Here is a 271,311-nt window from a genome sequence, read left to right as displayed (position 1 = left end):
ATAAACGGGTTGTATCAAGATTATTTGAGAATGAAAATAATGCGTGAAAATCCACAAACTTTGGCTCAAGCAGTAAACTCGGCAATGGCTGAAACGCAATTAAGACGAAAATTTGACTTGAAAAAAGTAACGGTAATGAGCGTAATATTACACCAATGGACGTATCACATTACCGAGAAATAGGTGTAAAATGTAACTATTGTAAGCGATTTGGCCATAAGGCAAAATATTGTAGGGATAATAATGCAAAATTTCATGTAAACACAGTAAGTTCGCGTGCCGAATTACATGTGCCCCGAGGGAATTGTAATGACCACACGCTAAGTAATAATGTAAATTCATATCCTCCTAGAAGGTTAAATTCTGTCCAAAATAAACCTAACTTAACAGGACAATCAAGAGGAACATTCTTCTGTTGGAATTGTGGTAAACCAGGTCATTATCAAAGAAATTGTAGAGCAAGACCAAATGAACAATTCGGGAAACCAAGGGAAAATTTAAACTAAGACGGTCTCTTTATGCTGAAGCCAATAGGGAGACTTTTAAGGGAATAAGGGGAAATAAGATGTTTGAGAGAAAAATTAATTATGGAAATACAAAACCTGTATATAATATATATGAATCATGGTTAAAAAAAATAAATAACAAATCAACAAACTTTAATAATGCATATTCTAACAATTTTACCTATCACTGGAATTAAAGTTATTATAAACATTCTAACGATCGTAATTCAAAACCGGAAGTAAACAAAGTAAAAATGGCGCGAAATTTTAATTCAAAACCGGAAGTAAACAAAGTAAAAATGGCGCGAAATTTTAATTCAAAACCGGAAGTAAACGAAGTACAAATGGCGCGAAATTCAAAATTACAAAATAGAAACATTGAACCTTATCATGAACAAATACCTTTGGGTAACATAACCGAAAACATAACTCAAAGTGAAACTGATCAAGTCGAAACTTATGAAATTAATTTGGCGGGAAATCCAAATTCTTGTTTGATTAAAATAGCACATATGAAAGTTAGAAGTTTAATTGACAGTGGAGCTTCAGTATCTTTATTGCATAATAAAATTTACAATTCAATTAAAGGATTACCAAAATTAGAAAAAAGAAAAGTCAATTTACAAGGAGTTAACGGGGCTTCTTTAAATGTTTTGGGTATAAATTTAGACTTTAACATGAAAGGAAACAAAATAAACATACCTTTTATGTGGTATCTGACATGAACAGAAATGCAATTTTGGGCCGTGATTAAATTTGGTGTTAGAGTTTATTTTGATTTGTGGTGTTTAAGGGTAAATAAAACTTATGTACCATTAGTAGAAGATATTCACATAGCTTCAATTGTTGGACTTGCTCGTACCACTGTCTTTAAACCTCAGACTAGCAATATCTGTTATGTAAAAGGTCATAAAAATTATACCTTTTCAAGTTCTAAATCTTTTGAAATTTCACCAATTACTAAGGGGCATTTGAGTTCTCAACCAGGTTTAATGGTTGCTAATTCAGTTGCAAAAATTAATGAAAAACGTCAAATGCCAGTTCTTATAGTTAATACTACGAATAGAACTTATAAATTTAGAAGGGGCATAGCAATAGGCAGGGCTTCACCAGTTTTAGAAGAAAATGTTGTATCACTTGAATCTACTCAAGAACACTCTGAAATTGAGAATGTTTTTGAAACTGATCTTAATGTTCCTGATGCCTATAGGGGTAGGGTGTTACAAATATTGAACAATAATAGAGATGTTTTTGCTTTTAAGGATACTGAATTAGGTCAAACTGACACTAAAAATGAGGATTGACACGGGTGATAATCCCCCGGTTAAATTGAAACCATATAGAACTCCATTACATAAAAGGGAAATAGTCAATAAGGCAATAACTGACATGTTAGAAGCAAACATTATTCGAAGGTCTAACAGTAATTATTCGTCACCAGTAGTATTAGTGGATAAAAAGGATAAAACCACACGTTTCTGCATTGATTTCAGAAATTTAAACTCTAATACATTAGCGAACCGATATCCGTTACCGGTTATCGACGATATATTGACCCTTTTAGGGGCTGCAAAGTTCTACAGCCTAATCGATCTTCGCAGTGGATTTTGGCAAGTCCAGATGGCAGACGAAGATAAATCAAAAACAGCATTTGTTTGTCATCGAGGATTGTTTGAATTTAATGTTGTGCCATTTGGGTTACAAAATAGTCCTGCTGTATTTAGTCAATTGATGGAGATAGTCTTACAAGACCTAAAATTTGCTATCTCGTATAAAGATGATATTTTGATATTTTCTGAAACTCTAGAAGAACATTTTGATCATATTCAGCAAGCATTTGACAGATTAAGGCAACATAATTTGAAGTTGAAATTAAAGAAATGTCAATTTTTACAGTAAGAAACCAATTATTTAGGATTTAAAATCAATATCGACGGTGTAAAACTGGACGATGGCAAAGTCGAAGCAATAAAAACTTTACCAAACCCTGTTACGGTTAAGGAAGTAAGAAGTTTTAAAGGGACGTGTTCATACTATAGACGATTTATTCCAAATTTTTCAAAAATTTCTATACCTTTAGTTGCTCTAACAAAAAAAATATGCTAAGTTTCAATGGGATGAAGAATGTCAAAAAGCTTTTGATTTTTTAAAATATAGTTTAACTGTGACTCCTTTATTAGCATACCCAGACTTGAAGAAACCTTATGTTTTATATACTGATGCGTCTAATGATACCATAGGTGCATGTCTTACGCAACCTTGCGAGGAGGAAGAAACTCATTTACCATGTTTAAGAAAAGAAAAACCTATTTATCTCACAGTCTAGATGGTCTACTATCGAAAAAGAAGCATTTAGCATTCATTATGCATTACAGAAATTAGATCATTATCTTCATGGGGCTGAATTTATTATCAGAACTGACCACAAACCTTTAAAGTACCTTTTGCTCTCGCCACAATGTAACAAGAAATTACAGCTTTGGGCTTTAGGTATTGCAAGTTATAATTGCAAGATTGAATGGCTTGCGGGCACTGATAACACTATTGCTGACTATCTTTCAAAAAGACCTCCGGGTCAAGAAAAGAATCAAAACCAAAATGAAACAATTGAAGTAGATATAAGTGACAAGGCTTTTCAGATCAATACTTTGAACTCAAATCAGTTCAATCCAAAAGATTTTGCAAGTTGTGACTATAAGGAAGATGACCAATTAAGCGTTAAGGAATGCACGATTCCTGGTTATGACATGAAAATTGAACAATCTTTAGTCATAGAACTTTCGGAAATTATTAATCAAATTAACACAGGTAAAGCTTCAAGGAGTGTTGATAATAAACATATTATTATCAATGATATACTTTATTACATTTCTCACCCCGATGATGATTTAAAATTAAGGCTTTACATTCCATTACAAATAAGAAATGAGGTCATTAAAAGTTATCATGACAACCTAAGTCATTTAGGCATCGACAAATGTCACGATTTAATTAGGCAAAAATATTTTTGGCCAAAGTTATATAAAGAACTAAATTCATATATTAATTCCTGTGTTATCTGTCAATCTCAAAGTGCAGGTAAAACAAAACCTTTATTACAAATATCTGATGTACTACCATTTCCATTTGCTAAGATAGGGGTAGATCTATCTGGACCTTATCCTACCTCATTGTCAGGAAATAAGTATATTGTTAGCTTTGTTTGTCATTACAGCGGGTGGCCTTTGGCTTTTCCTGTTCCAAATAAAACTTCGGAAAATGTTGTTCATTTATTAATTGAAGAAATAATTCCAAACTTTTCCGTGCCTTTGGTTATAGTGTCAGACAATGGCGGTGAATTCACCTCCAAAATATTTGAAGAAACTTTAAAAGAATTGAATATAAGTCACATAACAACTTCTTTTTATCATCCACAGGGAAACGCGAAAGTAAAAAGATTTCACAGGACGCTTCATGACGTCATGGCAAAGAAATTGCAAAGTGACGCGTCTACTTGGGACGTATGCTTAAATCAAACAATAGCAGCTATTAGGTTTCAAGAAAATGAATCAACAAAATTTTCTCCATTTTTTCTTTTATACAATAAAGATCCTGTTCTTCCAATTGATAATCTGTTAAAACCTAGAAGGAAATATGTAGGTGAAGATCCGCACAAGATTTTGTTAGAACAACAACATAAATCTTTCGTTTTAGTTCATAGAAATTTGAAGAAATCTAAAGAAAAACAAAAACAAAACGCAGATAAAAATAGACAAGAAATAAATTTAGAAAATGGTGATCCAGTATATTACAAAAATCATTTAAGAAAAAGTAAATTAGACACTAAGTGGAAACCTTATTACAGAATAATTGAGAAAATTTCTCCGGTAACTTTTGTCCTTAAAAACCAATTAGATGGGTCTGTCGCTAGAAAAGTCTATTTAGAACACCTTAAAAAAGCTAAGATTGATGAATGGGTTATTCCAACAAATATAGAAGGTAGGCAATTAAGGAAAACAAATTATGTTGTACCTCCAAAGGACAGTGACGGTAGTGAAAGTGAACTTCCGGACGCTAATCCTCGAGAAAGACTCATAAATCGTTACCGACAAGAACGAGAAACATCGTCCGACGAGGACAATATTCCGCTCGCTGAATTAAAACAGAAAATAGCAAACAGAAACCGACGCGAAAAGGAGGATGAAAATTCTTCCGTTACTTCCGGTTCCGGTTATAGAATGTCAGATAATAATAGTTCCGATGGGTATAATTCAGAAAGCAGTCAAAAAATGTCTGTTGATGAAATTAGAATACCAAAGAAAACTAAACGAATTGTTAAAAAGTCTGAAAAGAAAGACGAATTAATGTTAAAATTTCTCTCAAACATTTCTTGTTATCTTAATAAAATGCACGACTAACAAAACATGGTCATAGGCTTCATTAGTGTTTAGAATAATTATGTATATAGATATATAGGGAATTAGTGTATAACTTGTAATTATGTAATCAAATGATTTTATCATATCACTTCAGATGGATTGTCTTAATGCTGATCTTCGATTAGAATTTGTTGCTTCCTTGCCCTGGGAATTGAGGCGTATAGTGCGCAAGAACCATCGAGAATATATGGCATTCCTAAAACGACCTATGAATAAAGAATTCAAGTCAATAATTGCACTCAGGCCTTCCGCTAATCTTATACCATCAATAATTAAGGGCTGGGTAATTACCAGTAGAGTCATAAGTGAAGTAGAGGAAAATTCCTATATTACCGCTTTGATAGAATTTGGGACAAGTGTACAAAGTGAATTTTCATACTGTAAGCAACATCCTGAATATAAGGAACATGTTAGAAAATTACTATAGTTGAACATTTTTTTAACATTAAATAATTATTAATTTTTTCTTTATTCTAACTACAGATGGAAGATACAGAAGCTATCCTTGCACTGCCGATCGAATTTATTGAAGAGACCCATGCATTGCCAAATGAAATAATAAAAATGATGAGAAGATGTCATGCCGATTTTTTGAAAAGAAAAACTGCTGAAACAACATATTCAATTCGACTAATTACTAACATCATCCATCATGGTTCAAAAACATCAATTAACAAAATTGGGATTCGCCCATCTCTGGTTAAGAAGGTTTAATTTATAATTGATGGATAACGCATTATTTTTCCTGAAAACTGTCATTTATTTCATTCCTGAATACTTTAATGTTTAACTGAACTGAAAATCAGTGAACAAACTTTGATGTAAACATTATATTTTACTGAGCTTAGCTCCGTGCAGATTTTGTAATGAGTGAAAACAATATGGCGTCCCCCACAAATGTAAACAAGGACTTGCCAGATGAAAGCCAAGATGATATTTTGGTAACTTGCTCTCAACCAGGTCTTACAATAACCACACAAGAGTCTATTTGTAACAAGAGACCCCATCCAGACAGCCCCGATACCCTCCCAGCGACACTTAAACAGCGGACAAGACAACTCCGAAGGCGAGGCAATTCGTTAGGTGATCTTACTGATTTAGATATTCCCAAAAAAGCGGCTTCACTTAGAAAGTCTGTTGCTGATCGAGTCCTGGAGGCCCTAAGCAGTCCAGAGGTCATAAACACTATTATGCCTATTTTGTCAAAACAAATAAGTGAAACCTTGGTGCCAATTATACAAACGGAGGTCAAAAAATGTGTTATGGACGAAATGGAACCACTTTTACACAAAATCGACAGTCAGAATAAAACAATTGAAAAACAACAGCAACAAATCACTTTGCAATTTATCCAACTTTCAGCCTTACAAAGCACCACTAAAGATCAAGTAACATCAAACAAAGAACGAGACAACGATATCAACTTCCTTTATAACAGGGTTGCAGAACTAGAGAACAGACTTGAAATTCAAGAACAGTACTCTAGAAGGACAAGTCTTCGTTTCAATAATATCCCTATTCCTGTAGACCGACTCAGTGGAGGTAAAATTGTACATCCTGTCGATACTGACAACATCATATTGGATATATGTAAAAACAAACTCAAACTTGATATTGGTATCCAAGACATAGGAAGATCACATGTCATTGGCAAAGTCAAACAAGGAAAGACTCAAGTGATTGTACGATTCATTTCCTACAGAACTAGACAACTAGTATACTCAAACAAAAAGGCTCTAAAAGGTGATCCAAATGGTACCTTCATTACAGAAAACTTGACCCAATTTAGGACAAACCTCGTCAAAAAATTAGCCGCTCTAAAATTTAACAATAAAATCAATACATACTGGACCATGGACGGTCGAATCTTTGTCAAACTGACTGCAAACAGTAATAAACGAATAATCAACGATCTCCAAGATATTTCTGATCTTGAGGCAGCAATCCGTCAAGGTGAAGACAGCACAAACTCAAACAACTCTGGAGACTAGTGTACAGGATCTCATCAACTTTTCAAAACTTTAATAAACTCACTTCCTATTTGTTTCGCATTGTTTCACGTTTCCTAATAAGTATCATATGTGCTAATCAAGGTGTTGCCATTTACAAATAGAGTATTCATGTCCAAAAAAATCCTAATTAAATAAAAAATAATGAACGAAAGTGATCACACTATATAACACATCTCTATGAATAAAGTAAATTAGCGTTTTCCTCTACCATGCAAATTGACACTTATTCACTCTTGATTATGAAGAAGACTTAAGTTAACTCTTCTATTTAATAAACAGCAGCTGGTACACTTATGTCATTGAATTTTGATAAGCAATAATAATTCGGACGAAGCATATCATAGTATGCGTTTATAGTTTGGAGCCCATCTCTTTCTTGTTTTGTTTTTCTGCTAAACATGCAAATTTTCCCTTTAACTCCATCCTTCGTCATTTTCTTCCTTTATACGCAATAACATACATTCGTTAAAAACTGCTAACAGGGTTATTGTCCTGTTTAATAACCTTATGAAAATAGATCAGTTATTACTTATTATGACTTTCAACATGGTATTCAAGTTTCTCATTTGTATTATTAATTGCTATCTTTAAATGGTAAAATTCATGCTAAAAGTAAGGCGCTGGCTCGCCGTTTACAGTTTTATAAAAAAAAAAAAAGTAAATCAAACATTTATTTACGTAACGGGTACATATATTAAAATTACAAAATCAGTAATAAGTACAGGACATAATCGAATCTTATAAATGTTAACTCCTTATTTTCTATTATTTTTCCGTCCAATCTTCTTTTATTTATAGTTCATATACAACCAGTACAATTGTCAACAGCATGTAATATATTAGTGTACACTGTAGAAATCCAGTAAATACTCTTACCAAACTCTACACAAAGGATCAATTTAAATATCTATCGACGGATAGCTCACCATAGCAGTGTATCAGTATTTAATAGATGCATAATTTCAGAATGAATAAAAAAACAAAGCGTAAAGAATAGCTGTAATGCAAGATGAAATTTGTCTATTATTATATGAGCCATTTGCCTTGACCTTTTGTATTGTATTCCTGTTCGGTTGTCAATGTATATATGTTTATTGTGTATGCTGTGGTAATTTGTACTTTAATGTTTATTGTCTTTGCTTTTTTTTGTAATGTTTGATTTAGATGTAAAACCAATAGCATATATGGAAGTTTGAGTTAATACTGATAACAACAATGATAGCTATAAAACTACAAAAAATAATGATAGATTTTATAGAAACGTCTATATCCCATTCCTCTGGCTAATTAAATATGTGTTCTGGCTACCAAACTTGTAATTTAAAACTTGTTTACTTCCAGGTCTAATAGTTTGAACTTTATCGTGTACAGTTTTCTCATTGGCATTCATACTTAGTGCCTTATTTAATATCAATACAGTTTTAATTTAATTTTTTTTTGTCTAGTTTTTCCCTGTAAGTATAAAACTAATTTTTTTCAATATTATAGAATCCCATTTTCATTCAACGATCATGACTTCCATGTATGTCAAACTCACTTCTCATGCTTTTATACTGTTCAAATTATTTTTTGAATCTTTTTGTTTTTATTATTTTGTTGTGTTTTCCTGTGATGATGATGATGATGATGATGATGATGATTTGTGTGCCGGTTTGGTAATGCTTCCCTACAACAGTCCTTTCTTATCCCCTGTTACGGCTGTTTCAGTCAATGGGTAACAGCGTTCAAGATTACAGGGCTGCTGTAGGTATATTTAATAATCGAAGAAAATACTGTAAACCTTTAGCACGTATAAAAATGGATTCCTATTCAGATATACTTTTTACTAACTTACGCTGCAGTTTCCTCGTCTTCAATCTCTCTGTTTTACAAACAGTAAGTCCAAGATCAGACATTATTTTTCTGTTGTATGTACTTCATTTTATCCTCATAATTGGAAATGTTGAAACAAACCCAGGTCCAAATCTTCGTAACGAATCGAATACACCGTCATTTAACGACACAAATACATCAGAAAATTTTATTTCCATTTGTAGTCTGAACATTAGATCCGTCAGAAATAAACTAGCATTTCTAAATAATTTTTGTGACGAATTTGATATTGTAACATTAACAGAAACGCACTTAGATCCCAACATCGCTGATGACAACATACAACTAGACTCTTTCTCTTCAAATATCGTAAGAAAAGATAGAAATAGCTTTGGTGGTGGTTTACTTATCTATGTTAAAGATGGTATTGGACTTAAACGCATTAATGCACTCGAAACAATAGACGATGAATCCCTTTTTGTAAATATCCATGTTAGAGGCCAAACATTTTTATTATGTCACACTTATCGATCGCCTAATTCAGATAATAACTACTGGACACGTTTAAATCATGCAATCGGAATGGGATTACAGGTCAATGAGAGGATGGTTATTACGGGCGATTTGAACTCTGACTTACTTACAGCGCACAACAACAAACTGATTGACACATTAAATTTGTTCAATCTAACCAATGTAATTAAGCTACCTACTAGAATAACGGACCATAGTAGCACTCTGCTAGATCCGATTATAATAAGTGACTCTATGACATGTTCCTTTTCTAATGTTCTAAAAACCCCATCCGATATTAGTGATCATGATGCACCTATTGCATTTCTCGAATGTCCAATGTCCGATTTTAAATCTTTTAAAAGAGAAATATGGCTCTATGATAGGGCTGATGAATCAAAATTTGCGGAGAAGTTAGATGAAATAGACTGGAACACAGTGCTTCCGGACACTAAAAACACCAACGAGTTGTGTGAAATATTTACAATAGAATTTTTGAAAATAGCCAAAGAGTGTATCCCTACTAAACTAATAACTGTAAGACATAACGACAAACACTGGTTCAATAACGACATAAGACGAGAAATTCGGATTCGAGACCGATTAAGAAAAAAGGCAGTTAAATCCAAGACTGAAAATGACATTTTGAGGTACAAGCAACAGAGAAATAAAGTAAATAATATGAAAAAAATAGCCAAACAAAAGTTTGAAACAAATTTGGACAGTATTATACTAGAAAACTCCCCGAACTCAAAAACGTATTGGAAACTTATGAAAATGTTGATTAAATCAAATAAAAATTCGGACAACATACCCCCTCTCCAAAATATTATAAATGATAATGGACTAAACGATGTCGTATATGAAGATGAGGATAAATGCAGCTTATTAAACAAATATTTTAGTATGATTTCAAAACTTGATGACGAACATGTAAATTTACCCGAATTTAAAACAAAAACTGATAGTAAATTTTCGGAAATCAAAATAAATACACAAGAAATCATAGATATTATCCAGATATTAGATCCAAACAAGGCATCAGGCCCAGATGTGATCAGCCATAAAATGCTTAAGTTATGTCCGGAAAAGGTTGCAGTTCCGCTAAACATTATATTCAATAAATCTTTAAGAGAAGGCAAATATCCAACCAGTTGGAAGATAGCTAATTTAATACCTATTTTCAAAAAGGGGGATTCATCCTTGCCTTCAAATTACAGACCAATTTCTCTTATTAGTTGTGTTGGAAAAGTAATGGAAAGAGTTGTTTTTAAGCACTTGTATAATCATCTACACGCTAACAAATTAATTTATGAATATCAATCCGGATTTCTTCCCCAAAATTCAACCGTCCATCAACTTTTAGAAATATACAACTGCATCTTAAACTCTTTGGAAAAAAAAGAAATAAACTGTTTTGTATTCTGTGATTTCTCTAAAGCGTTTGACAAAGTTTGGCATAGAGGTCTTATTCACAAACTAAAAGCCTATGGTATTGATGGAACCTTATTACAGTGGTTTGAAGATTATCTGCATGACAGGAAACAAAGAGTAGTACTGAATAATTCGTCCTCCTTCTTTTGTAATGTGTTAGCAGGTGTACCTAAGTGATCTGTTTTGGGCCCTCTTCTCTTTGTTTTATATATTAATGATATTGCTGATAAGCTTACATCGCTGTGTAGGCTATTTGCAGACGACACTTCATTCAGTTATTCCGGTAGCGATGGTGAACAGATTAAATCTGTGATCGACCGCGACCTGAAAGAGCTGGATGTTTGGTCAACTAAATGGCTTATGTCATTTAATCCTGATAAAACAGAAATTATGATATTTTCAAATATTGAGATACCAGATCTCAACTTTTCCCTAAATGATAAAACTATCCCTATAAATACATCGCATAAGCACCTGGGAGTTACCTTTAGTTGTGACGCAAAATGGAACAATCATATTGAAAGTATAATTACAAGTGTAAAGAAACACCTTAATGTTCTGCGTAAACTTAAATATCGACTGTCTCGTAATAATTTAGAAAAACTTTATCTAGTTTTTATTAGACCCATTTTTGAATATGCCACGGAAGTGTGGGATAATTGTGGGATATGTTATTCAAATAAATTAGAAAATTTGCAATTGGAAGCCGCAAGAATTGTAACAGGTCTACCAATCTTCACTAAAACTGATACTCTGTACTCTGAGGTTGGCTGGGAATCTTTATATGAAAGACGAAGAAGAAGAAAATTACAGATGTTTTATAATATAAATAAAAAACATGCACCTCAGTACCTGTGTAATCTTGTCCCCCCATGTATACAAAGTACAACCAACTATCCGTTGCGAAACGGTCAAAATATCATTGTTCCATTTTGTAGACTTTCCCTTACCACTGAATCTTTTATTCCATCCACAATACGAGAATGGAATAAGCTTGACTTAAAAATTCGAAACACCGACTCTATATCTAAATTTAAGAGAGAATTGAAAAATAAAAGTGTTCAGAGTAGAGTTGCGCCGTATTATATGTACGGTCCGAGGAAACTGAATATTATTTTAACTCAATTGCGATGTTCCGCTTCATTTTTGAACTCTGACCTTTTCAAAGCTAACATTATACTGGATCCTTCGTGTCAGTGTGGGTCTGATATTGAGGATGTTCATCATTTTCTTTTAGTTTGCCCAAAATACACTACATGTAGAGAAATTTTACTTAACAATCTTAATTGGCTTACTGAAAACTTTATTATTGATACTAAACTATTAACTTGCGGAGATCTTGAACTTTCGAATGAACAAAATCTCCTAATTTTCAAACATGTTCAAGATTTTATTAAAAGGTCTAACAGATTTCTAGTACCTTCATAAAATATTATTGCTACCGGCACGGATGATCATCACCATCAAACCTAAGTCAACATCACAGAAAATATAATTTGCTTCTTTTTCTTTTCCTCCTTTTCCATTCTTCTTGTTCTTTTTTCTTTTTATTTATAGTTCGTATAATATTTATGAATTTGTTAGCTTTACATGCATGCTCATAATGTTATTATTGTATATATACTTGTATTGTAATATGGAGAAGACTTCATAAGTATGATTTACTTGTGTCTCATCCATTTTGCTGATATTTAGCAAATAAAATATGTTTAAACTAAGAAGGTTTATAATACCTTATATTTGAAAGTATGTATAAAGGCAGAAATTACTGTTCTCACAAGGATTTTTCGGCAGTGTATGGACACTTGTAATCCATCTGTGGGTGGAGAAATTAACTCATCACCACGCTTGATTAATGAATGGGTGGAGGTCATTGAACTTAACACAATAGAGTCAGGAGATCAATATCTTTTTGAACTGGCAATGTTCGAACATCTTCTCAGTACCATGTTTGAAGAATGCAGCAAAAATGAATTACAAAAAATTATTACCAGACAACTTTTTAGAATTTAATTATATTTTGATTGATCTATTTTAGATGATTATGCAACTATTGAAGGTGATTGCTATCATGTTACGATACATGGTCATCCACAAGAGGTGGGGACCAACAGATTTCCGGATGGAAAGAATTGTAGATAAACTGGCTGTAAAAGATGAATTAACAACTATAATTAATTTTGGACATAACAATGACTGGGACCTTCAAGGTGATAACACCAATCTGAAACCCAATCGAACAAAAAACATTATACGTCATCTGGCAACAGGATTAAAAAAAGAGATTGCGGATTTAGAAACCTTTGTCGACATATACGCAAAATTGGATGTAATTACGAGTGAAATGAAGTTAATGGTTCAGAGGGCGACATTTTATTTTGTTCACCTAAATTCTCAGTTGAACATGTTATCATTGGGTCATCTGTCGCCTAGCACCATCAATCAAACATCGTTTAGGTATCTTCTTTTAGAAATACAGTCTCAATTACCGGCATACCTTAAACTTCCAAAAGATCCAACTAAAGATCTTTGGGCATTTTATCAATTTTTAACTTGCACTACTTTAATCTATGAGAGGAAGATTTTTGTTGTCATTTCTGTCCCACTTTTAGACTACAATAATTAATTTGAAGTGTATAAAGTCTTCAATTTACCAGTACCCATGCAATCGAATAAAACAAATGTTAACCTGTTTGCTAAGTTCAATCTAGAATCAGAATATATTGCAGTTAATGCTGAGAGGTCAAAATATATTTTATTTGATCAAAATGAAATAATACAATGCACGCATCCTTTAGTACCGTATTGTGTTGTAAGTAGTCCAACATATCCAATTAATCTGAGTAATCTATGCATCACACCTCTGTTTATGAAAAAAGGAAGGAAAGTATTGGTTGATTGTCAGACCCTAGTTAAACCTTTTGCCGTCCTGCCTAGGGCAAAGTATATCTCATCCGGTTCATGGTTAATTACTACAAGAATACCTTTGAAATTTGCAATAGCTTGTAGATACGCGGATCAGAAAATAACTTCTAGTACAGAGATTTTTCCACCTATAGATATATTAAAATTAAATGAATCATGTACTGCTAATAATGATTATATGGCGCTTTTGCCATTTCTTCATTCGAAAAGTAAGTTTCAAGTTCAAGACCAATTTGCAGAATTAATCAAGTCATATAACTTTACTAACTTAGGAATATGGAAGCCATTTCATAAAACTTTTCCAAAATTTAACTTGACAAAGTTACCAAAAGAACTAAAAAATATAGATAACATACCGATGGACAATTTAATTTATCCATTGAACCAGTTAGATTCTATTGAGGAAGATTTTGGGCTGCCAAATTGGGCATATGCATTAATTTATTTTTTCGTTGCTTTTACTATAGGGATTATGTTATATTTATTTTGTAAATATCGTCAAAATATTAAGAATAGGTGTTAAGCCAAGAGAATGAATAATAATAAAGAGGTTCAAATAGTCACAAGATACCTTGGTGTCGATCAAGTGGTGTCAACTAATGTTGAGGGCGATGGTACTGCCTCCAGAGATGTTAAAATAGCTTCTGCACCACTATTAGAACCAGCCACTAAGAACCATTATCCAGTACTCAACTTGTCAAACAATGAGTAGTAGCAATCAAGTTAACTGACCACAAGAATGATGATTGGAAAAGAACACTGGATATTGGCTTTGATTTTTGGACACAACGCAGACGTTTAGATGTAAATAAAACTATACGATCACATAACTTTATATTGGTAGAGGGAATCGTTCTACAACATCACAGGTAGATTTGCCTGAATTGTTTCAGCCGGTGATAACTGAGCAACCTAGTCAGGGACCCTGAATCAACAGGGTAGGTAAGCTAGGTCAGTTAGGAGTAACATCAACGAATAATGGTGGATCACGTGGAGGTCGGAGTATATCAACGACTGATGGTGGATCACATGGAGGTCGGAGTATATCAACGACTGATGGTGGATCACATGGAGGTCGGAGTATATCAACGACTGATGGTGGATCACATGGAGGTCGGAGTATATCAACGACTGATGGTGGATTACATGGAGGTCGGAGTATATCAACGACTGATGGTGGATCACATGGAGGTCGGAGTATATCAACGACTAATGGTGGATCATATGGAAGTCGGAGTTATCAACGACTGATGGTGGATCACATGGAGGTCGGAGTTATCAACGATAGTCGGAGTAGTTGCAGTACTTCTGAATGACGGGAATTGGCGTTGCAGATAAACAAACGGATTGTTGGAGTTGACAACGACGATCGGAGGAGAAGTTCACCGGAGTCGGGGTTATGAAGACAGTCCGCAGTTGATGGTTGCGCCTTTTTCTAGAATTAAGAAGTTCCGATATTTGATGTTACGAGGAGTGTTATGATAGAAATATAACAACTTAGTTATTCACACAAGAATTGTATGAACTATACATTGCTGGACATTTAGATGTTGTTGAACTTTTGAAATGATTTTGTTTATGAAGATTGTTTTTTTTTTTGTGGAATTTGTAAGCATTCATATTGTCACCGATTTTAACTAAAATATAAAATTATATTTCTTAAGAAAGGGAGGAATGTGACAATATGATGGGCTTAAAATATATATATATATATTTATATATATATATATATATATTTATATTTATATTTATGATTATATATTCTCAAAATGTTTATTAAATTGAATAAAATAAATACAGGGGAATATCTATTAAGAAAATCATGACCTTGGGAAAGGTTGTTTTAATTGACCACTACGTTGCATATAACTTTAAAAACATGTTTACATGCAGACCAGATGGTGACATGTTGTAATAACAATTAGTTAAAAGACTGGACATACGTGTATTCTACAACTATCAATTTCCAGCTTGGTCAAAACATGTCAATTAGAGTCAACTTAATAGATATTCACCCGTGTACCTTTAGAATTAAAACTATTATTGTCAAATTAATAGAAACTTTGACAAACTGTTATATTCTGTATATATACTTATGTATTTTCTGTATGGGACACATCGGCTCATTTGGCGTAAATAAACTGTTAACTAACTATCTTGTTGTGTTACACATGTCAGTTAAAGAGAAGCCATTTATGATAAGTCAATGATATTTGTTATGCAGTTGTATTAGTATTAGAATATCCCATTTCTACAGAGATGATTTGGTCTGACACCCCTAAGTCATGGTATATTGACTTTTAAAGTTTTGCATTATTCACATGTAGAAGTCTTACCAATTTAATTTCAACATTCACATTAAAAAACAAGTTAAATATATCTGTGTAAACAGTTTATTAAATGGTGTGAAATATAATTTTATTGAACAATAGATGACTTAGAGGCTTCCACGAGAGAGAACGGAAGTTCGTAACTGCCAAAGGTCATTACGGTCACGTGACGCCATTGGTCAATTCTTAAAAGCAAATCTCCAAAGTTTTTTACAATAATTAACTAATTAAGAGTTTCGGATGTGTAGGAAAATAGTATATTTAGTGCAGGCACTAACAGTGTTTCTTTCAAAGTGAATTTTACGTGTGGATGTATTTCTAAACGGAAGAATTTATTGGATTTATTTATGAAAACAGTTACGCTATAATGGCGACGGCCGAACGATTCCACACGTCCGAGATGGACAATTCTCCTCGAGATGAGGAAATGATAGATGCAATCAAAAGAAGAACTCGTGAGATTTATCGAGTAAAAACTAGGAAAGCCAGTGAAACACCACAAAGGCCTGTGCAACAAGATTTTGATGAAACAGGACCAAGTGCTATTAATGATATTGGGGAAAGGTCAACCGGAAATGACATTACAATGCAAGCATTGTGGGATAAAATATCGAACATGGCCGATGTCAACAAACGGCAGATAGAATCTCATACAGAGATCATTGCCAATTTGGCTGCAAATATGCTTACTGTGCAGGACGCGGTTATGCAGAAAAATGTTCATAAGACGAAATCAAACACTAATACACAAAAGGATAAAGATGACAATGAGGTTAACCTTTTAAACAATAACAATGAAAGTGATCTGTCGGATAATGGCCTGGAAGATATATCCGACGATGACGATGATGAGTTAAATATTGATGATATTGTTGACGCTAATGACGATGCGGAGAATAAGGCATTTCTAGACGAACTAGAAAAAATGTATGAAGAACCAAAGAAATTTGGGGACAGTATTGATAATCAGATGGCAAAATTAGTGGACCAGGCTATAAATAAGCCAATGAAAACAGAGACACTAACAAAATTAGAAGAACTATATTTGGTTCCAGAAGACTGTAAACGACTACAGGTTCCCAAAGTAAACAAAGAGATTTGGAGAGGGTTCAAAAGTAGGAAGCAAAGGGATCCAGATTTGGCACTACAAAATGTGCAAAAATGCATGACAACTACTTTACTAATGGTAGTCAAGTCCCTGAATGTAATGAAATCTGGAGGGGACATGAATGAGGTAAAAAAAACACAACTAAAGACATGTTTAAAATGTTAACTCATGGCATATATACCTCAAATAGAAAACACAAACAGCTAATAACGCCAGGAGTTCCCCTTACATATAGGAGGGTAACAGATGTGGACACACCAGTTACAGAGTACCTTTTTGGGGACAATTTAGATACAAAATTGGAGGACCTTGAAAAAGAAGACAGGAGGATAAATAAACTTAGCTTTAATGACTCTTTTTTAGAGGGACGCAGAGTGGAGAAACGTCCAGGACCTCCATGGCAAAAACCACCACCCAATTTCCAACCAAAGCATGCAAAAACTTCTGGACAAATACATGTAAAGAAGGGCAACAAGAACAAGAAGATGAAGGCCGGATTTCACAACAAAGACAAATGTTAAGTGTAAGTGATAATATAACAGTGATAAACACAGTAGACAATTTTACAGGAGGGAAATTAAAATCTTTTATAAAAAATTGGGAAAAGTTAACAAGTGATGCGTTTATATTAAATGCAGTGAAGGGATACAAGATTGAACTAGATGAAATCCCAAAACAAAATTTTAGACCATCTCCAATTGTATTTAATGAACAAGAAAACAAGTTGATCACAATGGAAGTTAATAAATTCTTGAAAAAGGGTATTATTAGGCTAGTATTGAAAAGAGAAAAAGAGGAATATTTTTCTAATATATTTATTAGCCCTAAGAAAGACAATACAATTCGAATGATATTGAATTTGAAAAACTTCAATGAAAGTGTGTCAAAAATTCATTTTAAAATGGAAACATTGGTTCGAGCTTTAACAAACATACAACAAAATGATTACTTTGCATCGATTGATTTAAAAGACAGTTATTTTAGTGTACCAGTTCATGAACAAGACTGCAAATATTTAAAATTTATGTGGAATGAAATCGTTTTGTGTATTACCACAGGGATTATCAACAAGTCCAAGAATTTTTACAAAATTACTAAAACCAGTATATTTTTTTTTTCGAAAAATGGGTCATATAAATGTCCCTTACATAGACGATAGCTTACTTATAGCACGCACTTATGAAGACTGTCAGAGCAATGTAAAACATACTGTGGAATTAGTTGACAGTTTAGGTTTTACAGTACACCCAAAGAAATCTGTGTTTACACCAACAAAAGAAATAACATTTTTAGAATTTACAATTAATTCTGGAAATATGACAGTTAGATTGACACAAGAAAGAATTTTAAATTTACAGGATCTATGTTTTGACGCATTGCATTCTAAGGAAATAACTATTCGAAATTTTGCTAAAATTATAGGAAAAATGGTTGCCAGTGAACCAGGTGTACAATATGCTCAATTGTATTACAAAGATTTAGAAATATATAAAGAGAAAGTGTTAAAAATGTTTTTGGTAATTATGATAGGATTATTTGTTTACCAACTCATGTGAAAACAATATTCAAGTGGTGGATAAAACATCTTCCTTCTAGTTACAAACCAATAATGCAAAATGATCCTGATATTATACTGTTCAGTGATTCAAGTAAAACTGGTTGGGGTGGAATTAATAAAACTACTGGAAAGAAAACAGAAAGGTTTTGGTCAGCAGAAGAGAGAGAAATGCACATTAATGTTTTAGAACTAAAGGCAGCTTTCTTAACTTTACAATCATTGGCTGGAAATATTTCACAAAAGCATATTCGAATGAACTTAGATAATACAGTAGCTATTTCTTATATTGAAAATTTTGGAGGAAAAATTACAAATTTACATATTCTAGCAAAAGAAATATGGTTTTGGTGTTTAGAACGTAAACTATGGATTAGTGTGGCACATATAGCTGGTAAGCTGAATATAGAAGCTGATAAACTATCAAGGAAATTGAATGACGACATGGAATGGACATTAAAAACAGAATTATTTGAAAAATTACAGAGTACTGTAGGGACAATGGATATAGATTTATTCGCTAGTAGGCTCAACAATAGGAAAATTCAATATATTTCATATAAGCCAGACTCACATGCAATAGCAATTGATGCTTTTACTATAAAGTGGACTAGTTATAATTTTTATTATATCTTTCCTCCTTTCAGTGTCATCGGACAGGTGATCCAGAAAACCATCAAGGACAAGTTAGACAAAGCAGTATTGATAGCACCACTTTGGCCAACACAAATATGGTTTCCACAATTATTACATCAGATCAGCCAACAATCCTACATCCTGCCGAAAAACAGTCTCTTTCTACCTCAGGATCTGAAACGAATTCATCCAGTTTCAAACCTCCAACTGGGAGCTTTTATCTTATCCGGGAAAACTTGGAAAATAAAGGACTTTCAACAATCACTGCTGACATCATTTTACAATCTTGGAGACAATCCACAGGAAAACAATATGGGACTTGTTTCAAAAGATGGATGTGTTTTTCAAATAAAAAACAAACTGATCCACTTGATCCATCTATAAACACTGTGTTGTCCTTCTTATCATCACTTTATGACAGTGGATTAAGTTACAGTGCAATCAACACTGCTAAATCAGCAATATCTTCAATTTGTTCTGTGACAAGTGGGATAGACATTGGAAAACATAAACTAGTAACTCGATATATGAGGGGTATTTTCAATGCTAGACCTTCTCTTCCCAAATATACAGAAACATGGGATGTAAATATAGTTTTAGATTATTTGAAAACATTACCAGCAAATGAGAAGTTAACACTATTACAACTATCACAAAAGCTAGCATTTATGCTTATGCTGCTTAGTGCGCAACGCTGTCAAACTGTTCATTTGATAAAACTTAATGTTAATAATATTACTATTTCTAATGACAACATGAAAGTGTACATAGTAGATTTAGTTAAACAGTCCAAACCAGGAAAGCACATGGGACCATTGGAATTTAATAGACATGATGATTATAAACTATGTGTTATTGTAGCCATGGAAGAATATTTGAAAAGAACTTCAAAACTCAGGGGACAGGAAAAGTCCCTTTTATTTCATGTGTTAAACCTTTTAAAACTGTAACAAAAAGTACAATATCACGTTGGATAAAACAATTATTAGGAAATGCAGGAATTGATATAAAAGTGTATGGGACACATAGCTGTCGATCAGCTTCATCGTCCAGTGCTGCAGCACATGGGATTCCATTAAACAATATACTTAAAACAGCTGGTTAGAGCTCAGCACAAACTTTTTACAAATTTTATTTTAAACCTATTCAAACACAAACATTAAGTGATAGCTTATTGGAAAACAAATAATAACATGTATTATGATTCTGTTATAAATGTAAATATTATATATATATAGTTAGAATAATAGAATAGTACATTACTAAAAATTTTATTATTATCAAGAATTTGCCTACACATATATCCTGGTATGAATGATCTAAAATGTAGAACTCTAAAGTCTCGTGGAAGCCTCTAAGTCATCTATTGTTCAATAAAATTTCCAAATTAATCGAAACTTGTTGAAGATTGATTAGAATTTTATTGAGCAATAGATGACTTAGGGATTACACGCCCTCCCAAGCTGTTGGGCCAGCTCCCTCCCTATACTACAATCCAGATCATTCATTCTCTAAAGAATGACCTTTGGCAGTTACGAACTTCCGTTCTCTCTCGTGTAAGCCCTAAGTCATCTATTGCTCAATAAAATGCTAATCAATCTTCAACAAGTTTCGATTAATTTGGAAATTTTGATAATGTATTGCATTTGTTGATAAAATAAGATTGCCTAAAACCAAACAAAAACAATTATTTTATATATACACTAAAGTCAGGTTTAAAACTTAAAGAATATTTGTAATTAATATTTTTTAATACATGAAAACAGGAAACGAATGGGTACTAGTTATATTGATTTGCTAAGTAATATTATTGTCTAAATACCCTGTTCTTATTGATTTTCCTGCTTTTTGTTGTCTAAAGTGAAATTCTCATTGATTTATTTAACCAATTTCTTGGCCCAAGAACACAATTATTAACCTAGTTCATTTCTTTTTAAAAGTATGTATAAAATTTAAAAATTGACATAATTTATAACTAACATGGGTAAAAAGTAAAATAACAAAAATAACGAACTCTGAGGAAAATTCAAAACGGAAAGTCCCTCAAACGAATGGATAACAACTGTCATATATATGTAAACCTCAGATCTGTGTACAGCCTCAAATCTGTGTCCGCTTCTCAAATCTGTGCCCCACCGTGACGTCAATTGCTAATCTATGTCCGTTAAAAAAGATACTGCCTCAAATCTGTGTCCTATTTTCAAATTTGTTTTCAATAGTGACGTCATTCGCAAATATATGTCCGTTAAAAAAGATACGGCCTCAAATCTGTGTCTTTTCTTAAATCTTTTTCAAGTTTGTTTCGCCATGCGCAAATTTATGCCCGTCTAATATGTACGGCCTTATAGAATTTTTGTTTAATAAGTAATATTAATTTCCCATAATTCAATGTTAAGTTGGGGTGTCGGTTCTCCATGTGTGTGCTTAAAAATTTACATACGTGTGTAATTATTGTAATTATTTACATTTTATTGTAAATCTACAACATTTTCAAATTGTTTGCTTTTCTTGATCCCATGTTTAATTGCTCTGAAGTAATTATCGTTACTCTCCTTTACTCATTACGTATTGATAACAAATACTAAATATAAGTTAATAAACAACCTGAGACAAAACGACATCTGTATACAAGCAACTAAAGATACATGTACGGCCTGCAACAATGAATTAAACTTATTCTGTATCGTAAGCTATAAACACATACACAGACAAAAATGGCCATAGATTTGAGTTAATACAGGACATAGATTTGAGACAATTCAGGGCATATATTTGAAACAATAAAAGACATAGATTTGAGACAATAAAGGACATAAATTTGGAACATAAAATTGAGAATGGAAATGGGGAATGTGTCAAAGAGACAACAACCCGATCACAGAACAGACAACAGCAGAAGGCCACCAACAGATCTTCAATGCAGCGAGAAATTCCCGCACCCGGAGGCGTCCTTCAGCTGGCCCCTAAACAAATATATATACTAGTTCAGTGATAATGAACGCCATACTAAACTCCAAATTGTACACAAGAAACTAAAATTAAAAATAATACAAGACTAACAAAGGCTAGAGGCTCCTGACTTGGGACAGGCGCAAAAATGCGGCGGGGTTAAACATGTTTATGAGATCTCAACCCTCTCCCTATACCTCTAGCCAATGTAGAAAAGTAAACGCATAACAATACGCACATTAAAATTCAGTTCAAGAGAAGTCCGAGTCTGATGTCAGATGTAACCAAAGAAAATAAACAAAATGACAATAATACATAAATAACAACAGACTACTAGCAGTTAACTGACATGCCAGCTCCAGACTTCAATTAAACTGATTGAAAGATTATGTCTTCATCATATGAATATCAGGCACAATCCTTCCCGTTAGGGGTTTAGTATCATACCATCATAACATATATGAGAAGAACATAACCCGTGTCATGCCAACAACTGGTTTTTAAATAAATGTGTTTAGTGCCGATGCAAAGACCCTATAAGTGAATCAATATTAACGCCAAAATATGCAATCTTTAATGACCTGACAACAGTATCGTAACTATATCCCTTCTTAATAAGTCTATTTAAAGGTTTTGTTAGTTTCAGAGGTGAATACTGACATTTTTGTGCTTTATAAAGAATATTTCCATAAAAAAATTGGATGTGAAATACCTGAACGTATAAGAAGTCTGCATGTACGTCTATTTTACTGTAGTAAAGGGAAGTAACGATAATTATTTCCTCAAATCTGTGTCCGTTTATCAAATCTGTGCCCCATCGTGACGTCAATCGCTAATCTAATATGTCCGTTAAAAAGATACAGCCTCAAATCTGTGTCCTATTTTCAAATTTGTTATCAATCGTGACGTGATTCGCAAATCTATGTCCATTAAAAAAGATACGGCCTCAAATCTGTGTCCTTTTCTTGATTCTTTTTCCAGTTTGTTTCGCCATGCGCAAATCTATGCCCGTCTTATATGTACGGCCTTATAGGATTTTTGTTTTATTAAGTCATTTCCCATAATTCAATGTTAAGTTGGGATGTGTTCTCCATTTGTGTGCTTAAAAACTTTACATGCGTGTGTAATTATCATATGATTTACATTTCATTGTAAAACTACAACATTTTCAAATTGTTTGCTTTTCTTGATCCCGTGGTTATACATAGATTTGAGACAAAGGTGGCCATAGATTTGAGTTAATAAATGACATAGATTTGAGATAATACAGGACATAGATTTGAGACAATAAAATACATAGATTTGAGACAATAAAGGACATAAATTTAGAACGTCTATGAGGCAATATTAAAAAGGACATAGATTTGCGGAAAGGACATAGATTTGCGGAAAGGACATAGATTTGAGGCATACATATATAATAGAGATTTTACAAAATTCTAGTTGAAACAAAACTTTTTTTTATAATAATTTCAAGTTTTTATTATTTTGTAAGATTTTTATTGTAATAAAGCACTTAATTGATAATTAAAGTGTGGAATATATAAAAAGGAAGATGTGGTATGATTGCCAATGAGACAACTCTCCACAAGAGACCAAATGACACAGAAAGTAACAACTAGGTCACCGTACGGCCTTCAACAATGAGCAAAGCCCATACCGCACAGTCAGCTATAAAAGGCCCCGAATTGACAATGTAAAACAATTCAAACAAGAAAACTAACGGCCTAATTTATGTACAAAAAATGAACGAAAAACAAATATGTAACACATAAACAAACGACAACCGCTGAATTACAGGCTCCTGACTTGGGACAGGCACATGCATACAGAATGTGGCGGGTTTAAACATGTTAGCGGGATCCCAACCCTCCCCCTAACCTGGGACAGTGGTGTAACAGTACAACATAAGAACGAACTATAATAATCAGTTGAAAGAGGCTTAACTCATCAGATGGATAAAAATACAAATACAAGTGGACGCGGCTGGGTACTTGTACATCCAAACAACAAAAAGACACTAAGTACAGATCTGAGAGTACTCACAGTTACTGACAGCTAGTTCAAAGCCACTAACAACTAATAAAAATAATCATGCATCTAAGACTAAATTATTAATCAGTACACATCCAACATCCAATGGATTTAGTGTAAAGACGTAGTGGAAGTTAACTTGAGGAACCAACAATTTACCTTTAAGATTAGACATTTTGTTTATTTTTAATATCACAGTAACTTCTAACAATATGAAATAAATTTCTTTTAAAAACATGTATTTGTATCAAATGTGCATTTTTGTTTTTTGCAATATTTATCATGTTAATTGAGTTGTATATATATCCCGCTGAGGGAAGAACAAAAGTTTGCTAATGCAAATTTGATGATCTAACATTGTTGGGCTAAATTTGAGACGAATTATATATATATATATCTATAATAAGGATGGCAACTATATATATCTATAATAAGGATGGCAACTATATATATCTATAGTAAGGATGGCAACTATATATATCTACAATAAGGATGACAACAAATACGGGTGTTGTCGTAATATGAGGGTACCCAAATTGACCTATTTTGATAGTTTTTCACATTCATTTATTAAAAACACAAACAAAAGTTTCCATTCTGTGTTTATTTTGTAAAAATTGCCATCCCTACTATATAATGTATTCATATTTATATATATTCAATTTATATGTTTTCTGACATTGAAAACATCTGTGTTCAAACTCTACATAAAATCAACTTGTGATGTTTTTCTGTCTGATAAGTACATAGAGGAAAATCATGTTGACAACAAAGAATTGATTTTTAACTTCAAGGAAAAAAACCGGATGCTTTTTGTTTTATGATTTTCAAAATCTTAGTAAAGAAAGAACATTATCATACTTGAACTATCATTTGGTAAAATTCATGTTGGTGGTGTACAAAGCAGGTATGATTATGTTGATCAACATCAATTTAAAAATACCATGTTGCTGTTCTTGTTTTAACTTAAAAAAATAGTTGGATTGCTCATGAAATTTATGTTTCTATCTAGACTGAAAAATTCATCAAGAGCTAACAAATTTAATATCTGGTAAAAAAGAAAGTTCTTCTTTTGAAAAATAAATTGTATAAAATATACTTGAGAACAGCTAGGCCATTTTAAAGTTGTGCAAAATTGTGATTCAAGCAATAGTGATATTGTTGATTTATATTATAAACAATAAATAATGAAAGTTTGTTGATTATTGAATGTTTTATAATGATTTATCATGAGAAAGGAGAGATGCGGTATAAATATCAGAGACAAAAAACAAACAAGAGAATAAAACTAGCAAAGATGTATAAACATTTGAAATCTGTGGTTCTATTACACTACAAACATGAATTAAGCAATTCACAGGTAAATAATTTATCTCAATCTGTAGTATTTAGATATAGAATAGAAACGGGGAATGCTTCAAAGAGACAACAACCCGACCACAGAGCAGAAAACAGCTCAAGGCCACTGATGTTAACAGACTATTGCTAGTTAAAGTGTCTATCTGTCTTTTATAATTTTTAAGGAAATATGCAAAAACGTACAACGGTTAGAATTGTGTTGACAATTGATGAAAAAAACCAGGTGGCCAGGTGCGATAAAAAGGCCAATTAAAGTACGAAGTTGAAGAGCATTGAGGACCCAAAATTCCAAAAGGTTTTGTCAAATACAGCTTAGTTTATCTTTTCTTGGGGTACAACACCAAATATCGGGAGAAAGATCAAGATATGAAGCAGACCTTCTAGTTTCGGTAGTTTCGTCATTGTCAAGTTCACTGGGGTAAATGAGATGCAAGCATTCACTAAAATGTGAGTTATTGAGTGAACGGATATCGTCAATATATCTGAAAGTGAAATTAAAGAACTTTCAAAGATGCTTTTAATTTTTGTGTTCGATTAGGTATTGTTGTAATTCTTCATATGAGTACAAAAACGTGTCGGCCAGTAGGGATGCACCATTAGTACCCATTGGAATAAAAAATATCTGCTGAAATACTTATCTGCAAATTTCAATAAATATGTTGTCGATCAAAAAGCGGAGCATTTTAATAATATCATATTCTGTGTATTTGTTGTTGAAATCAGTGTCTTCACAAAAATTTCAATTTTGATTTGAATTTTGATATTGATTCTATTTTTTTCGAAACGACGTATCTAAGTTTTTGATGGTATACATGATTTGCAAGATATATGGTGTTGTACTTTGAATGATTGTTAGGACAACTACTTTCATATTCAGGGACATTATAGTTCTGAATATTATAAAACATTTTTAATTTTGTTCTTTGTGAAAATAGGACAGCCCGTTACTTTTCTTGCAGCTTCAATTTGTAGCTGTTTTACTTTTTCTACAAACCCTTGTAAACAATTTTCCTATACATAATTGCAAAATAAAAAAAATCTGAATTGTGTCGGTTAAGTCTATATTCATTTTTCACAGTATATATTTATGTGTTTTTAATGCTATTCATTATATTTTCGATATGGTTATTCCATTCAGCGTCAATCATAATGTAATTGCTAAGTATTTATCAAAATTGGCAATAGATAAAAGATAGACATTTCTTTGTTAATCAAGAATTTGCTCGATACTTTCATGTTAATCACAAACTTTAATGTCAGTTTTACTTTCAAAGTCAGTTAAATAAACATTTTCTTCATTTAGTTTGAACATTAGATTAAAGAATTTTACAAAAACTCACATATTTGTTTATCCTCATATGCAATTTTGCCTATTTTCCTCAGCATTGATAATATTTGAGTGAATTTTAACACGATTCACATTTTCATCATTTTCCAATAAGTTTTCGTATTTTAGGCATTTATTGATTTATATGGTGTAGATTACTTTTGAAACCTTTCTTTTGCTATTTTTTGGTTTTAATTGACAATTTGTGCTGGTCTTTTCTACTTTTAATATAAATCTGTAATGACTGTAGAAGCAAAAAACGAGGAACAAGCAATGCAAGTTTATTTTAGCATCTTTAGATATGTATAATAGATTGGGTTAATATATCTCCTGTCATTCTTCTCCCATATTGTTTAGGGGTAGATAGGTTAAGAATGCATGGCAGCCACGGGCAGTTCCTTCTCGACAACCCAAACACATCATCATCAGAAGAAAAAAAAACAAAAAATATAAATATAATAAAAAACAAAAAGAAGAAAACATAAGCGTATGTAAATTCAACTGGTATCAGAACGATACCTGGAAGTGAAACTGGATGAGGAAATAGGATTTAATTAGGTTTTGTTGTTTTTTCATTTGGAAAGCATTGTGAACTTTGGTCTTGTAGTAATTGATATTTGATAAATAAGACATCTTGCAAATATAACACAAACAGCATGTAACCAAATATGAATACTATTTTGATTTTTGTACCTATTATGTCTGTTTGTTTTTGTTCACACATTGTTGTCAATATAATGGAATTTTATGCGACCGTGATACAATTGATATGTGTAGCTAGCTATAAAACCAGTTTTAATCCACCATTTTCTACATTAGGAAATGCCTGTACCAAGTCAGGAATATGAGAGTTTTTTTTTACATTCGTTTGATGTGTTTGAGCTTTTGATTTTGTCATTTGATAAGGGTCTTTCCGATTTGAATTTTCCTTGGAGTTTGGTATTTTTGTTATTTTCAATAAAGTTATGTATTTGATCCGTCAATAAAGTCACTTTGCCTTATTGTGGAGCAGGTAGACATAATTCCATGACATTATGTCGCGGAGAATGAATATAGTCTGGTCACTATAAAGCGATATTGTAACACAGATTATTAATACTCAGCATGCAACAGATGTGTTAAATTAGTTTGAATTGAATTTCTTGTTGTTATTCAGGTGTTTAAAAATATTCACAAGTAACAAATTACAGTTGATGCACACAAATAAGGGATGAATCGATACATGCCTTTTTCCAGATCTGCCATGTTTTTACAGAAGACAAAGATAAAGTTCGATCATACTATCACTCAAATGGATCTAGCTTAACTCTCATTGACTATGGATTTAAAAGACTTTATAACGACATCCTTCAAATGTTTCTCAGCCTGCCACTGTTAACGTTGAAGATGACATAAGAGTTGTGTTTGAATGTGTTATCTTTGACTTCGACAAAGCTGTGTCACAACCTAGAACAAACTGGGAAAATAGAGCCAGTATCATAAACAAATTACAGAATCACCAGTGGTAAAGTATTATGATTTTAAAAAGGAAAATTCCCCCTCTACTGATATTTCGTTTATGACTGACAGCCAAGGCATGCTGAATAATTGTATCCTGAAAACCAAATAAGGACAGAATGAAGAAACTGGTTTGGGTTGCAGCTGTCAAGAACCTGTAGAATTGGTAAACGCAAAAACAGGAAGCTACTAGCAGTTAAAATTTTTACAAAACAACACGCCGACGACACAAATTTGATAAGACTTCTAATATTCAGACAATGCAGAAATCATAATATTAAGGGATCGCTCATTCATCTTTTGTGAGGAGGTATGGTTTTTAAATAAATTGTTCAATTTTAAAATTCTTGTAAAAATATATTGTTCTGAAGAGAAGGAAAAAAATATTGAAAAAATTGAATTCAATACTGATTTTCAAAAGCTTTCGTGTTCCTGTATGTTATTGAAAAATGTATTTCTTGTTTATAAAAGACGAATGAAAATGTTTGTCCCAAAAACCAAAAACCCAAGCCCTATCGCAAAATTCTGAATGGATGGTGCCTTATTAATTTTGAGCTAATGAGGGCATCGAGTTCTATATCGGCAAGCCGTTTTTAGGGTTCCCACGTTTGTTGCTGTCGGTTGATAAAAATGAGTTATTGATTGACTTTCCTGTAAAAACCAAATCAAATACGAATTTGATGAACATTAAATACAGAAAATTCTAAGAAGTTGTGTCAAATACGACTTAGGCAATCAATGCCTTGGAGCAGTGGAACTCTAGTATTTCGAGTAATTCAACAGTTCATAAACGGTTAATATACAGATAAAGAACATAAAAACAAACAAGTGCCGACTACTGTGCTGGTAATATCCTCGAGACAAAACGGTTAAAGCTCAATTAGTAATGCTAGGCCATGGTAAAACTAATAAAAAATAATTCATGCCAGGTAAAAACTCAAATAATTCTAGGTAAAAATATAAATAATTCTAGGTAAAAATATAAATAATTCTAGGTAAAAATATAATTTATTATAGGTAAACATGTCACATTGGGTATGAAGTTTGGGGTTTTGGAAATAATTCAATAATCGAAAGGGTTCATATTAAATTTTGTAAAATATTACTTGGAGTAAAAAAAAGTCTACTCTTAATTATATAATCTATGGTGTATTGGGAAAATATTCATTAGAAATTTCAATCAAATTACGAATGATTAACTATTGGTTTAAGTTGGTAATTGGAAATCCTGACAAATTACCATTATTTTGTATAACTTAGCCACTGCTAAATATAGTACAAATATTTTCCGGTTAAAACAAGTCAAACCAATTTTAGACACGTGTGGCTTGTCATATGTATGGAACAACATCTTTTTTGTTAACAAAATGTAACCATTAAACAGAACTTAATAGATCAGTTCAAACAAAATTGGTTAGCAAGCCTACTGTAATCACCAAAAGCATTACATTATCGTTTATTCAAGGATACTTTAGAGTTTTAGAAATATTTTAGTATTTTGGATAACAGACATATATCTTTATTTTTAAAATTTCGAACTCTGAACATGAAATTTTTAATCGAAACTGGAAGATTGCAAAACTTAGAAAGAGACAACATAAAGTGTGTATTGTGTAATTTAGTTGCCATTGGTGATGAATACCATTACATTTGTAATTGTTCAGCTTTTGATAACTGTAGAAAACAATGTATTACATTTCATTATAGGAAAAGACCTAACAGTTGAAGTTTCATGACTTAATGAATTCCAAAACATGTTCAGAACTGAATGAGCTGTGTAAACTTATTAAGGAGATCAATAACAAATTTAACCTTTCTGGGTGAACAATTGTAAATGCCTCTATCTACTTTCGTACATTATTTATTTATGTAATTGTATTGAAATATGTATAATTATCTCTATACCTTTGTAATTTGGTTCGTGAGAATTTTGATCATAAAATAAAACTTGGGCAAACATATAATTAATTTTAGACAAAAAATATGATAAGTTTTAATTTGAAAATAATTATTGCAAAAACTCCAATGTCAAATATGTCATGCATACTCAGGAGGTGTCTAAACAATTTCGAGTAAATTTAAGAGAGACTATTGGGGATTTACAATAAGTGTATGTACGCCTCCGACCCGACTCCGAGTCCGAATAAAAACAAGAATAGAGAAAAACGGGGTCGATCTCAAAATAATAAAAATATTTTATACTTTTATTATATATTATAGTATATAATTTTGCTATTGAGCAAACGTACAACAACCTTCAACTGGCTTGATGTTTCTGACATTAATGCATCAAAAGTGTCCAATGTTCACTTAATACATGTACAACGGAGATTCCGTAATCTGGTATGACTTTGTTGAGTTTCCTATGCCCATTATTGCGGTCGGACTGTCTATTGTCTGGTATAAGGCGTCACAACACGATAACGGTTTGGATATATTTTATACTCACGAATTGTGAATAATCAGATAAATCTTACAATTGCATTGGTAAAAAAAATAATAAAACCTCAATTTAGATTGGTCAGTCATACCATCTTAATTTTCATTCCGTTACTGTAATTGAACATTATATTGTAATTAGGCCCAACATTATTTTAAGATCGCCATTATTGTTAAACTGTATGAAAAAAGTAAAATAACAAAAATACCGAACTCTGATGAAAATTCAAAACGGAAAGTCCCTAATCAAATGGCAAAATCAAAAGCTCAAACACATCAAACGAATGGATATCACCTGAAAGGTAGTCTTATTCGGACAGTTATGGTAAATCCATATTGAACGGTCCTGACTCAGAAAAGAAGCTTGAACACATGACGAGGTGAACATGTTTTAGAGTCTTCAAAACCTTATTACTGTGTAAACTAGAGGTAAAAAGGAACAGTTTAGTCTCAGATATATGATGTTTTTCATTAGTTGTTATTGGCTTTGAAAAGAGGGGAGCGGCACTATAGTAGTCAAGGTAAGAATATTTACTGCTAGGCATACTTATTCTATATAGTGAGCAGGGCTACACACAGTTAAACGGGCATAAGCTTCTATTTAGTCTAATGAAATAAAAGATGAGTTTTTTGTTGCTGTTTCAAACATCAATATTCAAATCATTTGAATCGGTATTAATTGAGTAATGTTGGATGTGAAACCACCACAGTACTGAAAGTGACGTGTAAAGGGAATTCTAGTTGCCATTTTCCTAAATTAGTACGATTTACATTATTCTGCATATATTAACAATACAACAAATATAGTGTTTCAATGGTTATATAAGACATGATACTGGCCTTTATACAAACGTGTAATATAAACATCAGTCTTGTTGCCGTAATACCTGGTTTAAAACATTAACTTCCATTCAATAGGTAAACATGTGGCAAACTGGTTTGGACATCGGTACGTGTAACCAGGTATATTGAAAGCAGATATTCTCCTTATAAAAAGGGGGATGGCTAAGTTTTTATGACCTTTTCCAACACACAAGCACACACACAAATACGCATCTGGCTACATCTGAATCTGGCACACCTTGTCATTTCATAACTAGACTCGAACACTAATTATGATAGACAGAAGTTATATGAACAGTTAACTTCTTATACCACTCATTCAGTGATCTGGCTTTAACAGTCAAAGACACCATAAAACAAGCACTGTTTTTGTTTTACAAAATAACAGCATTCTTGATAGTTCCTTATCGCCCTGAAAACTCTTTATATTAATGATCCAATATAATATTCGTACAAAACATTAGATGTTTCTCTTGACTTTTTCAGTTTATTTTTATTGAGAGCATACCCAATAAACAACAATACTGATGACAAACACAGAATAATTCCATCTGAATAAAAAGTAATGGCGTAACTTCCTGTTTCATCGAAAAGCCAACCTGAAAAGAAACACATATAACTTATAATTTAAATATCAATATATAATAAGGAGAAGTGATATGATAACCAATTGGACAACTATCCATCAGAAACCAATAGATGTAGATGTTATAAACTATAATAGATCATCGAACGCCCTAGTTCTTCAACGCATCACTAAGAAAGTTATTTAAGAACCATAGAAAATCTGATTCATGGACGAAAAGACTAAAAATGAAGATTTTCAATATCTTATTTGGAATATGAAATTCATAAAACTATATTTCATTTGGACTTTTAGCAAGGTAGGTTAAAGTTTATAGAACATACTATAAATCTCACGCTCTTGGAAATATTAATAACTCCCATTATGTCATTATGATCAAATGTGAAATGGATGTCAATTATCTTTCAAGGTTTTAAAGGCACTACATTGATATAGCAGAGTTTCAACAAAATTCGAATTGCATGATTCTTATATGAACTATATATCATTGTATATAACGAATTTCTTCACAAATACAGGTCAATAAGCATGTAGAGATTTTCATCACCAACCATTATTTTTAACAAACTTTCTATTGATAGAAAAGACTACATCATTTTTTTATAATTTAACTAAATAAGATAACCAAACAAACAGAAATATAATACATAATACTCATACTTAAAATACCTACTACATACTTATATTATATAAATACGTAAAACTACAGATAAATAAATTCTATAAATAATACATAATTTCCGACAAAACATGTATTTTATTACCTTTTTTATCATGTCAATTATTTCTATAACAATGTGACAGTAACAAAATCTAAAAGAAATACGGTCGTCGACAAAAAAAGAATAATTTATTTATAACATTGCGAAGCTCTTAATCTTCCAGAGTCGAGGTTAATTGATTGCAAAATTGCTTAACGTCCAATGACACATATGTTGTGAATATATTCAGCATGAGATCGAACCAATAGGTAGTTTCTACAAAATCGGTCTACCGGGAAGGAGGCTGGCAATTTTGACTGCTACTGGATAAAGTAGGGTATGTGGAATGGGAATGCAGACATAGTCTTGCAACAGACCATTGATAAATCTTTTAAGTTATGTTGTTTCTTTAATGGGCATAAAGCGTGACACTCTACTCTTCACGAGGCAATGGATGTTAATACGTCCTCGTGCCACTTATTCGTGATTTCGAATTTGTACATTCTACAAGGCACCAAATAAGTCCCCTTTACATAGGTTTTAGTACCGGACGAGAGAAGTCATTTTGAAAAAAAATCCATATCTCAGACAACCCTTGCTGTAAATAGTAAATACGTTAAACAGAAACTTGCTGTAAATAGTAAATACTTTTAACAGAAACTATCAAAGATCAGATGTCAACACAAATTTTTCTTCAAAGGACAAAAAAAACATCAAGATTCGGAAGTTTTGTCGATGCGGTCAAGAGTTGGTTGATCATTATGAAATATCTGTTTCATAACTGACCATTAATATGTTCCAAATATTGAAACCACAATCCTTCCCCTTCTCTTCGATTGTGACAACAATGAATGAGACTTATTACTGTTTTTGTACTTACGATAAGAAACATGACTGGTGCCACCTATCTGTTTACCCTTCCAAATCACCTTAAAGCAACCCTTGTTTTTTGTTGCTTAGTCATTGGTTTTTTATGTAGAGTTTGTATGCTTGCTTGTCTTTTCGCTGTCTTTCTTTTTTTGACATGGCGTTTCCTTCGACTTAAATGTCCCTTTGGTTTTTTTCACCTCTTTTTGATATAACCAATTCAAAAATGATGACACGGTGTTCGATTGGAGACAGGGACATGAGCAGGTAGCCCTTCTCGTAGTCTGTGATAAGCAAGTTGAAAAAAGTAATTTTTTTACAAAAATAACATTCCACTTAATAACGTATACTGTAATGTTCTAGAGTATAGGTTTTATTTCGTCGAATGACTAATTAAATCATTTTATAGTGCTGAATTTGAATTAAATAAAAAAAAATATCCAGGATATATTTACAACCATTATAAAAATGTGTGTGTGTATTTGAATGTGTGTTTCACTTGGAATTCTTACGAAAAAGCAATATAATAACTAGTCACTTACCTGCAGCCGGTGTTCCAATTAATAGAAAAAGACCTTTGAATAGCAACATGTTACCAAAGGAACTCGTCAAATTATCTATTCCAACAAAATGAACTAAAACAATGGCGTTCAAGCATATGTATACACCTACAATTGTAAAGGTTATATTTCATTTCTTTCTTTGGAACTTATTGTCGGGTTTTGATAAATATTGAGTTAAGTAATCTTTTGAGTTTGTGGTTGTATCAGTTCATAGAGATTTCAGTTTTGTTTATGACATGTCTTTCTCCTGAAACTCGTGACAACAAAAAACGGTGTCATCTCATCTCAAATAAACTTGTTAATATCAGCCGTTTGTTTTGAGTTTGTGGGATTTTATTTTTTATTTTTTATTTGAAGCAGATCATATTAGCTTTACATTTTTAGTTAGTGGGATTTGCCCCAAGAATATTTCCACCATGGAGCTTAGTGAAATTGACAAAACGTTATGCATATGCAATCAGAACTAATTCGTTGCCATAGATCTTACCTGAATTTTTAATGCTTAACATTAGGACATGAATGTTCCCGACGTCAGCGACAAATAAACAAACAATCACAATCCTTGTCTACATGCAACTTAGATAATGACGCATGAAAATACCGAACAGTTCAATTTCTGGAGCCTCAATAAACAGATTTTGGTATAATTACCAGCAAACACAAAGACATAATTTTGGGATTCTGTCGAAAAAAAAGCCCATTTGAATGAAACAAGAGCTCCGCCTGTATTTATAATTTATGTGTGCAAAATACACAAAACAAAGAAGAAGAAAAAAGAGGACAACATCTGTTGGTACCATAAAGAGTTAGAAAAAAAGGTCAGTTTTATGAAATTTCCGTCTGCTGAATTACAAGCATGTAGATGATACAAAACGTATATCCACAATACCATGCACTAACTAAAAAATAAATAGAACAGGCAGATACGTGTAGCTGCAGGTACAACACAAACGTTCGAAAGATTGCTATATGTATCTTTATAAGTCTAGAGCATTGTTCGACTCTCAAGGAAACACCACCATTTGAGGTTCAATTTCACATGTACATTGTATTTGTTTCATTCACATGGTCGAAATCGTAGGTTTATGTGAGAGACAAATATTCAGTTGTTATTGTCTATATTAAAATATGAAGATGTGGTATGATGCCCAATGAGACAACACTTTAGCGACGTCAATGTGTACATGGGCTGGAAGCCATTTTCGCAAGTGTTATAGAAATTGAAAGAAAAACAGAAGATTTTAAATAAATTTTGTGTTCAAATAGTCATCTGGCAACAAGTAGGATAATTGATATATATATATATATATGTATTTACAAAACATGAGATAGGAATACGTGACTTTTATAACAGAAATGTGAATACATTACAAATATTATGAATATTTCAGACAACCAATGTAAAAAAATCATTTCTTGGGTATTTTATACCCGTTACTACGACACACACAATTATATATTTCCAAAGCTACCAGATAGTAAATGAGGAACTAGAAAGCATTGCTGAACCAGTAAAAACGACTTTTAGTCTGAATATTAACAAAAAATAATGAATTGCGCATACCGTAACTAGATGTGGAATGATGTTCCTAAAATATTTCAAACAATTCGTGACTTAAAAAAAAGCACCCTCAAAATTTGGAGAAATTAAGGGATTTTTCAAATTATATAAAAATAAGGAAGGTGGTAGTTGGTTAAACTTTAACCGAGAATGATGTTGAAAACACAAATCTAGTTTCAAATTTGAATTGCATTGCTATAGTGCAAAGTTTTCGTATAAACAATATAACTGTTAAAATGCTTTTATTACGTAAAAATGTAAGATGGTTATTCAAAGCATATTTTGATTTGCTACAGTAATATTATTTCAATGGTAAATAAAACACATGTAATGAAGACAATTGCGTTGGATTGGTCTTAGTCGAACCATGCATTTAAATTAACTAGCGTTAGCTTTCTTCATACAGTTAATATAGTCTATATCAGACGTCCAACGTTTCATTTTTCTGTCAAACCGAAGTGGCAAACAGTAAATTCTTAACTTATAAAAAGTTTAAACCGCTAAAAATGAAGTACATTCCATTAACCCTGGAAGTCCAATCACAACTACAACTAGTAATGACTTCTATCAAAAACAAGATCACAACTCCATACTACAAGTATACATTTTATCACATTCAGTGTATGAGGGTCTGAATAGGGGTCCTTCCTTACTGTATTCTTCCAATTTCAGGCCATTTTTCTATATTCTTTCAATTGCAGGCCATGTTTCTGTATTCTTTCAATTGCAAGCCATTTTTCTGTATTCTTAATTTGTTTGTCCGTCGTATCTATTCTTTTTTATCTAAGCACCCATTCTTCTTTGTTTTTTGTCTATTGTTTGGCTATTTTTTCATTTTGTTGTCTTTCAAATCTGTATTGTTTGTCCATTATTCTCTTTTCTATAAACCCCATCCAGACCCTCGTGTTCTCATAACAAAATTTCATCTTAACAACAAACATAAATAAATCTATATTTAAACAATAAACACAACCAGCTAAATAAGTAAACATAAACTTCAACAAACAATAATAAATACATTGAAATATATGTACCTCTTATAATAAACATTGATCAAATAAATATGAATTGTAACATGTAGTAATGTAGATGTTAATCTTTATCCAGTTCATCTTTGGTGGACCAACAACTCGGAGCCGCTGTCAAACTGTTCACATAACTTAATAGAAAATGAACTGGATTTTGCCCTTTAATATCCTCTTGATGATTCACCAAGATACGAATACTTATAGAAAATCTAATCAACAGTTTCCAAACATGAGAAACAGTGATTGAGAATATTTCTTTATTTGGATTATGACAAATTATAAAATTTAGATTTAATAAAAATTTCTAAATTGCAGCGAGATAAAAACTTCCAAGTAAGAAAAAAACAAAAGATAAAAGTTAGATTTAACAAATAGAGTTATCCCTCTTTGTACTGGTTCTCTCCTCTGCCTATTAATATTTGTTCAGTGAGCTTTGTGATTTATATTAACTTACATACTCTAAACGGACCATTTAATTGGGAATAAAAGTTGAATTGAAACACATCTTAATATCAAATACATAGGTTGATAGCGATCCCCTGTATTTGAAAGAAATCAAGAAAAAAACTTTTCTTTAAAGACAAAACGTAACATGAAGGTTTACACCTCAGAATGTTATCGTAAATATCCCTCAAGCTATTTTTTTCTATTTGTAGATCTAATTTGAGAAGAGTACACCTGCCTCTTTCCTATGTTTAGATGATACCGTTTTTTTTTTAATTCCTTTTTAAACCAATTAATATGCTAAACTAAATACATGTAAATAAAAAGCTTGATTATTAGCAACTAGTATGTGTGTTAGAAAGACGTTAGTTTCATATTTAGTGGAAGACTTTTATACTTTAATAAAATTTATACTTTAGTGGGGCTGATCTAAATCCTACATATTTTAAAGCTGTGCTTATTTCTACCAAGTGCATATAGCCTGGGATTGGCAGCGGACTGACGCGAAGAGGAAGGTTGGGCCGGGATCCCATATAGCTGAGAAGCCTGGGCATTAAACGATGAAAGGTGTATTATCGGATATAATCAGTGCTATAACTAATTTAACATAAAAAATTTAATTAAAGCAAAATATCAAACAGCTTTTTGTAAAAGACCTCTCCTCAAGCATTATCAATAGCAGAAAATAAATACGAATTATTCCCCCTTTCCGATAGCAGATCTTGTTAGCGAGCGCCTCAAATTTTTAACTGAATGAGCTGTGTAAACTTATTAAGGAGATCAATAACAAATTTAACCTTTCTGGGTGAACAATTGTAAATGGCTCTATCTACTTTCGTATATTATTTATTTATTCAATTGTATAATTATCTCTATACCTTTGTAATTTGTTTCGTGAGAATAAAGATCATAAAAAAAACATATAATTAGTTCTAGACAAAAAAATATGATTTTAATTTGAAAATAATTATTGCAAAAACTCCAATGTCAAATATGTCATGCATACTCAGGAGGTGTCTAAACAATTGCGAGTAAATTTAAGAGAGACTATTGGGGATTTACAATAAGTGTATGTACGCCTCCGACCCGACTCCGAGTCCGAATAAAAACAAGAATAGAAAAAACGGGGTCGATCTCAAAATAATAAAAATATTTTATACTTTTATTAATCATTATAGTATATAATTTTGCTATTGAGCAAACGTACAACAACCTTCAACTGGCTTGATGTTTCTGACATTAATGCATCAAAAGTGTCCAATGTTCACTTAATACATGTACAACGGAGATTCCGTAATCTGGTATGACTTTGTTGAGTTTCCTATGCCCATTATTGCGGTCGGACTGTCTATTGTCTGGTATAAGGCGTCACAACACGATAACAGTTTGGATATATTTTATACTCACGAATTGTGAATAATCAGACAAATCTTACAATTGCATTGGTAAAAAAAATAATAAAACCTCAATTTAGATTGGTTAGTCATACCATCTTAATTTTCATTCCGTTACTGTAATTGAACATTATATTGTAATTTGGCCCAACATTATTTTAAGATCGCCATTATTGTTAAACTGTATGAAAAAAGTAAAATAACAAAAATACCGAACTCTGATGAAAATTCAAAACGGAAAGTCCCTAATCAAATGGCAAAATCAAAAGCTCAAACACATCAAACGAATGGATATCACCTGAAAGGTAGTCTTATTCGGACAGTTATGGTAAATCCATATTGAACGGTCCTGACTCAGAAAAGAAGCTTGAACACATGACGAGGTGAACATGTTTTAGAGTCTTTAAAACCTTATTACTGTGTAAACTAGAGGTAAAAAGGAACAGTTTAGTCTCAGATATATGATGTTTTTCATTAGTTGTTATTGGCTTTGAACTAGCTTTCAGTAACTGCAAGTCTCTCAGATCTGTAGTTAGGGTCTTTTTTGTTTTTGTGCATTGTATTGCTGTAATGGGCAAAGACCTTCTCAACTGATTTTTATAGTCCTGTGTTGTTCTGTTACGCTACTGTCCCAGAAGGAGGGGAGCGGCACTATAGTAGTCAAGGTAAGAATATTTACTGCTAGGCATACTTATTCTATATAGTGAGCAGGGCTACACACAGTTAAACGGGCATAAGCTTCTATTTAGTCTAATGAAATAAAAGAAGAGTTTTTTGTTGCTGTTTCAAACATCAATATTCAAATCATTTGAATCGGTATTAATTGAGTAATGTTGGATGTGAAACCACCACAGTACTGAAAGTGACGTGTAAAGGGAATTCTAGTTGCCATTTTCCTAAATTAGTACGATTTACATTATTCTGCATATATTAACAATACAACAAATATAGTGTTTCAATGGTTATATAAGACATGATACTGGCCTTTAGACAAAAATGTAATATAAACATCAGTCTTGTTGCCGTAATACCTGGTTTAAAACATTAACTTCCATTCAATAGGTAAACATGTGGCAAACTGGTTTGCACATCGGTACGTGTAACCAGATATATTGAAAGCAGATATTCTCCTTATAAAAAGGGGGATGGCTAAGTTTTTATGACCTTTGTCATTGACGTGGATTTTCCAACACACAAGCACACACACAAATACGCATCTGGCTACATCTGAATCTGGCACACTTGTGTTTCATAACTAGACTCGAACACTAATTATGATAGACAGAAGTTATATGAACAGTTAACTTCTTATACCACTCATTCAGTGATGTGGCTTTAACAGCCAAAGACACCATAAAACAAGCACTGTTTCTGTTTTACAAAATAACAGCATTCTTGATAGTTCCTTATCGCCCTGAAAACTCTTTATATTTATGATCCAATATTTTATTCGTACAAAACATTAGAAGTTTCTCTTGACTTTTTCAGTTTATTTTTATTGAGAGCATACCCAATAAACAAGAATACTGATGACAAACACAGAATAATTCCATCTGAATAAAAAGTAATGGCGTAACTTCCTGTTTCATCGAAAAGCCAACCTGAAAAGAAACACATATAACTTATAATTTAAATATCAATATATAATAAGGAGAAGTGATATGATAACCAATTGGACAACTATCCATCAGAAACCAATAGACGTAGGTGTTATAAACTATAATAGATCATCGAACGCCATAGTCCTTCAACGCATCACTAAGAAAGTTATTTAAGAACCATAGAAAATCTGATTCATGGACGAAAGGACTAAAAATGAAGATTTTCAATATCTTATTTGGAATATGAAATTCATAAAACTATATTTCATTTGGACTTTTAGCAAGTTAGGTTAAAGTTTATAGAACATACTATAAATCTCACGCTGCTTGGAAATATTAATAACTCCCATTATATCATTATGATCAAATGTGAAATGGATGTCAATTATCTTTCAAGGTTTTAAAGGCACTACATTGAAATAGCAGAGTTTCAACAAATTCGAATTGCATGATTCTTATATGAACTATATATCATTGTATATAACGAATTTCTTCATAAATACGGGTCAATAAGCTTGTAGAGATTTTCATCACCTACCATTATTTTTAACAACCTTTCTATTGATAGAAAAGACTACATCATTTTTTTTATAATTTAACTAAATAAGATAACCAAACAAACAGAAATATAATACATAATACTCATACTTAAAATACCTACTACATACTTACATGTATATTATATAAATACGTAAAACTACAGATAAATAAATTCTATAAATAATACATAATTTCCGACAAAACATGTATTTTATTATTTTTTTTATCATGTCAATTATTTCTATAACAATGTGACAGTAACAAAATCTAAAGGAAATACGGTCGTCGACAACAATAGACTAATTTATTTACAACATTGCGAAGCTCTTAATCTTCCAGAGTCGAGGTTAATTGATTGCAAAATTGCTTAACGTCCAATGACACATATTTTGTGAATATATTCAGCATTAGATCGAACCAATAGGTAGTTTCTACAAAGTGGGTCTACCGGGAAGGATGCTGGCAATTTTGACTGCTACTGGATAAAGTAGGGTATGTGGAATGGGAATGCAGACATAGTCTTGCAACAGACCATTGATCAATCTTTTAAGTTATGTTGTTTCTTTAACGGGCATAAAGCGTGACACTCTACTCTTCACGAGGCAATGGATGTTAATACGTCCTTGTGCCACTTATTCGTGATTTCGAATTTGTGCATTCTACAAGGCACCAAATAAGTCCCCTTTACATAGGTTTTAGTACCGGACGAGAGAAGTCATTTTGAAAAAAAATCCATATCTCAGACAACCCTTACTGTAAATAGTAAATACGTTAAACAGAAACTTGCTGTAAATTGTAAATACTTTTAACAGAAACTATCAAAGATCAGATGTCAACACAAATTTTTCTCCAAAGGACATAAAAAAAAAACATCAAGATTCGGAAGTTTTGTCGATGCGGTCAAGAGTTGGTTGATCATTATGAAATATCTGTTTCATAACTGACCATGAATATGTTCCAAATATTGAAACCACAATCCTTCCCCTTCTCTTCGATTGTGACATCAATGAATGAGACTTATTACTGTCTTTGTACTTACGATAAGTAACATGACCGGTGCCACCTATCTGTTTACCCTTCCAAATCACCTTAAAGCAACCCTTGTTTTTTGTTGCTTAGTCATTGGTTTTTTTATGTAGAGTTTGTAGGCTTGTTTGTCTTTTCGCTGTCTTTCTTTCTTTAACATGGCGTTTCCTTCGACTTAAATGTCCCTTTGGTGTTTTTCACCTCTTTTTGATATAACCAATAAGAAAATGATGACACGGTGTTCGATAAGAGACAGGGACATGAGCAAGTGGCCCTTCTCATAGTCTGTGATAAGCAAGTTGAAAAAAGTGATTTTTTTACAAAAAGAAGCATTCCACTTAATAACGTAAATTGTAATGTTCTAGAGTATAGGTTTTATTTCGTCGAATGACTAATTAAATTATTTTATAGTGCTGTATTTGAATTAAATAAAAAAAAAATATTCATGATATATTTACAACCATTATAAAAATGTGTGTGTGTATTTGTATGTGTGTTTCACTTGGAATTCTTACGAAAAAGCAATATAATAACCAGTCACTTACCTGCAGCCGGTGTTCCAATTAATAGAAAAAGACCTTTGAATAGCAACATGTTACCAAAGGAACTCGTCAAATTATCTATTCCAACAAAATGAACTAAAACAATGGCGTTCAAGCATATGTATACACCTACAATTGTAAAGGTTACATTTCATTTCTTTCTTTGGAACTTATTGTCGGGATTTGATAAATATTGAGTTACGTAATCTTTTAAGTTTGTGGTTGTATCAATTCATAGAGATTTCAGTTTTGTTTATGACATGTCTTTCTCCTGAAACTCGTGACAAAAAAAAACGGTGTCATCTCATCTCAAAGCAGTTAATATCAGCCGTTTGTTTTGAGTTTGTGGGATTCTATTTTTTATTCTTTATTTGAGCTTTACATTTTTAGTTAGTGTGATTTGCCCCAAGATTATTTCCACCATGAAGCTTAGTGAAATTGACAAAACTTTATGCAATCAGAACTAATTCGTTGCCATAGATCTTACCTGAGTTTTTAATGTTTAACATAAGGACATGAATGTTCCCGACGTCAGCGGCAAGTAAACAACAATCACAATCCTTGTCTACATGCAACTTAGATAATGACGCATGAAAATACCGAACAGTTCAATTTCTGGAGCCTCAATAAACATATTTTGGTATAATTACCAGCAAAGACAGACATAATTATGGGATTCTGTCGAAAAAAAATACATTTGAATGAAACAAGAGCTCCGCCTGTATTTATAAATTATGTATGCACAATACACAAAAAAAGAAGAAGAAAAAAAAGAGGACAACATTTGTTAGTACCATAAAGAGTTAGAAAAAAAAGGTCAGTTTTATGAAATTTCCGTCTGCTGAATTACAAGTATGTAAATGATACAAAACGTATATCCACAATACCATGCACAAACTAGAAAATAAATAGAACAGGCAGATACGTGTAGCTGCAGGTACAACACAAACGTTTGAAAGAGTGCTATATGTATCTTTATAAGTCTAGAGCATTGTTCGACTATCAAGGAAACACCACCTATTGAGGTTCAATTTCACATGTACATTGTATTTGTTTCCTTCACAGGGTCGAAATCGGAGGTTTATGTGAGAGAAAAATATTCAGTTGTTATTGTCCATATTAAAATATGAAGATGTGGTATGATGCCCAATGAGACAACACTCGACCAAACACCAAATGACGTAGAAGTTAACAACTATAGGTCACCGTACGGCCTTCAACAATGAGTAAAACTCATACCGCATAGCAAGCTATAAAAAGCCAAGAAATAACAAACATAAAACAATTCAAACACGAAAACTAACGGTAATATTTATGTACAAAACAATAAACGAAAAACAAATACGATATACAGCATCAAACGACATACCGATTTTACATTGAAAAAGTATTATTATATTATGACTGAAAAAACTATAACATAGTTTAGTGGCAGACACCTACCTATTGTATTTATTGTTACTTTTTTCTCGTCCTGAACATGCATGAAATATTTGCCACTGGACTTTAAACAACCAACAATCAATCAATTGAAGAATGCAGTTAAATGTTGTTTGATTGGATGATGTTTGCTTAGCTTCCTTGTGAAATATATGCATTGGAAATTGGACAGTATCGCTTTTTATGCAACCAAATATAAAAAAGGTCATTATAAAAAATGTTTCAGAAGATCAATTGAATTTTTTTTCTCTCGAATTTGAACATTTGACCTTGAAGTTTGAATCACTTTTTTACTTTAATGAATTGATCAAAATGTTTTGCTTGTTTTTTTTTCACATAGAATAGAGTGCTATGAAAATACAAATTATTTCTTTACAAACAGATTAATATCTTTAAAAGAATAAACATACCTGCGCATGCACCAAATAGAACACTATAACACACAAGGAACTCGTGACTGTCATTAAAAGGAGAAACAAAAGTTGATATTCCACAAAGTAGTAGACTAATTCCATACATTATAGATGGGTTTGCAAATTCACGAGATGCGAGCCACCCAAATACTAATCGTGCAACTGTATTAGCCATCCCAGCTACTGATAGAAGAAAAGATGCGTCTGTTTTCGATATTCCAACTTCGTAAGCACGATCAGGGATGTAAATATAAGGTATTCCCGAACCTATTGATCCAAAGCAATTACTTATGACGAAAAATATATACACTATATCTAAGCACATTGCACACCCAAAAATTGTGTATAACTTCTTTAGAAAATGATCGACAGTTGTCCATACCTTTCTTCTTGTGCTGTTGGTTGTATTTGGGCGTGAAGGTGACGATTTATTCGTATTAAGAACTAAGTCTTTGTTTGTATGTGTTTCCATATTGGACTGAGATCTTGTTACATTAGAATCACACAAATCAGAACTTTTCTGGTAAAGAAAGCTGTCACTTTTCCCTACAATTAACGAAGCTTTTTCTTCAGAGGAATCCTGATCAAGTGTTACCTCCCTTTTGTTTATGTCTAATTTCTCTGTCTCTTCTCGTTTCATTTTCAAATTAAGAGGTCTGAAAAATAATCCACCAACTACACAGTTTAACATAATACCAGAGGCAATTAAAACTGCTCCTCTCCACGTGTATAATTCAATTAAGTATTCGGTTAATGGCGCCAAACCGAAGGTACCGATGCCAGTTCCACATAAAGCGATGCCCATGGCAAACGCTCTTTTCTTTTCAAAGTATTGTCCAACACATGATATTGCTGCAACGTACATTAAGGCAGCACCAATTCCTTCAAATATTGAGAAAAATCATTTATGTTTGATGTTACTGAAACATGATTTATAAATTCTAAAGAATATCTTTGCTACTCCAAACACCTAAATCAACAAATTAATAATCAACATCTTTATAGTTTCAGACATAAAACAAAACGCATTCGTACCTGACATTATACAAAGAGAGAAATTGAAAAATCTCATATTTCGGAAGGAATTTGTCCTTAATAGTATACATGTAGTTATAATAATAATTGTTTTTTGTTTGTTGTCTATTTTTGTAAATGGTGAAAATACATTGTCATTAATTAGACATGCAGTAATCGGGACTTGTTGTGCCCTTCTGGTCGTATATCTGTTCCTTTACTTGAATGAATCACTGTTTAAAGCTAAACTTCACAAAGGCCCAACTAAAGAGCACTAGTCTTGATACACATTTTCAACAATTCCTGCAACTGACATAATTTTTGTCCACATTTTATTCTCACTTATTCAAAATTAACTGTGATCGTTGTCCTTTCGCCAGTTTAAAAACTTGGTATTAGAATTTCTAGGTAATTTCATACCAAAAATTTTGACAAACAGGTCAGTCAACTTTTAAAGGTAAAATATTTGTTTGTACTTGTACCTTAAGTTTGTTATATATTAAATCGTTATTATAGAGTAGTGCTTTTCCTATATTGATTTTTTGTGTACGTTCTTTTATGTACCTTTTGTTAGTCAAGTCAGTGTTCGAGATTGTGAACAGAGGGAAAGTTTCGAACTAAGAAAAATACTTTAACCTTGTCACATATTCATGAACTTGGCTCCTTTAATTCTATTTAAGCCGACAACAATTTATAACAATGAATGTTGAAGTTATTGCTTCGCATCACGATCACTATATTCAAGCCATGTTGAAATTAATACTTAACAAATATCGGTTCTGATTGGTTGCCGCATGATGCAGCTAAAATTGGATTGGCTAGAATAAGATATAGAATTCGGACCATGTTCCGGACAGGAGAAGATATCAAATTACAGTATCGGTATTCAAAATCCGATCAACGTGTCTTTTAGTTAAATCTCTGACATTGTTCCTAGTTTTATTTCAATGAGTAATGGAAAAAAATTGATTTTATTTTTCCTTGTACAGATTATGACATATTGATAATTATTTTTAATGGTATAAGTGAAATGTATAAATAACAGAAACATTATCAACAATTGTGCTTGAAATGTCGATTTTCGATTTTATGTAGATAGAATTGAGAATGGAAACGGGGAATGTGTCAAAGAGACAACAACCCGAACAAAGAGCAGAAACTACCCAAGGCCACCATGCAATTGGTCTTGAATACAGCGAGAAAATCCCACAGCCGGAGGCGGGCATCAGCTGGCCCCTAAACAATAATGTATACCTTTTTTCTATATAACCTAATGGATGAATGAATATATAGCATTAATTTTCCTCTTTTTTTAAAATTACTTTTCTAAAATATATTATTTTTTAGCTAATTTGAGGAAGAGACATGTGGACTATCAATTAAGAAAAGAAAAAGAAAAAATACAAACAATTCTTATGTTGTACTGTTACACCACTGTCCCAGGTTAGGGGGAGGGTTGGCGCCTTCAAACGAGATTAACCCCGCCACATTCTGTATGTGCTTGTCCCCCGTCAGAAGCCTGTAATTCAGTGGTTGTCGTTTGTTGCTGTGTAACATATTTGTTTTTCGTTCATTATTTGGAACATAAGTTATGCCGTTAGTTTTCTCGAGTAAATTGTTTTACATTTGTCAGTTTGGGGTCTTTTATAGCTGACTATGTGGTATGGGTTTTGCTCATTGTTGAAGGCCGTACGGTGACCTATAGTTGTTAATTTTTGTGTCATTTGGTCTCTTTTGGAGAGTTGTCTCATTGACAATCATACCACATCTTCTTATTTTTATATTAATTATAAATAAGAAGATGTGGTATGAGTGCCAATGAGACAACTATCCATCCAAGTCACAATGTGTAAAAAGTAAACAATTATAGGTCAAAGTACGGCCTTCAACACGGAGCCTTGGCTCACTCCGAACAGCAAGGTATAAAAGGCCCCAAAATGACTAGTGTAAAACGATTCAAACAGGAAAACTAACGGTCTAATCTATATAAAAAACTAGAAACGAGAAACACTTATGAACTATACCAACAAACGACAACCACTGAACAACAGGCTCCTGACTCAGGACGGGTATATACAAATGCAGCGGATTTAAACGTTTTAACAGGCGCCAACCTTCACCCTAACCTGATAACAGTAGTGTAACATTACAACATGAAAAGACACACAATAAAGTATCAATTGAAATGGCTTAACTCGATCAAAAAGATATGTAGACAAAAACAGGTAAATATATACTGAACGAATAAGTTTGATCTATGACACAATATAAATAAAAAAGATATAACAATGTCGAAAAGACAACTTTAACCTAGGACAAAATGGCTTTAAATAAAGTAATGTACACAGGTAAATTTAAATATAATAATTTTGTTATTAGGAGTACAGAATCATTTTTTACAAAATAAATTTGTTGTTCACAGTGCGAGTGCAGAAGTGAAAATGTATCGTCATACTAATAAAAGATAGTACATATTAAAAATAGTGAGACGAAAACAACTAATAATAAAAAATCATGCATCAGAGACTCAAATCAATTAAAACACATCCCAGGAAGGGATTTAGTGTTTTAACGCCATGGACAGTCAAAGAAGACACGACAGGCAGCAGGATAGTTAGGATTTAACCTTATAATAAATATGTATGATGTTATATATAGATAAAACAATTTCTAAATAGAAAATAAACGTGGATGTGTATATATTCATCCCCAAAAAAAAACCAATCGAAAAGAATACAAATTTATTTATGTTTTAATTTGTTGATGACAAAATCGATGTTATTGCCAATGTAAACAATATTCAAAGACCTTATTACAACATGTATATGTAAGAGAATGATAATCCCTTTCTTCATGATTAAGTACGAGCGTTAGCGAGTACTTATCATGAAGAAAGGGATACTCATTCTGGGTTTGGCCATAAGCTGTGATTCATAGCAATATAGGAATAAATCTGCTATTAAAGGGGCGCAATTAGTGCCCATAGGAATACCAACTACCTGTCGATACACTTTATCGCCGAAACGTACATATATGTTGTCCAGGAGAAAATTTAAAGCTTCAATCATATCTTCACATTTCTAGTAAGTGTATCAAGCATACTTTCCTTTTTCGTTACAGAAAAAGACTTTAAACGAGTTACAGCAAATAAATGTGCAATGAGATTTTTCAAGACCATTCAATTAAATATGGAAACTTTTTCTTGATAAAATTGTGTGGAAGTGTAGTGTAGAGAGTAGAAAAATCATAACTGTCAACAGAATTAAAAGGACCATCAAAAGCACGTATCTTATCTAAAACCTCTAAAGAATTTTTAACACTCCAAAAATAATTAATAACATTATTTTCATTAACTTTATTACAAAAGTTAATAACAAGTTCTTTGATAGTAGTAAGGGAGGTAGTTAGAAGCACTGACAGATAAGTAGTAGAACACTTACTAGATGCGGAGATGAAACGAAATTTAAATGGTTGTTTGTATAATTTAGGTAACCAGTACATAGTCGGGACTTTTTAATGTGGATCGACCTTCACGAAGGGTGGGAAAATTCTAATGCACTCGGAAGTTGGGTATGACAGGTAAGCTTGCAATATATCACCTTCGGATCTCCCGAAGAGGTGTAAAAAAAAGACAGTTACATGTAACATCGCCGATCGACTTTTCTGCGTGTTCATTATTAGTAATAAGTAGTAGTATTATTGCATACTTCACAGTCATAACAGTCATAACAACTCCACTCTTCCCTCATGTCTAGCTGCTAGACGAGAGACATCTTGGTGACCGTACTGATATATATCTATCTTAATCAAATTTAGATTTCGGGATGTTATTAACAAACTATATACAGAACTCATGCACCTGGAATAAGGGAGCTACCATTTGATTTTTAGGGGGGCTAGGATGAAATTTGGAAAAAAAAGGCAGGACAGGAGTTTTGAAAAAAAAAGTCAGGATGAGCAACTTGGCAAAAAAAAAGGCAGGATGACAATTTATGTAAAAAAAGTCAGGGTAAACTAATATAAAAAGGCAGGACCGAATTGAGTGAAAAATAAAAAGGCAGGAAAACAATTTTCATCCTAGCCTCCCCCCCTCCCCCACCATACAAATCAAATGGTAGCTCCCTAACACCAAATGTAACACACAACCAGTAAATATAAGTACAGAACTCACCTGGAATAACACCAAATGTAACACACAACCAGTAAATATAAGTACAGAACTCACCTGGAATAACACCAAATGTAACACACAACCAGTAAATATTAGGAGCAAAGGCACTTGCAGCAAAACCAGCGGATGAAATAATACCACCAGCTATGGTCACAACTCTAGGCCCATATCGATTGGTCAATACGCTTGCTATCGGACCTGTAATCGTACAAATAAACAAGTATACCTGTTATTAGGTAACAGTTTATAAATAACACATTGCTGAGAGGGTGATAGAGCAGATTGCTACCCCGAGAAAAAATTGTCAACCGAGGCGGAGCCAAGGTTGACAATTTTTTTTCGAGGGGTACCAATCTGCTCTATCACCCTCTCAGCTATGTGTTATTTAATTTATAATACTGAATGTTCTATCCTTATTGTCTTTAAGATTTTAAATTGAAAGTACTCACTATGACGTCATACATAACAACATTACAGTTATTAGAAAAACAACAAAAGTGAAGCATGATTTATTTTTATTTTGATAGTCTATGATAAAGTTCTGAGGCCAAAATGTAGAACTTGAGCATTGTCTTAAAATGCTTAAAATCATTGATGTAAATTCAATTGATTGTCGTTTGGATTATCGATTTTTGATAGGTCTGCACGAGAGGGTGACATTCAAAAAAATATCTCCCGCTGAGCCATGGGATAGAGTAAATTATCTCCCTCGTATCAGCCAATCAAAATCTGGCATTTTAACGTGAAGTATAATAATATGCATTATATAACGTTGCATATTTTATCGAACCAGTCGAACTAGCACTCAAAAGAGAACAAACAGTTTAAGCTATTTGACGGGTGCCAACTGTGGAGCAAGATCTGCTTACAATGCCAGAGCATCTGATATCCATCCCTTGTTTTGGTTGATATCGTATTGCTCCGTCTTTAGTTTTCTATTTAGTGTTTTTTAACTGATGTTTGTTTTTTTATAATTTTTGTTTTGTTTTGCGATGGTTTTGTCGGTATCCATTTGATCGTCGCCCAGGTGCATTCGACGCCAATCTTAATTGACATGGATTGTCAATTTTCCTACCGAAGTTCGGTGGTTCACTCCGGGCATTCCGGCTTCCTCCACCAATAAAAAAGTTACCACCACGAAAAAGCACAATATTGCTGAAAGTGGCGTTAAACGCCAATCAATCAATCAATCAATCAATTGATCGTCGCTTCTTTTTTGTTACCAAAATTATAATGATGCACTATCTAGCGGGTTAACGGCACACACATAATAATAATACTACTACTTCTATCTTTTGTAACTCTGTCAAAATGACCTAACGGTATAAAAAAAGAAAATAAAGGCAACATACCCAGAACGTAATTGGAGCAACAAACCGCATAGAGCAAGAACAGCTCAACCAAAACCAACTCCTTTTAACTTAGACTGAGGTAGTAGCAGCATTGGTTTTAGAGCAGGCGCAATGGTAAAATTCTGTTATTTAATTAGTTTCAGCTGAAAAAATTATGGTTTAAAAAAGGGAGGCGAAAGATACCAAAGGGACATCCAAACTCACAATGTGTCATTTAATTGTGTCATTTAAATCGTACCAGTACCGATACACGACAACTTGTTGGATGGTTTCAAAAATGTGGATCAAATAGCGGACCAGTATGGGATTTAAGAACCTGATGATCTTGTTGTTCTTCTTCTTTTGTTATATAGACCGCCAATCACCATACGTTAACAACAACAAAGAAAAGCATAAAGCCAACTGACTAATTAAGAGCAATAATAATGAAGGGAAAAAACAACAATAATGAAGAAAAAACAATGATCAAATAACAACAAAAATAACGAGAAAATTTGATGCAACAATAATAATTAAAACAATAACAATTAAAATCCAATTGTTCAGAGAACAATTGAAGGTCTTTCCACTACTTACGATGTATTTTGATACGAAAATATTAAATATCAGTTTAAAATGTCATTTCCAGTGTCAAATGATAGCTCATTGTTTGCTGATTCCAAAAATATATGGTTTCTATACTATTTTGTTTGAAATAAGGGAGGTAATTTGTTAATTCCGGTCTGAAAAATGTCACTTCCGGTACTATTTGATTATTTATTTGACACTGCTTTCAAAAATATATTGCTTTGTATACTTTTACATGCAATTAGTACAAAAAATAGCCACTTCCGGTTTACACAAGATCACTTCCGGTTTGCTTTTTCAAGGTCACATGACTTGTTACCTAATGCACAAAGTCCTTTGACTTTATTATGTATAAATATGAATTTAAAGCAAAGGTCAAAATCTAGACTGTCAAACTTATCTATGACCTTGACCTCAATTTCAAAGTCATAAACCAAGGACCTCAAATCAAAAGACCCTAGGTCTTTAATATGCATAGTTAATGAGTTATATCACTTTACGCATAATTCTAAATATAAGAGGGGCGAAAACTCCCATTTAATGTCTACGCACCCTTTGAACCAAAATTAAGAAGTTACCACATGTTGCAAATGACAAATTAATAGAAATATATTGTCAATATCTTGTACGGTTTATGAAAGAAGTGAGAATAAGCCAAAATCAAAATTTAGAATTTGACCTTGACATTTGACCTTGACCCAAATTTCTTTTTTTTTTTTTTGGACCAAGGACCTCAAATCCAAAGACCCTAGGTCTCTAACACTTTTGGTTTTTCATTTACCAATGCAAATTACTTATATCAAATGCATAAGGGGAAATAACTCTCATATGGAATCTCCGGATAGCTTCGGTTCAAATGATACCCTTAATCCTGAAGATATAACGAGCGATTTGGTAAAATAAATTTGTCGTAATCTTTTACGGTTGCGAAGAAGTAGCAAACACAAGAAAAACAGTGTTCGGGGAGATAACTCTTACAAAGAAAAGTATTCGGTTAAGCAGGGTCAGTTTTGAAAGCGCATAAACTGTTCGATATCATATACCAAATATCAAATCGACATCTTGCGAAACAACCAAACAGCGAAAGAAAAAAAATTAGGCGGAAGAAAAAAAAAATAATCAGAACAAAATCAATAGGTCTTTCCACGGAAAAGTGGAAGGACCTAATAACGAACAAAATCCAGATAAAATTCTATGATATTTTGTTAAAATGCATTCTACATTAAGTACTATGATCATAGTTGTGCTTTTTTGTCATTCGGTATTTGTTTCTTTTCTCTTCATTAATGGCATACGATACAGAAAAAAATCTCTCCTTGATTTTTCCTTCACATTTTGACACAAAGTCAATTTTAATATGCACTTTTGAAATATGCAAAGACCAATATTCTTTTTGACTTACTTTTTGAAATTTGAAATTTGCATGTTTCATTTTAAAACGGTAATTGTCATATTTCAATACCTTTCCGAAAAAATGACACAAATTTTACACGGAAAGAGATATTTTTTCAACCTGTTTTTTTTTGCAAAGAGTTCCTTAATTTCTAGGCCTTGAAGAAAGTTCTTTAATGAAGGCTGAATAAGTTAAATGTTTGTGAAATCATACAATTCTTTGCAATAAATAGCCGTAGACAATTTTCTTACCAATACAAATGCATATAGAAAAAGTTCTATCGTTGATTTTTTTTTCTTGCATAGAACAATCTTGAAGTAGATTAAAGTACATAGTCGATTGACACAGCAAAAATGTGGTGGTTTAACGTTCAATAAGATCAATGAACATGAATAATATCATTGTTCATCGGAGATACCAATTTTACGTTAGTGAAAGTAATCAATTACCGACATCATTCAACAGAGATAAATAAGTTTCAACATTAAAGGTCATACGTGTATTTAAATGATACAACAACAAGCTATATAAAAGCATTGAATTGCTAAATAGTATAATACAAAACTAGTATTTTTTGTCAAAATTAGATATATGCAGTGAGGTGAGATTTTGTGGTCAGTGTTAGACTTCAGCAACCAAATCGGTGTTCCTTTGCTTTGAATGTCGTCAATTACGTGTAGAGATTTAATTTTTTCCATTTATGAGGGTCTGGATGGGGGGTCCTTCATTTCTTTATTCTTTTAACTTTTCAAACTATTTTTCTCTATTTTTTATTTTTGTTTACCCTTATTCTCTGTTTCTTATATTTCAGCACCCCATTATTCTTTTTTCCTTATTTTGTTTGCCTATTTTTCTCTATTCTTTATATTTTTGTCCCTTGTAATCTGCACATTTTGCTCATCATTCTCTATTCTATTGAAAACCCCAATCAGACCCTCATACATTGTAAATTACGATTTAACTGGATGTACTGATTCCTATAGAGTGAACTGATTTAATTTGTGTTTTATTTAATATACTTGCATACAATCTAGCATAAAAAAAAGATTATTTGGTGGATCGGCGTTTTAATATCCAGTGGCAAATATAACATAAATATCGGTACGACTAATGTCTACATTCATTTATATGCACATTTTTACCCATAAATTAACATAACACAAATAAAACAAAAAAATAAACGGTCGTAAAACAATGACGTAATGAAAACATAAATCAATAAAATTGAGAATGGAAATGGGGAATGTGTCAAAGAGACAACAACCCGACCATAGAACAGACAACAGCAGAAGGTCACCAACAGGTCTTCAATGCAGCGAGAAATTCCCGCACCCGGGGGCGTCCTTCAGCTGGCCCCTAAATAAATATATATACTTGTTCAGTGATAATGAACGCCATACTAAACTCCAAATTGTACACAAGAAACTAAAATTAAAAATAATACAAGACTAACAAAGGCTAGAGGCTCCTGACTTGGGACAGGCGCAAAAATGCGGCGGGGTTAAACATGTTTATGAGATCTCAACCCTCCCCCTATACCTCTAGCCAATGTAGAAAAGTAAACGCATAACAATACGCACATTAAAATTCAGTTCAAGACAAGTCCGAGTCTGATGTCAGAAGATGTAACCAAAGAAAATACACAAAATGACAATAATACATAAATAACAACAGACTACTAGCAGTTAACTGACATGCCAGCTCCAGACTTCAATTAAACTGATTGAAAGATTATGTCTTCATCATATGAATATCAGGCACAATCCTTCCCGTTAGGGGTTTAGTATCATACCATCATAACATATATGAGAAGAACATAACCCGTGTCATGCCAACAACTGGTTTTTAAATAAATGTGTTTAGTGCCGATGCAAAGACCCTATAAATGAATCAATATTAACGCCAAAATATGCAATCTTTAATGACCTGAGAACAGTATCGTAACTATATCCCTTCTTAATAAGTCTATTTAAAGGTTTTGTTAGCTTCAGAGGTGAATACTGACATTTTTGTGCTTTAAAAAGAATATGTCCATAAAAAATTGGATGTGAAATACCTGAACGTGTAAGAAGTCTGCATGTTGAGCTATATTTATGAATGATGTCCTTATACCGATGATAAAATTTAGTAAATGTTTTGACTAGTTTGTGATATCGAAAACCCTGGTGTAATAATTTTTCAGTAATACATAAAATTCTCTCGTTAAAATCTAAAACATTGTTAAATACACGAGCGAATCGTACAAGTTGAGATATATAAACACCGTAAGATGGTGACAAGGGAAGTTTGTATTTGCATTTTTAAACAAACATATCAAGTTTTGAGTCTATTTTCGTGTGGATTTTAAATTTAATTTTTTTGTCAAGGTGTAATAACATTTGTATGGTAAAATCCTTCAAGTACGTTTCTAGTAATACAGTATATATGTATATCTATTAATAAATACCTGCAAATAGATACATCCCATTCAATAACGACCCAATCAGTGCAGTCGTCCCCTTGTCACTTCCAAAATAGTCCAGAAATTCAATATAAAACACTCCAAATGCATACACAAACCCATCCATAATCATATGTACCACAAAACAACCAAGCACCACAGCCCAGCCCCAACCACCGTCTGGGGAGACGTGTAGTGTCTTTGTTCCCATATTTTAGTGATCCTGAAATTGTAATACATAATATATAACCACGTGTGTTTAAAGTCCTACATGAAATATAGCCTACATACGGATGATGTGTCCTCATTTAATGATATTAAATATAATAACACGACTTGTTTTTGCTTATTCATCATACTGCAAAATGTTAGCCCATTTATCACCGTTATGTGTGACACGGATTGGAGGCTTTGGAGCCGAAATATAAATGACCGAGGTAAAGTTAAAGAGAAGCACTTTCTTTTTTGGGAATTTGTTAGTATCAAATAATATATCCTATATTGCAGGGAATGTACGTATCAGTTCTCAATTAACAAAAAAAAGACCTCTTCAGTGGTCACATACTCTAATACTTTGAGTGCAAGTTTCTGAATATAATCTAATTTTCACAAAATTCCGTATATTTATATGTTAGTCCTGAGTCAAATCCATGTCCATGTGTCCTTTCATCAGATCTGTCTCCCGTGACGTCATGAACTGAAATGTGTGGCATTTTGTACGTATTCAAATCATTCTGTGTTCTTTTGATAAAGTAGACGTTCAGTAATGTGATATGGCTGTGGACAGGCAAATCTGAATGCAGTGGGGTTAAAGCTCCCAACCCTCACCTAACCTGGACCGTTGTGTAACAACACAACATGAGAACAAACTGTGAAAATCAATCGGATTGGCTCATCAGATTTTCACTAAGTTCAAAGTTCTACTAACAAAAATACAAAGTAACAATCTACGATAAACGCAAACAAAAAAACAAAATGTACTATGTACGACGTTTTCAAAAAAGGAAGATTGTGCAATCTTTCATTTGAATGTCAAATTGAATTATTTGACAAGATTTTTAAACCTATTTTAATTTATGGTAGTGAAGTCTGGGGTTTTGGTAATAATTCTGTTATAGAAAGGGTGCATATGAAATTCTGCAAACTTTTGCTTAAGGTTAAAAAGTCTACACCTAATTTGTAATATATGGAGATTTGGGCAGATATCCTTTGGACATCGATATAAAACTCCGTATAAGCTACTGATCTGAACAAGATTATTGTCTGGAAACAAGAAAAAAGAAAAACTTCCTGCAATTCTATACATTTGTACCAGTACTCATTGTATAAATATAAAAATGATATAACTTGGTTGAAAATAATGTTAGATCCATTCTTGATAAATGTGGCTTGTGATTTGTGTGGGATACCCAATAGTTTGTAATTGATACATGGCTACATATTATTGTGAAACAAAATCTTGTTGATCAATTTAAACAGAAATGGCACACTAATGCGCTAGAATCACCAAAAGCTCTAAACTACCGTATGTTTCAAGAAAACTGTGAATTTGAATATTATTTTAAAAATTTCGATGATTGAAATATTATTACATTATGTAGGTTTAGAACGGAAAATCATACATTTCATACTGAGACTGGCAAAATATTGCAAGAGAAAATAGAAAATGCTTAATTCGTAACTTTGGAGACATCGGAGATGAATTTCATTATATTTTTTACATTTACTGTATTTAATGATGATCGTAAACAGTTATTGAGAAGAAAATATACAAATCTTACGTGTAACAACTGGTGTACATTTATAAGACTAATCAATATGCATGTATGCTTTCTTGGGTAATTCATGTATTTGAAACCATTTTGTGTAATCTGTATACCGTAGTTTATGATATTTGCCTCTGTCTTGCTTTCGTATAACTTTTGTATGTCTGTACATATACATTATGTAATATTTATTGTGTTTATCTCTATACCAATGTAATTTGGTTTATTGAGAAATAAAGATATATATTAAATTTAGACTTGTATATATATATTTCTCTAATTCTTCGTCAATTTATCCCTTTCTGCACCCATTGTATAAAAAAATTTAATCAACGTGTGGTTCGTTTGATCTCAGTTCTTCATTGGTTAAAATCCGATTATGACGTAGAATTTTCTTGCTTTCCTCTGAATTACTATTGTGACGGCATGAAAAAAGGCGACCATGCCTGATGACGTCACATAGAAAGAACACATCTTTTTGCAGATCATTCAAAAAGAAGGAAGAAGTTTGCCTGCATATTGTTTGAAAATCATTAGAGAAACAGATTCCACCACCAAATCTCGTGTAATACGATATTTATCCACTCTCGACAGTTAAATTTTAAATATTTAAAACGCTCGGCGAGCCTCGCGTTTTAAATTTGAAAATTTAACTGTCTCGAGTGGATAAATATCGTATCACACTCGATGCAGTGGTAGAATCTATATATATATATATATATATTTATAAACAAGTCTAAATTGAAAACAACGTTCAAACCTATGATTGCGTTGGATAAAAACCGCAATTTTTATACGTGTGCATGCAAAACAAATTTATTGGTAGAGGGTTCTAAATACAGCACAAACAACATTTTCCAAAAGACCAAAAAAGTGAAAAAGTATATTTTAACAAAACGCATTTGACTAGCAGGTCGAACAACGGATGTTCTTAAACCCTGCTGACTGCCATTGGCGATTGCCAAATAAACGGACCAACAGATGTAACAAAATGGATCTTAACTATTAATTTAATACCAAACAGAAAACAATAAACTTGCGGAAAAGAAGGTATAAAGCAAACAAAAGGTGCACAAATTAGTACACCATATCCGGATTTCGACAATTAATGTCTCTTCAGTGATGTTAGGAATCTAAAACGGTATTAGGAAGGCCATATAATTTACCTTAATTTAGGATAGACTCTTGAATTTTGAAGAGTCGAAATAGGATGAATATATATATATATATATGTAAACCTCAGATCTGTGTACGGCCTCAAATATGTGTCCGTTTCTCAAATATGTGCCCCATCGTGACGTCAATCGCTAATCTATGTCCGCTAAAAAAGATACAGCCTCAAATCTGTGTCCTATTTTCACATTTGTTTTCAATCGTGACGTCATTCGCAAATCTATGTCTGTTCAAAAAATATACGGCCTCAAATTTGTGTCCTTTTCTTAAATCTTTTTCCAGTTTGTTTCGCCATGCTCAAATTTATGCCCGTCTAATAAGTACGGCCTTATATGATTTTTGTTTTATTGAGTCATTTCCCATAATTCAATGTTAAGTTGGGATGTGTTCTCCATGTGTGTGCTTAAAAATTTTACATGCCTGTGTAATTATTGTATGATAATGATTTACATTTTATTGTAAAACTACAACTTTTTCAAATTGTTTGCTTTTCTTGATCCCGTGTTTAATTGTTCTGTAGTAATTATCGTTACTTCCCTTTACTCGTTACGTCTTGATAACAAATACGAAATATAAGTTAATAAACAACCTGAGACAAAATGACATCTGTATACAAGCAACTAAAGATACATGTACGGCCTTCAACAATGAATTAAACCTATTCTGTATCGTAAGCTATAAACACATACACCTATTTACAAACGTTTTGTTCAATGTTTCAATATGTAGATACCACATAAAAATGTGTATGGTATAATTTATTGTGTTTAACAACGACATTTTGTGCCACTATCTTATAAAACAATTTTTTTGTTGTGGGGAAACTATTCAAGTTTCGAATCTATGTATTTTTTTAAAATCCATTGTGTGCCTTGACATCAACATTCAACAACAACAAAGGACATAGATTTGTGTACCCTGTTGTTGTAGTTGTAATAAAATTCTGACAATTTTGAAGGCCAGTCAGTCTTTTTCCACTGACATCTCTTTTCTAAAATATTCTGTCAGTGTTCTATTGAAGCGTTCTATGCGTCCTTGACTCTGTGGGTGAAAGGGACGTCGATGTAACTGTCTTACGTCTCTAATTTCGATAAAGGACATAAATTTGAGACAAAAATGGCCATAAATTTGAGTTAATAAAGTACATAGATTTGAGACAATACAGGGCATAGATTTGAGACAATAAAAGACATGATAGCTATAGATTTGAGACAATAAAGGACATAAATATGGAACGTCTATGACGCAATATTAAAAAGGACATAGATTTGCGGAAAGGACATAGATTTGAGGCTGGACATAGATTTGAGGCTTACATATATATAATTCGTCAAAATAACAGCCCAACAATGTTAGATCTGTAAATTTGCGGAAACAAATTTTTTGTTCTTCCCTGGACGGGATTCGAACTCATGCTACTGAGATATCGCGGCACCAAATCGCCTTGCACTATGCCCGACGCGCTAGACAACTCGACCACCTAGGCTCGACAAAAATCAAGCTTTCGGTGTCCGGGTGTTACCTTTCCTCGCCAGTGTTTATCTAGCGTCGTAACACAGTACATGCTAAATAAGGCATGAAGATGGAATATTACAGATCAGCTGAATTATCTATCGTAGAGCATCTTACAAATTAATGTAGGATGCAGTCACAGAAATAATTGTATTATAAGTACGTCTGAACCAGTGACAAATCTACGACAGATTTTACCCATAGGATCACCAGTGATGGTGATACAAGGCTGAAAACACATTCTGTATACATAATTCGTCTAAATAACAGCCCAACAATGTTAGATCTGTAAATTTGCGGAAGCAAATTTTTTGTTCTTTCCTGGCCGGGATTCGAACTCATACTACTGAGATATCGTGGCACCAAATTGCCTTGCACTATGCCCGACGCGCTATATATATATACCGATAACTCGAATCTATTTTACCGTTTGTCCTTCTTCGTTACTTATTTGACGAACACCAAAAATAGCGTTTTACTTTATTACTGCTGTTTCTAGACAAGTTTTTATATTCTGACTATTTTCACTCTTTGATTTCTCTAATTCTATCACCGATGACGACGTCCGCATTATTCTATAACCGGAGACGATGTTTGCTTAATTCTATAACCGAAGACGACGTCCGACTTATTCTATAACCGAAGTCGACGTCCGACTTATTCTATAAACGAAGACGACCGACTAATTATATTACCGAAGACAACGTCCGACTAATTCTTCATTCGAAGACGACGACCGATTAATTCTATAACCGATGACGACGTCCGCATACTTCTATAACCGAAAACGACCGACTAATTATATAACCGAAGACAACGTCCGACTAATTCTTTAACCGAAGACGACGTCCGACTTATTCTATCTCCGAAGACGACCGACTAATTATATAACCGAAGACAACGACCGCCTAATTCTTTAACCGAAGACGACGACCGACTAATTATTTAACCGAAGACAACGTCTGGCTAATTATGTAACTGAACCGTTTGGTCATATAGTCTTAGGTCATGACAAACACCACCCTTAACATTGATAACGGCAAATTGATTGACTATGCTACTGAGTATTTTGTTAGAAGGTAGCCAACATTTGTGGATACACTATACAGAACAGAAGAATCAAGGAAAGTTGTATTACATATATACTTAATTAAATATAGGAGGCAGACATTCCATGTTCAATACGCGAAGGCTTCACATCCTTGTCTTGTCCCTCTGATTGAGCTATTTCAGGTGTAAAAAAAGTTTCCTGGTGTCGACAATTTAAGTATGGTGCAAGTAGAAAATGTGCTTTACGAAACCATAAATAGAGAGAATTTGAAGGTAAAAGTGTTTTTCAACATTCAAACCTCAGATGCTGTCTCCCACTTACTATACCTGGCCTAGATTGGCAATATAATGTTAAGTGATGTTGAAATGGAATGGAAAGGTCCCGTTGTCACGCCGAGTCCTTACCAGTTCCCAAATAATGAAAATCAACGGGAACAGCCACCCACAAAATGAAACAGAAACATCATAAAACAAAAATAACAACATAGATTCCGAAGACGGGACAAAGTTCCTGCATAATATAGATATAAAAATATTTCAATATTCCACTTCCGACCAATTACAACAGGTCGGACTGACGACAGTATAGGTTAAGCCCCCATCACACTAGACCAATACCGTGAAGATCCCACTACGATCTGTAAAAAAATGAGACCGCGGTGAGATCGTGGTATGGTCGGCTTGAATATTCAATATTTTATAGTTTTCACGTTCATACTGCGACCTTGCTATGTTCCTGTTAGATCCTGCTACGATTCCGCTACGACAGTAACACGATCTAGTTACGATCTTGTCACGCTCTTGTTGCGTCTAATAAGACCGTACCACGACTTACACGATCTCTGTACGCTTCTACCTAGACCTTCCCGATCGCATTACGATCTCAATGCGAGTTCTACGACTCCACTACGTTTCCACTACGTTGTCACTACGATATTCATCCCTATAAATATCTTGACTTCCCCATTGTACACACCAGTTTCTTTGAGAAAACATGCCACTAAAGGTATCAAAAACACTTAGAGGTCGTGATGCTAAAAGTAGAGGTATCAACAGAATGAGGTCGTGCGTTTATCGTGTTTAGGACGTAGTATACTCGTATCAATATCGTAGTAAAAGCGTGATAAAGACGTAGTGAAATCAGGATAGTCTCAGCGAAATCGTAGTAAGGTCGCAGATAAATATTTTCCATAGGCTTCTCCCGATTGCACCACGTTTCCAATACGATGCTTCTACGCCCATCCCGATCTTACTACGTCCTTACTACGACCTTCCTACGCTTCTACTACGACTAGTTTTGACCACGACTGCACTACGAATGTTTGAGCATGTTCAAAGTTAGTCATGGACCTCCACGATCATGAAGACTTGGCACGTTCTTACTACGACCTTACCACGACCACCGCGATCTTACTACGACTTCCAAAATTTTTCATATTTTCTGAGGTCGTAGCGGGATCGAGGTCCTAGTGTGTTGGGAGTATTAGTTGAAAGGAGGATTTTTTAAAAGTCTTTTGATAGTCTGTTTGAAACCTATCATATATATAACGATTCCACGACAGATATACTACATAATTTAATAAGTGTTAGATATAAATTAAAGTATGAATAAGGACCAGAGTGAGATCCAAAGGGTGGCTGTGGTAAAACATATGATAACATGGATTTCTCCCGTCCGACCGTTATACTAAAGCTGCAGGATGTATGAATACACAGCCACGTCCGGTCGGAATAAGTGGTCTTTTTAATTTTTTTTTAGCCATTTTTCACTATTCTGCTATTTTGCTACATGTATATTATTTTCTATAATAATCATATTTTAGCACTCCATGTAATTCCCTTTGTTTATTTATTTTGCCCATTTTGCTCTATTTTTTATTTTTTTTATCCATTTTTCTGTAGTAATGCCCCATTATTATCTATTCTGTAAACCCCATCCTTACCTGCGTATGTAGTGAAACATTTTAGCCAGTTAATTGAGGAGGAAAAGGTCATCTATTTTAGCTATATATTAAATAATGAGAATCGCTGCAATTCTTACCTCATGCACCTTTTCCAATTAACAATTAAATGTGTGAATTCTGTACAACACGTTGTTTCTTTTATGCAAAAGGTTATGACCTAATTTGTACATTTTTGTGTTGCTAAAGTATGACAAATACCTGGTCAACAAATTCCTTGATCTATCTAATCTAATGGGATTTGAGGTCTTCTCTATAAAGTAAAAATAAAACCATATTAGACAATAAGGTATAACAGAATACTATTAATCTTTTACTACAATCTAATCAACATATAGATCTCTGATACAGTTATGTTCATATGAGGCGAGCACGCTAGTTCCGATAGATCTGAATTTTAATTAGATTGTTTTCGCCATTTCTGTCATGTGTATATTTATAGTTATCTAATCTAGATAAAGTTGCACCTCAAGAACTGAGTCAAAAAGTTTGTGTTCAATTTGAATTGAAAGCTTTCGAAATATATGTTTCTTTTCAACGCAAAATGTAAACGACCGGATATCTGACTAGCGAAACTTTCATATAAAAAACGGCAACTTACACACCCTTTAGCGGATCCAGGGGGGAGGGGGTGGGGGTCCGGTGGTTGGAACCCCCTCTTTTTTTCGATTTTTGTTTTGTTTTTTTAATTATGTGAACATTTCATGGTGTTCCGGGGGTTGGAATCTCACTTTTCAATATGGCTGGAACCGCGCCTGACATATTTCTGTTTTATAATGTTTTAAAGGAGCTGATCAGTGAGATAATAACTGCCAAATTTGGATCAGAAATTACTTACCATTCCAGAGCACATGTGTTCACCCCGGCTTCACAGGAATTACTTACCATTCCAGAGCACCTGTGTTCACCCCGGCTTCACAGGAATTACTTACCATTCCAGATCACCTGTGTTCATACCGGTTTCACAGGAATTACTTATCATTCCAGATCACCTGTGTTCACCCCGACTTCACAGGATTTACTTACCATTCCAGAGCACCTGTGTTCACCCCGGCTTCACTGGACATTTCATAGGTTGAATAAAATTCTAAAGACTAGCAACACGAAATGTGCATGTGAGGCCATGGTGTTGTCCGTTTTATTCGACTTATGTTTTAATGGGTTTTTATCGTATCGTCTCCTATTTATAACCTGAAGTATTCAGCATTCCAAAAATCCGATTTTACTAGAAGGCGCCATTAGGTTATCGTATAATGGTAATCGTATAACTTAAATTGTTCTTTATTTTGTTTTTGATTTTTATCTCATTGTTTGTATTGTATTGTATTGTTCAAATTATTGATGTTGTTATTTTTATGCCCTTTGGGCCCATAATTGGAAATAAAATCTTCTTCTTCTTCTTCTTCTTCTTAAATGAAAGTATAACCAGAACACCCACATGTGATAGCGTGTTAAAATCGAGTTATTCTTCCTTCCTCAGTCTCGCAAGATAAGCGCAGCTTATAGTATATGATTGCTTGATTGTTGTTTGCTTAACGTCCAGTGTCAAATAGTTCATGCATGTTAAGGACGAGAACAAATTAACAATAGAAACAAAAAGTCCGGGATGGGAAATTTGAAATGCCATTGAAAAATGAGGGTACATTGAATAGGGACAAACATTTAACTTTACAACAGGCCACCTACGGATCCCTTATAGAGTTGTTGAAATGGTTATTTAACTGTAGAGGGACGGGACATGGCTGCATTTTTATTCATCCCACAAAGCCAAAAGAACGGCCAACTTAGACAAAAGTTTTATTTTGTCTGTCGAAAAAAGACCGAAAGTGACCATATATCTATCCCCAGTCAACCTTGGGCTGTATTTGATTATAAATTTGGAAAAAAAGTCATGACTCGATTGTTTCATTTAACTTAATTCGCAGTCGTTCTATATATACTTTATGAGCACTCTAATGTGTAATATACTTTTGTTATCTAGTTTACCCACAGACACTTGTCTCTGAAAATAAAAAGTGTTATATTAAAGTGTACAGGTATTTTTTCAGAGACAAGTGCCTGTGATTTTACCGTTAAACAAAAGTTGAGTGTACTGCTTATTGGTGTATGCACTTTTAGGTGCGTTTTGTAAATTAATCTACGGATCGATATTTAAAAAGGTGAGGTCCACAAAAGCTTGTTTAACCCCGCCACATTTCCATGTGCCTGTCCCGAATCAGGTACCTCATCAGTAGTTGTTTTATGTAGGTCATACCTGATTGTTGTTTGCTATATTGGGAATGTGGTGTTAATGATATATCTTTGATTGTTTCTGTTAACACTAGAGGATATTAATGGTAGCCTGCGTAGAGGATCCCGTCCGAGTACATGTAGAGCCTTGATTGTTTCTGTTAACACTAGAGGATATTAATGGTAGCCTGCATAGAAGATCCCGTTCGAGCACATGTAGAGCTTTGATTGTTTCTGTTAACACTAGAGGATATTAATGGTAGCCTGCATAGAAGATCCCGTTCGAGCACATGTAGAGCTTTGATTGTTTCTGTTAACACTAGAGGATATTGATGGTAGCCTGCATAGAAGATCCCGTTCGAGCACATGTAGAGTGTTGATTGTTTCTGTTAACACTAGAGGATATTGATGGTAGCCTGCATAGAAGATCCCGTTCGAGCACATGTAGAGCTTTGATTGTTTCTGTTCACACTAGAGGATATTCATGGTAGCCTGCGTAGAGGATCCCGTTCGAGCACATGTAGAGCTTTGATTGTTTCTGTTAACACTAGAGGATATTGACGGTAGCCTGCGTAGAGGATCCCGTTCGAGCACATGTAGAGCTTTGATTGTTTCTGTTCACACTAGAGGATATTGATGGTAGCCTACGTAGAGGATCCCGTTCGAGCACATGTAGAGCTTTGGTTGTTTCTGTTAACACTAGAGGATATTGATGGTAGCCTGCGTAGAGGATCCCGTTCGACCACATGTAGAGCTTTCATTGTTTCTGTTAACACTAGAGGATATTAATGGTAGCCTGCGTAGAGGATACCGTTTGAGCACATGTAGAGCTTTGATGGTTTCTGTTAGCACTAGAGGATATTGATGGTAGCCTGCATAGAAGATCCCGTTCGAGCACATGTAGAGCTTTGATTGTTTCTGTTAACACTAGAGGATATTGATGGTAGCCTGCATAGAAGATCCCGTTCGAGCACATGTAGAGCTCTGATTGTTTCTGTTAACACTAGAGGATATTGATGGTAGCCTGCATAGAAGATCCCGTTCGAGCACATGTAGAGCTCTGATTGTTTCTGTTAACACTAGAGAATATTGATGGTAGCCTGCATAGAAGATCCCGTTCGAGCACATGTAGAGCTTTGATTGTTTCTGTTCACACTAGAGGATATTGATGGTAGCATGCGTAGAGGATCCCGTTCGAGCACACGTAGAGCTTTGATTGTTTCTGTTAACACTAGAGGATATTGACGGTAGCCTGCGTAGAGGATCCCGTCCGAGCACATGTAGAGCTTTGATTGTTTCTGTTCACACTAGAGGATATTGATGGTAGCCTACGTAGAAGATCCCGTTCGAGCACATGTAGAGCTTTGATTGTTTCTGTTAACACTAGAGGATATTAATGGTAGCCTGAGTAGAGGATCCCGTTCGAGCACATGTAGAGCTTTCATTGTTTCTGTTAACACTAGAGGATATTAATGGTAGCCTGCGTGGAGGATACCGTTCGAGCACATGTAGAGCTTTGATTGTTTCTGTTAGCACTAGAGGATATTGATGGTACCCTGCGTAGAGGATACCGTTCGAGTACATGTAGAGCTTTGATTGTTTCTGTTAGCACTAGAGGATATTGATGGTAGCCGGCCTTGAGGATTCCGTTCGAGTACATGTAGAGCTTTGATTGTTTCTGTTAACACTAGAGGATTAATGGTAGCCTGCGTAGAGGATCCCGTTCGAGTACATGTAGAGCTTTGATTGTTTCTGTTAACACTAGAGGATATTAATGGTAGCCTGCATAGAGGATCCCGTCCGAGCACATGTAGAACTTTGATTGTTTCTGTTAACACTAGAGGATATTAATGGTAGCCTGCGTAGAGGATCCCGTCCGAGCACATGTAGAGCTTTGATTGTTTCTGTTAGCACTAGAGGATATTGGTGGTAGCATGCATAGAGGATCCCGTCCGAGCACATGTAGAGCTTTGATTGTTTCTGTTAACACTAGAGGATATTAATGGTAGCCTGCATAGAGGATTCCGTTCGAGTACATGTAGATCTTTGATTGTGTCTGTTAACACTAGAGGATGTTGATGGTAGCCTGCATAGAGGATCCCGTCCGAGCACATGTAGAGCTTTGATTGTTTCTGTTAACACTAGAGGATATTAATGGTAGCCTGCGTAGAGGATCCCGTCCGAGCACATGTAGAACTTTGATTGTTTCTGTTAGCACTAGAGGATATTGATGGTAGCATACATAGAGGATCCCGTCTGAGCACATGTAGAGCTTTGATTGTTTCTGTTAACACTAGAGGATATTAATGGTAGCCTGCGTAGAGGATCCCGTCCGAGCACATGTAGAGCTTTGATTGTTTCTGTTAACACTAGAGGATATTAATGGTAGCCTGCGTAGAGGATCCCGTCCGAGCACATGTAGAGCTTTGATTGTTTCTGTTAACACTAGAGGATATTGATGGTAGCCTGCGTAGAGGATCCCGTCCGAGCACATGTAGAGCTTTGATTGTTTCTGTTAACACTTGAGGATATTGATGGTAGCCTGCATAGAGGATCCCGTCTGAGCACATGTAGAGCTTTGATTGTTTCTGTTAGCACTAGAGGATATTGATGGTACCCTGCGTAGAGGATCCCGTTCGAGTACATGTAGAGCTTTGATTGTTTCTGTTAGCACTAGAGGATATTGATGGTAGCCTGCGTAGAGGATCCCGTTCGAGTACATGTAGAGCTTTGATTGTTTCTGTTAGCACTAGAGGATATTGATGGTAGCCGGCCTTGAGGATTCCGTTCGAGTACATGTAGAGCTTTGATTGTTTCTGTTAACACTAGACGATATTAATGATAGCCTGCATAGAGGATCCCGTTCGAGTACATGTAGAGCTTTGATTGTTTCTGTTAACACTAGAGGATATTGATGGTAGCCTGCGTAGAGGATCCCGTCCGGGCACATGTAGAGCTTTGATTGTTTCTGTTAACACTAGAGGATATTAATGGTAGCCTGCATAGAGGATCCCGTCATAGCACATGTAGAGCTTTGCTTGTTTCTGTTAGCACTAGAGGATATTGATGGTACCCTACGTAGAGGATCCCGTTCGAGTACATGTAGAGCTTTGATTGTTTCTGTTAGCACTAGAGGATATTCATGGTAGCCTGCGTAGGAGATCCCGTTCGAGTACATGTAGAGCTTCGATTGTTTCTGTTAGCACTAGAGGATATTGATGGTAGCCGGCCTTGAGGATTCCGTTCGAGTACATGTTGAGCTTTGATTGTTTCTGTTAACACTAGAGGATATTAATGATAGCCTGCATAGAGGATCCCGTTCGAGTACATGTAGATCTTTGATTGTGTCTGTTAACACTAGAGGATGTTGATGGTAGCCTGCATAGAGGATCCCGTCCGAGCACATGTAGAGCTTTGATTGTTTCTGTTAACACTAGAGGATATTGATGGTAGCCTTGCATAGAGAATCCGATTCGAGTACATGTAGAGCTTTGATTGTTTCTGTTAACACTAGATGATATTGATGGTAGCCTGCATAGAGGATCCCGTCCGAGCACATGTAGAACTTTGATTGTTTCTGTTAGCACTAGAGGATATTGATGGTAGGCGGCCTTGAGGATTCATTAATATCCTCTAGTGTTAACAGAAACAATCAAAGCTCTACATGTACTCGAACGGAATCCTCAAGGCCGGCTACCATCAATATCCTCTAGTGCTAACAGAAACAATCAAAGCTCTACATGTACTCGAACGGGATCCTCTACGCAGGGTACCATCAATATCCTCTAGTGCTAACAGAAACAATCAAAGCTCTACATGTGCTCGGACGGGATCCTCTATGCAGGCTACCATCAATATCCTCTAGCCTGCATAGAGGATCCCGTCCGAGCACATGTAGAGCTTTGATTGTTTCTGTTAGCACTAGAGGATATTGATGGTACCCTGCGTAGAGGATCCCGTTCGAGTACATGTAGAGCTTTGATTGTTTCTGTTAACACTAGAGGATATTGATGGTAGCCTGCATAGAGGATCCCGTTTGAGTACATGTAGAGCTTTGATTGTTTCTGTTAACACTAGAGGATATTGATGGTAGCCTGCATAGAGGATCCCGTTCGAGTACATGTAGAGCTTTGATTGTTTCTTTTAACACTTGAGGATATTAATGGTAACCTGTATAGAGGGTCTCGTTCGAGTACATGTAGATAGGTAAATTGTAACACAATTTTACAAGTAATCAATGTTATATCATTTAAACATAGCTTATATCCACGTAAAGAAGGAATTTTACCGAGTATATCAAATTCATCCTTAAACCGTAAAGAGTTTAAAGTAAGAAAGTGGAAACAATGTATCCGATCTAGATAACGTTGCATATCTCAAAAACTGACTCCAAGATCAAGTTTGTGTTCAATTTGGATTGAAAAACTTTGGAAATATATATGTTTTATTTCATAGCAAAAATGAAAACGACCAAGCATTTTACTAGAGGAACTTTCATTTAAAAAAGGAAAAATACACATGCCTAATCTCTTGATATAATTTGATAACATACTTTATAGGAGTAACACGACGGGTGTCATTTGTGGAGCAGGATCTTTTAACCCTTCCGGGGCACCCCGATTTTTGGTTGGGTTGTGTTGTTCAGACTTTCTATGTTGTGTTTTGTTTACTGTTATTTGTCTTATTTCATATTTTGTCATGGCGTTGTCAGTTTATTTTTTACTAATGAATGTGAATATCCCTTTGATATTTTTCGCCTCTCTTTTATCTTTTACATATCTTTGTTAATGGAGATCCATGAGACACTAACTTACAGGTTTATGTAAATTTTAAGATAATTTTACTTCACTGGTATTACCATGATTAACTTTCATAAGCTGAGTAAAACGTACTGCATCATTAACAAAACTTAAATAAAATATACCAAAGAATAGCACAAGAGCTTCGTCCCATCTAAAAAAAGTAGTTCTTAAATAGAAATAAGAAAGTTAAAATATGCAAAACCAAATTAAATATATTTTAAAATAGGTTCATAACAAAAGCTTTTTTTTATTAAGTTAGCCGGTGCAGACTTCATAGAATAGGATTTTTTTATTCACTTTGAAACTATTATAATCTTAATACAAAAGAAAACATTGGGGAAATGAATATTTTACATGGATTATCCACCAGATAACAATTTAAACTTGTAAATAAAAAAAGTATGAACAAGTACAAATCAGCAAATCTCCTTTTACCAAACTTAATGGCAAATTAAATATGAACCTCCACATCTCCCTCATCAAGCGCCGTTTGGAAGAAAAAAACGGTTATTTGATCTTAAAATAAAAATCATGCACTACCTTTTGGAACATGTTTTGATAACTCGAATAATCCATCGCCCTCTATCAACTATCTTAAGGAGTGATCGTAGTGATGAATATAACGACTGGATTATTCGGGTTAAGTTTTTAGAAGAACAGGAAGCTGCGTGCGTGCATAGTGGGGTAGTATATATAGTTCTAATATATAATATGAATTTTTTTATTATATACTCCCAGGACTCATACTATAATGGATACGGAAGTTCCCTTAAACTGTACCTCCAAATAAAATAATACAAGCGATATTTCAGATTATTTCTTCCATTTGAAACTTATATTTCAAAATTGTCTCATTGGCAGTCAACCCACATTTATGTATTTTGAATAGAACTAATCCATGCTTGCCACGTGATCTCATTTATCTCGACTATAATGACGTCAATGTGTACATAGGCTGGATTCCATTTTCGAAATTGTTAATGTGACCTAGCTACCGAATTAGACTCAACACCGGGGTTTTGACTTATATGAGCAACACCACGAGTGTCACATATGGAACAGGATCTGCTTATCGTTCCAGAGCACATGCAAATATTCCCGGTTCATGTTGCGCAGACGTTAATTTTCTGTGTGTGTTTTGTGTACTGTTGTTTGTCTTTTCGTCGTTTTTCGGTGTTTGTCATGGCATTGTCAGTTTGTGTTCGACTTATGAGTTTGAATATCCCTTTGGTATATTTCGCCTCTCTTTTAAGGAAATTGAAAGAAAAACAAAAGATTTTAAATAAATATTGTATTCAAATAGTCATCTGGCAACAAGTAGGACAATTGATATATATATTTGTATTTACAAAACATGAAATAGGAATACGTGACTTGTATAACAGAAATGTGAATAAATTACAAATATTATGAATATTTCAAAAACAACCAATGTAAAAAATCATTTCTTGGGTATTTTATACCCGTTACTACGACACACACAATTATATATTTCCAAAGCTACCAGATAGTATATGATGAACTAGAACGCTTTGCTTAACCAGTAAAAAAACGACTTTTAGTCTTTGAATATTAACAAAAAATAATGAATTGCGCATACCGTAACTAGATGAGATGAGTAATGATGTTCCTAAAATATTTCAAACAAGTCATGACTTAAAAAAAGCACCCACAAAATTTGGAGAAATTAAGGGATTTTTCAAATTATATAAAAACAAGGAAGGCGGTAGTTGGTTAAAATTTAACAGAGAATGATGTTCAAAACACAGAGCTAGTTACAAATTTGAATTGTATTGCTATGGTGCAAAGTTTTCGTATAAACAATATTACTGTTAAAAGGCTTTTATTACGTAAAAATGTAAGATGGTCATTCAAAGCTTGTTTTGATTTGTTACAGTAAAATTATTTCAATGTTAAATAAAGCAGATGTAATGAAGATAATTGCGATGGATTGGTCTTAGTCGAACCATGCATTTAAATTAACTAGAGTTATCTTTCTTCGTACAGTTAATATAGTCTATATTAGACGTTTCATTTTTCTGTCAAAGTGGCAAACAGTAAATTCTTAACTTATAAAAAGTTTAAACCGCTAAAAAATGAAGTACATTCCATTAACCCTGGAAGTTCAATCATTACTACAACTAGTAATGACTTCTATCACAAACAAGATCACAACTCCATACTACATGTATACATTTTATCACATTCAGATGTATAAGGGTCTGAATAGGGGTCCTTCCTTACTGTATTCTTCCAATATTTAGGTCATTTTTCTGTATTCTTCCAATTTGAGGCCATTTTTCTGTATTCTTGATTTGTTTGTTTTTTATCTAAGCACCCATTCTTCCTTATTTTTTGTCTATTGTTTTGCTATTTTTTTCATTTTGTTGTCCTTTAATTCTGTATTGTTTGTCCATTATTCTCTATTCTATAAACCCCATCCAGACCCTCGTGTTCTCATAACAAAATGTCATCTAAACAACAAATATAAATAAATCTATATTTAAACAATAAACACAACCAGCTAAATAAGTAAACATAAACTTCAACAAACAATAATAAATACATTGAAATATATGTACCTCTTATAATAAACATTGATCAAATAAATATGAATTGTAGCATGTAGTAATGTAGATGTTAATCTTTATCCAGCTCATCTTTGGTGGACCAACAACTCGGAGCCGCTGTCAAACTGTTCACATAACTTAATAGAAAATGAACTGGATTGTGTCCTTTAATATCCTCTTGATAATTCACCAAGATACGAATACTTAGAAAATCTAATCAACAGTTTCCAAACCTGAGAAACAGTGATTTAGAAAATTTCTTTATTTGGATAATGACAAATTAAAATTTAGATTTAATTTATACTTTTAACATGTTTAATCTGCAGCTAAATAAAATCTTCCAGGTAAGTAAGAAAAAAAAACAAAAGATTAAAGTTAGATTTAACAAATAGAGTTATCCCTCTTTGTACTGGGTCTGTCCTCTGCCTATTAATATTTGTTCAGTTTGAATGTTGTAGAGGTTTATGATTTATATTAACTTACATGCTCTAAACGAACAATTTAACTGGGAATAAAAGTTGAATTGAAACACATCTTTATATCAAATACATAGGTTGATATTTCTAGCGATCCCCTGTATTTGAAAGAAATCAAGTAAAAACTTTGCTTTTAAGACAAAACGTAACCTGAAGATTTACACCGTAAATATCCCTCGAGCTATTTTTTCCACTTGTAGATCTAATTTGAGAAGAGTACAACTGTCTCTTTCCTATGTTTAGTTTAGATGATAAATTTTTTTTATAATTTCCTTTTGAAACCAATTAATATGCTAAAATAAATATATGTAAATAAAAAGCTTGATTATTTGTACCTAGAATGTGTGTTAGAAGGACGTTAATTTCATATTCAGTGGCAGACTAGGTTTTCAAGTTCCAATTCAAAATTGATACTTTAGAGGGGCTGATTTTACTCCTACTTTTTTTAATGCTGTGCTTATATCTACCAAGTGCATATAGCCAGGGATTGACAGCGGACTGACGCGAAGAGGAAGGTTGGGCCAGGATCCCATATAGCTGAGAAGCAGGGCATTAAACGATGAAAGGTGTATTGTCGGATATAACCAGTGCTATAATTAATTAAACATAAAAAATTTAATTAAAGCAAAATATCAAACAGCTTTTTGTAAAAGACCTCTCCTCAAGCATTATCAACAGCAGAAAATAAATACGAATTATTCCCCCTTTCTGATAGCAGATCTTGTTAGCGGGCGGCTCAGATTTTCAAATTTTATAATTTTTCGGAGACAACCGCCTTTTATATCCACCGATTTTGTTATATGATTTATTTACACAAAGATGTATACTTAAAAGAAAAGATAATAAAATGGACAGAAATTGTATATAAGATGTATCTATGAATGGCGTTGTTATAAGACAAGCCTTTATTTTGTATAAATGCGTGATTTTTCTAAATATATTTTTTTGATATGCATCATTCAGAGATCGTGTAGAAAACAGCAGGATTCGCGCACATTTAATGTGCAGTATGATTTTAAGTACTTGTCTACTTACAATGTAATTGTTAAGACTTCTGGACTTCGAAAGTCTGTTTACTGCCTTGTACATACAACTAACATAGATAAAAAATTGCTGTTGTATGCGGTTGGTGTCTAACGCCACTCTCAGCGAACTTGGATATATCATGGCGACCGGTTTTTATTGGGGAAGGAAACCGGTGTACCCGGAAATAATCACCGACCTTCGGCAGGAAAACTGGCAATCCTTGTTAATAGAGAGTCGAACACACCTCGTCAATAATAGGTTTCGAACTAGCAACCTTAAGAGTTTACAGGCTAACCTGATCACTGTAGATGAGCTACTGAGACCCCTCGGCCACAGAGGACTCCGACCCCATTTCCCCCGATTACAAAATTGAGATTTGTATTATAGATTTCAGAAACAATAAAAAAAAAAACGTTTTCGATATCATCTTATTGTTCTAGGCTGTTTCTTTCTCAATGTTTGGTCTTAAACTTGTTTTTATAATAGCGGGAGATACTGAGTGGTATCATACATTTTAAGGACAGTTGTGTAATAGAAAATTTAAATGATTGCTGAATTATAACATAGCCACTTTGCCCCCAAAAAAATCATCTTCAGCAAGTCATATATTTCCCCCACATCGTGTGTTGGTTTGTCAGAGACATAACAGTTCGTTCACTCTATAACTATTTATCAGGGATACTGCAGTAATTTACCGTACACAACTATTTATCAGGGATACTGCAGTAATTTACCGTACACAACTATTTATCAGGGATACTGCAGTAATTTACCGTACAAAACTATTTATCAGGGATACTACAGTAATTTACTGTACACAACAACACTGTCACTTGATCACACATTTAGAGAGGATTATATCATTAAATTGTCTTAAAATTTGAACTCCCTAATCATACCCAACAAGCCACTGAAATAATACTGAAGTACAAATGGGTAACACATTACATTACGCTATCTTCTATACTTAAAGAACAATATACACAAATTCTGATGCTTTTTTCAAATGATTTCAATATCATTTACATTTCTTTTTTTTTCTATGAACATTCTTGTATGAAATTTACACAACGTATAAACAAATGTAAAAATGTTACGTAAATAACACTTATGTACCCACTTTACATTTTAATGTTGACGCAAATTACAAGTTAATATAAACATTTAAATCCAGAATAATCATCAAATTAACCCTCTTCAGAACAGTATTTAACAATATAAAGACTTACGGAAATTTGAAAAGAACGCATAGAAATTCAGCCGTCTCAAAAATAACATCAACAGTTATTCCAAAAGAATGTACTTATGGTACACAAGTGACGTGAAAAGACACAATTTTATAGTTTATGGTACAATGACACAAGTGACGTGAAAAGACATGATTCTAAATGCATGGTACATGCATACAAGTGTCGTGAAAAAAATACATTATTTATAATTGCATGGTATATATACACAAGTGCCGTGTAAATTCATGATTCTAATTGCATATCTTTTAAATAAGGCTATAAAATTTGACATCTGCTTTTGGCATCCTTATTCTGTCTCTTATAACCACTGGTATAAATAGCTAAAAATTACCGGAAAAATACATTTAGGCCATAAAACAGTAAAATATTTCTACGATTGATTGATTGATTGGTGTTTGCTTTACGCCGCCTCAGCAAATATTTCTACGACATGCATTAGTAAGAACAGGTATATACACTGTAAAAATGGTGTTTAGATCCTAAACACATTTCTAAGCACATCTTTTGTGCACTTTTTTTTACATGTTTAGATCTAAACGTGTCTCAGTACAATGTGTTTAGGATTGTGTTTAGAATCGTGTTTAGCTTAGAAAAAAGTGTTTAATTTCTAAACACTTTCATTTTTAAACACATTAAAAGTGTTTAAATTCAAGACATGTTTAGATATTATGTGCTTACTGAGAAATGTGTTTAGAAATTAAACACAATCCTAAACACGTTTAGATCTAAACATGTAATACAAGTGTTTAATTTCTAAGCACGACTTTTACAGTGTAATGACCAATTCCTAGAGAGAAAACATAATATACTCTTTAAATTAAATGTTACGAAAATACCTTATACATGTATGTTACGAAAATACCTAATACATGTATGTTACTCTATATGACATTTTAAAAGATGCAAACTACTTTGATTCATAGAAACTTTTGAAACTCGCTTAATATTCGTAAAACAAAAACATCTGTACTTTGTTCTTATTCTTATTTGTTTGGTTTTTTTTTTAGTTTTAGTTTCTTGAAATCAATGTTTGAACATATAAATTTGGCGATTTGTATTCTTTTTTACGGCATCTTTAAAGTACGTACACATATAATCATTATAGTTTGGGTTCAAAAAATCACAATTGCATTTGCCTGACAAGCACACATCATTCACACAAAAATTGATTTTAATAATTTTGAAATCAACTGGAAATGAGAGTACAATTTCTTCAGAAGTGATACCACACACAATATGCCTTACACTCCTCCCTACCCCTTTTCTCCATGGGGAATAGAAACTGAACCTAATTTCTGCGACGGAAAAGTGCAACCCAAGAGGCATCCGCGGTTGTACGAGACGAATCAAATATTAATCGTTGTTAACTGTTATGTGTCACAAATACGGTTCTAGTACATGAATTACTAAAGGATTGATTGATTAGTGTAACGCCACTTTCAGCACTATTGGCTATTTCGTGACGGTTTTTATTGGTGGAGGAAGGCGGAGTGTACAGAGAGAACCATCGACCTTCGGGAATTACCTAGGAAATAAAAAGATAAAATAAAAGTGCTCGTTCTTCTTGTAAATACTGTTTCGAATGACAAAACGTTTAGAAGTGGGAATGAAAACGTCAAAAACACTTTTGAGAAATACATTGGCAAAACTAAGACCGTGTTTTCATCAATAGACAGATATAGATTATTATGTAGATAGAAACATGTTGTTTTATTTCCTAAACGCAGTCAATTTTTGTGTGAATGGAGCAATATATTTATAAGGAAACCAGATGAGGATAAAATTGTTTCGTGTTAATATTTTTCTAGCTTGCATTTATTCTTTGAAATTTTTGCATTTTCCTTTATATCTGGCGAAAGTATTATCAAAATCAAATGTAGATTAACAGAAATAAGATATACTATCAAGTTCAAAACATGTAAAACTTGTAATGCTTTCTCTTTTTAAACAGCGTTTCAACTAATACGATAAGATGTCTCTAATTAAAATACCTTTCTGAGCCATGATTTGTCAAAAGTTCTTTTACAGTATTCTTAACATATTTGATTCTATATACTAGGAAAACTAATTGCTGTGAATATTAATTATTATGCATCTGAAATATACTCATGAAACGACTTGTGTTTTTGATTTTCGGAAATTCATCAACATTCTGATAACTGGAATGATTCTTATTTTTTTCTTTTCCACAACCCACACGATTTAGCTATCGATGACACCGAATTTGTGCTATCAAAATTAGAAACTAGATTTCCAATCGAAATTGTTCGGAATTTATACCGTGGATGCACACACTTCCTCTGCCAGCTCTGTGTCAAGAATATCCTTGCGCATACTTCCGGTTCCTGTGCCATTTCGGCCTAGTCATACATCCTCCCCTTCTATAACATTAAGATCATGTCCAGTTATGTTAGTTCGGATCTGTATTGATTTTTTGCTGCGATAAATATCCCATAAGCCAGCGACTATTTCAGCTACTACAATCTCACTAGAATTTTTTCCAATGAGTCGCAATGTAAAGACACCGTCATGTCGTAAATAATCTAACACAAATCTACCTACAAGTTTCCTTTCAGGACCAGTAGTGATCCGTTCCATAAGTTTCAGAAACTTTTTAACAAAATGAATTCTTGTCGATGGAAAAAGCATGTACCAGAACCACATAACAAAATTTACACACGTGCATATAGAAACGAACACTAACCAAAACCACATAAATATATAGATTTTCTCATTGAAAATATTGATCGGAAGAACACATTGAACACTGTAGTGCTGCAGATTTGTAATTTGTCTGATTCGGAAGTCACACATTGTTACTTTTGGAAACCTATGTGAACCTGACCATTCCTTTCCTTCCGTTAATTCTTGTAGCACTTCAAATCCATAAACCTTGTAATTAGATCCTAAAAATTCATTTAATAGAAAAAGTTGTCCAACTGCATTCATGATATAAAGAATTTTCATCAGAAAGTACACTGCTACAAGAAAATTTCCATATTTTCTTCCGCACAGCAAATTTAAATTTGCAGACAGGATGTGCCTTAATTTTACACAACACGCATGTCTCGTTTCTCGTTGATTGTCAAGGCAACGATCCAAATGTCTGACCAGATATTTTATAGCCCTGGCTCTGTTTTCTGGACTTTCCATCATGGCATCACTTGCCAAACTCACTATCCGATCAACATTTATACCAGAATGTCCATTCAAAATTCGCCAGATTATACAAGGTAAATAAAATAATAAGGCTTGAATGAGAAGCATAACTGGTACCCATTGATAATAGTTAATTTCCTTTTCTTTTCGGAGATGGATATGCTCCAGTGATGGAACTTGAGATTCCATTGGAATATAATAAGTGTCTTTTATCCAACATAAATTGTTCGTATAATCAACATGAGTACCAGGAAATTCTGCAGGGCACCAGCATCTAATGGGATCGCCAACATATTGCCTGGCGGAAACAACTACAGTAAATATTATCAGTATTCCAGTAGTATAGAAATGATTTAGTCTATCAACAATGTCATCGTCATTACGGACTTTAACGTTGGCAACTCTCCCAACCGACCCAATAATACTGTCCATCCTGAAAAACAATAAATAAACATTTAATAAATATGATAAAGAACCATTCTTAAAATGTATCAAACCAAGGTCTGGTTTTGAGTCAGCGAATGTGGTTTTCATAAAAATCTGTAAATATTAAATAACGAAGGTTCAACTCCAATGAATTCGGTTCAAGTTCTGTAACAGTCTTTTGTTTTACTCTATGGATGTATTATTATTAACTGAACTCACCATATATGAATATATCATTATCTAGATTTACTATTTAATTTTTAGAATCTCAGTTACAATGTACTATGAGTAATTTTTTTTTAATAATCATTTATACCTGATTGTGCAATAGTACAAGATAATACAAAACAGTATCACTGATAGAGAAGCTACCACGTTTAAAAAAGAGGCAATTTTGGAAAAAAATGAGCTACGGTGTAGCTAACTGCTGAATTTATAAGAAATATTCTAAATTTAACCTTTATGTAACTTTAGAGTTTAAGTACCTTTTCAAAATATCCAAAATGAATTATAACAAAGCTTACATGTTGTTGAAAAATCTGACAGCACATTAATAAATACAATGTTTAATATTCCTTGCGTTATTCCAAAATCATGTCAATGTTAATACATGTACAACACATAAATACGTGTAACAAGACCTGTCCGAATATGTCGGCACATCTAAGACATAAACAATGCATAAGATTATGTAAACAATACGCATGTGGTACTGTATATTTCTTATTAATGGGATAATAATAAAAGCATGTGAATTAAGTGACCACAAACACTTTTTATACTGCATCACTTCATTCAGGTATTCAGTAGATAATTATTTAAAGACATGGAGGCGATTGCATGGCGCACCTTCATCAAAATATTGTCAAACTTCCGTTGACTCGCGCGTTAAGCGAACAATATTTGGTAGCCACCCTCAAAACATCAGGCTATTTTGTTTTCTGTCGTTAATCAATGATTGAGGACCACTCATTAAGAGTCCAGTTTCCAATATGAATAAAGACCAAGACTGGATTGCACGTAAAGACTAGTTTCATTTTTAAAGCCAGTTAGTTAAATGACCCTGACATCGCCACCAAAATAAAAACTTTTAAAAATTCAATAGGGTCAACAATTAAGCGTACAATTATTTTCTTCTCCTTTTTGTAAACTTGGTCTGCGTTGATCGTAAGTATACTGAATTGTGCAAGACTTACGATCAATTTTAGTCGTAAGATTTTTGTGAAACTCTTGCCTGTACTGTAAATATACGAACGTAAACGCTATTACGCCATCGCTGTGCTCACTTACTTTCAATTAGAATACAAATATATGTCAGAAGTGTGTCAGTTAGTAGACACTAAATGCAAATACGTGATTCTGAGGGTAAACAACTTCAAAGTACTTCTCCTCTATAACACTAGGTTAATTCTATCTAATTATTTGCATAGTACTGCCAAGATGACTCAACCACTGTGTTTTAGAAATGCTGAGAATCTGGAACGTTCTACAACGACTGTTGCATATATGGAATTCGAATTATGAAAGGATAAAAAAGATGAAAATTTTAACATATAAAACTATTTTTCTAAATAAAACAGTAGATAATTCAAATAAGCAAACATGATATATAATTCAACCACAGCAGTGACAAGAAGTATCATATTTTACTGTATCTATAATGAGTCTATTTCCATGATAAAATGATTTTTCCCCCTTCAAATCAAAATAAACATAAAATATATGTGTTGAAAAAGAGTTATCATATTATGTAATACCATAGGGAAAATAATATCATGATATCATTTTGTACAACTGTACACGTGTTTTGTCGTCTATACTGTAGTCACTATAGAGTAGTTTGTTGTTTTTCTGAATTGGTTTTTTATTGTTTGTTCCCTAAAATTTAAATTTCATTATTTCATTAATCAAATTTGAAAGGATGTGGGGTGGTGTTGGGGCGGAAAGTTCTCAAGATATTTAGTTTAAACCCGTCCGAAGCTTGTACATCACTTGTACATCACTTGTACATCATCACTTGTACATCACTTGTACATCATCACTTGTACATCACTTGTACATCTCTTGTACATCACTTGTACATCACTTGTACATCACTTGTACATCACTTGTACATCATCACTTGTACATCACTTGTACATCACTTGTACATCATCACTTGTACATCACTTGTACATCATCACTTGTACATCACTTGTACATCATCACTTGTACATCACTTGTACATCTCTTGTACATCATCACTTGTACATCACTTGAACATCACTTATTTTTATAATCATTATATTCTAAAACATTTTCTATCTTTTGATGTCAATTTTTGAAAATTTTTGTTATATCTGTCATACAATTCATAAATTTACAACTTTAATGGAGTTGGTTGTGTACACTAGTGTTTTGTTTGCGACCATATATTGACCTCCAGACTCCTCTGCGTTGAATCGTTGGGTTGCAGTCTCATTGATTTTTATCAAACATCCCTTTTGAGGGAAAGGCATTTTGTTATTGTACAAACTAGTTAAATCAACTGATTCTTTATGGAAACAAGATAAGGTCTTGAAAGATGGGTTCTAATAAAGACCTAAAACTTTCACTTTTTGAGTTATTTGACTTTATTATACTTCATGTCAAAATGCCAGATTTTGATTGGTTAATACGAGGGAGACAATTTACTCTATCCCATGGCAAATACTCTATTAACCCTTCACGGAGACGCTTGCTCAAGTGTGCGCTTTAATAAATACGGATGATTGTTATGTACAAGACGACATAGTTTATTACTTTGAATTTGAAATTTAATAGACAATTATAACAGAATATTCGGTATAATAAATTAAATAACACATATCGAGAGGGTGATAGAGCAGATTGTTACCCCTCGAAAAGACATTGTCAACATTGGCTTCGCCTCAGTTGACAATGTTTTCTCGGGGTAACAATCTGCTCTATCACCCTCTCAGCTATGTGTTATTTATATATTATTGTACCAGGAACATATATATTGATATACTGTTCCAAAATTGTACATATGATAAAATCTAGATAGAAGTCGAAGTAAGATTCATTTAAATATTCTATTTCCTATACTAGTCAACAAATGTAACGATACACAAGTTTGAACTCCAATTTATCATAAAATATAATAAATAGAAAAAACTGTTAAAGTATCCAATGAAAAACATTCATTTGCAAAGCAGATGCATATGATTAAAAGAATCTGACCAAACTTGAAAGTGAGAAAATACCGTGTTATTGAACACAGGGGTCAAATTTATTTTGCGGAAAATGATAATAAAAGTCGGCGCTTAATTTCGAAGATGAGAATTAAGTATTCAAATATCTGCAAAGGCATTCAAACTTTTAAGCAGACCAAGCATAAGTTTAAAGTTTTAAGTTTTAAAATCGATTTTTGAATTTTGGGGTAAAAAATACGATGTATAAAATAACAAAAATTGCAAAAAAAAAATTCGCGTATTTGCCTTAAATCAATGGTTCTGATAAGAAAATAACACTGCAGACCAATTGGGCAGTTATTTACCTTGGTACAGTGTATCCAATTTCATTATATATGGAAAATACATTGCCTTGTATCGTTTCTTTTGTTGACTAGTATATTTATAACCGTACGGTTCGATTTTCAAAATGTTTACCAATCATATAATGTGAAGAGATATAGGAATTGTGTATTATAAATATATTTGTGATGTAGAATTTCTATTAAAATGAATACTAAAAATATAACAAACTCGTACAGTATAAACATTATCCAATCAAAATATATCCACTCACCACAATTAAATAAAGAAGAATTGTCCAGCTTTCTCCAAACAAGCGCTAAACAAAAATTATTCATTCTCAGACTAAACATAAACTAAGAATACACCATCCCATAATATATATGTTGATTCAACGTAACAACAGCTGTCCGTACAATAATTAGATCATACTATACATATATTTATTCATATTTATCTGCTTTTCGGTATTTGATTAGAGCTCCTTGCATGTAATCCCCTGATTGCATCATGGCTACCAGTGGGTGTTCAAATACCTTTCTCACCTTCCTGATAAGATAAGTACGGCTATGATGCAAAAGAGATTCGTTTTTACAGGAGAAAATTATACGGTAATTGCGAGTTCATGAAAGTTGAAACATTATACATAGGATAAATAGGATAAATGAAAATGAGAGATGTGAAGAGTGATCCAAAAACGAGAAACTTTGAGGTCATCGATCGTAATGTTTTCAAAGATGAAAAAGTGTTCATACGGCATTTCATGCACTTAAGGTTATACGAACATATTCAAGTTGTGGATCCAGAAAAAAGATGTTGGGAGAAAAGGGGGGGGGGGGGGGGGGGGGGGGGGGGGGGGTAAACAAGTCTATGTGCATTAAACATTTTTTTGTGGTTCCATCGAGAGGGGAGTCCCCGCCAAATCCGCTTCTGACACTAACGATAAATCTATGTTAAAAAGGCAAGAAAGAAAGGAAAACAACAATGAAAACTGACAAAGGAAAAGAAGTAACAACATTCAAGAGAAGTGTTTGCAAGATCTAATTAACTATGAAGCGCGCTAAGAGAATCCTAAGTAGATGGATAACATATATATACCTTTAAGTGCAAAACACTTCTTGTAAATAATCATTAAATGAAAATTCAATGTATTTAACTAAGACGACCACTATACTGAACCTTATACCATAGATGTCATAGCCCAGTGGCGGATCCTAAAGGGGGGGGGTCCGGGGTTTGGACCCCCCCCCCCCCCAATTTTTACGATCAATGCTTTTGAATTGGGACATATGGTTGGACCCCCCTTTTATCCTGGGTTGGAACCCCCCCCCCCCCCCCCCCCCCCCCCCCCCCCTCTTTTAAAAATGGCTGGATCCACCCCTGTAGCCATGCTATTATATCTATGGCATTTCTAATACATTTACACTTAAATAATCTAGTAAATATCGGCGGAGGGTTGTTTCTTTATCTTAATCAATGACTTTATTCTGATGCAATTAAACTTTCATTGGTAACAATAGAATTCCTTCTGACTCAGTTAAAATATTTCGTGTTCGCTCGCTGTCTCTCCAGCAGTCGTACAATTATATATATTTTTTTTAAACAATACTGCATTTATGGTTATTCGCAATAAATATTATCTACTAGGTATGATTCTTCGTACATTTTAACAGGGGGGGGGGGGGGGGGTTATACTATTAGTATAATAGTCCCGGATTTCAAAAGGCTCTGATTTGTTCGAATAATTTTTTTGATTAATCGCGTCTGGGATAAATTTATGCATCTATGTGTGTGTGTATTTTTTTTCGTGTCAAATATTTCGGCATTATTGTTCAGGGACTTTCATTGGATCATTAAAGACACATACAGCCTGTACCACTTTACTCCATGCATTACTTATTATATTTATCCATTGTGGTATTTATGCAAGGTTTGAATCGACCAGCAATCTTCGAGTATTGAAAATATCTAAATTAAAAAAATAACAGGTTCCTATTTTTCTAAAGAAAAAAAAAACAGATTTTCAATATTTGTGTGTATTCGTTACTTTTGTTCTGTAATATCACATAAAGATTTCTTTATTATTTCATTTAAATCATTACTATGTCTAAACTATTTTTTTCTGTCTGATTCATAAAGAAATATTGATTTTGTAATTAACTTCCCATAATTGACTTAAACATTTGTGTTTTCACCAATAAACAGCTGATGTATAGTTACATGCTATAGAACATGTACAGCCATATGCTGCTCACATTAACAACTCAAATGTGCGTTAAAATGTTTACTTATACATTTGTAGCTGAATATTATTTTTGTCTAGAAAACAACTTTCGTAAAATTATCTTGATCATTTGTTCTTGTTCCTATTTTGACTGGAACCTCTATAAATAAGAAGATGTGGTATGAGTGCCAATGAGACAGCTCTCTATCCAGGTCACAATGTATAAAAAGTTAACAATTATAGGTCAAAGTACGGCTTCAACACGTAGTCTTGGCTTACACCGAACAGCATGCTATAAAGGGCCCCAAAATGACTGGTGTAAAACAATTCAAACAGGAAAACCATCGGTCTAATCTATATAAAAAGACTAACACTAGAAACACCTAAGAACCAAACCAACAAACGACAACCATTGAACTACAGGATCCTGACTTAGGGCAGGTACATAAAAATGCAGCAGGTTTAAACGTTTTAACAGGCGCCATTTTTTCTAATTTTCATTTTATGTTACTGCCAACATCACCAAGTACTGTACATTTAGTCATCGATTATTTTATGTAATTTAATGCATATAAAACTATAAAATATTTGAAACACTAAGGTTTTACTAGTCCGAGGCATGTACTATGTCCTTATTCAATTTTGGTATATCTGTTAGAAATGTACCGGTTTTTACGCGCAAATATAATGGTAATGAGCGCAAATGTAATGGTAGGGAGCGCAAAAGTAATGGTAACGAGCGCAAAAGTAATGCACCACCTTTTACTTCGTTATTGATTAGGCATTCAAACTGTCTGGATGCAAGCGCCATTAATTCTTCTTGTGTAGACAAAACGCACGTCTGGCGTACTAAATTATAAGCCTATGTATACATAAAAATTAGGAGATGTGGTATGATTGCCAATGAAACAACTATCCACCAAAGTTTAAATGAAGTGGATGTAAGCAATTGTAGGCTATCGTACGGCCTTCAACAATGAAAACAAAACATACCGTATAGTCGGCTTTAATAGGCCCCGAGTATGTTTGAGAAGTTGTTTTATCTCTTCTTTTAATTACAGCTAAATGTTACCTTAATATTTATTTTGCTAGTGGCTTCTCTTAATAGCCACAATAGAAATGTAAACAAAGTGTTGAATAATCGTTATCTTGAAATGCATACCGAAAAGGGCGGGAGAAATGATATATCAAAACCATATCTCAATTATTCTTATGTAGTTCTTAATATAGCGATGGGAGAAATGATATCAAAATCATAACCCAATCATGCTTAAGTACAATTAAGTAGTCCTTAATAAAACGACGGGAGAAATGATATCAAAACCATATCCCATGCAATCATTCTTATGTAGTTCTTAATATAACGACGGGAGAAATAATATCAAAACCATATCCCAATCTAGTCCGAGATTACTCTGACGTCCGACGGCTGTTTTGCCAGACAAGCTGGGGCCGTGGGACGTCAGAGCTCGTCCCATATCAAAAAGTGGATATTTGCCCGTCCAAAATAGATGCGCTGCTTCGTCGCTTCTGGTGCCAACGGACGGCCTTGGAATTATATAAATCGGGTATCAATTTGTTCATTTTTCATTTATCTCTTCATTTATGTAAGTTTCACCTACCTGCCACCCTTTATTTTCTCATATTTAGACAGTTTTCACAGTGACCCATCGATTCAGACATTTTTACTTTTATTTTCAAATGGACGTCAAGTTACGAGAGATTTTGCGACCTCGAGACTCAAATATGCAAATATTTATACTTTTTTCACCTCCTTTATAGGAGATCGATATTTAACATTTAGTAGCCAACCACGATTTTTCACCTCCTTTACAGGAGATCGGTATTAAGCATTTAGTGCCAACCACGATAACATTCGGAAGCTCTCGGATATTTACATTGCTTGCATCGTAAATGAGCGAGGTGTTAGATTATATATTGACCTAGGGTCATATGCATACATCATTTCCCATAGTCCATTGTGCCTTACTTTTTTCTCGTGATCACATGACAATCTTTCAAAATGAAAGTCAAAATGCCAGAATCGGTGGGTCACTGTGAAAACTGTCTAAATATGAGAAAATAAAGGGTGGCAGGTAGGTGAAACTTACATAAATGAAGAGATAAATGAAAAATGAACAAATTGATACCCGATTTATATAATTCCAAGGCCGTCCGTTGGCACCAGAAGCGACGAAGCAGCGCATCTATTTTGGACGGGCAAATATCCACTTTTTGATATGGGACGAGCTCTGACGTCCCACGGCCCCAGCTTGTCTGGCAAAACAGCCGTTGGACGTCAGAGTAATCTCGGACTAATCCCAATCATTCTTATGTAGTTCTTAATATAACGACGGGAGAAATGATAACAAAACCATATCACAATCATTCTTATGTAGTCCTTAATATAACGACGGGAGAAATGATATCAAAACCATATCACAATCATTCTTATGTAGTTCTTATAATATCATGATATGATGAAAATGAAATGCAAAGCGCACAATGCAAACCGACAGACAGACGCTGTATGTGACTGCCCAAAGTCTGGAGCATGTAATTTAGTGGTTGTCGTTTTTAGCTGACTGTCATATTTGTTTATTGTTTATTATTCTAATCATGAATCAGGCCGGTAGTCTTTTTTTACTTATTTCACATTTTGCTATACCGTTGTCAATAATAGCTGATTACATAGAAATAAAAAGATGTGGTATGAGTGCCAATGAGACAACTCTCCATCCAAGTCACAATGTATAAAAAGTTAACAATTATAGGTCAAAGCACGGCCTTCAACACAGAGCCTTGGCTCACACCGAACAGCAAGCTATAAAGGGCCCCAAAAATGACTAGTGTAAAACCATTCAAACAGGAAAACTAACGGTCTAATCTATATAAAAAACGAGAAACGAGAAACACTTATGAACCACATCAAGAAACGACAACAAATGAACAACAGGTTCCTGACTCAGGACAGGTGCAAACAAATGCAGCGGGTTTAAACGTTTTAACAGGCGCCAACCTTCACCCTAACCTGAAATAGTAGTGTAACATTACAACATAGAAAGTGTTCACATTATGCGTTTTGCTCAATGTTGATGTACGGTGACCTATACAGTTGTTAAAATCCTTGTCATTTGGTCTCTGGTGGATTGTTGCTCGTTTGGTAGCATACCACATCTCCTTATTCTTATATTTGAGAGTAGACCTTTATAAGCAAACAGAAAAACCAAATTACAACAAAGTGAAGGCAAAATTCACTATAGCTGTTTCGTTCAATTTCAGACACTATAATTATTCATTGGAATATCTCAAATATATAAAAGACGTCCTCAGAAATATTCTGTTCTCTTTGAATCAATAAAAGATAAAATTTTCTAATTGTGACTACAATACTATTCATATTAAAACCAAAATAACAACCGATTTAATTTCTCTTATATAAAACATTACTAAAAACACCCTGTGCTGCTTCTAAATTAACTGCTCCATGCTGTTGTGTAAGCGATATTAATTTGTTATTAACTTGCTATATCAAAATTATGTGGTACATAAATAGATCTTTGCAAATATAGTAACAACTTAATATATAAATTAAATTAACTTTTCGTTCAAATTATTTTAAAATTGGTTTTGTAAATTATCACAGTACACAGGCCCTGGGGATCAGGTGAAACCTTTGTTAGAGGTCACATTCAGAATTGCAAATTTGTTAGGATACTTCGCCGGTGAAAAACTGCATGGCTTGTAGAAAAGACATTTCATACGGAAAGGTTAATCAATATCGAGTTCTAATATAAAAATGTACTTTCAGAAGAAAAAATGCACCCGGTAGTGTCCCCGTTAGTGTCCACGTTAGTGTAATAATTTAGATCTGGATAATCGATATCGTTTTACTAATCTAGTTTTAATTTAACGTTTAGCATATGGTTGTGTCAGTGATATATGCAAGAAAAACGAATACTATATTCTCCATAGAGTTGGTTAAATTTTATTAAGAGTACACAAATGAATTAGTCCTAAGTAAGATTTTTGATTTCTGCTTTTCCTGAGAGTCATAGTCAAATGAAGATGCTGAGTCAGCAGTATTTGGATTGAGTCAGTTTTACCATGAATACAATGTTATCACTTAATGCTTAAGCAAACCGGGCTGATATTATTTCTTAATACGATCTAACACAAGATACAAATCAAAGTGCAAATAAATCAAATAGAAAGAAAAGGTTAAAATATTGAACGGTTCAACTATAGCGATAAAATTCCCTAGACAGTTTCAAAACTAAAGTTTCTGAAATAGAACTAAAACACCGACACAATTTCCGCACAAATTAATTAACCGCTGGTCTAAACAAAGCTGATTAAATTATGACAGATATCGACGCAAGAAATTCAATAAAACTACGGAAGTGACTGTGGATGTGCCAAAGACAATGACGGTGTAAACACGCTAATTCCGTACTGAGATGCAACTCGGTATAAGTAGAGAAGCAGGTGTAAAAGTTATATAACGTCAGCATGTTACAGTCTCAAGCTGCAGACGGAAAGCAGCGACAAGAATGTCGATGTTCGTTGCGATCAGCTGTTCAATTTGTAATTTGTTCTACTTCGGGCAAACTTTTCAACTCGTTTTAATATGTCTTAGTTGTCACAAATACAAATCGTATAACTGCAACCCATTTGTCGATAGTTAAAGAATATATTGAAAAGGTCATGTTTAAAAGTTAGTTTTATTATAGAAGCACAGTATATTATATACACTAATAACTTTGTAGAACAAAGAAAAGTACTCAGAACGTATTAGTGTTAGAGAAGTAAACATCGATGATCATTATCAACATTTTATCTAAAACGGATCATCGACTATTTCATAGCTTCCTCTTTCTTCATTCCCAAATAGCCACGACCCCTAGTCCAGAATTTCTATCATCATGCATGTCATTATTTCATTTTATCTCCCTTATAATATTTTATCTAATATTCACGATATCAAATACAATTTTGTGAACTCTGAACTTTGCCCTGCCATGAACTTTTTTCCGTATGACCTTCACCTTTAGAAAGTTTAACTTTCAAGCAACGATCACATTCTTTTGAGTAAGAAGTTAATTAGGATACAATGTATTTGCCTTGCTTAAGCGTTTGACCTTGGCGTGTCCTGATTTTATGACATTTATACTTACACGGAGTATTTTCCTATTACACCAGATCCATGATGATGATTATAGTGCCCTCCAGTCATGGTCTCCAGGAGAGGGCGCTTTTTAGGTAACGATAACTCCTGTTCTTAATATGGTTTGTATCAAATCCTTAAGAAAAGCATATTTCAATTCGAAACCCTATACTGCTCATTGACAAATCTACTTCGAAACTTATGTTAGTTCACGCATTTTGTCACTCGATTGCACATCTTCAGTAAACAAAGTTCACAAAACATATCACACATATCACATTGCAGGTGGGTGCTCAATAATTATTCAGAACACCAAAAAAAAACTTATCTCACATATCACATTCCAGCTGCATGGGTGCTCAATAATAATTGAAAACACCGAACGAATATATCTCCATTTAAAAAAAACTAAACAATACTATAGATTTTCAACAGTTTTTTGTAACATATGTTACTTTGTATGGATTCATCTTCTATGTAAAGGTTAACAGAATTAAACATGGCTGAATATAGGTGTCTATTTTAAGACACATATGTTTCTATTTGAATGATTTTAAATGAAGCCGAAGTCTTTTTCTAATTTCAAATTTTTGCAGTGTTATGAATTCAGAGCATTGTTTCCATTAAACGTCTATAAAGAATATTTTTCTTTTCAATTTTACAACTGAAATATCCTTAAACCATGCATGGTTTCAACTGACCATCGTGTTAAAATTCATTTGCATGCATATTTTCAAATTAAAATTCTCTTTTTACTGCATGACCTCAACTCACCACAATTGTTCTTTACAAAACAGTTAAATACTTATTCGAATATTACGAATGGCATTTTCCAATTCAAATAAATTATTCCATGTTATACATATCATATTTTTCCTTGAAAATTGTACACGATTGAAACTCCTGCAATTAGTACGGAATCTGAGAGGAAAATTTTATACAAAGTCAATTTATTTTTTAATCACAATATATAGCTTGAAACATTCAATGTGCTGAAAGATCCTATTGATGATTCCAATAAGTTTGTTACAACCATAAAAACGATATCATCATAAAGAAAAAAAAAACTTTTCCTTTTGAAAATGCCACAGCACAGCACGAAATTCTGTATGGGTATCTCAAAACGCTGTAAGACAAGCGAAACATCAGAAATAAAAATAAAATCACTATTCTCTTTTCATGAAGACATCCTAATCCAATGTACAGTTCCTAATTAATTGATTTCTTTCTAATCTCTAACTAGCATTTCTGATTTTTATCTTAAGCCGGATATTTCTATTATAAATATTGACAAAATATCATATTGCTTTTTATCCATCCTTTCATAAAAACACCAGGTGGTTCAACCATTACACATCACTTAATATACTTTAATGTATACTCTGCAACACAAATAATACGCAACTCATATCAGGTGAATTTTTTTTTTTTTATTATTCAGTTTCGGATTCTAATGCATTCTGGGTAATATTTTCAAAAGCCTACGCCCAAACGTTGTAACTGGCAAACAACGTCATAAACGTTGACAAATTTTCCATGACTTATTATTAATTCATTTTAGGGGTACAAGGAATGAAAATATTCAGTCGGCCTTTAAAATCTGAAACGGCCAATCGGGGTCTTGAAATATCCACCCAAATTCTCTCAAACAAATTACGTGATGCATTACTTAGTTTTCACGGAAATCTGAGGATTGCTCTCCTGCACAACAGTAAATCTTTACTATGCATGAACCCTGGAGGTCAGTTAATAGTAATGACGAACACAAGCTTTAACGTAATTTGTCTATTACATGTCGCCCATCAACTGTTACAGTTTATATTCGGTTAAAAGTTTCACGAGTGAATATTATACTCGTTTGATATTAATTGCAGTTTCTATTTCTAATCTATTATAGGTTTATTGAATTTTTCACTCACTACGATCTTTCGTTTTGCTGTGAAGACTAATTTCACATTGGGGTGTTTGGTAATTCTTTTTTAATGAATATTTTAAAGTTTTTTTCGAATGATGTACAAAAAACTTGAATGTCCATGTTCATACTAAACATTGCTAGATTTTCTTGACATAGGTTTACTTTTACAAATTGTGACTTGGATGGAGAGTTGTCCCATTGGCACTCATACCACATCTTCTTATATCTATGTCCTATTTTACGTTTCAAAACAGATGTACAGCACTCCGGTTGTTGAGTATAATGACATCGGTTTGTATACATAACGTGTGCTTCCTACTCAGTCAGCATTGACCAATCTCAATGTAATTGATACTGAATATAATTGTCATTTGGCCCTCAAATGCAAATATATATTCTACATGCGTATACATATCTAATTACATTATTTTTCTGACAATTTGCAAAATAATAGCATGTGTTTCCATGGAAATATTTTTATCACTTTTTTGGTTTTATTATTAGCTAACTCTTGTGACATGATGAAATTGAACAAGGTAACTTTCTATCAAAGATCGCGAAGATATTTATGGTCTCGGATTTAATCATTCTTTGAAATGAATCTTTATTATTATATGCTTGTATTACGCTATTATAATTTCATCAAAGTTATTTTGGTGGAGTTAAAGATTTACAAAACTAAAATTTAAACAAAAAAGGAAAAATCAGAAAATCTTTCAACAGCGACATTAAGATGTACATATGCATTAGTGTTTAATGACACAAAAGCCAGTCTCGTGAGAAAATGGAGACATTTAGTCTTTACATCGTATACTCAAATACGCGTACATTTATTTGTTTTAAAATTATGTAATTAGAATTTGAAGTAATGCATTGGGTTAACTATTTTATAAATTTTTTGGAATCACTCGCGTATTTTGTATCGACACCATACATGTATTCCAAAAATGACAGTGAGGCCAATGCCATACTGTGCATGGCTATAATTATATGCATGTATGGAAAGTAATTAGAAGCCTTCAATTCCACTTGAACTACAAAATATCTATTCACCTTTGTGTATAAGCGTTCGTGTGCTCATATAAGTAATTGTACTTTCTTTTATTGCATCATAGTTTGAAGTTTATCTGCTTCTGATCTTGTTTTAAATTCGTTGGTGTTTTATTCAAGATATTTGTATACCGAAACTTCAAAAACTATCTCCATAATTTTATTGTCTGTATTTTCTTCTCCAACAATTACTTATTTCACACTCATGTTCATAATTTCCCTTAAAATCATGCATACATGTAGATTTACAGAATTTTGAAAAATAAATTTCATTACGAAGAGTAATTGAATCAAATATTATTTCAAAGCATTATACATGATCCATTTGACATCGTGGATTGATTTTTTATGGGGTTCGTGTTGCTCAGTCTTAAGTGTTTTCTCTGTTGGGTTTTGTATAGTGTTGTTTGTCTTTTAATCGTTTTTTTTTTTTATTTTTCCCCAAGGCATCGTCGGTTTTTTATTGACTTATGGGTTTGAATATCCCTTTGGTATCTTCCGCCTCTCTTTCACACAAGAAAGCATGAAAAAACAGCTTAAGATATACATTGTTATCTTTTACATACATTCATATACTGAATATTTTCAAATTAACATGAAGCATTTTAAGCTTAAATGAAAGCTGCGAAATAATGCATTAATATTGTTAAGTGAATATCCTTTAAAAGCCCCCTTGACCACTTAGTAAGCTCAGTTGATGATTAAACAGTCCTGCTAATGTAATAAATATCATTTATAACTATCCAAGAGCCCTAACATGTCACTATCTAGACGTATAATCGAATTTTATCATGGAATGTCAACATCTAGACCTATAATTGAATTCCCGCCAAAAATCCAATATGGCAGCAAGTTTTGGATAAACACGTGGTGTATACTGAAACGATATGCCAATTTATACTGTCAAGGGATACACTCATGATGTCAGATATAATTAATCATATTTTAATAAACTATCATCTACTCTGCAAAGGTTACCAGTTCTATTTAATATGATGAGATAGACTGTGATCACGTTAGATAAGGTCGAAACAAACTACCGCTATGTGCGTCGGGTGAACACGAAGTTTAAAAGCTCATGCCCCCGTCTTTCAAACTTTGGTAAACGTTATAAGTTTCACATCAACGATACCCTGACACGGATAATTTTATGTTTCCTATTTTTATCAGAAACATATGTAATTGCTTATACATAGCATACTCACAAAACATGTTTAATCCCGCCACATTTTTGCGCCTGTCCCAAGTCAGGAGCCTCTTGCCTTTGTTAGTTTTGTATGTTTTGTTTGTTTGTTTTTTTTATTTGGGTTCATTTATGTGTTTCGGAGTTTAGTGTGACGTCCATTTTCACTGAACTAGTACACTTTTTTGTTTAGGGGCCAGGTGAAGCCCGCCTCCGGTTGCGGGATTTTCTCGCTGTGTTGAAGACCCATTGGTGGCCTTAGGCTGTTTTCTGCTCTTTGGTTGGGTTGTTGTGTCTTTGACACATTCCCCGTTTCCATTCTCAATTTTATTTTAAGATGTTAAAATACCATGGAGGAATTTCAGTAGTTTTATTACATATTCCTTTCGTGTGTAAAATGAAGTACTTTTTATTCCTTATCTTACGTATCATATTAAAACACAAAAAACAAACAAGAAAGAAACCAAACAAACAAACCAACAAAAACAGCATGCTTTTGTAAGCTTACAAGAGAAAACTATTCCTCATATTGAAATCCAATTAATGCAAGTCGCATTGAATCGATTAAATGAAAGTCAAAGTGAAATTAAGTGAATTTAGCATACACTTCACATTAATATTATAGTTTTTCCATATGTGTAACGAGCGGAAGTAAACTAGCCATAATTCACACCCAGGTTGATAACCCATATCAGCCATATGTGACGTCATGTGTCGGTCTGCTATGGAGTTATCAGCCTCTGTGCGTTCGTACATCGGTAGTATATTTATGATAAAAAGATTAATACATGTCCTTTTCACTATCGGCCCGGGATTATACAGAAAAAGCTATGTATTAATTTGAATGTAATACATTCTAATTTCCAGTGTGTGCGTATTTGTAATAGTATCCAACCTTTAAGACAAAATGTGCCATCATAGCATCCTTTGTTTAGAAATATTAGAAATGTTACAATTTAAGCAAGGTATGCCTACACTACCGGAGTACCTAATGTCAATTCCTGTTTTGTATGGACTCGGATTCTCTTACCCTTTGAATTGAAGTGTTTTTCTGATTTTCCACGCTTGTTTAGATTTTTCTAGATTTGGATTTTTATTTTTTGGGTGAATAAAGGTTCAACCTGTTAGAATAGGTTTGTGTGAAAAGCAATATATGACTGTAGCGTATGCACATATACTGTTTGTTATATATATACAGTAATAACCAGTTCCTCTGTAAGGTAAATATACCTATAAATCATCGTGTATTATGAATCTTTGATTATATACAATTACTGATAAATTATCTCCTTTCGCTAATATAATTGTATATTTTGTCCGTTAATAATTATAGCCATTATCACTATATTATCACCCCCAGTCAGTGTTAATATCCTTATTCTGTTCTCCAGAGTATAAACAGTTACTTACTACTATAACACTATTCTATAATTGAGAAGAAAACAATCTGTATTCAAAAATAGTAAATCTAAATATATTTTGGAAAAGAAAAAAAATAATGAATGCAGAATGCATGCGTGTTAAAATACATTCATGAAAAGAATTTGATATACTAGTATCGAGAAACCAGATTACTGATACAGGATTTTGAAAAAAAAGGTGGCCCAAAACTATAGACAAGGTTTGGAGTGGAATAGGTAGAAAAAGTCTGGATTAACCATAAATGTAGCTCCATAAGGAGGGGGCGGGCGACCTGCCCCCCTCCCCCCCTCTAATCCGCCTCTGGAAACCGACTGTTAGCAAAGTATTTAAATGTTTTTTGTACTTGTCAACTGTCTAACACATTACTAGTTTTCTTCAAACTCAATCATCCTTTAAATTATAAAACTTCTTGATGCATACCATTGATCGTATCCCCAAGTTTTTAATTGTTAATGAGACTCAGTGATTAGGTCAGTTTGTTACTGTATGCAACATGACTGTCACTAATAAGTCAATTGCAGGAATAATCGGAAGCGAGTTTAATGAATAAATTGCTCTTCGATAAGATTGCACCTTTCATATCCTTTGTTTTGCCATCAAGTAACATTTTCATGTGCGGCCTCATTTAAAGAAAATACGATTACATACATGTATTTTCTAGTCATCGCTCAACCCTTAAGGCCTCAGTACACAAATTCCTCTACCAGAGGTTTCAACCAAATCGACAATTTAACATATCTTCAGTCACAGCAACATACATTTACGACAATATTAAAACTTCCAATCACTCTCCAATCTATCCACTGTGTACTTATATCCCGCATTATAATTCGAAAGATCACCTGCATCATATACAATGTTTTCTATAATACCTGTTAAGCAGCTTAAAGTAGTATCTTGTCCTGGGAGAATAAAAATCCTACTTATTGTTTAAAATCACACTGCATTAAAAACAAATACAGCTAATTTAAAAGTTGATGTTTTTCAAAATACCAGAGTGCTATTTAATTTAATTGATTTTACCCAAGAACAGTATCCAAATTGATGCTTTAGTTTGTATTTGTGTTCACATATGGCAGTATATGTACACCTCTTCATGAGGAATTCTCTACATAAATTATACATGTATAGGTGCGTGAAATGTTTTGACTGTTTATGGCCTTTCGGTTTTTTCTTTGCTGTCAAACATTTCAAATATTTAAGATACCAATTTTGTGTTGTCGAGTACATCAGAGGATTGTTATTTTCGAATCACGCGTTTCATGCAAGGAAATCGTATCATATCATATCGTATTTATTCATTCGGCAAACCTCGGCATATCAAACAATCTAGGGTATCGGAATCTGAAGATATTGTTTTTATTTTTTTTATTTTTGAGGCAGCATTCTAGCATGACCCAATTTATCTCGTTCTTAAAAAAAAACTTTTCGATACCTGATAAGAGGATATCTCAAACAGGGCTCATATGCATAAAACTACTTATTAATTAGTTAAGATTTGTTCCGAACGGACGGATTTTTCTACATGTCCTACGATACATTAGTACTACGATTGGATATCTATAACTTAAGTGGTTTTATGCATATCAGCCAAGGCTCTCAAAAATGTATGTATTATATTCGAAAAAGAAATCTAATATTGTATCAGTAGCGGATTCAAGGATTTGGCGTAGAAGGCTCCACCCCTTCATGTTTATGGTGTGATGTTTTTAGTTTCAATGTATATTTCTGTACCAGCATGAAAAGAATACTATTCTCCTCACCAGTTTCAAGCAACATAATGGCATCAATACTCTCTTTGATATAACTTCTCTGTGTCTATTGATTATGGTAAATTATGTATAAAATTTAAGTAACAACATTTAAAAAGAAATTACCACAAACTGTTGCACGATATTTTCCCTCAAGAAAACAATTACATAAATATTATTCTTTAAAGATATAAAAACTCTGAAATACAATGTTCTTTTTTTAGATTCTGCCACGCACAGATACGCGGATTATTTAGTTGTTTTCAATAAAGCTAATACTCCGTCACATTGAATTAGGTTATAATCTGAAAATAAATTTTGTTTCATTTCAAAAGGAAATTAATGATGTTCGGGATAGAAATATTTCATTAAGGCTGAATTTCTTATGAATTAAAAGTCTTAAATCCGATGTGATTTATTGCATTGATTAATTAGGCATTCTTTTTCATTAGTACAAATGCTAGAGAGCAAAAAATGTCGTGTAATCTCTACAGAAATGGAACGTACAAAACAGATCAATCAACTTAGGATTATATATGAATAAAAAAACTCACCAAAGATACCAGGCTTATAATTTTGTAAATGTCAGACGCGCGTTTCGTACCCAAAAGACTCACCAGTGCCGCTCGAATCAAACAAGTTAAAGTGACAAATGAAGTACGAAACTGCAGAGCATAAAGGGCAAAATAAAGGTTTTTCAAAATACAGCTAAGGATATGCAGGGTACTCATCAATGAAAAAGCAAACAGCTTTCACAAGTTGTGAATAGATTTAACAGAACCTATATCATATATATATATATTTAAATGTATTTCGAAAAACCTTTCGGAATATTTGGCCCTTTATTCTCTGCAGCTTTGTACTTCATTTGGCCTTTTTACTTGTTTGGTTCGAGTGGCACTGGTGAGTCTTTTGGGTACGAAACGCGCGTTTGACATTTACAAAATTATAAGCAAAAAGAAGTCTAGTTTTCACCAATGGACAGGTGTCTGTACAATACGTCAAGCTTTAAATCGCCCCAGCTTACACAAGTTGTAAATAGAGTTAACAGACCTATATCACATATATATATATATATTATATATTGGAATCTATAGCAAGTTCCCCAAATATCAAATAACACAATAGAACAATAATAAAACTTTACTCAGTACTCAAGAGTACAAAATTTGTAATCGAAACACCAAATCCAATATTTTGATTGGTTGATTTCTGAGTTTGAGCACGATAATCGTGCTCGAAATATTTAAGACAGCAAGGTCAAATCTTTTGTAGTTTTTATTTAGTAATAAACCAACGGACTTTGTTTTAAGACGAAGATAACTTTAACCACTGCAGTCAAGTCTGTAAATTTCATTCACTATTTGTCAAACAAAATTCAACTTTTAAATGTACTATTTTGGTATTTCGATCTGCTCTTTTTAACAATAAAGACAATTTACCTATATATATACAAACTAAAATTTATTTATAAGCAATACACCTAACCCAGAAATGTAATTTTAACAAATACAACATGTCCCAACAGCGCTTTAAATAATTGATATTTATTGCAATTGTGTAAGATGTTATATAACAACGTATCAATATGACCGTATTGGGTATTACAATGTGTTTTTGTCACGCCACTATGCCTGAACTCAATATGTGGAAGTTCCATATAAAATCAAGTAAATTCATTGCTTAAAAACATACCACGAAAGTACTTTTTGTTGTCTAATAAGAATAAGGAGATGTATTTAGACGTCACAACAAGGTTGTAAATAATTTTCACATTTGACTTCTGTATATTGCAGAAAAAAACGATATAATGACACACATATCTACGGAAGCCGATAAGGGCCATTCAAAAAAAAAATTTTATGTCGTAATAACGACATAACATGTCGTAATAACGACATCACTATGTCGTAATTTCGACATAACATGTCGTTATTACGACATCGCTATGTCGTAATTTCGACCTAACATGTCGTTATAACGACATCGCTATGTCGTAATTTCGACATAACATGTCGTAATTTCGACATAACATGTCGTTATAACGACATCGCTATGTCGTAATTTCGACATAACAAGTCGTAATTACGACAACACTATGTCGTAATTACGACATAGCTATGTCGTAATAACGACATCGCTATATATATAAAAGAATATGTATTATGATTGCCAAGAGACTAAATGACACAGAAATTAACAACTATAGGTCATCATAATGCCCTCAATAATGAGAAAAGCCCCCGCATAGTCAGCTATAAAAGAGGGACGAAAGATACCAGAGGGAGAGTCCCCGAAATGACAGCTGTTTAACAATTTAATTCAAACGAGTGAAAATAACGGTTTTAATAATGTACAAATAAAGACCGAAACACGAATATGTAACACAGCAACAAATGACAACCACTAAATTACAGACTCCTGACCGCTATGTGATAATAACGACAACCTTATAGTTTAACTTTTCACTTTTTGATGCGATAGGCATTTCAAAATGGTTGTCAGTAAAGGCAAAGTTTGTAGCGGAAACAAATTTATCTTTTCTTTTTTTTTAGAATAATGAACACTATATGCAATCAAGCTTAATTAAAGTTATTTACTTGCACCTCAGACTTGCACATACTAGAACTTTATTTATAATCAAGTCAAATGAGACCCAGTTGAATAGGGGAGCAATTCAAGCTCCTTGGAGCCTCTTATTATGTTTGGCATGTACAGATTTGTGTAAACTATGAAGTCCTGCATTTCCATTGCAGGTTCTGAATAAGATGAATTTTAAGCTTTTCCCAATAAAGACTATGTTAAACTTTGGACTCCTAGTGCTCAGACCCACGGATCTCTGTACCTTCATTTGTACACACTTGAATCTTAATGTACAGTAACTCCTGAGGCTTGATGCAAATTATTACTGCATTGCTATTGTTGGTTCTTAATGAGATTCTTCAAGCGTCCTCCCCATTGAAGCCCTATTAAAACTTTGTACCCCAAGTTCTTTTAACCACTTTTCCCCAGGGCAACCATTCCTACAAACTTAAGGGGAGGGTTAGGATCCCGCTAACATGTTTAACCCCGCCACATTCTTTATGTATGTGTATGTCCCAAGTCTTTAATTTACATATTTGTTTTTCGTTTATTTTTGTACATAAAATAGACCGCTAGTTTTTCTCGTTTGAATTGTATTACATTTGTCATTTCGGGGCCTTTTATAGCTGAATATGCGGTATGGGCTGTGATCATTGTTGAAGGCCGTACGGTGACTTTAATTGTAAATTTCTGTGTCATTTGGTTTCTTGTTGAGAGTTGCGTTTTTGAACAAACCAGCGTATCCCAAGGCCTTGATAACCTCTGTAGGCCCCAAATAAGACGAAAAAAACATCAAAATTGGAGAGAAAACTGAAAAAAATGGTTTCTAACCTCAGGGATATTAACCCTTGGCTATCATAGATTTAATGCAATCAGTATGCATCAGCATCAGCATTTGCATATCATTTGCATATTTGTACAAATACACGAAATTTAGACAATTTCTGATAACAATTCAGCATGCCAAGGGTTAATATCCATGAGGTTAGAAACCATTTATTTTCAGTTTTCTCTCCAATTTTGATGTTTTTTCGTCTTATTTGGGGCCTACAGAGGTTATCAAGGCTTTGGGTTACGCTGGTTTGTTCAAAAACGCAACTCTCCACAAGAAACAAAATGACACAGAAATTAACAATTATAGGTAACCGTACGGCCTTCAACAATGATCACAGCCCATACCGCATAGTCAGCTATAAAAGGCCCCGAAATGACAAATGTAATACAAATCAAACGAGAAAAACTAGCGGCCTATTTTATGTACAAAAATAAACGAAAAACAAATATGTAAATTAAAGACTTGGGACAGACACATACATTAAGTATGTGGCGGGGTTAAACATGTTAGCGGGATCCCAACCCTCCCTCTAAGTTTGTAGGAATAGTTGTCCTGGGGAACAGTGGTTAAAAGAACTTGGGGTACAAAGTTTTAATAGGGCTTCAATGGGGAGGACGCTTGAAGAATCTCATTAAGAACCAACAATAGCAATGCAGTTATAATTTGCATCAAGCCTCAGTAGTACATTAAGATTCAAGTGTGTACAAAATGAAGGTACAGAGATCCGTGGGTCTGAGCACTATGAGTCCAAAGTTTAACATAGTCTTTATTGGGAAAAGCTTAAAATTCATCTTATTCAGAACCTGCAATGCCAAACATAATTAGAGGCTCCATGGAGCTTGAATTGCTCCCCTATTCAACTGGGTCTCATTTGACTTGATTATAAATAAAGTTCTAGTATGTGCAAGTCTGAGGTGCTAGTGAATAACTTTAATTAAGCTTGATTGCATAAAGTGTTCAATATTCTCAAAAAAAAAAAAATGAATTTGTTTACAATACAAACTTTGCCTTTACTGGCGACCATTTTGAAATTCCTATCGCTTCAAAAAGTGAAAAGTTAAACTATAAGGTTGTCGTTATTATCACATAGCGGTCAGGAGTCTGTAATTTAGTGGTTGTCATTTGTTGCTGTGTTACATATTCGTGTTTCGGTCTTTATTTGTACATTACTAAAACCGTTATTTTCACTCGTTTGAATTAAATTGTTAAACAGCTGTCATTTCGGGGACTCTCCCTCTGGTATCTTTCGTCCCTCTTTTATAGCTGACTATGCGAGGGCTTTTCTCATTATTGAGGGCATTATGATGACCTATAGTTGTTAATTTCTGTGTCATTTAGTCTCTTGGCAATCATAATACATATTCTTTTATATATATAGCGATGTCGTTAGTACGACATAGCTATGTCGTAATAACGACATAGTGTTGTCGTAATTACGACTTGTTATGTCGAAATTACGACATAGCGATGTCGTTATAACGACATGTTATGTCGAAATTACGACATAGCGATGTCGTTATAACGACATGTTATGTCGAAATTACTACATAGCGATGTCGTAATAACGACATGTTATGTCGAAATTACGACATAGTGATGTCGTTATTACGACATGTTATGTCGTAATTACGACATGTTATGTCGTAATTACGACATAAAATTTTTTTTTTGAATGGCCCTTATCGGCTTCCGTACATATCTACCAAAAACCAACAGGACAAGAAATTGAACGTCTTCAAATCTGAAGGGCCATCACAACAAGGTTGTAAATATTTTTTTCACATCTGATTTCTGTACATTGCAGAATGGCGATACAATCAAATGTATTGGTGGACAAAAGAAACATATAACTGAATTACACAGTCTCATGTCCGTGACATTCCCGATAGATATAAACTGTCATTTCGTTCAGTAACACTTTATTATTAAATTTGATACAGAAATTTGTATTCCAAAACATCCATAAAATATAAGATAAATAACGCATCGATCTATAGATATGGATCGTGTAAGATATATTAAAATACGGTAAAGTAAAATGCGGAGATACGTGTTCAGATTATCAATATTTCAAGTAATGAGGATCTGGATGGGGGTCCTTTATTTCTTTATTCTCCAATTATAAACCATTTTCTCTATTCTGTATCTATTTTACTCATTATTCTCTTTTCTTTATTTCTTTGTTTTTTTGTTTGCCTATGTTTCTCTAATTTTGTTTTAGCCATTTGTTCTAAAACATTTTGCTCATCCTTCTCTATTCTATAAACTCCAACCAGACCCTCAGTAATATCAAGGAATATGTCGTAACAATGAAATAACTTGATTCAAACTTTGTAACCTTTTTTTATGTGCTTTCATGAATATTCTGGAGATGGCCAAAACTCAAAACAATATTCTATGCAATATTATAAATCTTTTATTATCCCTGATCAGAAGAACCAATAATTGTCGTTTCCCCCCATTTAATAATAGGACTACGGTGTCCACGCGCTGTATATAGAGACTGTCAATTTAGATTTTAATGCGAGCATATACATTATTGAGGTCTTTTATGATTTGCAATAATGCTATTCCTGTACACATTAAGGTGGAATATTAATTTATTAGCAAACATCCAAATGGGAGTTTAAATTTGGCTTATTCTGGGACTAATCATGTATTTATCTATTAGTCCCAGATTTATACTAGCTAATTCATTTTCCATGTAATACAAATATCACATTTATTTCTGAATATCAATGGCAGCCATATAACTGAAACTTCCGTCATTACAGCTATCACAACTACGGCTTTACAAAAATGCACGGGTCTTGGATTTTTTGTATGTGATTACGCTTATGAACTTCAGACACCTCTCTGTCGACCAGCTTTAAAACTGGACACCTTGATAGTAGAAAAATAATTGATTACCAAAATAAGAACACAAAACACTAAAGCTTTGCACGAACTTTATATTCCTTGAACAATTGAAATCAACACGTGTACTGGAATCTTTAAATCTGACTTGTAAAAAAAAAAAAAAAAAACAATAATCAAGATCATCATTTTCCGCGACAAAAAATGAAAACAACACTTTACAAATTTCATTCGCAGGAGCGATTGTCTTGATTTATCTTCTCCGGGAACGCTTACAGCCGATTGGTCTGATAGTATTCCACTTGGCGAGCACATGTCTCAAACAGACCTGAAAATGTCTGCAGAAATTTTTCTGAGCCAAAAAAAACAAACCAATACAGTATATAAAATATACGATATAAGGATAATAAAATTTTTCTTGAAATCAATTTTGAGAAATAATTTCGATGATGTTCATAATAAACTCATCATAGATACCAGGATTGAAATTTTGTACGCCAGACACGCGTTTCGTCTACAAAAGACTCACCAGTGACGCGCGAATAAAAAAAATTAAAAAGGCCAAATAAAGTACAAAGTTGAATAGCATTTATCTATTATAGGACCCAATTCCTAAATGTTTTGCCAAATACAGCTAAGGTAATTTACTCCTGGGGTAGAAAATCCTTAGTATTTCGAAAAATTCAAAGTTTTGTAAACAGTTAATTTATAATTATGACCATACCAATGAATGATTCTCTATGCAAAATTTTCGCTTCCGCTCTCATCAATATATTCGTTGACAGAGATAATTGAGGTCAATGTTTTAGTATAGTTTACCTATTTTTACATGTTCAGAACATCAGCACTTTGAAAATCATTATCTTATTAGGACAGTTCTGAAAATTGATGTAAATTTAGTGCCACTGAGATATCGACATAAATAAATATGAACTGACATGTGCTGGTAAAGATTACTATATAACAATGTTTTATTTCTCATTTGTTTAAATCAGTAATATGGTGGAAGTGATGCGGAAAAAAAACACAATACTGAGCAATAGAATTCCAGAACTAACGTTGATAATTGTATTTGACCCTCAGTCTTTTTATACGTGAGATAAGTAGTTCGTTATTCAAATTTAAATATAACTGCTTATTTTTGTACACAACCTCAGAGACCTCCCATTTCAATCCAACATGAGAAAGCCATCACAAATAGATCCTGATTAGCATTTTATCTTTGATGAGTAAGAAATTAACTCTGAAAACACAAAGAGCAATTTACTAAATGCTTTATCTAAATGAAAAACTATAATCTACAATTCTGAAACATTCCTTGAAGTTCGTTCCTATAGTAATTTCAAAATCACAAGGGACTTTATCTTAATGGACAAAGTGAATCTGAATGTTTTAACTTAACTATCCCATATTCTTGTGCGAGAAGATTGCAAGGAATGAAAGGCTGATAACCATACGACAATATAAAATTGAGAATGGAAATGGGGAATGTGTCAAAGAGACAACAGCCCGACCATAGAGCAGACAACAGCCGCAGGTCTACAATTGGTCTTCAATGCAGCGAGAAACTCCCGCACCCGGAGGCGTCCTTCAGCTGGCCCCTAAACAAATATGTATACTAGTTCAGTGATAATGGACGTCATACTAAACTCAAAATTATGCACAAGAAACTAAAATTAAAAATGATACAAGACTAACAAAGGCCAGAGGCTCCTGACTTGGGACAGGCGCAAAAATGCGGCGGGGTTAAACATGTTTTTGAGATCTCAACCCTCCCCCTATACCTCTAGCCAATGTATATATGTTCTGTCAATGAAAGAGCCAATGTTGAAGTAACCACATTAACGGTACCAATCTGCACCAGATGAACATTTCGACAATTAATGTCTCTTCTGTGCTGCGCGAGGTCAAAATATTTCAAAATCTAAAAACTTATTAAATAAATGAAGAGCTTAAAAACCAAAAAGGATAAAAAGTATAACCAAAGCCGGGTAAGGAATCAAAGCTTTGCATGAGGGCAGATACATTCCTTAATTTGAAATAATTTCCAAAATGTTGTAACAACAAATTGTACTAACACAATATCTGTATTTTCATGTCAGTACCAAAGTACTGGCTACTGAGCTATAGTTATACCCTCAGGGCCAGCCCACCAGCAGAGGCATCGAACCAGCGGAAGAGGTGTTACATTTTTATTAAGTGTATAAACATAGTAGTTTAGGCTTTTTGTGCCATTAAATGGGAAAGGTTGTCAAATAATGTTTTTTTTTTTGTAAATCTGTCCAGTTACAATTTCCATTATTTAAGACTTACGACGGATATAGATAACGGGCCAACAGTGCAGAAACTCTGGTACTTCAGTACTGCTTTATGTAGATATAAGAAGATGTGGTATGAGTGCCAATGAGACAACTCTCCATCCACGTCAAAATTTATAAAAGTATAACATTATAGGTCACAGTACGGTCTTCAACACGGAGTCTTGGCTCACGAGAAACGAGAAACGTTTATGAACCACATCAACAAACGACAACTACTGAACATCAGATTCCTGACTTAGGACAGGTGCAAACAAATGCAGCGGGTTTAAACGTTTTAATGGTACCAAACCTTCACCCTTTTTTCGAAACAATAGTGTAACATCACAACATAGAAATACACACTATAAAATATCAACTGAAATAGCTTAACTCAATCAAAGGACATATTAACACCAGCGAACATACACTGAACAAATAATTTTGACCTATGATACAATGTAAATACAAAATAAATAAACTAAGGGAAGAATAATAAAAGTAACATGTTATATTGGTATGAAATGTTAAACAATTTAAGAAAAACAATATGCTCGAACAAGAATATAAGCCATTTGCAATAACTTTAAACACAGGTAAATGAAAATAATTTTGTTGTTAGGTATACGTGTACAGTTACAATAGAGAAAGGAAATATTTTTATATTTACAAAATAAATAATTTTCATGTTCATAGTACGAAGTGAAAATTTATGTATTCATATTGTATTTATTTGGCTCATAAAAGAGATCGCAAACGACCAGAAATTGAAAGAACAGCAAAGTTTACTGCAATCTAAATAAAAAAAAATGTTGTCCTTACTTCCAGTTTATTGATCGGATAAAGACAGCGTCAATTATAACATCCAGGATTTAATATAATGATACAGTGAGACTTTATCGTCCCAATAGGAAACACTGTCCATATATTATTAAATTAGCTGAAGAAATTAATTTTCACCTTTATTAGCGTCCATTAAAGACTCCTTTTATTTCACCCTTATTGATGTCCATTAAAGACTCCTTTTATCATCCAAACACTTCACACTATGGCATCAGAGTAGATCAAAGTCATTCTAATGTTCAACACATATGTATAAGAGGAAGCTAAAGACCACGGACACGTTTTTAAAAAAAATGCCAAGATCAAACTATGAAAATATAGTACATTTTTTTGTAGCAACCAAAAAAAAACAACAAAAACTAACGTGTATAGTTTTCACAAAGACTATACTTGAATACAACAAAATGCTAGCTTGATCTATAACTTGTCTCATGATGTTAACTTTAAAACAAATATCAAATCAATATCTTCACCATGTTCAAGCATAAAAAAAGTGTGGAAAACTGATTATTTGAGTGAATTTTCTAAGTCCAAAGACCATAACTCAAAAATCTTCCGAGCCAAACTAAATTTGAACTTGATCTGTAACTTGTCATCGTAAAACTATATACCAAATATCAAATCAATATCTTTAAGCATGACAAAAAAAAAGTGTGGAAAACTGATTACTTGCGTGAATTTTCTAAGCCCAAGGACCATAACTCCACACAAAATCATCAGACCGGAAAAAAATTCGAACTTGATCTGTAACTAGTCATGATAAAACTATATACCGAAAATAAAATCAATATCTTTAAGCATGACAAAAACAAAGTGCGGAAAACTGATTACTTGCGTGAATTTTCTAAGTCCAAGGACCATAACTCCGCACAAAATCATCAGACCGGGACAAAATTCGAACTTGATCTGTAACTAGTCATGATAAAACTATATACCAAATATCAAATCAATATCTTCAAGCACGAAGAAAAAACGTGTGGAAAACTGATTTGCCGGACTGACGGATGGACAGACAGACAGACAGACAGACAGAGTGCAAACCTAAAGTCCCCTTCGACTTCGTCGGTAGGGGACAAATACCTCAAATCGGTATTACGTATATATTGAGCTAAGCAAAGAGGGATGCAACTAAAAATTATATTTCCAAAGAGGATCTATCCTTAGTTAGATTTATATATATACTGACTGTTTCCTATACTATTTCAAATACTCCGGAGCTTTAGACTATTAATTTGAGAGATTTTAAATATATATAATACTGAACTACCCGATGTTCAACTTGAGCCACAACTGTGCCAGTGTTATTCAAATCACTATAAGTCGTTTAATTTTTGGCTAGACTGACGAATGATACATTTAAATTGTCTACTGAGACTATTCTATGTTGCATTTAAAGCCATGGAAACAACAAAAGACAAATGAAATCAAGGTATTTTGATAATAAAAACAACCAGAACAGATATAAATGCATGTATTGCGAGAAAACAAAACGCCTAGATTTATTCCTGGTATGAGTCACTGTAATTTGAGATGAAACCACGGTACTTGTGTACTATTATACTTGACAAGTATTGTGACTAAAACATTAATCTGCCGTACATGTATAAAGCAGAAATAAGTTTTTCTGAACACATGAATTGATGTGAATTACGCAACACATTATGTTTTTGTTAAAAACACAATGAACATTCGAGGCAACAGTGATTTAAAACTATATAGAAGAGGTGTTTGACAAAGCCTCAGACAAATAAATCATTATGTATGTGGCCATCTATTTTTAGTATATTGTACAAATAAAGAAGTGTTTTTGTTTATTCGAAAGGCTTTTTAAACAAGTCTTGGTGTAAAAGAGTCATCAATGATACCAGGCCTATAGTTGTGTACGCCTGACGCCTGACGCCTGACGCGCGTTTCGTCTACAAATACTCATCAATAACCCCGAATTAAAAAGTGAAAAGACCAAATCAAGAACAAATTGAAAGAGCATCGAGGACCCACAAGTCTGACAGTTTTCGCTAAATACAGCTTAAGTTATCTTTAGCGATCTGACCAAGAATGTAAATGTGCAGGTAAACGTGTTTTCTTGGGTTGCTGCCTTGTATCTCCTTTCTTATTCGTAAATTGAAACGCATATATCCAAGTGTTAACTAAGCAAATAAACTAAACGCATTGGTTTAGCGCAAGAAATTTCAAACGATATTTTAAAACGGATCATGTTCAAATCAAAATACTGCATATTAAGAACATAGAAGTTGATTGTATTAGAAACAAGTTAATCCTAAGTAACGGTTACTAAACAATATATCTTTATATAGCAGTCTGGTATATTACAACAGATACCTTGCTGTTTTTTTCTTTTATTTTAAAGATAATTATTACTGCTAGTGCATTCAGATAATTGATCTTAAAAGAAGGATCTACACGGCAAAATATATAATGTAGATATTTTAAATCTCGACTTTTCCCTATAGTTGTTTTATCGGAAAATTACATGAGTTTGTTTTCTTTTTAATTTTTTACATTTAAATGATATTTTAAATGAATAGAATAATATCAACAATCGGCATTAAATCCAAATAAAATTCATAAAACGAAGGCTTTTTTTTTTAACATAACTCAAACGGTATATATATATATATATACATATATATGAAGCACACTATATTGTTGAAATATTTGCCACTGCGCGTAAAGTAATTAAAATTAATTTTGACGATGTTCGTCCCTCAGTAACAGTTAGACACGTAGAAAAGAAAAAAAAAAATAACAATCATATATACTAGTGCACTTTTGCACTTGCGCATTACTGCATGTTGAAAGAGGCTTGCCGTGTTGTAAACCCTATGATTTATCGTATATATCTGATACACCTGCCTCGTTTTACTTGTTGCATTTGTAAGATATATAACTGAGATGTGGTATGATAAGAACGTTATTGACCTTGCGTCTTAAAAAATTTGGTCAAAGACAGATATTTGAGATTCGTTGAAAATTAGATATATATGGGAAATTTCGCAGACTGTATTATTCCTTGGTATATGTTATATATATGTACATGTATAGATATAACCAGAACCTGGATATAGTCTCGCAGTGGCAGATTAAGGGCGCGTTGGCAAATTTATAATTTTTTAGCAAAGAATTGTCTATAAAATGTTTCAAATCTGTCCACGCACGATTTATATACAATTTTTGGGCAATTACGCCCAATTTCAAAATTTTCGATCCGCTCCTGCTTCTTTTATATATATTTTTTGGTTGTTTTGGCTGGTTGTTTTGGGTTTTTGCTTTGGTTTTTGGGTTGATTATTTTTGGGTGGGGTGCTTTTTGTGAGTGTTGTGTTATTGTTTGGATACTTCATTGACATAGTCGTTTTCAAACACCTTTCTTAGAAAATGGTCATCGTTATTTGTGGGGTTTTTTTTTGGCAAATTCTTCCAAACAACATACAATACTAGCTATATGACGGCAAACACTGTGGAAATTTATAGAGTGAAACAATTTTATATGACTATTTTATTCACTGTAGCAATTCATATACATTATAAGTGATGTTTAACATCCGCCCTAGACAAATATATCATCGATTCTTTACATTTTGTGTACTATACAATATGGGACATCCGAACTAAACAAATAAATCATTGATCATTTTTCCTTAGTATGAGACATCCAAAAAATAAAACTAAGAGCTGATCGAAGTAAAACCATTTCACAAGTCAGACCAGAACTAGGAAGAATGAATATGTATATGTAACACTCAGTTTTTTATAAGTCTTTTATATCTGAGACCAAGTAATCACATAATCACAATTTTTTTTGCCAATATATTCACATAATCATTTATTATTTTGTTTAACAAGATAATCAAATAATCAATAATACAGTCTCAGATTATCAAATAATCAAATAATCATGAAATATTTAGTCTGGTAATCAAATAATCACTATAAAAGCGGCCAAGTAATCACATAATCAACTACCCCATGAGGAGGCTCATATCTTACTTAGTAAGACTGAATAGTGAAAACATGAATCCTCAACTTCAATTGTCAGAAATGATTGACTCACATGGTACATATTCTTGGCATGCATGTGTTAAGAATATTCCTTTCAGCTATCGGGACATCCGGGTCATGTTAATTATTACCCATAATGCCAATATATGTCAAAACCAGATAAAATGTTAACAATAAAATTGAGAATGGAAATGGGGAATGTGTCAAAGAGACAACAACCCGACCATAGAACAGACAACAGCAGAAGGTCACCAACAGGTCTTCAATGCAGCGAGAAATTCCCGCACCCGGAGGCGTCCTTCAGCTGGCCCCTAAACAAATATATATACTAGTTCAGTGATAATGAAAATTTAGTCAGTGATCCTACTATATAAATATTTGGTTGCTCTTTCTAAAAAGGTAAGGAGGGCTTCGCAGTATCATAAATTACGTCAACATGCAGACATAATTGTTGGTTGGGTCTCGAATACCCATACTGTAATCTAATATCTTCTCCTGTCCGGGATGTTCCCAATTTTATATCTCATTTTAGTCAACAGAATTTAAACCACACAATACGGCAATCAATCAGAACCGATATTTGTTAAGTTAAAATTTCAAGATGGTGTAAATATCGAATAAAACTAATAGCTTCGCATCGTGATGCGAAACAACAAGGGACAGGCGAACGTGCCTTAAAATAATTCTGCCAATGTGTAAGAGACTTTAAACATATTCAACTTGTTCAAATATTTAAATTTTCGTTTTACTAAATGATGCGCCTTAATGTTTTCGTTATGTTTGTAGTTAGGTATATAATTATAAGTACTATGCCTAAAATTGAGAATGGAAATGGGAAATGTGTCAAAGAGACAACAACCCGACCATAGAGCAGACAACAGCCGAAGGCCACCAATGGGGCTTCAATGCAGCGAGAAACTCCCGCACCCGAAGGCGTCCTTCAGCTGGCCCCTTAACAAATATGTTTACTAGTTCAGTGATAATGGACGTCATACTAAACTCCAAATTACTAGTATATACTACATGGATGCAAGCAATATTAATTATAGCTGTTAAAGTTTTAGTAATATACAGCAAAAAGTAATTTGATTTATTTTATTTTACGACATTCACATTCATTGTGGCGGAATATCTAATGAAATCGATCTTATCTAATTTGATGTCTTTTTCATTATGAAAATATGAAATTTAAAACTATGTTTCTATGGCAATAACTTTTAAAAATGTTCTATTTTTACACTTAAATATTTATAACAGGTTTACTTGTTTTGTTAATGGTAAGGGAACACATATCTTAATGTACAGATATTTTGGCTCAAAAATATTGAATTATTGTTTTAAAAGAAATCTACAGACTGAGTGAAGTTTTCTTTTGAATGATACATCCTGTAGCTTTTCTGCAGTTATTACATGAAGAAATATTTATACATGTATATAATAATAAATAATAATCGATAACATTTTTTCCCCTTTTTATTGCAAACAATTAGGGCTAATGTATTTATCTAAATAAAAACGAATTACAAGGAAATTCTTATCCAAAGCCAAAATTATATCAGAGGTGAAGCTAATATGTTTAAAAGAAGATTACCAAATTCAATAAGAAACTCCTGAAGACAGCCAAAACCCGTAATTTTGACAGATTTTGGCAAATTTTTAGGATTTAACCTTAAAATGCAAGAAAAGGACATCACCAAACCCAACATTATACATTATGTATTATAGTCTTTCAGATACAAAAAAAAAACATATACTTTCGATTATGGATGTACGCTTAAAAAACATGTACAAAAATGCTATTTGCTATTGTATGTTAAAATTGTGTCCAACAAAAACGTATAACGCCGCGAATTAAATTTTAATTTGACGTATGTTTGCTTAATTGGTAAAAACAAACCTTTAAGTATGATGTTTAGACCGGAAGTTCGTCAGGTTTCATCAACTTTCGGAATTTTGAACCTGTGAGTGAGTGCTACAAATTCAAGGAAAAGTGGCCGTCGTGTCTCATTTAAGTTTAATGATCAGAAGGATATATATGCAACATTTGCTTTATATTTTCGCTGTAAATGATATGTTTGATAATTGTCTGCATGTGAATTAGTGGAAACTTCAGTTTCTGTTCAGTTACATTAAACCTTATCTACATAATCCTCTTATTTAAACGTAACCATGGAAACAAATTTACATTGAACACAGATAAATTTTGTTGTTGTTATTGCTCTCTGAAATTGGAGATTTTTTATTTGTTTTATACGACACCCAATGAAAAGAGGTTTGTGAACGTATATAGAACTATACCGAAAGAACAATCACGTGATATCGTTATGTAGGTATCGCAGTTAATAGTATATAATCTTCTTATGTCATGGTGATTTCCTTTTAAATGATACTTTATATTAAACCTGTAATGTGAAACTTAATGACATTTAAAAAAACATATATGTAAATGGGTTTAAAAAGGAGATGTTGAATTTACTTCAATGCGAGAGTTATTAGACAACAAGACAAGTGAAACGAAACTATACAAAATAAAAAAAAAAGATTGCTCGTAAGTACTTAGTAATCTTAAATAATGGCCTCTAACAATCTCAAACTGTCTCAGTTGTCTCATCATGACATGCATGGCAGTAAGCTAACCTTGAATGCGCGCGGAAAGGTCGAGGTTTCGATCACGGGTCGGGTCAAATCAAAGACATTCACATCCGGTATTTGATGCTTCTCCGCTCAGCACGCGACTTATAAAAGCAACAGTAAAGACCAAGTGAATCGGATTAGGTAGGGTGAACTGCCTTTCTGCGGATTGTAACCTTGTGAATTAATGAAGCACCGTAATATTCGACTCAGCGTGTCGGTCTAGTACAAGATAAGGTTCATGTTTATATCACATGACCATGTTCTCGTCCTGATAATGTGTGTTATAGTTGCAACTGGACGGTAAACCACCAATCCATCCATCCTTATTTCACCTTTAATCTCTATTAAAGATTGCATGTTAAAGTATACTTAATCATTATCTACATAAATATGTGTATTCAAGGAAAATAGAATATTTATAAGCAACAAACATGGCATCTATTGGGTCTTTAGTCAATCGGATACGATGCTATGAGGGTCTGGATGGGACTCTTTTTAATTTATGTTATCTGTAATTTTATCTAGCCATTTTGTGTATTCATTATGATTTTCTGTCGGTTATTATCTATTCTATGTATTTTAGCACCCCTTTAGTTTCTTTCACCCATTTTTTTCTTTTCTCAATTTGTCATGCTCATTTTTATATATTCTGTTAACAGCATCGATATCCAGACCCTCATACTATGACATGTCACTTACATGTTTGGACTTACAAATAAAAGCCGATTAGAATTAGTTGCACAATTAGAACATCTACATCCTTATATAATGTTTATATCTGATGGCATATCTATGTTAGTGCATACTAAAAATAAACACTTGTTTCCTAGAATATGTTTTTTTAAAGTATTGACTTCACGTATGAAATAGACAGACTTAAAACCAATAAGTCAGTAAATTAAACTCTAATAATGTTTAGAAATCGAATATTGTTAAAGATTTCAAAAGAATCCAGCTCTTTAATTATAATCTATAGAACTATAAATCTCTATGCACCGAATGACCATACAGAAAGAGAGAAAACATGAGAGAGAGAGAGAGAGAGAGAGAGAGAGAGAGAGAGAGAGAGAGAGGTAATCAGTATTCTGATAGAACTTATAAAATCATATATAATGTATCAATTCACTCAATGATTTGTTTATCTATGTTTTTGTATTTTGTATTTCAACAATCTTATGTGTTACTAAAGACAATACAATTCATTAAACCTGTTTCTTTCTTTTGAGAAAAAAACATAGAAGGCAAATTCATATCAACAGTGAAATTAGCCACACTTAATCGAACTTTTTTGATATTGTTATGATAAATTACCAATATATATCGTGCAGAGTATAGATCAAAGCCGTCTGAGGTCATGTGCTAAACTCTTTAAGACGGAGATCTTTAGAATGATTACCCGCCATTACAATCTCAAAGATACCATGCAGGTACCAAAAAAGATACTGCACTCAATGATCACAGGTCATTGGTATTTTTATAGAATATTTACACTTTACTATTCATTTTGACCGAAAGTTTAGACATGTATTCCATAGAACTTCTTGAGCTTCCTTAACTTAACAAATGTGTCTAGAACAGATGAATGCGAATGAGTATACGAAAATATACGAAACAGTTAACGTTATGATGGTTTAAATTCATGTCGGATACATTGTATATTGACTTTTTAAAAAAAATTGTTTTTAAAATTTTTTCGATCAAAACGAGGTTATAACATTTAAGTAAGCATGTTGTGTAAATGATACAAGGATATATGCTACAACGGCAGCTCTGGCTTTGCCCTTTCGTCATTTCTAATTATATTATATATAGGCTTATTTTTATTCGATCTTTTGATTTATGTTTTTTTTTAATTAACTTTTTATGTAGAAATACAATGGAAAAAGGAAGAATGAAAGATCAAGAAAATAAAGTCTAAACGCAATAGGATCGTGCAAACCAAACAAAAAGACATCCGGAAATGAGCATTATTTTGTTGAACAATATACAAATGACTAAACCATATGTCCAGCTGTAAATCCTAAACAAAGTTGATACATCCAACTGTCAATAGCCCCCCCCCCCCCCCCCCCTCCGAGTCTAGAAAATGAAATAAAGAATGCTGAATGTTTTTACAGTAAACAAAATGTTTTTACAGTAAACAAATCAGTTTAGAAATATTTTAAGAATGTAAGCTTTGAGTTATTAAAATCATCATATATCAACCATTAATTTACAAGATGAAAACAGCAACGCAAAAAGTGTTTGCGATACATATTCATGTCAAGGTATATCTGAGAAAGTTGCAATTCTAAATTATAAAAACCGGAATCCATATTCTCACAAAAACAACAAGAATGTCATTGTGTTGGTATTTTTGGTTTTTTGTTGATGTTGTATTGTTGTATTTTTGTATGTTATTAAATAGGGAAGATGTTGTATGATTGTCAATGACACAATAATCCACCTAAAACCTAAGGATTATAATGTAAACAACAAACGTGTGTCACATAAACACACATCGCATAAGAAAACTACACAGGGCCCGGGATAACACAATAGTTTTTTGTTTGTTGTGGTTTTTTTTTTTGCCTGAAAACTGTGGAAATGGCTGCGATTTCCCGCAAAAAAGTAACAATAAGAAATAAATATTTCCGGACAGGGACCCGATTTCAAACGGAAATTGCAGGTAACAATGATATTGATCATTTTTCAACCTATAAATTAAGAAATTTACCAAACATTAGAGATTGTAACTCCTTCAAGCGCAAATTTTACCAAATACACTAACGCCAATATAAATGCTGACCTCCACATGTCTATTGTTGTACCAATTCATTGACGGTTATCTCGGTTGTCTCCCTTTTTTCATATACAATTATGCCTGTCTTACGATCTTGTCTTTACGCCCGCTCACTGGTATATATATTTGTTTTGGAACTGAGCAATCATGATGCAGATAAATAACGAAATAACAAAACAGCTATGGTCCATTTAAGAATGACAGTTCTATTTTATTGGAATTTTAATTGTGTTAAAAAGAATAGACGTACATATGAATGTATGTGCAATCGGTATAACATGCATCAAACAGACATGCGCACATGAAGATTGATACAAAATTCCAGAAAGCTCCGATTTGTAATTCAACAGAAGAATGTATCAAAAATTTTATTGAATGGATGGATGGACACAGGAGTTAAATAAATACATATATTTCTTAATGTGAAAAAAAAACCAGATAGAATATAAATTAGCACAGAAACCATCTTTCAAGAATATAAAGTAGACCCATGAGAGATTTATGACATAGTTAGTTTCTATATATGAGACAACTATAAAATACAATGATGTCAACTATTTTATTCTTGGAATTTTTGCAATTAAATGGTGACACAGATTTATCGGATTTTCGTTTTCAATGTAATAATATTCACTTAAAAAAGATTCAGTCATCAACTAAACAAAGAAGGTTTTGAGCCATTCCAAAAATATCTGATGGCCTAAAGTGAAGTTTGACAAATATTTGATATAGATCCTTAATGTAATTTTAGAAGCACGGACAGATACGGGGTAAGGATAAAAGGAGTTTCCGAGTAAATCTATATTTTACAGTCCCTCCTTTTGTACAAACCATGAATTATGAATATATCCTGTGACCCCCCCTCCCCCCCCACCCCAACTGAAGAGTTATGATGGTTTTTTTTTTTTTAATTTGCCACGGTGGAGTTTAATTACAATTTTATAATCATGCAAAATATAGCATTAGTATTTACGCTAACTTTTAATCGTCGTTTTACATCAGACTTTAGGAAACTACCACTCCTTCAAAAAAAAACATGGTCGTTTTAACCTTTGGAAATAGATGAAAACAGCTAAACAAGAGCGTATGGATGTAAATAAACTAAACAAAATGTTTATATCGTTCGCAATTTTATCAACCTCCATGCACTCACTCCATCTCAGAAGATTCTGCCTTATTAATACTGTGTTCAATAAATATCTATTCAAAGTGTCTTTAATACCCGCGCTTAAGAGTTTTACTATCTTGTCGTTACTAATAATATTTAGTTTGAAGTACATGCAGCGTTTTCAAATTTTATCGCCATGACGTAACATTTATATCTATTGAAAAAACAGAAACATTTTATGAAAAACAGAACGGTAATATCTTATTCTAAAAATAAACCATATACAACATTCTTCATACTTATAACTTGACTTATGTAAACTTAAATGTAGTGATACACAACTTATGAAATGATGTTTGAGACTAAGATAACTTATATTTTAAAATCTACTTACCAAAAATGACTGTGTAGCAGCATGTTTACATCTACCCCACGCGCACCTGTTCTATCGATAATTATTACATATATAATAATAGAATCAGAGGTTTGAACTGGCATAACCAGTGAGATAAACCAGACAGATCAAAATATCATCAGCCTCGTGTTTAAAGTCAATAACAGTGATTTCTTAAATTAACCTCATGATCGCTCTTTTTCATAGAGGTAAAAAATGTGCATTCAGTTATTATCCATCCGCCATTTGAAGCTGATTGCAATTTGACGATGTCTTTGTTCGTCTAACAGCCAGGATTAATCAAGGAAATTTCCAATTTAAAATGTCCTCTTTTTATTCAGTATTATTTACTGTTTAGGATTCTATTACTGCCGAAGATTTTTTTATTTTTCCTGAAGTTATCTTTTTTTTTCAATAAGCATGCCAACGTCCACTGTTACCTGTTGCTTTTTTTAAGCTGTATCTAAAATCAATATGAACTTTTTTAATGAAGGAACATTGAAGAGAGTTTGTTTCCAGCCAGTATGTAAATTCTCACGGTAATAGTAGTTATTAAAACATGTTCTCACGCACTGTCATCTTATTAAATATATCTCCCTGGAGGAGATGTAATGTAAGGTATTGCAAATACAACTGTTGTTTCCGTCTTTCTATTCGTCAATTCCGTTTCATTTTCAACGCGGGGAAAATATTGAGTTGTCGTTCTTGATAGCTTTCCAATTAGCATTCGTCTGTTTGAAAGCACAATCAAATGTCAATCGGCTGACAATCAAGTTAGCATTCTACGTTGACAAAAAATAAACAAAATTCACAAAAGGACAGCGGTGTTTGTCGTTATTTCTTGTAATTAAGTCTTCGTTTCGCACATTTCAAAATTTCTTGTATCGATATGCCGTTAAAATGGTTGTATGATGTCGAAACTATATGTAGCAATTGCCAAATTGAATTAAGAATATTGAAAACAGTTCATAGCTATATTTAACTTTATCCCTGTATCAATAGAAGATCAATTAACATATCTAATTCATGCAATTTCTCATTAATCCAAATGACCATATAGAACATTTAAAGTTATCACAAAGCTAACAGTATCTTGCACTATCAAATTTCAACCAAATAAGAGTATTTCATTTTCTCCATACACACCGTCGGAGCACTGTTTTTTTTAATTGCGCTTGCGTAAACATACTTGCTTATTTCAAGTTTTTTTCTCATAAATTCCACATGCATTCCTCCACAGAAATACAATAATATCTCAACAGTAAATTGATTTTAGAAATACAGTTAACAGAACACCATTATTGGTTTTTATATTTTTCCAAGATCTTGTCTATTTCAACAGCCTCTATTGTTACATTAACCATATGATATATGTCTAAATCTCTGCTCATTCCTCCCAAGTCGATTTTCACAGTATTTATATATACTTTTATTATACCATAAAAGCTTGCTTTAATTGATGCCGGTTTTATTTCAATGTCATTCAATAGGAGAAAAGAAGTTACTAACGTTATGAACAAACTTCGTATACAATATAATTCAAATATCTGGTTTTCTACATGGCATTTAACATCAAACACAAAAACTTCCCTTTTTAATGATTAAGTAAACAGATATTGCCAGAGATCATTATAGTATGTATAGGATATAACACGAGACCGTATGCACGAGTTGTTGTATACTATTTACAGTTCAGTTGAAAATTTTGATACATTGTTCCTCATCAGCTTATCATATGATAAAACAATAATTTATTGATAGTCATCATAATTAGGGCGTATGACATTTGCGCCGATTTTAAAAAGTTTCGATCTTTCATTTGCGCCGATTTGATTCTTTCATTTGTGCCGATTAAGCACAGGTAAATTACAGGTGAATGTTATTTTTTAGTTATCAATATAAACCTCTTCCGTTAGCCAGTTGTACATATGTTATAACATAAGATAAGATAAGATAAGATAAGAATTTTATTAATCTTATCAAGAACCCATAAAGGGCATCATTTACAACAATATTAAGCACAATATGATTGGAAAAAAGGAAAACTAGATCCTAATATAATACTATCATATTATGGACAGGATCAGAGCCTAACACATCATGTGTCTTACATAACTATTACAATAATTTCATAATAATTAAATATTATTTTATATATTTTGTATAACATGTATATAACTGTTATCCCCTGCAAATAGATTGTTGTCGTTTTCATCTGGCACATAAACTGGTGGAGGAAAATCCAGTCTGTTGGTTTAAGCATGGAAGTATTTTCCATGGTTTAAGTATACATTTTTAAACAGAGTATAAAGACAGATCAAGTGACACTGGTAAATGGCTATCTCAATTTTTTGGGCTATCATTCCTTCCCCTAGATGAAATCGAGGACTGCTTCACGTTTGACATTAGGTCTGAAGCTCCTTCTGGTGACAGATGTCATGCATTCTTAGACTACGTATTATTAAAGTATTTATATATGCTTTACTTCCCGTTATTCACCCTATTTCTGGGCAGCTACACCCGTCGAAAATTGTAAGAGGACGAATAACAGTCCTGAATCGTTTCATTCGCATAAATTGACTTCTATTGCTTGAAATCCTTATTTCACCTCCCCGTGGTGAGCAGGGGACAACAGCTATATACATGTTATAATTGTCAACAGAAGAGATCTATAATGATAAATAAGAAATAAGTCGGAAATAACATTCATCTGTAATCTACCTGTACACAATCGGGGCAAATGAAAGAAAAAATCGCCGCAAATGAAATAAAAAATCGGCGCAAATGAAATGCAAATCGGCGCAAATGCAAAACGCCGCATAATTATAGTGATATATCAGGGTATCACATATAAGTGTACTGTAAATACTCATCAGTATACCCATCACATTACGGTTAATGCAAAAGGATAGGTTTCAATAATTTGGGAGGCGGATTTCTGCAGTTTCATCTTATTAATCGTGTCAAGTCAGGATAAATGCAGAATATCGAATTACATTTAATGACATCTTAGTCTAAATACCAAACACACTGATATCAATACAAATTTGAATGAATGAATGCATGAATGAATGAATGATCTTTATTCTCATAAACCATAAACAAAGTTATAGAGAAGATTATATTGAAATGATAAGTAATATTGAATATAGCAATGATATCAAGGGTATCAATACAAATTTGCAACATAGCGAAAGGAATTTGATAACGCACATGCCGATCTCATCAGTGATCATCTCGTTAAAAAAAGAAATTTTTGGTATCTTATGGTCGGAGACCAAAACACCATTACACAAAAAGAACAAACACACGTTATACATAATAATTATTATGATAATTAAATCGTGAAATATAAATAAAACTGGATGCCAAACTTTTGCATCGTGAGGATAATCTTATCATTTCCGTGGTAAACAATCACGATTGAACAAGGAGAGCAAAACGCAAATTATGACAACAAACCCATGCAGTGCATAATAGAACAATAACAATGACCATTGATAATATTACAACGCATTCTGAGGCAAGTATCAACTATCGTACCACTATACAAACTATGCTGTAAAACAGGGGATAAACTCGTATGTTCCGTAAATGAAAATCACACTTTATAAATGTCATGCGTCCGAAGCGCTTTTTGGATTTACCTTCGTCAGGAACGCTCAATGCAGAGATAGTAAATATTGACAGGGAATATAAATATGAAGACACGTTATGAGCTACATGAACAAAAGGGACATAAACGGTCAAGCTCCATTTATTTATCTTCCCATTCGCCGTTTCAGAATGTAAAGTATACTTTGGGTATTTACATTGCTCGTCCCGTTTTTGAATTGGCTAAATTACAATTGTTGATGATAGTGTTATCCAATCACAACGTTTTGTTTTTGCTTGTGAAAATATTACCCAGAATGTATTAAGATTGTGAAATCGCGAACTAAAAGTCATACGACGTGAACAAATACAATAAGATAAACAAACTTATCATTTGAAATTCATGTCGATGGAGGTTCCAACGAAAATTATAATAACAAAATAAGAAGGTATTGTATTATTGTCAATGAGGCAACTCTCAACCAGAGACCAAATGACATTGCAGTTTGCAACTATAGGTCACCGTACGGCCTTCAACAATGAGCAAATTTCATAGTGCATAGAAAGCTATAAAAGGCTCCGAAATGAAAAATGTATATAAAACAATTCAAACGAAAAAACTAACGGCCTGATTTATGTAAAAAAAAAAAAACAATTAACAAAAATCAAATATGATATACAGCAACAAACGACAACCACAAAATTATACACATGGGATAGATGCATACAGAATATTTCTTAAAGTAAAATCAATGAAATATTATAATCTGTTGTAGTTTTATATCTTATCTTGTCTCGTGCATACATTTAATATATTTCTAATCTAAAAATGTTCCAGTCTATACTTAAGCCTTTATTAGCTCTGATGCATAAAGAATGTCTTAATTTTGTTATTTGTTCGTTTCTTCAAACATCTTGTCGTGATAAAAATCGGAAATAAGCCCTGTATTTGCTAGTTAGTGTGCGTCTTATTCAATTACTCACAGCCTGACAGACAAAAGATGTTTTTGTGTTATTCAATTACATTCAGAACTTGATAAAAGGAGGAGAAGCATTTCATTGCAGTGTTTAAAGTTGGTATCTGCACTCCATGAGAAGTATTTCACTTAAGTGTTAAAAATTGACATCTGCACTCGAAGAGATTGATTGAAAGGAAACTGCTGTTTTAAGAAATATTACTTTTTACTTTAGAAAGAGAAAAATTTCAATATTTATCGAGTTGTTGATATGTTAGGCAAAAAAGTATATATAGTATTTTTCAATGCCTGCCTCCTTACCTATCATAGATGTGTATCCTTAATCTAATACCTGAGCTACGTCGGATAGAAATCGACCTTATGCAAGGACAAGTAAACATGTACATGTATAAGATGTTGATTGATTTTGGAACATTCAAGTACGAAATAAAAGATGAATTTTGGTCTGTTTTGCATTTGTAAGACAGTTACAGACTTCGAGGCCTTTTATAGCTGACTATGCGGTATGGGCTTTGCTCATTGTTGAAGGCCGTACGGTGACCTATAGTTGTTAATTTCTGTGTCATTTGGTCTCTTGTTAAGAGTTGTCTCATTGGCAATCATACCACATCTTCTTTTTATATTTGCATAAAGATTTTTTCAACCCTAAATAAGTTATATTTAACAGATGTATAATTGATATTCATTTGCATAAGGTCGATTTCTATCCGACGCAGATCATATGGTATGGGCATTTTGAGTTAAACTCCGTAAAAATTGTTTTATCTCACGAACGCAAACTCCAACATTGCAAGATGTCGTGACTATTTGTTAAGAATGGTTTGATTTCGGCAAATTGTATCATGCTAAGGGTTATTAGGAACACCCTAACATTGATGTATTCTTATTTCTGTATGTTTATTTTTATCTTCAAGAATTTGCAGATCAACAGTTTTAAAATATCAGTGTTACAAGCTTCTACTTTATTTTTCTCGATATGCAATGATAATTTGTGAGATAATATGCTTAGTTTCATGAACACAGTTTTGATGCTTTTTATTTAATTAATTGTAGTTTCAAAATAATATTTAAGTCTTTTAGTTACCAAAGTAGACACACTATTGACTTGTTTACCTGAAAGTTACAAGTTTCATACGACAACACTGGATTGCGTTCGTGAAATAATATAGTATTATTTTTTTTTAAATATTTTTAAAGTACTATACACGAGGCTTTAACGATGCTTAACCAAAAATGTCCATACAATGTGTTACAGTTGGCATAAAACGCAATGATCAATCGAGTATTATCTTCAAAAAAATAATTGAAGCAGTCCTCCGAGTTAACCAAAACAAAGTGAGATACTCCGGAATTAGCCTGGGATTCTAGCTCTTCAGCGCTGAAAAGTGGTCACGTGGACTGTATTTCGTCTGCCTTACTGACACGAAGAAGAGGTTTGGCCAGGATGCCAGGATACCAGTGAGTCGGCAGTTTTCGGAATGTCTGTTTTCTCTGTACATAACGAAAAGTTCCGAATGATCTCAGCATTACACAATATCGTCTTTTGGTAACTTGCTTATCTTTCTAATCCTGAAGCGTCTTATGAAGTAGAAACACAAACATTCTTCCATGAGAAGAATTAATCAAAACGATTTTCCAATATTGTTCACTAACATAATGACGTCAAAACGTATTACTAACAGAGAAAGACCCCCAAGTTAAGATACAATTGTGTTTTAAAAAATACTGTTTCCTTATTATCAAAATGCCGATATCGATTTTAGAATGAATATGTTGCTATTCCGTTTGATAAAGCTTTCAACAGCAGGTCGGTTATGCTAAAAAAAAAACATGAAAATCAGTTTTTATAGTCAGTGACTTTTCATACTAATTTTATTTCCTCTTTGTTTTTAATTTTTTTCAATGAATTACCGCCTGAATGAAATGTGAAATTATTTGACAAAGCAAAAACTATATTTTTGAATGTTTTATTATCAACATTTTCCGTCTACAGGACTCTGATTCAATGAATTTCTACTTTCAAAGAGCAGATATGTACGCCTGGATGTACACAAACTGTTCTCGCTTATATATTTCAAATATTCTTTTTGTGTTTGTTCAAGCCAAATACTTTTATTTATTGATTGTTTTGAAATGGGTAAAGTAAAGGCTGCGTTGGTAATAAAATAAATAACAGTGTATATTTTCTTTCATGCACATAAAGATATGATTTTAACTCCTGATTCTTTCCACTGTCTTTAATTTTTAATTCGGGAGTAATCTGAAACGTTATTTTACCAGTGTAATAGATACATGGTTAGATGTTATTGGAATAACATATAGAAAGTGTTCTTAAAAATAACTAGATGATCTAAAGAGCCTGTGTCGCTCACCTTGGTCTATATGCATATTCAACAAAGGACACTCTTCAACACTGTAGACGAGAATAGAATTAATGACAAAATTCTATTTTTTTTTTTTTTTTATCTTATATTGCTGATCATTGAAGTCTGTTTAGTTTCTCTCTATCTTATTTAGCTTTTGCTCCAAACACAAAAGAGGGTAAAAAAAAAATCCTAATTTAAGGGCAATAACTCCTATAAAGAGTAACAGTCTACTGATTATATCGGCAAACTTTGACTTGTTAGTAGATCTTGTCTTACTTATCATTCTTGATCATTTAGTTTCTATCTATCTATTATAATTTTTATCATATAAGGCAAAACGCAAAAAAAATAGTAAAAATCGTCATTAAAGGGCAATAACTCCAATAAGGAGTCGTCAGACAATTTCCACCATTTGTTTTAATTGTAGATCTTGTCTTGCTTATCATTTTTGATTATTCAAGTTTCTATCTATCTAATATAATATTTATCATATAAGGCAAAACACAAAAAAAAATGGTTAAAAATCGTCATTAAAGGGCAATAACTCCAATAAGGAGTCGTTGGACAATTTCCGCCATTTGTCTTAATTGTAGATCTTGTCTTGCTGATCATTTTTTGTCTTTTCAAGTTTCTTTCTATCTATTATAAGTTTTAAGATATAAGACAAAAACGCAAAAAAAAAATGTACAAATCGTCATCAAAGGACAATAGCTCCAATAAGGAGTCAACTGACGATTTCAACCATAGACTTATTTGTAAAACTTGTCCTTCTGATCGTTTTTGCAATTTGAAGTTTCTCTCGGTCTATTATAGTTTTCAAGATAATAGGCAAAAATGAAAAAAAGTGGTAGAATTTGTCATTTAAGGACAATAACACCTACAGGAAGTCGTCTGACAGTTTTGACGTATATAGACAATTGGTAGAGCTCAACATTCTGAACAATTATATCCTTTTCAGATTTCCTCTATTTATAACGGTTATCAGAATAATAAACAAAACTTGCATTTTACCCCATATGTTCTATTTTTAGCCACGTCAGCCAACTTTGTTGGCAGGCAGAGTCATCGGACACATTTTTTTAAACTAAATATCCTAATGATGCTTGTGGCCAAGTTTGATTCTATTTGGCCCAGTAATTTCAGAGGAGTAGATTTTTGTAAAAGATTACAAAAATTTACGAAAAATTGTTAAAAATTGACTATAAAGGGCAGAAACTCTTTAAGGAATCAATTGACAATTTTGGTCATGTTACTCATTTGTAGATCTTACTCTGCTGAACATTATTGCTGTTTACAGTTTATCTCTAACTATAATAATATTCAAGATAATAACCAAAAAACTGCAAAATTTCCTTAAAGTTACCAATTCAGGTGCAGCAACCCAAAAACGGGTTGTTTGATTCGTCTGAAAATATCAGGTCAGATAGATTTAACCTGATGAACATTTTACCCATTGTCAGATTTGCTCTAAATGCTTTAGTTTCAGAGATATAAGCCAAAAACTGCATTTTACCCCTATGTTCTATTTTTAGCCATGTCGGCCATCTTGATTGGCGGGCGGGATCATCAGACACCTTTTTAAAACTAGATACCCCAATGATGATTGTGGCCAAGTTTGGTAAAACTTGGCCCAGTTGTTTCAGAGGAGAAGATTTTTGTAAAAGTTAACAGACGACGACGGACGACGGACGCCAAGTGATGAGAGATGTCAAGCGGTTCAGAAACAGTTGCGGATACAAACGTGGGACAGAAGGACTAACAGGCGGACGGACTCACCTCCCCCTTTTTCACTATATACACTGCCCGCTTAAGAAAGCGGGGTATATTAAGGAGGTATGGTATATTATTGCCAAAAAAAAAACCCAACATTAAGATCAAATGACAAAGAATTAAACAATTACAGGTCACTGTACGGCCCTCACCAATGAGCAATACCTTGACTGTATAGTAAGCTATATAAGACCCCGATATGGCAAACAATTCAAATGAGAAAACTTAGTAAGTTCTCCCCGAAATTAGTGTTTCAGAATTGAGATTAAAAATTTATTAAACTCGAAGGTAAATTAAAACTTAAATCTCAATATAAACATATCGTAATATCTTCATCACAGAATTTATTACAGAATAATAATCTTTATTGCAAAATTAGAATTCTCTCTGAATACCGATACATGAAAAATGGTTAATAGATTATGTACACGCGTGAGCTTTTTAAAGTAAAGGACATGTATGTCTTACTGATATTGGGTTCTATAGGTTATTTAATTATACACAATTCTACAATGAAGTATGCTTCAAGTTTCATGCACTTAACTGCGTTTAATCCGTTTGACATAAGATATATTTAAACAACATGATATCAAATATAGGAACTCATTTACAATTTGGATGAAAGAAAACATTTTCGTATTTACATTAGACACGGTGTATTATTTACCAGGAATCGGAAACAACTTCATTTTGAATCAAAAGATCGTGCTGACTTCAACAGAAAATTATACAAAGGCATGCATGAAACTCGATACGAATCTTAAAATGTAGAGTTGATTGCGTCATTTTCCCCCACATCTTTTTCTTTAATTCCTTTCTTTTTACTCTTTATCTCTTTGCATTAGTTGAACATCATATTTACGTACCATAGAATATAATATGTATTTGAACTAAGCTGAAAGTTATCTGGGATTTTGTTTAATGCTGTATATCAGAGCTTTGACTGTGTATAAAGAATATTGCACAAAAAAAGACAAAACAACTTGGTTCATCGACAAACTTTAACCACAAGTCCAGACATCTATTAAAAGGAGTTGTATCACACGAACATCTAGAGTGCAAAAAAAAAAAAAAAATAATAAAATACATGCGTTATACTTAATCGTTGTTTTTAATTAAAAACTGTCGTATTATGGCATAGACATTTTAATTACTATTGCATATTATTTTCTTTCATAGCTAGTCTGCATGCTATTTAAGTAATTGGCTTTTTTGAGGTTCTGTTCGCAGAGCTTTTTGTTTGATTTAACAGCATAAATGTTTCCTATCCGATATGGGAAAATAATGTTACTCTTACGTCTTTCAATGGATAACGAACTTATTTTTTTATCCGAAGGAGGTACGTCTGTCCGTCCGTCTCATTTAATATTCCTTTAATTTTTCCCATGAACTTCAAATCACATGCAGCTTACCGTAAATTGGTATCAAGCTTCATTTGAGTATGCAACACATTGTTTCGCATTTTCACAATGTGACATGCATCGCTGATCAGCGTCCTGTTTAAAGAACACATTCTTACACAATATGCCAAGTTTGAAATTTTCGTCACATTGGACTTTGGAATCAAACTACACGTCAGAATGTTAATACCGTTCAATGCGTTTTCAAACTTCCTGTTTACCAAATACATGTACTTAAAACGGGGGTTATGTTAACGAGCAAATAGCACTCATTGCCATTTTTATTTATTCAACTTTCAATACTGCATATTTTTTTTTTCATTCAATGTTTACAGTAAGTGATCAATTCATACAGATACTGCATGCGTTCTAATTGGCTGCAAGAAGAACCACCTGATTCCGTCATATATGTGTTTCCAATGTATGTAAAAGTAACCTAAGAATAGAAGCATTCACATATTTACCCAATATAATTTTAACCATTGTTCGTAAACTTGTCGCGATAAACGTTTGATGTATTAAAATATCGTTCATTTTGTTGATTTGAAAACGTAAATATGAATAACTAATAACAAATAAAACGATAAAGTATGCTATAATATATAATAATTATTGAAATGTAATAAATATGTTATGAACTATCTACTTTGAAATTGTCTTAATTCACTTATATGACGTACACATCATTACTGATGATGATGGGAGTTTTTAACGACCTTGACTGGCTATACAGCCCTCGCACGGTCATTACTCGTGGGATGATACTGCTTTTATATCACCCCACAATATTTCTGTCACCGAAGTTTTGTGTGTCAAGTTTTATTTTCAGATTCAAAATGTTAATAATATATTCTATTTCGAAGACCTGTAAATATAAGAAAGAAGATGTTTATTTTTAATTATTATACCAGAAATAAAAACAAGCGACGATCACAAATGTGCAATAATTGTTTAATGCAAAATTTAATCGTCGCTTCTTTTCATTTCGTATATATTTTCAAAAACAATTATTAAATTCTATGATAATAAACTCATCACAGAAGCCAGGATTAAAATTTTGTACGCCAGACACCCGTTTCGTCTGACGCTCGAATAAAAAAAAAATAAATAGGCAAAATAAAGTACGAAGTTGAAGAGCATTGAGGACCCAAAATTATGAAAAGTTTTCCCAAAATCTATTCTTGTGGTAGAAAATCCTTGGTATTACGAAAAATTTAAGGTGGTACTTAACACTACAGGGAGATAACTCTGTAAAAATCAGCTGAACGTTTTAATCACGTTCTATTGTTTTGGAAATTTAAGCTTCTCAATGATCAAAAATTATTGTTTGTCGAACTGCTATATATCCAAAGAAATTTTTCCGATAAAGTGTGTGGTTCAAGTTTTTTAAATTTTTATATTTAAGTCAAAGGGTCAAAGTAAATATTTTGTCAAAATTTTATGAAAATTAAACGAGCCAAATTAATTTCAGTCAAGGTGTTTGGTACCACCTTAAAGTTATAATATTCGGGTTGACGCCTTCCAATTTACTATTCAATTGATGCATATGATTTGCCAATGAAATGCTTTTTTAGATACATTTTATTCAGCGTTTAAAAATTTACCAATAATTCAAAAGTTCTATATATCTTTCAATGTTTGATTGGCTGGATTAATAGATGTTACGTTATCTTTTAAGTCGGCTGCCACAACTGCTATAGAAATATTCATCGCTATGAAATGAAATACCTGAACTTTGACCATATTGTTTTAGATACATTAGTGAGTCTTATAATAATTGATCGACAAATATAAAATGCCATTTTAGATAACAAAAATCATTTTTATAGACCTTAATGTTGGCATTTTCCTGTATTTCTCGGATCTACACTGACAATTTGATAGATAGACGTAGATTGTTTTCTAGTCAAAGATTAACTATGGAATCCTATATATCATTAACAACCCTGTTTGTTTTATCCATACGTTTGACAACTGGGATTCAATAAATAATCCAAGGGATGTTTTTTAATAGATCTATGAACAAGAGGAAATGTTGAATACAGGTACATGAGAAAGAAGTCTAACAATTAAAATCTCGGAAGACAAAATACACCTTCTTCAACAAAAGTTGAATAACGTATGGATAGAACAAACAGGAATGTAAATGATATATAGGATTTTATAGATAATCTTCTATTCGGCTCGGAGTCAGTTAGTGTTAGTGTGGATGGTAACTTTGCGAAGTTGAACATTGAAAATCCGGCTCGTGCGTGTCGGTCAAAAACAAATAGGGTTCATATTCATGTCTCATCAATATGTCCAATAATTTATGTAATATTTGTCACTGGACATGTCTTTGTGCGGACGGTTACTTTGTGAAGAGAAATTAATACTTTGAAAATCCAGCTGAGAGTGTCGGTCAAGTACAAAACAGGGTTCACATCTCATCTAGATGTTTTGATATTCATGTGATATTTGTTACTGGACGTTGAACACCAATCTATCCATCCATCACCTAGCAGATATTGAACTGTAGAAGTTTTCTTTGTTCTTGTTTGTATTGTTGGGTCGCTTTCTTATTTACGAATACTCCACAGTGTATGCTCTTCATATATAAATAGGGGTCCTGAAGACTCATTAGGTCACAGGGTCACGTTTGAAAATTGACTCAAGTCACCAGGTCATTTTAAAGCAAATTTAAGGATTTCAATGTCGTTTTAAGATTTATTTTTAGGTCACAGGTCAAAGCTTCTTTTAATGAGACGTCTTGCCGTAAGGTCGCCAGCCGTACCCCCTCTAAGGTCTCAGGTCGGATTTTAACATGTGGATTCACATACGGTTTAGTGATTGATCACTCAATAATGATTGATCTTATCTCAATAATAATCTTGATTCCTATTTTCAATGAATCATATTACAAGCAATGTCGAAAGAGAAACTTAAAAAAACAGACCGTATTAGTAATTTGAAATCTGATTCCAACATCTGACATAAACAAAACAAGGATCAAATTGATCTTCATTTCGCCTTTATCAAATAATTGCATAAGTCTACACTAACAAGCTGTCCGTCATAGATCTGTCAATTACAGTTTTTTTTCATAATGAAAGTGCAACATCCTTGCATCGAATATATCACACAATGTACATTGTAGATTAATGTCAATCAGATGGAAATTGAGTGAATCAGATAGGTGTAACTTATTCTTTGATATGTTTGGAAGAGAATAAGACTGTTACTGTTTTCCTATATTGCAACTATGGTATGAAGCTGTGTGGCATCTGTGATTATTCATTGATCGATTTACATTGAAACAAAAAAACAAAAAATCCAAGACCCCCTAAACAAAGGACGAATAAACAAACCAACCCACCAAAGAAAACCAAAAACAACTTACGGTTAAAGAAACGGGTTAATTAAGGATGAAATTTCACCGGACCAACAGTCGTGGAAGCCCGAATGGCCTTATTCAAGCCTTTCTGAGTTTTATATGTGTTTCAGGTATTTCATTGTTTAAACCATGTATCTTGCTCTCTTCGTTATTTCCCCTATAACATTATGTCTATAAATTGTAGGTACAAGGCTGTATGATGTGATAATATGTGAACCAATCATTTCCTTCGCAAATATTTATTTATCTAATGAATAAGATATATTTATATATTTTCCTGGTTAATAAGGTGATACGCGGTTAAAAGAGCAAACCAAGAGTCTTTATTAAAATTGTGACCATAAACTAAGTATTGTAATATTGGCTTGTAATTGCCGAACAATGGTTTAGGTTCAATTAGTTTCCTCATGTACCACTAATAACATAAACGGTACTTATTTTATTGCACCAAATGTACATTTCAACAAAAAATGTCTCTTCAGTGATGCTTGAGGCCAAAATGTTAGAAAGTCCAAACCCTAATAAATATGTTGAAGAGCTGAATAAAACCCCAAAAGTCACGTCAAATGTACAATGTATAGAAAATGCCATGTTCCTAAATGAGATAATCTAAACAGGAAAAACTATATCCATTTACAAATACACAGATGATTAATGAGCCATCCACGTGCGAACTCTGCGGCAGCTATTACCTGCACGTGCGAACACTACAGCAGCTATTACCATCACGTGCTCACGATTGACGGGCTATTAAAGATTAAATGTCTGTGACCGTTTATAATAGGTGATGATACAAAGGTTAATGATTATTTTATCAACCTTCGAACTGTTTAAGTGGGGTTAAATACAAAACGTTTGTCAAGCGATTGAGTGTTTGATTGATTGTTGCTTGTCAAAGTCCAACGGCAAATATGTCAGGCATATTCTAAACGAGATTTAATTAAAAATGTATAATACAATATCTGCAAGGTAGTTCGACCTGGAGAAAGGGTGGGAAATTTGGACTGCCACTAGATGACTACCATCTCGGCCCCTCATTTTTATATGTACACTAACTGAATTATTTTCCTGACAGAAATCGGTGTCTATAAAAAGTCTCATATCGTCTTCACTTCAAATTACAAGTCTTTCAAATTCGAGGATCTAGATCATCTGCACTATTAAGCTGCATATACTTGACGTAGAAAAGTACACGTAGCCGTCATTTGTAGTATTCGTCTTTCAACGTTCCGAACGAAACACTGATGACGTACTGTAAACAAGATGAAAACAATTCTATCACTTTATAGTATGGCATCAATACTATTAATCAATCAACCGTCCAATCTCTAGCGTATAATTTATCCCAACAAACCATTATAGATAAAAACAGGGTGAGTGATGACTTCTTTATCTTAAGCTATACTGCAGATAGTTATAATGGTAAAAGTTCAATTATATCGTATAAATATGTTAGTATTTTACACTTATATCGATAGATTGAACAAATATAACACTGCAGATATTTATAATGGTAAAATTTCAGTTATATCGCTTAAAACTGTTAGTATTTTACACGTATATATATCGATAGATTGATCACCTATAGTGCAGATTGTTATAATGGTAAAAGTACAGCTATATCGTGTAAAACTGCTAGTATTATACACTTATATCGATAGATTGAACAAATATAGTACTGCAGATAGTTATAATGGTAAAAGTTCACTTATATCGTGTAAAAATGTTAGTTTTATACTCTTTTATCGATATATTGAACAACTACAGTATACAACGCGCTTAAATACAGCTTCGATACCAATATCCAAGATTCATTGTAATTTTTCATCGTTCACGGAATGATTTCTTTATCTAAAGCTATACCGAAAACAAAAAGTCAAAACAAAGCAAAGCAGCAACGAACAGCACATATATTGTAGTCCAGGAAAATAGTTGGTAGGGTTAAACCAGTTCTACTTTCATGCGAACCTCCCCTTTGACTTTCATAACCGTATATAGTAAACTTAAGATACATCATCAAAACCTGCACATTCCAGAGGGCAACAAGATAACTAGCATTACCAAGTAAAAGCAAGTTGGTAAATAATTTGGAAGACAGGATCAAACAAAAAAGTGCTCGCTATACTGCAGGAGGTCTAGCCATAGCAGTTGGTTGAATATGCCGATTTAAAACGAGAGGTGTACCCTCAGTAAAACTAAATTAAATCAACAAAGTTTTCGTTTGAAGGTGAATTGAAACTTTCTTTTGGTAACCCCCAGAAATAAAGGTCAGTTGTTTCCTTTAAGTTGGTTTATCTCTCTCTCTCTCTCTCTCTCTCTCTCTCTCTCTCTCTCTCTCTCTTGAGCCATCAAGTGATTCCACCGATGATGTAACCCAGACACAAACAAAAACTAATCTGTCAAGTTAAACAATGGATCAATATCAGTCAAAGTACATGTAAAGTGCTATAGAAATACTAACCAACATGAGTACAAAAGACCATGTAATTGAAACCTTTCGGAAATTACCCTGCCACGACGCACTTTGCAGTAATTGTACAGTATTCCGAATGTATCCATAAATAACATTACTATAGATAATTGTCCTCTTGGATAAGATGAACATACCTAATGATAAAAACACTTTATTTACTTTATAATTGTATACTTTGAATAATGTTTAAGTCTCTTTCTGATAGTTTAGCAATGGCAGTGTCACTCTTTCTTTGATAAATTTTTTTTTACTCCCCCCCCCCTTTATATCGGTTTACACCCAGGGTGTAACTATGCTAATTGTCATGTACTATTTGCAAATATGAACTTTTGTTTTCTCGTGTGTAATCTTATTAATAAAATAATATCTTTTTTCAAATACACATTATCGCTATTTGGTAGTAATTTCTGGGTATAGAACAGACTTTTATTGAAATGTTGTCGTCACAAGAGCAAATATCAGATTATACAAAGGAAAAGTTGTAAACATTACGTCAATATATTGTGTCTAGTGTCACAGAAACCCATACTGTAGCGATATAATGGTCTTTTTGAAACCCTGAAAATACTTACAAATGTGCCCCAGTTGCTTCAACAACTCCCGCGTCAAAAGCTGATGCGGCAGAAGAATTTGATGTTAAATGGATTGTATGTTCAAGCCTTTCACCGATTTCAGAACCCCTTCTCACACTTTTTCTACGATTTCCCTGACCTGCAGTTGATGCCGTTATGTCACCGAAAAACCGTACCATTGACGTCATGATCCTTTAAAATTCATTTCATATAAAATGGCGGGAAATATATTTCCGTCCTCTTGCAGGCGTCTGTTTGATATCTAGCAACAGCAGCACGTATTCATAATGATTTCAATATTAGCAAAAAGTTCCAGAATCATATCCTTTTGTAAACTGAAAACTTTCAATATTTGTTTCTCTCACTTCTAAATATTTCTTTCACTTCTAGTTCTATGAACATTTGAAAGATGTCACGTCAACAACGAAGTAATATGAATTCCAACTTTGTATACATAAATATTATCATGAATATAATCCACACTGAAGAAAGAAAATGAAAAAGAACAAATGCTTCATGCAGTTTCTGTATCGGCATGAACATTTGTTGTAACGAGTTTCAGCACCAAGTTAGTTTAAATTAAATTAGAATAAACAATACACACTTGTTTTATAATGACTAACACACCTGAGATAGTGTTGAGAAATACAAAACAGCTTGTACACATCAACAAGAATATTATTTAAGAGAAATATGATTATAACATACGGAAAAGGCCTTTCTTCACCTTGATTAATTAGCCCATTTCCTTATAAAACTTTCTGAAATCAAGATTGCAGTGCAATCTTCTAAAACAATCGTTATTCCTTGAAATGCATCCAAACACTAATTAGGCACGTTTTTATAACTTAACTTTCTTTGTTAAGCAGCTATTTGCTTTAAAATCAGAAATAGAATCATTTGTGTGAATGATAAATAAACAGATAATTCCAAACGCTACATACTAAAACCAATATAAGACAAGAGAGATTCAGCTAAAACAATCAAACGTCAGTTCTATCGCCACTTTTATTTTGCTAAGGTATCATAGATACGTGATATATTGAAAAAAATGCAAGTTTCTAAATCTGTTTTAGTAGAAGTTATGGATTGGAGTGTTGCAGATAATGTCGAAATCATGCATTTTTTGTCAATAAAAAATTAACGTCTAACGATTTTCCAGATTGAAGGGCAATATGTTCTTTGCGCAAGTAAAACTGTTATGACATCAAATATTTGAGGATTACAACGAGAAACGATTTCAAAGACGCATAATTACACAGCTTATCTTACATTACGATTCTACAAAACATAAAAGTAAGAATACAAACTATCAGGAGTCAACATGACGCTTACTTCTGTCGGCTAATGCAAGCATTTCATTCACGTAGAGTTTAAAAAACAGAAGCTATTTGTTGCTTTATATTCAAGGTACAATTTGGTGTCTTAGTTATATTATGTATGTTTGTTTCTTCACTTGACGTTTTAAAATGAAGAAAACGCCAATTTGAAACTCTGTCTGATTCATAAAAACTATAGTAAAAGCATTCGCCACTGCAAAAAAAAAAAAAAAATAGAAATTAAAAAAAAAGAAAAAAGCAAAACAAACAAAAAAGGAAGCAGACAATACTACATTTATAATTCAACATGCGTTCATGTAGAGTGTATTATATGGGTTAAGTGTGTTCATGTAGAGTGTATTATATGGGTTAAGTGTGTTCATGTAGAGTGTATTATATGGGTTAAGTGTGTTCATGTAGAGTGTATTATATGGGTTAAGTACGTTCATGGAGAGTGTATTATATGGGTTAAGTGTGTTCATGTAGAGTGTATTATATGGGTTAAGTGTGTTCATGTAGAGTGTATTATATGGGTTAAGTACGTTCATGTAGAGTGTATTATATGGGTTAAGTGTGTTCATGTAGAGTGTATTATATGGGTTAAGTGCGTTCATGGAGAGTGTATTATATGGGTTAAGTGTGTTCATGTAGAGTGTATTATATGGGTTAAGTGTGTTCATGTAGAGTGTATTATATGGGTTAAGTGTGTTCATGTAGAGTGTATTATGTGGGTTAAGTACGTTCATGGAGAGTGTATTATATGGGTTAAGTATGTTCATGTAGAGTGCATTATATGGGTTAAGTGTGTTCATGTAGAGTGTATTATATGGGTTAAGTACGTTCATGTAGAGTGTATTATATTATATGGGTTAAGTGTGTTCATGTAGAGTGTATTATATGGGGTTAAGTGTGTTCATGTAGAGTGTATTATATGGGTTAAGTGTGTTCATGTAGAGTGTATTATATGGGTTAAGTACGTTTAGGTAGAGTGTATACAGGGTGTTTAATGTGGGGTTCAAAGTGTATACAGGGTGCAATGTATGGGATAAAGTGCGTTTATACAAGGTGTATAATGTGGGGTCAAGAGTGTATACAAGGTGTAATGTATGGGATAAAGTACGTTTATACAGGGTGTATAATGTGGGGTTAAGGGTGTATACAAGATGTAATGTATGGGATAAAGTGAGTTAATACAGGGTGTATAATGTGGGGTCAAGAGTGTATACAGGGTGTAATGTTTGGGATAAAGTGCGTTTATACAGGGTGTATAATATTGGGTTAATAGTGTACATGTATACAGGATGTAAATGTTTTGGATAACGTGCGTTTATACAGGGTGTTTAATGTGGGATTAAGAGTGTAAACAGGGTGTAAATGTTTGGGATAAAGTGCGTTTATACAGGGTGTTTTATATGGGGTTAAGAGTGTTTACAGGGTGTAATGTATGGGATAAAGTGCGCTGATACAGGGTGTAATGTATGAATGAAAGTGCGTTTATACAGGGTGAATAATATGGGGTTAAGAGTGTATACAGGATGTAATGTATGGGATAAAGTGAGTTTATACAGGATGCATAATGTGGGGTAAGAGTGTATACAGGGTGTAAATGTAATGGATAATGTGGTGCGCTCATACAGGGTGTATAATATGGAGTTAAGAGTGTATACAGGGTGTAATATATGGGATACAGTGTGTTTATTCAGGGTGTATAATATGGAGTTAAGAGTGTATACAGGGTGTAATGTATGGAATAAAGTGGGTTTAAACAGGACGTATTATATGAGGTCAAAGGCGTTTATAGAAGGTGTATTATATGAGGTTAAGTGTGTTTATACAGGGTGTATTGTTTGGTGTTAACTGCTTTTATACAGGATATATTATATAGGTATCAATGGCGTTTGTACAGGATGTACTGTATGGGGCTAGGTGCGTTTATACATGGTGTATCACTTGATATTAAGTGTACTTATAACTCTTAAAAACTAAATGTTTTTTTGTTGTTTTTTTTTTTGTCATCGGGTATTGGCTTCCACTGTTTTACACAGCTAAACAGGAATTCAAAGACAATGTCTTGATTTGTTTATTAAATCAAAACGATTGATTATAGCGTTTTATTGAATGTGTAAATATGGTCGGTCACGGAATGTTTAAAGAAAACCCTGACGGTACAATAAATATGTCTTATGGCAATTAATCAATTTTCATACATTTATCGGAAATATTATTTTCTTTTTCTGTTGTTATGCAATCTATTAAGGCGTCAATCAATTTATAATTGAATGCTTCCATGCGGGGTTCCATAGTTCCAGTCGAAGAAACTAAATTCGCAGTGATACAACGAGTCTAAACTGATCGTCTAAATACTATATTATATAATACATGACATTCATAAATTGGGTTATTACACTAATATTTTGGAATATTGTCAGTAAACTCATCATAGATACCAGGATTAATTTTTTTTACGCCAGACGTACGTTTTGTCTACAAAAGAATCATCATTGACGCTCAAATCAAAACAGAAAAAAAGGCCAAATAAAGTGCGAAGTTGAAGAACTTTGAGGACCAAAATTTTCGAAAGGGTTTACCAAAATAACAGACTATCATATTGCACGAGCTTGTGAGTGTAATATGATATACTGGGGGTGACAATTTTCGTAACATTTGTGCAATTACCCTTTTATTATCATTTTTAAGTACCAAATATTGCAATACTAAACTGCCATAATGTGACTTTTAAGCATAAAAATAGACACATTGTTCAATTTTCCAAACTTTTGTATCAACAGCGATTGTAGCTCTATCGTAGCCATGTTTTTGCTCCTGACGTTTTTGTACAAGTGCATGAGCTTTTCAAACATTCGGTATCTCTTTAGAGCCTTCGTGGCGATAATAAATGAGTAAGCCTAGAATTATTTTTCAGTTTTCAGGTTACACCTCCAAAAATGACTTGTATAACTTTTGCCTAATTTTGTGAAAAAGGATTTATCTGATTCTATGTACATGTAATAAATATAGACATGTTGACTGCTTAATTCATAATTGCACAATGTTCGCTGAAATTCTAACATGCATATTCACGACAAGCAGACGTTGCTTGTATGCATATTAAGTATACCAAATACTAACTCGGGGTTTTAGCATACAACATTGTATCTTACAAAGTAGTAGTCAAAAAAGAGGATATGAAACATTAGTTCATGTTGTACACATTTTTCATACTATAGGCCAAGTATTATGTATTCATTCTTCTATATCTTGTATGTAAAAGCAGCCGACTGATCTAGATTTTGTTTTTGTCGTCTGCAATTTCATTCACGTACCGCACATCTCCTTTTATTCATAAGGAAAACTCGTGATCTCGTTGCATACAAAATGAATAACTTTGCAGTCATTCAATCAATTTTAAGTGTTATATTTATAAATGAGTACTATATGTTTGTATAAAAATTACCCATTAATTATTCATACAAATCCTGCACTGAGCTACAGATTCAAGTAAAAATTTCAAATCAATGAAACCAAATAGCTCTATTAAGTTCCTATAACAGGTTGTTTGTTTAATTTCCTAAATAGCTCTTAATATGACAATATCGTGTGATCGGCCATTAGCACAAGTAAGAAAATACAATCCGTATGAATTTGTTCTATATTTTAGCATTTCCAGGAATTAGTCTTTCAGGGGAAATATCTTGAATTCCGACAAGGTCGTAATTAAAGCTTTGAGGAAACAACACACCATTTCCGGTCGGAAGGTTACAACCATTCGTTTTTGTAGAGTTTGTGAATAAAGGCCATACATTTTAAATTGATGACGTCATTAGGTTCAAGTCAGTTTTTTCTTTAGCTTTTAGATAACTCCCTTAAAGATGTATATATTTATATCTTTAAATGAATTAGGAACACAATTTTGTCATTTAAGAACTTAAAACAAGTGAATCTGTGAGCTACTGCTCACTAATGATACCCCCGCCCGCTAAAAGTATAAGGTAAACAAGAAGTTGTCGAGTGATGAATCTGAAAACGCATCACACGGTATAGCTGACTCATATAAACCCTGAAACCAAATTTCAGAACTCCTTGTAATGTAGTTCCTGAGAAAGATGCGACGAAAAATATTCATGGGACGGATGAACGGACTGACGGACTGACGGACAGACGGAGGTAAAACAGTATACCCCCACTTTTTTAAAGCGGGAGGTTAATAATGATAATACCATATAAATGAATACATCAATCAAACAAACCCAATCAATCAATCAAGCTAAAAAAAAACGAAATAATCCTGTCATTTATACAAAGTAAGTAAGTAAGTAAGTAAATTTTATTTAGAGTCGGGCATGATATGTACAATTCAACAAGGTAAACATGAGCTCTGTAGAGCTCTTAACCGACTTGATGTTTACAGAATCGTAATTTCCTATGCATGTTATGAAACTTAATAACAAACGCTTTGAAACTTTAAATAAAGATAATGATAAAAGTGTTTTATTGTTGAGTGCTCGCTTGGAAAAGCACACATGGTTTTTGGAATCTTTGTTTCTACTGGACAAAATAATTTTGAAAGATTTGTATGATACTCTAACAGAATTAGTACATTTTACCATAATACACTCCCTTAGCTAAAACAAAGACGCGGAAGATACCAAAAGGAACATTCAAATTCAGAAGTTAAAAACAAACTGACAACAACGTAACAAAACGACGAAAAGACAAACAAGTGTCTACAAAACACAACAGAGACTAGGCAAGTATCGGGGTCGAAGAATATGATCTGCCACAATTTAATCAGCAGAGGCGGATTTAGGGGGAGGGGGTTCAGGGGGCCCGGTCCCCCTTATTGAACTACATATATGATAAATGCATAGACTTTTTACAAATATTACTCAATACGTTGTCTTTCCATCACGCCCCCCCCCCTTTTTTTGTCATTTGTAGTTGGAATGAGTGAACTGTAAAATAAAACTAACAAACTTTTCAGACGATAAAGTTCTAAGGTCCTTCCATTTTTGATAAAGAAAAAAAATTAAACACGGATGCATATAGGAATGAAATATGCAGCAATACACAAACAACTGTTTTTCAAGATCCTGTTCACTATTAAACAAATCATCGTAACTCTTAATAACACTATATATAGATGTTATTGTTTAGGGGCCAGCTGAAGGACGCCTCCGGGTGCGGGAGTTTCTCGCTGCATTGAAGACCCATTGGTGGCCTTCGGCTGTTGTCTGCTCTATGGTCGGGTTGTTGTCTCTTTGACACATTCCCCATTTCCATTCTCAATTTTATTGTTATTCCTTAATTTTGAAAAAATGGCAATATAATGTGATTCGAAATATAAGACCATTGAATGATACCATCAGAGACATATATGTCTCGAATACTTCAAAGACAAATTGATGGTTATTGTATGAAGGGCTTATCTATGCCACGAAGGTCAAAAGTTAATTCATTTGATGTGCAAGTTAATGAAAACATATCTTCTTTCCCGCTCTTATTATCAAATTAAAATCAATTTTTGTCAATGAGTTTAAAATCAAATTCCCTGTTTTTGAATAAATTCTTACAGTTCCCATGGATATATGTACTATTACGTAGAGAACGTTTTTATAACTGAGATCTTGTCAACTGCAAGGCTTTGTGAAACATTTATGTGGATATAAAAAATAGCCACTTAGGTCATTACAAATTCGTGTTATTCGACGATAATAGAATAATGTTTTACGTTTAGTTGTAATTAAATTAAGTTGTAAAAAAAAAACGAAGACAAAATCCTATTAAAATTGATGCCATATCCAAACCAATGAGTGACAGTATAATTACTTACCGTAAAACATAAAAGAGTATGTGGGTAACTGTAATTAACTATTATTACTGATACGTTAAGAACCATCATCCCAAACCAAAGTCCATACAAGTTAAACTATTTCTCAAGTAAATTTCATAGAACGGCTAAGCTGCATTAGAATATTGCACCATTTGTATACTGTATGGGAGGGAATGACTTTTTTTCAAAATCAAACAATAATTATTTTTTTGATGTCTCAAGCGACGCATTTGAGAAGCCGGAATACACATATTTTTGACTATAAAATTTAAAAATTGACGTCTACGTAAACGGAAACGTCGTCTGTAATTACGAAGAACAGTCCGGTAGGTAAACCTCACACCCTATTACTGGCTACATGTATCGATATGGCAGATACAATAGGACACGTGTTCCTTATTGTTATTGAAAGCTATCGTGTACAACAGATATTTGTCTGTGATTCCTATTACCATTGCAATACAATGGATTTTGCAATCGTGTATGTATAGCAGATTTTTGATATGCGTTACCTATTACATCTGCCTTACTGATTGCTTGTAACAGGATGTGAACCTCTAATTCACCCGAAACATATGAAATTGGATTATCAGAATAAACGAATTGTATAAGAATTCATATTTTATATATGTTAATTGTGCTTTTAAATTGGGTTTTGTACATTTTCAGTGACAGACTTAATTTAAAAAAAGTTGACTATTAGAATATGTTGGAAATGGATGAGCCCTAATAGCTGAGTTGTAGTTGAATATCCATTTCCCTGCACTATTGCTATTTGCCACTTTCTGTTCTGATCGCATTTCTGCTTAAGGTGAATACCACCCATACATGTAGCTTTTAGACTCATTGTTATGTTTCATTTTAAACTTTTAATGTTTTTTTAGAAAGTTGACATGTTGTTGCAGTTACTGCTTACAGCTCCCTTTTGTTATTTGCCCTTGGCTATTTTTCAAGGTTTTTTTTACCTAGCCGAAGTATCCATCCAAGATCCTCTTGCCCACTCCCCACAATATTAAAACCGGTAATATTAAATGGTGGATATTTTTCAAATTAAGGTGTCAACTATCTAAAAAAATCTGAAATGTTGTAGTTGAGTTTTTCGTCTCAATTGCTATTTGCTTTTTTTCTTTTCTCACATCAATTTTGTTAAAGGTGATTCTAAATCATACATGCAGTTCTTTCAAATAAAAAGCTGTTACATAATGTTAAATCATTATCTATGAGGATGATGTTGTTTGCGTGCACAATAATAATAATATTAATATCTGCAGTAAAATTATCAGTAGTTGCAGTTGTATTATTATTTGTATGGAATACATAATTTGTGGTATCTAATACTTTGACTACGAATCTATCATTTCCATAAATTATTTTCTTCACCGATTATTCTTATCCCTAGGATCAATGTTCTTATCTCATATGATATGAGATCGTTCTCATTAACCAACTTTTTATTTGTTTTAATCGTTTAGTTATTCTGTCATAGAAAGGAGGTACAAAACAAAATGAAATAGAGATTTTAATTTCAATATGTTAGAAAATCTTGAAACACGAATACATACTTTCACTTTTATATACATAAGAGCCATTCTCTGTAAGCATCAAAATATGATGGAAACCTGAGGTCACAGATTTTCATAAAACTTTGCTATATGAATGCTTAGTCATGTAGAAACATTATGGTCATAATAAAAAAAACTTTCATTGCCATGTTAACCATACAACTAATTTTTTGAAATTTTATAGTAGAAACCTTTAAAATCCAATTTGCACCGATAGAATTCCTTAAAATTAACATAGGACAAAATCTCCGCCTAATAGCTTTTACATGCCAAAAATAAGATATTTGTTATTTCAAATAAGAAAAATATTCACTCTTGATTCAGCTCAAATTACAGCCATAAGAGGATCAATGGCATACTACACGACAACGCATACAATTGCAAGTTCAATATGTCAGAACATCTTGTAACACACATACTTTCACTTTTAAGAAAGAAAAGAGAGAAGTAGAATTGACCAAGGGGACATTGAAACGTAACAGAGTAAAGACAAACAACTAAAATCGACGAAAATATAAACAATATAAAAATAAGATGTGGTATGATTGACAATGAGACAACAATCAACAAGAGACCAAATGACAACTATAGGTCACCGTACGGCCCTCAACAATGAGCAAAACCCATACCGCATAGTCAGCTATAATGTAAAATAATCCAAACGGGAAAAAACTGACGGCCACAAAACATTCCGTAGAAAACTAAAGACTTATAAATCTTCACATCGTACCGTGAATTGATTTGAATATATGTAACTCTTCAAGCTAAGGCGGATATTGATCAAGTATAGTAAAGTGAGACTTGTCACCTCGTAAAAAACAAACTGTGAAAATTTAATAGAAGTAACCAAATCCTATGTTAGTAATACTGACTAATGAGTAGAAAGAAGTTAATAAGAAACATGAATCACCTTTTTAAAGCAAAAAGGGACGACCATTTGATATAATGAGGGACCAGAGGGATATTTGTTGACTGAACATATATTTTCACTTTTAAACACATTCATTTTCACATTTTCATACTGTTTTGGGCAAGGTCCACTTGCCCCCCCCCCCCCCCCCCCCCCCCCCCTTTCCCCGTTTCCCCACAATATCAAATGGTGGATATTTTTTTTCGAAATTAATGTGTCAAATATATCGAGTTTGGAGATCGACATCTTCATCTTTGATATTTACTAGTATACTAATGTCGAAAAGTACAGATTTATGATTTTCGAAAATTTTGTCATGGTAACGGATGTAGGCGTGTAAGTGAAATTACGAGATGTATATCTTATTCCAAGCTCTCTAACGAGGAATTCATAATAATGATGTTTACACACGAAAACAATATTTCTAGCGGCCTTATATGTTTAAACGACATTATATTTATCATTCAGAGTGTTGAGAGAATCCACCGTCTCTGGGTCATTGACAATGTTTGAATTTCTATTACTCATCGACAGTTTTGCTTTGCATTTGTCTTTGTATGAATGATCGCACATTTTCCGGTATATATATATATATAGATTGATTGCCAATGAGACAACTATCCACCAAATGAAGTGGATATAAGCAATTATAGGCAACCGTACGGCCTTCAACAATGAGAAAAACCCATGCCGTATAGTCGGCTATAAAAGGCCCCGACATGAAAACTATTAAATTATTCAAATTGAGAGAACTAACGGCTAAATTCATAAATAAACAATTTGCGAAAAACAAATATGACAGACATAAACCAATGATAAACAATGAAATACAGGTTCCTTACTTGGGACAGCTACTTACAGAAAGTAGCGAGGTTAGACTAGTTTGCTGGCGCCAAACCCTCCCCTAACAAAGAACAGTGGTGTAACAGTAAAACATAAGAACAAACTATAAAAATCAGTTGAAAAGGGCTTAACTCATCAGAACGATACAAAGCAGAATACATCTAACGAAAACACAGAACAGATGCGGCTGCGTATCTATACATCCCATGACAAAAAAGACACTAAGTAAATATCTGAGAGTACTCGCAGTTACTGACAGCTAGTTCAAATCCAATAACATCTAATAAAATATAATGTATCTAAGACTATAATACCAATCACTACACATCAAACATCTACTGGATTTAGTGTAAAAACGTCATTAACAGTCAGAGAAAACCACGACCTTATGCAAAACCAAAATATAGGTATCGACAGATTGAAGGCGAGAGAAAAAAATTTAAAACTTCTCCGCTGACTTTACGGGATGAAAAAATTCATAGGCGACTGCGGGTCTCCACACACGTTCTGTTTCTAGCTGATTCGCTAGGTATGCAATCGTTCGGGTTTCTAGATATCAATGGAGAGGATAACTGTTATTGGCATAGAACATCTACGAATGATATTAACGGATTATGTCTATTCCCTATCGCAACTTTATTTTGCTGAGTCTGGATTTACAAGTTGGTTGATAAATACATACAAGAGATGCTTACCCCGTCAATGCACCCGAGCTGGATTTATTTTTAATTTTACTAGTTTCCCACTTTTCCCCCGTTTATGTATTAAAAATAATTTACGACTTATGAAAGTAGGCTACCGTAGCTTCATATATAGCATACCCCTTGGGACAATGAACAAGAGCATCCAGGGTTTAAAGGTGTAATGCCTTAATTTTTACGTTTAATGTCACCCCTTTGTAATTAAATATCATAGATTAACGCAACAGTCTGTTTTTCGTTTTCTATCCATATATTGATTGCTTATAATGAAAGCTCGAAAGCAGCAATCTATTGTTGTGTGTATTTTTTTCTATCCAAATACTGCTTGGTCACAATGTAAGTCTTAACCCAACAGTCTGTTTTTCGTTTTTTATCCATATATTGATTGCTTATAATGAAAGCTCGAAAGCAGCAATCTATTGTTGTGTGTATTTTTTTCTATCCAAATACTGCTTGGTCACAATGTAAGTCTTAACCCAAAAGTCTGTTTTTCGTTTTCTATCCATATATTGATTGCTTATAATGAAAGCTCGAAAGCAGCAATCTATTGTTGTGTGTATTTTTTTCTATCCAAATACTGCTTGGTCACAATGTAAGTCTTAACCCAACAGTCTGTTTTCCGTTTTCTATCCATATATTGATTGCTTATAATGAAAGCTCGAAAGCAGCAATCTATTGTTGTGTGTATTTTTTTCTATCCAAATACTGCTTGATCACAATGTAAGTCTTAACCCAACAGTCTGTTTTTATTTTTCTTTCCATATGTTGCTTGGTTATAATATATATAAGCTTTAACGCAACAGTCTGTTTTATGTTTTCTTTCCACATGTTTCTTGCTTATAATTAAAGCTCGAAAGCAACAAAATATTGTTGTGTGTATTTTTTGTTTCCATATATTGCATGGTTATAATGTAAGCTTAAATGCAACAGTCAGTCTTTATTTTCTTCCCATTGTTGCTTGGTTACAATGTAAGCTTTAACTGAACAGTCTGTTTTTAAGTTTGCTTTCCATATGTTGCTTGGTTGTAATGTAAGCTTTAACGCAATAATTTAACTCCATTGAATCTGTATTCATGTGACCTTCAATTTAACCCCTTAGCTGCAGAAGGGTTCAGCATGTACTAGGCGTGTTCAGCTATTGAAAGAAAAACAATGTCAATATTGAAAGTGAAACAAGGGTGGAATCATTTAGTTGACTGATTCGACTCACAAAAACTGATTCTTATGTAGGTAAATACGATGATTTACATATTTTTGTAAACTAAAATATGAAATTAAAAAGACTTAGAAAAATCCAATTGCACGTGCTCGCCATACATTTATACTTATATTATTTTCATATCGGGTTATATGACCACCGACAGTCCTGACTAAAATACACACGAAATGCAGATACATATTATCGAGTCCATGCATTGCTAATTGTTTATTTTAGACTTTTTTAATTTGGATATACGTTTTAGTATGTTTTTAATCAAATATGAGAATTTTAGTCAAATCGCTGAACATGAATTTGGCAGGTAATGCCCCTTTAACACAACAATCTGTGTTTCATTTTTTTTTCTTTGCAAATATTGCTTGGTTATAAAGCAGTTTTTCTCTCCATATATAGCTTGGTTATAAAGCAGTTTTTCTCTCCATATATAGCTTGGTTATAAAGCAGTTTTTCTCTCCATATATAGCTTGGTTATAAAGCAGTTTTTCTCTCCATATATAGCTTGGTTATAATGCAAGTTTTAACGATACAATCAGTTCAGGAAACGCTCTGCAACTGTAATAGAAACTAATTTCCTTAGAATTGATTAATTCATTGGTCCTGTGAGAAAACATGCTAATACGTCCAATAATGATAATTATTAGTTTTAAACTATGATTAGAGTAATTCCTTTGTACGATACAATATGATATTGATCCCTATTCGATGCTTAACATCTCTGCTTTTATGAATCAACAGTTTATTATTCACAAATAAATAAATAAAAAAATAGAAATTTTATGTCGTTGAACCCTTTTTTTTTTTTAGACAAAAGCAATAGAAACATACTTTATCAGAATCGAATTTAGGCTAGAAAGAAGACATTGTTCGAGAGGATGTAATTTGTTTATTCGAGTACTCTAGGGATTTAAATAATACAACCCTGTCATAAGAGACGTATTCAGGTTGTCAATTATGATAGATTACTGGATAAAATCCTAACGAGAAATATCATGTTTAATGCTGTTTGAAATGTTTGCTGTATTCATCGGCTACTTAGACTATGCACAAAGGAATTTAATTTAGTTCCCGGTATATCTGTTTTCCTTCCATTAAACTTTCAACAACTGACACATTTTTTTGTTATCAAAGACCTTTTTTCGTACATATACTTATATGTGAATTATTAGTTCACAGTTTGCTGGTGACCTAATACGATATATACAGGGTCAGTAAATTCCATATGGGGCGAGAGCGAGTAATGCTCGAGCCCCATATGTAATTTACTGACCTCGTATATATCGTATTAGGTCACTAGAACACTGTGTAACGATCTTATCTTACTGACTATCTTAATATGGAGAATTTAGATGAAGTTGTAAATAGATAGATATTTTTCAGTTGTTGTAGTGTCAATTTGTTCATCTAAGCAATATGTGTTGTCCGGTAAACTATGACAGTGATCAAGGTTTCAATATTAAGAACCTACTTGCACTGACGTATACATGAACAAATTCTAACAATAACAAGTTAATATCATAGAACTATACTAACTGCGTATGTCAAATAAACCACGCCCAATGACCGTGTATTATAAATATACCACGCCCACTGACCTAATATAAAATATACACGGTTTCCACGTGTTTGCATTTAACCAATGATATTCCTGGAAGTGTATAGGAGGTATGATAAATATATATGCTTATGTATAAAACAAATTTGGCTCTTCAAAACCAACAGAGTTTAAATAGAACAGCATCAAAACCAACAGGGTTTAAACAGAACAACATCAAAACCAACAGGGTTTAAACAGAACAAAATCAAAACCAACAGGGTTTAAACAGAACAACATCAAAACCAACAGGGTTTAAACAGAACAGCATCAAAACCAACAGGGTTTACACATAACGCATCAAAACCAACAGGGTTTAAACAGAACGCATCAAAACCAACAGGGTTTACACAGAACAGCATCAAAACAAACAGGGTTAAACCAGAACAGCTAAAACAACAACAGGCTTTACACAGAGCATCATGAAAGCCAACAGGGTTTACCTAGAGAAGCACCAAAACCAACAGGCTTTATACAGAACAACATCAAAACCAACAAGGTTTACACAGAACAACACCAAAACTAACATGGTTTAAACAGAACAGCATAAACAACAACATGCTCTAAACAGAACAACATCAAAACCAACAAGGTTTACACAGAACAACACCAAAACCAACATGGTTTAAACAGAACAGCATAACCCAATAGGGTTTGAACAAACAAACAAAAATCAAAACCAACAAGGTTTACACAGAACAGCATGAGAACCAACAGGTATTAAACAAAACTATATAAAAACAAACAGGGTTAAAAGAGACCTGCAACAAAATCAACAGGTTTAAACCTCTTCTACTTTGTAATTTATTAAGCCGTTTTGATTTTTTTTATTCGAGCGTTTGATGAGTTTACACAGAACAACAAAAATCGGTTGTCACCTATATTAAAAAACAGGTATGAACTACCATGTATTTAAAAAAGAGCTATATAGATAACCTAACAGAACATACAATTCAAATTGAGCCAGTGTAACAATAAACCCATTACCTCTCATAGTTACTTATCATATCCATTACAATCCAACGGCCTACTCAAATACATGCATAATAAAATTGAGAATGGAAACGGGAAATGTGTCAAAGAGACAACAACCCGACCAAAGAGCAGAAAACAGCCCAAGGCCACCAATGGGTCTTCATGTACCTTTCTGATTTCTAATCAATTCCATCTAAGGAATCATATTAAAAATAAAAGGCACAAAGCAAAACCTAGAAAAGAATTGATATACTTTGGATGATGTCTGTTTAGTGGTTGGATCAAGAGAGAAATGGATACATAGACGACTTTCGAATTCGTGCACATTCCCGTAAATTTCCTATGTCACAATGATTATGTTATTACGTCACAGTAAGAACCGATTGTTCGATGACGTGATTTATGCCGATTGACCTCGGGTTCATAAAAAACAACTCGGGATTGGTGTATGTACATAACGGTAATGTAGTATAATATATTTGAATGCTTTATCTGACTTCTCATTTCAGGAACCCTTAAATACAGAAATCTAAAAATGATATACCACTACAGTAAATTTTGTATCAGAGGTTAAGAGTTACATTTGATATTTGTTGTTTCATTATTTCCTTAGGTAAACATATTATCGTGGGTTTTTGAACATTATGTTCTCGCAGAAACATAATTAAGAAATCTAATACTTTGTTGAGCTCTTAAATTCCCGATTCACCTTTATCAACTTAATCTACGAAAATTACATTAAAATGAATCCACATATTATCGAAAATGTGGATCAAAAATTGACAGGAACGAAGGTCGGTTGAAGATTCTGTGCTCCGAATTTTTAGTCCTTAGTGCTCTTGAACATCGTACATTATTTTGGCCTTTTCAACTTTTTTTTATTTGAGCGTCACAGATGAGTCTTTTGTAGACAAAACACGCGTCTGGCGTACAACGTTTTAATCCTGGTATCTATGTTGAGTTTATTATCAATAGTATAGAAAACAAACTTCAAGACAGGTGTGGTCTTCATATAGACCCCATTTCTTACATTGCATAACAGACAAACAACAATTTATATCCTATTTTTAGGTAAATGCGCCGTATGTTTCATTTTCGTATATCAGTATTGAATAGTAAACTTTAACTTAACTGTGCGTTTGCCATGGAATCTTTCCAAAAAACAAATATAAAAAATTGCTCTTTGGAAATTCAAAACGCAATGCCTGTCAAATTTATCATTAATACAGAGAAATCTTCCTTTATAAATCAAAAAAAGAAAATTGTTCTTGAAATGATTTAGTGTCACTGCAAAAATCAAACAGAGAATATTCGATTAAACAGCATCATTTGAGTTCTGATTTATAGAAATTGTCTCAAAATTATTTTTCAACTTCGTTACAAAATTATGCAATTGTTTTCTTGACGGAATAATTCAATTTATCACAGTATTACTAAGTAATGTGTTTTAGTGATACTTTCTGCACCAGCAACACATTCATTATAACGCTTTTACCTCAACCATACTTACACAATATGAGGATTGCATATGTCTTTCGTTTATAGAATTTTAGATATTACCAAAAAATAAGAAAAGAAAAAAACAATTTAAATTTTTTTTATTAAAGATATCACGTTTTGATACCCGTACACCCACACCCAAAGTGCGTATATTACGGACCATTTATAAGATAATACATTTGTATTTGGACACGACTGCATATACAGCTTTACATTAGTTATTTCTTGGTCTTAATAATTTTAGGTAAGAAATTGTGCCAAATTAAAACTACATGAGTAGACTTGTCCAGTACAAACATAGTGCATTTAAGCAAATGTCCTTATATTACACATGAAGAAACACGGACGGGACATAGAAACATTTTCTTAGATAAGATTTACAATATGTTTTACTGTCATTCGAAGCTGGCACTTATAATCAATACGTAGATTTGTTAGCCCTGAAATCAATTTACTAACTGTTTATGTTGCAATACTGTAAATGAAAGGTTTATTTATATTCAGGAAACAAATCATCGTATAGTTATGTAATATCAGATATAAGGGTATTGTCCTTTGTTAAGTTGATGCATTATGGATAATAGGAAGCCAGATTTTTATTCAAGAAACGAAGCGGTCCGTATCATTTGGGGTTTAATAATAAACCCAATAATAAATTTTTCAAATAGTGTCGGTTAAAATGGAACTACTTTTTAATCCAGGGATAACTTTGTTGATGTTATCTTGACTAACAACTGTAATGGCTTCTTCGTCATGCTTATTGACGTTTAAGGGCATCCGATACAGTTTCAAGGGAGTTAACTCTTGGCGCGACGTTCAACATTCATATTCCCAAAAATGTCTTTATTGATACTGTACAGATACTTTATTTGACTAAATCGATTACCATTTTTTCTGGAATAAAAATGTAGCTTCCTGCTTTTTTACTCAGATACCCTTTTCATACAGATGAGTAATATAACTGTCTCAAAGATGTTTACAGACAATTTGTTTTCTTTTATTTACTTTTTTTAAGTATTCAAATTGACTCTGAACCGTTTTAAATGAAATTTACTTTATTAATTAAGTCCACAGTTTGGAGTTTAGAGGTGACCTCAAACGGTAAATGGGGTTCAGAAATTAGTTCACCTTTTTTTGCATCTCCTTCCTAGCTGTAAGAATCGTGCTGATGGATCGTCCATTATTATTTGCAGGATGCATGAATTTACAGCATTGTCCTTTCGGACAGAGGCCTCGAATAGTGGGGATGCCATACTTTTTGTACTTTTGAGAACCCAATACAACAATTAAACGGAATTCATACTGGGCCCTCTGCAATGCAAAAAGTACTGACTTTTTTTGTTCTGCTTTCCTTTTAATAGCAAATCTATTGTATCGCCCATCGTCCTTATCTACCTGCTTTGCAGTTAAAACAAAATTTAGTATTTGTTTACTTCAACTGAATATGCTTGAGATACTAGTCAATGGACACTTAACAAACAACAATAGAGCAATCATTTAAGGTGGTACCCAACACCTTGACTAATATTAATTTGGCTCGTTTAATTTTCCTAAAATTTTGACAAAATGTTTACTTTGACCCTTTGACAAAAATATAAAAATTTCAAATAATTTGAACCAATCACTTTATCAGAAAAATTTCACTGGTTATATAGCAATTTGACAAACACTAATTTTGATCATTGAGAAGCTTAATATTTCCTTAACAATACAACGTGATTAAAACGTTTAGTTGATTTTTACAGAGTTATCTCCCTGTAGTGTAAGGTACTACCTTAAGTTTACAAATTCAATAACCTTGAATAGTTTACCTTTATACAATCTCATCAAAGATACCAGACTAATAATTTGATATGCCAGACGCATGTTTAGTCTACATAAGACTAATCAGTGGTACTCAATTAAATAAGGTGGATGGCCAAATCAATAAAGTTGAAGAGCACTGGAATGGATATATATATATAAATATTAGTATTGTTTTACTTGGGGACAAGGGAAGCGAAAAAATATTTTATTTTAAGTCTAACCTCTTACATGTGTATAAGACGTGTACACAATCTGAAGTATAATCATAATTTAGAAATTAACTCGCCAGTAATTTACCGATGTTCAAATCTTACAAAACGATGAGGAAAAGACAAATCAATGTAACAAACACAAACAGAAGCGAGACAGGGTGCGTATATATAATAAATGTCTTCTGATATGCATGCATCATCCGCACACGCATGTTACTCTGCAATTTATCTAGCATTGATTGTCTTTAAAACAGTTTGGGAATTTAAGAGGTTATTATTTTAATTAAAACTGACCGCCAATAAATGGCAATAATGCTGAAAGTCGCGTTAAACACCAATCAACCAATCAATCAATGATATAACGAACTTTTCATTTAAGAGATTATTGAGCTAAATAATTCTGATAAACCACGATCGTTCCGTCCGTTCGGTTTACTTTGGAATTCGATGCTGAGATGTCAGTAAGATACAAACCGATTTATGGTTGATTTATGTATGCGAAAAGATACAATAGCTGATTGGTGTTCTTTGAGAACCTATAATGTGATTTTTTTAAATTCTCCAATGGACATCAAGCAACGAGAAAGAAACAAAATTTGTGTAATAAGTCATGACTCTAAATCCTTGCTTGAAAGATCTTGAGTACGAACATTTTATATACATCATGTTAAATTCAGTTGCAAAATGAGTATGTAAAATTAAACCAGATAAAAAATGTTTATTTCTTCAGCGATTTCTCATTCTTATAGTAACTTCATCCAATATTTGTCACAGTTTGATAGTTATTTTCACCGCAACTATGGATACAATATTTCTTTACAAAAAAATTCTATCCTCTCCCTATGTTTGCTTTCTCAACAGTTTGTGTCTAATAGGTCACAACTAAATAAAGGCAACAGTAGTATACCGCTGTTCAATAGTCATAAATCGATTAAGCGAAAACAAGTCCGGGTCACAAACCAAAACCGAGGGAAACAAATCAACTATAAGAGGAAAACAACGTAACAACAGAAACACTGAACTGCAACAAAAACAGACGCCAACATACATAGAAACGGACTATTTGATAACAACTGCCATATTCCTGACTTGGTATAGGACATTTTAAGGAAAAATGGTGGGTTGAACCTGGTTTTATGGCTAGCCAAACCTCCCGCTTATATGGCAATGTTACAAATACCGATAAAATGACAACATTACATGACAGGAACTAACCTACACACAAATGCATTTGCTCTTCTATAAAAACGCAGGATACATAACATGTAGATAATTTACACATTTAAATCACGTCATTTGAATTTGAAACCAAATAAAGGAATCCGAAAGTACCAACCGTAGAAGATAGACTGATTGCTTTTTGCTTCACGTCCAGTTGCAATAGCATCAACATTACCTATTGCATTGCACCAGATGCGCAGTTCGACAATTAATTTCTCATTTCAATGCTCGAGACCAAAATATTTGAAAGTTCAAAACCTACTGCAATCGTTGAAGAGATGATAAAAACCATAACGGACAAAAAGAGAAGCTAAACCCGGCAGAGCTACGCATGCGGGAGATACATTTCTTAATCTTAAATTATTACGAAATTTTATAACAGCAATTCTAAAAAGAACAAAATCCTTCTTTTATGTCAGTACCTACTGGGCTCGTTATACCTTCGGGGGAATATCAGTCCACCAGCAGAGGTATCGACCCAGTTATAGTAATTAACGGTACTAATTTTATAGCACCAGATGCGCATTTCGACAAAAAACGTTTCTTCAGTGAATTATGTAATGCATATTCAGGACGAGCTGAAGAACAACAAGTCATCCAGAAATTGAAGGTCTTGACATAAAAATTTGGAAACCGTTAATACGCAGTAAAATAACACTGCAAGTCAGAACATCTGAACTTCAACTTCGTAATTTATTTGGCCTTTTAATTATTTTCATTCGGGCGTCACTCATGAGTCTTTTATAGACGAAACGTGCGTGTGGCGTACACAATTTTAATCCTGGTATCTATGATGAATTTATCTGAACTATCGTAAGTGAAGATCACATTCAAATTAATGTCTACAAAAAATTGATATAAAAATAATACATACATTAACCAACCCTTCTCCTTTTCAAGAATGTTTTTTTTGTACTGTTTCGCAACATGTGTTGTTTTTACAACAACCATAGTGACATGGATGATGTAGGGTTTACAAGTAGGGGTGCCGGAGTATTTTTTTGTTAGTAAGTTTGTAAAATCAAACCGTATTCAAAGTGGGGATGTCAGTGCAAATGTAGTAAATTTGTAAACTCAAACGGTATTCAAAGTGGGGATGTCGGAGTAATTGTAGTAAGTTTGTAAAATCAACCCGTACCTTAAATATTCAAGTTACTAACCGTAGTCTTCGAGGTTTAAATACAAAACAGTCGTGTCATCAAGAATGTATTATGGTGTAATACTACATTGATCTACTAGTTTTGCACTGAGTCGTAAAAAAGTTTCTTTGATAAATGTCATTCATTTGGTATTTAAGCTGATATTTTTTTGAAAAAGTTGCAACAATTAATAAAAAGAATGTGTTTTACATCTTTAATATTGTAAATGTGCAATACGTACATATAATGTATTAATACGAGTCCTGGCTACGGTTACACTTATTACATGTACGAGTCCTGGCTATGGTTACAATTATTTCGAGTCCTGGCTATGGTTACAATTAAAACGATTCCTGGCTATGGTTACAATGCATACATTTTGCTTGTTGGCCACTTTTTATGTAGGTTTTGGGTATTATGAAGTAAGATATTATATGAGATGGACTAAATTTAGAAACAGATTGTATATTAAATGTGTCTAATTCATTTGAATGATCCATGTACATTGATCTTATAATTATAATCATCAACTATTTTTGAAGGGTGGATCGAGCTGGATGCTAAATAAAAAAACATTTTCCTCGCAAATTCGAAAATTAAAAACAAAATAAAAAATTATTGGAATAGAATTACTTTTTCTGTATATGTATAATGGGATAGGTAAAGCAGTTTGATAATGTTAACACTTTTCCCTTCCAAGGAATACAAAAATTTTTCTTTTCGTCATATGTTGCGATCGCTCCATTCATTTTTTTAATCACGTGCCATACTGCTCGTTGGTGCCTAATCCGTTTAACATAAAACTGAACTAAGAGAGATAACTCTATAGCATTTAAATATTGTTATGGTATAGTGATAGAACAGTTCAGTGGCATTGTACATGCATATTTCGTATCAATATCTACACTTGTGTATATTAATATGAAATATATTTGCTGGTAAATATTTTTGCGGCCCCACCTTTAATCAGAAAAAATATCACTGTTTGGCATTGCATCGCTATACTAACGATTTATTTGAAAATACTGGAAATTACCCCCGACTACATTTTCCTCGAACTCTGGATCCGCCCCGATTCATTACTAAAGAAGCTGGTATATTTACAAAGTAAAACATGTAAAATAACTCCTAATAAATCTTAAGCTTTATTATTGGGCAATAAGACATAATAAATTATACTGTTGTTGTTCAAAAATCTATGAAGAGTCGTTCATATGGATTAATCCTTAATCGCTTTGGTCGACAATATTAAAAAGCGACATCTGTCACATATGCAAAAGATACGATTGATAAAGTTTGTCTTGTATAAAATGATAGTCTATTGACAAAGACAAAAATCAGATTAAAGATGCTCTTTAATTGAATAGGTTACATTTATTAAGTACATATGCACAAGCCGTTGTATATGCAATTGATTAAAATATTAAATTGATGCATTTCAATACATAATAATTTCAACAGCGAGCATCTTTTACGATTGATATCATAAAGTTTGTCTTGTATAAATGATAGTCTATAGACAGAGACAACTACTAGTATTATTTAGATTAAAGATATGTAGAATTTGTTGTTGTTTAATTAAATCGGTGTATATCTGTTAATATAAAAATAAGAAGATGTGGTATAATTGTCAACGAGACAACTCTCCACAAGAGACAAAATGACACAGAAATTAACAACTACATGTATAGGTCATCGTTCGGCCTTCAACAATGAGTAAAAGCCATACCGCATATATAGTCAGCTATAAAAGGCCCCGAAATGACAAATGTAAACCAATTCAAACGAGAAAACTAACGGCCTAATTTATGTACAAAATAATGAAAGAAAACCAAATATGATACACAGAAACAAACGACAACCACTGAATTACAGGCTCCTGACTTGGGACAGGCACATACATACAGAATGTGGCGGGGTTAAACATGTAAGCGGGCGCCAATCGCTCCCCCTAACCTGGGACAGTGGTGTAACAGTACAACATAAGAACAAACTATACAAATCAGTTTAAAAAGGCTCGACTCATCGGATGGATACAAACAGAAATATTAAGTACATTTGTACAAGGAGTTTTTATGCAATGGATTAAACCTTAAAATTGATGCATTTTAATACATGATAATTTTAATGGCGAACATCGTAGAAGATTTTAATACATTGGACATAAAACTATTTGTTAGTATTTATTTTAAAAGTACATACAAGTAGTTTTATATCCAATATATTGAAATGTTCAAACATGTTCGCTGTTTAAATTCAAATTAATTTCAATAACTGATGTCTCTTTCAATAGATAAAAATACCTCAAAATAATACAGAAATAATGATAGATCACTGTGCTTGGCTGTTGGGAAAAGACTTAGAACACTGAAATATTTTGCGGCAAAAAGTTAAAATTTTAGGAATAAATAAATGTTAAACTGTTGCAGTATATGAACAATATATAAGAAACAACAAGAAATTTTAATGCTTTACCGGATGTTTATTTGAAGTGTTATTAAAGATTAAAATCATGGGGCAGATTCATGGATAAACTGTTACAAGTGTAGCCCAGGAAAAAGACAGAAAATTAAAACATATAACGGAAAAGTTAAAAACACGAGAAGCGAATATCCTTTCATTCAAATTGAATTTAACACTTCCGAATTTGATTAAAGAGGTTTTTTGGGTTACAACTTTCCATATAAGGAATATCGTCAGTTGTTGCTGACTTTTTATATCTGTCATAATATTAAAAATTGGGTCACCACAGTAAAGTCGTTGGTTGTTTCATCTCCGGAAACCCAACGTCGATTCCGTCGATTTGTCTCGAATTTGATTTTAGTTGTATACACCGATGAACTTTAAAAATTGTTATCATATGTCAAGGTGTTTGATACGCTAGTAGTTTGCGCTGAAAATGTTATCCTTTCCAGAATACTATTTGCACCAGTGTAACTACGGTATCATATGCATCAGCTATTACAATGTATTGATATTTCGATATAAAGATATTTGCATTTTTTTTTTTAAATCCCTTGACTTTGTCTTTGCTTATACATGTATTGGCCGCTTTTAAGACAGTTGCTACAATATAAATATATCTACTGTGCAAACTATAAAGTGTAAGCTCTTAGGGTGAAGTTTAGTCTAGACAGTTAAGATTTTTAAAAATGTACATGGTGGGTTGTTGTCTCCATAAAAATACTGCCTCACCAACTACTCATTTAGGTTTTAGTAGATTTATTTTAATTTCAACAGATTGAACAACAGAACGTCAACGTAAAAAAAGGGAACGAATATATATATATCATTTGTATCTATGACAACCTTTTCAGTAGTCCATGGTAAACTGCACAAAATACATTTCGTGATCAGCTGTCGTGGAACTTATACATATTGTCAAATCAAGAATATACAAACAATAGGTGTATTGAGAACACGAATTACATTTAACGAACTATGAAGTATAGTGCAATTTGTTGGTACATGGCATCTACGCCAAACCGTCTCACTGACATACATTGTTTATATATAATGATTGTTATATATAATCTTGATGTCATCTTTCATATATTTCGCTTGGTCCCAATTAAAGGGCGCTTCTTGGCATACACGCTCCATTTTTAAAGTGTTTGCATGTGTCTGAATTTTGTGACTGGCTTTGTCAACGTTGACGTTTATTATGTACCTGGATAAATAAATTGATCTAGTGATTTTTCAATTGGCAAAAAGATTATCTTACATATGGGAGAGGACAAAATAAAAGTGCATTACGACTTGGCAAAAAGATTATCTTACATATGGGAGAGGACTAGATCAATTTATTTATCCAGGCACATAAAAAACGCCAACGTTTTATGGACGTGACATAAACAATATATCGTCTCCGTGTTAAAGGAACGGATATATAACAACACAGCGTCACTGTCAATATGTTGCACATAAAAAAGTGTTAAGATTTACTTCAAACACGCATTTCTCCTTACGCATCAATGTCTATGTAAATATTACCTGCAACAGCTGAAGCTGTCGTGCAAGTTGTGCAGGCTAAGGAATCGACCGTTTGTCTTTTGTATATGGTAGCATGGTTGTTTTTTTTTTTCTCTCAGACATTTCTTTTCCCGACTTATTTAAAAGAAAAAAAAATCAATAACATACAAAACCAAGAAATGTTTTTTTGAAACTCAATGCCGTATTTTTTCTCTCCACGTTTTCAAGGGAAACAATCTATTATTTTTTATATTCCTTGTGAAACAAAATGTTTTTTTTTCTAAAAAATAAAAAAGGAAATAAAAAAAAAATTGCCCCACCGGCTCCAAACTCTACAGTCTACGAAAAGGTGAATGGTCGGCGTTTAAAACTCAAAATACTAGCTACTGAAATTATTAAGAACTCCAAACATTTCTCAAAACTTTATTCTTAATTGACTTGCTTCCAGTCAAAATATATATACTGTAAGGTAATTTTAAGTTAAATTCACTCGTATCAAGCTACCTATTTTTTAAGTCTATCTTTTAATATTGCATTCGCTTTTTCAATTTTAAGTCAGAAAATTAATAATATGCAGAAAACTACTAGTAACAATAAAAGATTTAGCAAGATGTCAAAGTTACATGTAGCAAAGAATTGTGAAAGGACTTAGGAGACGAAACAAAACAGAACCAAGAGCACGATATAGAGTGTGCTATTTTGAATATTGTTTGACTTATTTTATGTCGATGTGACCGGAAAAAAATATCAAATAGATAGACTTACCCAGTTCTCTAGTCCGTTCCACACCCTTCATGAAATTATTCCTTTTTTCATTCACATTCTAAGTCAAGTTCTGTGTATACACTTTATACATCCTTAACACACTTTTAAGTCAGACTAAGTTGTAAATCCCCAGCACGTGTTGTAGTAAACGCCATCTGTGGATACAAACATCAATGACTATATAAAAGATTTCTTTTTTTTTTCAATTTTCCGTCTTAAAGATATAATTCAATTAATATTTTTACGTGCATTATAAGTTTTTTTTTTTATATTTTTTGCGAAATGTATAATGGATATATATAGTTTCTTTCATTTCAATATCAAAACTCCAAAAGCTGTTATATATAATAACCTTGTAGATTGTTAATTCGAGATGAATAAATAAATAAATAAATAAATAAATAAATAAATAAATAAATAAAAAATAAATAAATAAATAAATGAATAAATAAATAAATAAATAAATAAATAAATAAATAAATAAATAAATAAATAAATAAACAAGCTTTATACAGTTTCATTTCATCTTCAACTTACAGAACTATATTGAAACACTGATAATTTTTAAAAACCGACAAGTTATATTCTTTAAGCTATTTAGTAGCAAGCACAATCCATGCGACTAATATCATCTGTAACTTTGTATAAAAGTAAAAAGGAAATCTAAGTATATATACCAACCACAAGTCCGTACAGTGAATAAATACTTAGCAATGCCAGATTTAGTTTCACATGTACACGTCTGTTGATTAGTTAATTGAACGAGGAGCTTTTTCTTAAATACGTTTACTGAAGTTTATAGACAACCAAAGATACCTATGAAAAGGGCAGTGCATCTTGTGCCAAAATTATATAAAACAGGTTTACTTGCATGCAATAAGAACAAGCGATTTATTAAAAATGATTTCTCTAATCATATTATAATTAGATATTACATATTGAGTCTCTGGAGGGAAAGGAGCAAGATTTCAATGTCTGTAAAATATGATTTTGAATTCAGATTAAAAATATATCTGGAAGTTCGTAGGAAAGGGAAAAAAACTTCAGACAGCAAGACGAATGTACAAAAATAACATGGAGCAGAAGCGAGACAACTCATACTCATATCATATTCTGTTACAAGAACTAATAAAAAATATTTTGCAATCGTTAAAAATTTAGTTTAGTTATTAATTTTTATCTAAATTCGTTTTCACAAGAGACTTTATTTTAAACCAACTATATTTGAAAACTTCATTACGATTGATGCTCAGTTTACTCACGGTACGCGATTTGCTCTACCAGTTTTTGATCGAGATACCGTATGTGTTGATTGAGAAACTGAAAAGATATCCATGAAGCTTCGGAATCAAAGACTTAGTTCCAGACCCTCTATACAATTGCAGGTTGCTGGAGATACGCCTTGTTGAAGGCTATCGCGTTACATAATTCAGTTTTGACGTTTATCTAATTTTTGATATGAGTAAGATAAATACCATAAAGATTTATAATTTGGGAATGGCGCCAAATTCATTTTATTGTTCAAAGTAGCTATATTGTATATTGTTTTTGATATGAACAATGATGCACCATTTGCGTACATGCTTCTAATACAGAATTCCTTGGCAAACTGAAGATCTAAAAAACTGGGTAGACCATGCTTCTAATACAGAATTCCTTGGCAAACTGAAGATCTACAAAAACTGGGTAGACCATGCTTCTAATACAGAATTCCTTGGCAAACTGAAAATCTAAAACACTGGGTAGACCATACTTCTAATACAGAATTCCTTGGCAAACTGAAGATCTAAGAAAAACTGGGTAGACGATCAAATATGCCATGTCTATCGTCATACACATACATATGAATAAAAGGAGATGTGGAATATACGCCAATGATACAGCAACCGAACAATGCAAAAAACAAAAAGACAACTAAATATAAAAATAAGAAGATGTGGTATGATTTTCAATGAGACAACTCTCTACCAGAGACCAAATGACATAGAAGTTAACAACCATAGGTCGCCGTACGGCCTTCAACAATGAGCAAAACTCATACCGCATAGTCAGCTATAAAAGGCCCGAAATGACAAATGTAAATGTTTATTTTGATCAATTGAAGTTGTCCCGCCATCTGTTTATATCCATTTGAATGTCATGACATACTAGACTCACATAGAGAAATTTGATTTCGAAGTGATGTGGAGTTTCAAATTATGAATATTTAGAAATGGCAGTTTTTGAACAGATAAAGATATCATTTTACACAGGGCAAATTTGGTCCCTTTGATAACAAAAATGTATGTGTTCTTTTCTCGCTCAACTTGTTTTAATGTTGTAACAGCTGATTAGCAGCAAAAATCTTATGAGTCAACTCACCAAAAGTTTCAATACATTCTATTAGAAATACATATGGACGATGCAGTTTTCTCTTGTCCTGATAACTATATATATAAAGCTTTATAAAAATTCTTTGCCGCCTCCGGGTGCAGGATTTTTCGCTGTGTTGAAGACCCATTGGTGGCCTTGGGGTGTTTTCTGCTCTTTGGTCGGGTTGTTGTCTCTTTGACACAGTCCCCGTTTCCATTCTCAATTTTATTTGATATATTTGACCTATTCTATAGTTAGTAGGAGTTGTTAAATTTCATACTCAATAACTAATTGTGTCTAATAAGTTGGACGGGCCAGGATATTTGACTCTACAGCAACTTCTTATATAGTTTTCCATTGACGTAACTTGATTGGGGTAATTTCTCTTGATTTTGAGTTACTAAAAAATATGAGGGTCTGGATGGGGGTCCTTCATTTCTATATTCTTTAATTTTTTTAGGCCATTTTCTTTATACTTTTTTATAAAAATAAATGATAAACTTTTACAAGACCGTAATGATGAATTATAAAAGGCTTAAAAAAGTGCAAATTGTTCAGAAAAAAATAGAGCCTTTACTAACGTGTAACTGTCATTTTTAATTGATGGCATTTGTTTGATAAATGGAGGATGTTTTGCACATTGCCCTTTGAAATGGGGGCAAAGTAAGGAACTCATAAATCAACGTAAGTCAATGGATAACTTTCAATACATAATTTGACTAGTAGAACTTAAAAAATAACCATATGAAAATGCCTCAAATAATCTTTTAAAAGTTCTTTATTCAATATTTGCAAAATTGAAGCTTTGTGTAGCTCCCTTCATATAGTGTCTAAAAAGAAGGCGATAAAGGCTTAGAATAGTATAACAATTATAATATCTTAGCAAACTTTATTGTTACTTAATAGTTTTCCCTTTACTTATTTCATAATGGTACTAACATGAAACACTGTACCGATATTCAGACAGAAAATTATGCTTTGCATTCAAAGCACAAATCTTTTTGGTAGATTTTAGCATCACTTCAGTGGTTGTAAAATCCTTTAGAAACAAAAACTGCAGAAATAGACTTGAACGTTCACGTCCTTTATGTTCTTACAATAAATGGATTGTTACAATCAATTTATACAAGGGTGCAGATTTCCGTTCATTTTTTATACCTCGAAATAAATTCCGATGAAATCTTCAAAAGGGAGGAAAATTAGTCAGAAATAGTTGCATACATAAAAACTAATTAGTAGGGATATCAGAAGATTGTAAAATTCGAATCACCCACTGGATAGAAAAATGAAAGTGTTCGAAGTAGGTTCCACAAAATGAATGCCTTAACATATTCTTGAAACTGATCTAAGACTTAGAAAGTAAATAAAAAGTAACTTTGATCACAATTTCCGGTCAAAGAACGCTTTGATTTTTACTTCAGTAACCTTTTAATGTTACAGGTATTTCCTCGGACAAATAAATGTAAGAGACTTTTATTACATTTTGCTTGCAAAGACCTCTTTGATACTATGACAGTGACCCTTAAAGAATGTACTTAACTACATATAATTATGTTTTAATGAAAACCAACATAGCGAGCGATAACTAAACCGTCGCACAAAAAGTGGGCTCAATATAACTAACATATATATGTAGAAAAATACAAATTATTGAAAACTCTCGATGTATTACCCTAGTGATGTGCAAGTTTAACTTATTAAGACCGAAGAAACATACACGAAAGCGTCTATCAAATACCTACATTGTAACCCGAATAATTCGGTCTTTATTCTTCTGCTCTACGATGGTTACTATATAGGAGAGACCAATAACGGGGAGGTATTGAATTATTGAGGCTTAAGGTAGCATGGTAGTATTTGCATTCCAGAATTTAGGTTGCTCTTTTGTGTACCCTACTTAAGTCAATGTATCTGAACAGTGTGGTTGGACAAAATATACAGTATCAACTGAACATACTTTCCCAAACTGAGGGATGAATCAGGTGTAGGAAAATATGAAATAATTTTACATACAGATGAAAATGAATTTTTGAGAATTTTTTTAAATTTTGTATTCACTGCACGATAAAAGACCTAAAAGTTCTAGTGGCCTTAGGTTCTTAAAGATAGCAAAAAAAGTAAACGGTCATGATACATATTAAAATTCATTTCTGAATAGTAAAATGAAAGTACTTCAGTTAACTGTGAATGTAGAAATTTTGGCAGTGTTAGAAAGTGGTGAAAATTCTAAATAGGCTATCATTATCCCTTATGGGCCAGGAAATACTACCGTGCCACCTAAAATACCCTTCTGATGTCATTATATGGAGACGGTAACTTTAAATGTTTTACGTACCGTATCTCTATACTCATCCTGTCTACTGGCTTCCTCCTTACTTTAAACCATTTGAAAGTGGGTTTTTTATCAGACATGTAATATATTTCAGTAACAGCAAATAAAGGACGTCCCGCTAACACAACATTTAAAACCGAGTTCGGGCAACAATTAAATTTACACTCGGAATTGGAGGGTGGGAAGCAAATAAAAAAATGTGTCAGAATCGTTCTACTAATACATACCAATAAAACTTATCTAAAAAAGATAAACTCTAAACATTTAAAAAAAAATGTCTTTGATTACAAAGCAGAAGAATCTTGACTGAATTTTTCTTTTATATCATTTGATACTTCAAAAACAAAACATTTTTAAGGTAAATTTATAACGTTGGAACATTTCTTTATATGGCATACAGTGTTTCAACCCTCCTTTGCGCATCCGAAAATATAGACCATACGGCGCAATATATAACACAGTGTTTTGGGTCCTTTTTTAAATTAAGCCTCAGACAGTTTTAAGCATTTAATTCTAAAATATTTCACTTAGTATACTTTATTTTTTAAATTTTCAAGAAAACTACTTGGCCGTTTGAGTGATAGCGTGCTAGTGTCAAGTGCGGGAGATCATATGATCAATTCAAGGTTGGATAAAACTAAAGGTTTTAAATGTAGATAGTGTGTGCTCTCCTACTCGCACACAGAATATTAAGGAGCAAAGAAAGATTGGTCGGCTCAGAGTCAAAATATTGTGTCTGGGATAGGGCGATATATCTTCCTGCGGACTGTTACTTTGTGCCCCGGCACTTTAAAAAATCCTACATTGAATGCTACAAAACAGGGTATATTAACCAAAATAATGTGTTATCGTCCTCAGTATGCATGTAACATTTGCTGCTGGATATTTTACACATATCAATCTCTCATTAATGAAGTGTGTATAATCTAATCTATAGTGTAATCAGTACGTCCTGTAACAACGTCGTTAATAGACATGGCATGTTTATTGGCGTAAGTCAATCCATTTTCTAATTGTACTGGTTAAAAAATAACAAGTCAAAATATGGGGGGGGGGGGGGGGGGTGGCATAACAACGAGCAATCAAAACCCATAGCCGGAAAAGACACGAATAACACAATGGTAAAAGAGTAGACAATCCACAGCCCAAAAATGCACTACAGAAAACATAAGTTTGGGTAACACGAACCTCATCATTTTTGGCATGATAAGACCATAGAAGTTCACAGGTACCATGAGTAACGCGTGTGCACGGAATGAACATTTTTCACGCATTTTAAGGTCAAGGGTCAACTTATACAACTTAGTGCAAAGAATCAGCTTTTGCATCATTGTTATGCTTTAACTCTAAAACCTTCAAAGGTCTTACTATATTATATTAAAAATACATATAACTTACCAGAGGATTAATATAAAGTAAAAATGATCTTATTTCTATCACATTAATTGTTTTATCCATAAAATTAAACATGTTCCCTATCAACCAATAAAATGCAATAACTTAAACATGTTTGGAGTGACGAGTATTTGAAACATCGATCAGCTGTGCCATATGGTCGGGGTATATAATGTTATTTCACCAATATGCAAACACCTGTCGCCACGCACATGCATCGGGATTTTGTTTTACTGGAGCCTTGAGTTTATGTAATCAAATGAAAATCCATATATTGATAGTGAAATTATTATTCAAATCACATTTATTGCATGTTTGACTTAAACATTTAAGACGCAATATGCAAATCTGATAGGTTTTGATTCATGTTCAACCTACGTGTGTCTACTAACCGAAGTAAATATTTTATCCAATGAACGTAATGGGGTGCAGGTATTGCAAAATGTGCATCATTCATTTCGTCAGAGAAGTTTATTTTAATAAATATTTTATATTACGAAGTGTAAGACAACCCATTTTGGAGTTCGTGCGATTCGTTCTGGATCTTTTTTTTTTTAAATAAAGCAAAACAACATTATATTTATTGATGTTATATTACGTGGAATTTTGCAATGCCTGTTTTAACATCTGATTAAAACTATCTACAATCTAATCATGTCATTTGAAAATATATGAATAATGAGATGTGGTATGATTGCCAAATAAGACAACTGCTTGCTCTCATATACTTTGCGTTGCTAGAATGTATGTCTATGGAAGATTCGTTCAATTACAAGTAGCTCGAAAGTTATTACATGCAATTAATTTTCAAATGACTTTTTTTTTTTCATATTACAAGATCTAAATCAAGATGCATATCAAAGGTCCGTAAAACGTAACGCCCCCAATTCACTTTTTTACATTTCTGACTTTGTAGTCTGCCAGAATTCATTTAGTACCTCATCTGAATCGGACAGCATAGTATACATTTAGGAAAGTATAGTTGTATTAACTATATGGTGATGGTTTGTCGTGCTAAAATCATTAAAAGATACAAATTCAACACAAGGATATTTACTGCAAATCCTTTTCACTGTAAAATTTGCGTGATCCGGTCATTATTACAAACAAATATTTATTTTTGAGATGGCGGTCGATTTTCGAATATGATTTATGTCGAATTCTTTTTGATCCACTTCTTTGTTATGTTTGCATTAAGTACGAATATAAATGAATAAAATTGTCGTTAAAAAAGAAAGAAAAAAAGGGAAAATAGAAAGATAGAAAGATGGAATGAATGAATGAAAGAGAGAAGGAAATAAAAAAGAAAGAAAGAACGAACTAAAGAAAGAGCAAAAAAGAAAGAAAGAAAAAAGAAAAAAAAAAAGAAAAGAAAGAGAAAAAAAAAGAAAGAATATAAAAAAAAAGAGAAAGACAAAAAGAAAGAGAAAGAAAGGAAGCAAAGAATAAATGAATGAAATTTAACAAAATATAACATAACTTACATATATGCTGTAACTTTAGACTATGAATAATGTATTGATAGCATCCTTGTTATAAGTATCATCCTCATATTTTATACAACATGTTACCATTCCATTTACCAGGTAACATTTTATTATCGATATAGACGATCAGTTGTTTAAACTTTTACATTAATACACGTATACATTGCTGGGTTTCTACAGCAATATTTTGTAAAGGTATAATCGTTTTTGATTTTGGCACAGATAACTTATAACTAACTACTAATCCTGAAGTAAGAATATTAAGAATATTGAGAAAACGTAAACTTCGTGTTCTCCAAGCATATACGACTAACTTAAAAGGAACTATAAATCCTGAAGTAAGAATATTCAGCAACGTAAACTTTGTAGTTTCCAACTGACGTAAGAATATTTAGAAAAGTGAATTTCGTGGACTATGAGAATTTAAGACTGATGACGAACTACAGATCAGTTTGTGAAACTATGAGGAAAACGTAAATTTTGTGGTCTCGGAGCATTCTTGGTCGTTCGAACGTCGAGAACACCAGATTGTCATCGAAAACAATTGTCATCGAAAACAATCAATTGTTCATCAAAGATAAATCAGATACTACTCTATTTCCTAGATAGTCATTATCCAAAAATCCTAAACTACCAACAATGAAGAACACATATGCAGATTGCCTTTTTCACATTCCATCAGAGTCTATGAAAGTTAAATTTCAGGCGCTACACTTTTTTAAAGACAAGAATACATATAACAGTGCACTCATTTTAACTAATGGCTTCTCATTATGTAATTAAACAAAATGATACATTCTCTTCTTTACAAATGTTGGTATAACCACAATTAAAAATAAAGGTGTGTTTTCAGGAGTTTTGATGGGAACATATGTTTATAACATCATAAAGAGTTTTGTTGTAGAATAGAATACCACAACAGAAAGTCAATGAGTATAATTCAGTTTGTTAACACGAATAAAAAACCTTCTTTTTGAATTGTTTTTGTATTAGGCTTAATGTTGATATGCAACAATTGAAGAGCAGCCTTTTGAATCTAAAACACAAAGAGTTGTTGTGGCTTTCGATCAGATGATGTAACTCAAATTTCTCTTCCTTTAAAACAATCAAGCTTTGAAACACAAAGTCAAGGGAACATTCTAAACAGTGATTCACTAATTAGTGAAGGTTACTGTATGAATATACACAAAAGTACAGTAGCAATGTTTTAACATGACTAAGAGACACACCATTGGACAAATACGGACGATTTAGGTTTGCATGTCTAAAAAAGGGAAATTACGTTTACATTGAAATTGATAAGAATAAATACAATACTGATTTTCATCAATTTAAGAGGGGCGTAAAAGGGGGGGGGGGGGGGGGGGTATCTGCACGGAAGAACGCGAAATAAAATTGCCATTTCACGATGAACGAACAATTAAAAATTTCTTGCACGTTGATCTTTTTACCGATTTCACGAAACACGGTGAATAACGAACCTTTTTCACGGCTGCACGTTAAATAAAAATGGCAAAACACGTTGCACAAAAATAACGCTTTACCATCCTCATTCAAGTATATTGTAGAAAAAAAATAATGAAATTAATGATCGAAGATTCAACCCTTGACAAGGAAAAATACAAATTTATATATAAAAAAAGATGGTATATTTATTTCGACATATTTACAAAATGTATGCATAACTATAATTGATTTATCAACTACTTGTACAATGTAAGTGTTGCTAAACGTTCAACATCAAATATGTCATACATTATCACGTGACCTTATACATGTATATATAACAATAAGAAGATGTGGTATAATTTCCAATGAGAAAACTCTCCACCAGAGACCAAATGACATAGAAGTTAACGTACGGCATTCAACAACGAACAAAACCCATACCGCATGATGAGCAACAAAAGTCCGTATGAGTTCTATGAGTTTTCCAAAAGAAATTATTGAAAATCAGGCTTTTGAATAACGAATAACGTTGTATATTGTGTAGAGTATATTTGACTATATAGTAAATGAACTCTGAGGATTATTTCTAAAATTTTGTGCAAGATAAAGATAAGAAGATGTGGTACAATTGCCAATGAGACAACTCTCCACCAGAGACCAAATGACGTAAAAGTATAGGTCAAGCTAGGTCAAGTTCATTTCGTCTAATATTAAAAATTTATCAACAAGGTAGAAAACAAGTAAGTGAAAATGATTTGACTGTGACAGCAAGTGGTCAAGTGGTCAAGTGTTCTAGTCACAATTCTCTATAATAAGATTTAAAGGAGATCACCTATATATATATATATATCACTGAAGAGACATTAATTGTCGAAATCCGGATATGGTGTACAAGTTTTTGCATCTCATGTTTGCGGTATACCATCTTTTCCGCAAGTTTTTTGTTTTGTATTTGGTATTAGATTAAAATTAAGATCCATTTTGTTACATCTGTGATCCGTTTATTTGGCAATCGCCAATGGCAGTCAGCAGGGTTTAAGAACATCAGTTGTTCGACCTGTTAGTCAAATGCGTTTTGTTAAAATATACTTTTTCACTTTTTGGTCTTTTGGAAAATGTTGTTTGTGCTGTATTTAGACACCTCTACCAAGAAATTTGTTTTGCATGCACACGTATAAAAATTGCGGTTTTTATCCAACGCAATCATAGGTTTGAACGTTGTTTTCAATTTAGACTTGTTTATATTTTTTCGTTTGGGCTTGTATTATATTTTCCTTCGGGTTTATATGATCCGTTCATCCTATTTCGACTCTTTAAAATTCAAGAGTTTATCCTAAATTGAGGTAAATTATATGGCTTCCAAATACCGTTTCGATCCCTAACATCACTGAAGAAACATTAATTGTCGAAATCCGGATATGGTGTACAAATAGTTTGCACCTCATGTTTGCGGTATACTATCTTCTCTGCAAGTTTATTGTTTTCTGTTTGGTATTAAATTATTAATTAAGATCCATGTTACATCTCGTGATCAATTTATTTGGCAATCGTCAATGGCAATCAGCAGGGTTTAAGAACATCAGTTGTTCGACCTGTTAGTCAAATGCGATTTGTTAAAATATACTTTTCTCTTTTTTGGTCTTTTGGAAAATGTTGTTTGAGCTGTATTTAGACCCCTCTACCAAGAAATTTGTTTTACATGCACACGTATAAAAATTGCGGTTTTTATATATATAAACAAGTCTAAATTGAAAACAACGTTCAAACCTATAACTGCGTTGGATAAAAACCGCAATTTTTATATATATATATATATCAAAAGTGCTTATCATTTATATTGCAATAGATAAAACCATTAGCGACAATTGAATCATAGATGTGCTGTTACTCATTATTAAAAGTAAATATTCCTGTGTATAGGTTGGATTGTACAATAAATCTAAACTAAAGAAATATAATCAGTAATGAGCGACCGGATAAATAATTGACCATTTCGATTCTACTAACTTTCGAAAGAATTATAATAGTCTTTAGTTTTCTATGTTTTAAATACTGTTATTTGTCTTTTGTTCGTTTTTCGGTTTTAGCCATGTCGTTGTCAGTTTATTTTCGACTTATGAGTTTGGATGTCCCTTTGGTAACTTTCGTCTCTCTTTTTCAATGAACGTTATGAATACACTAACATTTTGAAATAATTTAATTTTGGATGTAACACGTCTTCTGAGTGGCTGAGAGAATTTTATTTATCAGCTCATAGACATAATTTTGTCACGTGACCGTGACGTTATCAACGTTTTTTTTTCGTGATTTACTCCTTAAAAATGGAATTTAGAATTAAATTATAAAGAGATTGTAATATTTTTTCTGTCTATTCGAAATAACAGAAAAAATGTGGTGCACACTGTTAAATAACCCGCTACGCGCGTTATTCAGTATACACCACATTTTTTATGTTATTTCTTCATAGACAGAAAAAATATTACATTCATTCCTTAAACGTTATTTTTGTATTTGATTTCTGTATGCTTCAAGTAATCTATATTATGTATATGAAAAATACAGCCATTAAACTTCATTAAAAAAAATATGTTAAAATTTATGATGCGTGCTGTTCAATCTTTCTGTGTAGTATTTAGTGCACTTTTTTTATTTCGTCGTTTTTTCTTCTTGGCAATTGTATATTGTCTGTTTTTCTTCAACTTATGTTTTTTAGTTGTCCCCTTTGTTATCTTCTCCCTCTAATTGGTTACGAACATCTTTAAATTGAAGTGCATATGCAGGTACACACTACACAGCTACTTTTGCATTGGTAATATTTCTGTACTAAAAATCTGTAGTACTGGAAATTTACTTTTAATATTAAGTACTATTTCTTTACTTTAAAATTCTTGTAATATTTAGGTACATGTACCTGTATTTTACAGTACTTGATTTGTTCTTGAAATTTTTGGTACAGAAGTAATACCAACAGTGATAACAATATTCCATGTTTGAAAATCATAACTTTAAGAGATTTGATTTTGAAATAGACAAACTTTCAAAATGCTGAAAATGTAACGGTGTAACCAAAATTTTGTAGTACTTCAATTTCAAGTACATATCAAGTACTGTAAAATACAGGTACCTAAATATTACAATAATTTTAAGGTAACAAAATAGTACTGAATATTAAAAGTAGATTTCCAGTACTATAGATTTTTGGTACAGAAATAGTACCTATGCAAAAGTAGCTGTGTATACTATCGTAAATTTTAAGAATGTATTAGAATAGGAATAAGAATAGCAGTGTGCAATTAACATGCCATTGAGGGTGTCTAAAATCTATCATAAACCCATGTAGTTGTGATAAAGAGATGTCCATCATTACGTTAACGAGTCAATAATCAGACAAAACATAACAAACCCCCACGATATCTCGCGTTATCTTACGTTATTTCACCATTCGTGAAGCATGGTTACAGCTAATGATCATTTTCACAGATATTTTATCTGTGAACCGTACAGTATATTTATTTATGAAGCTAGCGGTATTTGCATCATCATTGGAACTTTCTGTGATGTTTCCTGGCTAACTTGCGGTGAAATACATTTGTAGCCTTTACGATAATTTTTAATGAAGAGCAAAAATTTTAAGCGGTAATGATTAAAAAAATCAAATGCCGTCTTTCTAAATTGATTACCGTTTTATGATGTTTTATCATTGTTATCAATGAAACTTTGTTTACGTAATTTGATAACGAAAGTCAAATTTGGTTTTTAGAATTATATCAGTAAAAAATTTCATTATCGCAAAGATAAGAGCGGGCACGTGCCGCGGCAGTAGGGTCCTATCACTTCACTGTACCTACCGGTCAAATTATAAACAAATTAAGTATTTACCTATCCTAAATCGCTACTCACTTTTCGAAGGGAACAACTCTTTAACCTCAAGGAGGGAAAGGTTATGGTTTTTATATTGGTTTGATTTTGTTTTGCCAGAATATCTTTTTTTTTTTACCGTTTTGTAAAACACAATATATTTTTTTTGCGGATGCTCTGGAGATTACTCTTTTTCCTTTTCTTGAAATGCAAAAAAAAAAACATTCCCCCGCCCCGTTTCAGTTAAATGGTTTTATAAGCGGTCAATATCACCATATACTAATGGCAAATTCGATATGTTTTAAATTTGCACGGTACTGCTGATAAAATTTAGAATGTTTTCACCCTAGTATTCCATGATGTTGTCGATTTCTCTTCGATTTGTGAGTTTTAAATTCTTTTTGGTCTTCCGCCTATTTTGTTTTTACACCATTAAAACTTACTCTCTTTTGTTTGTTATAGCGCATCGTCTATTCGTAAACCAATGGCTTTCCAAAAGCATATATGCGATAATGGTTTATTAAACAAAGCGAGCCCAGCACGTGCGACTACTGCGTCCTTATTTTTGTACACCACGTTTGAAAATAAAATACTTTTGGAGGTTCATCAACTGATTATACATTTTCCATTTTCCAAACGGTTCCGACGTAATATGGACAGATTTGTATATCTTATTTGTTTATCGTTTATTGTTTTGTACCTAAATCCGGCCGTTGTTTTTTTCGTTTGCATTGTTTTACATGTTGTCATATCTGGGCCGTTTATAGATACTGTACGGTACTTTTTAGTGTCTGTTATTTATTGGTAAAAGTGTTAACCAAATGATTTTTGAAAGATGTATGGGAGCAAATTTCATATTTCTTTTTAATGCTGCGTTCACACGTTATTCGAATTCGATTCGCATTAACTAATTCGAATTAGTTTAATTCGCATTCGAAACGTTTAACGTCCAAACGTAAATTCTAATTCGAATTGCAATGCGCGTCAAATTCGCTTTACAGTCCTAACGACGTTAACTTTTAATTCGTATTAACAAAAACGCATTTCTAATGCGAATTGGATAATACGATTTAGCCAATTCGAATCAATTCGAATTAAAATAGAAGAGTGTGTGAACGCGATTAGCGAATTCGATTCGCATTCGATTCGTATTCAATTCGAATTAAATGTACGTGTGAACGAGGCATTACTTTTTTGCAAACAGATCATATGTTAAGTTTTTGTTTAGTAGAGTACAATTTATTGATATAATATGATAAAATTGGATATGTATACTATATCTTTTTCAAATACACAAATACACACATGACATTGTACACATTAAATATGGATGTGTATCATAATTTGAAAAACAAAAGAAACCGCGAGAAAATATTAATATTTCGTTGCTGGTAGCAGAAATTGGGGTAAAATATTCATTTACTGGATTATACATGTATGAAACTCTCTCGAACAGATAAGTTTTGTCATGGAAGTAATACCGATACTTCTATATATATATATATTATATATTACTGATTGCTGACTCAACTGCTATCACAAACGGGCCGATTCTAATACAATTTATCATATGAACACCCACTGTCTTAAGCCTCTCAGATAATCGTTGAATTATTGTATGCAATTAATAAGATATGAATATAGATTGGTTGGCGATTATATAAGTAATCCTCTTCTACTGCTGCTGTCAGTTATAATTTGAATTAAACCACATTTAATTTGGATACACCATGTACAGTATTGTGTTATTTATTACACTAGATAAGTTATTTGTTGATATTATTACCTAACATTAATCACACAACCAGTAATGCTAATAGTATGTACCGGAGATAAAACATAAAATAAGGCGATGGAAATCTACTCCTCGAACTTTTTGGTCGATAATAAATGACCAACTAGCTTCATAGAACATGGTAGTCAGATCACTAGAATTTAAATGATTTGGTTGATATAAAAAAAAAACTGTAACAACACTGCCACGTGTGCAGGTGCTTGTACGTCATTCGGTAAGAACTTCGTCAGTAGTTGTACGTGTCATATCTTCAATGTTTTTATTTATGTGGAGAATTTTGTGTCGATGTCAGATCTTTGGTAGTCTCTGTTTAATTGATTCAAATTAAGGAAGTTCGCTCCTCTGTTTCAAAATAATAGCTTTTTAAAAGACTGTTATAAATTGATAGTATATAAATAAAGGAACTAAAAAAAGCAGATAAAAATGAAGGGTCCGTGTGCTAGTTTTCGAGATATAAGCCATTGAAAATTTGGCGGGAAATAATTCTCTCTAGACTTTTCATACATTTAACATTGGCACCTTTTTTCTGTCTAAAAGTATGAAAAAATAACAATGATTTAATAAGACTTTCAAAGAAGGTATTTTAAACTATATTTGATCAAATTATGAAAAGAAAAGTAGGGGTTAGTGGGCAAACATTTGTAATGGGACTACATGGATAAAACCAGAGGATTCCGAATATCTGGCAAAAATTCAAAAACAAGAGGAGAGAACATCCTTAAATAACACCCATGGCAATTTAGTCTAAGAGCTTGGTACATGTATACTTCATAGAGATCTTAACAGGAAGTAGCTATAACACCTTTCGTCAATACAACATTCCATAAATGATAACAAAATTAAAGACATGACATAATACAACGACTGACAAAGATCTTTCATTGCAACAGGTACAAGGAGATGGCTAAGGGTTAGCTTAGTTTTTATAGCATGGATGAATGTTTAATACGAACATTAAACAACAGTCGTCTAACTGTGTAATATCCGCACAAAAGACAACAAAAAAAGCACATAACTGCGTATTATTCGCATCAAAGACAACAAAAACCACATAACGGTATATTATTGGCATACAAGACAACAGAACCACAAAATTGTGTATAATTCCGCATAAAATACAACAAAAACCACATAACGGTATATTATTCGCATACAAGACAACAGAACCACAAAATTGTGTATAGTTCCGCATAAAATACAAAAAGCACATACCTGTGCATAAAAGACACCACGAATATATGGAAACGAAACAATAATGAATAACGTACCAAGAAATGTTCGCAGTTTCAAACTGATCTAGTTCAAACTATATAACCTGCTTATATACAATCATTCCTTCAGATACTTCTTTAATACTGGTTGCATACTGAAAAAGATTGTATACAGAACGTCATAAACAGTTCAGAAAGTCACAATCTTGAAAACTAAAATAAATTATCTGAAAAAATAAATTGTATTTAAAGAGGTTGACCTTAATTAGTTATCGCTTTACTTCCTGAGGGTCCCCAAGTTATATGCACAAATCAATATAGTACATTAAACATCATACCTGTATATATACATGTACAGTGAAAACAATTACAACAATTTTCCACATCGAGGTTGGTCAAGGTCAAGTAGCCATTTTAGAATCTAAAGGACTCTGGGTAATTTAACTGTTCGTACCCAAAAATGGAAATAACGTTACGTCATTGGGTGAATTCCCATTGTTTAGGACGTTTCAAACCAATCACAACGCTTTGGTGTACACTTTTGAGAATATTACCCAGAATGCATTAGATTTTAAAATGGCGAATTGTATTTGTAGATTTGAAAAATCTGACGTGTTTACCAAGAATGACGTATTTACCGAGAAAACAAGTTAGTAAATTCTCATCGGAATACCAAATACTTAACGATATTCTGTAAAGCAAACCTGAACATCAACATTCAAAAAAGAAATCACTATGTCTTAGTCATCCCTTAGTGCTTTTTTTATATCTTTTATAACTAAAAAGGGATTTGTAATGACTTAAACGGGTTAGGTAGACGTCTTAATTTATCGCAACATTATGTTATAGAGAAAGTCCAAATAACTGTTCATTCCTGGGAAATAATGGAGCGGAGGCCCGTCGGGCCGACGCCCATTATTTCCCAGGAATGGACAGTTATTTGGACTTTCGCTAACTTAAAATACACCTTAAATATTAAAAACGAATCTTCAGATTATATCATTTTAAAGAATTTTGTTTAATTTTGTAATGGTTTTCTGTTCATTTTCCCCGTGTTGTACCCAAGAATCCACAGGCAAAATTTAAGAGCAAGCTGACCATCTACCCCCTTAACGAAGTATTTATGAACAGTAGAATAATTACTATAAAAATATCTTGAATAAAGTTCATTCAGATCTATGTTTAAAGTCATTGGATACGCACGTCTTTCTTGTAGTGGGATTGAAAGGATATTTATTTGTGTCTTTAAGTGGTATTTCGGGAGAGTAAAACTAGTATTTATGCATTTATGTTAATGGATTATATGTGTTTTTCGTTTGATAAATATTGGATGTAGAATCGTCTGAGAAAAGTAAAATGGTACAACTAGAATGAATTTCCAGGTATGTAACACTCTTGTATAGGTTATTTAACTAAAAACGGTGTGCTCGATTTAAACTCATATCGAAAACGAAATGATTCTATATTTCAAACCATTTTATTCGATGAAATAAAATGAAAAAAACAAGAAAACAGTATTTCATGCACAACACAACATTTTGTCTTCCCTTTGCTAATTACAACGAACAAAACTTGTATGCATTTTTTTTAAATAGCAATACAAGCAAACTTACAGTATGTTTCATTCTTCCCTATTATCAGAAAGGAAGCAAAAAGTTTTAGAAACAAAAATCCGCATGATTAAAAACATTCCTGGATTCTGTTTTGTATGTATTTAACTTAAGTGGACAACAGTCTACCTTTTAATTTCATTTAAACAATTATTTCAAGATTAACGCCGTTTATTTGCACTGTCGATATATCTGTTATATTTGCCACTGGACATATAACAAAAGTGAATGAATTCGATTATGTTACGCGTTTCTGTTGAAAATTGATTAAAAACCCCGCCCAATATTTAACACAAGCAATAGCAATACAAACAAACTGAAAGTATGTTTCATTCTTCCCTATTATCCTAAAGGAAGCAAAAAAGTTTTAGAAACAAAAATCCTCATGATTAAAGACATTTCTGGATTCCGTTGTGTATGTATTTAACTTAATTAGACAACAGTCTACCTTTTAATTTCATTTAAACATTTATTTCAAGATTAACGCCGTTTATTTGCACTGTCGATATAACTGTTATATTTGCCACTGGACATATAACAACAGTAAATGAATGCGATTATGTTACGCGTTTCTGTTGAACATTGATTAAAAAACCCCGCCGAATATTTTATACAAGCCTTATTCAAATGTTATCCCTACCCCCTCAAATTTTATTCATAAGTACTATATTTAAATTATAACAACGAACAATCAAAAATAATACCGAATACGCCATTTTGACCATTACAGTTTCTTGGACTTTTTATTCTATTAAACCACAATATTAATGTAGAAACAATCCGAGTAATTTTTGTGTTTTTAATTTATTTAAGGAATAGCTGTAATATTTTTTCTGTCTATGAAGAAATAACATCAAAAATGTGATGCACACTGAATAACCCGCGTAGCGGGTTATTTTAAAGTGTGCATCACATTTTTTATGTTATTTCGAATAGACAGATAAAATATTACAGTTATTTCTTATAATTTAATTCTAAATTCCATTTTAAACCGGAGTAAACAATGAAACTACGTTGATGACGTCACGGTCACATGACTAAATTATGTCTATGAGCTGATAAACAAAACAACGTCAGCCAATCAGCAGACGCGTTACATCCAAAATTAAAATATATAAATATAAAAATGCAACAAACGATTTTTGCTGTGCAAAATCAAAATATTTCAAGGAAATGATATCTTAAACGGTAAAATTAAAATCAAATCTTTATGTGAAATATATTTTCTCTTACTTTCATTATTGAATAATGTTAATGTGTTCAATATTACAAGACAATTCACTGACTCACACACAGTTAACACATTTGATATTTTGTAGATGCACAGAAGAAGAACGGGACTCAATGGAAAATATTCGTGTTTACCCACTTGGATACTATCCATGACAAAAATTCAGCCATGATTTGCATCGGAAAACAAATTGTGGATTATATTGTTGAATTTTAGTGAATACGATACTATATTTTACAAGATGGAATTACGACTCGCAAATAAAAGCTGTTTGTTAATAATGAGATATTTAGTGTTCATTGTATTACTACGATCCCAATTTAAAAAGAAATCCAGTATCAGTCGTTTTAGTAAGATTTCATTTTCATTCAACTTAGTATCGCGTTTCGTCCTCTAGAATTATTCCCATGGGTGAACACTTTTTAAGAAAGTGCCCATGGAAATATCCAAAGGGCAAAACGTCCGGATGAATGAAGACGAACAATAGAAAATAACTCTCCATTCCTGAAAAATAATGGAGAGTTTGAACAAAAGATTTACGTCACAGGTGTATTTTAATGAATTAAATAAGCAAATTTCTGTTTGATAAGATTTTGTGAAGGAATACTAATACTATACAGAGTAAAGAAATGATGTCTACAACGGAGGCAAACTGACCACTAAAGAAATGATGACTACAACTCAGACAAACTATGGCGTTCATTATCACTGAACTAGTATATATATTTATTTAGGGGCCAGCTGAAGGACGCCTCCGGGTGCGGGAATTTCTCGCTGCATTGAAGACCTGTTGGTGACCTTCTGCTGTTGTCTGTTTTATGGTCGGGTTGTTGTCTCTTTGACACATTCCCCATTTCCATTCTCAATATTATTGACCACTAAAGAAATGATTAAAATAACGGAGACAAACTGACCACTAAAGAAATGATTAAAACAACGGACACAAACTGACCACTAAAGAAATGATGACTACAACGGAGACAAACTGACCACTAAAGAAATGTTAAAACAACGGAGACAAACTGACCACTAAAGAAATGATGTCGACAACGGAGGAAAACTGACCACTAAAGAAATGATGACTACAACGGAGACAAACTGACCACTAAAGAAATGATGACTACAACGGAGACAAACTGATCACTAAAGAAATGATTAAAACAACGGAGACAAACTGACCACTAAAGAAATGATGACTACAACGGAGACAAACTGACCACTAAAGAAGTGATTAAAACAACGGAGACAAACTGACCACTAAAGAAATGATGTCTACAACGGAGACAAACTGACCACTAAAGAAATGATTAAAACAACGGAGGCAAACTGACCACTAAAGAAATGATGACTACAACGGAGACAAACTGACCACTAAAGAAATGATGACTACAACGGAGACAAACCGACCACTAAAGATATGATTAAAACAATGGAGACAAACTGACCACTAAAGAAAAGATTGATTGATATTCTTTATTTTATCCAAAACCTCCACCAAATCTTATTTCGTAAGATAAAACTTTTCAGTAGGGAAGTGAAAAATTAGTTTCATTTGATAACTACTGTAAAAGAGAAAAAAAACATTGAGTTTAGAACAAAAGTTCTTGTTCAGGTATGGAAAAGAAAGATTTTGATTTCAGTTGGAAACATTATATGGCCAGGGAAAAGAATGCCCTTCCTTTATAAAAGAAAACGGTAGGTGACTAAAGCGCGCTAGTCAGAAGAGTGTTATACGTGCAGTCGACCATTGGTGGATGTCAATATCAAAGCAAAATGTTCAAGGTTTTTTATTTTGTAATTTAGGAAGCCCATGAAGTGGTTTTACTTGTAGAAAGTACGAACGTACTAGAATTTGATATATTTATTATATTAAATAGTATAAAATGTAACAATTTTACCTCACGCTGATTAATGTATGTAACATCCTGATTTCATAATGTCGTGTTATATGTATAAACATTTAAGAGAGTCTGGATGGGGGTCCATCAGTTCTGTATTCTTTATTTTTTCTCTTTTCTGTACAAATTTTGCACACTACTCTCTATTCCTTATATTTTAGCATCCAATTATTCTATGTTCTCTATTCTTCTGGACTATTTTTCTCTATTTTTAAATTTTTGGCCCATTTTTCTCTCACATTAGCCTATTCTGTGAACCCCATCCAGACCCTAATATAAATATTGTTCTTAATCTTTTGTCCATTTCTGCAAGTAATTACTTTGTGATTTACATGAACGACTTAATATGATTTATGGTAATTGCACAGCATGCTGTATGCATTTCATTAATTCAAAGTTATTATTACATAATAATATCGGATAACATTACATTGCGCATTTGAACATAGTTTATTATTAAATAATCATGAAAATAATTGAAAAAGGTTTATGCATTATTTCAAAAATTATACATTAATTGTTTAAACATATGTTCATAGATTGTAAATCCTTCTAATAGTAACATTGCTTTCGAAAATGAAAATTAATGTTTCTTTTTTCTTATGTATATCTTTATTATCATTAGTATAAAATCCATGGTATAGAAACATATTCAACTTTAAGAATATAGGAAATAGTGTCAGAATAGATACGAATGTATGATCTACAATGGTTAAATTAGTAGTTTACTGATGTTCAAATTTCACAAATCCATTCAGAAAAAAAATCAAGGTAAACAAATGAAAACCAGAGGGAATCGCATGGACTCCAAAAGAAGAGAGACCGAGTGCGTCGACAGGGAACACGTCTCCTGCTATGCAGGATCACTCTTCATGCGAATAAATACAGTTAAAGCTGATGCCTAAGTATAATATTATTACAATGTTAATCATGTTGACCTAAGTGTACAGCCTTTTGTTATAAACCCGTTTTATAAATTAAACACAAATTGTTCACTATAGTTTCTCTAATATATAACCAATGTATGGACAGCGTAAATTGGTAAATGGTCAATTGGTGTACGCTACCCATAAACCTTTTTTTTTTCTTTTTTGGTTTGTTTTTGCTCCTACAAGGAATACCAGTCCAGCATTTTTCTTCATAAAATGAAAGTTCATTATTCATCGCTTTGGCAGACGCGGTAAGAAATAATATGAATAATAAAAAAAAGGTATATTGTCCTAGGTCTGTAAGCCTTATTTGCAATAGAAGCATTCAATATATGTTTGATAGAAATATATATTGCCAAGTTTGTTCAAGAAGCTATACCTTGCATTTGTATAAATATCTTGACAAGAAGAGCATTCAATAAATGTTTGATAGAAAACATATATTGGGCAAGCTTTTTAAAGAAGCTTGTACTGTAGGGTGAGTAATGGACTCGAGATTAGTCTGTTATTTCCGGTAGTATGAAAAGTTGTCATATATATTTGTTTAATCCAGCAATAGCCTTGGTGTTGCTTCCATTAATACAATAAGACAACTTTATCCGACATTTGATAGAGTAAAGCAATCGACCATACTACTTTTTCATGTATGACCAACGATAGCTTAATCTATATAATATACTTGACCTTTGAGGTCAAGCAATGACCACTTATGCAAATAATTATTCAAATTTCTAGAAAAACTAAAGCTTCTGATGGCAATGCTAATACTTTGTTACAAAATTCTGTTTTCATTGTTACAAACAAGCAACATCAAACATGTAGTTATTCGGCTTGAATTAAGGCGACAGTAATTTACCAATGTTCAAATCTCTTAAATCGATTAAGACGAGTCAAATCAAGGCAACAAATAAAAACCTATTGAATCGTATTAACTCCTAAAAGGAGCGAGAGAGGGTGCGTCGACAGGATAAGCGTCATTTGCTATGCATGCGGCACACGCCATGCTATTTCGCACCTAAGATATCATACCTTAGCAAATTTGAGTTGTGGTTCTAGGAACCATATGTACTGTAAAGTAAGTGATATGAAGTAAATGAATTCCTTGTTTCATGATTGAAATTGTGCCTAAACAAATGCTATTTTAAAAGGACCTTACGCATTGATATTGTCTTATTTATTAATCAACTGTTTACAAAACTTTGCATTTTTCGAAATACTAAGGATTTTCTACCTCAGGAATAGATTACCATAGCTGTATTTGGAAAAACTTTTCGTAATTTTTGGCCCTCTAAGCTCTTCAACTTCTTGCTTTATATGGCGTTTATTTTACTCGAGTGTCACGTCACAGATGCGTTTTTTTTGTAGACGAAACGCGCGTCTTGCGTACAAAATTATAATCATGGTATCTTCGATGGTTTCATCGTACCGTCTTTAAGCATTCCATATATGGACTAGATTATCATGAAGCTGACACATAGAAGATCAATCATTCCGCTCTCTTGTAAATTCATATGTTATGTATCATCATCAATTTCCATTTCCCTCACTTAATGTCACTTACATCTGACGATGGTTAACCACAAAAATCAAGGATTGTTGTTTCATACATATCATGCAAAAGTACCTTTGTTGAAAATATAAATGTTTTGTTATATTCATTTACATTTTGCTTTGAATACAGTTGTGGTCGAACGTATATAATATAGTAAATTATAAAAGCAAATGTAATATGATACGTAGTTTCGTCGCTATCTTTATTTCATTAAATATTACTAGTATTTATAACTTTTGGAATAGCAGAAAAAGGAAAGGAGTATGATACCAAAGGGATTCTCAAAGACTGAGCAAAAGAAACCCACAATTAATCAAGGGAGATCCAAGGTGCCCTCTTACGGTGAGCAGATCTTGCACCACATGTAGCACCCGTCGTGTTGTTCATATAAGAACAAATGCGATGATAAGAATAATTCGGCGATGCCGCTTACGAGGAAAAGAGGACGTGGTTGTTATTTCGACAATTGGGACATTTCCGTCGTCATTTGTGAAACAGATATTCCAAACGTAATTTTGGTATAACAGAAAAATTTTCTTATAGGCATATAACTAAAATGTCTTGTGGAAAGTATTTGGTTCTGAATGTATTTTAGACAAAGTATTCATTGATACACGCAAAATGATATTTTATCAGCTCCTAATTGTTGAAGACACATGGACAGTTTATCATTGCAGGCTGTTGAATGTATAACTTTAAATTAACATTTAGTGATTACATTACGGGGATCACAAGTCTGTCAAAACCTGGATTGTCGGTTCGAACCACACTTGGCAAGGTGCGTCCGACTCCGCTCTTGATAATCTAGGATTCCCAGTATTCCTGTGGAAAGAAAGTGGTTCTCTCTGGGTTACCCGTTTTTTTTCCGGCAAAAACTATGGTCGCCATGAAATAGCCTAGGTTGATGATAGTCAAGTTAATAAACAACAATCATTCAATCTTATGTACACGATGCATATACTAGTAACCTTAATAAGGAAATGAAGAAAAAAACAACAACGAATCTTGTGCATTCCTTTAACTAATCAAAAATAAACACAGACTCTGTAATTAAACATCAAAAGCAAATAACCTACCACTTGTCAAGTATTATTTAGTACGTCGGTGCATATCAATGCAAGCACGTGTACTTATAGCAAGTAATTACACGCTACTGTAGTAACAATTAGAATAACAAGTGATTACATTTTATGTCATTTCTTGATTAATAATTATGTTGTTAAATTGTGGTAATTTTCCCCTTGTACTAATTACAGATATGATGCATCTTAAATGTACATTATATATGTAGATGATAACAGTATTAGCCAACTACTTGGACTTCGATTTACATATCACTAAAGAAACTGTCTTGAAAGTTATTATGTATTGGCATGCATAAGAGTATTGTCTTTGGATTTTAGATACTAGTATAGAAATACAAAGATGTGGTATGATTGCCAATGAGACAACTTTCCATTAGAGACCAAATAACGTAAAGGTGAGCAACCACATGTCACTGCACGACCCGCAACAATGAGCCAAACCAACACCACACAAGAAGCCACAAAATACCCCGTTATGACAAATGTTAAATAACATGGTTACAAAAAAAACGATATCAAATACACCAGGCTTATAATTTGGTACAAATGTATTCATCGTGAACTATGTGAATTATAACATTCATGACTATTGTTATTTTTTCATTATTTTTTTATAAAAATCACAGATTTTAAACAGGATTTCAGAATCATAATCGTAGGTTTGATATAAATACATTCTCGCTTTCTTTTTCTTCGTTGCTTTTGATAAAGTAGATTTAAGAGGCAAAAAGGGCAGAAAATACCACAGGGACAATCAAGATTATGAGTCGAAGAAAACACGATGAATAAACAAATAACTGTCTACAAAACACTGCATAGAAAACTAAAGACTGAGCAGCACTTAATTCGGGGTTGATGTCAAGTACCCCGAACGTGAAGTAGATCCTGCTCCACCTGAGGCACTAGTCGTTTTGCTTATTGCAATAACAAATCATTTTTGACTAGTATGACAACATCAATTTACTGATGTTCAAAAATACAAAATCAGTTTACAAATAAGAGGCAAAAGTTTACTGATGTTCAAATATAACAAATACATATATTGGGCAGAAATTAAGGTAAAAAGAACTGAGGGAATTGCATCAACTCTAACAGGAGCGGGGACAGGGTCCGTCGACAGGGTAAGCGTTTATGCAATTAAGAATCACCCCAAATGCAAATCGACACTCTGTCAAAACCAGAAGAAAAAACCATAGTGAATTGCACGAACCCTAAATGTGTCTGATTCATTTGTCATTTTGAACAATAAAATATGTTTAAACCGGGTGCGTCGATATTTTTATTATCTACTGTGTGTGCGCAAAAATATATACAAACCAAGAAAAAAATTAATTAGAAAGATTTTGCCCTTGCATTCTTCAAATATATTTTCCTTTAAGTTGAGATGCAGAACATATAAAATGAATTTAAGTGAGGCAATTTTATAAGCATCTACTTATTGACTAATTATTAATTTAAATGCCGTTACACACTAAAAGTTCACATCAATTGTGGATTGATTTAATGAAATAAAACATTAAAGAAGTTGGGCTGGAAACGGAAAATGCAAGAATTTGACAAATCCCTATGGTTTTATGTTAAGTCAATAAACTATTTGTGTCTTAACACTGCGATCTGAGCAAGTATGGCAAAATGGAGATATTTGGGTATAAAACGATGACAAAATTAACCAAAAGACAACATTATGAAAACAAGTAATCCCGAATTATATATGCAGTTGTTTACACAATGTATCAAGCTCTAGATCGCGAGTCCAAGAAGTTGTGAATGAATGATATATACACTTTAAAAGATCTGCCACTAACACCAAATTATCCAAATAACAATAGCTATGTTATAGACAACCAATGACGTTGTTCCTAACTTTAGTCTTGCAAATGAAAAAGATACCATTCGTATCTATAACGTTAATGTGTTATTTTGTTTTTATTTCCATGTCATAAGTATAGTAAAAAGTATTCATCAAAATAAAATTGAGATTGGAAACGGTGAATGCGTCAAAGAGACAACAACCCGACCAAAGAGCAGAAAACAGCCCAAGGCCACCAATGGGTCTTCAACACAGCGTGAAAATCCCGCAGCCGGAGGCGGGCTTCAGCTGGCCCCTTAAAAATATGCATACTAGTTCAGCGAAAATGGACATCACACTAAACTCTGAAGCATATAAATGAACCAAAATTAAAAAAAGAATACAAGATTAACAAAGACTAAAGGTTCCTGACTTGGGACAGGCGCAAAAAATGCGGCGGGGTTAAACATGTTTTTTGAGATCTCAACCCTCCATATCCTATACATCCAGCCAATGTGGAATAAAAAAAAAACACAGCAATACGCATAGTAAAACTCAGTTTAAAAGAAGTCCGAGTCCGATGTTAGATAAGGTAACAGAAAAAACTTGACACTGATGAACATAAATTAACAAAGGACTACTAGCAGTTACTGACATGCCAGCTCATGGCCTCAATTAAACTGATTGAAAGAGTATGTCTTCATCATATGAATATCAAGCATAATCCTTCACGTTAGGCGTTTAGTATTATGCCATCATAAAATATACGAGAAGAACATAACCCGTTTCATGCCAATAACTGGTTTTAGAATAAATGTGTTTATTTCCGACGCAAAGACCCTAAGAGTGAATCAGTATTAATTCCCCAAAAAAATGCCATCTTTAATGACTTGACAACGGTATCGTAACTATATCCCTTCTGAAAATCTCTGTTTAAAGGTTTTCGAAATACATAGATATAGGAAGATGTGGTATGAGTGCCAATGAGACAACTCTCCATCCAAGTTACAATTTATAAAAGTAAACCATTATAGGTCAAGGTACGGCCTTCAACACGGAACATTGGCTCACGCCGAACAGCAAGCTATAAAGTGCCCCAAAAAATTACTAGTGTAAAACCATTCAAACGGAAAAACCAACGGTCTAATCTATATAAAAACGAGAAACGAGAAACACGTACGAACTACATAAACAGACGACAACTACTGTAATCAGATTCCTGACTTGAGACAGGTGCAAACATTTGCAGCGGGATTAAACGTTTTAATGGTACCAAACCTTCTCCCTTTTCTGAAACAATAGTATAAAATCACAACATAGAAAAACACACTATAAAATATCAATTGGAATGCTTAACTCAATCAAAAAACGTAAATTAACACACAATAAACGAATACATTTGACCTGTGACACCTGAATGCAAATACACAGTTAATAAAAAATTATAAGGGATAAATAATTAAAGTCAAAAGTAAATAAACAGGTTTAAACGATCGTATAAGATGTCTGCACGTTGATTTATATTTACGAATGATGTCCTTGTACCGATGATAAAATTTAGTAAATGTTTTGACAAGTTTGTAATATCGAAAACCCTGGTGTAATAATTTTTCAATAAAACAGAGATTTCTTTCGTTAAAATTAAATACATTGTTACATACAAAAGACTTGATGTCTATTGGCTTGACTCAATCGAACATGCATTTGACAATGCAGTTATGACTTCAGATATATTTTATTTTTTGAATTTATCCATCAATTATTTTTGGACTCGGTGCAACATATTATGTAAAGACCTATACGTGTCTTGTATTATTGGCGTTACTCCACTCCCATGAATACAGTTCGACCACAGTGGCGATCCATTTCGGTTAGGGAGCTACCATTTGAATTTTATGGGGGGAGGGGGGGGGGGGGGGGGGGGGCTAGGATGAAAAATGTTGTCCTGCATTTTAGTTTTAGTAGTAATCTCTGTCCTGCCTTTTTATTTTTCACTCTATTCGGTCCTGCCTTTTTTTATTAGTTTATCCTGACTTTTTTCAAATAAATTGTCATTCTGCCTTTTTTTGGCAAAGTGGCTTATCCTGCCTTTATTTTTACTCAAAACTCCTGTCCTGCCTTTTTTCAAATTTTACCCTGTTCAATAGTCATCAATAGATTTAACTGAAACAAATCCGGGTCACAAACTAAAACCGAGGGAAACATCAAATTTAAGAGGAAAACAACGGAACAACATAAACACTGAACTGCTACAAAATCAAACGCCAACATACATAGAAACGGACTATTTGATAACAACTGCATTATTCCTGACTTGGTACAGGACATTTTAAGAAAAATTGATGGGTTGAACCTGCTTTTATGGCTAGCCAAACCTCCCGCTTATAAAACATTATAAATGATATACAATTTCTTAATTAGACAGTCTTTACTGTATTCGAAATGTGTATAGAATTATGAAAGGAGAAAAAAATAAGAAAAATATAGAATAGGTAATTGCACTAGAGAAGCAATTTTGTTAATAGGTATCGATGATTTATATACAAACTGTTAATTGACTAAAAATTAACAGCATATGACACTAAACGGGTAATTATTTTATCACAAGTATGTTTCTCCTCTTGTAAAAATAAAACAAGATATGAAAAGTGGTCCACATGGACTTGAATAGCTATACACGATATTTCTTTAATCTAAATGATGTCTAGGCAGAACGAATTAATTATATCTAATTAAACGGTAAGATCTTGTTTCCAAAGAATATTAAGGTGGTCTTTTTCTTTGAAAGTTGATGGAATTTTAACTTGAAAAATTCTTTATGATTTGGGGTATTTCCACAATATATTATATAGCTGTTGCAATTTAACAAATAATATACGATGTACTTTCTTTGAATTTCAAATAAACTTTGATCAATTGTAAGTCTGAAACAAGTGCTTTGTATTAAGGAATGTTGTATTTACAGACAAATGAAATGTAAAAAATATTCTAAAGTTGGAAGGTTTCAGTATATCCATTCGTCTGAAAACCCTGAACAAATGTCATCTATCATAGAAAAAACAAATTGAGGTAAAAGTTGTTTTAATCTTACAAAGAAGGACACACATGATTATACATATTAGAATGACCGACTTGTGTGTTATAGGAAATAATTCATTACAGACCTGTTCATGATAAAAAAAAACTTAAAGAATTAATCAGAAGCGATAATTCAGAAATATGGGAAAACATATCGTAGAAACAATATCGGAAGCCTCAATATTTGTCTAGACAATTAACACAACAGTTTGTAAAAAAATCATTTTGCATTTAACGAAGAAATGGTTAACAAGAAACAAAGTTATACGTCTACAAAGACTGTACAGTAAAGTTCATTTCCTGTACTGAAAAAGTTATAACAAAAATACTGAGCCTTAAGACAAATTCGAAAAGGGGAAGTCCATAAAAACTGACAAAATCAAACGCTATATCAGCCAACGAAACAAGTGAAAAACAACGCCCATATTCCTGACTTGGTACAAACATTTGTTATTTGTTCTTTTATGTTGTTAATCCATTAACCGTGATTAAAAGGAGAGGAACGAGATATAAAAAAAAATGTTTCATGTACTTTAACAAAAAAAAAAAAACAAAAAAAAAGAAGCTTATAATTTGGCACACCAGGCGCGCGTTTCGTTTACATAAGACTCGTCAGTTTCACTCGAAACAACACATCAGTGGTAATCTATGTCATATCTTAATGAAATTTGTTTTTCGTACAATTTTGTGTTAATCATTCATAGTTTTCTGATTAACTTATTCTTATTTTATTTCATTGCTGGAGATTAAGAGATTTTGTTATTTTGTAGACATCTATTTATTTATACAGACCAGACCGTATATTACATTCAAAACATATTTTGGTTGGTGACGTTGGCTTGTTGTCTCATTAATGTATACCCAACATCTTCCTATTCATATCTCAACTTTAACTTGGGGTTCGTATTACTTGGTCTTAATGTGGTACCTAACACTACAGGGAGATAACTCTGTAAAAATCAGCTAAACGTTTTAATAACGTTGTATTGTAAAGGAAATATTAAGCTTCTCAATGATCAAAATTAGTGTTTGTCAAACTGCTATATAACCAATGAAATTTTTCTGATAAAGTGGTTGGTTCAAATTTTTTGAAATTTTTATATTTTTGTCAAAGGGTCAAAGTAAACATTTTGTCAAAATTTTATGAAAATTAAACGAGCCAAATTGATATGAGCCAAGGTGTTGGGTACCACCTTAAGTAGTTTTTCTATGTTGTGGTTTGTATACTGTTGTTTATCTTTTTATCGTTATTCTTTTTTTACCATGTCATTGTCAGTTTGTTTTCGACTTATTCGTTTGTATATCCTTTTAGTATCGCTCAACTCTCGTTTAAATTGTACTCCTTGTATCTATTATGTTTTGAATAGCACATACCAGGCATGTCTGATTTAAGCATGTGAGTAACAATAGTTAATTGAAGTGATAATTTATTTAATAAGTGGTAGTTATTACAAACTTATTTCTATGATATTGTTCTATTTACCTCATGCTATTACTGTAAATGAAAAGATTTTAAATGCTTTACAGGTTTTTCACCCACTGCTTTTAATATGCACTTTAGAGAATATAATTGTTTGTATAAGATTAATTAAGTATAATTGTGCATTCTCATTATTATCTTAGACATGTAAGTATCTAGAAGTCATTATATTTAATGCTGTACTTTGTCTAATTTTCGGATAAAAGTAGTAATTATCAGAATTATAAAACTGTTATAATACCACTTGCTTTTCATTTGTTGCATTTTTTGGAATTTGAAAAAGCTGTAAGTTATGTGCACCACATTATCCAGGTTTCACACTTTGTGCTGTATAAGGTCTTGAAAAAAGTGAAATAACAAAAATACCAAACTCCAAGGGAAATTCAAAACGGAAAATATCATTTATATATTTTGTTTCCGCCTGGATCTTATTTCTAAACACTGAATAATATAATTTCCTAGGCACATAAGAGTTGGTAAATGCTCATTTGTGAACAGCCAGAAATATATAAAAAAGGGAAAGAAATACACATATGATATACAGCAACAAACGACAACCAGTATGTTATACATCATGTCGTCCGTACCAAAGCTCTGACCACTGAACTCTAAGGCAAATTCAAAAAGGGGATAACCATACTCTCGACAATATAAACCAACGGAACTACTGAAAAACATCTGTCATAATGTCTGACTTAATATATCCAGTCTTCGAAAAAAATTTGAACGATTTGATCAATAGAAACTAGTTTAATGTTTATTCTTGTAACGCACATTGTCTCGCTCCGTATATGGGGGTCTGGATGGGGGTTCTTCATTTCTGTATTGTATAATTTTTTAGGCCATTTTTTTCTATTCTTTATATTTTTTGCCCATTATTTTCTACTCTGTAAACCCCATCCCCACCCTCTTATATGGTATACCCTATGTTATATGTTCATAACGAGTGAGAATTAGATATTGCTTGATATCAACTCGAGTTATTTAATAAACGAGCCTTCCTACTTTTTTTTATGGTCAACACTCTCGTTGTGTTAAATTAAAGTTGGTCTAGTCTTTTGCACATACCAGTATGACGTCATGTGTCCTGTTCCGGCGTCAAACTTTAACATCAGACATTTTAAAACTTTTCGCTTCAGATTGTAATAAAATTTGTCAAAAAGAAGATGTTTATGTGAAAAGTGTGAGTTTTTTGTATATTATGAAAAAATCATATATGTCCGTTGCTATGGACTAACTGCGCATCGTCTTAACCATTGAAAGTTACAATGAACTAATGAATAGCCAATGGAAATGTCGTAATATCGTCTGATAATGCGAGATAAGCCAATCAGATTAACGCAGTTTTTGCATCACTTTTTCGTATCACACTCCGTGTAGTGTGATACGAGAAATATCCCTCCATGCAAGAAATTGATGACAGGCTACAACCAAAAGATAATATTTGATTCCTTGATTTGTCTTTTCCTAATCGATTTACGAAATAAGAACAGAGGTAAACTACAGTCACCTTACTTTAATCCTTATGTGAGAACATTATGCAGTGACTAAACGTTTACTTCAACACTTGTTAATTTGTAATGTTTGAATATTATAATCGTAGCTGTGTTTTAACTTACCTTAATAAAGACTTTTGATTTTCGTCACAATTTATAAGATTCTAAAACTCCACACTATAAGTTATTCACGATCCTTTTGTGTTTTGATTTTCGTAATCACATTATATTCCGATTTAAAATGGATGGCAAGTTTTCAACTGAAATTGAACAATAACATGAATTAACCTAATATAAAAAAAAAATAGATAGCTTTAAAATTAATATATAATGATTCGTTTATACAAAAACTAATATAACAAGATAAAATTCTAGAATAATATAAACAGCTGCTCAAACTGTTAAAAAATAAAATAAATGCATAAATAAATGAATAAGTAAAATGATATATGAAATGTTCTGTCATTATTGACGTCATCACAGCAAAGATGAAATGTTGCTGGTATCTATCATCGAAGCATAGAATTATTCTGGACATGAATTGTGGCATTTCACATTTATGTTTTGGTTTGTATTTATAAATACTCAACAACTAAGAACGACAACCCCTGTGTTTGCCCAATGTTAGACAATTCCTAATAATTACTCCAAAATATTGGACAGTAAAACATACCACAAAAAGCACCAACAACTGACAACCGAGTCCTCTAAGAATATAGACGTACAAACAATTACTAACAACACATAAGGGTCTGCATGGGGAAAGGTGGAGGGGTGTCCTTCATTTCTGTATTCTTTAATTATCATACCACTTTTCTCTATTCTGTATCTATTTTGCCAATTTATCTCTATTCTTTTCATTTATAACTATTTTTGTTTTATTCTTTATTTATCACCCTTTATTCTGCATTGTTTGCCTATTAGTCTCCATTCTGTAAACTCTACACATATCATCACATATGATCCAGATAGGTACTAGTAACAAGACCCAGTTCTAATCGAATAGTTGCTGTTTTTTCTTTAACTTTTAAATTGTTGGAAAGACTAATGATTTCTACCCCAGGAACAGATACTTGGCTGTATTTGGCATAATCATTCGGAAATTTGAGTTCTCAATGCTCTTTAACTTCTTGCCTGATTTGGTATTTAACTTTGTTGATTCAAGCGTCACTGATGATTAGTCTTTTGTAGACATAAAGCGCGTCTGGTGTTCAAATATATAAATCCTGTATCCTTAATGATTTATTCGGCGTATTCCCCTTATCTCTGTCAATTCAAATATATTGCTTGAACACAGCTGGCTTTCAATGGTGTTTAGCAATAACTTTCACTATTCCCAGAGCGTCATCAGCAAACAGAATGAAACCCTCATATCAGAAAACAAGGAAATGCAACAATTGCGACAACTTAAGGTCAAAAGTTGTGTTTGTTTTTGTTTTCCGTTGTTGTACAAATGTAGACGGTCCAAGGTTACTAACAAAAAAATCTTTTGAAATCGAGAAATGATTTTTAAGTATGACTATGTGTATCCTAATTAATTCATTATTTAGTTCAAATCAAAAAACAATTTTCAGCTGATTTATGGTTTGATAAATATAATCATTGAACAAGAATGATTTTGATGTCCATGAAATGGCGTCAGACGGAACGTTTTAATTTTTTTATTAGACTAACAGACGTAGAGTAATCACAAGTAATTGAATGTGTTAAACACAGTTTTAGGTTTTCACTTGCTTATAAATTTATAAAGATTCATACAAATATACAACAAGATATAAAGAGCATTTATTCTTCTTTTTACTAATAATAATTTGAAATGTGGTTTTTCGTTTACTATTTCACAACGAATTCATTATGTATTATAGTGATATCCAACTTTCTGTAAGGTATACAAACTCTAATAAATATTCATGAAAATTATTTATATGAATCCTAATTTGTTTCGTGAACAAATAACATACACACCATACATGATGTCAAGCTTAAGGTTCCTAACATTTCAGAAAATATCAAAAGGTATTAATGAATACTCGTGCCTGTAATTTTTAAACACACAGTCCTTGTTTGATACGGCATTCTAAAAAATAATGTAGATCTCTTATCTGAACAACATGGTACAGTGACGACAACAAAATAATATAAAGAAAAAAATTAAATATTATAAAAAAAACATAAACCAAAAACAGTGTTCTAAAATTCCATTTGATCTTCAGACGTTTTCGTATTGGTGTACATGTGTCGGGTAGTGGAACCAACAGGAGCAAGGGGGCAAGGGATAAGCACCAATTCCGTGCGACGATAAATGTATTGTAAAGGAACATACTATTTCCAACAGAACGTAGCTTCAAATTATCGACGTCATCAGTGATAAAAATAGGTTTCAAACAATTTTTTCAAGCTTTGCAATACAATAACAGGGCTATACATAAATATTGGTTAATATCAATCCTCGCCGAATATGTATATTGCACTTGCAAGATTGTGCAATATAAATATCTACTCGGGACAATATTTACTAATATTCATCCAATAACCAAACAAACTTCCAATGTAAATATTCTTTAAATAGAAGACGCAAAAAAGTCAGATAAATGCATTTCTCATCTACAACAGAGTGTTCAGAAGTTTAAGAAGAGAACATTACATGGTTAATTTGTCTCTTTTGATAATATATATGAAGTAATTCTAAAATGAGATATCTAATTTAAAGATTTTATTTCAATAAAAAGATACAATTTTACTAAGGGTTAAATTAATAATTTGTCTGTTTTCGCTTTACATTAATTTGATTATAATATGAAACAGCATGAGGTAACTTTAAAACCACAATCGAGTTTAGCTGATAAAATCTCGATGAAAATCCAACCATTAGATTCAAATTATAAAAACAATCAAAGATTTGTAAAACCACGAATCACCGAGAAGAACCATTATTATCTATTTCCTCAAATAAATATTAACGTTTCGATGTGTTGAACAATTTTACAAAATAAATATACAAATATAAGTTTGATGCGTACGTTTATTGCAAATGAAGTAAATAGATTGATTTGATAGTAATACGCGCGCGTGCAGTCAATTGCATTGTGTGATATACAGCTTTTAACGCTGCAAGAGACTTAACTGATAGCAGTAATAAATGTTTCAGCTTTGTGTCAAAGATTAAAAGATATTTTGCAAGAATAAATGCATTTTCTTAAATTCCATCGCATAAACAATTCTATTTAAATGAAGAGATCAGTAATTATTATAACAGCTTAAAGTTACCGTATAGCAGTAAACGTCAATCAACGCTTAATTAATTTCACATAAAAAATATATTAAACAGCTTCTCTCAGCTAATCTGACAACGAATGTAGACCTGGGTTGCAGCGCCCCATCACTTTTAATATTTAATATATGATAAGATGCACATTGTTATTGGACATTGATGCGATTTTGGTTGCATTGGCTGCTTGTCAATCATTTGCTACGCACTGAGAATTGAGCCATGATGACACAGATATCAAACAGTCAGTTTTGGTTGTAATCTTCAGGTTGACAGGGTATTCATCTTTTTCAATATGAACCATGGCGTTTTGATTTTAAAATGCATTTTTATCATTGTTGCATCTGCCCTATGCAGGGTTTTTACAATTGTTAGCATTATATTTGTGTGATTCATAATTACTTCGGAATTTACTCAGATGCAACTTAAAGGATACAAGGAGAATCTTCCGATGCCCGTTAATATAAAAAAAAAAACCAAATCAAAAGAAAGTTATATGAGATAATTTTAAATCGCATAATTATTAAAAAAAAAAAAAGAAATAAAAAAAAAAAAACTTCCATTGATATCTATTGATAAAACGTTTGAAGGATGACGTTTAACATATGTGTGGTCCAGAAATATGTTATCATCTCAAACACAAAAAAGAAAAACAACCTTCCTTAGCAGATAGCTAATAAGCTATCACTATTTCCCGAAGAAATGCATTTCTTGGTAATTTCCTTATCAATAAGATTAACTTTCAAGGCAATGGATAAGAAACCTGTTAAAAAAACAAACTTGTTCATAAATTTTGCTTTCTCCTTTTCAAATCCAAGGGGGGTATAGAAATGTGGTCACCAAAATTTCTCTAAATCCAACAGTAATATCCATATTTAAGAGGGACTGATTGGTATTGTCTGATGTATGTGTTATAGCTTTTTTCTACATTGATATCATGAAATATCAGCCGCTGGTCACATTGTGTCGAGCTGCTGATTAATAATCCATTTTAACTATACGCAGTAAACCCGATGATATGTAAATTGTACTTGTTTTTTTCCCTACCAATCTTGAACATTTTAACGTTTGGCTTACCGTAAGTAAGCCTGAAAATTTTCGTTCTGATATTGTTGCGCCGCAAATATGTACTCTACTTTCATATTATGACATCACTGATTAGCTCTCACGTCAAAATCCCGTGATACGTGATAACAGAGCATCAGAACAGGGTAATATAGGCACAGGTTAGGGAAGTACCACACTCGATACACAATATTAAAAATTTGCAACAGCAATTTACGGGGTCCATAGGTGGCTTTTTGCAATACAACATGTATGTTCCTAACTAAAACATCCTTTTCCCAATGTCAATCTAAAATTCTATCTGCTATCCCGGTCGACCAACTATGAAGATTTTCCTATAGCATTTATTGTCCGAAATATAGTGTACATGACATATTTGCCCATGCGCGTCTAACAATTATTTAAATCAATCTGTCAATTATCGCTTTTAACGAAACTCCCATTCATGGACACACACGGTCATACTACTGAATGGTCGATGTGCTTTAAATCAATTTCCACTCCAAGATAATGTAGAATCGTGCAAACATAATCAATCAGTTTTCATTTCGCGTAAAAAATGTTATGATTTTGTAGTTAAAAACAATTACTTTAGCAGACGTGAAAATATAATTTTAATAGAGAACAAATTGAAGAGAGGTGCAGAATATTTAGGAAATTATCAATGCATGTATCTATAATAAATGTTCATTGAATTGATTTAATAATATTTTATGATGCATTTGTGCACCGAAAGTGCATATTTCATTTGTTATATCGGAATTAAATCTCTTGAACTAATTTATAGAATTTTTTCTATAAAATTGAGATAACTTTTTAACTTCTGATAATTTTGTGATCATGCTATTGTAATACCATAAACTTTAAACATAAACGGTACACATTTTACTGCCCAAGATGTGCGTTTCGTATTTGAAAATCCAAAACCTTATACAAACGTTGAAAAGTGCAGTAAATACCATTACACAACAATGACATAGAACGGTAATGCGCAAGCATGTTTTTCTGTGAAAACCCTGACCCTCGAGACTAAAAAGGAAAATCAACAGTACAAAACGTTTGAGAAAAGTTGTATTATGAAAATCATTGAAACATAGCTTTATCATTCAAGAATCATTTTATAGTAGCAAACAGTTTTTTGACAGTAGATCGCACATAAGCAATGTGTGGCAGTAATATAAACACGCACACACACACACAAAATGAAGGTCGAAAATGTAATTTCGATGGCTACGTGGCAAGGAATATGATTGAGAAGGTTTGGTAGATGGTAAACAATTTATTACTTCTTACTTTAAACGTTCATTTACGGCTTCGAATAGGTCGCTTGTATATAAAAATCCTGAATATTGGTATTGTTTACTGTTACACCACTGTTCCAGGTTAAGGGGGAGTGTTGGTGCCTTCAAACATGTGTATCCCCGCTACATTCTTTATGTGCCTGTCCCACGTCAGGAGCTTGTATTTCATTGGTTGTTCATGTCTTTCATGTTTGTTTTCGTAAATTGTCTGATATAAAGTAGACCGTTAGTTTTCTCAATTGAATTGTTTTAAATTTTTCATGTCGTTGCCTTTTATAGCCGACTATACGGTATGGATTTTTTCTCATTGTTGAAGGCAGTATGGTTGCCTCTTATTGCTTACATCCACTTCATTTGAACTTTGGTGGATAGTTGTCTCATTAGCAATCATACCTCATCTCCTTATTTTAATATGGTAGAAATTACACGAATTTAATATTTTATGCATTGGTGGGTCATGGCTCAAACATACTCATCGTTATCTCATCGGCAATCATACCACATCTCCTTCTTTTTATATTAATAAATTTAGTTAAAAATTGACAAAAATATTCAGTCAAAGAGTACGTTTTTGATTGTGTGTATCTATTTAGTGACAATACATCTGATCATACTATTTTTACATTCAAGGTGCTGTTTTTTTTTTTATTAATATATTTAATCAAATAAGGTAAACTAGAACAAATTAAGTCACGTGTCCTCCGTGTTTCGACTTTGAGCATTAACTTATTGTAGACTATGGCGAATTAAAATCCTAGAACCCGATAGAAAATTCACGGCGGATAAGACAAATGCAAGTATGCATTGTAATACCTAATTATCTTCACTACACAGGAAATACAATGTGCGTTCGGGTTAAGCAGATATGTACAGAGATGAAGGGAAACTTGAAAAAACAAACAAGACTATATCTCTCCCACTAATGAATACTTCTATACTGCGGTAATTATTGATTGTGGATTGCCGAAAACCAGTTAAAATATCTGACATACCGTTGTGACCCGAAAAATCAGTTAAGCCATCTTTAAAGATAAATATTCGATCGGAGAATGCTTTATCTGTCTTTTCACACAGATGTACTATGGACTTGGAACACAGACATACTTATCTTGAGTTATTGTAATTAGTTTTGACGAACAATGTGTTGGTCTAATTGACTTATCTGCTGAAACAAACTACTAGTGTGACGATTCACTGACCGGTCGTTTATGTTTTTGTTTTTGTTCTGGTAAGAATTACAAATGATACATTTTACAGCAAAGATCGCGAACTTATTAATACTTTAAGTAAGTACATTTTCCATGAAAGCTTATATAGTTAAGTATTATGATTTCCAGGTTTGTGATTTTATTTTTTTTTTTGTTGGTTAATAGAATAGAGGATGGAAACGGGGAATGTGTCAAAGAGACAGCAACCCGACCAACGAGCAGAAAACAGCCCAAGGCCACCTATGGGTCTTCGTAAAAGCGGGAAAATCCCGTACGCGAAGGCGGGCTTCATGAAGCTGGCCCCTAAACATTAATGAATACTATAGTTCAGCGAATTAGACTCCACACTAAACTCCGAAACATACAAACATACAAATGAACAAAAGTTAAAAAAACAAAAGACTAACAAAGGTAATAAAAGAAATTAAGAAAAGTGAGAATGATAAACAGAAATTAACAAAGGGCTATACTAGCAGTTACTGACACGCAAGCGCCAGATTTCAATTTAATTTAAATGATTGAAAGATAATCTACATGTACTCTTCATTAACAGATAATCCTCTATTATAACGTAAAAATAGTCATGAATACATAATAAAACATTCATAACTTTTTATACTAGTTGAAGTTTCAATTAATTACACATACAAGTTTTATTCAGTTTACTTGCAGCATGTCACCACACCCTTTTACATGTACCGTGTATTGGTACCGCAGATTTAATTGACGTCATCGATCAAAATCTTCTATATATATATATTCACGATTCCAAAATCCATTGTTCTGCACATGGCAATCTGAAGAGCAGACACACATCTGCTGTACACGATAGCAAAAAATTGTGGTCATTACAATTTGAAGTTCATCTAGAGCTTTTTGAATTAAAATATTGTGTTTAAGTCAATATTACCTTGGCGTTTAAACAGCTTGTTTCATACTTGTATTCCTTAACAATTTTGGTTTCAATATATGTCATATGTGCTCTTGACAGAATTAAAATATAGTTGCTTTCTTGTAATAAAGTGGTCTCGTCATAGAAAAACTTTCTAATGCCGTAAGATGAAACAGTAGAATCTCTTTCCAATGATATTTTTTTATGAAATTGCTATGAAGCCGTTATCCGTATTTACAGCCTATTATACCGTACTTTAAAGAAATTGTTATTTTTTAAAAGAGGACGAAGCCTTTATACAGTAAGAGCAAGAAAATCAATATAAAAATGTACAAAATCGAAAATTTTCTTTTTACAAAAGTTGCATTTGCGCTTTACGCACGAAATAATACGAATGATAATTCCTGCAGCTATTTTGTCCCACTCACATGTAAATGAGTTTTACGCTTGTAAACTTAAATATTTGATTTTCTACCTAAGGGCCTACGGTCATAAAACTTTACTCAGTACTCGGCGAACAAAATTTGTGCTCGAAACACCAAAACCAGCATTTTGTTTGGTTGAACTCTGCGTCTGATTACGATAATCGTAATCCAAATTACCGCAATGCCTGCTTCTTTAAGTTTTAAAATCCTTTAATAAATAATTTGTTATTTGATTGAAATCTTTGGTACTCTGTATATATATTATCTTAATTTACAAGTAGTTTAGATTTAAGCTTTAAAAAGCTTAACATACGTATGGTGTAGACTTGTATTTTGTTTGACCATAGTTTGACCAATATGTGTCTGTTTTGTTTTTATTTTGTATTGTTTGTGTGCTGTCTCATTCAATATATTACCTCATCACCTTTTCTTCAAATGTCATAGTTTTCAAGATACGAAAGAAAAGAGATGAAATTGGTCGAGAAGATCGGAACAATGTTAAAACAAATAACTGATATATAAAATTAAGAAGATGTGGTATGATTGCCAATGAGACAACACTCCACCAGAGACCAAATGACACAGAAATTAATAGCTATAGGTCACAGTACGCCCTCAACAATGAGCAAAGCCCATACCGCATTGTCAGCTATAAAAGGTCCCGAAATGACAAATGTAAAACAATTAAAAAATTATAGTCTATTGTTATAAAGGTTAACGTGCCCCACTTACATTTTTGTTTAGGGATAGAGAACAGTTAACGGTAATGCTTTCGTTTAAACTGATCTTAATATAAGATTTTCATTTTCAGGAAATTGTAAGATAACTGTCGCTATATTAATATACAATATTAATCTTTCCATCACGTTTCCTATTTTTTAAATTCACTCAGCAAGTTAACGCATAAACATGTATTAAAGTTGGCGGTTATGATTTTACAATTTCAATATTTAGAAAGTTTAATAATAATTACGACAGCAGGCAATATGATCGTAAGAAGAAATTCTAAAGAGTGAAGTGTCTGATTCCTATGATTCCGACAACTTTTGAGGTCAGCACACTTGCCACGGACACAGATTATGTTTTTCACCATAAGTACACGGCAGCAGCATAGAGGTTGTATTTTATTGCTCTAAGAAGTTATAATTACAGGCGTTATTCAATCATTTTAAAAGAGTCCCCGTTTTGAACCTCACATTATCTTTGGGCTAATCACATCATTAGAGAAGAGATTTGTACAAACATGATGCGCATATTACATAATTAGATCACATAATTCAGACAGTAGAGGAAGTAGACGAGTTTTATTGGCGGATTAAAGTGACCATATCGAACTTGTAATGTGCATTCGCGCTTAAAATAGTGCATCTTATTAGTTGTGGGAGAGAGCGTAATGAGTTTTGGAAAAAAAAAGAACTGACAATTGAAATGGCGCATGTCACAATGAAAAAAAGGTCATTTAATTAGATCCGATATCTTTATCATAAGGACGAGGGCTATAACTAATTTGTGAGTTCATCCTGCGTAGAAAAGAAGTAGTTAAGTCCAAGAAGTTGAAACTTGTGTATTGCAAATACAAAGCGCTTATGACCAGACCTTTAAAACTGGAATGTCAAGATCCACAGCTGGAGGGGAATTTCCCCATAGGCTCCCTATAAGGGCGCTACACTGGACCCATACATCTCGGCTATTAATCATGTCCTCTAATGCAAAATCTTGGAAATTTCTTTCCCCATGGAGTCGCTATGTGTTCGGATTTCTGTCTAAACATTTGCTTATGGATTCGAAACTATAGTCGATGACTTAAGCACATTATTACGTCACATTTGCCTTCGGAACTGTAAATTTTCAATGGTTGTACCGGATCCTTATATCTCTAAAACCTAAAACAGATATAGGAAAAGAATACCAGTCTAACCCAGCCATATATTAGTTTGATACACCAATGTGGACATTACTAAAGCAAAAGGAAGGATGCTACATGTACCATTTTGTTGCTATTTAAGAGCCTTTTCATATCAATACAATTAGTGTTAAAATTGTTTAAAAAAGTCTCTTAGAACGTTGTTCAAGAATTAGCACCAAGAAAGTAATCAAACAGAATGATAACAATAATCACAGCAAATTTTTAAATTTTATATGAATAGAAAAAGTAAATAAAAAAAGTAATCGAACAGTGAAGTAAATTATAATTCAAATTTTATATTGCTGCTAATTCTATGTTATTTCCCCTTTTTGTCTTATTCTTTATAACAACACATGCGTGATAGTAGTCCTATATATGTGAATGTATAAATGATTTAAGGATGTTTGCTACTCGGTTTCAAAATAACAAACTTTTCAAAAGACTGTTTTGAAATGATAGTATATAAATAAAGGAACTAAAAAAGCAGAAAATAATGAGGGGTCCGTGTGCTTGTTTTCGAGATATAAGCCATTGAAAATTTGGCGGGAAATGATTCTCTCTAGATTTTTCATACTTTTAACATTGGCCGCTTTTTTGTTTCAAAATCTATGAAAAAATAACAAGGATTTTATAAGATTTTTAAATATGGTTAAACTATATGTAATAAAATTTTGAAAATAAAAGTAGGGGTTAGCAGGCAAATTTTTTTAATGGCAATACATGGCTAAAACTAGAGGATTCCGAAAATCTGACAAAAATTCAAAAACATGACAAGCGAACTTCCTTAAAATTCACTGTGGAGACACTGTATACACTTTGTAATAGGATGAAGGCGTATTCTAAATTTTGTGATGAATAACTGGCATGTGGGCGATATACATGTAGTATCAGTTTTCATTGATATAAGTGATGTTTTTTCATTGATGCAAGTGATGTATGACTGAGGCGATATACATGTAGCATCATTTTTCTTTGACATAAGTGATGTATGACGAAATCTCTTTTTAACAGACTTCCCTCTGTATCTTTTGTAACCTTTGAGGCAACATGTATCGTATAAAGGATATATGGCTTTCAAGACGATAAAACCTGTATCTGCTTAGGTTTTTGTATATGGATACACACCTATTCCGTTACAAAACGCGCTTATCAAACATCTAACGAAGCAACCAAAGTAACATCATATAAATATGAAATAAGGATCTTATCGATGTAAAATACGTCATATTCGAACATTTTAATCTCAATGGTAGTTTGTATATTACATAATCTATCATGTACTTCTTGTTACAGTTGCTACAGGCGTAAAACATGATTGTCGAATGTTAAACAGTTGTTTAGCGGAAAAGCTGTTGCAATATGTTTCAGGGTACAACCTAAAGAAACTCAGACAGAGTGGCGGATTCGGGGTGGTGTAGGGGCTTAGAGGGCGTACGTCCCCACTTTGATCGGAAAAAAATGTCATTTTTAGGAATAAAATCTTCACTTTATTTTCTATTATCACCAATTACGCCACCGAATTGTTTTCTTCAACCTTGGATCCTCCCCAGACTCATAAGGTCTGCAAATACAAAAAAAACTATCCAAGCTTAACGTTCTATACTGAGAATTTAAAAGGGCATTTGGAAAAAGCTTCGTATTTTGCGAGGCACACAGTTTTAAAACATTGTTACTTGTTAGGTACCTAAAAGATGTTTCGAGTGAATTGTCAATATTGTTGAAACTTTATATCTTTTTAGACGCCAGCAAGATAAAGTAAGCAACAATCATTCGCTTAAGGACATATATGAATATTTATAAATATATTTTAACATACTGATTTATGGCAAAATGAGAAAGTATATCATATTTACATCGCATACATTAAGAATACATGAAAAGTTGTCTCATTGGCACTCATACCACATCTTCTTATATCTATATGTACAGGGAGGCAAAACAAAAACAAGACGATGAAGAAAAACAACAACAAAAGTACACTGTATACGAACAGTAAACAGATACAATAATTCCTTTAAATGTAAAAAATCAATTAAAAAAAATGGAAGCGATACATGTATGAAGTGTTCCGGAAGGGTTAGGATTCAGCGGATAAAACAATTATATATGAATTTCCACCATTGCTAATTCGCCGTTTCAGAATCGTCGGTAAAGGAGTAGGCCCGGTAAGACCCCTTTTTTGCCCCAAAATATAGTATTTTTACAAATTTGTTAAAATGTCAACTTTTAGCTATTTATTGGAAAGAAGAATACTTCTGTTCCATAAATATGGGCTGTTTTTGACAATACAATGCACATGCATCAGTTGATAGGATCATACATTCATGCAATATTACTGAAATCTTCACAATTTTAGCATTTGTGCTAATTTTAAGACGTTTTTTGTCTAAAATGAAAGTGACCGCATTTGTGTTCAGTCTTAATATTTAAATATATGTTGTATTTGATGATAATACATAACATATATAAAGGTTGAGACTGAACACTTACATTTTAGACATAAACCATCTGAAAAGTGACGTTTTATGGCATATTTGATAGATTTTTCATATTTAAGGTTGAATTTATATGATGATATATTGAAAATATGACTTCTGCAAGATGTCTTATTTTTATGGACAATTAGGTATTACGCACTAAGGTAAGATCTATTTTGTAAAAAATAAGTAAAAGATTCTTATTCTTATGAACATTATCTATTCGATTTTCAAGAAACCGATTTCCACAATTTTAATCATAAAACGGCGATATACATTATAAAAAAAAAAAAATTAACAATAGAAATAAGAAGATGTGGTATGAGTGCCAATGAGACAACTCTCCATTCAACACGGAGCCTTGGCTCACACCTATAAAGGGCCCCATAATGACTAGTGTTAAACCATTCAAACGGGAAAACCAACAGTCTAATCAGTCTTGATTGGGTAAACAATTTGTACTTTATATGTCAGGTGGTCGCAGAGCGTTCTTATTATCCGTCACTTAGATTATTATAGTACACTTTGTTTAGAAATCGTCCAAGACGAAATATCTTTGTTCTAAATGAATAAACAAACAAAATGACCTGCATCTATGTTTTAACAATCAAAAGATAATGAAAGAGTTTTCGTTTTTTCTGCACGTTTTCTTTTTCTGTAAATATATAGTGCAACAAACTGATTTGGGGAAAACACACCAAAGATTTCAGGCTTATAATTTTGTACTCCAGACTGGCCTTTCGTCTACACAAAACTCATCAGTGGCGCTTAAGTTAAATAAGTTGGAAGGCTTAATCAAATACGAAGTTGTTAAACTTAAAAAAACGAAAATTTCGAAAAAAGTGTGCAAAATGCAAAAAAAAAAAATTATATTGTGGTTATTATAATTTCATGTATATTTATCGTAGAAATTTTGATAATAAAAAAAGGAAAATGTTTATTTGTGTCACGAGACAAAATCTCAACTTTAAAACGATTATATAGCCGCTTTTCATCTCAAACATGTCAAAGTTACTATTTCAATAGGAATAGAGAGCTAACACATCACTGAAAAAAATTAAAGATGAAATTCTCGACAATTCTTGCATTTCATTTTTTAAAGATTAACTATCTCCAAAACATACTGTAATTCAAGGCTCTATGATATAATCTATATAAATAAATCTATAAATAGCATGCAAGTACCAATAAAAAACGTGTCTATGTAGTTTTAGTGGAAAACAAAGTATATCTAAAGACGTGCAACATTCATAAATTTGAAACATAGTAAAGCTAACGTCAAACTGGTATTTATAATTTAATGCCAATGTACCGAAGCTATATTTAATTTACCAAAGATAGATGATTAAACACGGTTTGATATTTGATAGAATCAGCAGTAATAATTTTTCACTATGTATTCCCCTAGCTTATCCGTTTCTTGTGATATTTTCGAAAGTTTATATTTTTGATAACTTTAATTAGCTCTTTGAATCAAGTGCATTGACATTACAGATCATAACATCAATGTCGAATGTAGATCTTACTTACTTTCTCTCAAGTGTCTACATCGTAAGATGGGCGAGACATAGGCGTGAAAAAGATAGAAAGTAGGATCAGAGTTACGACTTGAAATATCCTAATAAATAAAAGTTCAAAAGATAAAAATAACAAAATACAATTTCCATATTCGTTTACAGATTTTAGAATCTACATCTAGACAGATGTTCCATAGGCATGAAACAGATAAAAAAAAATATGATTCAAGCTACGATTAAAAATATCCTAATACATAAAATTTAAAAAGATAAAAATAACAAAATATGGAACTTGAATACTATTTCCGTAGCTGTCTCCAGATCTAAAAATCTACATCTAGACAGATGTTACATAGGCGTGACTAAGATAGAAAGCATAATCAGAGTTACAAATCGAAATATCCTAGTAAATAAAAGTTAAAAAGATATAAATAACAAAACGTGGAACTTGAATACTATTTCTGCAAGTATGATCAGTACAGTAATACGACTTGATTTACCCTAGTTAATAAAAATAACAAACAAGATAGCGTTAACAAAGTGGGGGGTTGTTAAAATCATAAAATCAATATTATTAAAATAACTAAGTTTCCAACTCCATCAGACAGAGTTGACCCTTTCCTACTCTGTATGATATTGCTGAATTTGGTTATTCATTTTAAGTTACGTTTATATAGATATAAGAAGATGTGGTATGAGTGCCAATGAGACAACTCTCCATCCAAGTCAAAATTTATAAAAGTAAACCAATATAGGTCAAAGTACGGTCTACAATTCGGAGCATTGGCTCACACCGAACAGCAAGCTATAAAGGGCCCCAAAAATGACTAGTGTAAAACCATTCAAACGTGGAAACCAACGGTCTAATCTATATAAAAAACGAGAAACGAGAAACACTTATGAACCACATCAACAAACGACAACTACTGAACATCAGATTCCTGACTTAGGACAGGTGCAAACAATTGCAGCGGGTTTAATGTATTTACACATCCCTGGCTTTCAAATGTTTAGGTTAGAGCGCTAGCGATCCTGAAGGAGATTAATCAAGAAAACCTCTCAGGACACACGAAACATATAATGAAGTGGTATTTGGCATTGTCTCCTGATCTTAAAACAAGCTTTTATCGGCCTTAGTTTTAAATCACCCTTAGTTTAGGCAAGATGTAAAAAAACAAGGTTTTTAAAAAAAGTTGCAAATTACTCAAAATTAGGATTTAGAAAAAACACCTCACTATAGCGAGAATCATGACTTTGGACAGACAACACGGGTGTCATTCGGTATATCGAGAAAAATGATCTCTAAAAAATAACTAACGGTGTCAAGCATGGCGATCGGATCGTGAAAGATCTGGTATCAGATCGTGAATGCAATTGTGTGTAATTCTACTTCAAAATCTGAATGCAGACATGAATATTTCATTAACATTTTTTCCAAATATTTTTTATTCGTATTCTATGAATCAACCATTTTATTTGTTTTATCTTCATTGTATATGCATGATAAACATTTTCTTTTTCCTTTCGTGTTCATGAACAATTATTCTGAAATCACTGTATTGCTGCAGGACTAAATTTGCGATACAGCGCATCAATATTTGAAGGTCTGGATAGGGGTATTCATTTTTATATCTAAATGCTAATTATTAATTATTCCTCATTTATGACCCATTTTCTCTATTCTTTTTTACCCATTTTTCAATTCTTTGTTTTGTCCAACTTTTCTGTGTTTTTACCAATTATTTTCTATTTATGTTTAAACCCCACCCAGACCATCTTAGTTTTCTTAGAAATTTCTTCTTCGCTATACCTGATTTTATAAGGAATCTACAGGTATGATATAGACCTTAGACTAGAATATATATAAAAATAAGGAGACGTGGAATGATTGCAAATGAAACAACTATCCACCAAAGTTCAAATGAAGTGGATGGAGCAATTATAGGCAACCGTATGGCCTTCAACAATGAGAAAAACCTATAACGTATAGTCGGCTATACTATATGCTTATTCATTGTATATCATATAGTATGTACCCGCAGGAAAGAAGTAATTTAAACTATCAGTTTGATAAATTTTCTACGCAAAATATACACATAAAATTCAATCAAATTTAGAACGATGTTATTTATATCTTTCTTTCTATACATTAAGTGAACATTATCATTAAAATGTCGATAAAATTCAACAAACATGAAAATTGTGTCTGAGAAACAATTTGGGGGCACCGTAAATGAATCTTACTCAATATCATCTTGCGCAACATGAAACGTACACCACTTTGTCATATACCGTGGGAATGTCGATTAATTAGCAATTGTGAGATCTTTAAAGAAGTTCATCCTGCAAGAAACATAGTCCATACCCATAATTTTCTGAACGATATTTGAATAAATGAAAGCAAATGATTCATAAATTGCTAATCCAACAATATGTACATGTTATACTCTACAACGAGAAAACCAACTGTTTGTAACATGCAATTCATCTAAATTCATAATCAATTGCAAGAGACTTCAAACGAAGCATATAGATAAGTGTAAATAGTTATACCACTAATTCTAATTAACGGCATACTACGTCGCATCGCCTAAAGCTTCTTACTTCCTCTTTGTCAATTGCTTCCATCTCATACAGATGAAATGAATAACTAGCATTGTACTGGTTACTTTTTTGTTTTTTATGTACATACCGAGATGCCGGTTACAGGTTGTTGCTTTTCTTTAGTACAGTCGTACATTAGGTACGTGACGATAATTTGGTTTTCCCTTGACATTATTTGCTGTGGTTAGACGTTTTTTTTTAAACTCTTTTTTTTTTGTTCTTTATGTACATTCCGAAATGCAAGGGACATGTTTCTGCTTTTTTAGTACAGTCACACATTAGGGGTTCGTGCCGATGATTTGGTTTTCCTTTGTTATTATTTACTGTGGTTAGATTTTTTTGTTTAAATTTGCTTTTTGGTTTTTTTTATGTACATTCCGACAAGTAAGTTACAGCTTGTTGCTTTTCTTTGCTACAGTCACATATTATGTTCAAAACGATTCAATGGTTTTCCCTTGACGTTATTTGATGTGGTTATAGACGCATTTTAAATCTTTATATACATTCTATGTGAATATTAATAATTCGTCCTGAACATGGAAGAAATATTTGCCACTGGACGCTAAGTAACCAACAATCAATCAATCAGATTACAGATTGCTATTGTTTGGGTATAGTCACATATTAGGTTCATAACGAAGCTATGGTTTTCCCTTGATATTATTTGCTGTGGTTAGATGTTTGTATAAAAGAGAAGTTTCAGAAAAACCACGGAAAATGAAAAGCTTAAAGCAAACATAGTTTATATGAGATATATAGATATACTTGCCTAATGAAATTAATATTTTGTTTTCTGGATATTTATGTCGATGTAAAATACAATGCAGTGGCGGATCCATAAATTTTCAAAGGGGTTGGGGGTGGGGTGGGGGTGGGGGGGGGGGTGGGGGGGGGGGGGGGGGGCACTGACTGCCTAAGAGGGGGCCCGCTCTAGTCTAGCTTCAGTGATTCCCTAAATATTCAACCAAATTTTTCTCACAAAAGGGGGGCCGGGCCCCCTGGAAAACCCTCTAAACCCGCCTCTGCAATACTAAGTTAAGGGATACTTTGTTGTTAAAAAAAAAAAAAAAAAACAAAAAAAAAAACGAATACAATGTGTCGGGGCCTTTTAAAGTATGTGTTTTGCTTATTGGTGAAGATCTTACGGGGACCTATACCTGATTGGTCCCTGGTCATTGACAATCATACATGTACCACATCCACTTAAGGATTTCGCTACTCTATTTCAAAATGACAAGCTTTTTAATAGACTGTTATAAAATGAAAGCATATAATTAATAGAACAAAAAGAGCAGAAAAATTGAAGGGTCCGTGTCCTTACTTTTGGCGGGAAATGATTCTCTCTAGATTTTTCATACATTCAACATTGGTACTTTTTGTCTTTCAAAAACTATGAAAAAATAACAAGAATTTTATAAGATTTTCAAATATGGCTTTTTAAACTATATGTAATAAAATTATGAAAAGAAAAAATGGGGTTAGCGGGCAATATTTTTAATGGCACTTCATGGATAAAACCAGAGGATTCCGAATATATGACAAAAAGTCAAAAACAAGAGGAGCGAACCTCCTTAATTATTTTAAGAAACCAAGTGTTTGTTTTGCAGTATGCCCAATAAAAATCCTACTACATTATGTTTCTGTTCCTAGTCAAAAGTTGCAATGTCTCTTGCTTTGACAGCTCTAGGTCACAGTACGGCTTTGACAGCTCTAGGTCACAGTACGGCTTTGACAGCTCTAGGTCACAGTACGGCTTTATCTATACCATATACATTGTACTCAGCTATTAAAGGCATAGACATGACAAAATGTGAAATAATTTAAACAAGAAATTCAACGGTCTTATTACTGTAGGGTAACGTTTGATTATATAAGTATAAACGAAAGAGAAATAATTGATAACAAACACGTATTCTTAATGTTTTTTAAAAGCACGATTAATATTTAAAAATTATACCCAAATAAAAAATTGAAAAAAAAAGGAATATAGCGACCTAAATTGGCATCACAATCAGAATGTTTCATTTAATTCGTTTATTGAAAAAAAAAACATTTTCGTAAAACCATTCTTAAACATTGAGATAGTTATAAAATTGCATAGGTTTTTCAATTTAAATAATTATATCTCTTGAAATTGATTTATTTTAGAAATAAAAACATATCTATAAAACTGCCTCTCTTGATTTCAACATCCCAATTATCAATTTCCCATTTCTCAGCAGTAACATACCCTCTGCTCCGTCGTATGGTGTTTACATATCTCAATTGATACGTTATGCTAGTGCATGTTCACACTATACGGACTTCGTATACGGGAGTGTGCTCCTTACGCAGAAACTGCTCCAACAGAGTTATGAGGAGGAAAGATTAAAAATGACACTCCGTAAATTTTATGGACACCATCACGAATTGGTTTATCTATACAATGTGTCTGTTTTTTAACTACCTAATGATATTTTTACCACGTCTTAGATTGTGGTTTAACATCTATGGCGGGTGTCTTCTAAGTACCGAACGTGACCTATTCCTGAATATGACTTTTGCCAAGTTTGAATTTGCATTGCTATACGACGTGTCTCGGTATTTATACATCCAACATTCATGTATTTATTTATGATGTTTCTGTTGTGGTTTCGGTTAGATATTGTGTTATGTCTTATCGTTTGTGGTTTGAATTTTGTATTTTTGGTACATTTCAAATATGTCTTATTTGTCAGTACACGGTCGAGTTATTTTCCATTTTCCATGGATAAAGTATTGTGTTAGTCCAAATAATTATGACGTCGTCACAGCATTTTCTTAAAATAGACTTTCATTACCGTCATAGTCATGATGATTGTTTGGACTAGTATTGTGAAAATAAATGTATGAATTTCAAGATTATATATTCGTACAAAAAAACGTCACTGTTTGTGATGTCCTGTGTTGTTGTTAATAGAAGATGTTTGTTGTTATTCTGTGGTTTACATGTTGTTACGACTATTATATTATTCATTTGTGCGTTTCTCTGTGGTGAGTGTTCTTGCGTTTGTTTGTGCTGTATTTCTGTCACGTAATTCAGCCCACCATTTTTTCTTAAAATGTCCTGGACCAAGTCAGGAATATGGCAGTTGTTATCGAATAGTTCGTTTCTAAGTATGTTGGCGTTCGTTTTTGTTGCACTTCAGTGTTTCTATTGTTCCGTTGTTTTCCTCTTATAGTTGATGTTTCCCTCGATTTTTGTTTGTAACCCGGATTTGTTTTTCTCTCAATCGATTTATGACCTTTGAACAGCGGTATACTACTGTTGCCTTTATATACCTTTTCTTGTGTTTTGACCATTTTCGAATTTAAGTTCGCATTTGATAAATACCTCAAAGGTCTGTTTAGGCTATGCGTATATTCATCCTGATCGTTTTTAAAAATGACATTTAGTTCCGGAATAGGATTTATTTTGATAACTATATTTAGACAATACACAAAGATCTGATCTGACAAACTTACATTATATATATATTTATTTAGAAACTACCCTAGACAAGTTAAAATAATCATATGTCATTTTCAGAGTTAAAAAATTGGTACATTATAAAATAAGACATCTTACATAAGAAAAATTCACATTATGTACAATATAAAAATATGAACTAAACTAAGAGTTACGTAAAACGTATTATATAAACAAAAAACATTTAAAATTTAGGTTCCAAAACCAAAGTTCTCTGAGAGTACATTTCGCTCAACATTTTCTTGCTTAAACTGTCCAAAGTATTACTGATATAAGGATCAACCTGATAAAAATAATCACCATAGATATCCATTTATATCAGTGAAGTATTTATTTCGGATTTAAGAAAAGCCAGAACACTCTAGAAGGAAATGTTCAATAGACTCGTCAGAATTACATAAACATATTTGGCAAGTGGGACTCTCGCTAAGATTCATCCTATACAAGACTTGGTTCACAGGTAAACAATTTGTACGTGTTAACATTTTAGTCTTGCAGACTTAAAGTCCAGCAAGTTCGACAGATAGGGTTGCCTTCCTTGTGCAAAATTATACAATTTGCGAGAACACGTGTTCCTCAATCGTTTGGTCATACCTGGCTTTAAAGTTTGTATTCGACTTGAGTTTGTGTATGTGTGTGTGTGTGTGTTTATTGTCCCTTGGTTCTGTATCTTCTCCCACTTTATACGGCACAATTCTAATTTTCTAAATATGCGAAACACTTTTTTTTTCATTCAGAATGTGAATAATACTAACAGACTGTGTAGGTGAAATGGGAATAGTTTTCTCTTGTTTTGTTGGTACAATTGTTATTTAGCTGCCAACTACCGTTCATATGCAATAATATCACAAATGTATAATTGATAATCATTTATTGTGTGGATTCGCATGTTACATTGCCGTCTTGGCGACATATAAACAAGAGCAATGTATATACTAAACCCAATTTAGGGAGCTGCCATTTGATTTTTAGGGGGGGGGGGGGGGGGGGTAGGATGGAATATTTTGTCCTGCATTTTTTTTTAGTTGTAATCTCTGTCCTGCCTTTTTATTTTTCACTCTATTCGGTCCTGCCTTTTTTTTTTTTTTTTTAGTTTATCCTGACCTTTTTTTACACAAATTATCATCCTGCCTTTTTTTTTTAATCAAAACTCCTGTCCTGCCTATTTTTTTTTAAATTTCATCCTAGCCCCCCATAAAAATCAAACGGTAGCTCCCTTATTCAAAACCACTTCTGTAGCTTCTGCACGTTTTTAGTTTTTAGATATGCTTCTTCCTTCTCATGTATGAACACGTAAAGGTTTGCGGTAAAACAAAATAATAAAACATTAAAATTAAATGAAATTAATTAAGATATATAGACAATGCCTTTATAACTTACTATGCGGTATTAACATTTGAACACGGTAGCAAAACTATTATAAATTCTAGATCATAACTTTTAAGTTCCCAAAACATTTTATGTGTCCTTTTAAAACTTTGGTGCAGTGTTGTGTAGAGGGCTGCGGTACTATGTAAGCAAAAAATCGTTCGCTAAATACCGCTGGGTATGCGGTATGGCCATTGTTGAAGGACGTACGGTGCCAACTACTACATCATTTGCTCTATGGTGGATTGTTGTCTCATTGGCAATCATACCACATCTTTATATTTTTATATTTATGCAGTGTTCTCGTATCATTCAAATAGACTAAAAGGTTAACAAACATTCTGAGACAAAACTACATCTTGTACAACACTGATACATATTTCTACAAATGCAAAGTACACAACTATGCACTAACCTTTAGACAAACCAACCCAATACCATTACAGTCATTACGTCCCCATCGAATTGTAGCATATAATATTATACACGAAGAAAATCTATGCTGGCAAGACATGTACTGTCCGACATATCGAACGTTGAGAATGATGAACGACCACTTTAATTACCACGGTACCCGCATCTTTAATCACCCATTCCAATATGAATATGTTATAGTTTTTAACAAATATTCATTGATATATCATACGTTGAAATGGTTAATGTAATAAACTCAAGTTTCATTTGTACCTACAGTAACACATTGCTTGTTTGAAGACGTTTTCAATTGATTAACATAAAAAGAGTCCAAAGGATAGAAAATGTGCACTTAAATCATAAACTCAAAACCATAGACAGCACCATGACGAACCATAAAGTAAAATACCAAACGACAATCACGAGTCCAAAAATATACATATAAAAACTGCACAACACACGGCGACCTTGCCATATTGCCAATAGGCAATTTGTAAAGGAATGTCTTAATTTGTCATTTGTATGCGAGATCCCAAATTTTCAATTTATTAGAATTGCCAACTACTGGTTTTATTTGTGCTGTTTAAATATAAAATCAACGTATCATAACAATTACAGGTCATACGACACAATGTCAGCGTTTTGAAAAACCTTCATCAGATACATCCGGGTCCTATAGTTTTGAAGAAGCCAAAATCACAGATCGCTATATTTTACAATGTTTTATAAGCATTCCAAAACCTAATGACTGGTTAAAGACGACCTATATTTAACCGACTGTGCTCTAGTATTAAAAAGATTATGCAGAAAGTCTGAATTAAGATGCAATAAAAATATTTTCTATGCAAACATGAAGACACGAAATTTTCTAAGTTTATGAACCTTTGTGACAAACCTTTTTGTCTGTTTAAAGGGAAATACAATATAATTAAGAGGATTTTAAAAAGGAAGATAAAGTAAGAATATGTTATGACTAAAAGGCCTCCTCAAAATTAAATAAAACATAAGCTTCTAGTAATAAACTCATCATAGATACCAGTATTCATTTTTTTACGCCAGACGCGAGTTTCGTCTACAAACAGACTCATCAGTGACGCTCGAATAAAAAATGTTTAAAAGGCCAAATAAAGTACGATGTTTACAAACATTTGGGGTTTAAAATTCTGAAAGGTTTTGCCAAATACATGCAGCTAAGGTACATTTTGGGTTTAAAATTCTGAAAGGTTTTGCCAAATACATGCAGCTATGGTAATCTATTCCTGGGGAAGAAAATCCTAAGTGAGTATTTCAAAAAAAATAAATTAAAACGTAAGCTTCTAGATAAGATAGAAAATACAAAATAAAATATATGTAACAACCTACCGTTAAATTACATCAGAAACCACTGTTAATTTAGATCTGTTCGTAATATTTATACTTTCTGTGTTACGTAATAAACCACTAATGAGACGTCAGACCCTAGTGCTCTTTTTATTAGCATTAATTACCATCCAACAAATTATTCAACAAGTGGTTATTTTTTTTTAGTTTGAGTAAAAGAAACTTACCTTGATAAGGGTGTAAGAATCCCGTAAATTGTTTATAGATTAATATATCCAAGCAAATTCACATAATCATAAATAAAGCAAAGTCTTTAGACATAGAAAATGCAGATATGTGTGAATTCAAATCACACAAACAGAAAAAAAAAGAAAACTAATTTGATGAAAATGACAACTGGCACTTGTTACCATATTCTTTGCAATTTTTTTGATTGACGGGATACCACGTGCTGATCTATTATTTGTCTGATGAAACGAAACATGTATCTACGCTAGACTGAGAATGGGGATCTCCCTTCATAGGAAGTGACGTTTACATGCTTTTAGCGCCAATTAGATAAACACGTGGTTGAAAATAATTCTCAAATCAGGTAAATAAATTGATACATCGTTTGCAGTGTAAATAACAGGATTTCTTATAGGTAATTGGTCGATATCAATTCATTACTGTCAGAGTTATTTTCCAAGGTATTTTTATTCTGTTATAAATGATGCGTTTTTGCACCTCTGGTGATTGATTTGTGATAAATTCGACACACGTGCATGTTTAACCTTGGCAAATGTCCTGACATATTAATAGTGAATTTTCCATAATAATATTATTCAGAAATAAATGCAACATTTACAACACGTGTCTTTTATTTTTTGTGATAAGTTTCTTATTATTTAGATGAATATAGTTTGTGTTTTGTTATCACTGATTATTATCTCCTTAATAAAATGCAGACGGAAAAATCATGCTTTGCATTGAATTATCAAAAACTACATGCATTGCGTCAGCTTAGAAAAATGAAGGTTCACTTTATAAGCTACAGGGCGGATTACATGCATACGTGCGTATACTATACGAATAACCGACTACAATGTTAAAAGGAACATCTATTTAAATAATATATAAATAAGTATTTCCATTTCATATCATACAATTTAATGAGCCTGTTTATTTTTATTAATTTGAATTTTGAAAATAAAACGCTCTGACACGGTTAACATGTCCATACATTTGTTGAGGGAAGATTCATCCGGGGGGGGGGGGGGGGCTTCAATACTTAATTGATAGGGGGTACCGATGGGGTTCTGTTACCCCACCCTTTTCATAAAATTTAGATCTTAAAAATGATGATTCATCAGCAATGATGACAACCATTAATAAATACATAATTATGCAAGTATCTAAGAACCACGTGATTTAATGATTCAGTGTCTTCATTTTCCCTGTTATGTTTTTCCTCTCTTTAATTGGTTTGATGATTGTTTATATGAATAAAATTTATGTGCAAAATTGATCCTGAGCTTTACATAATTTTTTTTATTTGTATTTTTCCTACACATTTTCTTTTTCCGAGAATATATTATTACAAAAACTAGTGCAATAGGTCGATGAACAAGCCAAATTCCTTATGATACTGAAGTCAACATGAAAACAAATTAGCGTTATACACGTTATTATTGCTAGAAAGTTAATGACTTTAGGTTTATTAACTGCCGAAATAATATCCACAATTTATTATAACGATTAAAAGACGTTTATAGTTAATAGCTAACCAGAAAGATGAATGATAAAGTGATCCTAGAATAATTGTTATAATAAGAATTTTTATGGTAAGCAGTTAAAAGAGCTTATATGTCGCGACATATCGCTAGTTAATGTATGTATATGATATTTAAAATATTTAGCACATTCTTAAAGTACAAAATCAATATAAAGTTAGTCTATTCCAAGGTTGCAACTTTATACTTTATATAATAGAAAGAAGATGTGGTATGATTGCCAATAATACTACTCCATACCAGAAAACAAATGACGTAGAAGGTTCATAATTCGTCCAAAGAAACGTACACGTAGTTGCTAGTCCTTCATCTTATGGACATGTCAATCAATTTGTATATGGATTTATTTCTTTGGGATAATGCAACAGAACAGAAAAAGCTTACATTTAGTTCGAGCGTCACTGCTGAATCTTTGTAGATGATACGCACGTTAGGCGTACAAAATTATTAGCCAGGTATTTTTGATGAGTTTCTTAAATGATAGAAATGTACGTTTAAATTTCTGTTTTTTACTTAGAAAAGTGAAAAGATGTGTCGGATTATTAGATTAGGATCATAAGTGATAAGTTTAAAATTCTAGTGTAAAACAGAAATTGTTATTTAAAATAACAAATTGTTATTTAAAATAATTATTTAATTTCCTGTGTTTGATGCATATTGATGGAGTACCCACATTCGTAAAACTATGAGACGAACAATCGAACAGACCAAGGTGTATGGTATAACGAATAGCCATATGTTTTTAAACGGGACCTTAAAAGAATTTTCTGTTTTACATATTATTGTGACACACTGCTCAACAAATCCAACTAAGGATAAGCGGCAGAACATAGGTCAAGGACGACGATTGTGTCCGCCCAATCTCAGTTTTGGCACCTTCTACTATCTTATAATCCTAACTTGTATAAAAATCTTATCATAAACTCATCAAAAAGTAAAATAAAAAAAAATACCGAACTCCAAGGAAAATTCAAAACGGAAAGTCCCTTATGAAATGGCAAAAACAAAAGCTCAAATACATCAAACGAATGGAAAACAACTGTCATATTCCTGACTTGATACCATGCTTTTACTTTTGCTCGCAAGACGTGCGTTTCGTCTACAAAAGCCTCATCAGTGACGCTCGAATAACAAAAAAAAGCTCTAAAAGATTAATTAAAGTACGAAATTGAAAAGCATTAGGGAACCAAGATTTCAAAAGGTTTTGACAGATACAGCAAAGGTAATCTATTTCTGGGGGTAGAAACTCATTAGTATTTCGTATTTTGGTATATATATATATATAACCAATATTGTCACTAATGCTCTTTATTAACTATGCTTGGGGGATCAATAACGAATAGTATCATACCAAAAAAATGATGAAAAATTTTGTCCTGCATTTTTTTTAGTTGTAATCTCTGCCCTGCCGTTTTATTTATCACTCTATTCTGTCCAGCCTTTTTTCAAATTTCATCCTACCGTATCGTATCTTATTATACTAATTTACTGTTTAAATGAAATTTAGTACCGTTTGTATATAGGCAGTGGCTATTCGTCCGGCTAGCAAAAATGATTCTCTCTTTTGTTGTTCTGCCTATGAATTTCCTGTAAGGTAAATAGTCGGGCCAATGATTATTGGCTTCATTAGACATCTATGATTCCAAAAGATCCTGAATTTCTTGTTTCTGTGTAGTTTGATTAAAGTAAGGTCCTGAAATGATTATGCACGATTCTTCATTTAAATTGTTCGACGATTTTTAATTCATAGGAAATTAGAGAAAAGTGTAGGCACGTGTAACATATCCCCAAAAGTAGGAATGTGTTTTCCATAGAATTTTAAAAAAAATGAATATTAGATACAACAGAAAAAGGGGGGATACCCCAACCCTGGTGTCATATTCCCAGTCCAGGCATATCAGTGCATTTTCATAGATCTCCGTTGTAGTATAACTTAAAAATAATGCATCCAAGCAAGTTTGATATAGTATTTTTCTGAATGCGTTTTGCCTCCATAAGGTAAATGGGGGTAAATCATCAATTTCACTTTGATTTCAGGCTTATTCCTGACAGTTAACATGTATACGCTATTGTTCTGGAATCACTCCTATAGAAATTTGTTTAAATCAATCACATTTTCTCTTGTTTTCTTTATGACATCGTTAAATATAAATCACGATCTCCGATTCTCAAAACGTCCATTGCATACGCGCGTTTGTTATCCGACACCTCATCCGGGACACTTTCCGCGTCACATGACACTTTTATTGATATTGAAGATTTGCGCATCCGCAGACGGATGGCCGGACGAATAGAGATTTTTAACTATTCGTCCGGCTAGCAGGACGAATAGACACTCCGTTGTATATATTGCGGGATTTTCTCGCTGCGTTGAAGACCCATTGGTGGCCTTCGGCTGTTATCTGCTCTTTGGTCGGGTTGTTGTCTCTTTGACATATTTCCATTCTCAATTTTATTGGTACGTATACATGTTTGAATAAGGATCTAGAGGTTTGCCAATGTAGATCACTGACAACAACAAACATTACAGACATGTTGATCCCTACAACAGTGCAAGCAACTATTTGTGTATGCCTCGACTGACTATAATGTTTCTACAGCTAAATGCAACAATTGTAACGTGATTTATCGCGGTAAAATCAGTATACGATACACAATTTCAAGGTTAGCGCAATCCATCAATTTTAACTACACAATCGAACTGATCATTGCTGTAGATGGGCTGACTGACAAAAGGATATAACTAATTACCAGTGGATAGGTAATCAGACATATCTTATGTTTATTCAACACTAATGTTTCTCTAACATAAGCATGATAAAGCTTAAAGGGATCATTGGAAAATTGTGTACAAAGTGGTTGTCATCTGATAAAATCTTCAATACCAATGTATTATAAGGAATACGACTTACCTCTAGTGTTAAAAGCAACACGTTTAAAACCAATGATACTAATCAAATATTAGTTATCAATTATCTGCAAAATTAAGATGAACACAACTTCAAAACTTATTTTATAATATAGTGACCTTTTGTCATATGCGTCATCCGATAATCCAATGAAATTTTATAACTTTAACATTATTCTCACTTTCTTCCATTTTACTTTTAGATAAAAAAAAACAAATAAAGAAGAAAAAAAATCCCTTATATTATCTGACAATTTCAAGTTTTTATGTAAATGGCCACATGTAGCATTGATCTCTATCCCCATCATAATAATACAAACTACATAAAATCCGTCATTGCATAAATAACGATATAACAATATTATAAGGAATATATGGCTATCGAATGAAGGAGATAGGATGATGTTGTTCTTTATTCACACAGAAATATCTATTATTGATTGTTGATGTTTTAATGCCACTTTAAGCGCCACATTTGGACTATTTCGTGGCAACTAGTTTTTATTGGTGGAGGAAGCCGGAGTGCCCGGAGAAAACCACCGACCTTCGATAGGAAAACTGACAATCCTAGTCAATTAAGATTGGAGTCGAGTGCACCCGCACGAGCGGGGTTCGAACTCACAACCTCAGTGTTGACTGGCCAGTGATTACAGTAGTAGAACTACATATACCACTTGGCCACCGAGTCCCCGAAATGTCAATTATACATCTCTACGGACGGTTAATTATGGTACTGTTGTTAGCGCGAGGTTCAAACCCTACTCGTAAGTTTCACCTTGATTTAGATACTGCAAATTGTAAACTTGCTTTTAATTTGAAAATGCATGAAATTTTGCTACTAAAAATTAAAGAAAAAAAAACAATCATTCAGTAACACATAGGGATTTCATACAATATATGTACAATATGTACTCTTGATTATATATAGATATAAATAATAATAATAATAATAATAATGATAATAAAATAATAATAATAATAGTAATAATGATAATAATAAAATAATAATAATAATAATAATAATAATAATAATAATAATAATAATAATAATAATAATAATGTAATAATGAAAAAGAAGAACAACATTGAATAAATAAGCTATATATATAGTGTGTCTTTCTATGTTGTAATGTTACACTACTGTCTCAGGTTAGGGTGAAGGTTGACACCTGTTAAAACGTTTAAACCCGCTGCATTTTTATGTCAGGAGCCTGTTGTTCCGTGGTTGTGGTTCATAGGTGTTTCTTGTTTATCGTTTTTTATATAGATTAGACCTTTGCTTTTCCTGTTTGAATTGTTTCACACTCAGTCTAGTCATTTCTGGGGCCTTTTTAGCTTGCTGTTTGGTGTGAGCCAAGGCTCCGTGTGAAGGCCGTACTTTGACCTATAGTTGTTAACTTTTTGTACATTGTGAATTGGATAGAGAGTTGTTTCATTGACACTCATACCACATCTTCTTATTTATATAAAAATAACTTCAATGTCAATCTAATTTCTGACAAGGTTTGTGCACAAATATTCTTAGATAAAATGTCAATTCGTTACGTCACCGCATGATAAAAATGACGTTATCCAAGGTTTCATCACATTAACCAGCAATAATCGATCTCTAATCGCTTTCTTTAGTCAAAGATGGCTGCTATTCTTCAAGGTTATCCTTTGAGATTAAATCTAAAGATTCAATGTTTTGCCGTTTTCGCTAAAACTTAGTAATCCACGGAACATTTTCAAGTTTATCAAACTCAGACTTTACAAATTTGCTGTGTTTAAATATGAAAATGAATTACCTACATCTGTTTAGTTACATTACCTGTCGATTTAAACGTTTCGTTCATGCAAAAAAAATATGTTTGCACCGAGATAGTATATGAAGATATAAAGATATTTTTAAAGCTACCTCATATCCAAAGAAGTTACTGACCGTTTCTGCTAAAATTGAATGAAATTCTTATCAATCACAAGACCTTACTTACTGACAGAAATGCAATGCATGAAATATTTCAAGATTTCAAGATTTTATTATAATGCAACGCTCAGACACATACATGTGTAACATGAGATAAACATACAACAGTTAATTATAATACAATAAAAATATATACAAAACATTATAAATATCAAAATAAGTTATTTAGGTTTTCAATAAAAGATGTCACCCGTCTATATGATTTAACATTGCAATAAGATAACATGACTGCTAACTTCTGTTTACTTGGATTAATTCGTATAATACGTAGTTTTTCTTTAATATTAACCAGTTGAGGAGACTTACATATAAATGATAGTGAAATTCGTCTCCTATATTTTCTTTATAATTATATATATATATCTGAATTCGGGATATAACGCTTGACTTGCGAATGGGAAGAAAAAAAAAACTGACAACGCCAAGCAAATATCTTATTAAAGGTGACTTAAACGGAAACTTGGTGCAGTTACCTGTACTGATGACCGTGAAATGTTGTGTCCACTTACTATGAGATAGAAATAGAAATTTTTCCAGTATTTCAAGAAACGATTTCACTCGAAAACCTCACGTAAGTGCAACAGTTACATAATGTATGTAGATGCTCGACCTCAAGCTTTTAAGAGTCGACAATGGCATGGAAGTGAAGGACAGATATATTCCAGTCTTACAACTCATATATTGCTGCCATTAAGAAAGTGTTTGGGGTTGTCCAACTACGAATCTTAACCTACACGTTTTTCATTGCCCAACCATTATTCTAGTTACACCTGTTTACACGATGAAATTTATTCAAGTTACACCTGCTTACATGACGAAAGTTCTTCTAGTTACACCTGTTTACATGACGAAAGTTCTTCTAGTTACACCTGTTTACATGACGAAAGTTATTCTAGTTACACCTGTTTACATGACGAAAGTTCTTCTAGTTCCACCTGTTTATATGACGAAAGTTATTCTAGTTCCACCTGTTTACATGACGAAAGTTCTTCTAGTTCCACCTGTTTACATGACGAAAGTTCTTCTAGTTCCACCTGTTTACATGACGAAAGTTCTTCTAGTTCCACCTGTTTACATGAAGAAAGTTATTCTAGTTCTACCTGTTTACATGACAAAAGTTATTCTAGTTACACCTGTTTACACGATGAAAGTTCTTCTAGTTCCACCTGTTTACATGACGAAAGTTCTTCTAGTTACACCTGTTTACATGACGAAAATTCTTCTAGTTACACCTGTTTACATGACGAAAGTTCTTCTAGTTATACCTGTTTACCTGATGAAATTTATTCAAGTTACATCTGCTTACATGACGAAATATATACTAGTAACACCTGTTATACAAAATGAAATGTTTTTAAAAAGTATTTGAAATTGATACAATTCTACGCTAAATCAATTGCTATACAAAAGTGGGTTCATAAAGGTGTTGAAAAAGATATTTACTTTTACCAAAGCAAGAAGGTCGTGCACAGAACCAACGTGTCAGTCACTTTACCATATTTCGCTCCCGATTCCACAAAAAAAAAACACTTACAATGTTACTGTTACGCGAAGAAAGCAATATACTCTAGTTACAGCAGATTCGTATTCATAATGACAGTTTGTTCATATATCAAGAGAAAGCGAAGGAAACTATACGGAAATTCAAGCTCATTAGTCGAAAACAAACTGCAGGGCAATGTCATGGCAAAAACACGACAAGCGATTCAAAGACTAACAGAAGTATTCTCAACCCACATTTGAAAACTAAAAACCGAGAAACACGAGCCCAAACAAAAACCGGGGGTCATCTCAGGTGCTCCAAAAGGGTAAGCAGGTCTTACTCCACAAATTGTACCTGCCATGTTATTTATGTAAGCAGTTAATTACATTATACGCCCATAACTGAAATTTGAAGTAGTAAAGTGTAAATAAACAAATAATATTGATTTGAAGCAAAATTCCTCAAATGGGTTTTACAAAATATGAAAATAAATTTCTAAGAGAGAGGCAAAAGATACCAAAAGGGTAATCAAACTCAGAAGTGTAAAACGAACTGACAATGATATGGCATAGACGAACTGACAATGATATGGCATAGTCTTTTACTATGCTTTTTACATTCTATTTGCATATTGGATACATTTATGTACTTTTTTTTAATGATAGATATAGAACAGCTACCTATACCACCCTTAACCTATGATTCCTTTTAATTCAATTTTAATTACACGTAGAATTTGATTCGAAAAAACGTAGACAAATATTGTGGTGAATCAGACATTTATTTTAAAATACTAATATAAAGAAAGAATAAAGTAGAAAGAAATAGAAGGCATGAAAACAAGGAAGAATAGACGAACTGATTATATTCTGTAGACACCTGATAATATTTCCCTACTGACGGAATCGGTGCAGAAATTACCAATACTTAAACGTTTTTAAAAAGTCCAATAACATCTGAGAATATTGTGTGATTGACCTTATAATGCAAGGCTCTGTAAACAATTGTAATAAATGCATGCCTATAGATTTGAACTTAACATTTTGCAGAAGTTGATTCTTAGATTTGATATTTAGCGAATGTATGTCGAAGAAGAATATCAATATCAGCAAGTATTTTTACTTACAGAAAATAATGTTTTACAGTTGATACCTCGCAGCGTTCAATAAACCCAAAACCTATAGTGAACATATATTACACTATCATGCACAATATATCGCATATCCTTCTATAATTTAGTGGAGACAGTCTGATCTAATATAAAGCCACAGACGAAAGTGAAATGGTGAATGTATTTTTGATGAATTATCTTTTAATTCCAGTTAAAGCAACAATGTTTAGAAATCACAGCAATGCACATTTTTTAAATTCAACAAATAGTCACAGGAATTTCAAAAATATGACGCCGACCTAACTGTATCTGTTATATCCTTTATTTCAAATTCAACAAATAGTTACAGGAATTTCAAAAAAGATATGATATGACGCAGACCTTACTGTATAAGAGAGAGAGATACCAAAGGGACATTCAAACGCATAAGTCGAAAATAAACTGACAACGCCATGGCTAAAAAAGAAAAAGACCAACAGAAAAACAACAGTACACAAAACACAACATAAAAAACCAAAGACTGAGCAACACGACGAGCCTCACCAAAACTGAGGATGATCTGAGGTACTCCGGAAGTGTAAGTGTCTGTTGTATCCTTTATTTCAAATTCGATGGGACAAAGTTTTTTGTTTCGTTAAGTTATCAAATAACCATCATGTCAATATCTAGGTGTCGGTCAATATCTAGGTGTCGGTCAAGATATAGGTGTCGGTCAAGATCTAGGTGTCGGTCAAGATCTAGGTGTCGGTCAAGATCTAGGTGTCGTTCAAGATTAAGGGGTCGGTCAAGATATAGGGGTCGGTCAAGAAATAGGTGTCGGTCAATATCTAGGTGTTGGTCAAGATGTAGGTGTCGGTCAAGATATAGGTGTCGGTCAAGATATAGGTGTCGGTCAAGATATAAAGCAGACTTATCATTTGTATAGTTTGTTCTTATGTTGTGCTGTTACATCACTGTCCCAGGTTAGGGGAGTGTTGAGCGCTTACAAACATGTTTAACACCGCCACATTCTTCATGTGCCTTTCCCAAGACAGTAGCCTGTAGTTCAGTGGTTGTCGTTGGTTCATGTCTGTCATATTTGTTTTTCGTTAATTGTTTTGTTATAAATTATGCCGTTGGTTTTCTCAATTGAATTGTTTCGTATTTTACATGTCAGGGCCTTTTATCGCCGACTATAAGGTATGGGGTTTTCTCATTGTTGAAGGCCGTACGGTTTCCTATAATTGCTTACATCCACTTTATTTGAACTTTGGTGGATAGTTGTCTCATTGACAATCACACTTCATCTCCTTATTTTTATATTAATTGCATATGTGGCCGTGGCATACTTTGTTTTAAGTGCATGCTTGCAAAGTCCCTGTTTAAAGTATGACCTAAACAAATACAATTACTAATTACCAGTCAGCACAAAGACGTGAAGAATTTGTTTTCAGCATGGTCTATTACTTAACGAATACGAACACTGTGTAGCATCAACACCGGATATAGGTACCCCCGAAACAAAGAAACAATAATAGCAAAAGGTAACTATTCTAATATAGAATATATTAATAGTAAACAACTATTCGTCGCTATTCGCTGTACATTTTTTTTTTGCTTTATTTACATGAATTTCTCTGTGCAAACAATATTTTGTTTCAAAATACAGTGTGATTCAAGCTTGAATATAGTACCTTTGTACTACGAAAACGTCAAATAAATAGTTGAAGGATAAATTATTTGTAAGGACACTTATGTATTAGTAAAGGAAGATCGTGTCGACATCATAAAGTAAAGTAAAGGAAGATCGTGTCGACTTACAAAGTAAAGTAAAAGAAGATCGTGTCAACATTACACAGTTAAGTAAAGGAAGATCGTGTCGACATTACACAGTTAAGTAAAGGAAGATCGTGTCAACATTACACAGTTAAGTAAAGGAAGATCGTGTCGACATTACACAGTTAAGTAAAGGAAGATCGTGTCGACATTACACAGTTAAGTAAAGGAAGATCGTGTCGACATTACACAGTTAAGTAAAGGAAGATCGTGTCGACATTACACAGTTAAGTAAAGGAAGATCGTGTCGACATCACAAAGTAATATTAAACAGAACTTCATGTATGACTGATAATAATATTTTTTTTAGAATATGTCAAATGAATATATTTGGTTTCAAGTAAATTGTCAATACCAAATTCTTTTATCAAGCACTTTGTTTTACTCTCAAATACGATAATGTTTTGTATTTTGTCCCCTACAACAACTTATATTCACGAAGGTAAAACAGTAGTTTAGCAACATTTGGGTCTTAGAACATAAATATTTCATGCGTGTTCATAGAGTCAGAAGAATATAAAGTTATGTTCTATATTACGGATTATGATTGGTGGTATTTAGGCCCTTTATCTAAAACAGTTCCACAACAATTAAGTGCCGAAGGCACAGCAAAGGGAAAGATCTTCTTCATGCATGGGTCTGATTCCTTGTCAGGATTTGACCTTATTTTTTTTCTTCATCGTTTAAAGTTATTGTGTTAGATTTTACAATTTCAAATTTGTTTGCTGCGATTATCTTTGAAAGAATAGCAATTGCATAATTGATGAACTAAATATTGCAGGGATACAGGCGGTCTGGTGATGACGCCATAAAGGCGCATAATTGACGAACTTTTCCGGTGAAGGACATAACTCGGGAGTGGTCTATTATTTCATAGAAGCAAAAATAAATCATTTACCAACACTTCATTTTTAAATGTTATATTTAAAGAACGCCTTTTAAGAGAGGCGAAAAATACCAAAAAGAGAAGATACCAAAGAGACATTTAAACTCAATGTCGAAAATATACTGACAACGCCATGCCAAAAAAAAAAGAAAAGGAAAAGACCAAAAGACAAACAATAGTTTACAAAACACAACAAAGAAAACTAAAGACTGAGCAACACGAACCCCACCAAAAAAAAACCGATGGTGATCTCAGGTGCTCAGGAAGGGTAAGCAGATTCTGTCATTACAGATGCCGATGAGGTATACATGACCATACCTATTTCTTAAATAATTATGTATAGCATGTAAAGAATTTATCGTTAACTATCGTTAACCTGAAATGTAAAGGAGACAGTCTAACCTTACATAATAACAAATTATCACAGTAGAAATGAAAATGACGTAATTTGTATTATCTGAAGTTAGTGAAGTAATTGTTGATTAACAAAAGCATAAGATATTAACTATTCAGATTTTAATAATAATTACATGAATTTCAAAAATGCGCCATACTTTATTAAAACGGAGCAATCAGCAGTAATGAAGATTTAAACTTGAAATTTCACACTGTTTTGTTGGAACAAATTTGCACTTACAAAACCTAACAATGCAGACACAATCACAATAACTATCTTCTTCTTCTCAACTCTGTTCTACGTTGTATAATGATTCAGAACAAACTTCACGACAATTAAGGAATAACAGTACTGAAGTTGGAGAGTTGCTGCCATCAATATTAATTGGCAATTAGTCAAGATTGATTTTGGCGCGTAAACGTCATGACTTAACGTGACGTCAAAAAATGCAAACTTTCAAACTAAAGGCTATTTATTGTATTACTTCCGCTATTCAAATTTGGAAAAAATCACACCAAAACGGCGTTTTTGAGGTAGGTGTTGTTTTATTTCGGATAATATTGTAGTAATCGAACATTAGTTGAACCAAGAAATTCAACATGGTGGCTCACTTCTTAGTTACAACATGTAAACCGTGAATTTAACGGAAAATTGTAGCCAATGAAAAAAACCTTTTACATAAAAATTGCATTAGAATTGCGCTTCTGACTCATGAAATTGTTATAGTGTTATATGCATTGACTAACACTGGGTCGATCCCTCTTTTGGTGGAATGTAGATGCCCGAGGTTATCATCAGCTCAGTAGTCAGTACTTCGGTATAGACATGATTTATAACATTCAGCATAATTCTAAATCAAATTCTTCTTGATAGATTAAGACATTATCAGCAACTTAGGCTCCAATTCTCTTAGGCAAATTTGACCACAGATTATTTTTTTATCATAAAGCTCCTACCTAACGTGTCAATGTATGTTTACATCCCTGTCTTTCCAGTGTTACGGTTTCAGTGTTTCTAAATGAATCCAGAAAAGCACTACAAACACACGAAATTTATTAAGTGCTATTTTCATTTGCTTCTTGTGTGTTTTCTTTTTGAATTAAGAACTTCAACACGCCAATATATCGTATATTAAAATGATGAAAAAATAGTATATAAACTCTTAAATAAGATGTGCAAATTTTAGATTTGTTTCCGAAATTTTCCTTTGTTTTGATTTCCTTTTTCCTTTTTGTTTTAGTTTTCTTTTGTTTGTAATGTTTATTTTGTTTAAAATATATAGAAAAACAAAGGATATGGAGTATCGATCCATGACACAAAATCAGTACATGCACAGTAAAAAAAAAAAACACAATAAAGCAAAAAAAAAGCTTGTTAATTATATCTTAATTGAAGTGTTGTGATATATATTGGAGTATTATTTGATGACTAAAACGCCTTACACCACGTAATTTGGTAAAATCCTAAGCAAACTAACAACGCTTTTATGGCTGTTCTTCATATGAATGTCACAGTTTAGTAAACAAAAAGGGAGAAAAGCAATTTAAGACTGCATTAATATCGGTTTTTGTAATTCATTTCTATAGAAAATATCATTCATTGCAGTACGCTTGCGTAATATGCAATGTAAATCTATTTATGTTATAGAAAATAGTTGTTTAAAACTTTTAAACAAATACATCTGTGAAATGGTACTGCAAAATTCAGATTTAATTAAGTTTAATATATGTTACTGCACTATTAATGTCACCATTTAATCATGTTTTGTAATACATTGATTTATTTTTAATAAGTAGCAGACTAAGTAACATCTATTACACGAAGGAACATGTAGTAGACATCACTTATAAAAGAACAATTGGTGATTGCATAAGCGAAACAGTATTCATAATTATATTAAAGCGGTTTTGGCTGTATATGAAACAGTATTATGTTCTTCATATTTACTTTAAACTAAAACCAAAAGGCAGAAGATAACATGGGGAATTTGCAAACTTAAGGATGTTTGCTACTCTGTTTCAAAATAACAAGCTTTTTAAAAGACTGTTATAAATTGATAGTATATAAATAAAGGAACTAAAAAAGCAGAAAAAAATTAAGGGTCCGTGTGCTTATTTTCGAGATATAAGCCATTGAAAATTTGGCGGGAAATAATTCTCTCTAGACTTTTCATGCATTTAACATTGGCACCCTTTTTCTTTAAAAAAATATGAAAAAATAACAAGGGTTTTATAGCATTTTTAAATATGGCTATTAAAACTATATGTAATAAAAGAAAATAGGGGTTAGCGGGCAAAATTTTTATTGGCACTAACATGGATAAAACTAGAGGATTCCGAATATCTGACAAAAAGTCAAAACCAAGAGGAGCGAACATCCTTAATAGCAATAGAGAAAATGACAACTACCACCGTAACAAACATAAAGACGACGAAAGACATACAAAAGTAAAATAACAAAAATACCGAACTCCAAGGAAAAGTCCCTAATCAAATGGAAAAATCAAAAGCTGAAACACATCAAACGAATGGAAAAACAACCGTCATATTCCTGTTGGAACAGGTATTTCCTTATGTAGAAAAATGGTGGATTAAACTTGGTTTTATAACTAGTCAATTTAACATATTTTGATATAGTTTTCAATGAATAACATTTATTCTCTGTTCATGTTTAGACGATATATTTGAAGAATCATTGGCACGAGTGAGGTTGGAACCCACAACATTTACGTTAATGCCTACTGTATACGAACTACAAAGACTACTTGATCACCGAATTCTCAATACTTGCTATTCGAAGAGGACAAAGATAATATAGATTGACAGTAAATCTATCATGATATGTCTGCATAATGACATTAAAAATTGAAAGTTAACTCTGTTTGTTGCAGAATCATAATTTCTAATATTTCATTTTTCATTATTATTTCCCTTGGAATACTTTGTAAGAGAACAAAAATCAAGTCTTTTAAAAGTGATTAAATTTGATATTTACTGACCCGAAATATCAGTTGTGACAATTTTTAAGACTCCCCCCCCCCCCTCCCCCAACAAAAAAAAAACAAAACAAAATGAACAACATCATAAAACAAAATACATAAAGATAAAATAGCTATACAACACTATACTGGGTAAATAAAGGCAACAATAGTATAACGCTGTTCAAAAGTCCTAAATCGATTAAGAGAAAACAAATCCGGGTTACAAACAAAAACCGAGGGGAACACATCAACTACAAGAGGAAAACAACGGAACAACAGAAACACTGAATTGCTACAAAAACGAACGCCAACATACATAGAAACGGACTATTTGATAACAACTGCTTGGTAACATAGTGCATTTGTTTTAAATTATATTTGTAAAGTAGCTCTATGCATTTTCCTTTACTTTCATCTGGCAACCGAGCACGTATAACACTCGAACAGGTGTTGCAAATAAACAATCTTTACTTATTTATTATATCTCGTCCATATTATATTCAGCTAATTTGTTAGTAAATGAAAACATACCTTATTGTTACGCAAGAGCATATGATATATCTTATCTCATACTTTTTTGTAAATCTAATTTTGTGTTCTTGGCTCCTTATTCACTATTAGTATAAAAATAAGGCGATATGATATGATTGCTAATGAGACAACTACCCACCAGAGTCCAGATGATGTGGATGTAAGCAACTAGAAGTCACCGTATGACTTTCAACATTGAACAAAACCCATGCCATAAAGTTAGCTTTAGGAAGCCGTAGTATGTAAAATGTATAAAACGACAAAAAGACAAACACTGGTTTGATTTATACCAAAAACAGTACACGAAAATGAATATAGCCAACACCAACCAACGCAAACCAGGCTGTCTTCATGTTTGTATTACTTTCATGTCATTACGATAAGTTTGAATGGAAGCTTTATACATATGAATTAGATACGAATCGTTACATGTTACCTAGGTGGTTGACAATTCAAAATATTTATTGCCACTTAATTATCTTTTTCGAAACGGAAAGTGGAAAGAGAGAAAAAGATTTCACGGGTGCGATTATAAATCTAAGCTTTGCAAGACTAGTACGTGATTTATGCTTACAATCGCAATGTAATTCAGTACGACCTAAACCATTAATGAAACAAGACAAATGCGACTAGGTTGAGATAAAAAGATGCAAAAGAAGCCAGAATTTATCACACCGCTTTCTGCGTTTGATGCTTATTCGTTGTAGTGGTTTTTGCTTGCAAACTGAGTTTTCTACTGATGCGTTAGTGATGCAAGGCAGTAAAAATTCATTTTATTGTATCAGAAAAAAAACAATTCTTTCATTGTCATCTGAAACAATTCACAACTTATTAATTTTCCTGTTGCAGAAACGAAAATATAATAGCACTGATATTTTATTTTATTATACTTCACTTAAAAATGCAATATTTTGATTGGCTTGTACGAGGGTGTCAATGTACTCTATTCTATAGTAAATACTCTATTTCCCTTCACGGAGACGCTTGATCAAGTGTGCGCTTTATTAAATACGGATGGTTGTTATGTACAAGACGTCATAGTTTATTACTTTGAATTTGAAATTTAATCGATAGTAATAACAGAACATTCAGTATAATAAATTAAATAACACATATCTGAGAGGGTGATAGAGCAGATTGTTACTCCTCGAAAAAACATTGTCAACCTTGGCTTCGCCTCACTTGACAATGTTTTCTAGGGGTAACAATCCACTCTATCACCCTCTCAGATATATGTTATTTATATAATATTATATAGAACTTACAATTACTGCTCTTTATAATTGTAATTTTTGTCTTTTATTTAGAACTGCATTTATCATTATTTGCTGTTTATTTAATAAAAAAAAAGAACCATGAAAAATATTCAGTTTAAGTTCATACTATTGCAGCATTTTCTGTTACAACCAAATATTTTGAGATTTTGTCTTGCATATTAACATGACGGCTTCAAACTTTTAACATTTAGTGCAAAACAGCACAAACTATAAAATGTTGCCTCATTTTGAGATCTTGTCGTTAAATTAGGATACGAGCAGAATAAGGCACTTGATTTATTTATCAAAATAACAAACATAATTTTGAATGGTTGCCGAATTATGGTTCTTACCATACCTCCTCTTTTAACAGAATGGATAAGTAGCCACGTAGTTGTTCATATTCAAGTATACAAATCACTTAATCAGCATAAATACCATTCAAATTACTTGCAACTGTTGTTTTTCACTTGTTCCGTTGATTCATAGCGTTTGATTTTGTAACTTTTTATGAACTTCTCCTTTTTGAATTTGCCATGGAGTTCGATACTTTTGTTAAACTTTTTGTGCTAAATGAGGTGCTCTAGACTTATTAATATGACTGTTTGTTATTTTAATTTATGACAATTAGAGTTTAATTAGATTGTACAAGATTAAATTTACTCTTCATTCTAAAAGGACCAGCACCATATAATAACTTATAAAAAAGTGGCATTGAAACCCGTCAAACCTCCAAATAAACAGTTAAAACATGTGTGTAAGAGGAACACATCTTTTAAAAAATAAGAAAATTCAGCAAACGAAGACTTAGCAACAAAAGTATGATAACATGTTGCATTTCTCTAGAAAAGTATTTTTCAAGAAAGCGAGAAAACAAACATGTTTTGCTACTTGTCCGGTTGGCAGGAAGAATAACCACTGCCTTTTCTAATACCTTTTTTTTTTATGTTTTAGTCTCAGATGTATCTGCTACATGGAATTATATCCTGTACCGCACTCTGCAATTTGTATTTTACATCAATATTAACGACCTTTCAATTGTCTAGCTATTTCATGATTTGATCTGAATTGATTTAATAAACTGTTTACTTTATCCCTGTTCATAACAGTATATCTTTTAATTTGTATAACTAATTGAGCTTTTATTTTCATGCATTAGCATGTGTTACACGAAAAGTTTACAGGGCACCTGCTGGCAGGTTATAGCTATAAGTAACGCCATGTGTGTTTGATAATATCTGCTTTGGATAAATGTTACCTAATCTCTGATACGTAACCATTAATTGAAGTCATGTGACATTTTTCAAGCAATTTTACGTCATGCATTGCTTTCGTTTTTTCCTGCCTACGTAAGGTGACATATTTACAGACGTCGGTTATCTTCTTAACAATGACTGATATATAATAAAACGTCTCAAATATTCAAAATGAAAAAAAAAAAAAAAAAAAATTATTAATAAATGAAATTAAATAAAACATTAATGAGCAAAATTTTGTTTGATTAATTCACAAGTAAAGCACGAAGTTTATATATCTTTATATATTATAAATTATATAGTTTATATATTAAGTCTTTCGCCGAGTTTCACATTTGTGTTGAAATATGATTATAATATGTCTGGAACACAGTAAGTTGGAACAGCATTTGTTTTCACAGATGTACGATATTGCTATGTCGGTACATAAAAGAAAAATTTCAAAGTGTCCTGTTGTTACTACATTGAGGTAACATCATAATGCCAGCCATACAAAAGACGAATTGAATGTTTTGTTTAATTTGTTTGTTTTCTATCAGAATGCTATTGATCATTGATCATCTTTCAAACTAGATTCAATATTTATTAGATATGAGAGGTAAGAACAGAAAAAGACGTTACGCGTTCTATGGAAAAGTATTAAGGAAATATTCGATGAGAACAACTATATTCTATCCCTTGCCAAAACCACAATTACGGTGTGCATAATATACTGAAAGTTGAAAAAAGCGGTCAAACATTTAAAGACTAAAGAAACCCTATATCGCATACTAAGTAGAAGTAAAAACAGTTTAAAATTATATTGCCAAGTTTTAATTAGCCACATGCAGTACAGATGTACTGGCGATTTTTTTTAAATGAACATCATAAATGCAGCTGGTAAACGTTTTGTGAACTATATCTCCATACTATGCTTTAATGTACGAATATAGATGGACATGAAAGAAACTCAACAGGTTACAGACTAAACTAAATATTTTCTGCACTCATTGAATAAAGTACAGAAGATATATGAATATATGTAATAAAATAAAATTTTAAGTGATGTTTGTTGGTTTGGCATTTGTTTTAAAGACATTGGTATTACGTCATTGCATATCACAGCATTTAAAACATAAAGTTTCAGGATCATAATGAGTCGATCAAGTCTGAATTCTTTTTCTATATTTTATTTTATATGGCTTGGTAGTAACAAAACTGTTGATAAATATAACGTTTTAATATAAAAAAATATGGAGATGTGGTACGATTGCCAATGAGACAACTATCCACCAAAGTTCAAATGAAGTCACTGTGGATTTAAGGAATTATAGGCTACAGTACGGCCTTCGACAATAAGAAAAACCCATACCGCATAGACAGCTATAAAAGGTCCCGACATGAAAAATATGAAACATTCAATTGAGAAAACTAACGACCTAATTTAAACAAAACAATTTACGATTAACAAATATGACAGACATGAACCAACGACAACCAATGAACTACAGGCTCCTGACTGTACAAAGGCACATAAAGAATGTGGCGGGGTTAAATCAATGTTACTATATCCACAAAAGAATATTCTTTCCAAACACGAGTACTGGTAAAATAAGTTAAATAAAAAACGCATCAAAGACACTATGCTAGTTATAATAGTAGGAACGTGCCAAGATCTACGTTTAGCTAGAATTTCAGATATATCTATGATCCATAGATTATTACTGTCCGTTCTTTTTTTTAGCTTTGCAAATGTAATTCTCATTTGTGTGATCTGATACAAATATATTTTTCTTTGTCGATCTATTTTTCTCTCACTGAACTTGATATATAGTACTACTAGTTTCTCTTATTTATGATGTTTCAATAAACACTTGGTTTTCTGACCAGTATTACAAATGTCCGCTGTGCTGAATAAAACCCCTACGTCAGTCTAAAGTCTTTGATGCATGATGTTTTTATTAGTTTTTATTGGTATAGAATTAGCTGTCAGTATTTTCGAGTACTCTCAGATCTGTATTTAGTGTCTTTTTGTTGTGGGGATGTATAAATATCCTGCCACATCCACTCTGTGTTTTTGTTAGATGTATTTCTGCTTTGTATTCATCTGATGCGTTTAACCCTTTTCAACTGATTTTTTACAGTTTGTTCTCATGTTGTATTGTTATTCCATTGTCCAAGGTTAGGGGAGGGTTGGCGCCTTCAAACTAGTTTAACCCCGCCACATTTTGTATGTGCCTGACCCAAGTTAGGACCCTGAAATTCAGTGTCTGTCGTTTGTTGCTGTATATCATATTTGATTTTCGTTCATTATTGTACTTAAATCAGGTCGTTAGTTTTCTCGTTTGAATTGTTTTACATTTGTCATTTCGGGGCCATTTATAACTGACTATGCAGTATGGGTTTTATTCATTGTTGAAGGCCGTACAGTTACCCAGAGTTGTTAATTTCTGTGTCATTTGGTCTCTTGTGAAGAGTGTTCTCATTGGCAATCTTACCACATCTTCTTATTTTTATAAATGTCAGATACAATATTAAGAGCATGTCTTTGTTGTCTGTCATATTTACCGTTTAACCAGGACAAATTGACACAACCGAATTGCCTCAGTTTGAGATCATCAACATTTAGACCTGTATCAGCCTTGTAAGAAGTTTTGTATCTTTTTGTAGGCTGATCCTAATATTCAATTTACCAATAACTGTAAAACATTATATTTTTGTTGAATTGTTCTTGATTCTTGTTGTTCTGACCATTTTTAAATGTTTTTTTTTATCAAACCTACAGTAAATATTTCTCTCCCTTCTTATTTAGAAACATGTTTGTTTATGGGACACTCTATAATTGCACATTTCACACGCAAGAACAATCTGAAATTTTACATATAAAATATTTTGATACATGAAAATGATAACATTAAGTATCAAAAGTATTTGCCGTATAAGAGAGTCAAAAAGTACCAAAGGGCCATTCGAACTCATAAGTCCAAAAATAAACTGACAACGCCATGGCAAAAAAATACCAAACGTCAAACAACAGTACACAAAACACAACATAGAAAGCTAAGACTGAGCAACATGAACACCACCAAACCCGTGGATGATCTCAGATGTTCCGACCAATCCAATTACCAACACTCGACTTGTCCAAATAAATAGACATAACAAATGAAAACAACACTTTTTGAAATCCATTCGTCCGAAGCGCTTCTCTGGATTTACCTTCTTCAGGAACGCTCAAAGCCATATGTTGAAAGGTTAATGATGTAAAAGAAGCAAAACAGTTCATGAGCATAACAAGCTAGACTCTTTCTAAAGCAAACATATACTTATAAAAGAGTCAATGGTAATATTCGATACCAAATGCTTCGAATCTATCATAAAATATGTCTGTCTTAAATGTGGAAATGCCACCCTTAAATATAAAGATGGTTATGACATGTTTAAACCTCTACTTCCCTTTTTCGACCAATTATGTAAAGATCACATGCATGCAACTATTATTATACTATAATTAAAACATAACTGTAGTATTTAAAATCTTGTCAGTCCTAAAGGAATGTTAAAAGCGTTTCCTGTATAGCTTCGTAGTGAAGTTGTAAAAAGGTGTACAGTATTAGAATTTGTTTATAACACGTATTGTGCGCGCGAAAAATGAAACTATGATAACGTATTAACGGAGTTTGAAACATAATAGATATATCAAAATCGGCAAGCCCAAACGAAAGAATCGTTTGGGATGCAGATATACAAAATGTATGGTCATCTGCTGTACTCCATTCGTCAGTAAGACCAATGTGGAAAGGGGGGGGGTCCATTTGGCTGTAACTTATGTGTATATGCATTGTGCACTGTTAAGTCTAGTTATATTCGAGACATTAAAAGGTTCCATGCACGTAACATACCCTGTGTAACAACTCTTTGAAAAAGAAATCCGGAAAAAACTGTCCATTATGTTTCCTTTTTTGAGCGGGAATTCGCTTGGATTCATTTTGTTTTTAGAGTAAACTGAAACACATTGTCCATTATTGTTAACTGCATTCATGATGCAGGCACTGCTCCTTTTTATGCGTTTGACACGGGTTGTAGAGTAACATTTTAATAATACACACATGTCTTTTATTGAAGACCGTACGTTGGTCTCTAAATAAGTTTTGGTTTCGTGTAAATCGGCTGCTATCCCAGTGACGTATTTTTCACATCTTTTATTTATATTACATTTCAATGATGTTTTATGCATGATTTAGTCTTTTGAAAATACACGTGAGAGAATCATTATATATATATATATTCCACAGAAGTTATGACAGTTAAAAAAATGATATAAATTGTTTTGTATTTGATCTTATCATTACCACTGATTTCACTTACAAGAAGTTAATCATGGTAAACACAAAATAATTTTATTTATTTTATTTGTATAATTGCAAACATATATCTTGAAATTAAAAAAAATATTTATAATAAAGTGTTAAGTAAAAAAGTTTCGTCTATTTTTTTATTGTGAAAAAACCGCAAAATAATAGCCTTCTTACAACAACATGCTATCGTACAGCGTAAGGGTAAGACTTTTAGCTCCATGATCTATCAACGTAAATTAGTAATTCAGTTCAAATGAAACCCGGCGTGAAAAGTTTGCATACGTCTGGTGAAACTCCATCCACATTCAAGGCTTACATCTTACATGTAGGTTACTACGCCTGACGTGCCCATCTTCTACATGATAGTCAATAAATGCGCGCATATTAAGATAAAAACATTTAAAACCAAACTTCCTCAAGGCTATCCTAAGGCCAGTTATTCCTATTGGTAGTAAAGTGTAACTGATGAAAAGTTTGCATGCAGGGACATCATATTGTCTGAATTCTAGTTTTCAACTTTAATCATTAGTTTCCCTTGAAGTGCTGCGTATTTGTTAAGATTTGAGGATCTATCATTTCTTAGCCATGATTTACTCAGCATAAACAAAATCTGCTTAGTGGAAATATATTTAAAACGTTACTTTGAACCAATGAATAATGAAAAGGGAACGAAATTTAAAGTTAACAATCATACATGCTATATTTGCTTCTACTGTATGGTAAATTTTCAAACATGTAAGAAAAGAGATTAAAATTGCGTACACAAGTTTGAGCCTGGTATCTCTGAAGAGTTTAGCTACACATACACACCGTTGCATTTATCGCATGCATAGCTTCTTGCCTTATCATTTAACAAAATTTTAGTTTATCTAAAAAAATCTTCCCCGAATTTATTATGATACGACGTTTCTACTTTTACGTCGAATGAGGGAAAAACACTGAATGAAATGCTACTTTTTAAAAAGATTTCATACTTGATCATGAACTTTATGGTTAGCATATGTTTTCTGTAAGCAAAAACTAAATATATTTAGTATTTTTATATCTTTTTTGTTAAATCTTAGTCTATGATCTGATTACATTAATATGAATATTTTTATATCTTTTTTGTTAAATCTTAGTCTATGATCTGATTACATTAATATGAAGATTTTATATCTTTTTTGTTAAATCTTAGTCTATGATCTGATTATATTAATATGAAAAAAGTTTTGTTTATATTTATCTTGACGGCTTATTACGACTTTGACGTAACTTTGTGCCATGTAACTAACTTGTTGTTGGATTATAACAATTAGGATTTTTGTCAAGCGTTTATTGTTTTTGTTATATAGATATAAGAAGTTGTGGTATTAGTGCCAACGAGACAACTCTCCATCCAAGTCACAATTTGTAAAAGTAAACCATTATAGGGCAAAGTACGGCCTTGGACACGGAGCCTTGGCTCACATCGAACAACAAGCTATAAAGGGCCCCATAATGACTAGTGTAAAACCATTCAACGGGTTGTTTTATTGGCACTCATACCACACCTTTTTATTTCTATTTGTTTGTATTATATAGAAATTTGATTTCTTCATATTTTTCCGAAGTTGTCCTCTTTATTGTATAAACATTAAAACTGTTAACTAACTATTTTTGCGAGCGTTTGATTTTCTCGACTTTCGCGAGTAGAAAAATAACAAGAATTTAAATCGTCGCGAGTATGTAAAACTTGGATCTTATATTATATGAATAAATCATCAAAATGAGGAAATCGCGCGCAAAAAAAAAACAAATAAATAAATTGCCGCGAATATACAAAAATCTTAAAGTTTCATTCTACTTTTACCTTTTAATATTCTTGTTTGATATGTGTAATTAGTCAGTAGAAGCCCTTATAAAGAATACCAATGAAAGGTTATTACCTTGCTTTAAGTTGTGTACTAAAAATCACCAAACAAATTAAAGTATCATTTTATCTGTTTCAAACTTCTCTACCGAAAATATGGAAATTATTACTAAAAGTACGAAAAGTATAAAGTACTCTAATGATATCATGAAATGATTGGCCAAAAGTACGAACAGGATAAAGTACTCTAATTAATATCGTGAATTGAGTGGCCAAAAGTACGAACAGTATAAATTACTCTTATGATATCATGAAATGAGTGACCAAAAGTACGAACAGTATAAAGTACTCTAATGATATCATGAAATGAGTGCCCAAAAGTACGAACAGTATAAAGTATTATAATGATATCATGAAATGAGTGCCCAAAAGTACGAACAGTATAAAGTACTCTAATGATATCATGAAATGAGTGCCCAAAAGTACAAACAGTATAAAGTACTCTAATTAATATCGTGAATTGAGTGGCCAAAAGTACGAACAGTATAAATTACTCTTATGATATCATGAAATGAGTGGCCAAAAGCACGATTGCATTTTAAGCCATAATGACGTGTAATAGTTGATTATGCTAAACTGTCTTATGTGAGTGTGATTCTTATAGAAAAGAAATGTGTTTTGATTATAAAAAACTTTTTAATGATATATATTTTTCATAGAAAAACGATACTTTTTACAAATGAGAACAATAACGATAATATGACACATTACATTTTTGTGCAATACCAAAACATAAATACTTAATATTGACAGGATGTAGGACCGTAGGTTTTTCATATATGTAAAGCAATCCATATTTAGTTATGTTTAACTCTTCACAAAAAAATCAATGCTAGTACCGATACAAATTGTATCTAACATATGTTTACGGAGTTAAATTATATGCTTTAAAATGATAAATGAGTTTATATAGATCGTTTTTAATTTTACCTGCTTTATGAAGGAAAACATAAGGAAGTGATATCCCGTGTTTGATCAGAATTCGATAGGTATAGCCACATTTCAAAACCTACACAATATGTATCTAGGAACAAATTCAGAAAAAGATTTAAGTAATTTATGGAAACGAAATCCCTCATTTCAAGTCATATGATACTTCAGAGGAATAAATTCGGTAAGTGTCATATTTGGCTCTGATACCATTGTTTTCAAATAAACCAAGTTTCAGGTTGATAAAAAGACATGTAAGAAAGACAAATTGAACTATTTTTGTCAAACTTTTCTGATAAAGCTTTAATTTGACAATTGAAACCTCAAATATGCCAAAATTTGACAACATTGTCTGTATTTTAACCAAAATCAGGCATATGCATTGTATCATAGATCAAATTTATTTGTTCAGTGTATGTTCACTGGTGTTAATATGTCTTCTGATTGAGTTAAGTCATTTCATTTGATATTTTATTGTGTGTTTTTCTATGTTGTGATGTACCACTATTGTTTCAGATAAGGTTGAAAGCTTGGTACCATATACACGTTTAAACCCGCTGCAATTGTTTGCACCTGTCCTAAGTCAGGAATATGATGTTCAGTAGTTGTTGTTTGTTGATGTGGTTCATAAGTGTTTCTCGTTTCTCGTTTTTTATATAGAATAGACCGTTGGTTTTCCCGTTTGAATGGTTTTACACTAGTACTTTTTGGACCCTTTATAGCTTGCTGTTAGGTGTGAGTCAAGGCTCCGTGTTGAAGACCGTACTTTGACCTATGATGGTTTACCTTTATAAATTTTGACTTGGATGGAGAGTTGTCTCATTGGCACTCATACCACATCTTCTTATATCTATAAAACACAGAGCGCAGGCTTTGACAAACGAAGTATTCAAGTCAGATATCTTAATGTGGGTCACAAACATAATGTTAAAACATCTTTTTTGTTGACGCATGAGCTCTATGTTTCAAGTCCTAAAACTAAATCAAAATTGACATGTTGACGGTTTGTATATCCATAAAGAAATCTAGCCTTATTTTCCGTTGAACAGATATGCGCTTGATCTATCCCCTTAGAACGACATTTAAAAGCAGGTAATAGTCGAGTTCATACTCCATTGATTTATTGTAAGAAATAAAACGCTCCTGTCTGCCGCATGAAGTTATTCCGAACATAATATATTGATATTTGTTATTATTAAACATATATTTAATTCATTGTCTAAAACAACCTTTTTGTAATGAAGAAGTGTCTGCATATTTACAATTAGAAATTAGAAAATATCGCTACTCTACACATGAAACGGTTTTCTCGATTTACATGTTCAAGGGACGCTAACGATAACATGGAAATAAAAGGCTAAATGTAAGACAGGTATACAGTACTTTGATGATGTCATGGAAAAGTAAAATTAAGATCCCTTTCCTTATCTTTGCACATTAAGAACACAGATTGGTAATCATTTATCAAAACAATCATATACAGAGGACTGTATTAACATGAATTCTTTTTTTTTTCTATTAAAACTTGCATGTTATTCAAGATAATTTATAACGAATTTTTAGTTAATTTTTTTACTGTTTAAAGTCTTTGACATTTTAACCAATTGACGTAATACAATGATACATGTTCAGTGCTGTAGTAAACATTTTTTCATGTGACCTAATACTTTAAATTGTTGGAACGTATAAATCTTTTTTTATAGATGCCATTGTTTTTTGTAAAGACTCATGTTAAGTTACGTTGTATAAACCTATTTTTTATATATCGTTGGTTAACACTAAGCTCCTTTGGTCATTACTACTTAAAATGTCAATATGTTTATCCACAACTCACTGTTTAACATCTTGATTGAATTCCCTTAAAATACGAATAATAACCATATCTGACGTCAACGTTTAAACAGGATCCTAAACGATGAAATTTACAGTTTATAAACCATTAGCACAATCAATCTTAGGGTAATTAGCACCTTCAAAGATACATTTGGTCAGACACTGCATAATAGTATATATATCTAATTTTGGCATATCTAATTTTACAATATATATTTCCAAGGTTGAATTTTTAAAACGAATTGATATTAAAATTGATGCAAAATATAATTTTATTACACTTTACGCTATATAAATGATGTCCTCTCATTTAATCAATTAAAGTTTTGTTGGGTGCATCTTTCTACTTGAAATAAAGGATGCTGCAGACAGATTTAATTCTACTCCGTATCTTACTTACATTAAGAAACGAACAGTGAGGTCTGGTTGAAAACTAAGCTTAATTTCAAGGGGTATGATGAAATTGAGAATGGAAATGGGGAATGTGCCAAAGAGACAACAACCAGACCAAAGAGTAGAAAACAGCCACCACCAATGGGTCTTCAACACAGCGAGAAAATCCTGCACCCGGAGGCGGGTATCAGCTGGCCCCTGAAAATAAATGTGTACTAGTTCAGTAAAAATGGACGTAACACTTAACTCCAAAAAATATATAAATGATGTATGTTATCCATTGTGAACTTTTAATTTCTATGAAGCAAGACATAAGCAAATAGATATAAGAAGATGTGGTATGAGTGCCAATGAGACAACTCTCCATCCAAGTCACAATTTGTAAAAGTAAACCATTGTAGGTCAAAGTATGGCCTTCAACACGAAGCCTTGGCTCATACCGAACAGGGCTCACATTGAACAGCAAGGCTGCATATGAAGTAAATTTTATATACTAATCTCTTAGCTTATACAATGTTCTAGAACAAAAGGACCTATCATTATTTCCTTGATACAAGGTTGTTGCTTATCAGAAAGCTGTTTAACTAAGGACTCTCAAAGATATAGATGAAGTCATCACTTTTATGGTTTAATGTACGTCATCACGTTATACCCCGGTAGTAAATCTGTATCTAAGATAATCACTAATATGTTCCACTTGTTGTTGCAACAATCTGTCCTGTTTTCCTTGATTGTAATATCATTGAATGCGACTTAGACCGGATGTTTACTCACCTTGATCAAAACGGCGGGTGCTCCTAGTGGAGCAGGAACTGTTTCCTTATCGAATTATAGGAGTGAATGTCTGTTTTGTTTTTGGATATTTGTATAATATTTTGTGATTTGTTATTTGCCTGTTTGTTGTATTGCTTTTGGCAATATTTTGTGTGTGTTTCCTCTACTTGTGGTTTTTTGTCTGTTTGTTGTATTGCTTTTGGCAATATTTTGGGTGTGTATCTTCTACTTGTAGTTTTGATCGTCATTCGATATCATCTGCACTTCTAAAGAGGGAATAATGTGTCAAATATTACATAAATTGAATATTAAGGAATTTGATTGGTTGTGCATCCCTTAGTTCAATACATCTACCGGTGGACTGTTAGTCCCTGAGGGTATCACCAGCTCAGTAACCAGTACTTCGGTATTGGCATCAAAATGTTGAAAATCATTTTAAATTAAGTAAAAAGTAAAATACCAAAAATACAACTCCAAGTAAAATTCAAAACGAAAAATCCTTTAACAAATGGCAAAATCAAAAGCTCAAACACATCAAACGAATGGAAAACAACTGTCATATTCTTGACTTGGTACAGGCATTTCCTAAATATATCTCCCTTATGCAAAGTTCTGATTCCTTGTCCGTCTTTCGCTATACTTTTTGTCCTGTTTTGTTTGTAAGCTCTTTATTTTGTTTAGATGAGTTGTTTGGATTTTCAAATATTTTGGCTTCAACATCACTGAAGAGACATTTATTGTCAAAATGCGCATCTGGTGCACAAGAATTGGTAGCGTTAATGTTATTACACCTGTTAAAAATCGTTTCAACATCAGTTGTTGTAAATAAAAAAAAAATTAAAAAATGAATGACCAATAAGCTACTAACATATTAGAAAACGGACATCATAGCAACGTATTCTGTTCAATGGCACACTGACTACATTATAAAACATTTTAGAGAAAAGAATATTTCTTACCAAATGAAAATGTAGCAAGAAATAATAACTATGTAAATACATGCATGTAGTCTATCTATTATTGAGCTCTAGCCCCTAACGGTATTATGATACAATCCTTAACAAGTAATTGCAACGTCCCAGTGATAGTAATACAATTTTACATGATACATGTACTTGATTTGATTTTATGCTACATTTGCGTTTCAAAAATAAATTGCAGAAACAAAAATATTAGAAATCTGAAATATTCATAATTTCTCAATACCACACAAAAATCCGGACACAAACCCAGCAGGTGATCACAAAAACTGCGACTGAACAATAACAAAATATAACGAATTCTACAGCTATCTGCAAATTAGAAGTAGACAATTAAAACATAATTTGTAATAGATTTTCTATTTAAAAACAATATCTAATAAATCATTTTTTTTAAATATGTAACACTATTATTATGAATTACTTCAAAAACAATTTCTTTTCTGATAGACGTTTGAAAAAAAGTCTTGTCTTTTTCGATAATTTAATTGATCTCTTACATGTCATAAGGCTGCTAGTATGGTATATCTTTTAACCATAAAAAGAGAATAAGCATGAACCTTTAAAATTACAGTGTAGTTTGCTGTCTTTCTAATGTTTACAGTAAGGTTATTTACATTCATACTACTGGTAATACATGTATATAATTTTTAATTTTAATTTTTTGTTCATTTATATGTTTTGGAGTTTAGTGTGACGTCCATTTGTATTGAACTAGTACACATGTATGTAGGGGCCAGCTGAAGCCCGCCTCCGGGTGCAGGATTTTCTCGCTGTGTTGAAGACCCATTGGTGGCCTTCGGCTGTTTTCTGCTCTTTGGTCGGGTTGTTGTCTCTTTGACATATCCCCCATTTCCATTCTCAATTCTATATATGCTTTTAAACAATTAAATGATAGCATTTTTTTTGTTGGTGCATCATAGTCAAATTCTGCCAAAGATATCACATGGGAGATATTGAATAGAATTTGTAATAATATTGGACAAATATGTATAAGAAATAAATACAAAAATAAACAATGCTAGCTATATATATATGAATATTCAGTTTACAGCACAAACTAAAACGATAAAAATTGTAAACGAATTCACACACATTAAAGGCGCTAATGACCAAAGGATCGATTGTGATAATAAAAATACAAATTTAAAGGGAAACATTAAAAAATGCTGTCAAACATGATATTTTTCTGAAATATGTGAGAATTCATTGAAATTTGGATAGGAAAATTATTGCTATATCTATGGAATTGAACAACTTTACCTTACATAGCGTTCAAAATTGAAAGGACAATTCTACCAAAAATAGTCATCGCTATTTATGAATTCGAAAATCAAATCGTATTATAAATCTACCAAATAGTATCTTTCGGATGTTCATAAGACATAAGGCTATCAGACTCTAGTAAATAAATTTTGGTCTTAAACGGCTAGTTTGCTCTCAACTATATCTGAAAAGTCTGAACCTAAAAAACGTCAATTATTGTCAAGAGTTTATGTTCTTTTCAGACATTTCGTATTGTAATAAAATATGAAAGTAAGAAGATGTGGTATGATTGTCAATGAGACAACTCTCCACCAGAGACCAAATGACGTAGAACCTAGAAACTATAGGTCATCGTACAGCTTTCAACAATGAGCAAACCCATACCGCATAGCAAGCTCTAAAAGGTCTTGAAATTACAAATGCAAAACAATTCAAACGAGAAAACTAACGATAGGATTTATGTACAAAACAATCAATGAAAAGCAAATATAATACCGAGCAACAAACAACAACCACTGAATTACAGGATCCGGACTTGAGATCGGCTCACACAGAATTTGGCGTGATTAAACATGTTTGCGGGAGCCCAACCCTCTCCTTACCTTGAACAGTCGTGAATTACTTTGTTTTGTATTTGTGATGAGATTGTCGGGCAATTTATAATAGGTTTTGTTAGATTTCTTTGCTCGATACAGTTGGCTGATCATTTGTTGATTTTTCACCAACACATTTTTTCCTAATGCACAGATGAAGCGTGCAACAGGGAAGAGATTGAGGATGCATTTTATTTCTTTTCAGTCTGTCCATGCCATACCTTATTGAGTTGAAAAAAAAATTGAAATAAGTATTCAAATTTTTATATGTAGGTTTCCTATATACAAAAAATAAAAGCGTATTTGTTTTGTTTTCAGATTGCATTTAGTAATACCACTGATGCTCGAGTCACTATAAAATTCAGTCACTGGAAAGGAATAAAATGATCATTTCTTATTTAGAAAATCTCTTTAAATTTTGTGTAAAAATGCTTAAGTTGCAGTCATCCCTTTTACGGATGAAATCATAATTTGGTTGACCGTTATTGAACCTATATGTGAAAAAAAATACACAGATATGTTCCAATTACCGTCGACACAGCTACATTCTCTTTTCACCGACTGATGTCACCAACCGAAAGTCATCATCAAAGGAGAAGTTACAATAAGGACCTTATTTGGTCCAAATATTAGTGTTAATTTAAAAGTGATGATACATGTTATTAACTTTTTTCAAACTATATGTACACGGTGGTCAAAACATCAAACCATTTTCACATTTAATAAGCTAACATTGCAACAAACCATGACAAAATTTGTATATTTTGTAAAATTTCTGTATTTTCCTTGTTCTATATCAATATATTAGTATATTTTGGATTCGAAAGTACATGTATATCAATGAAATAACTTTATATTTAGTAAGACTATGTAATAAAGTTTCGATATTATTTTTCTTGGCTAAGCACATGTTTTAACAAAGGTAATCTGGATATGAAACTGCATAAATTAAGCAGTTTTCTTTCTTTTCATGAAAAGACGCATTTTATTTCTAAAATCAGAAATCTGGTGTAATGACCTAGTGTATTTCCAATTATTATGTGCAAATTTGAAATAGTTTTAAAAAAGTTTAGCTTCTTTGCCTTAAAACAGACCTTCATGCTTCTTCTCCCTTTATAATTATTATGAGAAAATCTTTGGGTGTCACATTTAGAACAGGATGTAGTTACCCAACTTCAAAGCATCTGAGATCTTCCTCGGTTTTTCTAAAAAAAAGTTATCAAATGTTTGACTATAAGTGTGCTTTATCAAGTTTAATCTTGCAAAAAGTATTTTGCACGTTTAAGTTGTATGTAAAGGTGTTAATTCCTCATGGCTGACTAGTAGAAAACTGACGTTGTGTATAAGATTTCTGGCATATTGTGTGAACAATACACAAAAGGTGTTGATGACATCCTTGATAAAACAAGCATTAATGGTCACATGAGCTCATTGTTGAAAATAATAATGATACAAGAACAACTCAAAATCTTACTTGGAAAACATTTGTTTGTACGTTTTAAATTAGTGTTTCAATATAAAAATAAGAAGATGTGGTATGATTGCCAATGAGACAACTCTCCACCAGAGACCAAATGACACAGAAATTAACAACTATAGGTCACCGTACGGCCTTCAACAATGAGCAAAACCCATACCGCATAGTCAGCTATAAAAGGCCCCGAAATGATAAATGTAAAACAATTCACACGAGCAAAACCAACGGCCTGATTTATGTACAAAATAATGAACGAAAAACAACTATGATATACAGCAACAACAGACTTTGGGACAGGCACATACAGAATATGGCAAGGTTTGAAGGTGCCACCCCTCCTAACTAGGAACAGTGGTGTAACAATGCAACATAAGAACAAACTATGGCTTAAATCATCAGATAAATACAAAGCAGAAATACATCTTAACAAAAACACAGAGTGGACATTGCAAGGTACTTATACATCCCCACAACAAAAAGACACTAAGTACATATCTGATAGTACTCGCAGTTACTCACAGTTGGTTCAAAGTCAATAACAACTAATAAAACAAAATCATGCATCTAAGACTAAAATATCAATCAGTACACATCCAACATCCAATGGATTTAGTGGAAAGACGTCATTAACAGTAAGAGAAAACAAGACCTTGTGCAATGCCAGCACTACAAACCAGTAAAAGTCTGAAATGGCCTATATCTGTACTCGACTGTACTGATTTTTACTCGACCAGTCTGAATTGGTCTGAATTTTACTTGACATTACTCGATCCCAGTCTTAACCATACTCGACTGTACTGATTTGTACTTGACCCTTATCTTTGCCATTGAAAATAGTCTGAACTATTACTCGACCAGTCTGAAACAGTCTTAACCCATTCTCGACCTGTACTCGACCTATTTTTTTCAGTCTAAACCATACTCGACCAAAGGTCTGAACAATACTCGACCAGTCTGAACCATACTTGACCAAATAACCTCTACTTTTTCTAAATCTTAACCATGTTAACTGTTGAAATAAATTTCTTTTTAACTGACATACGACAACAGCCACAATAAAATAAAGATATATTATAAAAACCGATTTTTACATTCTTACACGATAATCAGATTTATCAAATAGAGATAGTGAAATCAAATTATCTTATGTAATAATTTAATTATATTAATTTTAAAGTTTTGTTAAAAAAAAGATTTTCTTTTACCTACAAACCACACCTATACTGAGGGTAATTAAACCTGATTAAGGTGCTTCTTGTTTGGCATGTGTTTTTTTTTAAATTAATTTTCCTAAATTCCTAAATAAAAACTACATAGGTTTCATGGTTACATACAAAAAATGTACAATAGTTATATAATTATCTTTTTAATGAGGTAACAACAGCCAACAAAATCACTGAAATTGTTTTACCTTATTTTAGAAATATATCTATTATTATAATTTGGGATATATCATATACAATATATATCAAAAAGGGATAAAAATTAAAGAAATTAATAAAATTGTTCTTCTGATTAGTGGTGAAGTATAAGTAATACCTCCTGCTTGGGGCAAACTCATGAAAAAGATCACACCTGGTCAGAGAGTATTAAATTCTAAATAACATTCATCAAAATTAAAGACATGTCATACAAGAAGAATTACTATTAATTTAAAAGTGATGATACATGTTATTAACTTTTTTCAAACTATATGTACACGGTGGTCAAAACATCAAACCATTTTCACATTTAATAAGCTAACATTGCAACAAACCATGACAAAATTTGTATATTTTGTAAAATTTCTGTATTTTCCTTGTTCTATATCAATATATTAGTATATTTTGGATTCGAAAGTACATGTATATCAATGAAATAACTTTATATTTAGTAAGACTATGTAATAAAGTTTCGATATTATTTTTCTTGGCTAAGCACATGTTTTAACAAAGGTAATCTGGATATGAAACTGCATAAATTAAGCAGTTTTCTTTCTTTTCATGAAAAGACGCATTTTATTTCTAAAATCAGAAATCTGGTGTAATGACCTAGTGTATTTCCAATTATTATGTGCAAATTTGAAATAGTTTTAAAAAAGTTTAGCTTCTTTGCCTTAAAACAGACCTTCATGCTTCTTCTCCCTTTATAATTATTATGAGAAAATCTTTGGGTGTCACATTTAGAACAGGATGTAGTTACCCAACTTCAAAGCATCTGAGATCTTCCTCGGTTTTTCTAAAAAAAAGTTATCAAATGTTTGACTATAAGTGTGCTTTATCAAGTTTAATCTTGCAAAAAGTATTTTGCACGTTTAAGTTGTATGTAAAGGTGTTAATTCCTCATGGCTGACTAGTAGAAAACTGACGTTGTGTATAAGATTTCTGGCATATTGTGTGAACAATACACAAAAGGTGTTGATGACATCCTTGATAAAACAAGCATTAATGGTCACATGAGCTCATTGTTGAAAATAATAATGATACAAGAACAACTCAAAATCTTACTTGGAAAACATTTGTTTGTACGTTTTAAATTAGTGTTTCAATATAAAAATAAGAAGATGTGGTATGATTGCCAATGAGACAACTCTCCACCAGAGACCAAATGACACAGAAATTAACAACTATAGGTCACCGTACGGCCTTCAACAATGAGCAAAACCCATACCGCATAGTCAGCTATAAAAGGCCCCGAAATGATAAATGTAAAACAATTCACACGAGCAAAACCAACGGCCTGATTTATGTACAAAATAATGAACGAAAAACAACTATGATATACAGCAACAACAGACTTTGGGACAGGCACATACAGAATATGGCAAGGTTTGAAGGTGCCACCCCTCCTAACTAGGAACAGTGGTGTAACAATGCAACATAAGAACAAACTATGGCTTAAATCATCAGATAAATACAAAGCAGAAATACATCTTAACAAAAACACAGAGTGGACATTGCAAGGTACTTATACATCCCCACAACAAAAAGACACTAAGTACATATCTGATAGTACTCGCAGTTACTCACAGTTGGTTCAAAGTCAATAACAACTAATAAAACAAAATCATGCATCTAAGACTAAAATATCAATCAGTACACATCCAACATCCAATGGATTTAGTGGAAAGACGTCATTAACAGTAAGAGAAAACAAGACCTTGTGCAATGCCAGCACTACAAACCAGTAAAAGTCTGAAATGGCCTATATCTGTACTCGACTGTACTGATTTTTACTCGACCAGTCTGAATTGGTCTGAATTTTACTTGACATTACTCGATCCCAGTCTTAACCATACTCGACTGTACTGATTTGTACTTGACCCTTATCTTTGCCATTGAAAATAGTCTGAACTATTACTCGACCAGTCTGAAACAGTCTTAACCCATTCTCGACCTGTACTCGACCTATTTTTTTCAGTCTAAACCATACTCGACCAAAGGTCTGAACAATACTCGACCAGTCTGAACCATACTTGACCAAATAACCTCTACTTTTTCTAAATCTTAACCATGTTAACTGTTGAAATAAATTTCTTTTTAACTGACATACGACAACAGCCACAATAAAATAAAGATATATTATAAAAACCGATTTTTACATTCTTACACGATAATCAGATTTATCAAATAGAGATAGTGAAATCAAATTATCTTATGTAATAATTTAATTATATTAATTTTAAAGTTTTGTTAAAAAAAAGATTTTCTTTTACCTACAAACCACACCTATACTGAGGGTAATTAAACCTGATTAAGGTGCTTCTTGTTTGGCATGTGTTTTTTTTTAAATTAATTTTCCTAAATTCCTAAATAAAAACTACATAGGTTTCATGGTTACATACAAAAAATGTACAATAGTTATATAATTATCTTTTTAATGAGGTAACAACAGCCAACAAAATCACTGAAATTGTTTTACCTTATTTTAGAAATATATCTATTATTATAATTTGGGATATATCATATACAATATATATCAAAAAGGGATAAAAATTAAAGAAATTAATAAAATTGTTCTTCTGATTAGTGGTGAAGTATAAGTAATACCTCCTGCTTGGGGCAAACTCATGAAAAAGATCACACCTGGTCAGAGAGTATTAAATTCTAAATAACATTCATCAAAATTAAAGAAATGTCATACAAGAAGAATTACTATTAATTTAAAAGTGATGATACATGTTATTAACTTTTTTCAAACTATATGTACACGGTGGTCAAAACATCAAACCATTTTCACATTTAATAAGCTAACATTGCAACAAACCATGACAAAATTTGTATATTTTGTAAAATTTCTGTATTTTCCTTGTTCTATATCAATATATTAGTATATTTTGGATTCGAAAGTACATGTATATCAATGAAATAACTTTATATTTAGTAAGACTATGTAATAAAGTTTCGATATTATTTTTCTTGGCTAAGCACATGTTTTAACAAAGGTAATCTGGATATGAAACTGCATAAATTAAGCAGTTTTCTTTCTTTTCATGAAAAGACGCATTTTATTTCTAAAATCAGAAATCTGGTGTAATGACCTAGTGTATTTCCAATTATTATGTGCAAATTTGAAATAGTTTTAAAAAAGTTTAGCTTCTTTGCCTTAAAACAGACCTTCATGCTTCTTCTCCCTTTATAATTATTATGAGAAAATCTTTGGGTGTCACATTTAGAACAGGATGTAGTTACCCAACTTCAAAGCATCTGAGATCTTCCTCGGTTTTTCTAAAAAAAAGTTATCAAATGTTTGACTATAAGTGTGCTTTATCAAGTTTAATCTTGCAAAAAGTATTTTGCACGTTTAAGTTGTATGTAAAGGTGTTAATTCCTCATGGCTGACTAGTAGAAAACTGACGTTGTGTATAAGATTTCTGGCATATTGTGTGAACAATACACAAAAGGTGTTGATGACATCCTTGATAAAACAAGCATTAATGGTCACATGAGCTCATTGTTGAAAATAATAATGATACAAGAACAACTCAAAATCTTACTTGGAAAACATTTGTTTGTACGTTTTAAATTAGTGTTTCAATATAAAAATAAGAAGATGTGGTATGATTGCCAATGAGACAACTCTCCACCAGAGACCAAATGACACAGAAATTAACAACTATAGGTCACCGTACGGCCTTCAACAATGAGCAAAACCCATACCGCATAGTCAGCTATAAAAGGCCCCGAAATGATAAATGTAAAACAATTCACACGAGCAAAACCAACGGCCTGATTTATGTACAAAATAATGAACGAAAAACAACTATGATATACAGCAACAACAGACTTTGGGACAGGCACATACAGAATATGGCAAGGTTTGAAGGTGCCACCCCTCCTAACTAGGAACAGTGGTGTAACAATGCAACATAAGAACAAACTATGGCTTAAATCATCAGATAAATACAAAGCAGAAATACATCTTAACAAAAACACAGAGTGGACATTGCAAGGTACTTATACATCCCCACAACAAAAAGACACTAAGTACATATCTGATAGTACTCGCAGTTACTCACAGTTGGTTCAAAGTCAATAACAACTAATAAAACAAAATCATGCATCTAAGACTAAAATATCAATCAGTACACATCCAACATCCAATGGATTTAGTGGAAAGACGTCATTAACAGTAAGAGAAAACAAGACCTTGTGCAATGCCAGCACTACAAACCAGTAAAAGTCTGAAATGGCCTATATCTGTACTCGACTGTACTGATTTTTACTCGACCAGTCTGAATTGGTCTGAATTTTACTTGACATTACTCGATCCCAGTCTTAACCATACTCGACTGTACTGATTTGTACTTGACCCTTATCTTTGCCATTGAAAATAGTCTGAACTATTACTCGACCAGTCTGAAACAGTCTTAACCCATTCTCGACCTGTACTCGACCTATTTTTTTCAGTCTAAACCATACTCGACCAAAGGTCTGAACAATACTCGACCAGTCTGAACCATACTTGACCAAATAACCTCTACTTTTTCTAAATCTTAACCATGTTAACTGTTGAAATAAATTTCTTTTTAACTGACATACGACAACAGCCACAATAAAATAAAGATATATTATAAAAACCGATTTTTACATTCTTACACGATAATCAGATTTATCAAATAGAGATAGTGAAATCAAATTATCTTATGTAATAATTTAATTATATTAATTTTAAAGTTTTGTTAAAAAAAAGATTTTCTTTTACCTACAAACCACACCTATACTGAGGGTAATTAAACCTGATTAAGGTGCTTCTTGTTTGGCATGTGTTTTTTTTTAAATTAATTTTCCTAAATTCCTAAATAAAAACTACATAGGTTTCATGGTTACATACAAAAAATGTACAATAGTTATATAATTATCTTTTTAATGAGGTAACAACAGCCAACAAAATCACTGAAATTGTTTTACCTTATTTTAGAAATATATCTATTATTATAATTTGGGATATATCATATACAATATATATCAAAAAGGGATAAAAATTAAAGAAATTAATAAAATTGTTCTTCTGATTAGTGGTGAAGTATAAGTAATACCTCCTGCTTGGGGCAAACTCATGAAAAAGATCACACCTGGTCAGAGAGTATTAAATTCTAAATAACATTCATCAAAATTGCAACATCCTGTGAAACTTAAATCACAAGGCCTTTTGAATTCACTAGATAAGTAATACACGAGTTTAAGAAAAAAAGGGCTTTCTTTTGACCTGTAAAACATACATGTACTGAGGTATTAAAACCTTATTAAAGTGCTTCTTGTATGACATGTCTTTAATTTTGACAAAAATTATTTATTTAATTGAAATAAGTTTTTACTGTAACTTTGGAACACATTTCATTTTTTAAAAGTTTATCACAGGATTACTATGGAAATTCTATTATCATGATTATATTAAATTCTTGGTTTAACCACGGAAGTAATATTGAATATTTAAATATTACTTCCATGGTCTAACAAAACAAAGGTGTCATTTTTTAAATTTATCAAGTTGCTTTATATGCTATTTTATATATATTTCAATAAAAAAAATTATTAACTAAACTCAACTGAACCCATAAATCTATACTAGGCTGAAGTTAATGGTGAAAATTGTCCAGTAACCATGAAATATATCTGAAACATTCAAAATGTTTTGAATAACATTGAAAATATTAGTCACAATTCAGTTTTAAGATTATTTGAACAGCTTGTTTTATTTTTATTTTAAAGGTGATATATACGCATTTTTGAGCCTGTCCCAAGTCAGGAGCCTCTGGCCTTTGTTGGTCTTCTATCATTTTTAATTTTAGTTTCTTGTGTATAATTTGGAGTTTGGTATGGCGTCCATTATCACTGAACTAGTATGCATATTTGTTTAAGGGCCAGCTGAAGGACGCCTCCGGGTGCGGGAGTTTCTCGCTGCATTGAAGACCCATTGGTGGCCTTCGGCTGTTGTCTGCTCTATGGTCGGGTTGATGTCTCTTTGACACATTCCCCATTTCCATTCTCAATTTTAAGTGTTGATGAATATGGTGTTGAAGTTATATTATGTTTATTGTGAAATTTGTTTTCAATGCTATATTGAATACATTTTTAATTTCAAATTGTTAATCAAATTTCTAGCCAGGGGAAATAGCTGTTGTTTAAAACAGTTCCTAAATTGATGAAATACAAAAGATAGATACAAAAAAAAGGTCTAGGTTGGTTAAGACTGGTCGAGAATGGTTCAGAATAGGTCGAGCATGATTCAGACTAGGTCGAGTAAGGTTCAGACTAGGTCGAGCATGGTTCAGACTAGGTCGAGCATGGTTCAGACGCGTATAAAATGGTTAAGTACAGGTCGAATACAAGTTCATACTGTTAAGTATGGTTCAGACTACAGTCGAGTATTATCATGTAAATTTCAGACCAATTCAGACTGGTCGAGTAAAACTCAGTACAGTCGAGTACAGATATAGGCCATTTCAGACTTTTACTGGTTTGTAGTGCAAGATACAGGTATCGGCAGATTGTTGAGCCATGAATGTGCATATGTATATACAAATATGACTGACTTGAAATTTGACGTTACGTATATTATTTTCGCCATACTGTGTGAAAAATATGCAAAAAGTGTAAATAGAAAATTCCTAAATACAGTTATTGACATTATAGGCATTAATGACCAAAGGATCTCGGTGTTAAAATAACGATAAAAACAGCTTAAAAACGTATACAAAATTTACGTTATATAATATTTTTGCCATACTGTGTGAACAATACATAAAAATTGTTAATGAAAAATTTCTTACGAAAAGAATTGACATTAAATACATTAATGACCAAAGGAGCTTGGTGTTGAAAATATAATAATACGATAAAAAATCAACACCCAATAACCTCTCTGATTAGAAAGTTGTTGATACTACAAGAAACAGGCCGTGGTAGTTTTAGTAATGCACATACTAAAGCGAGACATATTTCACGTTGTTTCAGATCAACAAACCAATAATGAGAAGAAATACTGTGTTAAGATGTTCACACAAAAGTCGACCCAAAAGAACTTTGCCTTTGTCGGAATGTTTTTAATTTTAAAGAAATCAGATAATAGTCATTCTAACATTCAGTCACTGATCGTTTTGGAGTTTAAGTTGAAAAGCTTTATCATAGATTACCACGAACATCTTTAAATTGTAATAGCTACAATCACGTAAATGAGAGTTGTCACCGAATTTGTACTCTTACCACATGCGGGTATCACATATGTTGAACGGTCTGCTTACCCTTCCGGAATACATGAAATCATCCCTGGTTTTTTACGGGTTCATATTGTAACTGTATAACCTCTCTAATTGTGCTAGTGGGCATCTCGTTGCAAAGAAATAGTTCTTAAAAAACAAAATATGTTCCTTATATCAAATTTGAAGATATTTAACAAAAGTTAAAAATTTTCCGTTTGTGACTTTATCTCTTTATTTGGAAAACAAGTTGATTACGAAAAACTAGGCTTTAATCTCTTATATCTTCTTCTTCTTCTTAGAAGGAGAAGAAGAAGACGAAGAAGAAGAAGAGTTTTCATCTGTCTTCTAGTGTTGTTTTTTGTTGTCTTGATTGTATCTTCTCATTTGTTATGGAATTTCATAAAAGAAAAAATATACAAACTGAAACATTGACAAACTTTTTTGGAGACAAAGAAATCTACATTTGTACGACTAAATGTAGCTCGGGTGTCTTCCTCCATCTTGGATTGTATAATAGCAGACAAAATACGGTCTGGATCTTTAATGAAAATTAATGTGCAAATTTTAAGAGTAGGATGTTATTAATTTGTAAAACTTTTCAAAATAATACATTAAATTATGTATTTAATCATTATTTTATTATGTAGCAAGAAAACAAATCCTGTGACCCCAATTCTTCTTTTTTTTTTCTTTTCTGAGAGATTATTATAAGAGCTATCTTCTCATATTTTCTTGTATTCTGTGATTTAGTTTTCTTTTTATCACACAAATTTGGGTTTTCCAAGCATAATCTATACGAAATCTGACAGTTTTGCCCATCTTTAAGCGCGAAAAAAGCCCCGTGAGTCATACTTGTAATCATATTTTTGAAAAAAAAATGATATAATTATATCTTGGCAATTTGTTAAAAAATTTTATTAATTTTATTTTGGAACCCCCCCCTCTTTTTCCCCTTTTCCCCATCTAACTTAATGTAGAAGAAACCAGCTGACAATGCACTTAATAGAATAAATGACAGTGTATATATTATTTTAAATTTGATTATTGTGTGTGCTATTGTTTGTCCTTCTGACTTCTCTTCTTGTATGGTGTAAAGAAGGATGTTTTATTGCGAAAGACAAACAAGCCAGGTCGAGTTGTTTTTTACCAGATTCATAATATATATGTAAAAGAGACGCGAAAGATATCGCAGTGACGTTCAAATTCATAAGTCGACAAAAAAAAACTGACAATGCCATGGCAAAGACGAAAATCGATCATAAGTAAAACAACAGTTTACAAAACACAACAGAGAAAACCAAAGACTTAGCATCACGAACCCTCCAAAAAAAACGGTGGGTGAATTCATGTGGTCCGGAATAGTAAGCAGATCCTGCTTCACATGGGCACCCGTCGTCTTACTCATCCATTTCTTTTTTTTTTCTATTTCAATTTCTACCATATAGTGACTATAGATTATGTCAAAGGAGGATAACTTACAAGACATTAATTAATATATATACAAATTAAAAATAGATGAAAAATTGCAAATGTATAATTAGTTTGATGTAAATAGTTGAGTTTAATATTGATGCTTTGAAATTGAAGACTTGAAAGAGTCGACTGATGTGCAATTTATGATGTTCCCAGGAAGTGTGTTCCAGTCGGTTATTGTTCAAGGGAAAAAAAGATTCTTTTCTGTACTGTGTTTTGCAGGATGGAATCTGGAAGTTGTTCGAATTTGAATGTCTTGTTTTTCTTTTTTTGTGGAATTAATTTATTGTTTTTAGGTATTGCAACCTTTTCGTGTTCTATTTAATATACTTATTACCAATCTTGAATCCTTTCTTCTATCAGAGAGGCTGCGCCATTCAAGGTGTTGTAACATGTTACCAACGCTTGAGATGTTTCTTTATTTGTTGGTTACGAAACAGGCAGCCCTCCTTTGAACTTTTTCAATGCTATTTATGTCTTGTTGTAAGTATGGATCCAAAACAGAGCAAAGTTCAAAGCCAGTGATAAGTCTTATTTGATATGTCACATTCCAGGGAAAGAGGACGTGATTGTGGTTACGACAATTGGAACATATCCATCGTCATCTGTGAAACAGGTATTCCATAAAATAAGCTATATGATGGAATATAGTTAAAAAAATAAATATGAAATAAGAGTGTATGCTGGCATTTCGTATATAGGTATTCTTCATTCCTTATAAACCCGTCTGTTGTTAAGAGTTATTTAAAAAAAATAAGAATGGAACTAAAATTTGAAATAAAGGGCTTCTAAAACTTCAAAGGTTACAATCAACCTTGAAATATTATAGGCACAACCATTTTATGAAGATATCATAGTATTCAGAATTAAGAGTATGGTTAATCCTGATTTGTCGATGTGTGCACCCGGTATTTTTTAATTTTTTTTAACTAGAGACTTCGAGCCTTCTGTGTTACACCATGCAAACGCAAAATAATATATTTTTGGAGTGAGAAGTCTTTTCTACGCTAGGACGAGACATATGTTTTTCAGTAAAAATTGAATAGTAAGGGAGATAAGTGCAAATTACGTAAAGAAAAGCAATGGGAACCTATATATTTTGGACTAACAAAAACTGTCCTTATAATGTTTCATTAATTCCAGCAAGTTTTCGTTAAAAATCGACTTTCTAAAGTCTGTATCTGTCGAAAAAAGTTACGATTGTCGCTAATGGGGAAATTAATTTGTTTTTTTGCCATCTTGAAAGATACATGTAACAATTAAATCAATTTAAAACATGTGCAGTTATCTTTCGGGCTGATTTTATATCATTCTTTTTTTACATGTATGTATCGCAAGCAACCCCAATTCCCCATCAATCAATCTTCCTTATGTAATATAGAGAAAACGTTGCAACATTAGTATCTCAACTACGGAAGTAACTTATATGCAACAGTCGTAAAATCGTTTAAATTTTGCAACAACTACAGAAAACACGTAAATTCGTTACGTCAAAGTGTCATTCATTTGCTTTTTACGATTATTTAATGAAACGAAATTAAGTAGAAGCTGCTAACCATAAATAAAACACTGTTTGCTTATATCGTATATTTTATCAAGTAGGTATTTTCATTAAGTGCTAATAATGAGTTAAAGGTAGTAATATTCCATGAACATTGACATTAATATTATATAAATGATGTCGTCTAACAGAATTGGTAAACAATCTCAATTATGATACAGGAAACTTTGAATATAGCAAATAACAGTCTATACGTGAACTAAATGCTGCATTTGTTTAGGTGCTATGCAAGCGCTCTGTAGCTGTTAAGGTTTTTCAGAAAAGTCAAGTATAATCCTTCCAATGGGTTAACTGTAAACGTCATAATGCAATTTCAACTTAAGTTTCGTGCTGGGTTCAATTTGCGCATCAAACAATTAGTGCGTTGCGTGCTCTCTTCAATCATTCATTTAAAGAACATGAAGCACCCAAACAGAACTACAAACTTTACCTATAAAATTGATGGTTATCGCGTTAACCCAGGTTAATCCGACCAGATTGACAACAACAACCATCTTAATATGTTTTTTAGGTTAACAGAATACCGAAAGCATGTTCAAAACTTACAGATACAAGCATTCTTATATAAATTGATATGGAAATATAATCAACGTCAAAACAATCGATGTTAAAAGTATTTATAATTATATAAAAAGGCAACGCTTTGTTATCTTGTAGTTCGTTTCTGTGTGTGTTGCATTTTAGTGTTTCTGTTGTGTCTTTGTTCTCCTCTAATATTTGATGTGTATCCCTCAGTTTTAGTTTGTAACCCGGATTTGTTTTTTCCTCAATCAATTTATGAATTTCGAACAGCGGTATACTACTGTTGCCTTTATTCAACTTCACCTTATTTTCTTTTAAACATTTTTAACTTTTGCACTTACGGTATAGTGATGATTTCGATTTTGACTGTTATCATCTTTATGCATATATAATGTACATCTGTCTTATTATAATGCTTTTAATAATTTACATGTTAAGGCTTTGTCGGCAGTTCATGCTGTAAGTGTAATGGAACAAAATCCATGTAAAGGTTTTTTGACAATTTTTTTATATAGATGTATGTAGAGGAAATTGAATTGAAATCTAAACAGTGCGTAAAAGCAGAGATTAATAATCATTTGATGCCAAAAATACGATCATATTTATAACAATACTTATCTAATAATTTAAATATTATGAGATAGTGAATACGCTCGATAGATTTTTTTTATTCATTTCATTCATATGTATTAGAATCGGCCTCATCTTTTAAATGCATTCTTGCTTTGTGTAGTTTACTGCAAACGTTTTGCAAAACCGGCTTTGTTTTCGGTCATTGTTCGGTACTTAGATTAGACCGCTAGTTTTCTCGTTTGAATTGTTTTACATTTGTCATTTCGGACCTTTTTTAGCTGACTATGTGGTATGTGTTTTGCTCATTGTTGAAGGTCGAACGGTCACCTTCTTTGACATTTTGTCTCTGGTGGAGAGTTGTCTTATTTGCAATCATACCACATCTTTTTTTATATATTGAATTATACTTTTCCTACTTTTCCTCTGCAAAATCACCCTTTTTACTACCTCAAAGGTTAACCATAAAAAATTTGCCCCCCCCCCTCCCCACGTGCAACAGGTAAACCAAGGGTGAGGGATTTGTTTGGTTTGTTTGTCTTTGTCATGATAGGGCTGTTTACTCTTACATACAAATGTCTCAGATGCGGTCTCATCTTTCACATGCTGTTTGTATTATTTTTCTTAATTTTTTTTCAAAACTAACTTTTATTTTTACTCTTGCAGCCATCATCTTAATTATAGTGATTAAGATTGTAACATAATGTTGACTGCTGTACCCTAATTTTTGACATTTTTACCTATTACGTCCGTTTGGTTTGCTCACACATTGTTGTCAATAGAATGGAATTTTATGCGACTGTCATACATGTGAGAGGTTTAGCTAGCTATTAAACCAGGCTTAATCCACCATTTTCAAATAAGGAAATGCCTGTACCAAGTCAGGAATATGACAATTGTTTTCCATTCGTTTGATATGTTTGAGCTTTTGTTTTTGCCATTCATTTTGTTAAGCGACTTTCCGTTTTGCATTTTCCTTGGAGTTCGGTATTTTTGTTCTTTTACTTTTTCCTACCCAAAAATGTTCCTAGGAAACAGAAATATGATCCCTTTTGGTCATAGTATGGTAGTTAAACTTTTTATAGGGATTTCGTACATTCCGCAGTCCGTTATCACAATATCCGGTCATATCCTGATAGAACGCCGGCATTACATCATATACATCGTGTACGGCTATTGCACGTTATGCCACTGCTGGTGAACTATCAGTCAGGGAGGATATCATCAGCTCTGTAATCAGTGCTTCGGTACTGACATGAATTACAACATACTTTTCTTAAATTCCCCGTTGGTAAATTAAGAAGTTATTAAGAAACTAAGGTTCCAACTCCCTCAAGCAAAGTTAACCTCAGCTAATTTGGCTATTCTTTTTCATCCCCTTTTGGTATATAGGTTCTCAGGTTTCTACGTAGGTTTGAGCGTTCCTGCGAAAGATAAGTCAAGAAAAACGCTTCTGACGCTCAACATTGATCAAATGTTATCTCATTTTAAAGAACCATTGAGGGAATGCAAGTGGTCTGTAACAAGGACACATGTCTGCCCTATCCAACATACCCTCTTGTTAAAAGTAAAAGTCGTTATTCTGTGCCCTTCATTCCGGGTGACCTACTTTGTAAACCTTTACCCTATGGAATTATTGTTAATTTGTTATTGCCCTCAAAATGCATAAAAATATTTAAGAAATAATTCTTTCATGCCATGCTTTGTGCTCATTTTAACATGGGTAGGCATTATATGTGTCAATATCTTTATACCGAGCGTTAGAGAGGTGTTAGATATTGACAAACATAATGCATACCCATGTTAAAATAAGCATAAACATGGCATGATATAATTATTTCGATTCTGATAGGAATATTTAAACTTTTGTACTTCGAGGCGGACCTATAATACACATTCGAAAGGCAGCAATTTTCATTTGATGAACCAAAAACGTTATAGAAAAACAACAGTTGAACGATGAAAAAAATAACATATATAAGTAAACTTACTTCTAGAATCATTTTATTTAATTCCCTAGCGAGCAACACCAACAAAACTGTCCAATTCGACCTCCGGCGTTGATCAAAATACAACTGACGTTGCAATTTCAATTGTGACGTCAATTACGTGCAGCCAATGTTTTATTGTAATTAGAACATGGCTTTGTTTCCAAAGCGAAAGAAGGACGTCATATTAGAATTGCCAATGCACATTATATGAGCTCTATATAATTTGGTATGCGAGACGCGCGTTTCGTCCACATTAGACATCTAAGGGGCGCTCGAATTAAGATAGTTCGACGGCCAAATCAAATACTAAGTAAAAGTGCACTGACAACTATTCTAAAACAATATTATACATGATGCAAGGGAAGCAACTCTAATTTTTTTCATGATCTGTAGCTGTGTGTAAAACGTATAAAAATAGCATGGTATTGATTTTTTCAAATGATGTTCAGTGGAAGGCTTTCGATGCAGTTTGGTGTAAAGGATAATTGTATCCATTGGTTAATTTGTTATGTACATCTTTGATATTATTGTTTACATGCTTGCGACACACGACTAGGTCAATACTTGTTCAAGAAACAACAATTCATATTCTGAAGAGAATACCCGAGAAAGACAAACGCAATTATGAAAAACGTTTGAAATCATGATGACCATCATAGTACAGGGTATAACAATGTTTTATATTTCAGCAACACTATGATACGTATCGAATTTTCTAGGATCGATGCGCATAGTTCGGATTTATTCCTTTTCGAAACCCCGAGCCATAAATGTGACTAACCAAACATAAACAAAATTAAATTGTAGTATCTACAAAAAAAAAAAAGCCTAAACAGTCTAAGCATTTGAAGTTAGTGAGTTACAACACAGGTTTTTTTTAAATTTGAAAGTCAACTATTGAATCTTCAATATACCGGTAGTAATAATGAGATGTGGCGTGCTTGCGAATGAGACAACTAACCTCCATAGTCTAAATGACTTTGATGTATACAACTATATGTCACCGCGGTGTCTTAAAAGATTAGCCAAACCCATACCGTAAAGTCCGTTATAAAAGGTCCCGACAAATATGACAGACAGAAACTAAACGACAACCACTGAATTACCGGTTCCTGACATTGAACAGCCATGTATAGAATGGGATTAAGTTAAACAAGTGTGTAAGCGTTCAATCTTTCCCTCAGCCTGCGACAGTGGTGTAACAGCTGGAAATAAGAACCAACTGTAAAGTTGAGATGACAGATCAGATTAGAACGAAGCAAAAACAACATCTTCCAAAAAGACAAAAGACACAAAGACTTAGAACAGATCCGAGAGCATTCGCAGTTACTGACAGCTAGTTCAAACCAAAAACAAAACAAAAATGATAAATTAAATATATAATTTTTCAAGCTATGTTATTTTATACCTTTTATGTCTCCTTATTTTTTATTTTACATTTCACTTCCACCTGCTCTTTGTTCATTGTATTGGAATCATGTTATATAGACTCTTGTATACTTGATACTGTTAGAGTTGTCATGGTCTGACTAATTTAATAGGAAATGCTCTTTGTTCATTGTATTAGATTCAGCAGGTTATGTAGACTATTGTCTACTTGATACTATGAAAGTTCTCAATATCTGACTAATTTGTTTTGAAATGCTCTTTGTTCATTGTATTGGATTCACCATGTTATGTAGATTCTGTTCTATTTGATACTGTGAGAGTTGTCATGGTCTGACTAATTTGTTTGGAAATGTTTTTCTTCATTGTATTGGATTCAGCATGTCATGTAGATTCTTGTCTACTTGATACTGTGAGAGTTGTCATGGTCGGACTAATTTGTTTGCACATGCTTTTCTTCATTGTATTGGATTCAGCATGTTATGTAGACACTTGTCTACTCATACTGTGAGACTTGTCATGGTTTGACTAATTTGTTTGGAAATGCTCTGTGTTCTTTGTATTGAATTCAGCATGTTATGTAGACACTTGTCTACTTGATACTGTGTGAGTTGTCAATATCTGACTAATTTGTTTGGAAATACTCTGTTCATTGTTTTGGATTCATTATGTTATGTAGACTCTTGTTTACTTGATACTGTGAGAGTTGTCATGGTCTGACTAATTTGTTTCGAAATGACTTATTTGTTCGGAAATGCTCTTTGTTCATTGTATTGGATTCAGCATGTTATGTAGACACTTGTCTACTTATACTGTGAGACTTGTCATGGTCTGATTAATTTGTTTGGAAATGCTCCTTCTTCATTTTATTGGATTCAGCATGTTATGTAGACTATTGTCTACTTGATACTATGCGAGTTGTCAATATCTGACTAATTTGTTTGGAAATACTCTGTTCATTGTTTTGGATTCATTATATTATGTAGACTCTTGTTAACTTGATACTGTGAGAGTTGTCTTCGTCTGACTAATTTGTTTCGAAATGACTAATTTGTTTGGAAATGCTCTTTGTTCATTGTATCTGATTCAGCATGTTATGTAGACTCTTGTCTACTTGATACTGTGAGAGTTTTCATGGTCTGACTAATTTGTTTAAAAGTGCTCTTTGTTCATTGTATTGGATTTAGCATGTTCTGTAGACTCTTGTCTGCTTTATACTGTTAGAGTTGTCATGGTCTGACTAATTTGTTAAAAAATGCTCTTTGTTCATTGTATTGGATTCAGCATGTTAAGATGACTCTTGTCTACCTGATACTATTAGAGTTGTCATGATCTGACTTATTTGTTTGGAAATGGTCTTTTTTCATTGTACTGGATTCAGCATGTTATGTAGACTCTTGTCTACTTGATACTGTGAGAGTTTTAATGGTCTGACTAATTTGTTTAAAAGTGCTCTTTGTTCATTGTATTGGATTTAGCATGTTCTGTAGACTCTTGTCTGCTTTATACTGTTAGAGTTGTCATGGTCTGACTAATTTGTTAAAAAATGCTCTTTGTTCATTGTATTGGATTCAGCATGTTAAGATGACTCTTGTCTACCTGATATTATTAGAGTTGTCATGATCTGACTTATTTGTTTGGAAATGGTCTTTTTTCATTGTACTGGATTCAGCATGTTATGTAGACTTTTGTCTATTTGATACTATGAGAATTGACAATATCTGACTAATTTGTAATGAAATGCTCTTTGTTCATCATTGTATTGGATTCAGTATGTTATGTAGACTATTTTCTATTTGATACTATGAGCGTTGTCATGGTCAGACTAATTTGTTTGGAAATTCTCTTTGTTCATTGTATCTGATTCAGCATGTTATGTAGACACTTGTCTACTTGATAATGTGAGAGTTGTCATGGTCTGACTAATTTGTTTGGAAATGCTCTTTGTTCATTGTATTGGATTCAACATGTTATGTAGACTTTTGTTTTTTTGATACTGTGAGAGTTGTCATGGTCTTCCTAATTTGTTTCGGAATGCTCTTTGTTCATTGTAGGTTGCACTTTGTAAATAAAGCTGTTTCACAAGCCACGCTTCTTTTGGGGAGATATATTATATTCATAGATATGTTAATTTGTTAACGTGCTGGTTAACAGATATGATCTCTGTGTTTCATCTCATAGAGACATAACTTGAGAATGTTACCAGTATAGAAACAAATGGTAGCACCTAAAATTTATTTCTTAGGAGGTCCAAAAGTGGAGGTAGGGGTAGTATATAATTTTAGTATAAGTTTAAACTCTTAGAAGTTCAGGGCATATATATGTTGAAAATGTGCCGCACAGCCCTATATTTTGACCTTTAAATAAAATAATTGTGCATATCAATTTTCCGTTCTTGGATATAATTTTTCACGAAACTTCCTAGTAAAAGTGGCACAGTTTTAGCCGCAAAGGGAGTTCCTATGGGAAATTACATTGTCCTTATTTACAGAATTGCAACCTATATAAGATGAAAAAAGAGAACATAAAGAATTTCACCAAATCTGGTTAATCTCAGAGATTTAAATGAAATTAACTCAAATACAAAGTTCTATGAAAATTTCATGACGATTGACAAAATCCTGGGCCTTAACTATGATGACTCAGCATAAATTCACAGTGTACAGTATGCATAGTTTACTTAAAGGCCTGAATTCAAAATAAATTCTTAATGTATGCATAATTGTAATTTGAATTGTTTAGAAGTGCTTATATTTACTCTTCGCAGTCACTGAAACTCATAGATTCTTCCTGAATATTGTTTTTGGGGTGTTTTTGTTCTGTCGATAACCCAAAAGTAAGCCGTAGCACCTGAATGTGCTTTTTTGTGACCGCGGCATGAAAAAATACAAGCTAGAAATACAAAGATACCTCAGTAAAACTAACAATAGTGTGTTCTATCCTAAATATCTATTGAATATTCCATATTCACAGAAAAAGCAGAATAATTTAGCAAATGTGAGGCCCCAGTGGCAAAAAAAAAAAAAAGAAAAGTGCCTACCCTCTTGGTCACAAAACAGATAATTTAACCTGTAAATGCTATGATTTTATTATTTTAAAGGTCTTTTGTATAGATAACAATAACTGTGCTTTGAAATTATGAAAAAAACAGATGTAAGCAGTCAGTTCTATAAAACGTTTAGTGAAGTCATACATAAGACTGGTAACTTCATACATACAACTTTTGAAAATATGGTTTTGTTTAAACACCTCTTGTTCATATACTATCTAAATTATGTTAGATATATGGTTAGAGATGATATTGTTGTGACAACATTTCTACACTGACTATTTGAGGTAGAAACTGTTAGCTTTAATTGACAAATAGGCATACAGTAAGATGTGGACTGGAGAAAAAGGCAGGATTGGATACTTTATATAATCTTGAATGATTAACTACTAAACTTTACATTTATAGTATTCTGAAATTCTTTTAATTTGTTATAAGAATAGTTTCAAACAAGTCCTAGACATTTCATTTCAGAAAAAATGCACATAGGATAAGTTGACAATAATTAAAGTCTTGTTTTCAAATTCTTTAAAAAATTGAAACAGGGGTGGGGGTATAAAATGTCCTGTAACAGAAAAGTTAGAGTATATGCAGTGATATTTTTAAGACTATAATTCTGATAAATAAGTATTGTTGTGAGAAAAAGTGTTTTTCAAGAGTTTTCTATTTGAACAAATGTTTGTATAGGTTGCACTTTGTAAATACAGCTGTTTCACAAGCCACGGCTCTTTTGAGGAGATATGTAATATTCATATATATGTTAATTTGTTAACGTACTGGTTCCCAGATATGATCACTGTGTTTAATCTCGTAGAGACATAACTTGAGAATGTTACCAGTATAGAAAAAAATGGTAGCGCCTAAAATTTATTTCTTAGGAGGTCCAAAAGTGGAGGTAGGGGTAGTATATAATTTTAGTATAAGTTTAAACTCTTAGAAGTTCAGGGCATATAAATGTTGAAAATATGCCGCACAGCCCTATATTTTGACCTTTGAATAAAATAGTAGTGCATATCAATTTTCCGTTCTTGGATATAATTTTTCACGAAACTTCCTATTAAAAGTGCACAGTTTAGGCCGCAAAGGGAGTTCCTATGGGAAATTGCATTGTCTGTATTTACAGAAATGTAACCTGTACTAGATTTACCATGTTATGTAGACTTTTGTCTAATTTATTCTGTGAGACCTGTCATGGTCTGACTAATTTGTTTGGAAATGCTTTTCTTCATTGTATTGGTTTCAGCATGTTGTGTAGACTATTTTCCACTTGATACTGTGAGAGTTGTCATGGTCTGACTAATTCGTTCGGAAATACTCTTTGGTCATAGTATTGGATCTAGCATTAGGTTCCCGCAGGGTCAAAAAACGACCTGCGACCTCCGGGCTTTTTAGAGCGACTCACGACCTGAGGGCCTTCTAAAAACGACCTGCGAACTGTAAAATTTAGAAAAAACGACCTCCGACTTCACCCACGCTTTAAAACGACCTTGCCATTTTGGGCGCGATGTTTTCCTTTGTGGTCCTTTGTCGCCATTTCGGTTATCTGACAGATTGGCAAAATGTCTGTAATTAAACATAAACCACAGGGGTTTGTTACAATATTTGCCGGGTTTACGATCCATACGAACCCCGAAAAAATCACATTTAGTAAACCCGGTAAATTGTAACAAACCCCTGTGCATAAACTGCTGACTGTTGGTCCCACCAACCATGGTCAGCCATACTGTTTTTCCAGCCATCGGTCACACTTTTGTCTACTTTATTATACTCCACTACACGCAGTAGAGAAGTATAACATGGTTGGGTATCCGTCCGTACTTCCATCTGTCTGACCGTCCCATGTTGGTATCCAGATGAAAACTTGAGAACGGACCAAAGATTTATTTCATTTGTTCCCAATTGTTTAGCACTATAAAGTACAAGTTAAGTTCGATTTTCATCTTAAATCAACATGCAGTTTTCAAATAATAAATTTTGAACTATTTGTGACCATTTGTGACCATTTGTGACCCTTTTTGTATCTATAGTCGATTAGAAGTCTTCGTTTCTTTGTTTCTAGAGCCTGATAAGCTATCAAATTGCCAAGTTATGATCATTTTTGGACCATTTTTGTTTCTTAAAAAAGATTTAATTTGGTCTGGGTTAATACACTATGGACACTATGTGCGATGGTCATCACTAGCGCATAGGGCACTAGCTACTAGCGTCTCTGTGTGTGCTCCAAAGAGACAAATGTATCCAAGTAAGGTTGATGATCAGTTTCATGTTTTATGTCCCGACAACATTGTTGCGGTGAATAAAGTTTTTCGGTCTGTTCGTACATCCGTTCGTTCGTCAGTTACACTTTGGTTTACCTTTTCGTTTAAGATGATTTCCTAAAAAGTTTCAAGTCGAATCTTCATGCAATTTTGTACCGTACTCTTTATTCATCATGATATGGACTAACAACTGTGTACAAATGGGGGATTTCCATCGAAAATGGAAAAAAGCGCCGAGCGGGACACCCCTGTCTTCAAGACATTTCCTTGATGCCATCAGTCTATAGATCGTGTTCAAAGTATCTCAGTAGTTAAATCCAACTCTACATCCCCGGTGATTTTATAAGAGTTCTGGGGACTTGCTCAATATGAATTTTGGTCAATATTGTGTTGGATTAGTGAAATACTGAATGTTTGGTTGAAACTATCAGTGGCGGATCCAGAGGGGGGCGTAGAGGGCGTACGTCCCCCCTTTTTGCTTGCACTTTTTTTTTTTTTTTTTTTGTAAAATGATTAATCAGACTAGACTTCGTGAACTTTGCCATTTTCCGCGTATTTAATTTTTATGCGGCAATTCTTTACTTATAAAGATATGTTTCGCTCGTAATTACAGTAATATTTAATAGTCAACAAAAGAAACGATACACTACTTTGATCATAAATAATATTTTACCGTTTAGTAGAAAACAATTACAAATAGATAAAAATTAGTTATTTTAACGTTCTACGTGACAAAGTAACAAAAAATAACGTTCCAGACAGTTCCTGGACCGAATACGGACGGATCAAAGTCAGTATCCGGAATTTCAGTTTGCGGAATGTAATAGCGAGTATGGCCGCCTCTCGCAGCTACCACAGCTTCACACCTAAGAGGCACAGATCCTACCAAAGTCATAATGTTGGAATCGGGGATATTATTCAACTCCTGTATGAGAGCCAAATGCAAGCTTTGTAGCGTTTTCGTTGGATTTTGCCTTATCGAACACGTCTGCCAACTTGATCCCATAAATGTTCTATAGGAGAGAGATTCGGTGAAAATGCTGGCCAAGGGAGAACTCGAAAATGGTTTTGCTCAAGATTGTCAATACAAATCCATGCCACGTGACATCTAGCGTTATCCTGTTGGAAGACGTGGTTAAAACCGCGTTGTCGAATTTTATCCCTATATCTCAAATCGTTCAAGTTAACATCAACGAATTTTAACTGTGTGCGTCCGTTGTGACATATTCCACCCCATACCACCAAACTTCCGCCTCCAAAACGGTTGCGGAAGTGTAAAAGACGTATCGCGCGATTTGGACGTTGTGACGTCGCATGGGGTCTGCCGCTACGGGGTCTATCATTTGTTGAGCCGGATTGCCTAAGACGAATCATCAAGTCTTGATATTGTTATTCCTGCCCCATGAAAATGATTTGCGACGTCAGCGTGAGTCATCTCAGCTCTGACCATAGCAACAGCTTGGTCATGCTCATTTTGGAGTAACCGTGGCATCAAATGCTCGATTTTTTTTCTCCATTTTTTAAGATGGCAAATTATTTACCTGATGCAGTAGCCTAATTATTGACATCAAACAATTTAAATGCTTCATTGATTCACGGCGAACTCGATTACCGGACGAAAAAGTAACATTCAGGATTTTCGTCGTATTCGTTTCGGATTTTTTTTTGAAAAAAAGACTTAACAGGTGCTTTTTGATGTTGAATACAGAAATAAACTTATACAGAAACTTTAAACTGTAAAATATAGAATTATTGATAAATTTAACTTTGTATCGTTTCTTTTGTTGACTAGAATATTATTGATTATGTCAAAATCATGTGATTCGCTACGGTGGAGTTGACCAGTGCGTCGAAAAAACGTCACTCAGTCATTTTGAAATTCAAATTACAGTAACACATTGCTTAGGCTGAGGATGACAAGCATGACACCTTCAAAGTGACAACGGATTGAGCAAGAACGTATTTGTTGACTTCTATTTCACAATTCCACCGAACAGAAAGTAATACTGGTCAATACTCTATTACACTTTTTGAAAAAAAAGATCCACAGCAATATTATTTACCTACGGAAACATGTTTAACCCGACACGCCCCAGCCTATTAATAACATAGCTGAATAATGATCCCCAGTCAGTAAGCTCTAGATATATTTAAAGTCTAAGGTACGGACCATTTGATTTGAGATGTTTGAGAGAAAAAATTCTGACCCTGGTTATGTTCCTGGTTTAATAACACAAGAATCGACACAACAATGACTATAATGGATCCTTTTAATATAAAAACGACTTCCGACCTGTTG

General features: G+C 32.7%; 2 protein-coding genes and 1 long non-coding RNA gene across 9 annotated transcripts; 1 reads left to right on the top strand and 2 right to left on the bottom strand.

The window, feature by feature from the left end:
• Window positions 1-14,081: 14,081 nt before the first annotated feature.
• Window positions 14,082-15,775, top strand: LOC127717509 (uncharacterized). The gene is made up of 2 exons (XR_007989207.1): window positions 14,082-14,733; window positions 14,773-15,775. It is a non-coding gene; the product is annotated as an uncharacterized LOC127717509 (long non-coding RNA).
• Window positions 15,776-40,126: 24,351 nt separating this feature from the next.
• On the bottom strand, window positions 40,127-55,557 carry LOC127717494 (monocarboxylate transporter 12-B-like). Its single transcript, XM_052223162.1, has 5 exons — window positions 55,347-55,557; window positions 49,643-49,786; window positions 44,401-45,285; window positions 42,554-42,679; window positions 40,127-40,442 (listed from the first exon to the last, which is right to left on the bottom strand). Exons 1-5 carry the CDS (start codon window positions 55,549-55,551, stop codon window positions 40,288-40,290), a joined length of 1,515 nt encoding a protein of 504 aa, XP_052079122.1. The 5' UTR covers window positions 55,552-55,557; the 3' UTR covers window positions 40,127-40,287.
• A 15,552-nt stretch (window positions 55,558-71,109) lies between these two features.
• On the bottom strand, window positions 71,110-215,155 carry LOC127717498 (innexin unc-9-like). Of its 7 annotated transcripts, none has more exons than XM_052223175.1 (5): window positions 214,915-215,155; window positions 191,559-191,695; window positions 175,345-175,442; window positions 159,409-159,563; window positions 71,110-78,747 (listed from the first exon to the last, which is right to left on the bottom strand). In XM_052223175.1, exon 5 carries the CDS (start codon window positions 78,744-78,746, stop codon window positions 77,520-77,522), a length of 1,227 nt encoding a protein of 408 aa, XP_052079135.1. In that variant the 5' UTR covers window position 78,747; window positions 159,409-159,563; window positions 175,345-175,442; window positions 191,559-191,695; window positions 214,915-215,155; the 3' UTR covers window positions 71,110-77,519. The 7 variants fall into 7 exon arrangements, with proteins under 7 accessions (XP_052079135.1, XP_052079137.1, XP_052079136.1 ...); XM_052223177.1 differs by lacking the exon at window positions 214,915-215,155 and adding an exon at window positions 214,730-214,768; XM_052223176.1 differs by lacking the exon at window positions 175,345-175,442.
• Between the last annotated feature and the right edge of the window lie 56,156 nt (window positions 215,156-271,311).

The sequence above is a fragment of the Mytilus californianus genome, unplaced genomic scaffold (genome assembly GCF_021869535.1).
Source record: "Mytilus californianus isolate M0D057914Y unplaced genomic scaffold, xbMytCali1.0.p SCAF_10, whole genome shotgun sequence".
Classification (NCBI taxonomy): Eukaryota; Metazoa; Mollusca; class Bivalvia; order Mytilida; family Mytilidae; genus Mytilus; species Mytilus californianus.
Note: the sequence above shows the minus strand (reverse complement) of the source record. Positions and strands in the feature narration are given on the sequence as shown.

Excerpts from the sequence above, each read along its gene's own strand:
- LOC127717498 (XM_052223175.1), bottom strand. The coding sequence starts at position 78,746 with ATGGACAGTATTATTGGGTCGGTTGGGAGAGTTGCCAACGTTAAAGTC.
- LOC127717494 (XM_052223162.1), bottom strand. The coding sequence starts at position 55,551 with ATGGGAACAAAGACACTACACGTCTCCCCAGACGGTGGTTGGGGCTGG. Across the intron at positions 49,787-55,346 it reads TGGGATGTATCTATTTGCAG|GTCCGATAGCAAGCGTATTG; the intron begins GTATTTATTAAT and ends GTACGATTACAG. Across the intron at positions 45,286-49,642 it reads TACATTTGGTGTTATTCCAG|GAATTGGTGCTGCCTTAATG; the intron begins GTGAGTTCTGTA and ends CAATATTTGAAG.